Here is a 288,358-nt window from a genome sequence, read left to right on the forward strand (position 1 = left end):
AAAATCGTGGATAAGAGAGCGAATCATTCGAAATAAAAGCAAAACACATTTTTTATTTTTTTTTACACAGGAAAAGGAAATTGCAAAACCTTTTTATTTTCCTTTCTTTTTGTGTTTTTCCTTGTCGCATTCTTGGCGATGACACAATATTACTAGTTAACAAACATGCCAAGAGTCAGTTTTTCACGGCTGGAAAAAAAAATAGGAACTACATTGTGTACAGACTAGGAGAAGAGCTAATTTGTCATTTAGTTGTTTTATATTATTAGTTTTATTTTTGAGGTTGCGAATTATTTCGACAATTGAAAGAGTTGAAATGCAAATTATATGGTAGCAGTGGAATATAGCGGCTCGCCAAGATATGTCGAGATGGGTGCGTATTTTTGTGCATAACTTAAGTTTCAGATGACAGAACTGAAAGAAAAATGTATGTTGCCCGGCCCGCCAAAAAAATACAAATAAAATTAAATTGAAACTAAAATTGCATTGAGAACCTATATCACGTTACCACGGCTGAAACAAGGAACTGATAAAACTACAGTGTGCAGATGTGAGGTATAAAGCTAAGGCCCTGTCCACACTGACCCGGGTAAATTTGAAAACGGAGAAATTTGGAAACGCCGGGTGAAATGCCGGTTTTCCGTCCACATTAACCCGGGTAAATTTAAAAACGATAGCCTGGCTTTGGATAGCGTTTTTGAAAAGCTCTGTTTTTGGTGACCAAAAACGCCATTTCAGTGTGGACGGTTGGCCTATCCGTGTAAAAAAAAAAGATGCGTTTTTAAATTTACCCGGGTCAGCGTGGACGGGGCCTAAGTAGTATCGATTATCTCACTTCTTTTGTCGTAAAACCGACTTCATCATTTCTTACAAAAACAGCGAAGCAAAATCGAATTTTCCTCGTAATAATATAGCGATATATTTGATAATTGGAAACAATCAAGAGAAACCAGGAGTGAGGGAGGCTTGTAGGCATTCTAGGGACCTGCCCCCTCCACCCTCCACTAAGGGCTTTATGTCTTTTAGCCGAATACAAGATGGTGACGATGCCACGATTTTTGTGAGATAAATTAATTATTTTGTGTATTTTATAATTTTTCACAATGTCGAATGAGCAAGGCAAACTTTCAGTTTAGGCACATAACTGTAACGTGATGGACGATATCTACGATATTATTTGTTAGTTTTTTCTCTTTTTTCGTTTTTCTTTCTTTTATTGTTATTATTTTTTTGAAAGGACTCGTTTCGGAGGACCTCAATGATAAAAGTTAAATAAATATTTGCTGATAATGACACTCAGTATCTCATGAGAGCCAGTGCCTGTGTAAAGTTCCCACGGTCTGTATAAGGCACAGTGCTATTGTTAGTGCTATTATGAAATATCTCCATAATTCCCTACTCTTCTTGCCCACTTGTCCAGTTATGTTTGGGAAGTAAATGTTTGGGCTTTTTTTGCTTTTTATACTGTGCTTTTGAAGCTAATTCCGCCTCCTAAAAAACATAATCTGAAAAAAAAAATCATCCCGAGGTAACTTATGATTCGGAAAAAGGCAAATTAATTTACTTTGTCCTGTAAAAAGCACTTCATCTATTTTATCAAAAATTGTTTCTTCAAAATCCCTCAATCAGTTATCAAGCCGCCATCTTGAAAGTGATGCAAACAATAAGCTCCCGGATGTAAAAGAAAGTTCCGGCAACTGTTAACTTTAGCGCAGATTTATCGTTGAGCCCGAAATTTAAACCATAATTATTAAAGGTGGAGCGGAAAAACATTAATAAGATTAGTTTTTCACGTCATTAATTGTGTCTCATTGCGGATGGTGTGTACCGCAAGTCAGATTAAAGAATGCGAACTAAGTAACGCAGAAATCCGAAATTGTTTCAATGAAAACTGCCGTAAGTGAGCCGTGGCTAAGGATGATCATTGGGACTTATTCTTCTTATTTTTACTTCACGGAAAGAACGCGGTTTACGAGAAGGAAGCGAATATTGTTCTGTTGCTAAGTAAAGACCTTTAGTGGGTTTTGTGACGTCATGATGGGTTTAGACCATATTAGCTGCGGTTTGCTCACCCTAAACACACCCATTCGAAGAACGTCATGGGGTTTTAAAAAACCGGGGAATAAAAGTCGCTCAAGCACACTCCTGTAAAGAGAAAATAATTGAAATGACATGTCGAGTTGACACATGATAAATTAATATCATCAACGTTTTTTTGTGATGTGTTCATTACATGCGAGAGCAAGAAGAGCTTCAAAAACTACTTAGCACAGCTTTGTAACGTAGATGATTCAGGAGAAACAACGAACACTGATAGCCTGAATAGTTTAAAGTTAATTTTGAAAATCTCAACTTTAATGTTATCATCCCTAAACAATTTTCTCTTGGCGTCGAGGAAATCCTCTAAGGACAGGTAATTATCCAAAGACCCATCTCCAGTTATTTTCCTTCTTGAGAACAGCCCGAAAGAGGGTCTGGATGGGAATACACTGATAGCTGAGAATTGCATGGTCAAAATGTATTTTGAAAACAGCATGAAAGGAAAACGTGTCATTTCTCAGCAGACAGTTCATCATGTTGAGAAATGGGCTGAAATTTTAACTGATAACTGGAAATTTAGCACCCCATCCCAGACCCCTTTGAAAGCCCCAGTCAGTAGCTGTAGCGTATAATTTACCGCGGTCAAACGTCTCAGGCAGCTTTTCTTTCTATTTCGGCGAATTTCGTTCATATCGAAGTGTTAGTATGAGCAAGGATAGATAAAATAGCTGCTGAGTGTAAACATATTCCCATTTCCTCAGGTAAACGAGTGTTTTTACTTTTCAAATGTTTCACATCCGAACCAGAGTGCTTTGACAAATGTCCGCATATCACTATTTTCAAACACGTAGAACTTTTTTTAGTAAAGCTACAAAAAACTTGGTAAATCCTCAGAATACCGGTAATGTATCGACCTTTGAACTGCGAAAATTGTAAAAAGCCTTATCTTTGAAGTACTTCTCTCTTTTTTTTTGCATATTTCTGTTGTTTGACCGGGGTCAAAGCGTATTATGCATTGCTGATAAAAAAGTAGGAGTTGATTTGAAGGCAACAGCATTTCGCCATATCGGCCTGTTTGAAACTGCGTTCCCAGTTGTCTCACCGAGTCTCCTATTTAAAAACATCAAAGTGGAAAGCGCGGTTGGGGAGCGCGATGAAAGAAGGGAGACTCTTTCCATTCTCTTCTTTCTTCCCATGATTCCCTCCGTGTTCAGTTTGATCCATTCTCCTTGGACTCAGATCGGACTGAAAAGGCGACTGGGAACGAGTCAGATACAAATACTAAATTAATGTGGTGAAACCTGCTGCGTAATAATATTTTCTAGTAGCCTACGGGGCACTAGACCGAAACCTCGTGGTTGACAATGTAATGTTCTGTTGCTCGGTCGATTAAAATAACAACAACAACAACAACAACAACAACAAAAACAGCAAAAACAAATTTTTAGCATTCCCATATAACATAGATGGTATTTCTCAAAGAAGAAAACGCACCTGGTCAGTTATTAAAAAAGCTCCAAAACATTTGCGGTCAATTGACAAATCAACACATCCATTGACAACAAGAAAAATCACAACATACTTCAAGTATAATGCGGTCATTTAACACAACCGCCGTCAGCAATCAATTATAAGATCACGACATACGTCCAGACATACAGACATCTTAGTTATCCAGTCACTTAGCAAGCCGCTGTCAACAATAAGTAAGATCACGAATACTTCTAGACGTAAAGATACCTAACATTTCCGGTCAGTTAAAGAACCGCCGTAAGATCACACCGAGAAACCTCTAGGTAAACAGATGCCTAACATTTCCGGTCACTTAACACAACTGCCATCAACAACAAGCAAGAAATCAACATTTTTCCATCTTATTGGCTTATATTTTTAACACCTGCAGCTCTATGAGGCAAATAAACGAGTGCTTGGAGAGTTCAGTTTCAGTTTTCGCGTGATTGCTAAGCGCAAAGCAGAGAAAATGGAATGGAAATTGTCAATTTGCACGTGGAAAGTTTTGCTTCTTTACAGCATCCTCCCTGTCTTTCTCGTTTTTAGGGCAACTCCAGGTTAGCATACATCTTTTGTTTTGTTTGTCAACTGATAATTATCATTTCAATTGATAATTTGCACAAAGCTAGCAAAACAATTCATCGTTTAAACTGAAAGTTAAATATTACAACGTACACGATCGATTTATTTGGCAACATGGGTGTAACTTTAGCGCCCACAAAGGGTGAAGTCGTTTACTACTCTCAATGGAAAAAAGTCATGGGGTTAATCCCATAAACAAGCCATGCTGGTGTGTATCTCACAAGATGGGGTCGGGTTGTTTAGATCCGACGAGGGGGTCGCAGTTTTGCCTTCTTATTCTAAAATGAGGTATGCTTCAGGTTACTGTCTATGGAAAATATGTGCTCGGTAGCTTCTGCATCGAGAAAATGGAAGTTTCATGCGATTCAGTGTTTATACCCAGAAATTTGAAAAGCAGAAGGTATTAACACAAATTACAACGCGTATTTCGGGCTCCTTTGAAGGTGCACCTGTTTTTAAAATCGGTAAAAAGCCATGTCAGTAAAGACAAGAAATATAGAAACTTGATCATGAACACTCAAACATGTACCAAAGTGTGTTCTCTAACTAAAGATACGTCTAACATCTCATCAGATGACCTATGGGATCTTCACCGGGGTGGGGGTACGTAGGTCCTAGCGAAGCCCCCGATTGACAACCCTTCTCGTAAACGATTGTGGTTAACGTATCTTTTCTGATGTTACTGGAGAAATGCAAGGGTTGGGTGAAAAGTTTCTGATTATACTCACTCAAAACTGTCAACAGGCACATCTCCGTATAGGTTGAAAAACAAACAAACAAACAAACAAAAGCCAGAGCGGAGACGAATGGGTACATTTAGTAAATCAAAGTCGTGGGTGTAACCAGCTAATCGCTGTTTAGCAGTGCCAGTCTGTCACAAGCTTCAGTTTTTCTGCTCTCTCCTGTTCAAGGCTAGCCTGAGGGCCTGGTTGAGGACATGGGAATAACAGTGATTAGTTAATGTCGGCGATTTCTCATGATCAACTATGAGTTAAAAATTCAACCATTTCTCAGCTACCGGTATATTTTGCAGAAATGAACCTTCAGTTGTCAGCTAAAAAGTCTAAAAACGCGTCATTTCCCTGCTGCAAGCGAAAATTTTGACCAACATCAGGACAATCTAGCCTGTCAAAGGCAATTCAGTAATAAATAATTATGTTCGCGATCACCATTCAGACGAAATTGCCTTCGCCGGCTGAAAACACTTCACTCATTTGCCCCTGGGATGAAATGCAATATATTTCACGATGAGTTTTGAAATTCGCAGTAGGGTCACTGAGGGTATGCATTTGAGTTTCCGGTGTCATCAGGATAGCGACTGCGAACTAAATCACTGCCAAGTACTTTGAGGCAATTGAACTGTCATGTTATCAATTAAGAAGTAACAAACAGGTCAACTCATTTCCACATGAAAGGATGTGCATCGGGACTCGTTTCGAAACAGATAGACTACTGTTACAATGTTTTTTGTGCTTTGAATTGGCATACATACACTCTGGTAATTTGTTAAGGCCTCAACTATTGAAATTAAATCGACCTAAATCTGTCTTTTAGTTTTGAGCTATTATTTTTAACCGAAAATACATGTTCAAATAGCAAGTGCACTGTTGACATGGCTCTTCAAGTACAGTTCATTTACATATTATTTGACATTTGGCGATAGAAAAGGGTCCAAATGGCGCTCGTCCAAATCTCGTTATTTTCGCAGTAAAGATGCTTTTCTTGAAAGTACATGACACGTCCAAATAAAAGTATACTATACGGCGAAAACAAAACCCGAACAAAGCATGAAACAAACAAACAAATTAAATAAAGTAAAAACAACCACCATAAACAGACAAAAACATAGATTTTATAATGGGACATAACGAACAAAGAGAAGTTAGTTCTGGTTTCTTACGTTTAAGCAAAATCGTTGACTATAATATGAGTCCTTACAGTATTGGTTACTCCTTTTGATTTTAGGAGCATTAGCCTCAACAGGAGCTCCATATTTTATCGAGGAACCCTCCGACACATACGTTGAGAAAGGTAAATCAGCACTTCTTAACTGCCTGGTAGGTGGGAATACCAAGTCAGCCATAACATGGAGGAGAAATGGCATTGCGTTAGATTTGTCCAGTGATGGCCGTACAACGATAAAACCAAATGGATCTTTGTATTTTTCGAAAATCATTCATGATAAATCTCACAAGCCAGATGAAGGAACATACCAGTGTGAAGCGTTTGCAAGTAACGATATGGGCCTGGATTTCCAAATTTTAAGCAGAACTGCTCGCCTTATTGTTGCTGGTAAGTCAGACTGTGTATTGTCTTCTTTATATAACCCAACTGGCAACAGAATTCCGCCAAATATATAGTTTAAAAACCATGTGTCACCTAAAACTTATAGGACGCTTTCCATTCATGACGGTCAGAACTGACTGGCCAGACCGGTATATTCGAGAACAGAATTCCGTCAAGTAAGTCACATTTGTCCTGTTAAATTCGTCAACGCATAAATATTATACATTGTTATGGTAGATTTGTGGAAAACTCTCGTGGGAAAGGCCCATTTCACATTCAAAACCACCTGACCGGCCGGCCAGTTCTGCCAAATTGAAAGCGCCCTTAGTGTCACAACTATAAAAGTTGTATACGAACAGCCTTAAATAAGGCAGCAAGTTAAAAACACGATAGGACGTATTTGATTTGCTATATCGGATTTTATTTGTTTTCTATGGTTTCAAAAAATCACGTTAACGAAACGTCTTTTTTGGGTACTAGATCAAATTGCTAGAAACTTTCTGTCCCTAATCTATCAAGAAGGGTTAAAATACGTGGTAGGTGTAAAATGTGGTGATCGATGGCATACTTAAAAGGTTTTTCAATTATCATTATTGCCATACAAGAGAGGATTAATGGAAGATTAAGGTAATTCTATCCATATGTTGTTTTTGAGCCCACTTTAAGTATTGCAAAAAACTGTTTAAACATGTCAGGTGGCTTTTCCAAAGAAACGTCTGGAATAGCTTAAAGACAAACACACTTGGCTTGAGCATCGACTAACATGCATGACAGTTGTTTTACGTAGAATCTAATAATAGCCTTGAACATACCTATTGATGATTGGATATGTGAAGTAAAACTGTGCAAATCATACTTCAATCTATAATCTAATAAATGTAATCAAGATGCTTTTAACCACGGAGCGAAGAAGGATCTTTTGCAACTTCAAGAAAGTATTAACTATGTGCAGGATCAATACACACTGTATCAATACACCCTCAAGAATGGTACACCAACTCTTTACACACAATTTAAGTTAAAGGAGCAATGTCACGAAATTTTGCAGACTTTTTGGTCTTAACTGTTCTGAAATTCGTGGTAGGCAACTTAACCCATGAAAAAAAAAAACAATATCTTTGAATATGTAATGGAAGAGACAGCCTTAATTTGTAGATAATAATCAAATTTCGACCATAAATATCGATTTGTTTATGGAAACAATTTTGAAAATAGCAATTTTACATGAAAATGGACCACTGTTTTTGCCTTTCCTACGACACAAATATTAATTTTGGCTGTTCAAATATCTGTTTAAATCCGTGACACATGCAGCTCCTTTAAATGATATAAGAGAGACCGATCGAACACTATTGGAATGTTTGTTTCTAAACAGATGATTCATATTACAAATTATCTTATTAGCAGCATAGTAGCTGTTACATTTACGGATCAAAATGGTCGATTTCTTGTAAGAAATAACGAGTGCTGTGTTGTCACTTTACAGATATTTCATCTGAGGTAACTGTTATTCCATCTACACTGGTGGTTCCATATGGAGACACTTCAAGGTTTTATTGCACTGTAGAACAGTCAACACCAAACGCTGTTGTTAGATGGAGAAAACAAGGGAAGAGTGCCTTTATTACAATTGGAGGGCGGTTTACTTTGACCCCTGACGGAGCCCTACAGATCAGAGAAAGCACATTTGAAGACCAGGGACAATACGAATGTACAGCTGAAAATGTTATCACCGCAACAACTTACACAAGTTCTAATGCGGGATCTCTTCAAATTTCTGAAGGTAAGTTTTCATAAGTACAAAACAGGCATAAGTAGTATGTTAATTTAATTGAGGTATTAGTATCGTGTAAGTCGAAGCATTGGTAGCCTGTGAGAAGAAACAGTATCTGTGTGTCAAACAACACGCTGGTAGTCTGTCAGATGGCAGATACGTAGTCTGTGAGGCTCCACATTCATAGTCTGCCAGACGAAATATTGGTAGTGTGTCAGACGAAACATTAATTGGTAGTCTGCTCGACGAACCATTTGGAGTCTGACAGAAGAAGCGTGTATAGTGTGACGGACGGCACATCGATAGTTTGTCAGAAAGCACATTGCTAGTCTGTCAGACGAAACAGTTAAAGTCTGTTAGACAGCACATCATCGTCTGTCAGGTGACACATAAGTAGTCTATCAGGCAGCACATACTGTCAGACTAATCATTGACAGTGTGCTACGCATTGTTAGTCTAGTCAGATGGCTTATTTCGGTAGTCTGTCGACGACACACTGGTAGCCTCTCATGCGACACAAAGGTACCAGTCAGATGGCACATTAGTAGTCTGTCAGATGAAACGTTGGTAGTGTGTCAATAGACGCATTGGTAGTCTGTCAGATGAAACATCTGCAGTCTGTCAAAAGACGCAATGATAGTCACTGCCAGTGCATTATCCGATCACATGGCAGTGTCTCAGTCGACACGTTGGAAGTAGTAGACATATTAAAAGTCGGTCGTTCAACACATCAGTAGTATGTCAGATGACTAATTGACAGCACTTTCAGCGTATCAGTTTACCACATGGCAGTACTATTTCTCGGGAGAACACAACAACCCCAGAGTTGATATGCACATGGCAGTACCGCTATCGTTTTTCGATACGTCGTTAGTTGTAGTCCATAAAATGAGACATTTGCAGTCTATCATCAGACGTTTTGGCAGTGCGTCTACCGCTGTAATTGTTTGATTTATAACATGTAGCACTGTGCACAGCACGAAAATTGGGATTTACATTAAATTAAAGGTGGTTAAATCTGGTGTAAAGTTGGATAACCGACTTTACACCATCAAATAAATGTTGTTAAAGGTGGATAAACCAAGCTTTACACTACCGTGTGTAAATGTGATTTAAAGTTGGTGTAAAGGAGTCTCTTTATCTGCCTTTATACTTGAGAGTAAAGCTGGGATAAAGGTCAGTTTTAAAAAATGTAAAGTCAGTGTATAGCTGAATAAATTCCACATTTATTCCAGCTTTATTTAAGCTTTACACCACGGTAAAGTCATATTTTCATGCTGTGGTGTGTGGTACTGTGACAGTGTGAGCGAGAAATGTTGATAGTGTAAAAGCCGTAGTATTGGTGGCGTGTCAACTGGCCATCGGAGATGTGTCAGCAGCAGACACATTGGTAACATGCCAGTAAATACAATGGTATAGTGCCAACACATCAATGGTGCGACAACCGAGACATAAGTAGTGCTCCATTAATTAATATTAAAATTGTGTCAGTTGACACATTGGTAATATTCAGCCAATAGATTAACTACATTACTGGTATCATTTAAACAGATGATGATCTTCCGCGTCGTCCAATATTCTCTGTGACACCTACGGATACAGTAGCTATCGCTGGAAGCACGGTGGTTCTCGAATGTGTTGCAAATGGTTTTCCAAAACCGAGAGTCACATGGCTGCGAGATGGATTGCCAGTGGTGTTTGGGAGTGACTATTCCATTGTAGGGGCGAGTAACCTTCTGATAGAGTCAGTATCTGAGGAACACGCGGGAACGTACACTTGCCGTGCAATAACTGGAGGCAGCGTGGAACAAGCTACAGCCAAGCTAGATGTACATTGTAAGTGATAACGTACGCCTAACGTTTATTAAGCGAATGTTTATTTCATATTTACTCAGTTAGAGAGCTGAGTGCTTTTTGTGATGAGTAACGAAATGCGGTGCACGGAGAGCAAAGTTTCTCGTTTACATTATCTGGACTTTTTAAAGCAGCTGTTGTGCTGTTTACGTCTCATGTTTTTCGAGACAGCAGATGTTTGAGGAAGAGAAAGATCGTTTTATTTGCAGTGTTGCATTTTATCATCCTTGATTCTTCCCTTCTTTTTGATTGTTTATCATGCTATCATGTTTGTGTATCGTGCTGTAGTTTCTGAACAAATAAACTGCTAAACACAAATACATATAATCGAGCGTTAAATGCTGTTACAAACCTGTCTCTCTTTAGATGCTCCAGTTTTTGTCAAGAAACCAAATAATGTCCATGCTTACGCGGATTCCAATGCGTTGTTTGAGTGTTTTGCGGATGGAATACCCAAACCAAACATCACATGGAGACGGAATGGAGACATGATTGAAAATTCACATTACAACGTTATCGGATACGGTTTCTTGCTTGTTAAAATGCTGGTCTTGTCAGACATGGGACCTTATCAATGCTTTGCCGAGAACGCTTTAGGAAAAATTCAGGCAACTGCAGAGCTTGCTGTTTACGAGAAAGGTAAGAAGAGTCAATCGAAATGGAAATTTCAAAGCTGTCACAAACAGTATCACGACAATATACCGATTATGATATCAAGTATACTGAGAACTTTAGTTGTTGTATAAGAAGAAGCGGAGGCTTGAATTCTCGACGTTTCTGCGGAAGAAACGTCATGACAAAGAACAAACTCATATAATGAACTAAGACAAGCGATTTAAGTATTTGAAATTGTTTTTCGAGGCTATGGAGGGTAGAAAGGGGGTGTGGTGTTTTTGTTTTCTTTCCCCCGTTTGCTATAGCATTTAAATAACAGAGAAAGCGAATAACAGTACGTTTCGGACTACGCGAAAAAGAGCTGTGTTTCATATTGGGGCCGAGCTCTGAACGTCAAAATGTTCGTGGCTTTTTGTGGAATTTAAAATTCTTACCGTCTTGCGTCCCGGTCGCCGTCTGCGTTTTCTAATTTAAGTCCCCATTATCATAGCAGGGTCATTTTTTTTTATGTGCATTTTGCTTTCAAATGTACATTTTTAAGACCAACAAGATTCTTTTTAAACTTTTTGTCTCTTTTAAACAGGACAACTACTTCCACAACAACACACCACAGCAGCCCCGGATACCACAACAACTCCAGATGTCACAACGGCCTCAGTCACCACAGCACCCTTAGATGTGAAAACAGCCACGGATACTACAACAACTCCAGATGCCATAACAACCCCAGATGCCACAACAACCCCAGATGCCATAACAACCCCTGATGCTGAAACAATCCCGGATGCCACAACGGCCTCAGTCACCACAGCACCCTTAGATGTGACAACAGCCACGGATACTACAACAACCCCAGATGCCATAACAACCCCAGATGCCACAACGACCCCAGATGTCACAACGGCCTCAGTCACCACAGCACCCTTAGATGTGACAACAGTCACGGATACTACAACAACCCCAGATGCCAAACCCGATGAACAACCCCTGATGCTGAAACAACCCCGGATGCCATAACAACCCCAGATGCCGCAACAACCCCAGATTTCACAACCGCCTCAGCTACCACCCCACTCCTAGATGTCATAACAACCTCAAATACCACACCAACCCAAGTAACTGCAGCCCCATATGTCACAACACCCTCAGACATCACAACAGCCTCAGATACCTCAATAACTCTAGATTTCACAACAGCCTCAGAAGTGACAACAGCCTCAGATACCTCAACAAACCCAGATGTAACATCAGCATCAGACACCAAGACAGTCCCAGGTGCAACACCATCCTCAGATACCACCACACCATTCCAGGATAACAGATCACCCCCAGATACTACCGCATTCCCAGATACCACGACGATTTTGGAAGCAACCGCAATAGAAGATACTACAACAGCAGCAGATGTCAAAACAACCTCAGAGACCACAGCCAGCCCATATTCCACAAAAGCTTCAGATACCAAAAAAGTTCTAAGGAATACAGAAGAAACCGAGTCTACTACAACAGCAGCAGATGTCAAAACAACCTCAGAGACCACAGCCAGCCCATATTCCACAAAAGCTTCAGATACCACAAAAGTTCCAAGGAATACAGAAGAAACCGAGTCCACATCCCCCAAAGCCACAGCAACTTCAGTTGCCACAATAACCCAATTGCAAGATACCACATTAGACTCAGGGACTTCAGCAAACCACCTAGACACTACGTTAGTCCCAGATACCATAGCAACACAAGATATAACAACGATCCTAGACGTTACAACAGGTCCAGAGATCACAACAACGCTAGATGTCACTACAACAGCCACAGAGGGTACAGGAACCCAAAATGCCTTTGCACTCCCAAATGTCACGGTAGCGCCAGAAACCACAACAAAAGCAGATGCTGCAGAAGCCACGCATACCACGTCTACCTTAGATTCCACAAAAGCCCCAGATGCCACAGAAACCCCAGATATCACAACAAATTAGAGAGCAGCACCAGGTATCTTAAGAACCCCAGTTTTCACTACAGGGTCAGATGTCAAAAACACCAGAGATTCCACGGAGACTCCAGATATCACAAGAGCTTCAGATGTCACAACAGCCTCAGATACCACAGAAACCCCAGATGTCACAACAGCCTCAGATATCACAGAAATCACAGATGTCACAACAGCGTCAGATGTCACAAAATCCCCTGATTTCACAACAACCTCAGATGCCACAGAAACCCCTGATGTCACAACAGCGTCAGATGTCACAGAAACCCCTGACGTCACAACAAGCTCACATGTCACAGAAACCCCTGATGTCACAACAGCCTCAGATGTCACAGAAACCCCAGATCTCACAACAGCCTCGGATGCCATAGAAAGCCCTGATGCCACAACGGCTTTAGGTGTCACAAGAACCCCTAATGTCACAACAGCGTCAGATGTCACAGAAACCACTTATGTCACAACGGCCTCAGATACCACAGAAACCCCTGATGTCACAACAGCCTCAGATGTCACAGAAACCCCTGATGTCACAACAGTGTCAGATGTCACAAAAACCCCTGATGTCACAACAGCGTCAGATGTCACAGAACCCCCTGATGTCACAACAGCGTCAGAGGTCACAGAAACCGCAGGTATCGCAACAACGGCAGATGTCACCACAGCTGGAGATGCTACAGAAATCCCACATATCTCTACAACTTCAGATGTCACAGTAACCTCAGGTGCCACAAAAATCCCAGATAGCACAACAACTGCAGATTCCACAACAGCGCCAGATGTCACGAAACCTGTTGATGCCATTACAACAACAGAAGGAACAACAACCCCAGCTACTGAAGCAATCATGCATCAAGGTTGGTAGCTGGCTAATTAGTTCCGTTAACCCTTTCGTTTCCAGGAGACGTTGTTTTGATGTAAAAATAGCACTAATGAGAAACAAATCTGCAAGAATTGGTATATCGATCTTGAAAATCTAAAGGGTTCTTCATGCCAAAGAAGTCTGCAGAGTCGTTTTTAATGCTGTTTGTAAGTTTGCTTGGTTGCTATCGCTTCATAGCCCTTGGTTTGTTTTGTAACATAAAGTCACTAAAAACCACATGTCGTCAGTAGATTGTGCTACGTTTATATTATCATTCTTTATCGTGTTTACAGATTTCTTTTCCTACACCATTTTATGTTTCAATTACTTACCCTGGCTAAGCTTATCGTCTTTCTTTGCCTGATGTGAGCACTAAACCACTGTCTCAGAGATTCTAAGTTTATATTATCATTCTTTATCGTGTTTACAGATTTCTTTTCCTACACCATTTTATGTTTCAATTACTTACCGTGGCTAAGCTTATCATCTTTTCTTTATAGCCTGATGTTTCATCCTGTTTATTATAGAACCTGAAACTCAATCCCATATAAGAAAGAAAATAGTAAAGGAAGGATTGGAAAAGGTTATCAAATGTGTGGCAACAGCAACTCATAAACCCGATGTAGCCTGGTACAGAAAGGGGACGAAGCTTGACACCACGGACTGTGCGACTCCAAATGACGTAAGGTGCCAGGGCATTGTTTATGAGGTTTATGAAGAAAGGAAAAAGCCTTTTGCGTTACAGCCTTCTCGAGCTCGCACCATTCAAGTCCTCAAAATACGAAGTGCAGTATATCCGAGAGATCAAGGAAAGTTTGAGTGCGTAGCAACAAACGGCCATGCACCACCTGCTAAGTTAATTATTGACCTGGATGTACGAGGTATGTAAAGCAATTTGAAAAGTCACACATGTCGTTTGCAGGAGCAAAGCACACTACCTGCAATGTTTTCGGGAAGGCTTGTAAAAAACAGATCCATATATTTTGTTTCGGTTTCCTTCCATCTTGAGATCACTAAGAAAATGAATAAATTTTGTGTTCTTCTTTTGTGAAATAAGTGCTAAGATTCCGGGTCCCAAAAAATTATTTTTATCGCCAGTTCTTTGTTAGGAACATTGTCAAAATTCATTAACTATTCATGAGGGTGCAAACCAATCCCAGCACAGTATTCAGATCACATGTACAAAAAGTACCTAGCAACTGTAAACCCCAATACAAATCAAACAATAGAATACACTTTTGATAAACTCCTGCTCAGCTAATTAGTATTTCATTAACTTTTGATACAGATCTCTAGCCCCGGAATCGCATAACCATACGTTTGCATATAATGATTTAGGGATTGTTTTTATTTCACAAGTAGAATGAAACTCGCGTCCGATCTGTAGGATCAGCAATGTCGAAATCATCAAATTTGTAGAGTTGTGGCGCGTATGGCCGTTTACAATGGCTCGCCTATCGGCTCAACATTGTAAACGCCCATGCATACAGATCTCCCGCTCATATTTTATCTACTACATAAAAATTGTTTAACTCATGTTACAAATGACAATTTCTTTACCTGCATGATCGTCATTTCAACATGAAATATGGTGGTTTGCCCGCTTGGTGTATTATACTGCAACAAGTTGAAACTCTCACCCAGAGACTGGTTTTCTTGCCATGCTTCAATCTCGTTCTTAGAACCAGCTTTTCTTTTAGCCAGTAGCAAGGACGTAGACTATGGCCAGTTTTGATTTAAAAGTCCGTGACTTCTGCTCAAAGCTGATTGGAACACAATCGAGAATGAGCCAGAGTCCGCGTTCTTGGTACTGATCAAACAAAAAGCGGGCTCGGATATGAGTAGTGTGCAATTTCTGTTATATACTTAAAACATTTTAAAATGATAACTGTACTGTTACTAGTGATAGGTATTCAGTAGCAAAGTAACACTTGCACAATTCGTAAATGGTGTGCTATCCAAATTTCATTTGTCAGGGACCCATAATCCTCAACAGCATAAACAAGTTTAATCATTGTATGAAACATTCTAGATACAGAATTAATTTTGAAAATTGAAAACTTAAGGTTTTTTTACTTATTCAAGCATTTCATTCACGGCTGATCAAAAGTTTACCCATGTAACTTTATTTCCCAGTTATTTTTGGCGAAACGACGTATCTTGGTTGACCAAAACAATACGCGAGTTCGTGTAACGGAATGAGAGGAAACCTATAACAAAACTGGATGAACTGAACTACTCATTGAATATTTCGATTCTTTTGTATTTTTCTTCTTAACATTATTAATATGCAGATTTTGTTACTGCTAATAAGTTTATTTCAATGTAGCGTGCACAATTCTTTTTCTCAGTCCTGTCAAGAAGCAAACTAATGCTGCAAAACTGTCTTCTTTAACGTTACATAGTTCCACCTAAATTGATAAAAGAGCGAGATGAGATTTTGGTTGGAAACGGCAAGGACTCCATTGTGACCTGTGCAGTGGACAAGGGCAACCCTCTTCCAACTTTCAAGTGGGAATACCAAAATATGGATTGCCCGGATTTTGATGCCGGCAAGTGTCAACCTGTTGAAAAGCAGTGGATGCCAGTCCCTGAGAATGAGATGATGACAACCAAAGAAACCCCGACAAATGAAAGCGTCGTCAAGGTTCAAAGCGATCAAGCTGCTGTACTCTACAGGTGCACAGCGTTCAATAATTTGGGAAGCGACTCTCATGTCATCAAATTCGTCCGACATGGTAAGAAAATGTTACAATGTTATAGGCTTTGACTATTAGTCTTACTCAGCTCTGGGAAAGTTGATAACCCTATTGAGCGATTTTGGAGTGTCGTCAAACCAAAACCAAAGTAATCGCGCTGGCCAATCATAATGGACACAGACAAGCCAGTAAACCAATCGAAACTCGAAGCAAATACATGTAGCCAGCACGAAGTGCGAGAAAACGTGCGTGAGTGAGTGATTGGTTGAAAGTAGCGCGGGTGTTTTTAAACCAATCAAAAGGGGTAGTAAAACCAAAGCAAACGTCATTTACTTTCGACACTCAAGAAATAACCGCTCCTCTAACCAATGAGAGTTTTAACTCGCAATGACTTGACATTTTTATCTAAAATTACTACCCGCTTATTGGGTAGTTATTGGAAATCGAGAATTCTTTTAACAGTTCATCCGACCCCATTTGACTTTATAAACAAGCTAGTCGTAAACTTCCAATCGTAGAAAGTGTCAACAGCAATCCGGTCCCGGGAATCCGGTTGTGTTTCCTCTCTTCTTTTTATGCCGTCATTTTTAAACTGACATTTCTTTCTTACAGAACCACTGGCCTTTGTGAAACAACCACAAAATATTTTAAAAGGATTCATGGGTCAGAAGCTAGTAATAAACTGTTCCACCAATGACGAAGATGCTGTGGTATCCCTTCTGCACAAACGCCACCCATTCGCAGCCTTCGCCGAACGAAAACCCAAAGCAAACAAACTTTTGAAGAAAGGACAAGTGTTTACACTTCTGAATCTTGATCTAAGAGATGCTGGAATATATGCATGTGAAGCAAGCAATCGAGTGAGTGAGACCATTCAGTGGCCAGCTGGTACTGGGTATTTGATTCTCAGTCGAGGTAAAGTGACAATAACTAAATAGAGGGTCTGAATGGGGGTGCTTGAATCTAAGTTGTCAGTTAAAGTTTTAGCCCAGTTCTGCCCATTTTGCAGATCAGGGACCTCAGCTATTAGTTAATAATGCAGATCGTAGATCTCAGCTATCGTTAAAAAAAAAAACGTGTCATTTCTCACCGGCTGATAACATTTTGATCAATTCTTAGCTATATCAGTTAAACCCCATAGTCAAGACCCTTCAAATGGAATGTGTTAACCCAAAGCCTATCTCTTTTGTTTTCCCCCCTTTTCTTATATTTGGTGTCGTTTGACTGTACAGTTACGTTTTTAAGACAATTTATTGCCAACAGAACCTCTGGCTTTCCTTAACTCGCCGCCGATTATTATACGTGGATATCTGGGCCAGAAAGTACTAATAGACTGTTCTACCAATGATGAGGTTGCTACAGTATCCCTTCTACACAAAAATCACCCGCTTGCAGCCTTCACCGAAAGAGAACTCGAAGCAAACAAACTATCAAAGAAAGGACAAGTGTTTTCACTGCTGAATGTTGATCTGAGAGATGCTGGAATATATGCATGTGAGGCAAGGAATCAAGCTAGTCGAGTGATACGGTGGCCACCCGGTACAGGATATTTGGTTCTTATTCGAGGTAAAGTGATAAGTAAGCTACCATGAATACCGTGAATTTCGGGGTTATGATCATCAGCCTTGAACATTCCCTGTCCAAACCCACGTCCAAGCTACTTTAAAAGAAGTACGTTTATCAGTCAAAAACGGTTCATCTGGCTGTTTTCGTCTTCATGAAAATACTCCCAGGCGCTACAAAGGCAGTCTAGTAAACAGTCGACATAAGACGTAGGTACGCACGTCTTAATGTAAAACATACTTAGCATTCTTTTTTCCCAGAAGCGGCGATCCTTTTGGTCAGCAACCGGAATCACGACCTCTGATCGGTTCCGACCCGGCTAGAGGTCGTGGAATAAGGGTCAACTGGGGATCGTTTTTTTTTTTTTTTTTTTGCAGTAAAAACTGCAGTCGAACCTTATTAGAACAAATACGTAAGGGGCAGAGATTGAGGGCCCGTATTATAGAGGTTTCAAAGAGAGGTACTTTCGACTGTGCCGCATTATTTATAGAACTTTTATTCTTTAGAAAAAAAGAAGCGAGGACTGTTTTCGTACTTGTTATTCGTAAGGTTCAAACGGAATTCCTATAATGTCTCACCCCCGGGGGGCCCCCCCCCCCCAACCTTATATTTCTAATAATAATAACTTGCTTTTTTTCTCGCATGCAGCTGAATTACCACGACACTTTGTCCTGAGACCGACGACGGCAGTCAGTGTACCACGAGGACAGGAAGCAGAAGTGATATGTGAATCAGAGGGTGTATCCATAATTAAGCTAAAGTGGAAACGACAGACCAACAAAGGGGATGTGTCCGTCCCAGACAACATGGTGACTATCGTTAGAGACTGGGCCAACAATCGAGTCAGTGCTACCTTAAAGATTACCAATGCTCAACCGCAAGATAGTGGCGTGTACAAATGTGTGTTGATGGCTTTTGACAAGACAGATTACAAGCTGACTAGAATACTAGTCAAAGGTACTTGAAATTTAAGGCCTATTCCTTTGTAAATTTTGTAAACTTCACTTTGACTGTCACGAGGGTAGTACATACGCAAGTAACACAAGTGCGCGTGTCACTAATTACAAGGAACGAAGGTTTCCAGTTTTTGCATTCTTAAGTATATTGCAGATTTTTAGCAAACACCTCCTTGCTTCTACATACAATGAATACTTATCGCAAAAAATAAAACGATCCCGAGTTATATCATCACAAGTAATTATTAGTCTCAATTTGACTTTATTAAAGGTAAAATGGTTCATCTACTCTAGCAACGTCGATAGCAACGTTTCTTAGTCGGAAACTCTCTACAAGTATATATACTGTTTATCTGCTTGAACCTGTTTCACTCTCTTATCAATAACCAAGGCTTTTGTTTTTCATTTTAAACAGAGCCCCTGACATTCCTTATGCAACCGAAGATTATTTTACACGGATACATGGGCCAGAATCTACAAATAAACTGTTCCACCAATGACGAGAAAGCTACAGTGTCCCTTCTTCACAGACGTCACTTACTTGGATCCTTCACCAAGCGAAAACTTGAAGAAAATAAACTTTCCATGAAAGAGCAAGTGATTACACTTCTGAATCTTGATCTAAGAGATGTTGGAATGTACTCATGTGAGGCAAACGATAAAGCAAATAACAGCATTCGATGGCCTGTTGGTACAGGGTATTTGCTACTCAGTCGAGGTAAGGTGAAACAAAATACAAACTCAAAGGCATATTATTCTACGTTTAGACCAGTCATCTTACATGAAGTAGAGTTTGCCATGGCGGTACCGATTGCGGTTAACTACTCATTTGAGCCAGTTGAAAGTAAACTGCATTTGCTTTGGTTTTTTTTTTTCTAACTTTTAATTTCAGTTTTTTTTTAACTTTCCTTTTTCTTATAGCGAACATTTATTGAACAGTTCAAAACCTAATTGTACATTTAGTTAGCTATTTACAACCACGAATAAACAAAAGGACAGGCTTCAGACTTTCACTCACTTGTATTAGCCATTTTCATAGATCTCAGAGTATATCTTGAAAGACTACCCTTTGTATAATATTAAATTAATATTTTGTAATTTTTCTTAAATGCATTTTTTTTATGAGAATTTGCTTAGTTCGGACTTTTTGTACTACAGGTTTGTATTGCGTTATAAAAGGTAAATTAAGATTCAATTGAGGGCCTACTTCCAGTGTTCAAAATTAACTCGGAGATTCTTTGACTAGTTTCTGGGTAACCTCTCTCGATAAAATGTACTGGAAGTTTGTTTTTTTCACCTCGTTCCCAGGGCTTTTCTTGGTCGGGTTTTCTCATCAAATTTTATTTAAAGAGTAATTTGTTCAGATAAGCAGCCAGGCGTCCCCATACTCCTTTATAATACCTTAGCTTACTTCTTGAGGGAAGCACGTGGAGGAGAGGGTTCTGAAATGTTTCAGTGTTCTTGTAATGGGTTCTCTGTGAAGCACTGATTAGATGATGGACTTGGCCATTTTAGGCAGGGCAGTTTAAACCACGTGTGTAGGTACCAAAGTTGTTTGTCAAATGCACCGAGTCTTATTGTTTCCTTGTCGTTTGACTGAAGTCCATAAAATCGATCAAATTTTTAACATTCTATGTCCAGTGGGAATTGGATTTGCCAGTCAAACATTACACGACCTCTGTTTTCGTTTGAATGTTGATCCTTCGTCATCATCTCGATAAAAACTAGACATAACTTTGACCACGCCCCACTTGACGCCATCACGGAGATAATATGTTTGCTTTGGTTTTGCATTACTACGCTGGTACCTTCCGGATTAGCTTATAATATCAGTTAATATGTCACCTGGTCACGCCAGCGGGGCAGGTAAATGCCACGAAATAGCTTTGGTGGCTCGCGCAACGTTTTCCTGTGTTTCAGTACCAACTACAATGTATTTTGTTCGAGTTAATTGATTGCATTCACTGTTAACTTTTCTTTATCCTTTAACTAGTGATTTTTTGGCCAAATAGTAGTTAACTTTGTTTTTTTGGCCAATTGTCAGTTAACTGTTACACCCCATTAGACCCTCGAAGAAGTTTGCCAGCTATAGGTAGATAATCTGATACTTTCTTTCCATATGCATCTTCAATTCGCGAGCTTAATGTAGCCCCGTTCAGGTGAAAGTGAAATGAGTGGATAACATACGAACGAGCGAACAAACGATGGAAAGGTCGAAACGGATGAATGAATGGCACTGATGTTTTTACAACCATAGCGGAATTTGTCTTCATTTAGAGCTTTCTATGGTGTCAATTCTCTGGCCCTTGAAAGTGATTAGTCAGTTTCGTGGTGATGTTGTTGGTTAGTCAAATGAATATAATTAATTATTTTTGATCTCGTTCCGTCTCTGTCGATTAATTCTAGTCCAAAATGTTTGTCCATTGTATTTGAGGTCACAGTTCGCTCGTAGGGGTTTTAAACGGGTCTTTTCTATATAAGTGGAGGCTGTTGTTGGCATCAGTTGAGAGTAGCCTGCGAATACAGCCGCTTCTCTTAATTCTTTCCTGTAAACACTAGACCGGCCTGGAGCAAAGAGGGGCTGTATTTGCAGGCTAGGTTGAGCGTTGCTTGTTCTAAATTAGTGTGCGAGCGTTAATCTACAGTCAGTCGCTTTTAAACTAATACATAATAAAATAATCTTGCTTTATTATCAATTTGTAGCGAGGCTACCTGATTATTTCGTGCTGAAACCAGAAAAGCCGATCATTGTACTAAAAGGTCAAGATGCCAACGTCACATGTGAATCGGAAGGTGTATCAGTAACTAAGCTACAATGGAAAAAGCAAACTGACTCAGGCGATGTGTCTGTCCCAGACGGCATGGTCACTATTGTGAAAGACAGGTCCACCAACCGAGTTAGAGCCATCCTCAAGATTACAAATGCTGAAATGAAAGACGACGGAGTCTACAAATGTGTCCTGAGAGTTTTTGAAAAGACAGGTTATAGGTTAACCAGGATCGTGATTGAAAATAACTAAAGAGCGTAGAAACTGCTTTTATATCATTTTATGGCATTAAAAGTCTTTTCAGTAACTTCATAATGATTGCCATAACTCCCTTAAAAGACTAGTTCTGAGAATTTGGTAAAAAAAGTCTCAAACTATGTGCAAGCTTATTAGTGGCTTTATCTTAGCTTACATAAGCGCTATATGTTGCGATAGACAACTTTGACTGACATCCGTACCTTGAAAGCAAAAGCAAGTAGGTTTTCGCATTAACACGCGATCGTAATCGATTATATCAAATATGATATCAATTAATCAGATACCCATCGCTAGTAAACTTGGCATTGTTATACATCCCATACTTGAGCTTTGTACCCCATTATCTTATCAGGGTGTATTTTAAACATTATAATATTACCTTGGTTGTTACATTTTGCTAATTATGCAGTTGCTTTATACAAAAATATGTTTTAATATCTACTATTAGTTATTTCGCGATCTGCATCATTTGAAATATTATAAGAAGGTGCACGATGTTCGTGTACAAACAGATAATAATTGCTTCCTGGTATGTTGTTCTATGTGACTTATATTCGTTTTTACGGAGAATTTTAAGAGCTGAATAAAGGCGACAACCTGGAAATAACGAAACAAGCCATGATTGATTTAAGAAGTGCCGAATCATTGGTGTAATCAAAATGTCAAGAAAACTTTGGCGACCAGACTCGGGAACATTTATTACATTTTTTGATTTGAATTCCCGAAGGAATGGGTCGACAAGTTACGCTGCTTATTTGCCACAGAAAGTTCCATTTATTTCAGAATACCGTAAGTCCGTAAGCCATTTTGATAAGAATGAGTGCTTTGACATACGTATGCTTAACGCAGAATGTGATTGGCTGCGGCAAATTGCCAAACATCGTACAAATCTAGGGGAGCTTAAAATCAAAATCGATTTTTGCCTGCGATTTTCCACATTGCATGTAGAGCATTTAATTCGCGATTTAGTTCTATTCGAGATTATGGATTTCCCTTCGAAATCGTACGCTGATGCGGTGAAAGGACACAGATCACGGATCACACACTTCAGGATCAATCCACAAACAAATTTCCGAGGCTGGAAAGTTGCTGTAGAATACATCTCTCTAATTTCTCTTTCGTTAATCGGGGGGATGACTCGTTTTATTAGAGCAGTTTTCAATTGATTGTCGTAAAACCAAAACCAAAGCAATAACTCTGGCCAATCACAAAGGACATAGGCAATCCAGTGAACCAATCAAAACTCGAAGCAAATAAATGTAGCTGGCACAAAGCGCGGGAAAACGTGCGCGAGCTAGTCACGATTGGTTTGGGTTTTACTTCTGATTGGCTAAGAAAGTGGCGCGAGATTTTTAAGCCAATCACTAAGCGCAGTAATTCAAAACCAAAGCAAACGCAATTTACTTTCGACACTCAAGTGAAAACCGCTCTATGTTATATCAATAGACCATATTCGTATTCTTGGTATTGGACTGGAAAAAGAGAAAATAAGGGGACCCCTTCTTCTGACTGGAACTAGCTTGTAAAGGCGCCTGAAAGGAGGCTGATGTGGGGGAATATCATTAAAAAGACCTACTTGTCATTTGCCTCCCACGCAGTCATTCTTAGGGGCGATCGATGCATTTGAAAAGATTACACGCATAAGCCTCCATTTCAGGCTAGTTCCAGTCCAATACCGAGAATACGAATATGGTCTATTGTCTATGATGAATTTGTCAGGATTTTTCAAGCTGCGTTGATCGCGACGCAATTTCTGACAATAAGCAATTAAAGAAAGACAATTTCAGGTTTGGAAACATTTTCGTCTCCCAAAACTTTTTGCTGTAGTCTATCCATTCTACGTGTAGTCCAGAAGGTGACCAGACAATATAGTCGCACTATTTGTACCTGATAAAGTGAAGGTGGCCTTGCACTTGATAGATATGATGGTGATTCTTTTTCAGTTGAAGTTTCCCAGCCGAGATCACTTCGTCTCAAGCAGAGAGTAACCATACCCCTCTTTCCTTACCGCAGAATATGGGCACTTTTCTTCAGTTAGTCCTTTGGCGACACCATTGATAACAACTACACCATCAGGAGGAGCGCAAAGTAGCCATGCTCTTTACAATAAAAAAAGCCCGGCAGTATTCTTCAATAGCAATTTCCTCGTGGTCTTTAAAAGAATCACTGCAAAGAATCACTCGAGATAGACTTTGGGTAAATATTTCTTTGACTAATCTTGTTCATGGAGTTGGTTTTTAGTGCAGAACGCACTATTGTGATGGTTTGGTGGGTTGGCGTCTGCTAAACCCCTAAACCACTAAGCCACTAAACCGCTAACGCGGTGTAAACTTTTAATCACTAATTAATTAATTAATATCAAATAATTAATTATTTCTGTAAAGGGGGAGGGGATGGAGAAATCCTGACCTTGTGCCCTTGGTAAAACGGGGAGTATATTTACGACACTTACAATTGAAGAACTCAAGGTATATATTTGTTTCCGAAAGCACTATGCTCTCATTGTGGTACAATTCTCTCTGGAACAAAATATTTTGTGCTAAACGCATGCGCAGATCAGTCTACATCACGAACATTGCGTGTTTCTTCTGCAGAAGGATTCGTGTAGACTCCGTGGCGCCAAGTTAAAACGACAAATTCAGTAATTGAATTAAACACTAAGGCGTCATAGTGGTTCATGTGAAATAATTCTTGATATGGCAACGCTGTTTTCTTAGAAAAGGTGATCTAGCATCTCATAATCAATTGATAATATCTGTGTTATAATCAATGTCGCCTTGTTTGCAGAAAATAAATCACGTTACCATATCATCATGTTACATCCGTTTTCGACAAAAACAAAAGTGTAATGTTACGTAATGTTACATGTTTTTGACAAAAACAAAAGTATCTCGTTTGCTGTTTCTCGTTTGCTGAAATTCAAGCTATCGAAATTTAAAATAACAGGGACGTGTTTAGAAATTTTGTATTAAAGCCTAACGTGGTGTGCTTTTCAATGCGGTAGAATTCCTGTAGAATCCGTGGCGTTAATTTAATTAAACTTAAACATCACAGCGATCTGCGAGAAAAACAACAGTATCATATTACATCCGTCACTTTCTTTCCTTTGATTTGTTCTCCATCGGTTGAACTAATCTCCGTTTTATTTTGTAAAACCTCTTCCTCGTTGTTTGAACATGCTTTCGTGACGGTTCCGACATTTCTTGAAAGAAATCTTCACACGTGCTTTTCGGCTTCATGCTTGAGTGAGCGTGTGACGTGTTCACCAGACCGTGGCGAGAGCATGATCTGGCGCACAAAATGCTTTAGCGATAATTTCGGGGAAAAAGCCGCAATCTTTAGCGACAATTTTGGGGGGGGGAAAGTCGCAATTTCGACATTTTATGCTTTGTAATTCATAGTTTGTGCTCTGCTCGTGCACTGTTCTGAAAATTTGTGTCTAAATGCTGAAGGAGACAATGCGGTATGATTCTTGTAGAATCCGTGGCGTTAATTTAGTTAGACTTAAACGCATCACAGCAGTCTAAGAGAAAAACAAAGGTATCATATTACAAACCTTTCGACGAAAAGCACAAATATCACATTTGCTGCTTCAATACTGAACTGAAAGGTGAACTCATTTGACTTATTCTCAAGCGAAATTACCCTGGAAAATTATTATCATGCTGTCGATTGATTGACCATAATGCATTCTGCACTGTCCTTTGAGTCTCTGAGCCTTCTTTTGCAAAGCTTCCCCGAGATGCCGTAAGCCTCTGCTTTCACATTTTGTGCCAAATTGAACAATCACTTTGCCGCCTTGTCTCGACCTCTATCTTGTTTATTTCATCGGCAGACAAATTGATTCGTTCGGTTTTCTCCGGGCACATTTTATGTAGCTTGTCAGTCTCCATTTCCACCTGCTGAGCGTTGTCTTCATAGTCGCTTTGAGAGCACGCACTGGTTGCCAGGGTCGCTTTAGATTTTCTCCGGTTTTCTCTTTTCCGCATCTTCTCAATATTGTTACCATAGCATTCCAGCACTGTGCCTGGTTTCTCACCAATGATCCAATCCCATTTTTTTTTTTTTGCCAACCTGCTCCGTGTCGATAGGAAAGTCTCGATTCATAACATCTAAATGTGAGAGAAAATGATGCAATTAGTGAATTTTGTTACCTGTATATGGAAGACCATTGTCGACGATGTGGCGCTAGTGTCTTCTACAAGAGATCAACTACAGCGAAAATCATCAGACCTCTCGATCGGTTGCTGCCAAACAACTGGGCTTGAACATGATCAGCAGGAAGAAGACCAGGACAATGCAGCTTACAGATACACCATTACCAGTGAATTGGAGAATGAAGATTTGGAAGAAGTAGAGAAATTTACCTACCTGGGAAGTGTTATGACAAAAAGCAATGCCACGGTTAAGAACATTACCAACCGTCTCTAGAATGCCAAATCATCATTTGTCCAATTGAATAAAGTATGGAGGTCACCAAACATCAGTAAAAAAACAAGATAAAGATCTATAACAGCAATGTCTTGTCAGTGCTACTGTATGGTGCAGAATGCTGGAAGGTTACACAAAGAGACAGCCAGAGTCCGTCAGGTTTCCACACATCATGCCTGAGAAGGATATGCAGGATATATTGGCACCAGAAGATCACAAACAAGAAACTCTATCACAGGACACGACAACGGGTCATAAAGCAAAGAAGATGGAGGTGGCTTGGGCATGTTAGCAGGAAAGACCGAGATAGCATAACCAGACTGCCTTAAGGTGGACCTCAGATAGCAGAAGAAGGAAGAAAGGACGTCCACGAGAGACTTGGAGGAGGACGATCGAGGCAGAAATGAAAACGGCAGGAAACACGTAGAAAGAACTTGAGAAGGCAGCCATGGAAAGGGAGCAATGGAAATCTCTGGTCTCAGCCTTATGTGCCTCTTAGGCGCGAAGTTATCATATGCCTATTCCTGTGGAGCTGGCGAGTGTAGGGTCTCTTACCTATTGAATCAGAATAATAATTTCAACTCCTTCAACTGAAGAAAAATTTCGCAACCTCGGAAATAAAATTAATAATAAAAAGCTAAATTACAAATAAGCTCTTCACCCAGTCTGTTCACAATATAGCGTGAAAAACTGACTCTTGGCATGTTTGTTAACTAATATTGTGTCATCGCCAAGAACGCGACAAGGAAAAACACAAAAAGAAAGGAAAATAAAAAGGTTTTGCAATTTCCTTTTCCTGTGTATAAAAAAAAAAAAATTGAAAATTGCTTTGCTTTCGAATGATACGCTAGCTTATCCACGATTTTACAAAAATAAATCTAGCTAAGCTTATCTATGTTAAGGTGTAGAAAGTGTAAATGTTTAATTTTAGGGAGTTGATAATAAAATGCAGTCTAACTAAAGAACTTGCGAAATCGTGGAAATATTTTGAATTTTCCAGATAATGCGTAATGCGTCGGAGCTTATCGCCGTGACGTCATGAGTCAAGGTAAAACCAAACTGGCTCATGATTGGCTGCGGTCAACACACCTCAACATGCTGCACTTCCTGTGAAATACGAACTTCGAGTCAGAGACACTGCTGAAGAACAAGAACGCGCTGAATTGCGAGAATTTTTAAAAAGAAAAAACGACTTATTCTTAAAAAGAAAATTCAGAGCTAATCAGTTAGTAATTATTCTGTGAAATATCGACGCGAAGAAAGGAAAAGAACCGCCTTCGTTCCGCCATTTTGTTTAAAAATGGCGGCATCGTCGCTGGAGTGTATCAGGGCGCTCCTTGTTTGTGGCCTCATCTCTTGTGCTTTTCTTGTTTTAACGGCTCCAGGTATGTATATTACTGTTTTATCAAACAAGATTGCCTTTGTCTTCACGTACATGTGAGATGACGATATTTATGAAAAAAAAAAATACAATTTTGAGTTAAATACATGTGCATGCATGTAGAAATTAAGTTTACAACTTCACCATACGTTAGGTAAACGTTCATCGTTGCGAAGAAACAAATTTAAATATTATTCCAAACCTATTTCATCGTTTAACGTGGGAGATCTGTACTGTAATGTCTGTATTATTGTAAAAGGAAAACATAAGCTTTACATAACGGCTATATAGCGTCGATCAATATGAACAAGTCAGAATGTCATTTAGGTCTCTGTTTGAGCGATAACATCGATGTTGACAATCATTCCAATCTTGGGTTTGTTCCGCAGGTTCAGGCAAGCGGGAATTTTATCTTGTGATTCATTCTGCCCAGTTGTAAATGTGAATTTTTTTTTAAAAAAAAATCCATCTGTTAGTGGAAATAATAAGCATTTTGTTCATATTTTGTGGTCTTGAAATGTAAGAATTTACTAGCTTGCCCACCCTTTTGGCCTTTGGACTAAAAATAATAAGCTTAAAGTATTTCTACTTCCTTTCCGTTCGGATTTTCTTGGAGCAGATAAGAGAGATTTTTATTTCGAGCCACTCCTGCTGTACACATGTCAGAAAACGTAGACACCATGTTGTTTTACACTGTGATTTGACTGAAAGTATTTAAAAATCAACAAGTCTTTTGTTTTGCAAAATTATGCATGCATCCTTGTTGTTCTGGGAAAACTTACTTCAGTTGTTAAGTTAATCAGTATAAGATTAACGTGCCCTGCTGTTAATAACAAGAAAGTAGTTAAATCTATTTTGCTAAGAGTCTGAACAGTTGAATAGGGTTACATCTCTTCCAAAAAGACAACCTGTCTTATGGCCAATTATTCTCTGTCAATTTCGCGGTTTAAGGAGGCTCACAATAGTTTTTAGGTCGCTTGAGGCCTGGGTCCAAACCTCGCGAATCACGCGCGTAACTCGCGGGATTTTTCGGCCATGAAAAAGACAAACAAACATGGCGGCACGTAAATTTTTTGTCGAAGTCTATTTTTATCAGTTTTTAGAGAAAATCGCGTTTTCACGACATTTTTAGTCGCAAAGAGTCTTTATTGTTACTATTAGGTGAAGAAAAAAATGTTCGCCGATCAGCATACATGGTGCCGAGGAGAAAATTTATGTACGCGCTGCGATCGATCAATTAGATCCCGGAGTACAGTAGACTTCCAACCAAACCTACGAAATTCCCGAAACTAAAGCATGCAATAAACGTTTACTTCTCTATCTTTCCTTGGGCGGCTTTGTCTGTGGCTTTAGTTTAGTTCATTTATAAACAGCACTTTGATTTACAGGTCAGCTTAACTGATAACGCCGTGACGTAATGAGTCAAGGTAAAACCAAACTGGCTCCTGATTGGCTGAGGTCAACACACCTAAACATACTGCACTTCCTGTGAAATACGAACTTCGAGTCAGAGACACTGCTGAAGAACAAGAACGCCCTGAATTGCGAGAATTTTTAAAAAGAAAAAAACGACTTATTCGTAAAAAGAAAATTCAGAGCTAATCAGTTAGTATTTATTCTGTGAAATATCGACGCGGAGAAAGGAAAAGAACTGCCTTCGTCCACCATTTTGTTTAAAAATGGCAGCATCGTCGCTGGAGTGTATCAGGGCGCTCCTTGCTTGTAGCCTCGTGTCTTGTGCTTTTCTTGTTTTAACGGCTCCAGGTATGTATATCACTGTTTAATCAAACAAGATTGCCTTTGTCTTCACGTACATGTGAGATGACGATATTTATGAAAAAAAATATACAATTTTGAGTTAAATAAATGTGCATGCATGTAGAAATTAAGTTTACAACTTCACCATACGTTAGGTAAACGTTCATCGTTGCGAAGAAACAAATTTAAATATTATTCCAAACCTATTTCATCGTTCATCTGTACTGTCTGTATTAATTATTGTGAAGGAAATCACAAGCTTTACATAACGGCTATATAGCGTCGATCAATATGAACAAGTCAGAATGTCATTTAGGTCTCTGTTTGAGCGATAACATCGATGTTGACAATCATTCCAATCTTGGGTTTGTTCCGCAGGTTCAGGCAAGCGGGAATTTTATCTTGTGATTCATTCTGCCCAGTTGTAAATGTGAATTTTTTTTAAAAAAAATCCATCTGTCAGTGGAAATAATAAGCATTTTGTTCATATTTTGTGGTCTTGAAATGTAAGAATTTACTAGCTTGCCCACCCTTTTGGCCTTTTGACTAAAAATAAGCTTAAAGTAAGCTTATTTCTACTTCCTTTCCGTTCGGATTTTCTTGGAGCAGATAAGAGAGATTTTTCTTTCGAGCCACTCCTGTTGTACACATGTCAGAAAACGTAGACACCATGTTGTTTTACACTGTGATTTGACTGAAAGTGTTTAAAAATCAGCAAGTCTTTTGTTTTGCAAAATTATGCATGCATCCTTGTTGTTCTGGGAAGACTTACTTCAGTTGTTAAGTTAATTATAAGATTAACGTGCCCTGCTGTTAATAACAAGAAAGTAGTTAAATCTATTTTGCTAAGAGTCTGAACAGTTGAATAGGGTTACATCTCTTCCAAAAAAGACAACCTGTCTTATGGCCAATTATTCTCTGTCAATTTCGCGGTTTAAGGAGGCTCGCAATAGTTTTAAGGTCGCTTGAGGCCTGGGTCCAAACCTCGCGAATCACGCGCGTAACTCGCGGGATTTTTCGGCCATGAAAAAGACAAACAAACATGGCGGCACGTAAATTTTTTGTCGAAGTCTATTTTTATCCAGTTTTCAGAGAAAATCGCGTTTTCACGACATTTTTAGTCGCAAAGAGTCTTTATTGTTACTATTAGGTGAAGAAAAAAATGTTCGCCGATCAGCATACATGGTGCCGAGGAGAAAATTTTATGTACGCGCTGCGATCGATCAACTAGATCCCGGAGTAGACTTCCAACCAAACCTACGAAATTCCCGAAACTAAAGCATGCAATATACGTTTACTTCTCTATCTTTCCTTGGGCGGCTTTGTCTGTGGCTTTAGTTTAGTTCATTTATAAACAGCACTTTGATTTACAGGTCAACTTAACTGATAAATATGAAAACGAGCAAGCGACTCTTCTAAGCAAATCGAGGGCGTATTGGCCAGCGGACAACGTTTACACATGCGAAAGATGGGATCTTGTAAAGGCCAGATTTTAAAACGCACGTGGGTCACGCGTGACTTTTCTTGAAACGCAAAGTAATTTAACTGAAAAACAAGTCCGGTGACCCCACTTTTTTAATTCAAAATTAGGTAATGTGGCCTGAGAGAAAACTACAGGTGAAATTTAAAAAAAATTCTCTGGACCGGATTTTTAGCCAGTCAAAAATTACGGTTTTGAGTAATTACATAAAATCTGCTCCAGAGAATTTTTTTAAACTCTTTATAATTGCTCCCCTTTTTATGTAGAATTGGATAAAATTCAGAAAAATAGGGGTCACCGAGTTATTTTTTGCGCTATTACCGTTAGAAGCTCCATGATGGCTCCTATTTACACCCATATCCTGTTGCTATTGTAACAGGTGATGACGTCATATGATTTCGGTTCACTGGCGATCAAGCTACTAGCTATTCCCAAGAAATTGTAAAAAGAAATGTTATTTCCTTTTATTGAATCCCTTAAATGTAAAAGTGCTAGAAATCCTTAAAACTATTGTGAGCCCCCTTAAGCCAGTTTTGAGTATAAGTAAATAAGTACTTTATTTTAAAAACACATATCACCAATGAGCCCAGGCCTCGTTGGCTACATGCGGCTACATTCCTATTTTTCCCCATTTTTTGCGAGTTGTCCGTCAAGAAATTACGGTGATCTCGGTCTTTAGGAGAAAACGAAAACTTTTTGTGGTCTTAGAAGAACAAAATATTGCAGTTTGTAGGATGTTTGACCCCCTATAATAGACCCTCTTATTCAAGACAGGTTGCGCTAAAACTTCTCAAAATTTTTCTTGCTCTCTAATTATATGAAAGCAAAATAGTTCTGTCCCTCACAAATCTTTTGTGTTGCCAATCAAGGTTGCACTAGAAAAATATGATGTGGAAAAACTATGTTAAGGGTGTACTGTACAATGACCAATTTACTCTGTGATGCACGCTGAGAGGGAATCATGGTAGTTGTAAACATCTTTGCCGAGTCTAACCTATGTTTTGATGAATACAACTACCCCATTTTCCTGCAGGCGCACCTCCTAGACAGTGTTCTCTTTATCAGGCGGTAACCCTTACCGGTAGAATTAATCGCTTGTAACACAACTCTTTACCGCCTAGGGCCGCTAACAAATCTCGAAAATTCAACAGGTAAATAACAAAGTAACACCACTCGTTTCACCTTCGTAGTCATGATCGAAAATATAAAATAACAGATTGAGAATAAACAGCAACAAATGTAATATTCATTTACGAATTTGCGCTAGTATTCAATATTCTTTATTTCCATTTTCTTTCCGATTCTCTGAGGGCTGATACCTATCGAAGAAAGAGCAAGCTTTGCTTGTCTTTCTCACTTCTCGACAAGTGCACTGCACGTCTGTTGTTGCACAGTTTCTATGATGAATCCCACAATGAACAGCAGCAATCCTTAATTGCTGTCCTTTCACTTTGTTCGTTGAAAATGAAAACAATTACAAAGGCAAAGAGGTAACAAATAATTTCAGAAGTGAGAGATATTACTTACATATAATAGTTTAGTTTTCAAAAACATGCAAAATGCAGAGAATAGTTGATTGTTTAGTTGACCGTAGCTGACGCGTGGTGAAGACAAAGGCAGCTTTTGTTGTCTTCTCATTCTTCTCATAATTTCGTAAGTATTTAAAAAGCAAAATCCAGACAACAGGTTAAAAGAAGCATTGAGAATACAACTTTTCAACAATGCTGTCATGAATGTTGAGTATTTGAAGCAAAAAAAAAAAAAAAAGAGCTGCAGCAATTCGTAGCAGAGACGAAACAGGACCATCGATTTTTTCAAGTAGAACGTCATGTAAGGGACAGCAAATGTATCCCCTTAAAACAACAGAAGATAATCTTATGCAATTTATCTTAGGCTGTATAGCAGGCAAAAGAGGTCTGCAAGGCCATAATAAAGTTGTCATGAAATAAAATTCGACCAGCATTTCAATTTTGGATAACATTCTGTTCCATGTACCCGTAGGTAAACTAGAAAATGGCTGGGATTTACCAGAATTTTTTTTAACAGTTTGAAAAGTTTTCTTACCTGCTGTGCTGATTACTAGGGAAAACACTGCATAGAGGGAATCAGGCATTGGCAGTCCAGACCACCTTATTTTGTTTATGGAGTCAGTTCTGCAAATTAACTTTCTCTCTCACTGTACACTGTAATTTGTAACTGTTTTTCTACTCATCAATGTTTGTTGACTGTAGGTGCTGGGGCGCTGAAATTTCTCAATCCACCAGCCATTGTATTGCAGGGCTTCTTGGGCTTAAACATCGATATAAACTGCACAACTGATAATCCAAATGCTACAGTCTCCCTCTTGCACACCAAAAATTTCGTAACTTGGACTGAAAGAACTGTCGAGCCAAATAAACTAATTTTGAATGGACAAGTTTTCACCCTGCTGTACCTAGTTGTTGGTGATGGTGGAAGGTATAACTGCAAAGCAACAGCTGGAAGCCAAACTATTCGCTGGCCAATGTCCTCTGGCTACATGATACTTCAGTCAGGTGAGCAAATTACACAAAATCAGCTGATTTTTGCCTCTCACTGGTCAACTATCAACAGCGGATAGAAACTGAGAGCGAATCTAATTATTATTTTTTAGCACAACCAAAAGAGACCAATCTGTTTAACAAAAAAAAAAAAAAAATCAGGGAAAGTGGATTAGTTTTGGCTTGCACTTGGTCCGGGGCAGCCTTATACCACACCCCACCCCCCTCCTCCCCAGTCTCACCCCACTCCATTTAATATTACAGTTTTGCTTCAAACGCTCCTTTAATTGTTTTGGCGTTTTAAGACCCTCCTCCTGCAAGGAATTCCAATTGATGACCCTTAGTGTGACCTTTGTGGTTTGGATATTTTCTTGAACCACACATTCCACAAACACTCTTTGGATGTGATAACAGTTATTATAAACACGCTTGCCAAAAAATCAGTCACAAAATAAATTTATTTTAAAACAAAAATTTTATTGATCTTGCTTTGCTTTTATCACGAGAAGTGTACATGTAAGCCATACAGTAGTTAAAAATTGTCTTACATGTGCATGGATGCTGCTGAATTGTGTCTCTGTTGATGCCCAACTGAAGAAAAGGCAGTATTCTACAACATGTACATTGCCAAAATATTTTTATTAGCAACAAAATAATATTGCTGTTGAAGGATGTGATCATGCTGTTGAGAAATATAATAAAGATTGACAACTTTTCTGTACATTACAAACAAGATGGTGTCCAAACGAGCTCTTGGCCTCTGCTGCCCAGCCCACTACTCCAGCTACATGTATCTTGCCTACTAATTTGAAACATTTTGACTTGGCTGTATGAATACATAGATTCACTATATATGTATATTATACATGTACAGTACATGTTTGTGTGCACAATTATTTACATTTTTATCATTAATTTTTTGCAGTGTGATGTGACTTTTGCAGTACTGCTTACAAATGTTCATGGTGTGCTGCAATTGCTATAATTTTTATAATTAAACAATGTGTCGTTACTTTTTTTACTTTATAGGAGCATTGCCAAAGCATTTCCAATTGGTCCCTAACATTGCACTGATTCTGTTGCGAGGAGGAGATGGACAAATTTTGTGTGAAGCTCAAGGTACCACAGTTAGCAAGCTTCAGTGGAAAAAGATAACTGCCTCAGGAGAGGAAAATGTCCCAGACAGTAAGGTCACTAATGCTGTTGATACGACCAAAAATTTAGTGAAGGCTATTCTAAAGATTACAAATGCTCAAACCCAAGATGCTGGTGAATACAAATGTGTGCTGACGGCCTATAGCAAGACGGATCATAGGCTGATAAGTATACGAGTTGATGGTAAGTTTGTGTTATGTGAATAGACACTTTTACAGTTGCCTGCCAAGTGACCTGGCCTTGGAATGGTAGTGAGGCTGGAGGTGACCTGTCACTGCTTTTGTTGTGTAAATCATGTTGTTCTGCCGCTAACCAGTCATCATTTACATAATAAAGCAGAGAGGTTTGTATCAATGCAAGGTTACCTCCAGCCTCACTACCATTCAAAAGCTAGGTCGCTTTGCAGGCAGCTGTAAAATGGACTATTGTAGAAGGTCATAGACAGAAAGATCAATTGTTCAACTTAGCATGCATGCAAACGGGCACCATGGATGTTGAATTAGGGATGCTGCTAAGGGCCAGCTGCTAGTTTAAATTCACCGGCTAAGGGAGAACTTAAATCTGGCTGAAAATTCAGACAAAAAGAAAGACCTGGGTAAACTTTTAGAGCTGTAAGCCAGAGAAGCCAGCTGGACTTGATAATGAGCCAGCTTAGTGTTTTTTTTTTATCTACGTATTTTTACAACCCTGGTGAATGTGACAAAATAGCCGGCTTTGTTTAAGCCTGCTGTTGTAAATACAAAATGTTGTGGTTTAATTTTTATTTTTTATTTTCGTTTGTTTCAGATCAAGATGATCATAAGGAGACAATGAAAAAATGAAAATCAAACCAGTTTGAAAAATTTTAAACCAAAGATAAATTTACCTCCATTTGCATTGATATAGGATGTCAAATTAGAAAACAACTGTACATAGATGTTTAAAAAATAATATCCATCAATCAAAGTTTGAAGGGGTTTTCTGTGTCGTTTGAGCTATCACGAAAGTGAATTGGTGATAAATAAATTTTATTCTGTGGCCAAAATCCTTAACGTTTTTTTTTAAATTGACAGGTGCAGATTAAACCCTTTTGTAGCTAAGTTGTCATAAAGGGCTTTCTCTAAACCATCGGAATACACACATAGAAGGTGTCGGCGTGAGGTGCTGGGATCAAATCCTCCTCCCTGCCACTAGATAGATTTGTGTTTGGTTGTCCTGAATTTAACTCCTCTACGCTTTGTAAATAGCCAACTAGCCAGATCCTGCCAGTTGAGTTTTTTATAATTTGTTTTTTTTTTTATATTTTTTTTTTTCTGGTTTTTTTCCCCGCCCTTTTTTTTTTTTTTTTTTTTTTTTTTTTTTTTTTTTTTTTTTTTTTTTTTTTTTTTTTTTTTTTTTTTATAATATTTTTTTTTTTTTTTTTTCTCTTCCTCTCTTTTTTTTTTTTTTTCATTTTAGGGGCGCACAAAAAATAGTAGACCTCCAAAATCCGATGTACACTGGTACAGGAATGGCAGGAAGTTAGATGTCACAAAGTGTACAGGTCCAGATGACAAAAGCTGCGAAAAGATTATCTATGAGGTTTATGAAGTAAATGTAAAACCAGCATTACATACCACTTTCACTGAACAAGTTCTTAAAATACGCAGTGCAGTGTATCCCAGAGATCACGGGAAGTTTGAGTGTATAGCAACGAATGGTGTTGATCCATCTGCTAAGTTGGCTTTTGATCTGGATGTGCAAGGTACAGTACCACTCAGAAATAAGTGTCCATCACACACGCACCGTATACGCACATATGCATACGCACAAGTCATAATATTATCATATGCACGTATGCATACGCACATACGCATACGCACATATGCAGTTTTTTGTCATTCATTGCTCTTGGTTTTCATTGTGTTGTATTGTTGGAGAAAACAAATGAAATATCTTTGCCAGAAAATTATAAAACAGCGCTGTTCGATCAAGTAGTGCAAAATTTACATATATAAACAGGCTATCGTATTTTAAATCTAACTCACATTAGCGATTTCTATATTTTGACAAGACTTGTTTGCTAATGGATTGTCTAAGACAACTACCGAAAGAATCATATCTTTGGTTCTATTTGGCATGAATTGCCGATTCAAACAGTCAAATGATTTCAATAATATTGAAGGTTATATGATGCGCCATGAACATTCATCGTGTTTATTAACTTTTTTTGTAATGTATGTTACAGGTCAAAATAAGCTAGATCTGTCCTTTTTTTGACCAAGGTTTTTTTTACCCAGATTTAATTTGTTTGTAACCTACATGTAGTGCTTTTTTATCAGATCTCCCCTCCCTTGCTGTCTCTGTAACCCCCCTTTACTATCTGTACTTACCCTCCACTACTTGAGTTGTATCATCTAAATGGACTCTGAAAGGCAGACACCTCTCTTAGACAGACAGTTTGGGCTGGTCCCCATGGTGACCATCTTAGAGAGAGTTGACTGTACCTAGTATTGCACTGCACATCCTTTCAGTGTACCAATAATATTTGTCCAATTAATTTGAATTCTTGGCACCAAAATTGGCTTGGCAAAATCTGCAGGACTTTTACATACCTGTGATCTCTGCATTAGAAAACGTTCTTGCCAATAATGCCCAGTTTGAGAAACTGGGTTTAAAATACCCACATAAATGCGTAGAAATTTGAGTGAAAAAATTGTAGGAGAATTTTGTCTCTACCTCCTTTGCCTCCTTGATGACATGAACTAGTTTCCGGTTTGAATGATGCTTTTTGGAAATTCTTGAACTACAACCAAGCGCATTGGAAGGCCAACAACTGCAGCAAAAAGATAACAAAAGAAGAAAATTAAAGCACTGAAAAAAAAAATACTAAAAAAACCTAAAAGCCTAAAGTGGGGCACTTCCTGACCCATCAACCATCTCCAAATTGACTAGTGAACAGAAAGGCATGCCTTCATGTTGCAAGTGGTGTTTTCAGTATGGGGGAGCTAATGACAAGTCATAAGCTATTAACTTCAACCAAAAGAAAATTTCAAAATAGCCAAAAAACATGCCTTTTTCAAAAATCTTTGGGAGTCAATGGGTTTAGAACGAGCTCTTACTGTAGTTGGAAGAAAAGAAAACCAATTTATTGTTTGTTTTCTTGTTTCCTGTTATAGCTGCACCAGTACTTAACAAAAGGTCAGATACAGTGTTAGCTATTGACGGCGCGGGAGCAGAGGTGTCTTGCTTAGTAGACAAGAGCAACCCCTTGCCGACATTCACATGGCAATACCAAAATTTGGATTGTCCAGATGCTGATTCCTGTCTGCCAGATGAAAATCAGTGGAAATCTGTTCCTGGAAATCTGATGATCACCCCCACAAACACACCAACAAATAAAAGTGTGGTGCAAGTTGAAAAAGACCAGCTAGCATCTTTCTATCGGTGCAAAGCAGTGAACACTGTAGGAAATGATGCTTTTGTCATCAAACTTGTTCGCCTTGGTAAGAAGTTGTCTTACTACTGTATTCATTGACGAGAATAGAGCCATACTGTACATATCACTTCATTTAACAATATATGTTATTACAAGACTCTATGCTTCTGAAGGGTTTTCTGTGATCACATATTATTTTGTCACTTAACAATAATGTTGTTATAAGACATCATGCTTCTGAAGGGTTTTCTGTGACTTCCTATTCACAAGAAGTCAATCGATCTTTGGATTGTGTCAAGAAGAATAATATAGTATCACATAGTATCACAACAATGGCTTTCCAAACAATGTGCAACATTGTTTGCAAATTCACTTTGAATAAATTTACAGTTCTGAATTATTTAATAACCTTGTTGAATTAACCTTGCAAATTTTTTTTCTACTGTACCCGCAGTTAATTGTAGTACTAAAATAATTGTATTTAAAAGTTGAGAGTGATGTTGAATAAATAAAATTTAAAATATTTCAATCAACAGCAAAAGCCAAGAAATTGACAGAGTTTGACGCCAACAGTAAAACACAGTTTAATGAAGAGTCTACCTTGCGACTTGTCTGCTTTGACCGGTGTGGTATATTCTGCCCTGTTGCTCACTTCACAAAAGGTGGCGAAAAACTTTCCCATGAAAATGATGCACGTGTGAATGTCACAATATCACAGAGTCCAACATCTGCGGAAAACAGGCTTGTGTTAACCGTCAAGAACTTGACGCTGAATGATTCAGAAAGCTACAGATGTGTATCAAGTGCCAAGCCAGACAAATATGACGAAGTCAATGTCACCATTCACAGTAAGTGGTCCCATGTCATAACTGTTGGTATAACATTGTACAAAGTAAACTTGCATGTGAATTGAACATTACACGACTAATCAAGTGATAATCTAAGTGCCACTTTGAAATGGGACCGTGAAGGATGGAGGACGTTTCTGGGTAGCCTTATGATCCAGTTAGAGGAGCAAAGAGGATGAATTAAGGAAGGACTTTGAAATGAGAGAGAACTTCATACTGTGAGCTGATGCTTGCAGTTGCAGGACGCATCTTGCATTTGAACCTAGTAAATGACCCAGCTCACCCCGAGTCTCTCATAGCTCAGTTGGTTAGAGTGCCCAACCTGTATATGGGAGGCCATGGGTTTGATTCCTGTCAGAGACTCAGATTTTTTTTCTCCCATGCTCCCATAACATTTTACTTTATCGACTCTGCGGTAATAAAGTTTAGTAAGTGATCAAAGAGACTACTGTACTTAGGTCGAGGTCAATATGTTATACAGTGTACCTGTACTTCAAAAAGTCATTGAAAATAAAAATTAGCTTGCGAGCCTCAGGAAGCATAGGCATTTAACCCGCAAAGGTTACCTTATTGTTATATTGTTATATGACCGTTTTTTTCTTTAGAGCAGTGGGTTGGGCAATTGCCTAAAACACAGCAGGTGTCAACCAAGCCCTAGCGCATGTCCCTCTTAAGTAATTTATGTTAAGCTTCCATATAGTCACCCGACCATATAATCGCCCGGATTTTTCCATAACAATATCCTTGTAAACTGTATTGTATTGTATTTAGCAATTATTGGATGTGGCTGAGTATGATATGAAAAATTATGCAGATCGAGGAGGGTGTTATCCGCTGAAGCCGAAAGGCTGAGGCGGATAGCACCCTCCGAGATCTGCATAATTCTTCATATCATACGAAAACCGAATTCAATAATTGTTTTATTATTCATTCAAAATATTTCCAGAGCTCCAAATGCACAAAATGAATTCAATAGGGTTTTGACAGTAGGCAAAGAACACAAATACACAACAACGTTCGCTTTTAAATTTGATTTAAACTTCAAAAACTCGATTACCTTCATTAAATTTCTTGTCCTTTATAATGTCGATATTTAGCACTTGCTTGAAGTGTCTATTGAAGCTAAATCTGATGACACAAAGCGATGTTTTTGCGATCGAGTACAGGTTTCCATCGTTCTTGCTTACTTCGACGTAGAATTTTCGAAAAAAACCGCTCCAAGTCCTCCGCTGTGTCTGGATCAGGGATTTTTTCCTCTTGAAGATACGCTTTCAAAATCGATCGACTCTCCTTCGTTGTTTTTTTCCGTGTTTTGACTTTCCTTGTCTTCTAATAACTAAAATATTTAACCTCTTCGTAATGCTCAAATCTAGCGGCCAACCTGCTCGGCAGCAAAGCCGTTCAGTTACGTGACGTCAGCAATCCTTGGGAACAAGGTTGCGATCGGATAATCATCCTTGGGAACAAGGTTGCGATCCAATAATTTTTGATATTTGGACTATTGACGTCATTTCCAGTAATTGGAATTTCTTCCAATTGTGGTCGGCGCTAGCCGGCTAGTTGGAATTAGCCGGGAATCGAAAGCCAACCAGAAACAAAGAAATATTTGTCTGCCCTGCCCTGCCCTGCCCTACTTCTTGCTAAAATTCAGCTGACTTCACATCTGTTACTATTATTAGGTATAGGAAGCGTTAATCCATGTCATGGGAGCTCCTGCTACTTTATTTCGACCGCAGAAGAAGGGCGCTCATGGAATAACAACCGAAACACGTGTCAAGACAAAGGTGGTGACCTAGTTTCCATAGAAACCTTAGCGGAATGGCAGTTTATTAACGGAGAGATTCAAAAGAAATATATTGGAGTACCCAATGAATGGCATATTGGTTTGCATAAGGTGGGAGGAGTTTGGAAGTGGATAAATAATAGCCCATTTAGCCTAGCAAGCAAATGGCAATCGTCACATGGAGAGCCTTCTGGTGACGGAGATGTGGCTGTCATATCAAAGGATTACCCGCCCACTCATCAAGGCGAATTTAATGACCTTGCAAGGACGCGAAAGAGAGCTTTTATTTGCGAGTTATCCACAGGTAAGATATTATCGTCTTATTAAAAAAAAAAAAAACGTATCGGTTAAATATCTAGGGGCCAGATCTTCCCAGCTTTCCTATGAGGCCACCGAAAGGTGTCTGATCGGATCTTTCAGAAACACACCAACCCGACTTTGAATCGCTGATTAGGCATAAATTGATTGTGCTCGACAACTTTTGAGCAACTTTTAGCGTTTTTAGCAACTTTTTTGTAGTACCAGCAACCTAGGGCAACTTTTGCCTTCCTTGGCAACTTTGAGCAACATATTGATATTAAACCGATCCAAACCATAAAATGTCGTTTCATATCGAAGGATTTTATTAAAACTGGTTTTATCAAAACTGTTTTTATTAAAACTAAGGATATACAAAAAAATGACAATAAAATAACACTTGCTTTACGCACGCGAAATCTGGACAGCGACTTTCTATCTAACGGGAGCTTAAATCCAGCGGTTACTCGCTGCAACATAGAGCCTGTCGCCGGCCATCTTGGTATTTAAAGTAGGAGTAATAGACGCTGGGGCAACTCTAAAGGCCTGGCTAAACTAGGAAACATGGTTGCGGAAACATTGTTGCCGACGCAAATGTTTCCCAGTTTAGCCACGCGGGAAACATTTGTTGCGGAACAGATTTTGCTTCAGGGAAACAAAAAATGTTTCTGACTCAAGTCAAAAACATTTTTGCTTCCTGGACACAAATTTTGTTCCCGAAACATATGTTGCCCAGTTTAGCCACCATGGAAGCAATGTTGACTAGCTTGTGCGCATGCGTGACACTTTGTTTTAGGAACATTGTTTCCTAGTTTAGCCACCCGAGCAGCAAAACATTTTTCTTGCTTCCAGTCCCGCTAATTTAGCCACCTAGGAAACATGACAAGGAACAATGTTTCCGCAACAATGCTTCCTAGTTTAGCCAGGCCTTTAGAAAACCTGCAAGCGCTCAATTTCTAGAAAGCGTAAAATTCACTCTAGAGAGCAAGCAGCTTTTCTAAATTTTGGTGGCAACTCAACTTTTCCTGAATTTACCGGCACAATCTATTCATGCCTATCGCTGATACTGCTCTGTTTCATGACGATCGGGCAAGATGCCTAGCCCAAAAATTTTGCTAGATATTGAATAGATTTTCCAAAAGAAAAGATTTGTTGACATCGGTGTTACTATAGCAACGAAACGACGACGTTATGGATTTTGTATACAGTCGAAGCTCTCGTAAGCGGAAACCCTCGGGACGCGAAAAAAGTGTCCGTAACTGGAGCTGACCGCTTACAAGAATGGTTTTCGTAGGCGGCCATTAGAGGTGTGGGGGAACGATGGCCGCTTACTGTAGCTTACCCAGCTAACAATAACCAGACGGACGTGGATGACGACAAAACAAACACTGAAATATGGTGCTGTAATTACTGTAAACTCATTGTTACGAGGGCGATGTGAAGTTGACAGATAAAAACAGGATACAGAGGTTGTGAATACACTCTTTTTTTTATAAGAATAAAGTTTTTCCGACCCAGCCTGAATATTCTTTTTTTCTGTCATTTTAGGCTGAAAATTTCTATGAACTTCTTAGAAAATACCGTTTGACATCTCCGTTTTAGCAAGTATTGGGTAACCAATTACAAGTGTTTGGTGTCCAGATTGATCGTGTTACATTGTGCACATGTACCATTGCTTTTCGTTGCAGCCTGGCCGTTTTGGCTTTAAACAAAGCATTCCTAAAGAGATAAAGTGACGGAAATGAAAATACCTGATTTTTTCAACTAAACTATATTCTTTCAAAATCCAGCCTCGGATTTATTCTGAGAATTTCTTAAAAATTCGCAAATTTCAGCCTCGATATTCTTATAAACTAGATTCTTATAAAATAAAAAGACTAGGATTTTCTTTGGGGTGTCCGCTTGCGGGAGCTTAAAAACAAAGAAAATGTCTAAGTCGTAATAATCTGCAAAAGTGTCCGCGGCCGCTTACGAGAATGTAAAAATACAGAGTTTGTATGGGAGTTAAAACAGGGTTTCGTAAAAGGCGGCCGTTAGTAGAGCTTGCCGCTTACGAGAGTGGCCGTTAAGAGAGCTTCGACTGTATCAGAAGTTTGCTAAACATTGAGACCTTAACTTTTAAAATAATAATTCAATTTCCCCCGTAAGTTCAACAGCGGAAAGTTTGAAACACTTCTATAGGAGCGTTTTCTAAAATTGATTGATTGTATATTTTAAAGCAAACATTACAAAGATCTTCCTTTTTTTTTGTAAATTCTTCGATGCCAATGACTTCCTGATAGACAAAAACAGTGTCTTCGCGACATGTTCGACAATTTCATACCTTTGGCATAGAACTACTTTCCTTGAAGTTTTCATTCAGTCTGCTTCATTTAATTTCACTTAATGTGGTCTATATTTTAAATATATATGGGTTATTGGCCAAGCGTGAGGTCAAGATGGCAGGATATTGGCCAAGGTCTTTTTTTGCGTGTTTATGGACCGAGACGAAGTCGAGGTCCATAAACACGCAAAAAAAGAACGATCGAGGCCAATATCCTGCCTTCTTGACCGAACAAGCTTGGTCAATAAAAGATTTATTATATGACTTTATTCGAGTACTGAAAAGAAAGCCAGTTGCATGCACATTCAATGGCGCACGCTAAAATCATTTCATTGGTTTAAAAGTTTAATGACTGACTGTCAAATTCGTGAATGAATCGAGACGAAGTAAAACGACGCGACGACAGCGAAATTCACCTCTTTTTAACCCTCAAAAGGATACTAAAATTGCAAATCGACTTTGAGTTTGAAGCCTTAAAACAAGATTGTCCATTCTATCTGGCCGCCAGCTTTTGATTATTGGACGTTTTGCAGAGTATTTGCTCGCTTCTGGCGCTTTAGTGGTGCAAACCTGCCGACACGGTACCGGTGACACGAGCTGAATATTGAAATTGTGATTGTTGAAAGCGTTTGGGACTTATAAATTCACGGGGAGAGCTTGAACTTTCCTACATCATTGATTTAAATGTTCGACACGACCTTATTCGACGTGAGCGTTAGAGGCTTCGGTGAGAAGATGTTTTAAAAGTTTACAGTGCCTAAATGGTTCGCCGTGCCGACCGCTTTCTCCATCAAGATTTCAATCAAGATTTACACAAACTACAAGTTTGCCGAATTGTTTATTCTTCAGGTATGTCACTGACCTCTCTCCCTTTTCCGCCGAACAAAACCGATATCATGTCTTCAAGTCGCTTTGCGTTTTAATTTTTGTATTTAAGCTTATAGCTGGTTGTTGTGGCAAATAAAATTCACGAAACTCGTTAACATTTGCTGTTTAATTAGTTTGTTCTCGTTCGCTTCAAGACCAATTTCTTTGTAATTGGACTCTCTTTCGCTAGAAACAGGCAGAAAATATTTGTGTTGTTTCGGTAAATGGTTTCATAGCTCAAGTTTACGACGGAAAAGCTTTTTGTAGTAGCGTCGACGGAACTGAAAAGTTTTTTCGCTTGCGGGAACACAGCAGGCGATCCCGAGCGGTCAAGATGGCTCCATCTTGACCGCTCGGGTAGCCGATCAGAGCACGGGATTCGTTTCATCTTGACCGCTCACGGAGCTAGTCATATAATAATCCCATTTATTCACCAAATCCCCGCCATGTTTACTTGCCTGGATGACAAAGTGGCGTGGCTTAATAACCCAACCCAGAAATGCTATATTTACGGCCTAGCGCGGCGGATATAACGTCATAGACCTAGCTTCTCGACCAATCAGTATGACCGATTCTTAAAGTCACCTCTGGACTTTAGAGAGGCTAAGCATGACGTTATACGGCAAACGGAAAACGCGAGCTTGCCTCTCATTTTGTTACCTTTTAAAAATAGGGAAAAAATACTGCATTCACGACAAACAAAAAACTACTCACTTCCGTGTACAAACGCCAAACTGCAGAAGGCAGAAGTTGAATTTTTGCCTTTCTCGGAAAAAATAAACGTTATGTTTAATCCATCTATTATACTAAACCACCAATAATCAATAATGATTATTGTTTTTGAAGTCAAGTATTAATGACAATGCCAACAATTGAGTAACCTATCCATTATGTGTCTTGATCGAGTTCAAATAAAACAGCTATAACAGAAAAAAAAAAAAAAACGGTCTAAATAGGCAACTCACTCATTCCTCTTTGTTCCCCTCTGGAACATAGGGCCTCGACTACCATTTTCCATCTGGTCCTCTTTTCCGTTTCCGCTGCATTTCCCAGTCTGAGGCTTGCCGAGCGATGCTTGACTGATTCTCATTTCCCTTGGAATTTATCTTTAATATTTCCTTTAGTAGTGGGCATGTGCCTGACTAATTTAAGTTAGCTGATGTTATTCCTGTTCATAATAACTAAAAGTGGCTATAAGCCACTAAACTCGGAAAAGTTATTATGAAACAAGAATAAAGGTTTGCTAATACAAATACAAATAAAGGTTTGCTAATACAAATGATGTTATACTTTCCAAACTTCTGTCTACTTCACTTTGATTGTCATCAAATACTGATCGAGAGCAGACCGAAAGGCCAAGAGATAGAGTTCCCATCTGTTACAAATTGATTTCTTTCTTTTTATTTTTCCTTTTTGTTATTTGAAGGTAACGAAAACTAAGTCGAGTTTGGCTATAAGTCGAGCGATTTTTTTTCACCAAATCGTACTGAAATAAATTCATCTTTAGCTGAGTGTTTTGGGTTAGTTTTTTTCTAACTGGTTCTAAAAATAGCTGAATAAATATCATAATATTATTTCAAGAAAACTGACATTAATACAATATTTCGGTTGGTGACTAAACATGTTAATTTTATGTAATTTAACAAGAAATGTAGGTATCAGAGAAAAGGTCTAATTCTCTAGAGGCCTTAAAACACTTATGTCTAACAGGAATATATATATGTCTAACAGGAAACGAGTGAAGGAGTGATTGAGTGAATTCACTTCGCCCACTACAACTCTTTTTCGAGTTAAAAAGGACACAGTCACTTGCATGAATAATTATCGACCCATCTCATTGCTCTCCATTTTCGATAAAATCTTGCAATTGGAGGAGGGTAGCAAAGGGTTTATGCGTGATGCGTGAAAAGGCCAAAAATTAAAACGTGACGCGTGAAAATAGGGCAAAAATTAGACCGTGACGCGTGAAAATAGCTAGAAAAGGCACGTGATTCGTGAATTCTGCTGTTTCAAATATACGTGACACGTGAATTTGGTTAAAATTTGTGCGTGAAATGGGATGACAACACCCCCTTTGCTACCCTCTTGGAGAAGCTTGTATACAAGAGACATCACTTTTATTGACAAATATAATATTCTATATGACAAACAATTTGGCTTTAGGAGAGATCATTCCCCTCTACATGCAACTCTCTTTATTACAGACAAAATTTAAAGAGCAATTGAAGATGGCCTATTTTCGTGTGGTATTTTTCTTGATTTTTCTAAAGCCTTTGATACTGTTGACCATAGCATATTACTACAAAAATTAACCCAATATGGAATCCGTGGTATTCCTAATGACTGGTTTGCATCCTATTTGAACAATATGAGGCAGTATGTTACAATAGGTAGTACTAAATCAGATGAGACCATCATTACTCATGGTGTCCCACAAGGTTCTGTATTAGGCCCTCTTCTATACCTCCTATACATTAATGATTTTAGTAAGTGCAGTAATGTGTTTGACATTCACATTTTTGTAGACGATACGAATCTGTTTTACTCTAATTCTAATTTAGCTGAACTTGAGTAAATTGTTAATTATAATCTGAAAATGGTATCTGACTGACTTATGGCTAATAAGGTTTCCTTAAATATTGATAAGACAAATTTCATTATTTTTCACCCCCCTCAAAAGGCTAAGGGTCACATAGTCAGATTAATAATTTCTAACAAGGAGAATATGCAGGAGAAATTCATAAAGTACTTGGGTCTCCTAATTGATTCACATCTCAGTTGGAAGTATCACATCTTACATATTTCTAAAAAGATTAAGCGATGTATTGGCATACTCTCTAAGATCAGGCACTCTGTGACTGATCAGGTCCTTATACAGTTGTATTACTCACTAATTTATCCCCTTTTGACTTATAGTTTAACAAGAAGCTTGAGAAGCTTAAAATCGGGCGCTTAATAATTAGCTATCTGTTTTGACTTGCAAGGTAGGGTACAGTACAGTAAAAATCACTAGAAAAACAGTTACTTAAACCTATTCAGGCCGGGGGGTGGGTGGGGGCTTTTGAGGCCCGCGCTGACTTTGGACGCTTATTTCAAGATTCAACCAAACGCTGCCAAACTTTGCGCGTTTATCTAAAATTTATCTCGCAATAATTTGGTAGGATTAGTTATTGTGCCAGTAACTTGAAATCACCATGGCAACGTCATTTTGACAGGCTTGTTTTCCCAAATTTGAATTTTTCGTGTTTCTATTTAATAATGAAAATCTGGAATGTTTTCAAGATTGCATTATTACTTAATGACATTATGGTCTCAATTTATAAATTTATAAAAATATATTTCGCACAATACAAATAAACGATTGAACTAGACGTCTAAAAAATATAAATTTGTAACACTTAGCAAAGTGCAGCCTTTTCGCAAGGCAAGGCGGGAGACCAATTTGTCCAACGCTTTAGGTGGCTGACGCATTTCAGTATTTTCCAGCCCTTACACTTTAATGGAACAGTATGCAACTCCTAATCAGGTAACTACTATTGTCAAGAAAATGATCACAACTTATTGACCAATAATTAGGTATTTGTTTCATACCATTACTGTAATAGCAACTGGTGAAGTATATTAGTACTGACCCAAGGTATAAGGGCTGGAAAACACTGAAAACCATTTCAGCCGCGTTTCAAGGAATCCAAAAAAGCTTTACTTATCCCATATATATTTGTTTTGCAGTATTTTGTTATTTTTTGAACGATTTTGGGGGATGTCTGGGACGCGATAGTTTTTCTCAAAGGATTAGTAAAATTTAGACAAATAAGAAATATTGGAGATTTAATGTGATTTTAAAATTTGAATTTGAAGTTAAAAATTGGTGGACGGACACCAAACAGTCTCCTGACAACCTGGAGTGCTCTTGCGAGGGGGTCAACTGTTTGGAGGTGTTTCCATTCTTTTCTTCAATCCCTTCTTTAAATCTCTTAAAGTTCCATTCAAATTCAGGTAGAACCCCACCTTAAGTTTTGTTTTTTTGAGAAAATAACAGAAGTCAAAGGTTGCGTGATATAACCACGCATGGATTTTAATTCTCCCTCCCTTTCCATCTCCTTAGCCTTTCACCCCCACCTGTTCTTCCCTTTCTACTCTCATTCAATTTAATGTTTGTTTACATCATTTCCTAACCAATTCAGTATCGTACTAATCTGTGGCAAGCAATCAGATAATAACAGAAATTTGCCTAAATTTTGATCTCCCATTCCAAGACCTTAGAGTATAAACCGCTTATAAAACAAAACAAACTTGATAATAATTCTCTGAGGTTATACACCTTGCAGTATTAACGTACTAACGAACTTGATAACAAACCCCATGTCGTACTAAGGATTTTTACTGATCAACACCGTTTCAGTACTGGAAGTCTTTGAAAATCCTGAATTTCGTCAAAATGAGCGAAAATAAAGTTTTAAAATTTCCTTTATCAATATGGTTCTTATCTTTTTATTCAATTCTATGAACTGCTTTTATGCAGTACTGTCCACAAAGATTTCAATTTCCTCAAAGCTTCGGGACAAATGGATACAAAATATTTCGTGCAGAATGTAATTTGATTAAGCGAATGTTTTCACGTCTATAAATACTTCAACCAGTGAATGAAAAACCGTTTTGTTTTCATCGATGAAAACCACTCTCAAATAGTTAATGCATAAAAAATAACAATCAGATCAGAATACAATAATTATTAATGTAAGGTCTCGCTATTATGTCTCGGCAGAGATACTTCATGTATTTTCGTGAATAAAACCCATTGGCCTGTTTTGTTTTCCTGATCATGTTTGTCTGTGATTTTTACAAAACATGGGGTCTTTTTTTCGGAACTTTAAGTTGTACAAAAATTCCTATTTTAAACACAGATGTCACTTCCGGAATTTCTCATCTAAAATTCAATTGGTATTTAATTATAATTATTCGAAGTTTTCATTTTCAAGTCATCTTTTCATTCGATAGTCTCACTGATCTCGTAAAAAATTCCATTCAAGTTCACACCAATACTGTACATTGCCAATGTTTTGCTGATGTCTTGAGAAGTGTCTTACTAACGTCACTAGTCAAATCTAATATATATATATCCAAACCAAGTTGTGCAAACATTCTACTCTTTGTGACAGGCGACTTTGACGTCCAACTGTGCGGAAATGAAAATCGACATACTTCTTGCTAAATATATAAAAAATAGTTTTAAAGTGGAGTCCGCCTCAAAAAACATGTACCGCCAGATCACACTGCTATTTGTAGAAACCAGCAAAGCGTCTAGTTTCAAAAGTTTCCCACAAAAACATTGCGTGACATAATTGACGTTACCCCTTTTATTTATAAAAATAGCTTCAACTTGTCAAAGCAACTACAGTTTCACAATGGTGATTATTAGTACTTTACCCCTTAAGCTTTTTTCTCTGTCCTCCCGCCGAAGCAAAGAAGAGAACCAGATTGCAGATTAGCCCAAAAGTCGACCCAGTGTTCCTACAACGATTAACTGTCAAAACTGAAATGAAACCGATTGGTCCAGGCTATCCCCGTCATTTTTAGCCGACAGGAGACTATCGTCTAGGACGACCAAAGGGTAAACTATAAATCGGCCACGCCCGATTAATAATACATAATGAAATACATATATGGGGAATACATATCATACAACTCTTTTACCTCTTATCGTCTTACAAATAAAGCAGTCAGAATAATGACATTCTCAGAATATAATTCTCACTCCAGTCCACTCTTTCAGAAATTAAAAATACTTAAAGTATGTGACTTAATATATTTGTATAGTGCTTTATTTATGTACGACTATTACTCTCTCTCTAATCTCTTTTCAGATCTCGCAGTTGGGCGAGGCCGAATTCGAGATCTGGTCAAGTAAGACTATTATTTTTTTCTTTTTTGATTGGCTGTTTCAAAACATGGTTGCGATATTAACTCGCCTGCGACATTCCTGACAGGCAATCACGTGGTACAAATCGGATTTAACCAGGTCTCACCATTGGCTTCGCCCACCCGCTAAATCTGAAAACGAGATTAGGTCTGACCATCTGATGTGAAGGTTTTGACAAAGACAAGACACCTGTTGATAAATACCTACAGCTGGTGATCCAATTTCTTGGTGCGTCAACGTGTTTCTCATCACACAGTCTCTTCGGCTTGACCTGCCTATGCACCTTTGTGATGGTCTTTGGGAAGAGAAAAGGATGCAAGGCAGTTCATTTGCGGGTTTGGCTGCTCCACCTCATTGGCTCGATCCCCTCTTGAATTTTCCCTTTGATTACTTAATGTAGTCCTTATTGCCCTTTAAGTCGTGGTTTCCGTAGCAAAACATGTTGGACGCGTTTGGCCACCCTGTTGCAACATGTTGGGTGATGTTGGCTCAAGGTTGAAAATGGTCAAATATTTCTCGCAACCGTTTTTGATTTTGCATAATGTTGTACTCGTCTGGTCACGTACGGGAAACATTGTTGCACCGAAGCATGCTTACTAGGGTGGCCAGACGTGTGCAACACTGTGCGCGCAACAAGTTTGCGCTGTGTTGCGTTGAAATGTTGCGTACATTTGGCCGTGGTTTTGCATGTTAATATGATCAATTCCCATTACTTAGATGCGTTAAAATATTGAAATGCCTATAATAAGATAATAAGAACTCTTCAATCTGTTAAAAAGTTAAAAAAATATATAAAAAATACAGTAATCTGAATTGTAAAAACAAACAGGAAGCTTAATTATACAGACACTCTAAGTAAAATAAAATATAACCATTTTGGCAGGCTGCAGAGGTAAACCTCTTGAACATCTCAGTTTATATGAGTTGCTATCATTAATGCTAATCAGTTCACTATGCTTTATTGCAGCTACCGGAGGAGATACGGGAGGAAGTCCGGGACGGTGACTTTTAAATGGCCACTCTATATAAACCTCATATACAGAGAAGAGAAATAGCACAGTAGCTAGATTCCAATGCTTCGCTGTAGTTACAGGTGAACGTGAGATGATATAACAATAACGTTTTGTTTTGCTAAAAGAAAAAGCTAACTTAAGGTTTACTTCTCTTTAAGCCTTATATATATATAGAAAGTGCTTCCATAAAAAAATGTTAATGATGTCAGCACGTAGACTAAAAAGTCGTTGGTGATGGTGACACTTGGTTTCCAAACACAATTGTTCTTTTACAATTTTGACATTTTTGATATTCATTCCTGCAAATTTCAATTTAATTATTTGTTAATGATGCTTACAGCGATTTCGAAATTTATGTTTGACAATACGAATCGTAGTCCCCGCCACTATTGTTATTTGGATTTATCAGGAGAAGCCTTGAAGAGGGGAGGAATAAATAAATGGGTCTATCTGAGTCAAACGAAGGATTATAATTAACTAAACGCATACCGTTTGGTATTTTCATTACCTTTTACGAAAAGGTTGCCGGTTGCTGCAATGTGCTGTCCCTGCTAAGGTTTGTCACTTATATATAGAACACACTGCGAGTTAATCCTTTCAACACCCATATCTATGCGAAATGCGCCTTTATATTAAATGTTTCGAAACGGCAGCGTTGATGTAAAAGTATAGCGGATTTTCTTTACGAAGACCAAATTTTAGACAAAAATTGTTCATCAGGAGGGTTTTCACACGCATTGTTAAGCATGTTGCGCGAAGGATAAATGGAATACATGTATATTTCTCGTTCATAAAGCATGTTGCGCGAAGGATAATTATTCGTCGACAACGGGACTGCGGTAACAATAGTTCAACTGCCTGTGGTCGGGTATTCTGGGCAATCAATCCGACATGCCGAATGTTGCCCAAAACAGGATAATATAAACACTGCTAAAACAAAGATAGAAAGTAAACATTAAAATATAAATACAACCAACAGATGTACCAATGTAGGCCATTTTCCTGTCAAAACATCGACAGAAATCACACCATTAATTCCCGCGAAATGCGGCGTAATGCATATGGAACAGAGCTGACTGACATATCAAGGAAAAAACCCCAACTTCAAGTCCAAATTTGACCGTTAAAACGGCGGGGCCCGCCCGGGCCCACCATACTTTTCTTAAAGTTCAACTATCGAACTTAAGTGAGCGTCCGTGTAAGAACCGACCACTCGATTTTCGGCCCAGAACAGAATTCCTTCAAATTTTCTGTGCAAGACAATTGATCCATATGATAAACAAAAATAGCAATATTTTGGCTTGTAGTGTTATTTGTCAATATTTTTGGCGATGATTGCTGAGAACGGTCAAAAACCGAAAAAATCATCCTGTTTCGAGTCAAATTTAAGCGTCGCGCTCAACGCGCTGAAAAGTTACTCTTTAACTCAAATAAAATGAAACTTGTATATCATTTTATTTTATGTCTTGTCTATTAGTTCATGTTAAAATATTTGAAATCGGACTTAACAAAAATTAATTATGATTTTTTTAAAACACCCCATAAAGAGCCATCGCAAAAATCACGCAAACATACTGTTGGTTAGAGAGGTTTTTCTCAAAAGTTTAACGCGATCTAGAGCCCTGGACACTATCCACGATTAGTACTAGGGTTGGTGTATTAGAAACAAGAAAAAAGGTTTTGGGCACTAAGCTTTTTGAATTTTAGGAGTTTTATCAACAAGGCCTATTTTTAACGGTCGTAACGCGCGTCACGCAATTTCTTACTATTGTGTTTCCTATCTTTCCCACATAAAACAGTTGTCTGAGGGAGCAAATATTTTTGAAACTAGCTTTCTGCTCGGAAACAGGCATGGACAATCCTAAATTTATCAAATATCGCCCCAAAAATAAGAATTAAGAAGGTTAAATCATGAGCGGCTCCGGTATGAGTTGTCTTTAGTTCCGTCTTTAACTGTGCAAAAAGCTTCGAAAAGCGGTTTCCGTGATTCGGTAATCATAAATAGGGAAAGAACTACGAAAGAAACCCTTAATAATTTAACGTATTAAACACATTTAACAGCTAGAAATTATTATCATTGTATTATTAAAGTGTACGCCCAGAGAAAATGCAACACAAATGAAAATAGGCCAAAGCGAATTTCCCAGAAAATGTCTGTTTCAGTCGGCTTCGATGCACGCGGGAATGTCAATGAAAGTTATTTTTAGTAGGTTAATTTCAACCCGTGTGGCAAATGCTTGCTGCTTAAACTATTTCTTGTTTTACTTTATATCATTTGTTTTTCAATTTTGTGAATAGGCTACAAAATTTTCCTTTAATATTTATTTTTTTTCACTTTTTTTTGCACTGCCCTTGTGCTAAATTTAACTTATGCAAATTTGTGACAATTGATGTCGTGCGTGCTTACATTACGGCAGGAATAGTTTTGCTCTTTGCGTTTCGTGTTGTTTCGTTCTGTGAAATGGCAGGATTTTGTTCCTTCTCGGCAATTTTAGGTGGTAAGTGCGAAAGTAGTCGTGGACATACAGATTGTATAGCCCTAAATGATTGTGACGGCGATATCAGTTTGCATCTAGCAAATCACCACCTGTCAAGAGAAAATTCATCTGAAAGGGATCTAATACTGGCAAGATCAAGTCTTTTAGAACTCACTGAAGAACAGATTAAGAATATGATGGTTTGTCCAGCCCATCGTCTTACCTTAGGAAAGTACTGGCAAGCTCCGAAGACCTGCCAGTATCCAAGACATCATAAAAAGAAATCGGCGGTAACAGGAACTCATGTTATAAATTTCAAGCTGGCCAGGGAAATTAAAAACCTCTTTGGAGAAGCTGCACCCGTTGGTTCCCGTAAGTTTTATCGTTAAAGATTGTTCTTAATCGCTAAAAATTGTTTACATTGTTAAGCCCTAGGCTGAAACAGATTTCACTTCCGTAAATATGAAATGCTAGGTCATTACTATTGTTGCATGGTGACAACTGTTCTCTGGACGCGTTCTGTTAGCTTACCTGAGACCGGCTCAAACACAGGATAAAATGTTATTATAAAGTAATTTGAGCGCGACTTAAATAATTTATTCTTAGTGACATAGCTTGCAACACCTGATGTTTTTAACCGTGACTAAATAAATTACACTTTCAAGTTTGCTGCGAACACAGGGGTCAGGGTTGGTTGAAGGCGATTGTGGGGGAGGGGGGAGATTACTATACGTGGAGGTTCTGCCCATTTGTATGGTTTAGGTATATTAATGAGCAGAATTTTGCAAGTTTAAGTATATAAAAAGGTAAAGCATGTATACGAGCCTAGGGGCCTATCACGTTTCCGTAGCATAAAGCGACTAGGAGTATTCCCATCGCAGGGTTACCCCCAGTCTTGCCCAAAGAACACGACATATTGAACCCGGCCAGGACTCGAACCCGACCACTGCAGGAATTTTGCACTTAGTGATCCGGTAGAACCCGAATTTCAAAAGTCCTGTTCACATCAGCACTTATCCACTTGCGATGACTGCCAAGGGCTAAAGAAAGTACTTCAGGAACTACCACTTGAGATCGAAGGTCCATCCTGGACGCCAGTTAATTCAGAACAACGAGAAGATTTACTGTACGACTTTGACCGCGCAAAGTCAGATATCTTTCTATGGAAAGCGCACATTGTCCGCTCAATAAACCAGGAAGAGGCGAAGCAAGATTTACTGAAAACAGCCGACGCGACGTCCGCCATTGTTATAATGGACTGGGCCATGAAATTTCTTCAACTAAAATATCGTGAGAAGCAGTCCGAATGGTTCGGAAAACGAGGGCTCAGCTGGCATATATCCACCGTCATAACCAAGAATGTCAGCACTGGTAATCATATGCTCACATCCTTGATTCCTGCCAGCAGAATCGGTATGCAGTCTGTTCGATCATCGAGAACACACTGGAGGCCTTAAAGAAGGAACATCCTCACATAACTCAGGTGAACTTTAGAAGTGACGAAGCAGGCTGTTACTACAACAACTTTCTCGTGGCGGCCGTAAGAGATGCTGGGAACCGAGTTAGTATCACCGTCACACGGTACGACTTTTACGAGCCACAATACGGGAAATATATCTGTGATAGGATCCTTTGCCCGATGAAGTCAGCTATCCGACGCTATTGCAACGAGGGACACGATGTTCTTTCTGCAAAGGACATGCCTACAGCGCTTTCCGAACGTCCTGTCCGAGGCACAACTGCCAGTGTTTGCTCTGTGAATGAGTCTCAAAAGACACTTGAAGTAAAAATGACAGATCATTTCAGCAGGTATCATAACTTTCAATGTGAATCAAATGGCATTAGGATCTGGAGAGCTTATAATGTAGGGCAAGGGAGGCTCATTCCCTACCAAGACATCATCGTCAAGCCCCAGGGTCCTACAGATCTTGTTATAGATGTCGACTTTTTTCCAGTCAAGGAAGCACGAATCCATGACGCCACATCAACTGATGGTGAGGAAACCAGCGGTCTTTTCTCTTGCCCTGAGCCTGGGTGTCAAATGGTCTTCAAAAAAGTTAGTGAGCTTGAGAATCATCTTGATGTTGGCGAGCACCGCCAAATGCGCGGAGGGTCCGAAACGGTGTATGACAAACTCAGAAGAGACTGGGCCGAGAAATTCCTTAATGTTGACAACAACGAGGGAAGAAGCAGTGCCGCCGGTAGCACATTGCGATGAGCGAGGAGACGAATTTGAATATCAAGCTCCTAGTTTTTGCAGTGACTTACAGCTTGGCTGGGCTCTACACAAGGTGCGAAATCAAGGTGTGCGATTTCCTTCGACCTTGGAGAGAGAACCGGCAACAAGGCAGATCCCGGAAAAGTGGCTGAAGACATGAGAACAGCAAGAAGACCAGATGGTTTGCAGATATTTGACAGGTAAGACTGGCTCACGAAAAGTCAAGTACAGGGTTTTTTTTTTTCGAGACTAGCGGCCACACGAAGAAAGCAGGGGAACCAAGAGTTACAGATGGAGGATGTGTACGCAGAGAAGGAAGGGGAAGAAAGGCGTGAAGTGCTAGAGAGCGTCGCCGCTGAACTCAGTCCCAGGCATCCAATCTGCTACGATTCTTACTGCCTGTGTGACCTGGCACGAGACGAGAGTCTTGACAGTTTCAGTGTAGTTATGCTTAAGGAGATATTAAGATATTTTGAGATTCCCTTTGGTTCACGAGATCGGAAAAAAATCTAGTAGTGAACTTGTTCTCATTTTTTGAAGAATGTGACTGTCGCCAATAGGAAAAAACGTTCAAATGCTATCTATTCAATTCGCGGATGCGTTCGGCTGTTGTTCAAGCGTTTAATAATAGTTTTCTGTGAACCGAGAAAATAAAAATAGTTTAAAGCCCTGTATTACTGTTAATGTAGGAAAGGATTAAAGTCGTTCTTTTTTTGTTGCTGAGTTAAATTAGTTATACTATCCACTTTAGGGACCGGTCATTATTTATCAGGGGTGGAGGGCCCACGAAATTGTGGAAAAAGTGGGCTAACAAATTATGACCCTCCCCCACACTGGAACCAAAAATTGTGACCCTCCCCAAATTGGAGTCTATTAAGGGTGCCCGCGGGTACCCTAAGCGGAGGTGCTATTTTAAAAATCGAATTTTGGGCATGGAAAGTTAAACCGATTTTTCTTATTTTTCGGTAGTCGTAATGACAAACTAGAACTATAAAATAAACGAAATAAATGAACAGGAAATATCAGCATATTTAAATTACTCTATTTTTATTATTACGGCCACCTTGTTAGAAACCCCGTTTTTACTCCCATACAAACTCTGTATTTTTACATTCTCGTAAGCGGACATTCCCGTAAGCGGCCGCGGACACTTTCCGAGATTACGACTTAGACTTTTTCTTTGTTTTTAAGCTCCCGTAAGCGGACACCGCAAAGAGAATCATATAAAAAACCTCTGTATCTTGTATTAATCAATCAACTTCACATCGCTGTTCGTCACAATGATTTTACTGTAATTACAGAACCATATTTCAGTGTTTGTTTTGTCGTCATTCACGTCCGGTTACAATTTGAAACACAAGCTCCCGTAAGCAACATCTATCCCCTTACACCTCAAGTGGCCGCTTACAAGAACCATTCTCGTAAGCGGCCAGCTCCAGTTGCGGACACTTTTTTCGCGTCCCGAGGGTGTCCGCTTATGAGAGCTTCGACTGTAATACTATTTTTCTAAACGCAACGATAGCTTTTTTATTACTGTCAATAAGTCAAAATTATCCAAAAATTCATTTGAGCAAGTTTCAACGAAATCGGCTGGGTAGAAATCGCTGCACAGTTGACTGTTATAGATTTCAGCTTCGCCAGTTGTTACAACAACGCTTGAGTAATGTTTCGATTGTATTGACAGGTCCCTTACTTCTCTCCTTTTTCGATTCGCCATCGATGTAAGCCTTACAGTATCTTTTAATTAAAGTGGAAGCAGAGAGAAAGAAACTAGACACCCAATTCTTTTTTTCTTTTTTGGGGGGTCAATTTTACCAGAATTGAAATCACCTTTGTTTTGATACGCCGCGACGTGTAAACCTTCTACAAATTTGCATAAATTGAATTCAGCGAAGACTGAGAATTATTTGATGACGGCATATGGGCTATTTTCAAAAGTCGAAACCAATTATAGAAGTCGTTTTGCTTTGCCAACGTAACAGTTTAAGAAATGAAGTATAAAGGGAGGGCAAAATATTAATGTACGTGACATCCTAAAAATAACATTTACATTCCAGCGTGTTAGCCGATTGAAATCTACATTCCCTGCAAAGATTTTCGCCGTAGTATAAGTCGATGTAAATTCGCCGTACATAATTTTTTAAGGCACTTTATACTATGAATAAAACTTCTCGTTGTTAAAAATCTCGTTGTCAAAATGCGCGAAGGGTTTTTTCATAGTTCATTCCTTATGATATCCAAATCACGGAAACGTCTTTTTCGAAGCTTTCCGGTGAAACGAAAGACTCACACCGGAGCCGCTATGATTTTTAAAACCTTCTTAATTCTTATTTTTGGGGCGATATTTGATAAATGTAGGATTGTCCATGCCTGTTTCCGAGCAGAAAGCTAGTTTCGAAAATATTTGCTCCCTCGGACAACTGTTTTATGTGGGAAAGATAGGAAACACAATAGTAAGAAATTGCGTGACGCGCGTTACGACCGTTAAAAATAGGCTTTGTTGATAGAACTCCTAAAATTCGAAAAGCTTAGTGCCCAAAATTTTTTTTCTTGTTTCTAGTACGCCAACCCTAGTACTAATCGTGGATAGTGTCCAGGGCTCTAGATCGCGTTAAACTTTTGAGAAAAACCTCTCTAACCAACAGTATGTTTGCGTGATTTTTGCGATGGCTCTTTATGGGGTGTTTTAAAAAAATCATAATTAATTTTTGTTAAGTCCGATTTCAAATATTTTAACATGAACTAATAGACAAGATATAAAATAAAATGATATACAAGTTTCATTTTATTTGAGTTAAATAGTAATTTTTCAGCGCGTTGAGCGCGACGCCTAAATTTGACTCGAAACAGGATGATTTTTTCGGTTTTTGACCGTTCTCAGCAATCATCGCCAAAAATATTGACAAATAACACTACAAGCCAAAATATTGCTATTTTTGTTTATCATATGGATCAATTGTCTTGCACAGAAAATTTGAAGGAATTCTGTTCTGGGCCGAAAATCGAGTGGTCGGTTCTTACACGGACGCCCACTTAAGTTTTATGCAAAAATAATCTACAGTACTGATCATTGTTTGTCAAGGAATGAGCAAATGCTCATAGATGTCGAACGCGTACGCTTACCAAACCTTTACAAGTATAGCATGAGTTTAATCGACTAGTTTTAAGATCAAAATCGCTTCCCTTAACTGGTCTAGGTATTATTCTTCCAGCTCCCAGCAAACTGTCCGTAAAAACGTGAAAGTTTCGCCGGAATTAATCGCACGAAGAAGATGAGGCCTTCTTAAAATCCCGCGACAAAATTGTCCGCCATTGCTTCTACCAAGGTGAAATATGATTGGTCGAAAAATCTCACGTGAAGCGTGTCCAACACCGCCTGGGGGGAGCTGGATGCCAGGTTTTTTCGAAAGTTTGAAAAGAGGATTTACTCCACAATGCTGAAATTTTTAGTAGCTGATTATTCATTCCTTGCGGAAATTTTGACATCTCAACCATGTATTCATGATATAATTAAATTCTCAGCCTCGGATATTGCATTTCTAGCTTTCTGATTGGTTCACTGAATCCTGATTATCAGCTCGCATACCTGTGTTTGACCTTATATGGGAAATGAGTGCGGCAAGTGCCTCTCAGCGTAAAATTTTTCTGTGGAAAGCGACAAATCCATCGGAAAAATGGTTGAAAACAGCAAATTTGGCGAGCTTTATGAACAAGAAATGAACAGTGGCGCCAAAAAAACCCCCACAGAAATGGCATAGTAAAATTAACTACGCAAAACCAGAGGATTGATGCGAAAAGTTTTCTTAATAATACTTGTAAACGCACAACAAGAGCGAGTGAATAAAGTAGAAAAGCAGCAAATAATTGACGAAAGAACGGCAAACTGACACAGTTTCATTCATTATACGTCATAAAATTAGGCTCAGCTCAGTTTGTTACCTTTAAATCTTGGTCTTGTCCTTTTATACTTCAATAAACCTGTTCCACTTTGAATAGCAGCCTTGATGACAGCCGTGAAGCCGTAAAAAATTACAAGTACAATGTAAACACTTGCTTCGTTCGACTTGCACAAGACGTGTAGTTTCCAGAAAAGCTTTTGCTGTGGATGATTCCGTAAATCTTAACTGTTGTCACAATTTCCATGCAGGATATTTTGACGACTTTAGAGGAGATTGTCCGTGGAAAATCTTGGGAAGAAAACTCTCTGGCTCGCTTTCCTGGTCTGTCCTCGTGTGTTTCATTCAACTCAAGAAGTGAACACCGCGCCACAAATTTTCCCGCGCCTCATACTATCACTTCGTTTACATCAAAACGAAATGTCCAGTTGATTTAACCTTAAAAAGAATTTAATAAAACAATTATTCCATTCGCCCTTGTTGGATACGAGTCGTTATAGCCAACTCGGCGCTTCGCGCCTCGTTGGCTATTTACCACCTCGTATCCAACGCGGGCTCATAGAATAATCGTAAATTATAGCGAAAATGAATTCTTGATGTCCTCACAACAACTGAATCTCACATGAGTACCTTAAGGGTTAAAGGTTGTATGATATCAAATCACAAAGTACATGCACCTGTTTTCGAATAACCCTCGTTGGATCTTGTTGACCTGTTTCCCGCCATTAAATTTGGCGTTTACTGACATATACGTTTCAGCCAAATTGCTGGTTTTGTTGGTTACGAGCTGTCATACCAGACTGACAATGCGATCTCCTTTTCTGCAATATCGCATTCAAAAGACCTACGCGAAGCTTATCAAGCACATATTGGCCACCAAGACGAGACTTCTTCGTTGATATAATCGTCTGTGATATTGTCAACTTGATCAGCGATTTCACAAAGCAAAGATATCACTTGGTCGAAACTACTGTCCGTAGGATCCCAACGTCGGTCTGGTATTCAGGAGTTTGTTTTACCGAAAAAAAGTTGCAGTCGCCAGTTAAAGTATATTGTTTGACTTTGAAAAACGTGGGACTACAGTTCCTGTGGTAGCCAAACACGTGATATGGACCATTCCTCAAATATCACCCTAACGCTTCTACATTGCCAGTACTTGAGCGCATCCTTACTGCAGCTCTTGCACCAGCAGCGATCTATTTGACCTTAATTTAATTTTTAGACACGCCCGTGCTAGACAACCTCTAGATCTGTCTCCTGGTGCTAGGCTCTTTTGATAATAAATATTTATGTCATTTACCTTCTGGAAAAGTAATTAAACTTGTAGTCAGATTAGAAGGGCTTGAGAGACGTTCAAACTAGGGAGTCGAGAAAATGATCCCGCGAAACGTTCTCCCAATTTTTTTAAACATATCGAATATCTGGCTGAATTGATCTCTGATGGACAAAGACGTGCGAGAATTTCAGAGGAGTTCAGGAATATAACACGACTGCTTCAAGTCCAAGTGCAAACTGACAGTGTCAATAGTATGATTACTCATTGGCTCATTGTGACAATGATTTGCTAAATTTGACCCATTGCGGATCTAGGGGCGGTAATGCACTGTTCGATACAAAGAACGCTCGGGGATCGCAAAACGGCCCGTTTGCCGTATAACGCGAAGGCCTAAAAGGACTTGTTATAAGAGAAAATAAGTCCGATGCCTTTATTCAATTCTGTTTTTTCCTTTGCCACTTTTCTCCGTGTAAGAGCAGGATACAAAGAGTACATTAATTCAGTTGTTTACGTACAATGCGAAAAAACGACGGTGTCATCTACAGCCGTTAGGCGACATCAGTGCGGAAAATTGTGCACGATTAACCCGCTAAGTTTATTGCATACAAAAAGTAAGTAATCAACCTGGTGGGATTTTTTACCTCCCTGGTCGATTTTGGTTGAAAACCTGATGGAAAATCAGGTGTCACCAGGTCTGTTACAGAGGGGTGTTTGCAATGGCAGCTTGATTCTTACCGTGTATCTTTTTAATTCTTCCCGACTTGCGGTATATTGTTCCTCTAGTCGTTCTAGCCATAATCGCAAGAAATTGCAAAACAATTTTGTGATTTGCATTGCATATTTTTTCGAGAAAACAACAAGTTTATAATCTTTATTTTTCTCAAGATAAAAAGTACATATCTTAAGTTACATAAGAATCTATTAAAAATACATAATGATAAAAAACTAGATATTATGATACTTAAAAATTAGTCTATTTACAAAAACATTCTTGAATCTATCTGAGTTTATTTCTGGGCGATGAGCCGATTTGTTTCTAAGGTTATACTTTTCTCTTTCTTTTTTTAGAGTTATTCTACTTAGCGGGCAATCGCAATCGGTTGATCGTACCTTTAAAGACATTCGGTAAAACTAGGCACTTAATGGGCGACCAACTTCATCTTGGCCTTACATATGCAAGACACTCAACATTCTCTTGCAGATATACCTGATTGAAGAAACGTTGACCCTTGAAAAGCATCTATCCATGAACGATAAGACCGAATGGGATTACGGGCAGACAGCATTGTTAAGCTTAGTAATATCCTATTTATTCATAATAAGGCAATTTATTTTTTGAGAGCTTTAGGAGCATGATTTATGCAACCTGTCGTATGATAATGTTCATTCTGTCACAGATGACGATTTCTTTTTCAGATTTCCCAGTGAACATGGGTCGCATCCTTTATCGTTCAGGCTTTTCACGGGTCAACGTTTCTTCAATCAGGTATATACACAATGAGAGCAACGGTCCTGCGCATGTACCAGGGGAGACAAAAAACTGGAATTACTAAATGTAGTACATTGCATATTATTTAGTTTGACCAAAGAGAACGTAACCATTGGTTAAGTAACCAATCAGTTACCAATGATTGCCTGCAGTCTGGACCCAGAGCACTTCTCTATTGCGCATGACTGACGACGAGAAGAGCTCTGGGCAACCCTGGAACGGAGTCTTTCCTCATTCAAATGTCGTTAAAATAATGCAAATCAAAGATTGGCACGCAATCGTAATATATGTGCTGTTTTCAGACCTAGTTTTGTTTGGAGACGACATCAACAGTCTCAGAGAAATTCTTCTTCACTCAAATAAGATTGTTTAATGAATAACGATGTTTAACAACAGAGAGCCATTGAAAAACAGCACAGACAGACAATTACGTAACACGACCTAAATTGGCATAAAATGTCTTTTTTAGTTATTAAGCTGTTTAAACTACCTTAGTAATTTTAACTCTATTTGGGCTTTGCACGAGCTTATAAAGCTGTAACTATACTTTTTGCTGAGATTTTCAACAAAATACCACTAATCGTTACAAGAGTAATCGTTACAAGTAATCGTTACAAGAGCCGTTTTTTTGTCTCTGGAAAGTGGTGCGTCCGCAATAGACTTATCCTAGCCAGATTTCGGCTACGCATTGCGTGGAGTTTCTCAGAGCCCTTGTCACCGTCAGCCAAGTGCAAAAGACAAGAGTTATGGGGTCGAGAATGAGGCTTCTGCACCAAGGACATCTATGCCTATGATAAGCCTCTCCTCAGGAAACTCCCTGTTAGGGTCGTAGGGCAGATCATTACACTGTTCCGGAAGGCTGCGATCAGGGTCAATCTGAATAAAGAGAATTGTTTTACTATTTTAAAATTAGCTATACAGAGAGGGTTGTCTGTGTGTAAGATCAACATTTGTCGACTGCCGAATCTAGTCTTTGCAACTTTTGTAAAAAAAATACGGTTTTAAATGCGATTTGAATCCAAGACCCAATCATTTCCCACCTCGAGTCATAGAAGCCGAACCCCTTGGGAGCATTAGGACACACGCCACTGTACAGGAGTGTATGACTTTACCTTGGTTTTCCTGAATACTCAAAGTTTATTCCTTAATATTCGAAAACGAACCTTTACACCTTGTAGTCAACTTTAAGTTTCCATTTGCAAACACATACACGGGATAGTTCTAGACATGTATTTGAAATTTCCTTGCACCCTATACCTGGTAGTCTGATTGTCCTCAGGAAGTAAATCTTCTTATACTCGTCGATCTGATTCTTTTGTCGGCGATAGACAACAATGCAAATTACCAGCACAATAAGAATCACGGCGCCCACAGCAATAGCAATTCCAACCAAGGCACCTGTACTTAGCGGCGGATCATATGCATGCTTTTGAACTGCTTTGGATCCAGCTAAACAAAAGAAAACATGACATGGTGTTACCAGCACACTTAAACTTCTTTCTTGTTTCTTTCCATCACAAACTACAACAAGGACACCCATACACAATCGAGAGGACAAGCGAGATCGACAAGCGAGCATGTTCTTCCCCGCTAACATATTAATTTCGCAGGAGGTCCAGCGGTATTGACAGCCGCAACACCTTTGGACTGTCACGTTATGAGTCACGCAGAAAATGAAATTTGTTATTTCCGAAGCGAAAATAGATTATGTTTTTTTTTCTGCTAAAGAAAGCCTACATGTAGACTACACTATACGCCAAATATCTCAGTTTTGGAAAACAAAATTGACCTGCGAACCTGTCAGTAACCTTGTTATATATCTCTAAAACAATCAAATTTAAAAGAAATTAAAATGAAAATAACTAAAAATACCATGACATAACTGGATGGCACACTTAGAGCTAGTACAGGTTTTGTGCATGAAACACCTAAACAATACAGGGGCGTCGCGAAGGGGGGGGGGGGGGAGGGGTCCTGGGGTGCCCGTGAAACCCTGTTAATCTATTACGTGAACTATCAAAGTACACTGGTCAAAAATATGTGGCACATTTTTCTCAATTTGGTTCATATCAATCATCCTTGATTGAGATGAACTTGATCCGAGTTGCACAGTAGTTGTGCTCACCCTGGACAGCTTACTAGTACATTAAGTTCATAAAAAAATTACATCAACAAACACAACAGAAAGAGCTTTATCACACCCCAAACACCAGCAATTGATTCACTTGAAAAGAAGGTATGCACAAGTTAACATCGAGCTTCTGGCCTGAAAAGATTTTCATTAATTTTGTTTCAAAGTATAATTAATTTAACACCCATGTTCTTCTTGACACAAAAATCTATCGATCGACTTGTATACAGGTGGTCACAGAAATCCATACAGAAGCATTAAGTCTTATAAGTCTCGTATTTTCAACAAGAAAAACAGTTGACATCGTCTTACCAAGGCGAACAAGTTTGACGACATGAGAATCATTTCCTACAGTGTTCACTGCTTTGCAGCGATAGAAAGATGCTGGCTGGTCTTTTTCAACTTTCACCACACTTTTATTTGTTGTTGTGTTTGTGGGGGTAATCATCAGATCTTCAGGAACTGTATTCCATTGATTATCAGCTGGCAGACATGAATCAGCATCTGGACAATCCAAATTATGGTATTGCCATGTGAATGTCGGCAGAGGGTTGCTCTTGTCTACAATGCAAGACACCTCTGCTCCCGCGCCGTCAATAGCTAACACTGTATCTGACCTTTTGTCAAGTACTGGTGCAGCTATAATAGAAAACAAGTAAAAATTAACAATAAATAAATCTGTTGCAGTCAAGCTCATTAAAACAATTTCCTTAACAACAAGAAGTTAAATCATTTTCAAGAATTGCAAACAGTACAGTAATAACTGTATTTCCTTTCTTTTAATTAAGAGTTCTTCTTAACCCATTGACTCCCGGAGATTTTGGAAAAGGCGTATTTTTCGGTAAATTGGACATTTCTGGTTGAAGTTAAGAGCTAAATGTACATAAGCTCCAACCTACTTAAAATACCACTTGCAAAAAAGGCAGCTTGGAGGTGTTTTTTCGGTCAGAGTTTTCTTCTTCTTCTTTTCTTATCTTCTTGCCGCAGTTTTTAGCCTTTCACTTTCTTTAAAAATTCCCTAGAGTGTGGTTCACGTTTCCTGTGTGGCAAAGGGGTGAAGGAGTTGGAAAGAAAATATGGAGGTTGAGAGTTCAAGTTTTAGAAGTGCAGGCTGGTAAAAAGGTAAAAAAAGAAAAGGACGATACTTCTTGGGGAGAGGATAATAGCAGATGGTAGGGGAGGGTAAGTTCATGGCTGTAAGGATAGTGGAGGGAGGGTTCAGAAACAGAACAGTGAGGGGGAAGAGGGGGTGGGTTTGTGGGTGTTTTAATTTATAAAAAAAACCTGTAGGTTGGAAAAAAATGACCTAAAGCTAATTTTGACATGTAACATTCATGTACATACCTTGCACATCCAGATCAAATGCTAAATCAGCAGGTGGATCTACACCGTTTGTTGCTATGCACTCAAACTTGCCATGATCTCTGGGATACAGCGCATTGCGTATTTTAAGCACTTGTTCAGTGAATGTAGTATGTATTGCTGGTTTTGGGTCTTCCTCATAAACCTCATAGATAATGTTCTCACAGTTTTTGTCATCTGGACCTGTACAGTTTGTGACATCTAACTTCTTGCCATTCCTGTACCAGTTTGCATCAGGTTTTGGAGATGCTCTTGCTATGCACCTAATCACTTTTTGTTTCCCTTCTCTTATTGTTCTTGGTCCATCAAAGGGAATAATTGTAGGTGGTGTAGGATCTATAAACAGGACAAGACATCATTTTTTATGACAAACAAAAACTTGAAGTAAACTACATGAAGTTTAGTGATACCTTTGAGGGCTCGCTAAACATAAACGTTTTGTACCTACATTTATACCATGCCATAGAAAATACAGCCAATCAGAATACAGGAAAGCCGTTGTATATTCGACGGTATTCAACCCAACCTTCCCATCGTGCGCTGCGATCTTATTCTCGATGGAATTTAGTGAGCGTATTTTCTATGGCATGGTATAAAATAGTTACACAACACTTTCTCGTGGTATACTATGGAATATCCCACTTGTCACTTGTATTTTCTTCGTATACACACTCGCCTAAAGGCTCGTGTGTATACCGAAAAAAAATACAAGTGACTCGTTGGATATTCCATAGTATACCACTCGAAAGCGTTGCATAACTAGTATGTATTACTTTTGGTACCTTATTACATGGAATTTTCATGGCACGTTAATTTTGCGATTTTGAGGGGCGCATATTTCGCGACACTAAAATTTCGCGGTTTGCAAAAAAATTGTATTTTGGATTACTTTAATTTTTGCCTTTTTGAGTAAGACACAATTTACATTTCCTTGGCAGTATTATTTAACATGGACTTGAATTAGATAAAACGACTAAAACAACAAAATTTAAAACGACAAAATTAACAAAAAATGCAAGGGCGGCACAAACTTTCGCCAAAAGCAACAAAAGAGCAGTTCTCACAATGTCTATAAGGGCCTGTTTATATGGAAGAGAGTTGTCCCTGGTAGGAGGGTAACCCTCTTCCGTGAGGCATCTTTTACCGAGCGTTTATATGAGAAAGTTGTCCCTGTTGACCGAGCCAAAACTTGGCCCTCTCGGTTCAAAAGACCTGGCGAGAGTTGTTTTAAAACCTCTATTATGGCTGGTTTTTCTTAAATCAGGAACGCTGAAACATTAAAAATGACCATTTTGGACAAATTTACCGCCAACTTCGATGTTGTTTTGGCCGATTCCAGCATTTGCGCATGCTCCGTATGTGTCAACTTGTCCCTGGTAGGCGAGGCAAAAATAACCAAACTGTTTATATGGAAAAAAGTTGCCTCGCTTCCCAGGGTCACCCTACCTTCAAAGCGAGTGACCCTCCACCCAGGGTCACCCTGCCCCCCGAGCCAACTTTGCAATTTCTCATGTAAACAGTTCGCAGCTATTTATAAAGAAACGTATGAAAAGCTCTCTCGCCCGGGGTGGCTCGGTATGGAGGGTAACCCTCTTACCAGGGACAACTCTGCTCCATATAAACAGGCCCTAAGTAGGTCATGCTTGTACGTGAGTTATTGTTCTTAAGTCCATTGAAGACATCCATTTACATTGAAAAATTCTCCTTTTAGTGGAAGTAAACTTATTCTTTCTTGATTATTGACATAATGTGTGTCACTTTATATAATTCCGCGTCACCTAGTTTGCGACACTTATTGTTTGCGTCAATTTATTTTTGCAATTTTTTGGAATTGTAGAATTTGCGAAATTAACGTGTCGCGAAAATTTTATGTCATAAGGTATTTATTTATGGTATTTATTCTGAAAACTTAGCTACAAAGAGTTTAATTGAATCCCTGAATGGGATGCTATCCAATGCAGGGTACCCCCCCCCCCCCAGCATTATTTCGCTTGTACCCATTTATACACCTGAAGGATAGAGGCACGTCAAGAATAGAGTGTCTTGCCCAAGAACACAACACAATGACCCCGGCTAGGCCTTGAACTCGGACCGCTCGAACTGTAGTCTGCCACAATAACTATCGGGCCACCGCTCCTAGCTCCCCTAGGATTTTCTAACTCCTCTACGATTCACAAAACACAAACTTACCATCAACTCGTACACTTGTTAGCCTGTGATCCGTCTTGCTATAAGCCGTCAGCACACATTTGTAATCACCAGCATCTTCCGGTTGAGCATTTGTAATATTTAGAATTGCCTTCACTAAATTTTCTTTCTTGTCAACAGTATTAGTAACCTTGCTGTCTGGGACATTTTTCTCTCCTGAGGCAGTTATCTTTTTCCATTGAAGTTTGCTAACTGTAACACCTTTAGCTTCACACAAAATCTGTCCATCTCCTCCTCGCAACAGAATCAGTGCAATGTTAGGGACCAGTTGGAAATGCTTTGGCAACTGTCCTATAAAGTAAAAAAAGTAACGACACATTGTTAAATAAGAAAAATTATAGCAATTACAGCACACCATGTACATTTGTAAGCAGTACTGCAAACGGGACTGCAAAAGTCACATCACACTGCAAAATGATTAAAAGTAACTAGTTGTGCACACAAACATGTACTGTACATGTATATTTTGAAATAAATAGTGGAGTCAATCTATGTATTCTTACAGCCAGGACAAAATGTTTCAAATTAGTAGTAGGCAAGATGCATGTAGCTGGAGTAGTGGGCTGGGCAGCAGAGACCACAAGCGCGTCTGGATGCTATTTTGTTTGTAATATACAGAAAAGTTGTTAATCTTTATTATATTTGTTAACAGCATGATCACATCCATTAACAGCAACATTATTTTGTTGCTAATAAAATAATTTGGCAATGTAGAATGTTCCCCTTTCTTTAGTTAGACATTAACAACGACACAATACAGCAGCATACATAACATACATTCCTTCAATGGCTCGCAATGCATTATAAAGTATCACTCAAATGTAAGCTACCAACTCTCGTCTCGTTTCTCGCGAGACGCGAGTATTGTGTCAAAGATTTCTGTCTACAGTGCGTTGCCAAATCTAATCAATGTAGCAACAAAGAAATCAATTTACCCGATCATTTGTAAGAATAACTCAGTTAAATGACTTTGCGTGGGCTCGAAACGTGTTTTTTTTTTCTAACTCCTTGAACAACATGCAAAGTTACGTATACCCACAAGGGTTCTTTCACATTTTGACAGTGAAGATTTCTTTAATTAAGAACAACAAACATGCTTGTGTAAATATTACCTTCTGAAAGAATGCCGATGTCGCCGGCCGCCGCTGCGCCGTTGAAGCAAAAGTTAACCTTTTCTTATTTAAAAATTTCCAATTTACTAGCAGATCAAATGAGAGGAACAAGACACGTATCGCGGAACGGTGGTAACTTACATTTGAGCGATACTGTACATGTAGGGCAATTTTCAAATATGGCTATGTTATGGCTTACATGTACACTTCTTGTGTTAAAAGCAAAACAAGATTGATGAAATTGTTGTTTTAAAATGAATTTATTGTGTGACGATTTTTATGCAAGCGTGTTTATAATAACTGTTATCACATCCAAACAGTGCTTTGTGTGTGGTTTCAGAAAATATCCAAACCACAAAGGTCACACTAAGGACACCACCAACTGAAAGATCATAGTGACATTGGACATTTGGCCAAAGTTTGATGCTTTTGGGATTAACAGAGACGAAGTTATGGACCTTAAAGAATGGTTCAAAATCCATAAAAACGTCTCTTATTACAAGACAGTGTTCCCCAAAACCATACGTATTTTCTCGTTAACGCCGGCCCGTCCGCCGGCCTCGTTAACGGGGGGTAAAAATTTTTTTTTTAAATCGCCGGGGGCTTTTTCCGTTTTTTTTTTTTTTTTTTTTTTTTTTTGAAAAAAAAAAAAAAAAAACGGGGGGGGAGAAAAAAAAAAAAAAAAAAAAAAAAAAAAACTATTAATTTTTCAATATTTTTTGTGATACTCTTTAAAAAGGGAAAACATAGTGATTTTCGTCTTAGTTTCTTTCAAGTAATGGGTCTTTGGCAGGATTTTACAGCTATCAATAAATGGATCAAGTTTTAAGACTTCATATGGTTTTGGGGGACGCTGGCTTACAATTAGAAAAGTTTGTATGGATTTTGAACCATGTTTTAGGGTCCATAACTTCGTTTCTGTTCGCCCTGAAAGCATCAAACCTGGTTCAATGGCCATTCTTACCATGATCTTTCATTTGGTGGAAATTTAAAACTCGCCCCAGTTCCCTGCGCAATTTCGGAAGGCCTATTGGCTGTTGATATTTGACCAGTGAGATGCAAAACTCAGCCAAATTAAAAGAAACCTAGAAATTTCTGTCTAATTTTTTTTATTTGAAGCGAAGGAATTTTCCGCTTGTGCCTTTTATTTCCAATTTCTGTTTTTTTTTGTTTTTTTTTTTTTTGGAAAATCCCTTTCCTTTTTTTTTTTTTTTTTTTTTTTTTTTTTTTTCTGTTAGTAAGCTCACCTGACGCAAGCACCATGTAGCCAGAGGACTGTGGCCAGCGAATAGTTTGGTTACCAGCTGTAGCTTTGCAGTTATACCTTCCACCATCACCGACAACAAGGTTCAACAGTGTGAAAACTTGTCCATTTAAAATCAGTTTATTTTGTTCAACAGTTCTTTCAGTCCAAGTTATAAAATTTTTGGTGTACAAGAGGGAGACTGTAGCATTTGGATCATCAGTTGAACAGTTTATATCCTTATTCATGCGCAGTAAGCCATGCAAGATAATGGGTGGTGGATTGAGGAAATTCAGTGCCGCAGCACCTACAGCAGAACAAACATTGATGAGTAAAAAAACAGTAAGAAACTACATTGTACTCTAGCTGAGAGAGACTGACTCCATAAATAAAATAAGGGGGTCTTGACTGCAAATGCCCAATTCCCTCTTTGAAGCGCCCCTGCAGAAAATCATGACAGTTGTATTTATCAAAACATGTGCAATACTTGGTAACGATAAATACAAATACCATGATTCCCTGTAAGGGTGCGCCATAGAGGGAACTGGTCATTGTACACTAGAGAGCTTAAGCACCAGACGTTTTTGTTTCACGGAGGGCAACCGAAACTCACGATTTACGTCCGGATACCGCATGTGCGGGCGTGTTTGACGAGAAGGCACAGACGTGAGAGCACGTTGTTTGCCGTCCGTGTTGGTGACAAGCAAAGAAAACCAGAGCATGGCGACGAGCATGGCTTCAAACTCCAGTGTAAACCTGTAAGTACAGTACACGTAACCCAAGCAATGTTTTCCATTTGTCTAACAATCATTTAAACTCTTTTGTTAGCTTTCAAATCCAAGCGGGAGGCTCAAACAGCTTGACAGTCGTTCATAGAAGCGATGAGCTGTTTTCCCGCGGTTTGGACAACGAAAAGTACCCGCTTTATGTCTTCAACTGAAAATCCCACAAATTTGATAAGTTAAATTGTTTGTTTTCTATTTTCTTTAACTTTTTAAGAGTGTTTATATGACCAAGCAACCTATTTAACACTGGCTACTCATACAATCTCTGTCTGATTTCGCGTTGTGTACGCATTGATGTGAACAAGTTTTCGGCGAATTGTCATCGCAAGACCGTTCATTTAAAGTGCCGAACCGAACATAAATAATTATAAATGTCAAGTAATCGTATTATTATATTAAACATTATACATACATTTATATAGCGCTAAAACTATAAATATTCTAAAGCGCTGTTTACTATATGTAAAAATAATATAAAAATATAAAAATTAGAATGAACCTACATACAAATCAAACTAGAAACAATGTGATTGAAAAGTTAAAACGCTTAAACACGAAATGCTTTCTTAAAAAGGAAAGTCTTCAATTGACTTTTAAAAGTCTCCACTGATGACGCTTTGCGAATGTCAACAGGAAGCTCATTCCACAGGGAGGGGCCTGCCTTGGCAAAGGCTCTATCCCCAAAAGTTTTCAGCATTTATTTAATATAGTGGGCTAATGGATTGGACAGAGGAGCATGACAAAGCTTTGATGAAAGAGGTGCGAGTGCAAAATCCATTCCAAGCCAAGAAAAAGACACGTATGAGAGCTAAAATATGGCTGTCAATTGCCGACACACTGAGTGGAACAAAAGATCCCCCGTTCAAAGATTGCATGACGAAACGATCTGTGCAAGACAGATTCACACTGTGTCAGAGAAGTCAGATCGTCAACGAATAAGAAAAGAAGAAAAAGCTAGTGGTATAAGTGGTACTGATTGAAGAATGTATTGAATTAGAAAAGCTAGAGGATGACCTGCGGCAGAAAGATGGTAAGCAGATACACTCTTTTTTATACAAGAACTTCTGTCTTTTTTCGCCCACGCTGAACGTTTTGGACTGTAAAATGTTCAATTGAAGAAGTATATTTAACTGTGACAAATGCGGGTTAAAAAATTCCCAGTAGATGCGTGACACTTTCAAATTAGTACTATAAACAAAAAAAAAAACTAAAAAAAATGTTGTCGACAGTGTCATTTTGTGTAATTAACACAAACGTTTCGGGCATAGCCCTTCATATTATATTTATTATATTTAACTGTGCTTGAAGAAATGAGGTCTGAAGTAAATTGCAAACGCCTTCCCGCAAAGAAGCGAAGTTGTGCGCCTTGCAAATTAGTCTTGTGTCTGATGGCAAATTGATGCGAATTCAAAGGCAAACCTACCGGGCGCCTTCAAGGCAAGATAGTTGAACTCTAGGACCAATACGTGTCCAAAGATAAAACAGCATAACAGTTTAGCTCAGAGCCTGCAGTCACATTTGCGGACCAGTTCGGTCATCTTAGGTGAGAATATTTCTTTAAAAGATGTTGGTGCATAAGGTCGGATTAGGGTTTCAACGGAAACATCTCAGTCCTTCATATCGTGCTTGCAATTGTTAGTTGTTCGCTTCACTTGAATAAGTTGATTTGTTTTTGGTGTAGATCATAATGATATGGGAAAACCTCATTTGCATTTACTTTCAACACACTTAATTAATATATACACGACTACAAAAACTAGTTTCGTCAGAAGACCTCGTCAGTTGGTAGCCATATGCTACTGACGAGGTCTTCTGACGAAACTAGATTTTGTAGTCGTGTATATTAATTAAGTGTGTTGAAAGTAAATGCAAATGAGGTTTTCCCATATCATTATGATGTTCAGTAATACTTTCTTGGCTTCGTGCGAACAGAATTTCACAAAGTTTTTGGTGTAGGTTTGACGTAAATTTTTATTCGCTGTTTATGCATCACTGTCAATAGCTAGGGTTCATATAAAATGTTGGTGTATAAGCTCGGATCAGGGTTTCATATGGGAATACCAGGGTCCCCTATTCCTCTCTGGGAATTGGAATCACGTGAAAATATTTGGCTTTTCACGCGTCACAAATAATTCGTCAGAAAAAATTTTCACGTTCACGCTAAAATCATGGCGATCCCTGTTTAGACTGGACGGTGTAAGACCGGATATTGTGCCTGTCAAGATCACAAATACGACAAAATGCTGACAACAGTCCTAATCCCAACCATCGAGCTAAAACAATAGTAGTGTTCGCTTACTAGAACTCAGTAGAATTATTTCTGGGTAAATTAGTAATGAAGTACGGAAAATAAGCTTATTCACATTTACTTTAAATTCAACTCTTCATTCACGGATACACGTTTAAGCTAAAAATTGCGTTCTCGCAGAAGCACGTAAGTTAGATCCATATGCTACTGGCGAGATCTTCTGACGAATCTACGATAAAATAAAAGGCCAAATCACGTTTTACAGGAAATAAATAGCCTCAACCTAAATCACGCTTCATGTAAAAGTATAGAGGACCCGGAATTGTCTTCACATCGTGCTTGCAATTGTAGTGTCGTCACTTGAATACGTAGATTTCTTTTTGCTGTTGGTTTGACGTATCATATATGAAACATGTAGGATTATTTAATCATATCCAATAAAATATAACTTACTAACTTATGGCCATAGCCCTACGTACGGTGGGCATAGGACCAATAAAATATGGCGTTACTTAAATCATTTTCATACGTTTTAGCAGACATTTGCATATCGCGTCGGGTTAACACGTAACGCAATATGTAAAATGTGATCGTGAAAAGTTCTGATAAACACATCCAAAATAAGACGGTTAAATATACTACAGACAAGAAAAGGGAATACGAATAACGTATCTATCTAAAGCCGTTATGTAAAGCTAATAATTTAACTCAAAATTTAAACGATTCTGTCATAAATATCGTCATCTCTGTGTGACTACACCGACAAAAGCAACCTTGTTTGACTAAACAGTAATATACATACCTGGAGCCGATAAAACAAGAAAAGCACAAGACACGAGGCTACAAACAAGGAGGGCCCTGATACACTTCAGCGACGATGCTGCCATTTTTAAACAAAATGGCGGAACGAATTCGAAGGCAGTTCTTTTCCTCTTCTGCGTCGATATTTTAGAATAATTACCAACTGATTAACTCTAAACTTTCTTTCGAGGAATAAACCTTTTTTTCTTTTAAATTCTCGCAATCCAGCGCGTTCTTGTTCTCGGCAGTGTCTCTGACTCGTATTTCACAGGAAGTGCAGTATGTTTAGGTGTGTTAAACTCAGCTAATCAAAAGCCATTCAGAAGCCATTTTATTACGTCACGGCGACAAACTCCTGACGCGAGGCACGCATTATCTGGGAAATTCAAAATATTTCCACCCTTTTACATGTTCTTTATTTAGATTGCATTTTATTATCAACTCCCTAAAATAAAACATTCACATTTTCTACATTTTAACATAGATAAGCTTAGCTAAAATTATTTTTTTTAAATTCGTGGGTAAGATAGCGTATCATTCGAAAGCAGAGCAACTTTTTTTTATTGACACAGGAAAAGGAAATTGCCAAACCTTTATATTTTCCTTCCTTTTTGTTTTTCCTTGTCACGTTCTTGGCTCTGACACAATATTGACTAACAGGTATGCTAAGGGTCAGTTTTTTCACGGCTGGAAGAAAAAAAAAATCGGAGCTACATTGTGTACGTGCTGGGAGAAGGGCTAACTTGTAATTTAGCTGTTTATTATTGATTTATTTTCGAGGTTGCGAATTATTTCTACAGTTGAAGAGGTTAAAATGCAAATTATATGGTAGCCGCGAAGAGTGGAATATATGAGGGCTCGGTTACGATAAAAGCCGCCATGATATAACTCTTTTTATTTTATAAGAATTATTTTATAAGAATTTTTTAAGAATAAACCCGAGGGTGAGATGTTGAAAAGAATATATTTTTGAGTTGAAAATTTGTAAATAAAATAAAAATAAATTTTTTTTTATTTAAAAAAAAAAAAAAATTTTTTTTTTTTTTTTTTTTTTTTTTTTCCCGCTGGAGAAAAAAAAAAAGAAAAAATGATAAAAAAAAACCCCCAACCCCCCCAAAAGGGGGGAAAAAAAATTTTTTTTAAAAAAATTTTTTTTTTTTTTTTAATTATTTGGACGAGGGCGTATTTTTGTGCATATTGTAAGTTTCAGATGACAGAAATGAAAGAAAAATGTGCCAAAAACTGTACCAATAATGAAGTTAAATTGGATCGAGAACCTATATCCATTGCCAAGGCAGAAACAAAGGGAAATTTAAACTACGATGTGTAGCTTGTGTACATCCCCAGAGTAGTATCGATTTTCTGTCTTTTCTCACTTCCTTTGTCGCGATAGACTTTTTTTTTTTTACAAAAACAGCGAAGCAAAATCGAATTTCCCTCATAATAATATAGCGATATATTTGATAATTGGAAACAATCATGAGGCCGTAGTAGTGGCGTAGACAGGGTTTTCCAATAAGAGTGTCCTACTCCAGGGTTTCAGATTGATGGTTGGGAGCATGCCACCGCCTCCCAGCTCCATTTAAAAATTAGAAACGCAATTTTAAACATTCCCCACGGGATATATTCTCAAAACTAAAACGATTAGTATTTCAGCGACAGTGATATGACCTCGGTAGTATGAAACTCGCAGGTTCAAGAAAATTTTGAAACCTAGAAGCTCTGTAATGCTTACAGAGACATCTTTCATGACGTATTTTGTGTTAAACACATACAAGTACCTTCGTTCACATTTTGTCCTAGAATAAATTCAATAAAGCCGTACCATTAACAACGTCTTTACGTCTGCCTACTTTTGAATGGAAGTGCTCCTCTTATCACTCTTTTGATCCTGTAGTCTCCACATTTCTTGATGCCTACCTCCCTTCTTTCTGTGCTCCTTGAATTTAGGTAAGTGGAGGCCCAACTACCTCCTATCAGAGAGGAGTCTCAAATCCCTCCTCTCTATTCATGAAAGTTCACTGTCGGCCCTGAGAGGTGGTCCATCTCTCTCTTCTCCATCCGTTGTGTGCATGCCTCTATCTGGGCTGTAGGCATAGACAGCTTGACACTTTAATAGCGGAGCTCCTAAGCGTAGCCCCATAGCCATAGAAATTACAAGTATAGGAACCATGTAGCTGAGTTTTCATGGTCATCATGGCTAGCGGCATGGTCCGCGGGTGCGTGCGCCATACGACGAACAACGTACGTCGCGCAACATGGCGGCCATGGTCATCCGAGATTTTTTAAGGTCTTAAGCGAAGATTGGGGACAAGACAAATATAGAGAACTTACAACAGTACACAGCAAAACGCCTGAGGATTTATTATCCAACTGCTCTATTTTGGTTGTCCTCTTTGCGCATTTACGCAAAAAAATGTGGCTCTCGTTCGATCGTTACACGGTTAAATTTTAATTTTAGTGGTCTCTGGTCGCAGTTTTCGTAACCGTAAAACGAGCAATTGACTAAATCTTCTATCGGCTGGATGATGTGGACGTTTCAGTTAGATCTAAACGAAGTTATTGTATGAAAACGCGGGAAACGTTGTTGCGCGGTGTTCGCTGTGTAAGCTAAATGAATCCGCGAGTAAAAGGACTGAGCTGCAGAGAACATTAATATGTAGTACATTTAAGCTTATGCTTGCATGTCAGTTCAGTTCAGTTCAGTTCAGATAAGGGATGCCCATTGCATAGGTAGACAATTCTTAAAGAGATATACCGCATATTATTAAAAACTAGCAATGGTATATTGCAATTCCTGAATGGTAATTGGTTAGCAAGCAATGGTATATGAGCTCATTTACCATTCACCACAAATATGGTAGCCGATACTCGTCAACAAAAACAGTTGAAGGGGGCTGAAATATTGCAATTCTTTGGGCGTTTTTAATAAAACAATTATTCCACTCGAGCTTTTTGGATATGATATCGCAATAGCCAACTCGGCGCTACACGTCTCGTTGGCTATCTACCATCTCATATCCAACTCGCGCTCGTGGAATAACTGTTAATTATTTCCATAGCGTTTGGTTAAAAACTTATGTTGCTTTATCAGCCTTTTGCATGCCCAAAGAACACAAAGAGTGATTAAAAATAACGAGCCGAAGTAAGTCGATTGTTGTTTCATGACTGAGTTATTTAGTAAATGTCTATTAGCTTTATCGGTGCAGTAGGCGATAGTTTGTAACCAATCAGCTCGCGCGCTGTGCTGTACAAATGAAATTTAATTTATATTATATCGCTTATCCACTTAACTTTATAACATCCTTCCACTTGAATGCAGATTTACTTGCGCAAAATTAATAAATTTATTTTACATTATTAGATTTCTTTGCATAAATTCTAAATTCATTCACAGATTTTTGACTGATGTAGTGTCCAAATGTACTGCTAGCTTGTGTCAAATAAACCGTGTAAAACATCTATTTGATAAACCAACCCTAATAACTACCATCAATTCTCTGGTTTTCAGCAAAATGTTTTATTGTTCATCAGTTTGGGCCAGTACACCAAAGAAAAACATTGCTGGACTTCAGAAAGTGCAAAACTTTGCGGCTAGGGTTGCCACCGGAACAAGGAAATTTGATCACATCACCCCTACGTTAAAGCAACTCCATTGGTTGTTTGCACGGACAAGCCCCAGCATATCTGCGCAGCAAATTTATTGTTAGAGCTGACGTCCATTCTATCAATACAAGACACCGAAACAAGTTGGATGTCCCTCTATTCAAAACAGCTACAGGCCAGCAGTCATTTGTATTCAGAGCTACTCGGCTTTGGAAAGAACTACCAAGGACCCTAACAGACGTTAATAGTTTGAGTATTTTTAAAGATGCTATAAAACATCGCGCTTGGAAGAATGTTATTGAAACATAGAACCCTTTTAAACGTAACCCTTTTAATATTTAGAATGATTCTATTTTTTAGCTGTACATTTTTAACATTTTATTGTAATTTGCCCTGAAAAGCCATTTTTGGAGAGGTAAATAAAATCTTCTCTTATCTTATCTTTTTTTTAGCAAAACTGCCTAAAGGCCCAATTACACGGCAGAAAATTTGTGGCACGGCTCGGATAAAATCTGTACACGTACCAAAAAAAGCCCCAAAAAACACTGATACCCTGTTTACACGTCCTTTTTTCTATCGTGCTAAACTGCGTTAAAAAATGTTTTGGCTCGACACCTTGTCTAGGGTACGCAATTATGCCTTCGTGCGCATGCCTCTATTTCATTTAAACGTAACAAACGAGTCGCGCATCTTTTCGTCTTTTTTCCAGAAGATTAGAAAAGGGTGAAGGTATATGGTTCTTGTTCAAATGGCAGCAGTGATGGCTTGTACCTCCCCTATTTACAACTACGATTATTATTATTATTATTATTATTATTATTATTATTATTATTATTATTGTTATTATTATTATTATTATTATTATTATTATTATTATTATTATTATTATTATTATTATTATTATTGTTATTTTATTCTAGCATTATTTGAATCAACTCTTTACATCATGCTCTTCCGAGGCAAAATGTTAGCTTTCGGCTCTGGACACTAACGATCAAGAACTCAGGAGAAAGCTAAAGCGACCAAAGAAGACTGCTGAAAGTCGAGTAGTTCTTCCATGAATGTTCATGAGATTTTCGTGGCAGCTGTTTTTCCTAAAATACACGTCTAACACACCGCCATGTCGATCGAGTGGAATTCCTGCAAATTTATTGAATGAAGTTTCATAACAAATATGTTGGTTCGGCACGGCTAATCGTTGACACTACAAATCTTGTTTGAGCCGGGTTAGATTTTCAGGAGTGCGTACCAATTTTATCCGTGCTCGGACAACCTCGCGACTAGGTCCGAGCACGGGTAAAATTTTGGTTTGGCACGGGTGAGCCAAAGTCGTTTACAGGACAAAATTTATCCGTGCCGAACCATTTTTTTCGGTACACGTACCATTTTACCCGAGCCGTACCAAAAATTATCTGTCGTGTAAATGGGCCTCAAGTGTTGAATGTTGGTTTCAATAACTACAGTCATTCCTACGTTTTTTTGAGTACGACCACACGATACGAGAAAATTATTAGCAGACGTTTCAATGTGGCAATGTGAAGTCGTTCCAAAAAAACCTTAATAGGTTGACGGATTACAAGAAATGAAATAGACATACTTAATCATAGTGTCTGAGGTATTTAGCTTTAAAAATATATCTAAGCTATATCTAAGCTATTCGTTCCTGCGTCGGTGAAGAAAACATGCGCTAATCGCTTTCTTCTCCGTCGTAGATGTGTACGTCTGCACGCACGCTGTCAACGGATGTAAAGAATTACGTTACACCAAAAAAAGTGTGTTATGCCTGTAGAGATTGCGTGAGATCATTCTTTCTTTACAAATTAATGAAGTAGACTTTGAAAAAACGCACTATTTATATTTGGAGATTTATACCATGTTGCGTGACGCAAATGCCTTCATTGTTACAGCACTGCGTGACATCATTCTTTCTTTACAATTTAATGACGTAGAATAAATAAAAATAAAAAAAATAAAAATAAAATAATGCGCCATTATTTATATTATTCCCAAGCCGAATGGAAATTGCAGTGCTCTCGACTCCCTGCAATACACCTCAGCTTAAGCTGTTACATTTCAGCAGCTTCCCCAGTTGAATCTCAGCGGCAACAAAAACCTCAAAGCTGTGTTTCGATCTTTCGCCTCTTTCCCTTGTTCAACACCTCTGTTTTAGGTACCTTTGCATGGCCTTCCATCTCTATGGCAACCATTTGATTCCCCTCGGGTGTAAGGAACGGGGAATCGACTCGTGCGTCGTCAATGTAATCACCTCCGTCATCCATCCCGTCCACATCAATCCCACTCTCCCCTGCGGCACTGTTGGTGCTTGCAGAAATCCTTGGTTTGGCTGCCTCGTCTTCGTCGTCACTCATGGCGTCCTCATAAGAAGGAGGGATGGGAGGGAGGGTTGCGTTTTGAATATCCTCGTCGCTGATGATGTCTTGACTTGGTGGCAGAGTTGTCAATGGGGAATCGTACCTGGGAGATGCACACAAAGAATTCATATCCAATTCGGATCAATGTATGTTTCTGAGAAACTGCGCACCTACCCCTCCCCAAACTAAACATTTTCCCCTAAGCAATAAGTAAGTGTTAATGTTAGGTTTAAATGGAGAGAAGATCCTCGCAGTTATGAACACAACTCAAGCAGTTGTGAAAATACACCTGAAAAAATCATCCTTGCCGGGACTCGAACCCTGACCTCTGCGATACCGGTGCAGCGCTCTAACCAATTGAGCTAACAAGCCAACTGAGAGCTGGTCATTAAATTGGTTCGTAATATACCCGGGAAATATGAAGATGAAATAAAGAATATATGAAATCATATATTAGAACTGCGGATGAAGAATAAATGGAGAGAAGATCCTAGCAGTTATGAACACAACTTAAGCAGTTGTGAAAATAAAACTGAAAAATCAGGCTTGCCGGGACTCGAACCCTGACCTCTTTATTTCAATGTTAGGTTTGGGAAGGGGTAGGTTGGCAATTTCCCAGAAACCTTAGCTTCATTCCAGATCAATCATCGAAACGGGCGTAGCCTGCGAACAGGCTCCCGAGTGGGGTTTTTACGCGAGCGAAGCGAGCGGAAGGAGAGCCTGTTCGCAGGCTAAACGGGCGCTGTGGATGTTAAAATTCTGTTGAGGATAGCTGAAGAAAATATATGGAGAAAAGTAACGAGAATTTCACCCCTGATGTAACCGGCAAATAAGCTCTTTTTTTACCTCTTTTCTTTTCCCTTTTGTCTCAACGTGGTCGCTGTATCGTGCAACCGTCATAAATGGAAAACAAGTGCGCGGAAAATTCGCATGATGGCAGCTTACAGCAGTGGTGATGATTATTTTAACCCTTAACATACTAACTGGACACATGTGTCCAGAAAAATACAGCCCTTCTTCCGGTGAGCCCAAACTTGATTTTGCGGGGCCTGGGAACTTATTGTTCATTTGAGGGTAGCTTACACAACGTATTTTTTGAATTCATCGAAGATTTGGTCGAATTTGGCCCATTTTTCAGCAATTTCTCGAGGTTTTGTTCTTAGCAACACAAATACGTGAGTGATTTAAAAATGGCGGCGGCGATAAATGATTCTTTGTCAGATTCTAACCCAAGAAATGGTCAAAGAGGCGTAGATATTCAGTTTGTTGACGAAGACGAGTTGCCTCTGGGACATGTTATGGAGCATCGTGTCTCTGAGGACGAGTTTTACTCAGACGAGTCGGGATCTAGCCAAGAAGATTCAGATGAACCGACAACTGACGAGGGAACGGATGAGGAAATGGAAGACGATGTGGAGGAAGAAGGCTGGTCTGAGGTGATCAATTGCAGGAAAGATGTAGAATTTCAAGAAGAGGTAGGAATTACTGTTGATTCTGAAAACCTCCAGTCCTGCCTGGATTTCTTTTCACTGTTCTTCACCGAAGATGTATGGCAGTTGCTTGTCGAACAAACTAATTTATATGCAGAACAGAAAAGGGGCCCTGAAGGATCTTCTGTGTGGTATCCAGTCACAATAGAAGAAATGAAGGCTTGGGTAAGCCTGTATCTAAACATGGGTTTAGTCACTAAACCAAACCTTAGTTCCTATTGGAGCACAGATCCTGCTCTTAGCACTCCATTCTTCCCTAGTATCATGGCCAGAGATCGCTTCCTCCAGATTTTGCGGTTCTTGCATTTTGCCGACAACACCCAGGCACCCAGGGCTGACTCAGCTGATTACAACAAGTTGTACAAGATTCAGCCATTCCTGGACTTAATAATTCCCACTTTTCAGGAAGCTTATAAACCCACAAGACAACTTGCCATTGATGAAACGTTGATAAAATTCAAAGGAAAGGTGCACTTTAGGCAGTTCATTCCGATCAAGCCAGGAAGATTTGGCATCAAAGCTTTTACACTTGCAGAATCTACAAGTGGTTATCTGCTAAATAGCAAGATTTATACTGGTAAGGAAGGTGATGCAGTCCAGAAAGACCTGGGAAGAAAAGCAGTGATGTCTGTGATTGAACCTTACCTAGACATAGGATATTATGTATTCATGGACAATTACTATACGTCGGTCGGGTTGTTTGAGGAACTGGAGGAAAGAGAAACTCTTGCATGTGGAACGGTGAGATCCAACAGGCTAGGCCTACCGAAATAAATTTTTGGTGTGAAAGAAAAGAAAGTGAAAAAGCTCAAACGAGGAGAGAGTTTGTATAGGCAAAAAGGAAACCTGACATGTGTAACATGGCGTGACCGAAAACCAGTAAGTGTTTTGGCTACCACTCCCACAAGTAAAACAGATGAAAATGTTGTCCAGCGCTCTGTTAAGGTCAATGGAAAATGGGAGAAGAAGGACTTTGCTCGACCTGGGGTAATTTACCCATACAACACTTACATGGGCGGCGTAGACTTGTCAGACCAAAGGGTTGTGTCATATGCCCGACTCATGAAGGGCGTGGTCTGGTACTACAAAGTTTTCTTCTACATGTTGGAAGTGTGTTTATCAAATGCACATATTTTGCACACTAAATCCCCTGATCATGCTAGCATTACCAGTCTAAAGTTCAGAAAGTCAGTGATACATGCTTTGATTGATGGAAAATGCTTCAGGAAAGATACAGGATTGGTTCCGATCCCAGTTGCTATCCCTGACATCAGATTCAACCGCGATTATTTTCATCACCTCAAAAGTCAAGGCACTAGATCTACATGTAAAGTCCACATTCAAGAAGTGAAGACTGTATATACCTGTGCAATTTGTGGAGTAAGAATGTGCCCAGAACCCTGTTTCAAAAGATACCACACGTTAGAGAACTATTACTTTGATGACGGCAGCTACAGTGGTCCAAGAAGATTGAAAGAAGGAGGAGGGAGGCCTTTTCAACGGGGCAGGAGGAGATCACTGCGAAATTAAACATTGTAATGGTCTGTTACAGTTGTGTGAATAATGGAACTTTCAAACTAGTGCATGGAATAAACGAGTTGATTGGGAATTACTTGAACTGTTTCCGTTGTCAAAATTTGAATCTTTTTACCTTTACAGAGGGAACTGTGCTGCTTATTGAGTACTGATTTATAGACTATTTACTAGAAAAATGCCTTTGAAGCCTTTTATGCTTTGAATTCTAACTTATGAGAGACTGTTAGATGAAATTAAGAGGATATAGATGAAATTTATATTTTCTTAACACCTGATATTTTGATATCTTTTGGAAATCTAATTAATTATGCAAATTATGCATTCCAGAAGGTCACGTGTTTCAATATATCCCATAATTTTTCATTTCATATGATTGAGAAGATTGTGTTGACAATACATACTACGCTATACACTGAATAGTGATTTATCCGGTGGATAGCGCTATCCACCCACAAATGGGATCAGACTGATTTATCTGGGAGTAAAGGATAATCCCCATCTGCGACTTGTATTGCTTTACTCTGATCTCTAATTGGACTAAACACCCCGTGCCATTCTCTGAACCAATCAGATGCTAAGCCACTTCACGCACTTGAAGCTAGGCACGTGCCACTTGCTACGGGTTCTGATTAGTACATCGAGTCGCTTATTTAAATGTATTTTGTGATGGGACAGAGTAATCACTTTGGCTTCTACACGAGAGCTACTCTTGCTCTTTCACCATCATGGTACGGAGTTTCGCTTGACGGAGAATGCACAGGTGACTGTACATACCTATTGGATTTACGGATGTCTGAATCACACGGCTGCAGATAGTAACCTGCACTGGCAGCTCCTTCTTCCTCTTCTATCTGAAGTGTAAGGAAGGGGTTATCCTGTAACACAGAAAGACAAAGACATCATCAGGGCTTTTTTTAGTAAATTAATTTTGCATCATTCAATTTCAGCAGTGTTCATCCTCCCCCGGACGCCTAAGAATTAGGATCTTTTTAAGCGATCAGGCAAATGCCCCACTACCGGCCGGGACAAACTAGCTGTTCTAATGCCTGGGGTAGCGGGTCAAAACAATTACTTACCTCGCTTCTTGTTTTACTGTTACCAGAATTTCATCTAATTCAGGCCAAATTAAGTCCTAGCTATTTAATATTTCTATTTGAATATCGCAAAAATTGCTCAATCTGCAGGTCTAGCGTCCTATTTATGCCCCTATGTAGAAGCATTATATAAGAAACGTTTGGTATTTATTGACAAAATGGTCATAAAAGAAGTTGCAATGCTGTAAAGTGAAAAAAGTGAGATGGTCAAATGCGTCAGGGCAATTGGGTGGAAGGCTAATGCCCGACCCCGGGATGACCATTATGGGAAAATGCCCCATTATTGCTCTTGGGGCGATGGGAACTGCTGGAATTGACAGATGTATTTAGATATACCTATATAGGTAGCTCATTGCAAGGCCAGGTTTACCGTACCTTTATCATGTTTCTTTCCAATATCTTCCCCAGATGTTCGTTCAAGGTCACAAAGTGCGGTCTCTGGTCGGGGTCGTGAAGCCAGCAGTCCCTCATGATAGTATACACCTCCAATGGACACTTGGCCGGGATGTCCATCCGCTTGCCTTCACTCAAGTAGTCAAGAAGCTGCTCTGTGGGGAGGCCTGGGTAAGGGGTACCCCCAAGGGTAAATGTCTCCCACAACAGGATGCCAAACGACCATCTGAAAACAAAAACAAGTCAAAGAAATAAGGTTGAACTGCCAGATTTGGATACTAACTATACGTGGTCACAACAGCCAGTAGAAGGGTTTAAAACCTTCCAGAAGCCGACAGCTACTGAGTGGTGGCCTCAATAAGCTACCTACAGGGCTTTTCTACCTAGCGATTATTCGCTATACGAGTTTCCTTAAACCTCCTGTGACGTAGGGGGGACGAAGAGTGCACTATTTGAAAGAGTGTAGTTTCCTAAAATCAAAGGTACACTGACCTAAATCGGCATCCTTAGTTTATCCTCAGTGAAAAAGAGCGTCCAAGTTAATACTTTTACGGCAAGAATTGTCCGAAATCGATTTTTAAGTTCATTATTTTACATGCAGATCAGATATTGGTCTTCACGACTAAAACAGGCTGCTAAAGCAAGGAATCCCGCTTGCACAATACAAGCAATGCAATGCAACTTTCTTAAATTAATAAAAAAAATCGCATCCAAGTGCGCCCTAAAACGTTATTGATGTTGTCAGCCCAGAACGTGTACGTGAGACAAATGTACGACTTTCATTCAAGCAATTCAAGATTGAACTTAAACTACAGTGTAATTGAATTTGCATTTCTTTATTTAGCGCTTTTAAAACTGACTGTGATAAGAAACAGACCAGAATGTCTCCGGAACTAAATTCGTTTCAGGGGTGGATCCATTTGATGTAGACTACTGATTTTTTCGAGACTTTAGTTGTTAACTTACATGTCAGTTTTCTCCGTGTAAACTTTGTCGAACAGTGATTCAGGAGCCATCCATTTCACAGGAAGCAAGCCTTGTGTCTTCTTCACATAAAGATCATCTTTGTAAATGTCTCTTGCTAGACCAAAGTCAGCTATCTTCATCACATAATTGTCACCAACTAAAATGTTCCTTGCAGCCAAGTCTCGATGAACACACTGCAGAGGAAGATGCGCAGTTAACGTCAGTGCAAGTTCAACATACAAATTCACCCATCTGGTCTCCGTCCATTTCTTATTGACTGGTTGGAAGAAATGATTGTATAAATCCTTTTCAGCTTCAGTGGTCAAAACTAGCCACAGCATGCAGCATAGTTCTGACTATTGAGTACGCAAAGGGGTTATGGGTAAACAGTAACTGCAGGCAATTATGTTAAGAAAGAAAACTACAGACTGAACTCAAGACAAGTGTTATCAATTACACTTTGTTTCCTATCTCATCACGATAATCTTTGTCAAGTCATAATTTTTCCAGGTGCGTTATGTGCCCAGCTACCTTGCAGTGAATCAATGTCCTACGTAGCGTTTTGTTAATAATCTCCCTTGATTTATAGAAAGGTGGCTTTCGGGTTGTTAAGGATTATTTTATATGTGTACCGCTTGATGTAGTGATTTCAATTTTTTTTTTCAACTAGGACTTAGAAATAGACTTTAGGGCTGATTTGGAGGCGGTCATGGCGATATTTGGCTTGCACTTCTCCGTAGCTGGAGACTTTTTTTGTAATGTGAGGAGGTATTGGTTCCCCTTTTAACGATTTTTACCACATCCGGGGTATTATATTGTGAATAAGAGGAGAAAGTTACAAACTGCGCAGCTAATGGTCGAAAGGAAATCACTTGAAACCCTTCTGTGAGTAGAATTCTCTTCATTTGATGAATATTTTGCCGTTTGGTTGAGGTATCGATCAGGGGCGTTCTGTGATTTTTTAGTGTGAAGCAATTCGATATGCGTGGCCTCGGCGGTGAATTGATATAAAATATACCGAGTCGTCTCGCTAAGTCATGAATTATTTAGTTATTTTAATCTCGATTCCTCGGTTAGAAATGAAGCGAACGTCGATGTAAGACGCCTGTTAATATTTGAATCCAAGTATTTCAATCCAAGTACAGTAGAACCCCGATATAACGATCCTCGATATAACGACATCGATGAATATGCTATGTCCTGGCAAAAGTTACAGTGAAATGTATGGGACAGAACCCCGATATAACGATCTTCGATATAACGATATTCTCGATATAACGATGAGAATTTAGCGGACCGAGCGTAAAATCTTCCCCGATATAACGACATTTTATTTGAAATAATGTGCAGTAAAAAAATACTTTTTGATTTTACCCCAATATAACGATATTTTCGGCTATTTTACGGCCATATCGTTATATCGGGAGTCTTGATATAACGATACCTCGATATAACGATATACTTTCACTACTCCCTTGGCATATCGTTATATCGGGGGTGCACTGTAATGGCATGCACTATTCTCGTGTGTTCGTCACGACTGGCTGAGAAACTAGGGCCAATAGCAGCATAGGCGTACGGGCATATTCGGACCTGGAGGAGCGGAGACCTAATTGACCGAAAAAAATGACTTGCATTTATAGCCGAATAAAGACGCGTTTAAAATGGACAACGAAACGTGCATTGAAATAGAGGTTGTGTACAAACATTAGCTTGCCTGCATGCTTTAAGGAAACGATAGTTCTTTAATTAATTTCGTGGTGTTGCCCGAAGATGTCAATGCACTGTTACCCTTTTTCGTAGGAAATATTTTATTTTTCCACTCCAGTGTTCAGCAAAAATTAATGTATTTATGGAGAGCCAATTTAAATTCAATTTGTTTCTTCCCGTACTGGAAAGTTATGTAAAAGCGTGTCAGGGGTAAATGGGTTAAAACATTTCGTTGAAAGTTTTGAGCTTAAGACCTTAAGACTTAACATTTGAGTCAAACCACTTGCTGCATCACATTTGTAACAGCTTTGTTTCATGGTCTTACACTGGATGCCACTTGCGCAAACGCTCGAGCTATGGAGAATCCTTACTTCTGGTCGACCTCGCCAATTTACTTTTTAGCTGAACATGATTACAACTGAATCAAACAGAGGGATCACAAAGAATTTGCGAGAAAAATGGAACGTGAATATTGCAATTTGATATAGGTATCAAAAATTTACATGAATCGATTTCTATTTTCTTATTTCTATTTTTCTCTAGACTTGTTGCACGAATTCCAAGCATTTTGCCCGAAAAATTTCAGCGCCAGGGGGGCTGCAGCCCCCCCCCCCCCCCCCCCCTATGAACAGCAGAGCAATCTAAAACATAATACCGCCCAAACGTAAGAGAAAACTTGCCGGTCGAATTGCAACTTAATTCTCACCTTCTTTGATGCCAAGAACGCCATCCCTCTACTAACTTGATAGCCGATCATCGCCAGATCGACTAAAGTAAACTCTTTCTCTGGGTCATTCTTAGTCTTGGTCCAATCGGGCTCGTAAATGTCCCTCTTGTTACGAAGGAAACGAGAGCAAGCTGCCATGAGGGGCGAACTCCATGATGACCATTAGACGCTTGCCTCGAGTACAGGCTCCCAGGAGATTGATAATGTTCTTGTGCTGTCCAAGGTGGATGAGAATCTTGAGTTCTGATGCTAAGTCCTTGTACTCTGCTTCAGTAGCACCCTCTGAAACAACAGGAAAATGCCAAATATTGATTGATTGACATGCATTTATCTAGTTAGTTGGGGAGCATTTTTTTTCGCCGTTCTTCGCACTAATCTCGTTTTTCGTGTTGTAGCCCAACTAACCGAACGCCTGATACAGGCCAACACCTATCCTAATGTTATTTCTGAGAATATGGCTAGAAATGAGGTCTAGGACGATGTTCTCAAGCAATTTGCAACGCGATCAATTCACAATCTAGTCAGCGGATTTTTGATGATGATGCAGCAGGCCATCTTTTCCCGCAAAATGGAAGCTATAGCAACCACGACTACGATGCCGTCACAACGATCTCAAAATTTCACCATCGTCATGTAGTTATAAAAACGTAGAATTTTGTGATATCGCGTTACTTTTTAGCGCTGAAATACAAATGGTTGTACCACGATTTTTAACGTACGTGGGGATCACAAATGACGTAAAACAAAGAGCGACCAAGTCAACAAACAACCTAGCTCCACGCACTCAACTCACCTTTTAAGGTTTTCACTGCTACAGGGACCTTGATGTTTTTCCATCCTCCTCCTAATTCTTCCTTCTTGAGGTCCTTGGCTCTTGACGACCTGCGAATCTTTGAGCGCCGCTTGAAAGATTCTGCACTCTTGTCTCGTGGATCGAGGGCTAGGATGCCGATAGCCTCTGCTCGCACGACCTGACCAAAGGCGCCTGCACCAAGGACATCCCCTAGGATAAGCCTCTCCTCAGGGAACTCCCAGTCTGCGTCGTAGGGTAGATCATTACACTGTTCCAGGAGACTGCGATCAGGGTCAATCTGAATACAAACAGAATTGTTTTATAAATTACTGTTATAGAATTTATTTATTTTTGTTTATTTATTTTTTGTTTATTTATACAGGAGCATCTGGTCTAGATTACAAGCTAGTTTAGCCAGAGTCCTGTCTAAATTCTGAAATAAATAAATAAATAAATAAATAAATACTAAAGAAAATCATTACAAAAATTAATACACCAAGAGTGTTTTACGTGTTTGAGACCCTTCCAACCTTTGTGCACTGTTGAGTTAACTTTATGCAGTAGTGTAGTGTTTGTAATTTTTTTTAATCAAATACTGAGAATTTAAAGGGACTGTGTCACGGATTTTGACTAAATTTTTATACAGGAGCATCTGACCTAGATTACAAGCTAGTTTAGCCAGAGTCCTGTCTAAATTCTGAAATGAATAACTAAATACTAAAGAAAATCATTACAAAAATTAATACACAAAGAGTGTTTTACGTGTTTGAGACCCTTCCAACCTTTGTGCACTGTTGAGTTAACTTTATGCAGTAGTGTAGTGTTTGTATTTTTTTAATCAAATACTGAGAATTTAAAGGGACTGTGTCACGGATTTTGACTAAATTTGGGCATGGGAAACGACCTGATTTAAATGACACACCAAATACAAAAGGAGGTACAGATGGCCAAAAGGGACGAAGATTGAAACAGATTGCAATAAGGGTATTTAAAATATTGTTGGTCTGAACACTTTAGATCCATGGAAGTAATTTCTTTGCAGACATGTTCAGTTTCATAGAATGAGTATTTGGCAAGATATGTGTTAAAATAAACCTAACTTAAGCAGCCGTGATTGTAGGAACCCAATGTTCGCTACAGGAAAGAGGCAACAAGTAAAACCCGAGATGCGCTGAACAGCAAACGTCCTTTATTACATGAACAACGATTCACTGAAATGTCTACTTCTTAAATGTCCCTATTTGAATCAATTCCTAAGATAAAACCAAGTCATTACAGTGATAGAGTCCCTTTTAAAAGTATCAAAGAAAAAATCCTTAGAACCCAACGTTTGTTTTATTATTCAACTGAGTCAATGTGAAGCCAACCTATTGGGAGGATTAGGAAAAGAGTGAAAAGTGATGAACACACACCACTTAACTTGAGTGTATTGATTTTCCGCATAATAATGTTCAAAGATTCGTCCTCATTCCAAAAAAAAACTTTTTTGTAACAAAGTAGCAAATTAAAGTTCAAGCTTTCATTAAAAATCTGTAAGATGTCCCTTGATAATAGGTATGTCATACAGTCTGTCAACAAACAAGTACACGTTCATGAGACACTAGATATGTACTTTGCAACAAAAATCCCTGCACACTATACCTGGTAGTCTGATTGCCTCAGGAAGTATATCTCCCTATACTCGTCGATCTGCTTCTTCTGTCTGCGATAGACAGCAATGCAAATCACCAGCACAATAAAAACCACGGCACCCAAAGCAATAGCAATTCCAACCAAGGCACCTGTACTTAGCGGCTGATCATTCTTTTGAACTGCTTTGGATTCAGCTAAGCAAGAGAAACACCGACAGCCATAAACACAGGCAATAGGACAAGCGAGATCGACAAGCGAGCATGCTCTCCCGTGCTACAATTTCGCAGGAGGTCATGCGGTGTTGACAGCCGCAACACCTTTTGGACTGTCACGTAACGAGGCACGCATAAAAGGAAATTTATGTTATTTTCCAAGGGAAATTTGTTTTTTTCGCTAAAAAAGCCTTCATGTAGACTACATTTGGTTATACGCCAAATATCTCAATTTTGGACAATTTGACCTGCGAACCTGTTCAGTAACCTTACAGTAAGTTATATCTACCTAAAATCAAATTTAAAAGAAATCAGAATGAAAATGACTTAAAATACAATGACATAACTGGATGGCACACTAGGTGCTAGTACAGGCTGTGTGCATGAAACACCAAAACAATCTAAATGTACTAACCTTTTTGCACTTTTATAGAAACTTCATAACTTCCCAGGTGATTACGAGCAACACATTTATAATCTCCAAAGTCATCATCATCCAGTGACTTGACCCTGAGCTGTAGTGAGCCTTTCTGTGTTCCTAAGGCCTCCCCTGTACTGTTTTTCACCCATGTGACGTTAGGAAGAGGGTTGCCATCTGCCCTACAGGTCTGGTTCAATGGATCACCTATCTCCTTTGCTGGTGTCGTGTACCCGTCACTGGGTTCTATTACAACTGGTTTCACTGTTTTAGGCACGTGGAATAAGGAAATAGTTAGTGGTCTGAGTGCATTGTTGCGCATTCCAAATAAAATTGATTAAGAACAAATACCGGTAGTATTATTAAATATTATAAAAATCACAAGTAACAAGAGACAACCATACGCACGATTATTACATTAGAGCTAAGCATACTCTTATAGAACAATTATACATGGGTGCGCAAAGATTTGAAATTTCTTTGTGAGTGTTCAACTCGATATCCCATGAGTAAGCTTAGCGAACAATAGAGATATTGAGTTGTGCATGAGAAATGGAATTTTTTACATGTATCTGTAAGCAACCATGTATTATTTTGCCTATTTTTTTTAAATACCGGTTTACTTATAGCAAAGTTCCTGACGATTTTTCCAAAGATTAATGTTGTGTTTTTGAATGTTTTACGAAAAAATACAACAATCATTCACTGTTCAGAGCTCGCTGAAGATTTCTAAAGTTTCCGCAGACTCCTGACCAAAAGGGTCAGACGTGGTATCAAACATGATAAATAGTCATTGATAATACCACAGAAAAGTTATCGTAATTTTGGGTGTGTTTGATCACTGAGGACTGTAAATCTTTGTAAAAAAACTGCAGTTTATAATTTATTATAACACTCAAATGAGATGGCAGTAATTATTATAAACTATTTACAGAGTCGCCACTTCATTCTTGACCATCTTTGAATTAGAGGTTGTTGCAACACAAAGTAACGTTGTACTTTAACTTACTCAGCACATGTATAAATGCACTCTGGGACTTCTCTCCCTTTGTGTTGCTGGCACGACACTGGTATTCTCCTGTGTGCTTTTTCTCGGGGTTACAGATGACAAAGTATTTGGGATCGTTACTCCGTAAATAGAAGTAAGAATCTGTGCGTTGCTTGCAGTTGTCAGCATCACCTTGAAGGCCATTGCTGTCTTTGTTGACTTGAATGCTGTAACCATCCTTGTTAAAGAACCAAGTGATTTTAGGCTTCGGGTTTCCAGTGACATTGCAAAACAACTGCGTTTGCCACAAGTCACTACCTTGGACCAAAGTTTTACTACGAAGAGCACCGACATCAGGTGCAGCCAGTCCTGTGAAGAAATCACAGCTTGAGTAAACAATTATATCAATCCTCCTGTATGTCCTCAATTCTTCTGTAGCTTGAGGTGTACTGTACTGCTCAAAAGTAAGTTGACAGTCTTGACTCGATCCTTGAAACCCAATTCGTGCATCTTGAAGTTCAAGTGACTTGAATTTGGGGACACGAAAATCAAGGATCGAGAATCAAGTTGAAATATTGAGAAAAAAAAGAGTTTCTCGAATATGCGAACTCAAAAAGGACACTGCTACACTGTACTACTGCATATTGTATTAAAGTTATCATCTGTAGCATTTTACTCGGTATGTAAGTGTAACCTCTTCACCTGTACATCGAGTGAACTCGGTCGTAACAGGTATAACATATTACAGCCCTGACTTGTACATCTGCTAGAAACACAATCTGTAGACAGAGTGATTTGTCACAAATACCACTCAATTAAGCAGAGCCTGCAAGCTAGCTTCTCAAGGGCTGCCCCTCCCCCATCTTCCTCCCCTGCTTAGCCCCACTCTTCTAAGGTACCCCCAGGTAGAAAGAGGTCTAGATTAGAGGCTGAAACTGCCACAGGAGATGATTCCAAAGCAGCTGCAGCTCGCAGTATGTAGTTCTCTCCAATTTCAAAGTGAAACTTAGATTACCACTTGATCATTCGTTTAATGATCAATTTACATGCAAGCTTACTTACAATGTAATTCAAACTTACAGTCATGACATGGGACCACTTACTGTAGATGGTGACAATGACCTCATCATACTTGTCTGGCTTATAATTAGCGCTTGACACACATCTGTAGCTTCCAGAATCATTCTGCGTCAAGTTCTTGATAGTTAACACAAGCCTTTTTTCTGCAGATGTTGGACTCTGTGATATTGTGACATTCACACGTGCATCATTTTCGTGGGAAAGTTTTTCGCCACCTTTTGTGAAGTGAGCAACAGGGCAGAATATACCACACCGGTCAAAGCAGACAAGCCGCAAGGTAGACTCTTCGTTTAACTGTGTTTTACTTTTGGGGTCAAACTCTGTCAATTTCTTCGCTTTTGCTGTTGATTGAAATTTAGATTTTATTTAGTCAACATGCCCCTTAAATTTTGAAACAATTATTATAGTGCTACAACTGTGGGTACAGCAAAAGACAAAAATTAGCAAGGTTGATTAACTTCATAATTCTGGTTTGCTGCATTTCGGATTGATAGCACAAACTCCTTCAAACTTTGGCCACGAGTCTGTCTTAATTCAAAATTAAATGAAACCACCTTAGTTTTGGCAAATATCGCAAACTAATTTCTTTTTCCATTGGACCGCGACTGGCCTATTTTTGGCAATGGCGACAAGTAAAAATAGGAAAATTGTCGAGCTCACCGCTTCAAAATACTCAAATATTAAAACACTCAATTTTCAGGAATTGTTTTAACTTTCCTGGATTAAATTGGACCTTTATTTGTACAAAGCACACAATTTCGGCTCGTTTAAAAGAGACTTGCAATACGAAATAATTTTTTGTTTGCAGCCAACTTCGCCATAAACGTCTACGGCTTAAAAATGCACATTTTCAACGGGTCATTGCTTAAGTCTAACTACTTCCGCGTTATATTTGTACCAATACCAACTAAAAAGAAATAAAAAAACATGGAAATGTAAAAATATGTTGTGGTTTAAGCGAACTTTTAGCAGTCAGGCGGCGACTTTACTGTTGTTGCGAAGATTGGCACATAGAGGCTCCGTTCTGTGGAACATGGTCAGTTTTAAGGAACACGATTTTACGATTTTTACTACTATAGTGGTAGTAGTAGTAGTGGTGGTGGTGGTGGTGGTGGTGGTGGTGGTGGTGGTGGTGGTGGTGGTGGTGGTGGTGGTGGTAGGTAGTAGTAGTAGTAGTAGTAGTAGTAGTAAGTTTATATTTGCTTGTACTTCACTGAATCCCGTATTGATGAATAACTTAAGCTTAATAGTCAAAGTGTTTATGGAATCGAAATAACAATTTTAAAAGGTTAAATATCTGCTAGATGTTGTTATATACTTAAATTTTCTGGTATTTATAGATCACTAAGCATTGAGAGAGCTTCATTCACGATCCCTTCTGTCAACAGAACGTTTTCATTTAATACTAGGTGATTTAAACATTGATTTTAAAAATTGTGTACAAAGCAGCAGTAAATATAAACAAATGATTGTAAAATATGGATACAAACAAACTTATTTCAGCTTAACCACTGATAATCTGAGTGTTGACAGAACTACAATTGATCACATTTATACAAATCTAAATAAATCAAGAGTCTAAACTGACCTTTATAAAGCTGTGTGGTTAGCAGCCAAATAAGTAGGCTATAATAACTAGTAAATGATTTAAGAAGCATAATGTACATGTAGAAAAGATGTGTTTTGGAGAAAAGAAAAATTTAAGTGAATCCAGTAACTACTTAGGTTAGTTGTTGTAGTTAATCAGTCTTGGTGTCTAAACAAATATGTGTAAAACAATTATTAAATTTTTAACTATTGATTCTTTCTTTTATTCTGTTTACAGAACAGAAACAAAAAACAACAGAAAACATCCAAAATACAGTTTTCAAAGAATCCACTGACGGCTGTGTTTTGTCCTAATTGCCTCAATATGTTTAATCTGCACGTTGTCAAGAAGCAGCATGAATGACGGTGTGAATGTGGCTATTGCATTGGAACTGGTTATTGACCTCTATTCTGCCTCTATGCAATATGTACATAAAAAAGCCCAATCCTCACTATGAATGGCAGATATATTTAAACAAAACACAACGAAAACCATGTAGCAATAACACCTTAGTTAAAAACACCTGTGTAAAACATCTCTGGATTTGCTACAGAAAGACCCTTCGAATTCAATTCAAATTCATCACTGGCAAACCACTACCTACCACTGTATCAACTCTACGTCCTAGACTCCACATGTACTGTATCAAGGTTTTGGACTTATTGGACTTACTTCCATCACAAATTGTACAGATAGTGCAAACAACTTTCAGCCCCATTAAATAACAAGAGTAAATCAAGATACTATATCAACTTAACTTCCTGGAAACTTGTACTTCCTTGCACTGCGGTTTTACCTCTAAATTATATTAAGTTTTTGGACTACTAGACAAAGCTACGTTACAGATTGTACAGTCACTGCAGACAACTTTAAACCAAATTTAAACAAGACGCAATCTAGATACTTATTTCAAGACTTTTTTTTCCTGCCAAAGTTGAGGAAGTTTCCTTGCTGCAGTAAAGAAGTTGCATCCAGTCAAAGTTTATAAAAGAAAATGCATTATCAAGCAGTTTGAAAAGGTGTAGAAACTCCCTCCTCCTTGATACCTAACAAACCCATTTTTCCCCCCGATAGCTGACTCAGTGTCTTAAATTTCGACTTACATTGAGGAGCCCCAAAGGGTGACCACTTTAAATGTATTTACATTCTTCCTTGCAGATTTTATCCAATCAGAAGCTTTTCACAGCTTTTGATTTGAAAACGACTGCATGAAAGAATGTGAATTAATTAAAAGTGGTTTCACATTTGGGCGCTCCTTGGTGTAAATTACACTGAAATCGACGATATCAATTTTGGTGTTCAATTACTTGGGTATCTTTTGGACTCACATTTTCACTCAATTGACATTTTTGGCTTTGTCAGTGTAAATTGCCCATTTCAAAATCACATGATGCTCCCCAGAGAACTTGTTTTTAACAATCTGAATACCAAGAGAATTTTTCTGAATTTGAAAGAAGTGATTCTCAAAAGTGATGTCACAGTCTGGAATAGGACAACAAAGAAACAAAGCCCCATAGGTCTATTCTCAGTTCTTTGTCTGGAATTTTTAACATACTGACTTGCTTTACTGGAACGTCCTCGCCTTAGTATGCATTGCATACCGGTTATTATTTAAAAGAAATAAACGAAAGAAGTTAGTTTTTTTAGCAGTGCAAAAATTCCTAACGGAATCATGTCCTCTTCGATATCCATTTACCTCTTGAAGAGAAGATATTCATCTCTCTCCAGGTGCTAAACGTTGACTGAAACCCCTTCAAACTTTGATTGACGGAAATCTTGGAAACCTTCCGCGATTGTTTATATTATTGAAGACGTGTATACATGCAAATGGTGGTAACGGCAAAATCCATTGAAAATAGCATGGAAGGGCCGGGAAGTTCTTATTACTTTTATTGTCTTTGTTTGAGAAACGCGACCAAAAGAATTAGAGGAATAGAAAGTTAGGCGAAGACGAAGAAGCGTGAGGCCGGGGAGTAAAAAAAAACTGCTGCACGAAACGACTTTTTGTTTCACCCAAACATCAGCAAATTTATTTTTTTGATTCGCAATAGGATAAAAAAGCTGGAACACATTTTTCTGCACCATACCTTTGTCGTTCAGTATTAGCATTTGCCTCTGTACGCAGCCTAGTCTATACAGGTGCCCCGGGCTACTCGACTTCAAGAGATAGTAGACGGAGATCGAAGAGGACATGACTCCGTTAACAAATTTTGAGCTGCAAAAAGCTAACTGTTTTCGTTTTTTTTTTTAAGAAAAAATGTTTGCAAGATCTCCAAAACAAATTGTATTGACTTCAGTTGGTGTTGGATTTAGAGAAGAGTAGCGGAATTATTTAACACACTATTATTCTCTTTTTTTCCTTTTTGGTTATTTTTTGTTAGGTTTTTTAATCTTCTCCTAATATTTCTGGAATTTTTATAAATCTTTATTGAATTTTTTAATGTTTTTTTTTTCATGTTACGGTATGTTCCGGTATGTTCCGGAGTGTTCCGGAATGTTCCGGAATGCTCCATGTTCCTGCTTTTATCGACGGCCCTTTGCACATATCACATGATTGTGATAATCTAAACAAATGAAGGAAAGTAGCGGACAACACATCCGAAGAAATTAACCAAACACATTATTTCGGAACCAAACGGCAGGAGCGTAGCCAGCTTTTTGAAAAGTTGTAGGCCTGGTCAATCATAAGTTGCTTTTCGAGGTGTTAGGGGCGGAGGAGGTCCGCCAAGAAAGTTTTTGTTGGATTAAGACTCTCGAAAATGCCTTTTCCTTCATTTCGTTCTTATCTTATGTGTATTTTACAGCAACTTAATTATAACAAGAAGTAATTGCGTCCCTTTTCACTCAATTCAACATAAACCGTATACTCGTCCTCTCTAGCGGACGCAATTGTGCGTTTGTCTGTCACCTGGCTAGTCTAGAAAGCTCCCGAGTATGCACTTGAAATGAAATACTTTATTAAAGTGTCTGAAGTATTTAGCTTAAAAAACTAATTGTGGACACTATTTACATTATTATATATCTAAGCTATTTAAAGTTAAAATATTTACACTTAAATTCTAAGAAGAAGAAAAACTGAAGAATCGTACTACATAGATTAATAAATAAATAAATAAATTACAATAGAATATAAAATTTTATCATAAAAGTTCAGTGCTAGATGTGCCTTGATCTCATTTCGAAAGGGTATTTGCGAAATATATACAGTACAACGCCAGTAACTCGAACTAAGGGAAACCAAACGCAGTTCTAGGGGTCGATTGAATATTTAACTTGCCAAGTTAAAAATTGATGGTCTACTGATTTTTCAGCACTTCAGTATAAAACAGTACAGTGCATATTGAACTAATGTCGTCATAAACTCTAACACGACTATACATTAATAAATAATAATAATAAATAATTTACTTATATTGCGCAATTATCAATTTAAAAATTTTCAATTGCGCATTAAAATATAGTTAAAACAACTAAAAATTTAAAATTTAAATTCACAAGCTAAAAAAGATTAAAATGTATATGACTATAAAAAGAAATGTACAATTAAAAAGCTTTTAAAAATAAAAAGGTCTTGATGGCTTTCTTAAAACTTTGCAGAGATGGCATGTTTCTTATTTCACTTGGAAGATCGTTCCATAATTTAGGGGCGGCCACATGAAAAGAGCGATCCCCAAGCGTTGCGAGTGATTTACATTGGCTATAATTAAGGCGTAAACCATTGTTGGAACGCAGGTAATGTCTTCCAGCAGTTTCTTTAACGGAAATAAGTTCACTTATGTAGGCTGGAGCAAGACCATGTGCGGCTTTAAAAGTAATCAACAAAATTTTAAAAACTATACTATATGACTTGAGCAGAGGTGTGATGTGGTAATATCTGCTCTCCTGGAAAATCAATCGCGCAGCTGCATTCTGAACCCTTTGTAATTTTTGAAGATGGCGTTCAGGCACTCCAAATAGGAGACTGTTACAATAGTCAAGCCGGCTTGATATAAAAGCATGAATCAGTGTTTCTGTGCATTCTTTGGTTAAGAACCTTCTTATTCTTCTAATGTTGTAGAGATGATAGAACGCTGCGGAACTGGTCTTAGTGATATGATCCACCATAGATAAGTTTGAGTCAAGCCAGACTCCAAGATTCTTAACAGGAGATTGCGGAACTATGTTTGCATTACCGACTGTAATGTGCGAGGTGTTTACTTTGGCAAGCTGCTGTTTTGTGCCAATCAGAAGAAACTCAGTCTTATCCTCATTCAGTAGTAGTTTATTATCATGCATCCAACTCCTGATGACCTGAATACAACGCTCGATGGCAGCAATATATAGCATCTGAGTGACCCGTTTCATCTGCAGGGCTAAAGGAGATGTAAAGTTGGGTGTCATCTGCGTAGCAATGGACAGATGGAAGAAAATCTTGAATGACATCTAGTAGCGAGCTCGTATAGATCGTAAACAAGAGCGGCCCAAGACAGGAGCCTTGAGGAACCCCGCAGTTCAAATACATGTAGAAACTCTTAGACTGACACCCACGAACCAATATCCGCTGACAGCGTCCTGATAGATACGATCGGAACCACTCAAATGCTCTGCCTCCAAGTCTACGCTTTTTGAGTGCCTTCAGCAAGATATCGTGGTCAACTGTGTCAAAAGCAGCGCTAAGATCTAACAGCACGAGTAGAGTTACATGCTGCTTATTCATGTTTAGGAGGATGTCGTTTTTGACTTTCAGGAGTGCAGTTTCAGTGCTGTGGTTATAAGAGTGGAAAATGGCAGTCAAATACGCGATCTGTCCATTGCTCTAATCAATGGGCATCATGGCAAATTTCCAAGAACTGGAATTCGAGTTATTGTACACAGGTACTTTGTAAAACGATGCCTAATGTCAACTACACAAGTGAAATTGATACTTTTCCCAGCTACCACGACTTTCTTTATAGAAGTCACTTCTGGGCAGCACGGTTTTACCTCTAAAGGCAAAAGCAGAGATGATATTGCACAGTGATTCGATCCTGCAGAGGGCTTAAATCCAGATTTTGAATTCAGTTTCCAATGCACACCCTTTTAAGGTGTCCACCTCCAGCAACATTATCAAAGGCTCTTCGAGCAACCTCATGGTAATTCGATGAAGTGGCGTCCTTCGCTTTTTTTTTTCAAATAAGCGTTCAATAATGTACCAGTCTCACTTCATTTGCTTAAAATGCTTTTTTTTTTTCATGTGAGTTGCGTCAATGGGTCACTGATGCTTTGTGCTCTCCGGCTTCGTAGCGCAAATTATATTTTTTCACTACTAAAATAAAGTGTAACCTTTGAATATGTTTTTTACTGTCTTGGATGCGCTGAATTTTCTGTCAGCAGATATATCATATACGTACCGGGCAGCGACAAGCGTTATTATTTTTTGAGCAGCCGATGAAATTTTAGAAAAAGATGCGCCTGAGCCCTTTGTGTTTCTGCTCGCCTCAAAAAGATGAAAAACGGATGACGTGACACGAGATGACGTGACGCGAAACAGAAACGTGCTATGCAACTCGTGTTTTTCCAGTGAGCTGAAACGTTTATTGAGTCACGTCACATGGCAAGCGAGACTGCATGTATTTTGTTCCTGTCATCAGTATTAAAGTCACATTCTCACTTCATTTCCCTTTTTGAATGTTTTCTTTTTTTCATGGGAGTTGCGTGAATGGTTCATCGCTAGTTTGTGCTCTCAGGCTTCGTAGAGCGATTTTTTTTTACCACTGAAAACGGATGACGTGACACGAGATGACGTCAAGCGAAACAAAAACGTGCTGCGATACGAACTGAAACGTTTATTAAATCACGTCACATGGCAAGCGAAATTGTATCTCATACCTGCTATCAGTCAGTAACAATCTCACTTCATTTTCCTCTTTGAATGTTTTTTTTTTCTCATGGGAGTTGCGTGAATGGGTCATTGATGGCTTGTGCTCTCAGGCTTTGCAGAGCGATCTTTTTTACCATTAGAATAAAGTGTAATAACCTTTGATCCTCTTTCGCATTTAGAAAAATTCTTTTGTAAAAACTGAACAACCTCGTTTCCTGGAAGAGAGAGATCTTGGGAATGAGGTTGGGGAATGATTTGTTTGTGATTGACATGTGCTGAATGCGTTTAAAGGACCTTTCTGTCAGCACGTTTACCGTTTAACGCAAAAATTAATTGCAGTTTGATATCAGAATGGAGTGAGTGAGTGAGTGAGTGAGTGCAATCAAAGTCTCAAAGGTTATTTTAAAACCCTCATTATCATTCGGTAAAAATTAAACAGCAACAACAGGGTTACACATAACTTACCACTTGCAAAGAAACTAATGGCGGAATTAACACTCGTTCCTCTCGCATTCCTTGCTACACATCTGAAAAAAGCCGATGGTGCATTTTCAGGCATTGTAAGAGTGCTCTTCGCAGTTGCCACGTCAACACCAGGGGAGATTACAAAGTTTGCACTACTTGTAATGTCTCGCCATCTGTTGTCGTCTGGCTTACATTCTGGGTTTATATTCAAACACAGGCCAGTCTGATGTTGCCACGTGATTTTTGGTAATGGATTGGTTTCATTCACCTGGCAGAATATTTGGTTTGTTATCCAAAGAGATTTTGTCTTGTCAAATTTAGGTAAAGCTGTTAGAAAATATAAAGTCAATAACAATGAATTAGAACATGTACTTGTAAATAAATTTACATTTGAAGGTGAATTAAATATCGTATAAATCATTATTTCAATGTGCAAGCTGACTTCTATAAATTATATTATACTAGACAGTCGAACCAAGTTTTGTCAATTATTTCAGGTGTAAAATAACAACAATGGAAAGTTAGCCAATCAAACACGCAAAATCAGACAAGTAAAAATTCATGTTCGGAAAATGCAGGCCATAAAATTAACTTTTTTCCCAGTATAGCCGCTTGGCTCCTACATATACAAAATAATAACCTAAATAATATCCGGGGACATATATCCATGCTTATAACCTGGACACAGAACATCAAACAGTACAAAATCAATCAATGGATATCGGAAAATAAAAGGCCTTATCACGGTTTTCGACGCCATCTTGCCGGGTAGGCAAAGCGGTACAAAATTACAGTGTTTTTATGGGAATCCGACGGCAAATATCTGTTACAAAAATTGAATTCTGGATAACTTATGAATCGTAATTTTTATTCGCCGAGTTTGAAGGACGTAGCTAAAAATTATAGACAAATGTCTGGGAAATAAAAAAACGTAACTGAATGCTTTCTAGCCCCGCTACATCCTTCAAACTTGGTGTATAAAAACGTTTGCCTAGTATCTTAACTTTGCAATTCATAAGTTGCCCAGAATTCAATTTTTGTAAAATATATTTGCCGTCGGATTCCCATACAAACACAGTAATTTCTGTGATAATATTATATAGACAAGTACAAAACAAACAAAGTCACCATTGTCAGGTCTAACGTTTTGATCATAGCACAGGGCTAAAAAAAATAAGTAAACCAATATATTCAGCTTGTATTTATTTCAACAGCAGTTATCCCGCCATTATCACTGTAGGTTTTGTCCTATTACTGGCAATAAAGCATCAGTGCTGTAGAATTTATTAGGATGGTTATAAAATAAATAAACCTTTTTCTGGCTTTCTGGTATGTTGGAGGATAACGCCCTTGGCAGACATTTAATTTTACAGTTGTCCTCGGAGCTTTGCTTCTTGGTCAACTGTACATTTTTCGGGCAATTTTCCAGCCTCTGCCATTATCCTCTAATTTACCAACTGCCTAAATATCTTCATCACTGAAATGGCAGCGTAATACACAATATCATATCCAGTGAAGTATGCATAATTTTGCACTTACTGTAAAGAGAGACTTCCATGGTCTTTTGCTCTCTACCTTCACTGTTTGTTGCCACGCATGTGTAGTTTCCATGGTCTCTCGGAAACTTTGTGCTCACTATAATAAGGAAGCTCCTTGACAAAGCCTTATCCTCATTATTTTGTTCCATAACTTGATAGTTTTGTCCAGCACAGCTATTACTGACATTTTTTAAACACAGTGACATCTGTTTTCCATTTTGTAACCATGTAATTTTAGCCACAGGGAAGCCACTGGCCTCACATCTCTCCTTCATCGTATTTGACTCCTTGACAATAATAGATAGATTTAAATAGGTGATTGCCGGTGCACTAAGACCTGTAGAGTAATAAGGGAGAAGGAACCAAATTAACTGTTAACATGGTTTAAGCCAAACTTGCAAAGAGAGACCAAATTACATCTTCCTCTATCTAATCTGCCATTGTATTAAAACCGCTTTTAATGTTAACATCGCCTTTCCATGTGCTGTTTGAAATGTTCCAATCAAAACTTATGCATACTGGTGAGCGATTCATGCAAATGAGCCCACACGTTTAGAAGTCATGATAGTGGGCTGTGATTGGCGAGAAGCCCCCAGCCTGATGGAGCGCCGGGTATGCCCGGAGGCATGTGACTGGCAAAGCCTTTGACAAGCAATGCCTTGAGATTAAAACTTTGCCTAAATTGTACTTATTTTAGCCACATTTGACCAGCTAATATTAATAAAACTCACCACTCATGACTACCAAACGTGGATAATAGCGAGATGTTTTTCCTCTGTAAGACATCTGACATTTGTATGAAGTGCCACCTAGTGGTGTGGTTTTCGCATTTTTAATCATCAACACTGAAGAACTGTCAGTCTCTCTATACGTTTGGTCGACAGGAATTTCCACAAAAGTGTCCCCCTCTTCCTTGAACCACTTGAAAGACAGGTACTTTGCAAAACTATGCTTAATGTCAACCACACAAGTGAAATTGATACTTGTCCCGGCCACCACGACTTTCTTTTCAGGAGTCACTTTTGGACGGGACGGTATTACCTCTATAAAGACAAAAGCAGAGATGATATTGTTACGTTATGAGATAACATAGAGATAGAATTAAATTGTAACACCATTTTCCACAGATTAGGATCATATTTGTCAATACAGTCGAAACTCTCCGTACGGACACCTCCTAATATGGCCACGTCTCTATTACCGACCATATCCGATGTCCCAACAAAATTGCCATATATTTTCTTTAGAAAAAAAAAACCCTTCTAATACAGACAACGGACACTAAATCTCAGCCTCAGGGAACAAATTCATATAAATTGATATTTTGTGTTCGTAATGCAATTTCCTGCTTGTGGTTACAAAACAACAAAGGTAATGCTTTATTCATCTTCTAAAGACGTTTTTGGAGTTGCGTTCAGTGTTAAAGTTTTTCCTGCAGCATTGCGTTAGAACATTCGAGTTACTAAATACTTTAAGCTGTCAATGAAGTCAAAAGTGACGCCATAGTGGTGACCACTATAATACGGACAGCTCTCTAATACGGACACTTTGTTCTGTTCTTTTGGTATCAGTATCAGAGATGTTCAACTGCATTCATTTTCATAATGATATCACGATTATAAAGTACCGGTAACTGATTTTTAACAAGGGTCTTGGTGTCTCAGATCTCGGATTTAACCATTCTATTCCCCTTAATGTGAATTTGGATGTAGAAATATAATTACAGTGTGTAACCAAAAAAATTCCAAAGTAAGTGTTCTGGGTCAAACGTACCATGTACAATTTCATGTATTAGAACAGCATCCTCTTCTATAACAGTCCCCAAACTATTCCTGGCCTTACACTTGTACCATCCACGGTCGGTCAGCAAGATACCGTGAAGTGTGAAGACTTGCTTGTCAAGCGCAACTCTGCCCCCAACAGGTATTTCTTGATTGTTATGAAACAAAGTTGTAATGGCATTTGGATCTGTTGTGCGACAGCTGATAGAGTAGTTGGTGGTTCCATTTATCTCTATGATTATTTTCTCAATCTTTAATGAATTCTGAATGAAGGAAAAGCCTGATGAAAAAACAAAAAATAATTAAAATTACCATTATATAGAATATCATTGTTTAAAATAGTTATTACGCGAGAATAAGCCTGGAGTCAAGTTTTTAGTCGAATTTGTGTTTTTGTGTGTGTGCCTGTCATGATGGCCCTAATAAGGATGGGCTAGCCTGAGTAGCAGGCGCCTGTGGGTTGTAACGAAAACGAAGACCCCGAAAACGAAGACCGAAGACCCGTACGAAAACGAAGACCCGTACGAAAACGAAGACCCGGCCAAAACCAGCGTTACCCAGAGTTGCGTGACATTAATAATAATGAAAGAATAATATTGAAGCAGACTGAGCGTACTGAGGACGTACTACTGATCAAAAATCTAGACGTGATCGAAAACTAAAACCTGATCGAAAACGGTTGCTTCTGCGTGACAGAAGAGACAGCCAAAGTCCCCCAGCAGTAATGCACCGTATCGACATCTTCTCGCGCACAATACTTGCTTCAATAAACTTCGCTACAAGATTATTATTTCTCGATTTACTTAATCGTAGAAGGGTGCGGAGGGGGGGGGGGGGGGGTTGTGGTGGGATGCTCTCCAATGATGCCAATGGTGTCGGTTCTCCTACCTTTAGAGGCCATGATATTAGGGAGGTCTGTGTTACGTTGCGTTACGCTTGTTTATTTTTATATTTTGTTCTTGTTAATTTTTCACTTATTTATTAATTTTTTAAACGTAACTTGATCGCACTTTAATAGCAGAACGGAGTTAGCTCGGAGATAGGACGGAGAGAAATTGTTTAATAAGGAGATATTCGTAATTTACTCGAGATATTAGTCTTTGGATTCACACAAGGGAGTCAGGAATTATAACGTAAGTTTCGTCTTAGTTTTCTTTTACTATTCATTTTGTTCAGTGTTTCTTTTCCTTTCCGTCCTTTCCTTTCGTTTCTTCGCGTAACGCACATTTTTGTAATTTCTAGTTCTCACCCCATGCTTTGATGACCATATTGACTTGTAATAAACTTGTTATCGTAAATAAATCAGTGAAGTTAAACGTTGGAGCGTGTGGTTGATCACAGCGTACCCGAAACTATCGATGCGGAACCGCAACGATCTGAGTCGTGTAAATATCCCTTATCCAGTTAATTCCGGTGGTTGTTCTAACGTTTATGTTCGATATCCTCGAAACTCTTGTTTACAGTACGACTACTCGAACCGGGACACCCTGAACAAAATTAACCAATCACAGTGTCAATTGAAAACAAAGGATAGAAACATTTTTTTTGCAACGGACCAATAACGTTCTAGAACGCAAACAAAAGATTACCTATAAAATTTGAAGTGTCAACAACGTTATAAACAGATGCGGACCTCTCAGGAAACTTGCCTTGTTTTTGATTGGTTAGCTTCGATCCTAAATTTTCACTGAGTCAGTGAGTGTACCGAATTTCAGCGCTCGTTTTATTATTCGATCAAAAACTGTGATCAAAAGTCTTCATTCACAGGCTAAAGAATTATTCAGAGGTTCTTCGTTGGTGATAGCACAGTAAAGAATAATGGAGAACGTTTTTATTCACGACAAGCGACGACGCGTAAATGGGATGGAATTGCATGTTGTGAGCAGTAACTAACAGTTTACATTTCGCATGGTGACTCACATCAATTTCACGACAATCGACGGAGCGAAATAAAAAATAATTACGGCATGATTTTGATTTCACGGTCTTCATTTTCTCCCCAGGAGTGAAACTAGTAAACACAGCGTGGAATCTTCAATTCACACCTCCTGGCCGTGAACAAAATTTCACGATTCATGGTTTGATTTGTAAGCTTTTTTATAAATGTAATCGCGAGAACTCCGTGACTTTTGGAAATTAAGGATCACAACTAACCAATCAAAAACAAGGCAAGTTTCCTGAGAGGTCCGCATCTGTTTGTAACGTTGTTGACAGTTCAAATTTTGTGGGTAATCTTTTGTTTACGTTCTAGAACGTTATTGGTCCGTTGCAAAAAAGTGTCACTATCCTTTGTTTTCAATTAACACTGTGATTGGTTAATTTTGTTCAGGGTGCCCCGGTTCGAGTAGTCGCACTGTAAATATCCCGTGTCCCATTAAGCAGATCAGCTTAGAGCCTGCAGGCACAGTTACGGACCAGTTCGGTCATCTTAAGTGAGAATCTTTCTTAAAAAGTTGTTGGTGCATAAGGTCGGATTAGGGTTTAACAACGGAAATACCTCAGTTCTACCAAGAGAGGATCCTCTTTTGGTTCTACAAATCGTGCTTGCAATTGTTAGTTGTTCGCTTCACTTGAATACGTTGATTTCGTTTTGGTGCAGGTTTGACGTAAATATGTATTCGCTGTTTATACATTATTGTCAATAGGGTTTATATAAGTTCATAAAGCAATGTATTGGTTAGGATTATATCTTAATAAGATGTTAGTGTATAAGCTCGGATTAGGGTTTAAAATGGGAATACCAGGGTCCCCTACACCTCTCTGCGAAATGGAATCTCGTGAAAATATTTGGCTTTTCACGCGTCACGAATTATTCCAAATTGTTTTTCACGCTCACGCAAAGATCATAGTGATAAGACCGGATATTGTGCCTGTCAAGATCACACACGCGACAAAATAGCTGACAATAGTCCCACTCCCAACCACAGAGCTAAGACAAAGATGTACGTTTACTAGAACTCAGAGAACCATTCTCGTCCCCATAGCCCTTTCGTTTCTCTTAGCCGGCTGGGCCTTGGCACGAGGAAACAAAGGGCTCTGGGGACACAAGATTTCCAGTCCTAGATTCTAGGACTTCCGGTATTCATGTATGCAGTCACGACGTTTCAAAAGAATGTATGAGAGAGTCGTTACGTTTTCGACTTCCGTTTAGGAATTCTTTGTTCCAAACAGCCAATCAAAAAAATTCGAATTTATTCAAAAACCCTATGTCCCCAGAGCCCTCCGTTTTCTCGTGCCAAGCCGGCTAAGAGAAACGAAAGGGCTATGGGGACGAGAATGTCAGAGAACTACCTAGAAAATTAGAAATGAAGTCACGAAAAAGAAGATTATTCACGATTCTCGTCAAATTCAACTCTTCGTTCACGGCTCTAAATATTCAAAATATTATCTGTTTAGCGCAGTATAGTTTTGCTTCCTCCTTGGAGTATAGTAAAAACATTTGCTACAACTTAGCTTTGAAGTTCGGATTTATTTGCTACTTCAAAATGTTTGAGGTTCAAAGGTGTTTATAGATACCTGCAGACACAGGATGAATCAAGGGGAATCAAATTGCTTTCTTGACCACTGTTTGACCTTTTTGGGCTTACTTCGTGCGGTTTATTTGCATTCAAGAGATTACAGAATTCAAACGAGAGTTCAAATTGATTTTCAAAATTCAAATGAGTTTGTTTTCGCAAAATATTCAATGGCTAACATTTTCAAAGCGACAAAGGAAAAACGGCCCACATAATCATATACAAGTATACTTCCAAAGTAACAGATTGAAGTGACCGTAATTCTAATTTTCAAAGTGCTCAAATTCTATTGTTGTGCCGCGCAAACCGTAGCCTGCGAGAGCAGACGCATTTCCGGCCGTCGCTTCTCTCCGCCGAAAAATTTCTATTTTTAGGCGGAGAGAAGCGACGGCCGGAAATGCGTCTGCTCTCGCAGGCTACGCAAACCGTAACCTGCGATCAGGCGTTCTTTTTTCTTTTTACGAAAGCGAGAGGGAAAAAAGAACGCCTGATACATTTATTTAACCGGCCGCCAGCCGCCCCCTAATTTAAATAAATTAATGTGTCGTCGAACTGTCAAACCACTCTTTGTAGTTGGCGGCAAATTCGAGACTCGGATTTCCACAAGGCGTGAAAAACGTCTGGAGAAAAATTGTACATATGTACAGCTTGTATTTAAACTTCGCCGTGTTGAGATAAAAATGCTTTTAGTAGCAAGGTGAGATGGCGCTTGCGAACATATATTTATCAGTTGTACTGGATGCCGTCCCTTTATTTCAGCTTACACACACAAAAAAAGGAATTCACCGACAAGAGCTGTTTTACGGCAGATAGGATCGGTCGCTTTTGTAAACATTCCAACATCTCTGGAATATTTTTTTCGAAGATCAACAAAAACATCTTCACGGAACCAAAATTATTACGCATTGTCGCTCACTCTATTTGTTCTGCCTTTAGCGAGTTACACTTGAAATCTGTTAGGGCTTCAGCTAACGTAGAAAAGAACTCGTCCTCGCAGTAAACGTGACTCGTCTTTGCCATTACCAGCTTCTGACCGGAAGTCTCGTTGAAATACGACAACCAATCAGTCCACACCGCTCCATTGAGTATTGTTTCTCGACCAATCAGACAAAAAACCAGAATCTGGTTTTTTTACATGACTTTCGACAAGCAAATGTATCATGCCCTCCTTCCCCCGCAGCAGTAGTAGGGAGGGAGGGTATGATTTCAGGTTACGCAAACCGCGGTATCATTGACAATGGGGCTAATATAGGTTAGGATAAACATGTAAATAGGATTATTTAATCATATCCAATAAAATATGGCGTTACTAAAATCATAGCGTGGTTTCTTGCATTTGCAGTATACATTAATTTGCATATTGAGTTGGGTTAACAGCGTAACGCAATAGGTAAAATGTGATCGTGGAAAGTTCTGATAAACAAATCCAAGATAAGACGGTAAAATATACTACAGACAACAAATACGAATAACGTATCTATCTAAAGCCGTTATGTAAAGCTCATAGTTAAACTCAAAATTTAAACGATTCTGTCATAAATATCGTCATCTCTGCGTGACTAAACCGACAAAAGAAACCTTGTTTGATTAAACAGTAATATACATACCTGAAGCCGTTAAAACAAAAAAAGGACAAGACACGAGGCTACAAACAAGGAGCGCCCTGGTATACTCCAGCGACGATGCTGCCATTTTTAAACAAAATGGCGGAACGAATTCGAAGGCACTTCTTTTCCTTTTCTGCGTCGATATTTTAGAATAATTACCAACTGATTAACTTTGAACTTTCTTTTGTCGAATGAGTCGTTTTTCTTCAGTCAAATTCTCGCAATCCAGCGTGTTCTTGTTCTTCAGCAGTGTCTCTGACTCGAAGTTCGTTTTCCACGGGAAGTTCAGTATGTTTAGGTGTGTTGACCTCAGCCAAGCAGGAGCAAGTTTATTTTTACGTGACTCATTACGTCACGGTGATAAACTCGCAACGCGAGGCACGTATTGTATCTCAATATGTGGAAAATTCCATTTTCACGATTTTACAAGTTCTTTATTTAAACTGCATTTTATTATCAACTCCCTAAATAAATAAGATAAGATAGCGTATCATTCGAAAGCAAAGCAACATTTTCTACACAGGAAAAGGAAATTGCAAAACCCTTGTATTTCCTTTTTTTTTGTTTTTCCTTGTCACGTTCTTGGCGATGACACAATATTGGCTAACAGGTATGCTAAGGGTTAATTTTTTCACTGCTGAAACGAAATCGGAACTACATTGTTTGCCTACTGGGAGAAGAGCTAATTTATAATTTAGCTGTAATTATATATAATTATATGGTAGCCGCGAAGAGTGGAACACATGCAGGGCTCGGTTACGATAAAAGCCGCCATGTTTAATTATTTGGACGAGGGCGTATTTTTGTGCATATTGTAAGTTTCAGATGATAGAAATGAAAGAAAAATGCTGCCCAAAAACTGATACCAATGAAAATTAAAGCTTTTGGATCGAGAACCTATATCACATTACCACGGCAGAAACAAAGGGAAATTTAAACTGGGATGTGTAACCTGTATACAGCCCCGAGTAGTATCGATTTTCTCACTTCCTTTGTCCTTCCTCATAATAATAATATAAAAATATTTTGTTATTTAATAGTTGGGAGCATGCCAACACCTCCCAGCTCCCTTTAAAAATTGGAAACGCAGTTTTAAACATTCCCCACGGGATATATTCTCAAAACTAAAACGATTAGTATTTCAGCGACAGTGATATGATCTCGGTCACTAATAGTATGGAACTCACAGATCGTGCGGGACATTAGCCTGAGAATACGCTGCCACCTCTTTATTTGCTCCCGGCGGGATGAAAAGCTTTATTTCTTTACGGACTATGTGAAATCCATGATCTGGAATGGGGCTTCATTATGATTAATATTTTGTTCAAACAAGGAGGGAGGCTTAGCTTGTAGGCATTCTAGAATTGAAAAAAAAAAAAAAAAAAACGCTGCATGTATTACGATTACACTCCTCTCGACTGTTGAAATCGTGTCGCTTTGCATTGGTGCACACATTTTTACGGTACCTCGATAAAATGTCAGGTTGCTAACATTGCAGTTAACAAATCGACCACATATTTTCATGGTCTATACTCTAATAGACCATAGAAATGACATCAAAAAAAGGTTCAAAACTCAACCACGAGAGTTTTGAACATTTTAGGCGAGTGGTTTCACTGCAAAATTTTGGACATTTTATCATCTTCTGCCACAGCTAGACTTTAGTTGGATTCTCGCTCATCGAGCTAAAGACAAACTTGAGACATCTGTTTTATTTTCCCGAGTTTTGTCTAGGCCTTACTTTTTCGCTCGGACTGCGTGACCCGAAACGAGTTGACCGCGACAAAAAAAGAGGCCTAGGAACTAGGCAAACGGCTAGCGGAATGGTTCGCGGGCGCGAACGTACGTACGTACGTTTCCCCACTTCAGAAAACGATTAACCCTAACCTCTTTGAAACAGGGCATCCACGTTATGGTCTATTGACAACTGTTAATACAAAGTGTTCGCTGACCAGTATCATGTGCGGTATATCGCGTGGGATCAGGTGTATAGTGGTTTTCTGGAGGTATGCCCTCTAGAAAAGTTTGAAACCTAGAAGCTCTGAAATCCTTACAGAGACATCTTCCATGACGTATTTCTCGAGAAAAATCAATCTTTTTCAACTGGGTATAGTTTTTCCAACATAGCATATTTTAATAAATAATAAAGATGGTAATAAAGATGGTAGTATTTTGTTTTAAATTTTGTTTTAAAATCTAGACGAGGCAAGTGCCTCGTCTTGCCTTCTGCTAGTTACTGACCTGGGGGCTTCTTCTTCTGTTCAATTGGATTCGGAAACTGTTTTCATAAAGTACACGACACGAAACAATTTTAGTTGGCAACGGCTTAGTTTAATGGCATCAAGAGTCTGATAAAAACTGTACAGGTTACAAAATTTAGAAACAACGTTTGTTGCTTTCAGAGACCGATGCAACAACCACAAAAATATAATTAACAGTAGTTGCGCCAGTTTAATTTTTTTTTCAATGCAGCAAACATATTTTAAAATTGGGTTTAATACCATTTACCTTAATAATAATACTAATAATATACTTAATTGACCACTCCCGCAATGGGGTTTTCAGGGCCAGTGTGAAATATCTGGCCTTAATTTAAATCATCAAGCTGTTTTACAGCGTTAATTGTTAATTACAAAATCAGCTTGAATATTTACTTTATACATATAATGATTTACTGTTTCAAGTACCTTATGGAGGGCCTTAATGGGGGCACCCAATTATCAGTTTTAGCCCCATTAGCACCCTCATTATTGCTTTTCTCCGTTTTAATTTAAAAATTATCAAGGAATGTATCTCATTTAATTAAAGTCGTTCCAGTCAACACGGTTTGTTTTAAGATGGCCCGCGGATATTTTGGGAGCGGAGGCTTTTTTTTAAAGTCGGATTTAAAATTAAAAGCTTTATAAAAATATTGAAGATCCGATACCAGGATTCATTGTAAGAAGATAAAAAGCGTTTTCTGGTAAATATTTTAAAAATTATTAGCTTTCGACAGCCGGACTGCTGTCTTCAACGGATAAAATTAAAGTGCTTTATAAAAATATTTTGAACAGTTTTTGTTTCGACTATCGCAAACCAGAGAAAACGATTTACATTTGGATGCGCATAATTCGATTTAGAAAAGAGCACCTCTGCTCCCAAAAATAGCCGCGAGCCACTTTAAGCCGAAGGCTAAATTATGACATACTTAAGAATTCTTATAATGTTAAAAACTGAAGGAGTAAGGCAAATATAAGTTTTGATAACAAAAAATCAATTATTCTGGCCAGTGCACGGCATACGATAAGCAGTTTTGTTACAAAAATTGTTTCTATGGCGACGGCCGTCAGCAGCTGATTAAATTATATTGTTTCTTAAGGAAAGCTAAAATTTCTTCTCAACTTTATCTGTTTATACTAGTAACTATGAAGGCCATATTTTTGCATTTTCTTTTGCATACTGAATCGAGACCTTCTTTATCCTGCATTATATAAGGGGCACGAATTGGTTTGTAAGGATGTGAACGGTTTTTTAGTGTTAATATTATGTGTTGTTTACTTTACAAAAATAAAATAACTTTAAACACGTTCCTTGAGCTATACGAATTTTGATTAAGTGAAATTTCCAAACGACCCATTTCTCTGCTCTTTTAGACATGGAAATCCTTAGTAATAAAAGGGCATTGTTCGAAACTTTGAATGAAGCCTTGAAGCTGTCAGGGTTGAGTATACTGATTAAGTCATTCTATTTAGCACGTACGTCATAAGCCTAAAGCTGACAATACAAGATTGGATCAAATATTACACTAATTGATGCACAACATTGTACACACGGAACCAATAGTTTAGTCATAACGTAAAAGACTATTGTTTAACAAAATAAAATAGCATAATCCCATTTGAAATAAGTCGGCCTTGTTAATGTCTATTTCACTTCTGGTTAAGCTTGATAACTTCTGTTTTTGGTGAAACCCGTACACATTTGCAACAAGAGTTCCTCTTAAAAGAGTTTAAAACCCCCTTTACTGCCTTGTGAAATTTTGTACTGGACACTAAAAGAATTACCGGGTTAATTGCTGCGGCCAAAGAAGGAAAAATATAGAAAAACCAACCTGCAAATAGCAAACATGAATCTTTGGCATACAGCGATGGAAAAACCATTATAAGTAAAATAAACACACTCAGCGGAGTCCAGCAGAGGAAAAATACAATCACAATCGATATGAAGACCTTCATCACAATCATGTTCTGTTGATGATTTCTTATTCTCGTGCTTTCTTGCACTTCATCCGCTGCCGGCCTTGATCCTGTCAAACATTTCATGATTCTAGAGTAAAGCACAATTATTGTCACTAGTGGTACACAGTAAAATAAAACGAATCCACTAGGAAAATATATGGAGAGTTCTTGCCCCATAAAAGCCTGCAGTATGTCTGTTGACTCTGTTTGACAATGTTTGAAAATCGGATATAAGGAGAACCAATAAGTAGTGGAATAATCCAAGAGAGTGTTAATAAAACTGCTCGGAGCCGCCTTGTCAGCATTTTAGCCTTGAAGGGATGCACAATGGCGATGAATCTCTCCACAACAATCCACACAAGGCTCAGAATTGAAACGACCTGCGAAACAGCTCTGGAATACAGTCCTAGTTTGCACACAACAGTAGCTAGAGGATCGTCGATTAAATGTTTCCTTGAAAGCATCCCTTCAGTAGCATAGAGTGGCCAGTTGGTCAAAGCGGACAATAGATCAGAAACTGCCATGTTTACGATAAAGTAGTTTGTGCTTGTTCTAACAGTGGCATTCATCAGAAAAGCTACTGTGACTAGAATATTGCCCACAAATGCAGAAATAGTAACAAACGAAATAGCTGCTGAGAGTGTAGTGGACATGATTCTAGAACACATCGGTTGATCCAGGAAAGCGTCAGAACTGGAGTTGTTCATGCTTGTTTTGCCCGATGTAAGGTGTAATTCGACGGAAACGTGATTAGCGTCTAATGTGAACTAGTCAAAGATAACGAGTTAAACATTTCCCCACCCTCTGGCTCTGACGTCAAATTAAACAGTACGAGGAAAACCACGTAATATTCTTCCGACTTACGTATAGCCAGAGGGCCAGTTGCTAGAATCAACGGCAATTGCAGATTGCCAATATTACCGGTCCAACATTTTTTTAAGTATTGGACCTGGTATTGTCCCGAATGATCTCACGCTATGTTTGTTTTGCTTAAAAATTTACAAAAATAAACTTGACTCACATAAAACCCAATACTTTTTATTGGTTTCTATTACAACAATTTGAGCTCTCAGTGGCCTAATTTTTTCGATCGAAACACCTGTTAGGTTATTGATCAGAATCACGTTCTTTTAATCGTTTCCGCTTTCCGCTGATATCATGATCAAAAATCTGTTTTAGTCGTGATATAGTAAGTCTCTTATTAACCAAGTTTGCTTGCATACATGTTGTCCTGGTCTTATACGATTATGGAGTTGTGACAAAATAGTTAAATATATAACTACTTTCATAACAGCCCATGCTATTTAGCATTTTCATTATCTCCTTCCTATATCATAAACTGTTTTGAACCCTAATAAGCGTTCCTAAGCTTTGCCAAATAGTTGCTATGAAACTTAATATTTGTAAAGAAATTACGTCTAAATGACAAAACCAGAGCGTTATTGCAACCAAATGTGTCTCCCGGGCGGTATAATTTAAACTTAAAAGGCAAACGAGACTAACTTTGAAAACTGTTCATCCCAACAATATTTCAAAAACCCATATCGCAATCCTTTTCAATCTTCGTCACTTTTGACCATCCGTACCTTCTCTTGTATTTGCTGTGTTATTGAAAAGTTTTTATATTTTACCAAATTTGATTGTCATTTCGAATTCCCATGCGTAAATTTGGCTAAAATCCGTGACACAGTCCCTTTAAGGAACTACCGTAGAATTCCGGTTATAAGCCCTGGGCTTATACAACTTCGTAAGGGGTTTTGAGTGGGCTTATAATCGGAGGGGCCTATATCCGGGAGGGCTTATAAGCGGAATGAAAAAAACGTTTCGAAACGAGCCACGAGAGTGTTGATGGAAATACGTTTTTTAGTTAAAAACGCATAATAAAGCAACATTTAGCCCTATTCAGTACTGTCGACCGGCAGAGAGGGGTTTATATCCGGGGGGCTTATAATCGGATGTATTTTTTTGTTTCCAGGATTATGGGTCTATAACCGGGGGAGGGGGGGGGCTTATAAGCGGGGGGGGGGGGGGGGGGCTTATAACCGGAATTTTACGGTATGCGGTATATACAAGGTCTTCCTGCTCCTAAGCGAATATGGTGCCCCCCTTTTTATTTAAAATTTAAGTTCCCTTAAGGTAAACAACTACAGTTTTATTTCAGGGTAATGACCTTAACGGTAATGACCTTAACGTTGATTGACAACAATCAACAAAAATCCAGAGATTGTTGGTCCGTAGAAAAGCCGCAACCGAGAAGAACAAATGCAAATCACAGCCAGGAAACAACGCCCGCCAACGTAATCCAAACTCGAAACAGATTTGAGCCTCTCCGAGATGATGAACAAATCCAAAGAAATGCAAGCAATCGAAAAGGAAATAACAATGTCCAAGAACACAGAACATCTTCATCGTCCTCTGAGATCAGATCGCATAATACTGGCTCAGTCAATTCGACAAATCAGCACAACCACTTACAGTCCAACCGTAAGAAGAAAGTTGTTATACAGTGGAACCCCGATATAACGATATGCCAAGGGGGCAGTAAAATTATATCGTTATACATGTATCGAGGAATCGTATATCAGGGTTCCGTCCCAATACTATTGCCGGGACATAACATATCATCGTTATATCGGGAATATCGTTATATCGAAGATCGTTATACGGGGTTCCACTGTAGCAGGGGATTCGACTCTTAAATACCTACAAGGTCACAAAATGTCTAAGAATTCACAAGTCAAGATTGCCACCTTTCCGGGATGCACAACGCAAGACATGGATGACCATATCAAGCCACTTCTACGCAGAAACCCGGACGAGATAATTGTCCAATAAGGCATGTGGGAACAAATAGTTTACGATCCTCCAATACTCCTCGCGAATGTGCAGTTGAATTGATTGACCTAGCTGAATCAGTCAGCTCCGAATCTTCAGCTATGATAACCATATCCAGTCTCATCAACAGATCCGACGATGAAGCTCTGGCCTGCAAAGTACCCGAAGTAAACAAAGTTCTTAAGGAACACTGCTTGCAAAAGAATTGGGGTTTTATTCGACAATTCAAACATTTCGGCGACCAGCCACTTAAACCGCAGTGGACTCCATTTGAACAAAAGTGGAGCGTCGCGTCTGGCTCGTAACTTTATAAATCATTTACTTGTAAACTAGGTTATTGCCGTCTGGGAATCCGACTCGGCTGATGCCCACAAGGGTAATGTCTGCGGTAAGTCCAACTGTCCCACAATCTTTGGTCGAGGTTTAGTTATTGCGTCCCTTAACATTAATAGTCTATTATCCCATATCGATGAACTTAGAATTTTTATGTCCTCTTCAAAAGTCGATATTTTGCAAATTAATGAGTCAAAATTAGACTCTACAGTACATGACGATGACTGAGTGTATATACCTGGCTTTGAAATAGTCAGAAATGATCGTAAAGTTAACGGAAGGAATGGAGGTGGTGTAGGTACATATTTACGCACTAATTTGAATTATCGATTACGTCATGACCTAAATAATGAACACTTGGAATGTCTTTTTGTTGAAATCAGTAAGCCACGGAGTACACCATTTCTGGTCGGTACTTGGTATCGACCCCCAAGTTCTCCACCAAATCTATTTAGCGAATTTGAGAAAGTTATAGCCAAAATTGACGCTGAAAATAAGGAGTTATATTTACTCGGTGATATTAATTGCAATTTGTTGCCTGAAGCAAATGCACATAATTCTCCTGTAATTCTCCTTATCTGACGAATATTTTCGATATATATGGTCTAAGTCAGTTAATCACTGAACCAACACGTGTTACCCCGGTATCCAAATCGTTAATCGATTTATGTATAACAAATACTCTGGAGAAGGTTACTAATTCGGGTGTTATTCACCTTGGCATAAGTGATCATTCTCTTGTTTTCTTGACACGTAAGACTCAATTCTATCGTAACGGCCCTCGCGTGATCGAAATGCGACAATTTAAACATTTTAAAAAAGAAAAATTCTTAAGTGATCTCAATCAACTCCCATGGGCCAATGTTGATTTATATTCCGATCCAAATGATGTGTGGCGTGTATGGAAAGAAATGTTTCTTGATTGCGTTGATACACACGCACCACTCAAATTGAAAAGAATTCGTAAAAAGCGATCTCCATGGATTACCAGAGAATTACTGTGTCTTATCAGAAAACGAGATTTCCTTAAAAAGAAGGCAATCGCCTCCAATAACTCGGCTACATGGGATCAATTTAAGCGTGCTAGAAACCAGGCAAATAACGCAATTAAGCTCGCAAAGAAACGCTTTGTTTCTGACAACCTGGAAGCCAACAAAGGTAATTCGTGCAAAACATGGAAAGTTATCAACGAGCTAACTTCGCGTAACAGTGGTAAGTCGGCTAATATTTTGGAGATCAAAGCTGATAACGGAATAGTTAGTAACCCGATGGAAATAGCCGAAACTATTAAAGAACATTTCTCAAATGTTGCGCAAGTATTGGCACAAGATATTCCTGTTGTCGATGTAAATCCCGAGTCTTACTTGGAGCCCACAGATAGTTCGTTTACTCTGCAAATTCCGAGTGTAAATACTGTTTTTAAGCTTTTGTCGAAAATTGATGAAAAGAAAGCCACGGGTCTTGATAGAATTCCGAGTAAATTGTTAAAAATGGCTGCCAGTATCGTCGCGCCTTCTCTTACTTCCATTTTTTTAAAGTCCATCCTCACGGGGATATATCCACATGATTGGAAAGCGGCCAAAGTACTCCACTTTTCAAAAAGGGCTTAAAATCGGATCCTAACAACTATAGGCCAATATCTGTAATTCCAGTAGTTTCGAAAGTTTTTGAAAAAATTGTTTACAATCAACTTTACAATTATCTAGATGACAATAAATTGTTATTAAGTTGCCAATCCGGCTTCCGTTCTCTACATAGTACGCTCACGGCTTTGCTTGAGGCAACAGATGCTTGGTCAGTAAACATCGACAATGGCCTTCTAAATGGCGTTGTCTTTATTGACCTTACTAAGGCATTCGACACCATTGATCATGAGATTATCCTGCGTAAGTTGTCATATTTGGGTGTCGACCAGGCAGCCAAAAAGTGGTTCTCATCGTACTTAAGTGGCCGAACCCAAAGATGTAGTGTCAATGGCAATCTATCAACTGCTCGTACCTTAAGTTGCGGCGTGCCCCAGGGCAGCATATTAGGTCCATTGTTATTTTTAATTTACATTAACGATCTTCCAAACTCCCTGCAGAACGCTGTACCAAGAATGTTTGCCGATGACACCAATCTTACGTTATCTGCTAAGACGTTAACTGAGCTTAAGTTGGCTTTAGCCCCTGAATTAAATAGCCTTAGTTGTTGGCTGAAAGCTAACAAGCTCAGCTTAAATGTCGCCAAAACAGAGTTAATGTTAATTGGATCAAGGCAAAGACTATCTGTTCAATGTGACGACATAGAAATCAGAATTGATGACCAAATTATCGAGAGAGTTGATCATACCAAATCTTTGGGTCTTACCATTGATGCTCATCTCTCTTGGTGTAAACACGTTGAAGAGATTTGCAAAAACGTGTCCTCGGCTATAGGCGCCCTTAAACGAGTGCGTCCCTTTATATCGAAAAGAACTGCAATTCAAATTTATAACGCTTTAATTATGCCACATTTCGATTATTGCAGCCCCGTTTGGGACTGTATGAGTGGTTATTTGAGTGACAAGCTCCAAAAATTACAGAACCGTGCAGCCAGAGTTATAACTAAATCACCTTTTGATACGAGTTCAAACCACCTCCTTTCCACACTCGACTGGGAGAGGCTATTTTCTCGAAGAAAGAAACAGAAAGCCCTTATAAGGTATAAAAACATGAATGGACTTACCCCAGATTACCTACAAAACCTTTTCTCTCAGCGTCACTCTGTTTATAACTTGAGGGACTCTGAGGGAAAGCTGGCGCTACCCAAACCAAATAACAACTATTTAAAACGAAGCTTTTCTTACAGCGGCGCTATGCTCTGGAATAACATGCCCAAATGTCTCAAAAATGCCGCATCAGTTAATAATTTTAAGAAAATTATCAAGAAGGTAGCTGACGTATCGGATTCCCACACGGCAATCATGTAAAGCAGTTTTAGTTTTAGTTTTTTAATACTTAAATTATTGTAACTGATGATTTTCCGTGTTTAAATAAAGTTTTACATTACATTACCTTAACGGGTTACCCAAGTGATAAGTTTAGAAAGAGTATGCTGTATTTCTACTGTAGATATGTGAAAAGGGTGTTTTTCTATGGAAGGTAAATAGAAAGGATACCTTTTCTGACAAAACAAGGTACGAGGATATGTATTTGGACCTCGGGGCAAAGCCATATGAACCTTTGTCCAGTAGCCCCGTAGCCCCGTAGCCCCCTCCCGGAAATCAAGACAGACATCTGGGTGTGATAATGGGGGTAATACGAAGGGCTCCGATACAAATATAATTCAAATGAATTATTAGTGCGGTGTAATAATGAAAAATGAACAATTACGATTGGTCTAATAATTAAAAACGTTCAACCATACACCTTGCTATAGTTCGTCTTTCCGCACTCCTTTCGCCAGACTAGGCAAAAAATCTTCCCAGAAAACAACAAAAAACTTATTAATATTAATATGCGCATTGGGTTCCAAAAAAACGAATAATTATCTCTGTGTTTCAGTGGTGTCTTAAGAAAATGGTTACTTTAGAAAATCTGGGATGTTATTAAAGTCATACTTCTGATTGTCAATAATCAAATATCTTCCGATGACTTTGACGTTTTTCATTCCTAAGTCTTCTCTTGCTTTGGTCATTGCTTTAATTAAGACTTTCCTCTCTTCTTGAATAGCGCGTGCGAAGTCTTCTGTTATGTAAGCATCAATGCGGACAGTAGATTGTTTGATTTTGCCTCGTTTCGCCCATACGAAGTTTCTGTCTTCGCGGCTTACAAAACGCACTATAATCGGCCTTGGTCTTTCCTGCACTTTTTTCCCAACGCGGTGGACAGCGTGGAACTTTATTGAGGAAGCGTCCAACTTCATATCATACCGAGTCTTCGGTGTCAAAAGACCAGCGGTATGCCCCATTTCTGAACAACACATTTAATCCGCGAGTGTGTTGTAATGAAGATATCGCAAATCAAAGCCTTGCAATCCTCTTCCTCTGTTTCTTTAATGTTGTTGAATCGTAGATTCTCTCGTCTCGCGTATTGCGTATTTTCTTTACTTGTGAAGAAACGAGCCGACGCTTAGAACTCGAAGCCCTGCTCGAATCGTTTAGTTTTTAGTTTCTCTTCCAGTTTAAGAATTCTGTCGTTAAGGGCTTCCATGCTGCTGGTGTTAGCATCGGAAACGTTCTTGATGACGGTTTCTTTCAGTGACTCTACATCATCTTGAGTGTTACTCAGGGTTGTTTCCATGTCTTTAATGGTGCCTTTCACGGCGCCAATTTCTTGTTTAAATTCGTGTCTTAGTTTATCCATGTCCGCATGGATGCTAACTATGATGCCAGCGAAGCCTTCTGAAACAACTTTCTTAAGGCAATCAATAGACTCTTGCAATAAATTCAAACTGCCTGGCGCCATGTCTTCTTCGACGTCTTCTTTGATCGAGCTCGAGGAGCCTTTCTTTGGTCTCTTTTTGCTTCTGCCCATCTGTTTGAAAGTAAGCACTTTAAAGCTGGTGGCCTAATCCAATGCCGCGCCTGAAACTAACCAACGCTATGAACGTGAAATTAAACCACGCATAACTTATTATTCATACTTATAAAGACGCGAACCAACGCTTCAAAATGAGTCCTTATTAAACTTTTTATTCATACTTATGAAGATACGAACCGACGCTTTGAACATGAACTCTCGCTTTACTTTTTGTTTATACTTGTGAAGACACAAACCGACGCTTTGAACTCAAACTCTTGTTAACATTTTATTCAGACTTGTGAAGAAACAAACCGCACTAAGGTGCGGGATTGCAGAATATCAAAATATCAGAAAGCTTCTGACATTATCATTCTCTCTCGATATCTTGATATTTTGATATTATCATGCAGAATATCAAAATATCAGAAAGCCTCTGATATTATCATTGTCTCTCGATATCTCGATATTTTGATATTATCATGCAGAATATCAAAATATCAGAAAGCTTCTGATATTATCATTCTCTCTCGATATCTTGATATTTTGATATTATCATGCAGAATATCAAATCTGGACATTACCATGATATCATATTTGATAACACGATGGTATCATGATATTTTGATATTATCTTGATATTATCAAATCTGAATATCACCTTGATGTCATATTTGATAACACGATGGTACCTTGATATTTTGATATTATCATGATATTATCAAATCTGGACATTACCATGATATCATATTTGATAACACGATGGTATCATGATATTTTGATATTATCATGATATTATCAAATCTTGATATCATCATGATATCATATTTGATAACACGATGGTATATTGATAGCACACTACACATGAATATATTTCGTTCTTTAATCCATGAGCCGAAACAAGCACACTACACATGAATATATATCGTTCTTTAATCCATGAACCGAAAGAAGCACGCTACACATGAATATATGTCGTGCTTTAATCCATGAACCGGAACAAGCACTCTACACAAAAAAAAACTAAACAAAAAAAATTAACTTTATGGGAATATTAATTTCACAATAGTTTCAAGCATACAAAAGTGCGCATTTCATCAACAAGTGTTCATTTCAAATCCATGAGCAGAAACCCTGCTCAAAACTTTTAGTCGCACTTGCGAAGACGCGAACCCACGCTTTGAAATCAAACTCTTGTTAAGATTTTATTCACACTTGTCAAGAAACGAACCGACGCTTAGAACTCGAAGCCTTGCTCGAATCGTTTAGTCATACTTGCAAAGACGCGAACTCGCGCTTTGAACTCGAACTCTTGTTAAGATTTTATTCACACTTGTGAAGAAACAAACCGACGCTTTGAACTCGAAACCTTGCTCGAAACTTTTAGTCGCACTTGCGAAGACGCGAACCCACGCTTTGAACTCAAACTCTTGTTAAGATTTTACTCACACTTGTGAAGAAACGAGCCGACGCTTAGAACTCGAAGCCCTGCTCGAATCGTTTAGCCATACTTGCAAAGACGCGAAGTCGCGCTTTGAACTCGAACTCAACACTTGGTAAGATTTTATTCACACTTATGAAGAGGCGAAACGCGCTTTGAACCCGAAACCTTTCTTAATTTTTATTTCCACTTGTTTACCTTTATGCAACTGTCGCCCCTACACGTCGCCCGAGCCGTCGCTATTTGCACTGAACAAAATTTGTAGATTTTACAGTGCTTACCTGAGACCAAAGAAAACTTCGATTCCCGTTTTCTCTGTTACGCAACGGCAGGAATATAAAGGCGTGCAACTTTCTGTATTACTCGCCGAATTTGAAGCGTTCTTGTCAGAAATGTGCTAGACACGTTTTCAGCTCTTGTAGTTTTGCGTCCAGTTTAAAACTGAAACAGAACGATAGCTCACCTGGGAGTTTAACCGTGAAAAGACTCGCTAAAAGTTCACCAAGCGCCACGCTGGAAACAGCCGGCGCTCGAGGTAAAAATGGCGAAAGCAAGACATCTCGCGCACGAAAGCTCGTGGCGCGACGCGCAAAATCCCCCCCAAAAACAATCCGCCTGTTCTGCAGGCTAAACCTACTAGGCTGAGGTGTCATGAAGTCGGTTGCTATTTACCAGTGTTAGTTAAGTGCACAATAATAATAATGATTTTTTTTTAAGTGTCAGGGTAAGTATTTAGCTTACAGAAGCTAATTGGGGACACTTCTACGTTACAATATATTAAAAATTAAGAATAAGATATTAAGAATTAATTGGGTACACTACACTACTTTACAATTTATTGAAATTTACAGTATACAATTAAAAATACGATAATTTACTATATTAAAAATTAGGATGACCATATAATGGCAGATGTTAATGCAATGTTAAGCCAGGAATTCAGCCGGAGTACTGTAACACGATCTGGCCGGTTTATTTGCTTGTAACTCCGTAACACTTCAGTTTCCCCAGAGTGTGATAGCCAGACTCACCATAGTGGTCGGTGTCTCCAAATCTCAGCTGTTTTACGGGAAGATGGGATTTTTCAGTCAACAAACCGCTGTCCTCCCGCTTCTGGTGATCATTTCTGTCGCAGTTGCATCCATGTTTAGGGTCAGCACAGGTGCCAGTTATCCCGCATGCGCACTTGTAAGGAAAGCTGGAGTTACTTCCTCCCCAATACGTCATCTTGCCTCCATCAAGTGACACCCACCAGCCATGCATTTCACCGTCGACTAATAGCCTTGAGCCATAACATTCGTACTTGATAAACTGCTCACAGTGGGTAAATATGGCTGTAAGGCTTCCCAGCTGGAGAAGATCTGCCCCAGTGTAGTGGATGTCACGTTTATAACAGCCACTCTGGGAACAATTCGTCACTTGCGTTCTGTCTTCACTGTCGTGACTGACAACTGTCACGCCCGCCTCGTTCTTGTCAGTCATATCGCAGTCGGCAGTGAAAGGTGTCACGCCTCCTTCTCCATCAGGGTCGATGACGTAAGAACCACTTGGAGCTTTGGGGTTGCACAGCTTAATCACACTGCAGCTTTTTGCTACAAGAAAAATTAAACGTGATATAATTAAAAAAAAAAACAAGTTAGGTTTAGTAGTTACAACTGTGTTGAGGTGCCGGGTGGAGGGTGTAAATATACCAAAAATCGTACTAAGAAATGATTAGAGCATAAGAACCAAATAACCAAATAACTCTTGTTTTTCGTTTTTCTAGGCTTACTGTTTCTCTTCTTATTTAATGCTTTGTCAAGTGATGCAAGCAAGTCATATCGTATTTCGTCAACAACAGTCTAAAGGAAAATATTTGAATATTGAGAATGACTCCTTTTTCCCGTCCCACCCATCAGTCAATATTGAGGTCGGGTGGTATAATGATACCAAAATCGCACTAAGAATAATTTAAAACCCCCCTCCCCCCTCTGACATCAGAGTATCATTATTTTTCCCCTCAGACATCGTCTTCATATTCTAACAGAGGTAGGATTAGGGTATTGTATAAGATGACCCTGAGAATCAGAACAAAAAGACGGGCGTCTCGACTTAAACACATATATATATTTTTAAATTTGTACCTGCACATTCGCAGTAAGTTCCACAGAATCCAGGCTTGCAGCGACATCGATAGGAGTTAAGTTCATATTCAGGAACACATTCGGCACCGTTCTTGCAAGGCTCGCTTTCACATGGAGACTGAAAATAAAGACAAAAATTGGTTATAATATTCAACCTTTAGGTATTAATAAAAACTTGTGTATGCTTTGATCAACAAACTCTTACCGGTAGACTGTAATGATGGAATGTAACATGTGCGTGAAACTTTTTAGTTGTTCTGTACTTGTCAGTGGCCAACAACTCACACTGATAAAGGCCTTTTGAGTCAGGATACGCTGCATCGTTAAACGAGAAACACTTTGGTTTGCCAACACAAAGGAAAGCGCAATCAAACTGGTCTGCCACCTTGGACGATGTTATTTTCTGCGCCCATAAGCAGTGGAAGGAATTTCGCTTAAAGTTACCAATGGAATTGTCGCCTGATGGGTTTCTATAAAGCGCGCTGTTTTCCATAGCGCGTATCGTTTGGGAGATAACAAACAACAGGAGTGGTAGCAGCAGCATGTCGCGGGGCTGCCAACAGTGAAATGTGTTGTTTTAGGATGCAGGAACACCTTAAGTTTCAAACGATATTATAACATGTCAGCGGTATTGATTTATTGGTTTTATAAAAGGTTTTACTGAAACCGCAGGAACACCTTAAATTTCAAGCCATGTCTGAATATGCCATTTATGTTGATTGACAGATTTTTACGCAACAGTGGAAATTTGTCACCGTACATTTTTAACGCACGTTTTACGTACGTAAATATTTACGCGACAGTGGAAATAAAGGTGGATTTCCACTGATGCGTACACCTACACAAACGCATTGTCTGAGCACAAATCATCGGCGATTGAAAAGCATTTCAAAGAATCTCATGGCGATGTGAACCTCCTAAAGGAAAACCAATTTCGTGTCCTGAAAAAATGCCAAGGAAAAATTTGACTGTCTCATTTACGAGATGCTATTTATAAAGAAACTGCGACCAAATTTGGATACGCAGGCGGACTCCATACGTGCTAAACTCTTTGTTTGACAATGAACATTTTTTACTTCACAACTTTTATCAATTAATCTCCATTGTCTATTTTTAGTATTTAAACATTTTATCACATATTTTCTTTGCTTGATAATGACGTTAAGTCAACGTCGAAACGTCATCGTCTTTTTAAAATTTTTAAACGGAGCTTATAATGTTTATAGCAAATGTCTTATCGCAATTTTTTATTGTAAAGTTTTTTACTGAAACGCTACTTATAGCTATAGAAATCATCTCTCATAAAACACTAAACTCGAGTTAATTGAATGCGTTTGAATGTACACCACACGAAAAATCGCGTTAATTAAATGCATGTAAACACAACTTTTCGAAAATTCGCGTTAAAAAAAGCAGGCAAATCGCCAAAGTATAAATGGCACCCGCTATAGACAAGCGTTCTCCTTCTCCTTATTTGCCCACGGCAAACACGTAATAGACTAGTAATAAGAGAAGACGAAATTACAGCAAACTGAAAAGTTGTTTTGACTGGGCTGAAAGCCAACGTTAATATCCCGGGGCGTACGTTATAAGAGGCTTGTTCAGTTGTTGACGGAATATCATAGGCCTATGTTTGCAACACTTGCCGAAAACGTCGTTAAAGATAACAGAAAAACTTCTGGTTGGTTAAAAAAAGAAAACACTGAAAAAGAGAAAACTGTTGCTCGCCAGTCAAAACAGAAATCAATACTACCTTATTCTTAATAATTTTCGCGTGTAATTAATTCCGCGAAGTTTCGAGAGACGAATTTCGCGAGTAATAATTTTCGCAATTGCAAGAAATAATAGAGCAAAAATGTATTAAATTTCGCGATTTTGTCAGTGTTTTATGGCTGAGTCATCAAAGACTAAGGAACTACTAGACATATACAAAGGTCTCGTTCAATGTAACTACAAGGAGTCTCGGCAAACGGGAACTTTGGTGACTGTACTAAAGAGGTTTTGGCAGATTTACAAGCTGACAAAAACAGTAATCAGAGGAAGGGTGCTAGTCAAAAACGAGACGGAAATATATTTTTAAGGATAAATAGTTACAGTTCCAAACATTTCAAGTTTTTTACTGTTTTTATATATATTATAATATGGTATGAATTTTTGCGTGTTTAAATTTCGCGGAATGCTTTTTTTGCGCATATTACTGAAATTCCGCGATTATTTTGAAATCGCAAAAATCGCGAAAATTAGTACTCGCGAAAATAAGTAAGAACAAGGTATTATAATTATTCTTTATTGCTGAGAATTTTTCTTTCTTAAATTGTTCGTGCAATGAACGTTTTCCTTTTCCGTTTCTAAAAAAGTTACAGAAAATGTTCATCCGGTGATAAATTAATGCAGGATTTGTAACAAGGAAAGTAGTTTTAATTTTTAATACAGGAAGACTTTTAATTTCGAATTCAACTCACGTCTGAACAACGGCTAGCTTTATTGATTGTTGGTTTTATGAATGCTATTTTTTTACATCACGCGAAATGCTATCTCAATACATTACTCGCAAAAGATTCAGTTGGGACGTTAAAATTTCGGACGTAAATTTCGAACACTTTGCTGATACAAAGATAAAGTAAATTAAGGGCCTGATTACATGGCGAATTTCAGCCCGGTTTGCCGGGCTGGAATTTTGTTGCGAACTCACACTCGCGAAGACGCGAACCCACGCTTTGCACTCAAACTCTTGCTTAACGTTTATTCACACTTATGAAAAGGCGAAAAGCGCTTTGAATTCGAAACCTTTCTTAATTTTTATTTCCACTTGTTCACCTTTATGCAACTGTCGCCCCTACTCGTCCCCCGCGCCGTCGCTATTTGCACTGAACAAAACCTACCAGTATCACCCACCCGGGGAGAATTTGCCATTTCTTCGATCTTTCCGAGCATTTAAATTTCCCGCTCGTATGCTAATCGGAAACTTCGTCAAATCCCTCGTGTGTTCTGAAGCTGTTGCGCCATTGTTCAAAAATGGCCATATAGGGTCATTTTTCGCTTGTTAAACAAAGCCTATTGTTATCAAAGTTGAAACACATTTCTTGATACGTATTATGTCACGTGCTTGCACTGGAAAGTGCAAGATCCTCAGAATGAAAACCAGAAATTAATGGCGGACTTCAACAAGTTTCAATACTTGGGAGCGTTCGTCTTTAACGTCGAAGGTGAGACAATAGACTTGGATAACAGACTAGGCAAAGCGCGTGCTACGTTCGTTCGGCTGTGAAAAAGCTAGAACTGGCTCTAGTAACATCACCCACCACACCAAACTAAGATTGTTCAAGACCTTGGTAAAGACCATTTTGACGTATAGCTGCGAGACTTGGAAGATGACGAAAGGAGATGAGATGAAACTGGACGTCTCCCATACCTAATGTCTTCGGGGAATATTGAAGATACAATGACAACAGCACATCAGGAACACTCGGGATGAAGAACATGAGCGATTTGGAACGCATAAGCAGATGGTAATACATCGGTCATATCCTTAGGAAAGAGACCAACAAGGATTGCCTGGCAGCCATGCCGTGAACTTCTGAGGGGAAAAGGAGACACGGCAGTCGAAGACAACATGAAAACGAACTGTCAAGAGGGGGAGGAAGGCTGGTGAATGGAGAACGAGGGAGGAGACACGATCGAGTCACAGCAGCGTGGAGAGGGTCTATTATATGGGGTCGTACGGTCTACAAACTGCCATATTTTGTTCTTCCTAGACCGCAAATTGCTTTAAAGACCGAAAATTTGCGAAATCGCCAGATAGATACTAATGTACCGGCAAACCAACACTTAAACTTAAACCGCTACACGGCCAGACCCTCTGTAGAGGCAGAGTGTAGAGACCCCATGTGCCACTTGGCACGAAGTTGTCAGCTGGAGGTGAAGTTATACCACGTGCTAGTAGTGGTAGTAATACTCCGATTTGTATTCACCAAATCTTGTCAGTTCTTTACATGCCTGGCCTGCGTGTATAGTAAACTTTCCCATCACTACAAAGGTATTCATCATAATCTTACAAGGTGTGATACACGAAATATTAGTTATTTAACTCAAGAGGCATCAACGAATTTATCTAAAGAAGAGGTTTCTTCTGGCCGATTCAACTCAGGACATTTATGTGAGATGAAAGAATTTTGGCGAGCAGAATCGAGCAGCGACATCATCTTTGCGCACGGTTCGAAACACGGTTGAGGTGTTATTGCGCTTTTTTGGACCTTCCTTAAGTGAAGAAGTGATAAAAATGGCATGTCTTGTTTTGTTGTGAGAATCCAAGGGATTAAAACCATTAACTTACTTTTCTTGTTAAAATGGCCGATTTCATTCGTAGAAGCTAACCGATAAATTCCCACTAGGTGAAAACTTAAACCGCTAACTATCATAATCCACGTCGGAGCAGAGACGTTCAGTTAATAAAATGGTATCAAACCTGTCAGGGACCTTTGTAACAACTTTGATTTAGTTGAATTGCTGGCGTGAGTAAAAGACATCCATAAAACACGTTATTTACCTTGGAGCCAAAGCTTAGAGAAGTTTAACGTTTAAAGTTAACTTGATGATCGGCTTATTTCAAAACTGCTATTAGTCGGGTTACGAAAACTGACATCTTCGCTCACTGTGTTTAAATTTCCGATCACTACCAAGTGGCCATCATCAAAATCCTGTGGGCAAACAGGAAAAAGTGGACCAGGCTATCGGAAGTTTAATTATAAATGATCTGTTCCAAAATGCATGAGCTTTGTTATAAAAAAAAATGCAGCAGAGGAGCGCAAGGACGTTGTTGGCAAGAGTATCTTTTTGGAAATGTTTAAATGGAGATGCGGACCGGATATTGGCAATTCTTTTTAGTAAGAAGGAAAACAATGCAGATAAGAATATGAAACAAAACGGAATTTCTCAGTTTATCAATCCCTTGGCAATGTTTTCTAAGGGACGACAAGTGTGATGGTTTGTGTTTGTGAGATATTGTTTTTTTCCATACATATACATGTACCCTCGTCCGCACATCTGTTCTAGAATAAAACAATAGAGCCACACCATTAGCAACGTCTCATCTGCATGGGTTTGACTGGAAGTGCTCCTCTTGTCACACTTTTGCCCCCATAGAATCGACATTTCTTGAGCCCTAACTCCTTCCATTTTGTGCTCCTTGGATCTACGTTAGTGGAGGCCCAACTACCTCCTATAGAAGGCTTTGTAAACTTGACACCTAAGGATTACATATGGCTGTCATATTTCTGTGGGGTACTTTGTCACTCACATCCCACTTTTCAGCCACACTAAGTTGCTGTTGCTTTGCTGCAGGTATGTAATATCGATATTGATATCGATATCGATAAGCATCTTATTTCCTCTAACATTGGCGAACTGGTAACTATCATTTATTACAACATATAACCTCCTATTATTACTTCTCCCAACCTACCCATAAGAAATATCTGGTGAACAGCTTGGGGAATTAATTTGGCACAAACTTCCGGAGCTTGTCCCGGTTTCGATAGTATTAAGCGGCTAGAAATATTTCTACTTCACCCTGGATTGTATGCTTACTGAACTTGTTGTTTGGCATAAAATAATTCCTGAACTGAGCAAGTTTCGCTGGACAAACTTAGAATCACTTTGCCGCCTTGATCATCTTGCGAATTTCCGCAATTCATCTTCGTCTAGCTGAGACTGGGACTGAAAATTGGCTTCACTGTTAGATTTTCAGTCATTGTGTCGTTTTAAAGCTCAAGAATAGTTTGTTGTTGCAGATGGAAGAGTCTCGGCTCATATTAAACGGAGCTTAAAGTGCTCCCAGCCAGCAAGAAAACGGCGCAAACAGTTAAATGGCTTTAATTTCTGATTGGCTGGCTTCGTTATTTTCTTGGTTCTGATTGGTCCACGGCAGCGGCCTAAATATTTTTTAGTCCGATAAATTCTCCATTTGAGCCCACAAAATACGCCACAATGAACGATGAAGTTATTGTAATACCTTTTCTTCTTTCAAAAAGCTTGTCCCTTGGCAGTCCGACTAGAGATTTTTTTATTATTTTAATTCGTTTGGTTTGCTTTAAACTGAAGGTGAAGTTTTGAAATTTAGCAGTGTTGTTTATGATTTTGAACCAACTAATGAAGGCGTGAAAGCAAATGAAAGTTTATCAGTGCGATAAAAGCATTATTATTCCAGTGCATGGCGCCATAGAGCCAGTTTAGCGCTGCGTTGAAACAATGCGAATAATTAAAAATAAAATCGACAAATACAAAATGTTTTCATGGCGACAGTCGTCAGCAGCTGATCAAATTTTCATAATCGTATCTGAAAGAAAACCTTTAATTCTATATCTTTAACTAAATATAATTTAGATCACTGTCAGCATCGACACTTTATTTATCGTATACACTCTTTTTATATAAAAAATTTTTTTAAGAACATTGAGGCCGAGATTTGCCCCAAAATTTAAGAAAATGTATGGGCTAAAAGAAGAACATCCTCAGACTCATCCACATTTATTATAAACGCGTTCGTATATAAAACAGAGTGTATTATACAAGGGTATATGTTTATCATATTATCCAGTTTTTCCAGCGCTAGCGCGGGATGTTAATAAATAAAACAAATTTTTCTTAAGCGAAATTATCCTTCGATTCAGTTCTCCGCTTTTTCGTAACCAGGCATGCAAATGATATTTCCAATCAAAAGAACATAATTTTTTGCTTTTAACAAATGTGTAAAGTTGTCAGTCTGTCAGTCATCAAGGGCGTCGCGAATAATAATAAGTATAATTAACACGTCGTAAACCGTGAAGACAGTGTGTGAAGTTGAAACTATATTTGAAATTCAACTTCATGCACAACATACGGCAAAAGTAATCTAGATGTAAGCGGCGAGATACTTGAGTTCTTGATTAAAACAAAACGTGTCATTGAAACACAGTTTCATTAAGGCAAAATGTGGACAACAAAACAAGTGTTTCTTTTTTGGCCACAACAAAAAAGTCGTAAATTTAAATGCAATAAGCAGTAATAACACGAGGTTTTTTTACAAACATTAACTGAATCTGAGAGTCTGACGAAGTTAAAGAATTACACAGTTGTAAAAGTCAAACATGCAGGCATTAAGCAATGACTGTAAAGATATTGTACAAAGTTCCTTTTCTAAGTTGTGCGTAAATCCTTGTGTAGCAAATAACTTTAAAAAGAAATGGATTGTAGGGCACATGCAAAAATTAGTCTTTAGATTCAACGTGTATTTTGATGCCGGTTAAGCTCGATTACTTCGGTTTGTGGTGAAACTCGTCCACGTTTGCAACAAGACTTCCATGTTAAGCAATAAAACATCTCCTTCAGTGCCTTGTGAAAATTTGTACTGGAAACAAACAAAATTGCTGGGTTAATTGCTGTCCGTAGAGATGGAAATACGTAGAAAAACAAACCTGCAAATAGCAAGCATGAATCTTTGGCATAAAGTGATGGAAAAACCATTTTCAATAACAAAAACACACACAGCGGCGTCCAGCAGAGGAAAAATACAATGACAATCGATATGAAGACTTTCATCACAATCATGTTCTGTTGACGATTTCTCATTCTCGTGCTTTCTTGCACTTCGTCCGCTGCCGGCCGTGATACTGTCAAACTTTTCATGATTCGAGAGTAAAGCACAATTATTGTCACTTGTGGCACAAAGTAAAATAAAACGAATCCACTGAGCAAATATATAGAGAGTTCATTTTTACCCCATAAAAGCCTGCAGTATGTCTGTTGGCCCTCCTTTACTATATCAGAAAAGAGGATATAGGGAGCACCAATCAACAGTGGAATGATCCAAGTGAGTATCAATAAAACTGTTCGGAGCCGCCTTGTCAGCATTTTAGCCTTGAAAGGATGCACAATGGCGATGAATCTCTCCACAACAATCCACACAAGGCTCAGAATTGAAGCAACCTGCGAAACAGCTCTGGAATACAGTCCAAATTTGCACACGACCGTAGCCACTGGATCGTCGATCAAATGTTTCCTTGAAAGCATCCCTTCAGTAGCGAACAGTGGCCAGTTGGTCGAAGCGGACAGTAGATCAGATACAGCCATGTTTACGATGAAATAATTTGTGCTTGTTCTGAGAGTGCCGTTCATCAGAAAAGCTGCTGCGACTAAAATGTTGCCGATTAATGCCGAAATAACGACCAACGAAATAACTGTTGTAAGCGCTGTGGAAACGGTTTGGGAACATGTCGAATGATCTAATGTTGAGTTGTTCATAGTTGTCTTGCCAGAAGTATGATCTAATTTCACAGATGTGATCAGCGTCTTATTTCAAATGATCGGACAGATCGCCTCGAAGATTTGCTTTCCATCTGTCCCTGACGTCATAGAGGGTAAACAGCGTGAAATAAAATGACTTATTGTTGCTTGTCTTATTAATTTTATTTGAATATCTGTTTCATGAAGATCTCCCGTTTTGTCCTACTGATTTATACAAAGCTATGACTATGACAAAGATACAACCGCAACAAAAAGTACAATTAAAAAAAAGGTTACTTGAAAAGACGTGATACCAAAAATTGTACATTTAATTTTAATTTATTCTTTCTTTTGCTTTAAATGTTTTCCAGGTTTGGCTTTCAAAAAAAAAGAAATATTAAATAATATGAATAAGATTTGGGGCTCAAAGAATATAAATTAATTAATAAGTGAACAAAAAAATCCAATTACTAAAACCAGACATAAGAAAATTGTGTATTAACTGAAAACCTAAAAAAGTACCCGCCCGTTACAAGACGATGACATCGATAATCGAAAAGATTGCTTACAATCGCACTGAAATATTTGATTAACTTGATCGAAAAGGAACGTTTTTCAGAAGCGGTTGTACTGCAAGATTGGAACGTATGTTAACTTTAATGTTTCCTGTGGGCTAGCTTCACATTAAAATTTTCTTCCATTAAAATTTTGGCCATTTGAACCCGTTCAGACCCTGAATGTACTGTGATTGTATTGCCAATCCTGCAATGCATTACTTCCTTGTGGAGGAAAGCGTGTTCGCCTTTAAACTTTTATAAGTAATAACTTCTGACTATCAATTATTATGGATTGTTTCTTGGTGTTTTGCTGTGGCGTTCCACAAGATTGTCAAATTATGGTAAACATGAGAAACATGTATTTCTACGAAGTTTAAAATTCATAAGCTCATGACCAAAATTAGGAAGTCAAATATCACTTCCAGAGTAAATAAAGTTAACATCCCGAACTACTATTTGAAGACCGACAGCACAGCCGCTTCAGTCTACAAAGTCCTTCTTTTTTTGATTGTCTATCAACTTTATTGGTATCAAAAATTTACAAAAAAAAGAGAAAAGGACCAAAAAGGAATTGCGCGAACTTTGTAATAGGTGAAAGATGAAAGATGTCTTTCTTGAAGACATGCATTTGAGGCTGAAAAGATTTCAAGTCAAGTGCAACACAATTTAATTTGTATTTCATTTTGAAAAAAAAGGAGACGGCGGATATAATGTTATAAGGCTGTCAAGATGCTCTCAGTTCTATTATTTACAATATATTATTTTTAATGTGCGGAAACCAACAGAACAAAACTATTCGGAAGTAGAAGCATTGTGGGGGTCTATTGAACTAAGACGATTGACTCGTTGAAAAGTGCAAAACCACTTTTGAATGCTACTAATAATCGAGAAAACACTAAGACATGTTGATTTACCAAATATCGAAATACAATGGTAATACGTACGGCTTTTAATGCCAGCAAATCTGTCACTTGCCTTTGATTAAGTGCGTTACAGGCTTACAAAAAGCCCCTGAAAGAGCTTGTAAAATTATATTTGTAGCGTCACAGGGTTTCCTTGCGATTTTTAATTTCTACATTTACAGTTTTTTGTATCGCAGCACGACTTTAAAACTGGTAAATTTGAATAATATATAGTCAATAAATATAATATAAATAATACCTCTCTTTTTCTCGTTCACTCGTTTTAAATAATTCTTGAAGCAAATATTGCTTGTTTTCACCGAATTTTCGATTAAAATCCTGCCATCAACACCTGTTTCAAAGAGAACTAAATTACTATTTATGGTTTAGTTGTGGGTGGTTTTAAAAATTATAAAAAATATATTCGATATGAGTTTTAAAAAAGTCGTTATTTCAATCGCGCTTATATTACCAACGAGATTTTTTATTAGCCAGTTCGGCGCAACCTCAAAATAATTGCATGACTAAATAAGAAAATGTTTTCTGTGGTGACCGTACAGCTATTTGAATGGTTTCGAAGTCGTCCTAAAAGAAAAGCATATTAGGATATTACACGGTGGCGAGAAGATATGAATTTTATGTTCACTGCGCTAACTCGTGAGATATCGTTTCTACCATCCGAACATAAATTTATATCTTTGAGCCAATGTGTAATGTTCTTTTTATTATATGGAGATCAAACGTAGTTGACAGTGCGTATTTTTATTTCATTGTTTTCGAATAATCGAGCCAGTTTTACAAATCGACGCGTTCGTCCTTCATAGAAAATGCAAAGCACCCGTGCCTAGGATATAGAAACACTAACTGCGTTGCAATTATATAAATAAAATACTTGTCAACTAAATAAAATGTAAGAACTGAAAACATCACTTACTTTGACTTGAATCCGATGCGGCAAATTTCTTGACAACATTTTTTTCTTCCTTACGGTATCTTGCACTTTGAGAAATTCCTTGCGAGGAATTCCCTCTAAAGACCTTGAAATCGTCAAGGTTTCCGTTATCGTGTTATTGTTCTTATAAAGTTCTTTGGAATCTCATTCTTTTTCGTTGCTTAGTTAAACAAATTAAACCTGCTTGTCGATGCTTGCTAACCGACAAACGACACAAGAGACCAAATTAATTCAAAGTAGAAAAGGCGCCACTTGCTAGAGGGGCATACGGAAAATATGGCACTCGGGTCCCGGATGGAGTGGCGTATGAAACCAACGAGTGGTTTAGCTCCCATTAAAAAACTCTCCACCATATTAAAAAAAAAGCAGCATATAGTGCCCTTCAGAAACAAGTGAGAAGCAAAAAAGGTCAAAAGACCGAAGTTAACATAAAACGGCAAATGTACAAAGTCACGAACCACGAACGTAGGAGTCGTGCAGGCCCGTCACTTTATTCTACTAAGACAATAGACCTATTCAATTAACGACGTCTTAAAAGCGAATCCACTTCCTGAACCGCACGGGAAACAACGTTTATAAACAGACCTCGACTGCTTGTACAAAATCTGCAGATGTAGTGATGATGATGATGATGATGATGATGATGATAATGACGACGACGACGACTTCGATGATGATAACTAGTGTTGTTGGAGGATCTGAAAGGGGATACCTTGATAACACTAAACACTTAATTTTTTGGCTCTGTAACATGAAACAGTGAAATTTTAGGCATTTTAACACTAAAAGTAAAAACATTCACTGTGACAGTATATTTTATCCAGAAAGAAACAAAAACGGCTCCAAAAAGGCCAATATTATTTTGTTTAGTATATGAAGAAGTTTTCGGCCATTTTTCGACGATTTCTGATCATTTCGGAAGATTTCCGAGGACTGCCAAATATTCCCGAAGGCTGCTGAAGATTTCCGAAGAGTACCGAAGATTTCCGAAGACTACCAAAGATGTCCGAGGAGAAATACAAAAATATTCTGTTAGTTCATGAGTGTTTTTCCCGATTTTTGAAGAGAAAATAAGAATTTCCATTAAAAGGATTTTTCACAAAAACCACTCCAAACACTTAACACTTTCCTTGGAAACAGAAAACATTAAAAAATTGGCCAATATAACAGCAAACACTAAAAATAATTGCCAAATAACACTAAACACTAAACTCCAATTAGACCCTCCTGTTGGTGTTCAAGTTCTGTTCCTTTTCTCCCAGAAAACCTAGTATATTTCCAAGCTGAAAAAAATTTCAACTAAAATTGAGTTCAACGCAATCTGATTTATAGTTTATTTAAACCAAATTCAAGGATGGTTTTTACAGTTAAAATATGCATTTTAACAGTGAATATTATTTGCAAAATGAATTTAATATAGAGATTATACATTGCACGATGTCTGTTATTACCTTTCCCCCTTTTAAAGAACTTGTCCGTTGGTTGATTCATTTTAAAGCTTTTTTAAAATTAAAGTCGTGTGGTTTGTTTTGAACAGAAGGTAACATTTTGACATTGAGTGGCGTATTTTATAATTTTTAAAACATTTTAACCCTCGGACGTTCAAGCAAATTCATGCCCCCACCATCGTACAGGGGGGAGGGGGGTGGATGGACCCCTTCCCCGGGGTTTTCGTTCTATTAAAGCGCAGCGAAATTATTATGCTCTGAGTAGAAAACCATTCGCTTACTCTACAAGATGACATAGTTTTTGTTGGCTGTCACGTCACATGACGTCACATGACGTCATAAGAGCCACCATCTTGGATCCGCCATCTTGGATTTCATCGTTTTCTTAGAAAGTCGCAAAATAACGGAAATTGATGCAAAATCAAGCCACAATGCTTGTGGAATGTAAAAATAAACAAATCGTTCAATTCTGTTCCAGAAAACTGGAAAAAAAAAACAAAGAAAAGTGTTAAAAATGACGATTTTTGGCCAGACCTGCTTGTAATTATGATATTGGCATGGCAACGTAAAATATCATGGGCACATGGTTGACTTATCAAAATCTCGGCAAGGGATGAATGAACAGCTACTGAAAGTTTCGGCATTGTAGAGTAAATCCTCCTTTCAAAATTTAGAAGAAAAAAAAAATTACGGGGGGAGGGGTGGCATCCATCCCCCCCTTGTACGTCGTGTAAGGCGTGAAATCAAATGAAAGTTTCTTCTGTGTAAAGCATTATTATTCCAGTGCATTTCGCCAGTGACCCAGTTTGGCGCTTCCTTGGAATAATGGAAATAGTTAATAATCGGCAAAAACAAAATATTTCCTTTGGCGACCGCCGTCAGCAGCTGATCAAATTTAACTTTTTTATATTTGGTCACTGAATCGAGACCTTATTTGTGGTATATTATACTTAACAATTATCCTGCGAGCGGAATATCGCCTGAACTAGCCGACGAGGCCGTAGGCCGAGTGGCAAATCAGACGAATCCGCAGAGAGAGGATATTGTTTTATTATTCGACAATTTGTCAACGAAACACATTTTGCAGATAGAAAAAGTGTAATTTGCAGCGCGTTACAAGGCTTTGGACGAATTTCGGAACCACGTATATCGCAGGATATCTGTTATGTACGGATGACAGATATCGTTAGTTTTGACCATATATGGGCAGCGCGCGCATTTGTTGAATAATAAAAAGGGATATCCTGCGAAAGTCGGACAAATAGGACAGGTCACGCAGGTTTTATTTTAGTTTTATTAAGTTGTTATATTTTGTCCCAGTGTTATTGATGAGTAGGATAGATTTTTCTAAAGCGAAATTATCCACACGATTCAGTTCTCCGCTTTCTAAACTTTGTTCTTAATCATACATGAAAATGATATTTCCAATAAAGCACATAATATTAAATTTTTAATAAAGCTGTAATGCTGTCTGTCTGTCTGTCAGTCATCAAGGGTATCGTGAAAAATAATTAAAGTAAATAAATTGTAGAAACAATAAGCTGCTCCGATTTATAAATCTTAACTGTATATTTATCATACAACAAAATATAGAATAAAATAAAGATAAAAGAGATGAATAAAAGAGAAATTAAAACACTACTAGATTTAAGATCCCATGTAACATTATTCGTTTCCTTTAATGTGTATTAAAACCCATGTTTAAGCTCGATAACTTCTCTTTGGGGTGAAACTCGTCGACTTTCGCAACAAGACTTCCATGTAAAACAATTACACGTTTCCTTTAGCGCACTGTAAAAATTAGTACTGGACACAAACAGAATAACTGGGTTAATTGCTGCGGCTAAAGATGGAAAAACATAAAAAAACAAACCATTATATAACAAACATGCATCTTTGGCATACAGAGATGGGAAAACCATTTTAAATACTAAAAACACACACAGCGGCGTCCAGCAGAGGAAAAATACAATCACAATCGATATGAAGACTTTCATCACAATCATGTTCTGTTGACGATTTCTTATCCTCGCGCTTTCCTGCACTTCATCCGCTGCCGGCCTTGATCTTGTCAAACTTTTCATGATTCTAGAGTAAAGTATAATTATTGTCACTAGTGGCACACAGTAAAGTAAAACGAATCCACTCGGATAGTATATGGAGAGTTCCATGCTACCCCATGAAAACCTGCAGTATGTTTGTTGACCCTGTTTTACGATCTTTGAAAAGCGAATATAAGGAGAACCAATCAATAGTGGAATGATCCAAGTGAGTATCAATAAAACCGCTCGAAGCCGCCTTGTCAGCATTTTCATAGCCTTGAAGGGATGCACAATGGCGATGAATCTCTCCAGAACAATCCACACAAGGCTCAGAACTGAAACGGTATGTGAAACAGCTCTGGAATACAGTCCCAGTTTGCACACAACAGTAGCTTCTGGATCGTTGATCAATGGTTTTCTGGAAAGTATCCCTTCAGTAGCGTAGAGTGGCCAGTTGGTGAAAGCGGACAGTAGATCAGATAGCGCCATGTTTACGATGAAATAATTTGTGCTTGTTCTAAGAGTGGTATTCATCAGAAAGATAACTGTGACTAGAACATTTCCGACAAATGCAGAAATACTAACAAAGGAAATAGATGTTGTGAGCGTTGCGGAAATGATTTGGGAACACGTTTGCTGATCCAAAAAAGCATTGAAACTTGTGTTGTTCATGTTTGCCAGGATTTTAATCTTAATCAGTTTCACAGAACAACCTGTAGTTAAGATTTGCTTTTCACCTGTCCATGACGTCATAGAGGATAAACACCGTTAACAAATATTTATTAAAAATTGCTGCTTGTCTTATCAATTTTTCTTATATCATGAAGACATCTCGTCGCGTCCTCTTCAAAGAAAAAGTAGAATTTAAAACAAGTTATGGCCTTTCCACCCGGGCAGACAAAGTATGAATTATCCGTGACAAAAACTAAAGGACAAATTCTGTGGCGACAAATTGTCAAACACCTTTGTTTCCCCACTCAAATGCCGTAAAACTAACAAAAGGAAATAGTTGTTGTGAGCGTTGTGGAAATGATTTGGGAGCACGTTTCCTGACCCAAAAAAGCATTGAAACTTGTGTTGTTCATGTTTGCCAGAAGTATGAACTAATTCAGTTTCACAGAACAACCTAAAGATTTGCTTTCCACCTGTCCATGACGTCATAGATGATAAACACCGTTTACAAATATAGTATTTATGATATATTGCTGCTTGTCTTATAAATTTAATTTTTCATGAAGGCGTCCCGTCGTGTCCTCCTCAAAGCAAATGTAGAATTTAAAACAAGTTAGGACCTTTCCACCGAGACAAAGTAGGAATTGTCCGTGACAAAACTAAAGGACAAATTTTGTCGAGACAAATGGTCAGACAACTTTGTATCCGCACTCAAACTATTGTTGCTTTACAAACCTATCAAATCTATACTTTTCTCGTCCTTGTTATTTTTTTTTTTTTAAAGGATTTAGCATCCAATTTTTTTTTACCGGCCGGGGGGGTTTTAAAAATTTTTTAAAAAAAAAAAAGAAAAAAAAAAAAAAAAAAAAGGTTTAAAAAAAAAAAAAAAAAAGAGAAAAATTTCTCTGTCTATTTCAGTTAAAGTTTTCTATATATTGGAGCGTTATGACAAATAATTTAGATTAACAGGAAGATCTGAAATAATTGCGGAGCTGAATACGATTCAAAACATCGCGATTTTAACGATTAACGACGTCTTAAAGTCTGCATGGGTTCAACGGGACAAGTGGGAAACGGGAAAATCCTTATTAGAGACATTTAGCTTCAGGTTTTCGGAAACGTCAAAACGCAAGCGTCTAGGAATCACGTGATCAGGTCCCGAGGTCACGTTTGAAGTTTTCAACACACGTTTTCGACGGCAAGATGTAGCTTTTCACGTTGGTGATTTCCCGTTGGTAGATGTGACCGCAGCCACTGTTTCATTAAGGCAAAACGTGAAAGATAAATGAGGTACTACTAAATTCTAGCTACAAAATAAAAGACGTAAATTGCAATCAGCAGCAATGACTCTGTTTATTGATAACACTTCACCATATCTTTATTATAAAATATAAAATGAAAATTGCCCATTTTAGGTCACATGGTGCTTCCTAGATAATTTTCTCTTTATCCATCTGAATTTCACTGAATTTAAAAGAAATAATTCTAAGTGTAACGTCACATGTTATGAGACGGAATAACAAACATACAAATCTTAAAAGGTATATCATTTCAGTCTTCCACTGGGGATTTATAGACATTTTATTGTTCTTTATTTATCTGCCTACGTCACTTACACTACATTACTTAGTTATATACTTGCGAGGATTTATAAACATACTTTCCCTCCTTGCTATACCCGAAGGTCGTCGCTTTTGCATGCATTTCCTTTATTAAAATCGTGACACAACTGAATCAAATATAGCAATTTAGTTCCCTTCGAAACAGGTGTTGATGCAGGATAAATTAAAAATGAGGCAAAATAAGCAAATTTGCTTCAATAATTATTTTAAACGCAAGGCACGGATAGCCTTCAATAACATTTATTAACTATATAGTTTTTTTCTCCGTGTAATCGAAGACAACGGGTTACTAAGTTTATCCTGAGTAAGTCATTAAATTTTTATTCCAGTTACATGTAACACTGGACAAATTACTATGAACACCGTCTCAATTAATTTTGTCAAGGAAAAGAAATCAACTACATAATACACCCGCAATGAAAGGAGCTATATCACTTTATTAAAAACTAGCAATGGTATATTGCAATTCATGAGTTTTGATTGGTTAATAGGCAATAGTATATGAGCTCATATACCATTGACACAAAAATGGTAGCCGATACGCGTCAACGAAAACAGCTGGGGTGCTCAAATATTGCAATTCTTTGGGCGTTTTAAATAAAACAATTATTCCACTCGCGCTTGTCGGATATGAGATCTTTATAGCCAACTCGGCGCTACGCGCCTCCGTGCGCTTGTGGATAATAATAATGATAGTCCAATACGTCTGAAAAACGAAGGGAGTAATAAAACCGCGCCGGAAAATAACTTAGGAAACTTGTTGAAGTCGACATCTCATGCGTAGCAGATGTGAAATTGGCAACTGTGCAAAACTAGCAGAAGGGCATGGTGCACGCGGGAAGTTGGTGAGAGCTGGGCGTTTATTTTAGCTAATAGAATATAGGTACCCTATCTAAGGATCACACCGGGAACACATTGCCAAAAGGAGCAAAAATGATATCCTATTTAAGGACCGAGAACCTCAAAACCCATACCCTATCTGGCGGCACATACCTATATAGGCCACATATGGAAGTATCCCCCCCCCCCCCCCCCGGGATTTTAAGAAGGCGTAAAATCAAATGAAAGTTTTTTTCTGTGAAAGCATAATTATTCCAGTACATTTCGCCAGTGATCCAGTTTGGCGCTTCCTTGGAATAATGGAAATAGTTAATAATTGGCAAAAACAAAATGTTTCCTTTGGCGACCGCTGACAGCAGCTGATCAAATTTAACTTTTTTACATTTGGTCACTGAGCCGAAACCTTATTTGTTGTATATTATACAAAGAGAAATCATGCGAAATTCGTGAAATAGGAAAGGTTACACAGGTTACAATCCAGTTTTATTTCAGTTTTATAAAATTGTTTTATTTTGTCCCAGTATTATTGATGAGCTAGAAGAATAGATTTTTCTAAAGCGAAATTATCCACACGAATCAGGTCTCCGCTTTCGAATCTTTGTTCGTAACCATGCATGAAAATGATATTTCCAATAAAAGCATATAATTTTTAATTTTTAATAATTAAAGCTGTCAAGCTTTCTGTCTGTCTGTCAGTCATCAAGGGTGTCGTGGAAAATAATTAAAGTAAATAAATTGTAGATACAATAAGCTGCTCCGATTTATAAATCTTAACTGTATATTTATCACACGACAAAATATAGAATAAAAAAATGATAAATAGATGAATAAATGAGAAATTTAAAACACTTGATCTGGATTTAAGATCCCATGTAAAATTACTCGTTTCCTTTAATGTCTATTAAAATTCTAGTTAAGCTCGATAACTCCTGTTTGGGGTGAAACTCGTCGACTTTCGCAACAAGACTTCCACGTAAAACAATTAAACGTTTCCTTTAGCGCACTGTAAAAATTAGTACTGGACACAAACAGAATAACTGGGTTAATTGCTGCGGCTAAAGATGGAAAAACATAAAAAAACAAACCATTATATAACAAACATGCATCTTTGGCATACAGAGATGGGAAAACCATTTTCAATACTAAAAAAACACACAGCGGCGTCCAGCAGAGGAAAAATACAATCACAATCGATATGAAGACTTTCATCACAATCATGTTCTGTTGACGATTTCTTATTCTCGCGCTTTCCTGCACTTCATCCGCTGCCGGCCTTGATCTTGTCAAACTTTTCATGATTTTAGTGTAAAGTATAATTATTGTCACTAGTGGCACACAGTAAAGTAAAACGAATCCACTCGGATAGTATATGGAGAGTTCCATGGTACCCCAGGAAAACCTGCAGTATGTCTGTTGACCCTGTTTTACGATCTTTGAAAAGCCGATATAAGGAGAAGCAATCAATAGTGGAATGCTCCAAGTGAGTATCAATAAAACCGCTCGAAGCCGCCTTGTCAGCATTTTCATAGCCTTGAAGGGATGCACAATGGCGATGAATCTCTCCAGAACAATCCACACTAGGCTCAGAACTGAAACGGTCTGTGAAACAGCTCTGGAATACAGTCCCAGTTTGCATACAACTGTAGCCACCGGATCGTTGATCAATGGCTTCCTTGAAAGTGTCCCTTCAGTAGCGTAGAGTGGCCAGTTGGTCAAAGCGGACAGTAGATCAGATAGCGCCATGTTTACGATGAAATAATTTGTGCTTGTTCTAAGAGTGGTATTCATCAGAAAGATAACTGTGACTAGAACATTTCCGACAAATGCAGAAATACTAACAAAGGAAATAGATGTTGTGAGCGTTGCGGAAATGATTTGGGAACACGTTTGCTGACCCAAAAAAGCATTGAAACTTGTGTTGTTCATGTTTGCCAGGATTTTAATCTTAATCAGTTTCACAGAACAACCTGTAGTTAAGATTTGCTTTTCACCTGTCCATGACGTCATAGAGGATAAACACCGTTAACAAATATTTATTAAAAATTGCTGCTTGTCTTATCAATTTTTCTTATATCATGAAGACATCTCGTCGCGTCCTCTTCAAAGAAAAAGTAGAATTTAAAACAAGTTATGGCCTTTCCACCCGGGCAGACAAAGTATGAATTATCCGTGACAAAAACTAAAGGACAAATTCTGTGGCGACAAATTCTCAGACACCTTTGTTTCCCCATGCACTCAAATGCCGTAAAACTAACAAAAGGAAATAGTTGTTGTGAGCGTTGTGAAAATGATTTGGGAGCACGTTTCCTGACCCAAAAAAACATTGAAACTTGTGTTGTTCATGTTTGCCAGAAGTATGAACTAATTCAGTTCAGGACGCTGAACTAGAAGTATGAACTAATTCAGTTTCACAGAACAACCTAAAGATTTGCTTTCCACCTGTCCATGACGTCATAGAGGATAAACACCGTTTACAAATATTTATGATATATTGCTGCTTGTCTTATAAATTTAATTTTTCATGAAGGCGTCCCGTCGTGTCCTCCTCAAAGCAAATGTAGAATTTAAAACAAGTTAGGACCTTTCCACCGAGACAAAGTAGGAATTGTCCGTGACAAAACTAAAGGACAAATTTTGTCGAGACAAATTGTCGGACAACTTTGTATCCGCACTCAAACTATTGTTGCTTTACAAACCTATCAAATCTGATAGCTTTTGCTAGCGTCCTTCGTTAATTTGTTTATTGTTTTAAAGGATTGTAGCAACTCAGCAAACTTTGATTCTTGAGAACGCGAATCCGGCCGGAGTCCGCTTGAAGGTCAAGCAGCCTTCGAGCGAGTGTTATCGGTAAAGAAACTTTCAGCGTCCTGCAGCTTAAGTTCTTAAAGAGACGACAGGCTAGTAAAATTACAAGAGAAGTTTGAGTCCAAAGTTCATCACCGAAATGAAGGCAGCACAATCGTTGGCGCGCTGTTTACTTTGTAAGCAGCATGAATGACGTTAAGAAAGCGAGCAGGGAAAATATTTCTTCGTAAATATTTCTCTGTCTATTTCAATTAAAGTTTTCTATATATTGGAGCGTTATGACAAATAATTTAGATTAACAGGAAGATCTGAAATAATTGCGGAGCTGAATACGATTCAAAACATCGAGAGTTTAACGATTAAAGACGTCTTAAAGTGGGTGCATGGGTTCAACTGGACAAGTGGGAAACGGGAAAATCCTTATTAGAGACATTTAGCTTCAGGTTTTCGGAAACGTCAAACCGCAAGCGTCTAGGAATTACGTGACCAGGTCCTGAGGTCACGTTTGAAGTTTTCAACACACGTTTTCGACGGCAAGATGTAGCTTTTCACGTTGGTGATTTCGCGTTGGTAGATGTGACCGCAGCCATTGTTTCATTAAGGCAAAACGTGAAAGATAAATGAGGTACTACTAAATTCTAGCTACAAAATAAAAGACGTAAATTGCAATCAGCAGCAATGACTCTGTTTATTGATAAAACTTCACCATATCTTTATTATAAATTAGTATAATTTCAGAGGTGATTATGAGAATTGAAGCATTCTGATTGGTCGAGAAGCTCGGCTTATGAGGCTATATTCACCCCGCACGGGGTGATTATAGCTTTGAAGGCTTGGTTACTTAGCCACGCCACCTTTGACATCCAGGCAAGTAAACATGGCCGCTTTTGCTGAATGAAAATTTCTTTGATTTAAAAGAAACCAGTCCAAGTCCTGGATATTTTAAACATTCGTAATTTTTTAAATTAACTACCAAGGCTTTTGGACTGAAAATATTTTCAAGAGATGGTTTTCAAGGCATTAGAATTGGTCGTAAACACGGCGGTTTTGGCGATCGATGAGAAACTCAGTCAGATCGATTGAGCAAACATTATTTAGTTCTTCTTCTCACCGGAGCTTCTCATTTTTAGAGGATTCGCACATTCGCTTAGAAGTCGTCCACAATCATACAAAGGTAACGGACATCTATCTTTCTCATTGTGTTTGTTTTGTTCCGTTTTATTGCTTTAACTAAATAAATAAATTCTGATTGCAATCGATGATTTAAACTGGTTTACACCGTATGCAAGCGAACACTTGTGTTTGCTGTTTTCTTGTGTGCTATTGTTATTTTTTTAAGTTCTTGATGATCACCTCTAAAAATTATACTAAAACAATTATTTGCCTCAGGCTCAGTGATTGTTGTTGAATAATCCCCTCGACTTCGTCTCGGGGATTATTCAACAATAATCACTTCGCCTTCGGCGAATAATTGTTAAATATAAAATGAAAATTGCCCATTTTAGGTCACATAGTGCTTCCTAGATAATTTTCTCTTTATCCATCTGAATTTCACTGAATTTAAAAGAAATAATTCTTAAGTGTAACGTCACATGTTATGAGACGGGATAACAAACATACAAATCTTAAAAGGTCTATCATTTTAGTCTTCCTTTGGGGATTTATAAACATTTTATTGTACTTTATTTATCTGCCTACGTAACTTACAAGACCTTTCTTACTTGCAATACACTGACAATACGTCACCTACGTACACTACATTACTTACTTATATACTTGCTGCGATTTATAAACATACTTTTCCTCCCTGCTATACCCGAAGGTCGTCGCTTTTGCATGCATTTCCTTTATTAAAATCGTGACACAACTGAATCAAATATAGCAATTTAGTTCCCTTCGAAACAGGTGTTGATGCCAGGATTAAATTAAAAATGAGACAAAATAAGCAAAATTTGCTTCAATAATTATTTTAAACGCAAGGCAACTGGATAGCCTTCAATAACATTTATTAACTATATAGTTTTTTTTCTCCGTGTAATCGAAGACAACGGGTTACTAAGTTTATCCTGAGTAAGTCATTAAATTTTTATTCCAGTTACATGTAACACTGGACAAATTACTATGAACACCGTCTGACTCTCAATTAATTTTGTCAAGGAAAAGAAATCAACTACATAATACACCCGCAATTAAAGAAGCTATATCACTTTATTAAAAACTAGCAATGGTATATTGCAATTCATGAGTTTTGATTGGTTAATAGCCAATAGTATATGAGCTCATATACCATTGACATAAAAATGGTAGCCGATACGCGTCAACGAAAACAGCTGGGGAGCTCGAATATTCCAATTCTTTGGGCGTTTTAAATAAAACAATTATTCCACTCGCGCTTGTCGGATATGAGATCTTTATAACCAACTCGGCGCTACGCGCCTCGTTGGATATCTACCATATCCAACGTGCGCTTGTGGAATAATAATAATAGTCCAATGCGTCTGAAAAACGAAGGGAGTAATAAAACCGCGCCGGAAATAACTTAGAAAACTTGTTGAAGTCGACATCTCAAGCGTGCAGATGTGAAATTGGCAACTGTGCAAAACTAGCAGAAGGGCATGGTGCACGTGGGAAGTTGGGGAGAGCACGAAAGAAGCGCAAGAGTTGCTCAAGGCGATAGCCGTGAACAACTCTAGGGTTTTGAGTGCTCTCCAAACTTCCCAAGTGCACCTTAACTCAATAGTGCACAGCTAAAAGCATGAACAAATTGTTTTATAACATTGCCGGTGGAAATGTAAATCTAAACCCGCAACAAAAACTTGCGCGCCTAAAAAATAATCTGGCGAAGCGATTTGCTCGCGACATCAGTGGGCACTATTGGATTTTGTGAAAGCTCACATATGCTGAAATTGTTTATGCGGCTCTGCTAGCTATGTTATAAAACACACTAGTACTCTAGAAAGCTGCGTTTAAGAAGACATTTTCATCTTACTGATTAGTGGAGGTTTCATGGGGACGAGCGTCCGCTTTTCTTTCTGAGAAGATAAGCTAAGACTTAGTCGCTCTTTTTACCTAATAAGATATGATGTTCTTAATCCAATTATGCGAGTTCAACTGGTATGTTTTATAGCGAAGAGACCGAATTAAGTACCCCTGTTTAGCTGGGACAAACCAATCGTGTTATTTCTCTGTGGCTAAGCTTGGACACTAACTTTGTTCGGAAATCAATTTGTAATTAGTAATTTGTAATTAGGCAGTGTCATAAAACAAAAATAAAGAACATAGGTATAAAGCCAAGATGATCAACTTTTCGCTTCAAATTAAACTCAGTAGTTTTTTTAACAGAGGCAAATAGATTAATCCTTTTTGCATCTGATATATAAGTGATATGTACATGTATTTCCATCAAGGTAGAAACTCTTCTTACCAAGGCGAACGAGTTTTATAACATGAGAATCATTCCCTACAGTATTCACTGCTTTGCAGCGATAGAAAGCTGCTAACTGGTCTTTTTCAACTTCCACCACACTTTGACTTGTTGGTGTGTTTGTGGGTGTGATCATCAGATTTCCAGGAACAGATTTCCACTGATTTTCATCTGGCAGACAGGAATCAGCATCGGGGCAGTCAATATTTTGGTACTCCCACGTGAATGTCGGCAGGGGGTTGCCTTTCTTTACTGAACAAGACACCTCTGCCTCCAAGCCATCAGTAACTAATACTCTTTTTGAACTTTTTTCTAGTATGGGTGCAGCTATAATAGGAAACAAGAAAATTAACAATACATTAATTTGGTATAAAACCAACCAACCAACTAACTAGCCAGCCAGCAGACCAACCAACCAGCCAGCTAGCCAACCAACCAACCAACTAACCAACCTGCCTGCCAGCCAGCCAGCCAGCCAGCCAACCAACTAACCAACCTGCCTGCCAGCCAGCCAGCCAGCCAGCAAGCCAACCCCCAGCCAGCCAACAAACCAACCAACCAGCCAGCCAGCCAGCTAACCAAGCAAGCAAGCAAGCAAGCAACCAACCAACCAACCAACCAATCAATCAATCAATCAATCAATCAATCAATCAATCAATCAATCAATCAATCAATCAATCCTAGTAGCTGTATTCAAAAGATAACATCGCGCAAGTGTGCAGTTAAGAACAAGACATAAACTAAAACATAAATTTTAATTGAATTTATGAGGTCTCCCTATGACTTTAGGTTACCAAATCTCACTGTAGTGGTAATTAATTTCAGTTTTGTTACATATGACACACCTATCAGGCAAAAAGTCATAAATTGGGGGAGGTACAATATAGATCTTTTCAAGCCATTACTAGTTTGGTGCCAAAAAATCAAATTAATCAAACGGATATTTTTGGTCCACTGTAAGGATGTGCAGTGCAATACAAGGCAACCATCTTTAGGAAATGCAGACCATCATATCAGGCCTACATTGCGAATTTTGCACATGTACCAAAAAAATTGGCTGGTAAGTATTTATTTTTTTTCTGCAGCATGGAATGTCTACTGTTGAAGTATTTCCATCTCCCCCTGCATAGTATGCTAGCCAACATTTGGATTGTCAACTCATATATCCATCTGGGTGAAGAGTCACTGTGCAAGTTATGCCTGAGAACACATCACAATGACGCCGGCCTGGGATGGAACCCCCGACCGATCAATTTGGAGACCAGTGCACAAATCGCAATGCTACACCATCAGTGGGGGTGATTTAAATGTAATTTCATGTCATAGCTAATAATATACTTGTACATACCTTGCACATCCAGATCAAAAGCTAACTTAACAGGTGGATCAACACCATTCGTTGCTACACACTCATATTTTCCCTTGATCCCTGGGATACGATGCACTGCGTATTTTTAGCACCTGTTTGGTGTTAGCAGTATTCGATGCTGGTTTTGGGGCTTCCCCATAAACCTTGTTAATGATATTCTTGCAGTATTTGTCATCTGGACTCTAACAGTTTGTGACATTTAATATCTTGCCATTCCTGTACCAGTTTGCACTGGGTTTTGGAGATGCTTTTGCTATACACTTAATGACCTTTTGTGTCCCTTCTCTTATGGTTCTCATGGTTCATCAAAGGGAGTAATTGAAGGTGGCGTAGGATCTATAAAAAGGACAAGACATCAGTATTTTTGACATACAATAACTTGAAATAAACTAGACTAATGAAGTCTGGATGATATCAGACGAAATATTTCACGCTTTTAAATTTTATTTGCGCTCCGAGTTCGAAAACATTTTAAACCCTTTTAACTAGACTCAAAAAGATGTTAATCTGTCACACACACAGTACCACTTGGGGTAATTGTAGGTGGTAAAGAATCTATAAACAGGGCAAGGCAACATTATTTTTAGCATACAGCATTTTAACGTAATAGACTCAAAAAAGATGTTTATCTCTCATACACCATATCTCATATCTCTATAAGAGATAAATCTGTTACGGTTGTTTTTAGTTTTTTCTTTCATTTCAGGTAATTAATTTGTTTTCCTTTTATTTATCAACTTCGCGGCGCTAAGACCATCGGTATGATTGTATCGGTTCCGCTCTTTTCGTAGACGCTCAAGGATAAGGATTGCCAAATAATGCAATATTCGTCGGAGGTTTTTACCGTTGTTATAAGGTCAAGCAATTCTTCTAGGAGGCATTACTGCGCGGATTAGATATGTGAGTACGTTATTGTTTAACTTAATTCATCATTGTTTGAATCGGTTAGCCTCGCTTTAAAGTGATCTTTTACATTATTGTTCAGCTTTGATTGCCAGAATTAGTGACAAAACAAAAGTAATCGGAAGACTGTCGTCAAAGTACAAAAAAATCAATATGTGTGTTCAATATTACCACCACAACACTGTTAAAGACTATTTGAGAGGACACTAAGGCGGATGAACTAAAGAAAATGAAATAAGCTTCCGATGCCTATTATGATATTATATTAAATCGTCACATGAAATTAATTAAAAAAAATAAGGATCCAAGATTGCATTGAACAAAGCACGAAATTTCCTGTTAAAGAATATAACCGGAATCAATTTCAATGGCTACTACTGGTCTTACTAAGGCGTAACTTAAGTAGAAATACTGCAAGGCCAACATCTCAAGTGTGCGGATGTGAAAATATCCACCGCGAAAGACTAGCAGGAGAGCTTAAAACACGCTTCGAAAGTTGTGGTTAAGAAACCAATTTTATTGTTATTGATGTTAGTGGAGGTTTTGCTGAAGACGACCGTCCGCTTTTACAACTGAGAAGACTAACTAGTACTGGGTCGACGTTACACTCTGATTGATTAAGGTACCTCTATTTGCCATAGCTAACAAGAAAGGCACGGTAAAAATTTACGAAAACAAGAATCAGAGAAGAAAGAGAGGGAATGAAGTGCTTACAAATATGAAATATTTTAATGAAGGCTTAAACGGACTATGTCACGGGGATTTCGATTTCTGAAATAAGTAGTTGGCAAGTCTACCCATGAAAAACAATATCTTTGAACATTTAACTGAAGATATAACCTTTATTTGGGTATAGAAATCAAACTTCGGCTATAAATATCGATTAATTTTGAAGGTGCACAGAAACAACTTTAAAACGTTGGCTAACGTTTTTCAAATTGCAATCCATTTTCATCCGAGCCATCCGCAGCCAAACGCGCTTTTAAACAGTTTTAGTGCTCTAAAATAACTATTGTTAATAAAAATGGACCACTATTTTTAAGTTTTCGACGACACGAATATAAATTTGGCTGTTCAAAGATCTGTTAAACCCGGAATATTTTTCTCAATCCAAGTATGTGAGTTTCAACTGGTATGTTTTGTACCAAAAAGTCCGAATTTAATGTCTCTGTTATCTGCTGGGCGGACAAACCGATCGTATCACGCTGTTTGAAGCAGCTAAGCCTGAAACGTTGACATTGTTCGGAAGTCAATTTGACATCAGGATGTATCATTACATTATAGTCCTGCAGTTATAGTAAATACATAAAACAGAGTGAAAAGAAAGATAGCTACATACTTAAAGTGATCAACTATTCGTCGGTAGTTTTAGAGAGGCAAATAAACTCAAATACGTTTTGCAGCTGATATATCTGTCTTGATTTAATAAAAGGTGTCTAAAGATTTTGACACAGCTCTAGTTCTAAAGACATATTTTTGCAAGAAGCTTTGCATGAATCGACTAGTTGTAGCTCATGTTCAACGTAAATTACTCTAATAAATCTCTTTATGAACCAAAAAGACTGCATTTACGGCATTTTGTTCAAATCATGAATTCTACCAATTTAATTAACTTGTTTACAACATGAAATAACATCAAATGAAAACAAATTTTTAAAGCGCCGGAGCGAGAGATGGACTAAAGCTTTCTAAATCCATGCATGGTCTAAAATGAACTATCAGAAAGCATTTTACATCGACGATCGCTTCATTTTCAACGAATTCGGGATTAAAATAACTAAATAATTCATGACTCAGCGAGACCATTCGGTCATAGTTCATGTCAATTCACGGCCGGAAACCCCGCATATCGAATTGCTGCTGACTAACTATCGAATCACAGGCCGCTCTGATTGCTAGCTTAGCCAAACGGCAAAATAATCCTCAAATGAAGAGAATTCTACTCACATAAGGGTTTGAAGTGATTTCCTTTCGACCATCAGCTGCGCTCTTTGCAACCTTTCCATCTTATTCACAATGTAATACCCCGGATGTGGAAAAAATCGTTATAAAGGGAACCAATACCCCCGGACATTACAACAGAATTTTTCTAAGTCTCCAGCCAAGGAAGAGTTCAAGCCGAATATCGCCATGACCGCCTTCAAATCAGCCCTAAAGTCTAGTTCCGAGTCCTAGTTGATGTGGCTGAAGACCTTTGCCGTCTAAAGCAAGCACAACGCTATTTGTACCTAGCAAAACTGTACCGAGTCAAGAGTTCAACCCGTTAAAGCTTTGTTCTAAGGTACAATAACAGCCGACGCAAAACTTGCAAATCGTTAGACTTCCACCTTCATAGGACTTAATGATGTCCTCCGGCAAACTTCCTTTAGACAGCAAAATGAAAAACTAGATCACCTCTGTTCTACAAGTCAGCGCGCGCCATTAGAATTCAAAGTTGGGTAGATATGGCGAGTTGGAGCCTTTGTAAACTAACCAAAAGTAAATGGAAGGGGGGGGGGGGGGTAGGTAGGTAGAAGGGATAAAAGCCATGAGTATAAAATTGAAAGCACTTCATTTCCACTGAAAGTAAGCCAAATAATCTCCCATGTCCTTAAAAGAAAAAAAAAGAAAAAAAAAAAAAAAAATCTCAACCCCATTCAATTTTCTTGACAGCCAGACTGTAGCCACCTTTTATTAAATCAAGACAGATATGCAGATACATTTCAAGTAAAGCAACTCCTAAGTTTAGAAAATATTAAACCATTTGACATCATTGCATCACGGGTTTCTGGTATAAATTCGATTAGACGGCGGTGTAACTTTAGTCCTGCGAAATCGCGCGGAATATCGAATATCGGCTTAAAATTAGACGATATTTATACCTAATCGTACCTTTTTGTTACGCTTCGGCGGCATATCAGTCTCGCCAAAATACCCATCGCGAGACCAAACGAGCCTGATATGCCGCTGAAGCGTACCAAAAAGGTAAGATGAGGTATTTACCGTACCAAAATTCAGAATTTAGTGAAAAAATTGGGACCTCCGACTCTGTTGTTTTAGTCTGAATGTCTCCGTACTCGTCGACAAACATAGCGTAATTCAGTGGCGTGCGCGCTTAAGTTTAATTTTTGGCGGGAAAGTTTTTACTTTTTTTACGACCGGTAAACACTAGCTTATCTTAAATTACGAGGTTCTGTTTTATTGGTAAAACCTCTATTTACAAAAAAAAAATATATATTTTGCAGCTGAGAAAACTGTGGTTATGCAGCGCGTTGAAGACTTCTCGAACAAATCTTGGCAACCTACATGATTATATTTGACAATTATTCTGCGAAATCACGCGGCATATCGCCTGATACTAGATTTTCTTAGCATAGTATCTGTAATGAAAATATAATTGCCTGTTTTGTAAGGTTTTTAACTTTTAAATCCTTATAATGTTTTCTCCGTTACTCGATCGCACTGCGTTACTCTCTATTAGTAAATTCTCCCTTAAAGGAAATTATTCCGCCTGTTTACTTCTCTCACTGTGACGTGTAACAATACTCCTGAATTGGGACTTGAATGCGGTTGTACCAAAAACTAAACACTAAAACATTATACTCTCTGCTTAACCTATTTTCAGATTGCTTTCTGCGTCCTTAAATATGAAGTTTCTTATCCTGATTCAGATGCTGCTTCATAACCTTCTTGTTACAGACGCCTGTACAGAATTCCGAGTAACTTCCGAAGATAGCTCGGTGATCGTCGGTCGTAGCCAGGAGTTTAACATCGACATCGAGTCTCATCTCGTCGTGGAGCCTAAGGGATATTCCCACACCGCCATTCCTAAGCCAGAATGTATTTTGCATTCAGCATTGCAGTGGCAAAATAAATATAGTATCGCATACCTTGATGCTCTGGATTTGCCCATTGCTATTGACGGCTTAAATGAAGCTGGTCTTTCAGTTGGTTCACTCCTATTCCCTGGCTTTGCCCAATTTCAGGAAGTTCCGCGCAAAAAATGTGGCACGGCAGTGTCTTCTTTACAGTTCCCGTTATGGATCCTGGGAAACTTCGGGACTGTACAGGAAATAAGAAGAACTCTGAGGACTGAGGATTCCTTTCCGCTGGTATGGGAGGCAACACTTCCAATCAACCAGAACCCCTTCGAACAACATTACTCGATCACTGACGCAACTGGCGATGGTATCATCATTGAGTTCACAAAACAGGGAAGAAAACAGTACAATAACACTCTTGGCGTTGTGACCAATTCCCCACCTTATGATTTCCACATGATGAACATTCGAAATTATATTCAACTTTCCAAATTCGCTCACGGTCCATTGGTTTTGGGTCAAATGAATTTCGACGCTGTTGGTCAGGGCAGTGGGCTTCTTGGGGTACCCGGCGACTTTACACCGCCATCGAGATTTGTACGCACTGCCGCCATGGCTCATTTCGCTGATAAAGTCCACACAAACAAAGAAGCAGTTATGCTGGCTTTTCATATCTTGAACACCGTCGATATTCCCCGTGGAGTAGCCACTTCCCGTCACCCGAAACCCTTTACAAAGAAATACCCAGTTGACTACACCTTATGGGCTGTCGTCAAGGACCTCAGCAAGAAGGCACTTTATTTCCGTGACTATAACGATCTGACCATTCGTGTGCTTCGCATGGCCGATGTAAAGAAAGGACAAAGACTGATAATGAAAGTAGGGAAATCTATTGGTGGTTTTGTGGACATCACTGATGACCTTATCCCGGTGAATGGACAGGATTAACACTATAAGAAAATCTTGTGTTGAAAGTGTGTTCCGATGACGCGAGGACATTTTTTATACCAAGTGTTAACGTTGCATGTTTCAATCTCAATACAAAAGTTATGAAGTGCGTTTTTACTTAAGGCAGTTTACTGACATTCTATTTTTTCTTCCATTCAAATGCCCTTGATTCACAAAAAGAAACACTTATAAATCACTAAACGGCATGACTTAGTGACCCCAGTTAGAGTAAATGAATGAATAAATGAATGAATAAATACAATCATTTCATTCTCATGTCGTTGATACATAAAATAAAATCGTATTTAGTTTTATGCAGGGCCGTAACTAGCAAAGCACTTGCCTCGTCTAGACTTACACCAAAAATTAAAAAAGAAAAATGTTAACGTTTAGTTGGAGAAATTATTCACAGTTGAAGGAAATTAACTTCTCAGAAGAAATACCTTACAATAATGCTGAAAATAGGGTTTGTGCATCTATAATTCAAAATTTTCTGTAAGGCTTGTCTACCGGGGCATGCTCCAAGAGACCTCGTCGCGGCTAAATTCGGAAAACATAGTCGTGGCAGACTTTCGCCGAAGTGTATTTTTTCCTTTTTTTTTCCATTTTTGGGTGTTTTGAGCTGAGTAGAGTGAACTGAAGTGTGAAAAGTTCAAATGATGATTTTTGTTTGGCAAATCTTTGTAAAAGTTTTCGGATTTTTATTCTAATTTCATAATATATTTTCAGAGTTCAGTGATTCATAGCCAATTTGATTTTGTCTCCATTTAGCTTTGACACCGATCGACAAAAAAGTGACAGTGGCTACTTACCGAAAAGCTGTTATAAAGCTTATGTTCCTGCCGTACTTGGAATTAATTTACTTGCACACTCATAATTTCCATATCGAACAATCAGGAAATACTTGAAAGGCGAAACAGAAAAAAGAAATAAATGAAAACAATTCTTTAAATCTTGTCCTTTTAAATAACTCTTTAATTACAATTTTGTTATTTCATATTTTTAATCGTTTTATGTAGCAATCAAGTGAAGAATTTATGGTGAACACGAATTTATGAGGCGGCAGCAACAAAGCGTATTTCATAACACTGTTTGATCTCGTACAAACACATCACGTTCGTTGAACTTATATTACGTCATAGACAGGTAAAAAGCAAATCGTCAATGTCTTTTCCCTGATTATTTCAAATAAGACGTTCACCGCATCTCAATGAAATTAAGTCATACATCTGACTAGCAAAACATGAACAACGCCAGTTCCCATGATTTTATGGGTCACTCGACGTGTTCCCAAGTCGTTTTAACAACACTAGCAGCAGCTATTTCCTTTGTAAGCATTTTTGCTTTTGCCGGCAACATTTTAGTCACAGTGACCTTTCTGATGAACGCAACTCTCAGAACAAGCACAAACTACTTCATCGTTAACATGGCAGTATCTGATCTACTGTCCGCTTTGACCAACTGGCCACTGTACGCTACTGAAGGGATGCTTTCAAAGAAACATCTGATCGATGATCCAGTGGCTACGATTGTGTGCAAAATGGGACTGTATTCCAGAGTTGTTTCACAGGCTGTGTCAGTTCTGAGCCTAGTGTGGATTGTTGTGGAGAGATTCATCGCCATTGTGCATCCCTTTAAGGCATTAATGCTGACAAGGCGGCTCCGAACAGTTTTACTAGTACTTACTTGGATCATTCCACTATTGATTGGTTTCCCATACATTCCCTTCTCGATAATCGTTAAACAGGGTCAACAGACATACTGCAGGTTTTTATGGGGTAAAAAGGAACTTGCCATATATTTTTCCGCTGGATTTGTACTATGCTACTGTGTGCCGCTTATTTCAATAATTACACTTTACTCTAGAATCGTGAAATGTTTGACACGATCAAGGCCGGCAGCGGACAAAATGCACGAAAACACAAGAATAAGAAAAAGTCAACAGAACATGATTGTGATGAAAGTCTTCATATCGATTGGGATTGTATTTTTCCTTTGCTGGACTCCGCTGTGTGTGTTTTTGTTATTGAAAACAGTTTTTCCATCACTGTATGCCAAAGATTCATGCTTGCTAGTTGCAAGTTTGTTTTTCTATGTCTTTCCTTCTTTACCCATGGCAATTAACCCAGTAATTATTTTTGTGTCTAGTTCAAATTTTTACAAGGCACTAAAGGAAATGTTAACAGGTAATTGCCGTAACTGAAAGTTTTGTTGGAAATGCGGACGAATTTTACATCAGAATGAATCTTACGAGCCTAGCCAAAAAGGAACGCATATTAAGGACAGCAACTAACTGAAAATGGAGAATCTTGAATCGTCGTTTTTTTGCTGTACAGGAATTACTGAGCTACGATTTTTAAATGAGCGAGAACACATGTGGCCATATTTGGATTTCACAAAGCTATTGTCCCTTATCACATATTAAATTTCGACTTTTATTTTCTATGTGATTTCTTTTTAAGTGATGTCGTTCACGATTTTATCAACTCAATAAATGTAGATGTGGATTTTGTACGTAAAGAAACCTTTTTACTAATACCCGGTATCAATATGACAACTGGCGATCTTAACTGGTCCCTCTTAATTATTCGAGAACATGGCTTGGATTGAATATTTTGTAGTCGGCGAATGGCTCAAACTGGATTCAATTTAGGAGATCGAAAGATTAACCAAGTATATGGTACAAATACCAAATACAGTGTCACCACCTATACTATCGTCCGCGACAGTACTGTTTCTCCACTTTTTTTTCAAAGCGAACAGTCCATTGTCTTGTCATAAATATTTTGTTGGCCGAAATAAAGCTGTTTATGTAATGTAAAAATCGATATCCTTTTCATTAACATATTCTTTTACGGTTTCACACTTTTGCTGAATATCGCCAATATTATGGTCTCCATTTTGTAACCACATCTAAAAATGTAATAAAAGAAGATGACAATGCTCATAGTGGTTCTTAGCTTTTCCTTTACTATTAGGCAGATTTTAATGTAATTTGAACAGCTGTGTGGTCCCCACATTATGCCATCCAATTATTTCGACCTTGCGCCGACAGAAATAGCTTACAGGGATAGAAATGATCTCAGTTGAAATGTTAGCGTAATTTTTTCGTTTTTTTAAATTGTGTCTCAACTAAACCAAAAAAGTAATTTAGTTTCCTTAGTACCAGGATTAAATTAAAAATGTGGTAAATGTGGTAAAGCAAGTAGTATCTTTTTCAATAATTAGGGACTTTAAGATACAGGAACGCGGACTTCTTGAAGGACGCGACGGTGGAAGAGAGCCTGGGTCGAGTACGCGGCGTCCGTGGCGGAAAAATTAAGTTAAGTGTTGCAAGCGACGCGATGATTTTTGTCGAGCTTGTGCAGAGTCATGGCTTCTTTAAGAGAAACTCGTGAACTGTTGCTTATTAGTCATGCAAGGGGCTTTATAACCGATTTAGAGTTCTTGCTGCTTTATGAGGAAAACAAGTCAGATAATTTGGATTTTCCTTACGAGGAGTATCCGAGATTTTGCTTGCAGGAAGCGAATGAAGCCGAGTGTAAAGCCAACTTTAGGGTAGAGAAGCATCATATTACCCGACTGCAAGATGCACTACGAATTCCTGCAGTGTTTAAATGTAATCAAGGGACAGTTTGTGATGGAACCGAAGGCCTTTGTATCCTTCTGAAGCGATTTGCTTTCCCTTGTCGTTACTCTGACATGATTCCGATTTTTGGAAGGCCAGTACCCGAACTATGCATGATAAACAATACTGTAATGGATTGGCTATATGACAACCACGGACATCGAATCATGCATTGGAATCAAAACATCTTAAGTGCCCTCCAGCTCGAAAACTACGCTGAAGTTATTTCTAACAAGGGAGCACCACTAGATAATTGCTTTGGTTTTGTGGACGGAACTGTTCGCCCGATATCAAGACCAGGAGAACACCAACGACTGGTGTACAATGGGCACAAGCGTGTGCATGGATTAAAGTTTCAGTCAGTCGTGGTACCAAATGGCTTAATTGCACATCTCTATGGGCCAGTAGGTAAGCCACGTTTAGCTCGATTTAAAGGTGGTTGGGGCAATTCATGATACATGGTTAACTATGCTGACTATGAAGTCTTGGGACTTTCCAGATTTTTTTTTAAAAATCATGATCTGAAGGCAAATTCAAGAGCTACCTCCCTATTTTTAGTCTGCTTTGCTTTGTTAATAATAACAAAGTGCTAAGATGTGAGGAATACAATTCAGAATTTGTGACCATTCTCATGGTGGTATACATTCTATTTTTCCTTCAACAGAAGGACGAAAACATGATGCTGCAATGTTAGCAGAGTCACACCTGTATGACAGCCTCCAAATACATGCTTTTTCAACCACTGGACAGGCTATGTGCATTTACGGTGATCCAGCCTACCCCCTAAGAGTGCATCTGCAAGCACCTTTCAGGCATCGAGTATTTGTTAGGATGATCTCATTAATATGTATAAGATCTGACGTCAATAAAGTCCCGGATGTTGTTGTTCCTCGAAGTGAAAACATGGCGTGGCGTGTTTGATCTATTGATCCGAAAATCCGAACAATCCTCCCCCCGTCATGAACGAAACAGGTTATGGGCCCAGGTCAAGGTACGGGAGACTACTCTTCGATGGGGATGAACGGAAATATGAGCAATGGGAAGTCAAGTTTCTCGGATACATGCGATTGCAAAAGTTGAAGGATACGATCACTACGGCTGAATTTGAGGACGTTAATGCAGCCAAGAATGAAGAAGCTTTCGCGGAGTTAATACAATTTCTAGACGACAAAAGCCTTTCCCTTGTAATGAGAGATGCACAGGATGACGGGAGGAAAGCATTAAAGATTTTAAGAGCACACTACGCTATTTCTGAAGAAAAAGGATTCAGTGCATTGACACCTTCGGGCAATGCCACGAAATTAATTAAAGAACTATCGTTTCCTTTAAGCAAGCAGGCAAGGCTTTTTCACAACTATTTTAATGCACGTTTTGTTTTGGATATTATATAGGCCTCTTTATTCGGCTCTCAACCCATGCCATTTTTTTTTTCGGGCAGTAAGGTCTCCGCCTCCCCAGGTCCGAAGGTGCCCGTACGCCTATGCAGGCAAGCCGAGAGTGATCTCGTTGTACACGGAACTGACCTCGCTTGTGAAGTCAGCACACGAGACAGTGACAGACTATGTCATACGAGCAGAGACCGCGGCAACAGCTCTTAAAAATGCCGGTGAAACCGTGACGGATAGCCTTCTCATAGCGATGGTACTGAAAGGCCTACCAGAAGAATACAAGCCGTTTGTTGTCGTTATTACTCAGAGCGAGAAAGAACAAACATTTGGCGAATTTAAAGTGGCCTTACGAAGCTTCGAAGACACAGAGCGAGCGAGTATAGCGACGGGAAATCACTCAGTTATGAAAACTGAACACAAGCAAGAATCCCAGCCGAATATCACCTGTTTTCAATGTAGCCAGCCAGGGCACATTGCTCGCTTCTGTGGTAATAAAGACAAAGGCAGGAACGGACGGGGGCACTGGTGCAACACGTGCCATAATTCATCACACAGTGACAGAACATGTCGACGCAAAAGAAAGAACAAGACCGACAAAGTCAGTCAGGCTTCTGAGACTTTGGAGGATTCTGATGAGGAAGTGGAGCATTCATTTGCATTTGAGACCAATGCCTATGTAAATGGGAACACTACTGGGAAGCCAAATGCCCTACTGGTGGATTGCGGTGCGACCACTCACATCATCAATGACGAGTCCAAATTCAGCAAATTTGATGACAAGATCACACCAGAAAAGCACTACATCGAGCTAGCAGTTGGGACACGATCTAACAACGTGGCACTCAAGAGAGGGGATGTTGAGATAACCATCATGGATACCACTGGAAAGTATGTCAGTGCAACACTGAAGAATGCGTTATACATTCCTGCATACCCGCAGAACATATTTTCAGTGCAAGCTGCGACTGAAAGAGGTGCTTCAGTGACTTTCAATCCTGACTCTGCTGAATTAGTTTACAAGGATGGTACCAAGTTTAACATCGAGAAGCATTGTAGACTGTACTATCTTAGTACCTTCGACAAGAATGACACTGACTCTGTTAATTATACTTGTGACCTGAAGGGTTGGCATGAAATACTAGGACACTGTAATTATGAGGACATCTTGAAACTAAAAGGTGTAGTGGAAGGTATGAAAATAAGTAATAGTAGTTCTAGTAAACCCCAAGATTGTAATGTTTGTATTGAAGGAAAGATGACCCAAAGTAGGAATAGGAATCCTGATGCTCGTGCTACTGCACCATTAGAATTAGTTCATACAGATTTGGCTGGACCTATCGATCCAGCTTCTAGAGAGGGTTTCAGATATTCCATAGCTTTTACAGATGACTATTCAGGAGCAATTTTTGTATATTTTCTGAAACGTAAGAGTGACACTGTAGCTGCAACAAAGAAGTTTTTAGCAGACACAGCACCATACGGAGAGGTCAAATGTATTAGATCGGATAATGGTGGTGAATTTATTTCTCAGGAATTTAAATCTCTGCTGGAGAAAAATAAGATAAAGCATGAAATGTCTGCACGCCATTCTCCCCACCAAAATGGGACGGCAGAGCGACACTGGAGAACCTTGTTTGAGATGGGAAGGTGTTTACTCCTGCAAGCCAATCTGGGCAAAGGGTTTTGGCCCTATGCGGTAATGGCAGCTGCGTACATTCGCAATCGGTGCTTTAACAACCGCCTTAAGCAAACTGCATACTTTGCTATCACTGGCAAGAAGCCAAATTTGTCAAACATGAGAGTTTTTGGATCTGAATGCTATGCATATAAGCAGAATAAGAAGAAATTGGATCCCAGGTGCACCAAAGGGATTTTCCTTGGGTATGATAAAGAGAGTCCTGCCTATCTGGTGTTAATCCCAGAGACGGGCAAGATTATGAAGTACAGGGTGGTGAAGTTCCCTAGGAGAGGGGTACATGTTGAACGACAGACCCAAACTGAAATTCCACTGGGTGATGATGATTTCATGCCATCACGACACAATACTAACCCTGATACTTGTAGTGAATCTGATGTTGACAGATCCGGAGAGGGTCTGGATGAACTTGCTGAAGGACCTAAGGCTGAGAATGAATCTAGTCCTACTTCACAGCCTCGTGATGAAAGTGTGAGACGCTCCACGAGGGAGAGAAGACCCCCAGCTTACCTGAGAGATTATGTCACAAACATGAAGGATAGTGATCAGGTACTGACGAGTGTAGATTACTGTTACAAATTTTCTGCTTTCCCTCAAACTTACCAAGAGGCTATGGAATCACCTGAGTCTAGTAACTGGGAGGCAGCAATGAAGGAAGAGATGAATTCTCTAACTGAGAATAACACATTTACTTTGTCTCCTTTGCCAGAGGGCAAAAATTCAGGGGGGGGCCGTTGGGTGTACACTATCAAAGAAAGTTCCAATGGTGCTAAAACTTACAAAGCAAGGTATGTTGCTAAGGGTTACAGTCAAGTGAGAGGTGTTTGCACCAACAGCTAATCTCACATCAGTGCGTGTGCTAATGCAAATGGCAGCACAACACGATTTGATTTTGCATCAGATGGATGTGAAGACGGCATATCTAAATGCCCCTATTGATTGTGAGATCTATATGGATCAAGCTGAGGGCTTTGAAGTTCCCCCGGGGAGTGAAGGGAAACTTGTGTATAAGTTGAACAAATCTCTGTATGGATTGAAGCAGTCGGGTAGGAATTGGAACCATGTACTACACTGTTTCTTGCAAGAGAATGATTTTGTACAAAGCCCTGTTGACAATTGTGTGTACACCAAACAGGTTGGAAGTGGACTTGTTGCTATGCTTGTCTGGGTGGATGACATAATTATAGCAGCAAGCGACATGGTGTTATTGTCTAAAACTAAAGAGATGTTGAACAAGAGGTTTCATATGAAAGATCTGGGTAGACTTTCATATTTCTTGGGTATTCACTTTGAGCAAGGTGATGGCTTTGTAAAAATGAACCAGAAGAGGTATATCAGTAAGGTGCTTGAGAGATTTGAGATGTCTGATTGTAAACCAAAACCTACACCTTCTGAGCAGAAGTTTGAGTTTGGCAGTGAAAACCCTGTTGATCCAAAGCGATACCGTGAAGCAGTGGGTAGCTTGGTATATGCTATGACATGCACCAGACCAGACATATGCTGGGTTGTTACTAAACTGTCTCAGTTTCTAACTAATCCCACAAAGGAACACTGGGTAGCAGTGAAACATGTACTGCGGTACTTAAAGGGGACCCTTGACTTTGAACTGTGCTATAGGAAATGTGACAATGGTCTTACACTGATAGGCTATAGTGATGCTGATTGGGCATCATCTACAGATGACAGACGCAGCATCAGTGGGTACTGCTTCAGTTTGAATAAAGCTGGTCCACTTATCTCTTGGAAGTCGAGAAAGCAGCCAACAGTAGCTCTTTCATCTTGTGAAGCTGAGTACATTGCCCTGGCAGCGGCAGTTCAGGAGGGCATGTATCTCATTCAGATAGTGAATGATGTTGGTGAGGTAAATGATCCTGTTTTGATCTTTGAGGATAATCAGGGGACAATTGCCTTGTCCATGAATCCAGTCAATCGACAGAGATCCAAACATATTGATGTGCGATACCATTTTATTCGCAATGTGCAGAATGCAGGCAAAGTAATCATTAAGTATTGTCCCACCGCCGATATGGTTGCTGATGTCATGACCAAACCAGTTACGAAGATTAAGTTGCAAAAATTCAAGAGTTATATTTTTGGTTCTTAAGACATTTGAGTTTTAATATAGAAGTAATGTACAAGAGTTCTATATTTTGTTATAGTTTTACTCATTTGTCAACTGATAGTAAGCTGTATGTTTATATTTTAGCAATATGACCGTGTTCATGTGATTTTAGAACATACATAGGAAGAGATCAAGTGGGGGTGTTAGGATGATCTCATTAATATGTATAAGATCTGACGTCAATAAAGTCCCGGATGTTGTTGTTCCTCGAAGTGAAAACATGGCGTGGCGTGTTTGATCTATTGATCCGAAAATCCGAACAATCCTCCCCCCGTCATGAACGAAACAGTATTGACCCCACAAATGCAAGCTTATAACCATTCCATGAGTGCTGTACGTAGCTCTGTTGAGTGGCTTTTTAGAGATATAATTAATTATTTCAAATTTTTGGATTTTAAAAAAAACTTGAAAATTGGCCTTAGTCAAGTGGGCAAAATGTATATAGTGTGTTCAATTCTGCACAATGCACTGACATGCCTTTATGGAAATACCACATCTCAGTTCTTTGATTTAGATCCTCCTTCACTGGAGGATTATTTTGCTTGATTGTTGTACTGAACAGTCCAAGTTAAACTAAAGCTGAAAAGACATCCTGTGAGTGTCTAAATAACAAGTCAAAAAAGTGTCTCATATATTGTAATAAAACTTTAATTTACACAAAGCACTTGTATCCTTATGAGCTTTTTACACTGCAAACATGCAAAAAGTGTGCTCAACTTGTTTCCACTTATGAGAAAAGTTGTTTCAGCAACATGTATTTGGAATGAGTGTTAACTACTGTATAACATTATCAGAGCTAATAAATATTTTAAAATGAAAACAAACCTTTCACTTTAGGGGGAGTCTGGTTAAATAATACTTTAAATTTTAAATAACTGTTTTTTTGTCTCTTCAAAGTTTTTCAGGCACAAAACTGTCTATTTGATTTGTGCTCTATGACCCCATAGATCTTACAAAATAGCGATAACAGAGAACTAGGGTTCTCTTGAGTTGTTTGTTCATTTTCACAAATATCCTCTTTATGCAATTAAAGTAAAAGTTTTTTCTTAAGGGGGGGGGGGGAGTAACTTTTATGGTTCCAAGATCAAGTTTTTCTTGAAAAATTGTGAATAATTTAATGAATAGATAAACAACAAGACAATCTGCTCTCAAGGTTAGCAGGGTTGAGTTGGTATGTGTTTGTCATTTTCCCTCACTTAAAGGGGCTACATCATGGGGATTTCGCAGATTTTTGGTCTAAACTGTTCTGAAATTAGAAGTAGGCAATTTAACCCATGAAAAACATTATCTTTGAACATCTTTAAGATATTACCTTAATTTACAGATATAAATCTGCAGGCTACAGCTATAAATATTAATTTAATGGACACATGTTGAAACAACTTGAAAAAAAAAAGGCCTTAATCAAATTGCAATGCATTTCCATTCGAGGCCAAGGCATCAGCAGCCAAAGATGTTAACTGCAGTTTCATTGCTCTAATACAGGAAATTTAGATAAAAATGGACCATTGTTTTTTGGTTTCCTATGACACAAATATAAATTTTGGCTGTTCAAAAATCTGGGAAAGTCAGTGACAAAGCCCCTTTAAGTCTTCATTAATAAGATGCAATTGCAAATTTCAACCACACCCTCCCCCTTTACCCAACAAAAAACATTACCCTGATTTTAGAGGAAAGTGTTCTCTATGAGTGTCCTCAACAAAATCAATAAACTTCTAACCAAAGTCAATTACACTGCAAATAAACAAAGTCACTTTGGCGCAAGTTTTTCAATGATTCCCATGAGCGCTTGGGTTTGAGTTTGCTGCTGCATCAACAGCAAATTCTGCATATCTTGGACTTGCTTCTGCTGCTGTTGCTGCTGATCAAGCATAGCTTTAAACATGTGAGCCATGCCATCCTTCTCTTGCTTCTGTTGGTCAAGCAGGGATTTAAACAGCTGAGTTTGCTGAGTTTGCATGGCTTGTAATTGTTCTTTTTCTTGCTTCTTCAACTCTAACTCTTCGCTCTTGAGTTTAAGGTCCTCATCTGCCTTTTCTTTCAGGTATTCGACAGCTTCACTGCCACTTCTTCTGGTCTTCTTTGCTTTGCTGCTTCCTTCTTCAGACTTCCTTTTTATAGTTTTCCCCATTGTTTCCATCGCCTTTTGCCGCATATCCTCTGCCTTCTTCCTGTCTGTCTCTTGTTTCTCCTTGCTTCCATCACTTGCCTCCTGCATCTCCATATCAGCCGACTCCTCCATGGCTATAATTTGTTCGATGGCAACATCTAGTGCAGTACGTTCTGGGGAAATACCACTTTCTTTCAGCTCTTGCGCTTCTTGTCTCTTGAATCTTTGTATTAGGATGCTTATGTGGTCTCGGACTGCCCTTTTGTCGACAATAAAATTAGGATCTTTCACACTGTTAAGGTTATCCGCAATTTTTTGCCATAACGCACTGCGTTGTGTAGACTTTTTCCTGGCACTGAATGGGTTGACAAAAATGATCTCCTTGCAGTAGTGGATGTCATGGAGAGGTGTCCAGCTCATAATTCTGAAAAAAAGTCCAAAAAATACACTAAGGGACGGTCCATTATTTTTTTGGAGAGGGGGGATATGAAAAATGTTAAAAAAAATTGTTTGCAGGTTTAGAAAGAACAAAATAAATTGTTTGAAAAGACTATATGTATAGAAAAAAATAGTTTTCAATTTCGAAAAAAAAAAATGCTTGCAGAGGTGGGTAATTTTTTTTTTTTTTTTGAGGTGGGTATACTAAAAAAAAAAAGTTTGCAGAGGAAAATTTTTTCTTCCCCCATCCAAAAAACTAATGGTTCATACCTAAGTACTACAATTTGCTGAGAATGCAAACTACAGTTCCTTCAAAAATTAAGCTAAAAACAAAGATGTTACCAAAAGGGCTAGATAGCAGCAGCCTGGGGGGTGGGGGACTCACATATGACAGGGACAGGGATGCTCGTCGTCTCGCTGAGGCTGTAAATTTTGGACTTTTTGGACTTGCTTAGGGTGTCCCAGGCAAAACACCAAAATTTAAGTCATAATGGTCTCGTTTAGGGCTGCACACAAAGACATGTGCAAATGTAAAAATTCTAGTTTTAATATTTTGGTATCTTTTAGGGGTCAAGGCAAACTTGCGCCACACCCAGATTGGTCTCCTTTAGGGGTCCTTTTCGAAAATTTCTGACGAGCATCCCAGCCCCTTTTATATAGGAGTCCCCCCAGGAGCAGCAGACACATTTCACATTTTTAACATTAATTCACATTTTTAATTATGAGCGTTTCTATTTCCTCATTATAAATTTACTTTCGTAAGTGAAGATGAGAGTATATCTGTTAAAACATGACTGAAACTCAAACATTCGATAATATTATTTCTCTCTCTTCTTAAAAAAAAGACTATAAATTAGTTCTTTCCAAATATTGCATTTTGATTGAACAGAAAAAATCCACGCCTGTTCTACTTGTGAAAAATTAGTGAAGCTTTGATTTGGGTTTGATTTCTTGATTACTTGATCCTTTTAGTTGAAACTTTCCTTTTAACCCAAGCATAAGGTTTTCTCTTCGGCTGTACAGATAGCCTTCTGTACGAATCGTAATTCAATTTAATCTAAACTGACTAAAAATGGAGTACCTTATTACACGAAATTTCCGCGACACTTTAATTTCGCGAATTTCGCGATTAAAAAAAATCGCGAAATTAAAGTGACGCGAACAATAAGTGTCGCTAACATAACATGACGCGAAAATTCAGAAAGAATGAGTTTAGTACAACTAAAGGAAGGAATTTTCAATGTTAATGGATGTTGTGGTCAATTGACTGAAGAACAATAATTCACGTATAATTAAGCATGAACTGCTTGTGGACATTGTGAGAACTGCCCTGTTGTTACTGTTAACATTTAGTCCCGTCGTTGCGTTTTTGTTAATTTTGACGTTATTGTTTCTTAGATAAAGTCGTTTTATTTCATTCAAGGACATGTTAAATAACATTTCCAAGGAAATGTCATCCGTGTCTCACTTCAAAACGCGAAATTTAAGTGATTCAAAATACAAAATTTTCGCAAAATCGCGAAATTTAAGTGTCGCGAAATATGCGCACCTCAAAATCGCGAAATTAACGTGTCGCGAAAATTTCATGTAATAAGATACTAAAATGGACTACTTGCAGTAAGAATATGAATGATATTTTAATTACAGGTTTTTATTAAAACTTCTTCAACCTTTCAATATCGTCAAAACCTGCGCTTTTGTCAGTTGTAAGAGAATACAAAATAAATGCGTTGCTCAGTTATGTTCCGATTGTGTATAAAATGCAACCAAACTACCACTTTAAAAACTTACGGCTTAGATTTTGCCGAACCGTCCTTTGAAGCCATCGTTACCTAGCTTCCTTGAAACAAGCAATAAAACCTGTAATAAAAAATAAGAATGAAACTAAAAACACTGCTGTACTTTAGTAGAAATAAGAAAGCAATAAAACCTGTAATTAAAATATCATTCATAATCTTTGAAGTCATCCTTCGCTGCGTTTCGGATGTGCTTGTTTGCGGCTGTTGTTTATTCACTGGTTTGTCTAAAGACAAGGCGACGAAGTCGCCTTTTAAGGCGAAAATAACAAGGGGAGAACTTAAACTTTCGAAATAGCACAAGTAGTGATAATTCAAAGGTCAACAGAATACCTACAGACCACCAAAATACTCACGTTTTATCAGAGACGCCAAAAGCCTTCAAATCACGTCCGTCGTGAGCAAGAACGCGGGAAGGACGCGGGAAGCCTCACTTTTGGTCATGCGCAGTGACGATCAGAGATGCTATTTTACTTCCGGTCGTTTTTCGCGGCGTCCGCGTTCCTGTATCTTAAAGTCCCTATTATTTTAAACGCACAACAGCCGGATAGCCTTAAATGATATTTAAGAATTTAACGCTTCCTTCCTTTTTATATCAGAAGCTTTGTTTTGTCAGAAATCGAGGCTGAAAAAGGCCAAAATTAAAGAACATTATAACAACGTATCCAATCTGAATAAATTTTATTCTTCCCTATTTGTTGTGGGCGACAAAGATATATATTGTATTCAGATCCGACCTGTAACCAACATTTTCATGGCCCTTCAGTAACGTGAACATTTACAAATCGGAAAGGAATGAATTTATTAGCTTTTATTGCAATACCATTTTTTTAATTGAATTAATACGAACATTTAAAGAACAATTAATTTTAGCGTTAAATCTTCGAAATAATTAAAAACATCCAGCCTCGACCGAAAATTAGACATTTATGTAATTTCAATTTTATCCATTTAAAAATTACGCTGCGAAAAATAAAACTGTTATTGAACAGCGAAAAATTAAAACTGTTATTGAACGTAGAAATAAAAAAAAAAACTATGGCAGTTCTGTGACACTACAAACATTATCGAAGAGGCTCTTTGATGGGGCTTTTTCTGTAAGCCTTTAACACACTTAAAAGCAATATATGTTATTTGCCGGCTGGGAGGTCCGTATAGTGAAAAACTGTGACCGAGGTCTTGGAAATGCTGCCCGAGGCCGCAGGCCGAGGGCAGCATTTTCAAGGCCGAGGTCACAGTTTTTCACTATACGGACCGACCCTAAGCCGGTAAATAACTTATTTATTTTTTTCCTACTTTAATGTGTTTGATTAAAAAACACCTAAAAAACCTACAAAGACTTTCTTGCCAAATGTGTTTGTATTTATATACGCGCGCATCCAATGTTGAGTCGATCGCCATAAGCTACGGCAAGAGTAAATAATGATCTGTTTGCTATAAGAGCTTACTGCCAAACAAAATAAATTCACTAAAATGAACAGTACTCAAGGAAAATTTCATCTGAAAAAAAAAAAGAAAAAAAGCATCTGAAATAATAGAAAAGCACAATGTAGAACAGAGCAATCAGCGAGTTGCGAAACACTTTTAACTCCATTTCGGCTTGTGAGTTCTTTAGTTAATTAAACTTACTTTTCGGACTGGAAAGCACTTAGCTATTTACATTTGTATTTAACGAGTCAAAAACCTCTGTGTTGATTCCCACAGTATTCTGTTTTGACAAAAAGTTTGCGAATGTGAAACTGAATGAAGCTGAAATGTGTAGTTTGGTCGCCTGCACAGTGACGGCACAATATTGCGAGAATTAATTTGACTGTTTTTTTAATAAAGCATCTCATTTTCTTGAATGGCGATTAGCAGTATTCGGTTTTGGAGAAAAGTAGCAGAGAAGCAAGGTGTTTGAAACGATAAATCGAGTCTGTAAACCGGCGACTTGCAGTTAACCGCAATGGCGTGAAAATCAGTGCGAATGCACAAACAACGATCGGCAAACCACGGCCATAAAACTATAACTTCATTTTGTCACTAAAGAGAATAAATACTCGCCTTTTGGAGAACTTCAAGGTCTTTAATTCCACTGCTAATTTTCCCTTTCAAATTTACAACGGTTGGTGAGCAACTACATCGATTTAAATCATTTTGGAGAGCAAAACTGTCATGGGTTCGTTCGTCTCGCCGCGAAATGAAACTCACGAAAGCGTTACCGTGGCCCGTGGGCAGAGATAGGAGAATCTTGCCCGCGCTAATAACCAATCAGATTGCAGGATTCGTTACCGTGCCCTCTTGGAAAAAAATAAAGTGACAAATTTGCTGGCATTTAAAGCTTAGGTATGACCTTTGTCTTTTGATATATGGCAAGTCTATATGTCTTAGTGTTTTCTCGAGTATTAGTAGCATTTTAAATTGTTTTTCCGGCTTTGAACGCAGGCACTCGTCTTAGCTCAATAGACCCTTGCAATGTCCTTGCAGTGCTTTTACTTTCGATTAGTTTTGTTCTGTTGGTTTCCGCACATTAAAAATAACATATTGTAAATGTAGCAAATGAACGCATCGTGACAGCCTTTTGACACTATATACGTCATGCCTTTGTACTAGATAAACTACGAAAGAAGTACGCATTACTCAATGATGGAAATAATTATAAGTAGCATAAAATACGATTGGCTTCCTTTTCAGTACTCGAAAAAGTCATATAATAAATCCGATCCTTTGTTGACCAAGCTTGTTCGGTCAAGAAGGCAGGATATTGGCCTCGTTCTTTTTTTGGCGCGGTTATGGACCTCGACTTCGTCTCGGTCCATAACCACGCAAAAAAAAAAACTTGGCCAATATCCTGCCATCTTGACCTCACGCTTGGTCAATAGCCCATACATATTTTACTTGAGAATCTCGCAATTTTCCCGACGTATTCTGCTTATTATTCTGCTTATGCGCAGCGTTTCAATTTTTTTCCTTTTTTAGATAATTTTAGCGGTAAGATTTTGTAGTCTTATTAAAAATAATCTTACGTCGATGTATTTTCTTTTTAAATTTTAACTGTAAATACATTATAATGAATAATTTCAGATTGCAGTTTATAGGTAGTTATTTTTTCGACTTTTTTTGCTTGTTTACAAGCAAAAAGTAGGAGAATAGCGTTTACATAGGCTAAAATCTGAACCGGAAGGGATCGCATTCTTGTTAACTCTCAAGGGAATACTTTCCGCTGTGGGTGATCAAAGCGCGTGACTTGTAAAGTGTCACTCTATAGTTGTGCTTCAGCACTTCCGTTCTTGTAGAAACAACGTGACTTGTCAAATTTACAAACATTATATAAGAATCAAAAACGTGAGTAGCCCAAATCTTACGTCACATAACCAATTAAGAATGTAAGGGGTTCAGCGCTCGAAGGCAGCGAAGTTTAAAACGATTAAGAACGCAATTTTTACTAGTGCAAGTCTTTAGGCGCTAATATTAATTTAACCTAAAACGTTTAACAACGCACATTTGTACTCGTACAAGTCTTTCACACACTAAAACAATGCTAATAGTTAACCAAAGGGAACTCATTTCGTGACAATTGATTATTTCTGCTGAGTTGCACAATTTAGAATTGCAACATCATCTAGCGAAGCGCACTATCACTAAAAATAGATTTCGCCATATGATACCCTCCCCCCCCCCCCCCCCCCCCGCGTGAGTCGGACAACAATTTTAGTTTGGGCTTTGTATCCGATCTGTTTCGACACATGATAGATAGAGGGCGAAAATATTTTGCTATTCAAACGCCTTTCTAATGGAATTGACGGCGGGTTTGATTTTAATAAAGCTGTTATTTATCCCCATTGCTATTACAGACTGCAGCTACAGCTGCCGAGCTCGATCAGTGTATCTTAAATAGTATTTGCCGCGACAATTGTGTAACGAAATTAACCTCCTTAAATATTCGGGTCAGGCAAGGGGACCGATCGGACGAGCGTTTCTTTGTGTAATTTTGTGGTGGCATAAATCTGAGGTTAGCTCTGTTGTGTTGCAAAATGTGCCACTAAGAACAGTGTAAACGTTTTGCATTTCTCATAAAAATAAATGTTTTCTTTCAGCAAATCCCGGCAGCAAATCGGGCCTTTATAATCCATTCAATAACTGAGAGTAAAACATTTTACACATTTATTGAATAATCGCTCTGTTTGACAAACCTTTTGTTTCAAACCACGGTTTGAGCTTTCTACGTTGCACAGGTAAGGCTTTCCGAATTCCGAGCCAATCTGGCCATGGTTTTGTGAAACAATCGCTAAATATGCCTCCAATTTAAAAGTGCCCGCCAATCATACATTGCTCTTACAGAGAGCGGTTTGTTTGTCCGAATTTTGACTCACACCGGGGGTCAAATTCTGTGACGTCATTAGTGCGCTTCGCTAATTGCAACATCATTAAATGTAGTTCGTATAGTGTGATCGTCCGGGTGAGAGTAGTTCTGAGAAGAACTGTTGTTGGTGACTGACGTTTCGACAACCTGAGCGGAAGTCATCTTCAGAGTCAAGTGAAAAGTTGTTGTCAGTCGATGACAACAACTGAAGTTAATGCAGAAGTTAATGCATCGCCATTAGAAAAATAAATAGCAACTGTTTTGCTGGAAATGTAGTCGTTAGAAATGGCATGTGTAGCCGTAAGGTAAAGAATAACGCGAGGAGAAGCGGCTTTTGGTAATATCCAAACGAAAATTTACTTCTCAATGTGGGGTTAAGATTGCGTGACGAGACAAAACGTAACTCTGTCGTAGAAATCTTTCTAACTCGAAAGGAAACAACTATTTCGATTAAACATGCTAAAGGCAAACGTCAAAGTTTACCTTTTTTAACCAAGCCAAAGTATATGAGTCGCAAAGCACCCAGCCGTCGCGACTGACAAATACAGCATTTACTCCGCGAAAATAAAAAAATGCTTGAACTGAAAGACGTTTGAATTCTTCCATGATATGTTCGAACAACAATGGCCAGGATAAACCTTCAACTCATACTATTCTCACTGCATACATAATTAGCCCGTCACGCGGGAATGGCTTAAAAACGTTAAATTCCGGTGTGTTGTACCTGCGCGCTAGTAGCATGATGCATTGCGACCTCCGCTTCAAATATCACAGTTTCAGTCGCCTCGTGGCCAGTTCAACGGAGTTCGGTGAAGTGACGTTTCAAAGTTTCTTTGCATATGACCGCCACCAGCCCGTCTTGCTCGACGTTTAACCAGCTTTGCCGGCGGCCCCGGCTTTTTAACCTGCTGTGCCTGTGGAGCCCGCTCCACAGTTGTGTTTTTCATTTTCCGTCTTGTAAGGATTTTGCATCGCGGGTCGGGCCACGGTTTTGTCGTTTCGCTTGCTTATTCCGTTCCCACGTGCTTTCATGTCTGGCTTATTTTTCAAATGGTGTTTACTGCTCGCTACTTTCGGTTCAGGGATTTCATGCAGTTTTGGGTCCGGGAAATTTACCTTTTGGCCCGCTTTACGTTTCTTGGTTTGGTTTTCCGTTTTAATCGTTATTTTATTCTGTCTACATGCAGCGCGATTGCCTTTTGTGTTTTCTACCAATAGACCATTTTACAGTTGTCTGTTCAGTGACCTGGCCTTTGAATGGAAGTGAGGCTGGAGGTGACCTTGTTTTGATACAGACCTCACTGCTTTTGTTGTGTAAATCATGTTGTTCTGATGCTAACTAGTTTGCATTTACATAACAAAGCAGGGAGGTTTGTATCAATGCAAGGTCACCTCCAGCCTCGCTACTATTCAAAGGCCAGGTTACTTGGAAGGCAACTGTAAAATGGACTATTATTTGTCATATTGTGTTATTAGTTCGCTGCTTGTCAGCTTTTACCCTCATGGGGCACGTTCTTTCATTTGGGATCCCTTATTTGCATATTTTTGTTTTTGAATTTCGTCCGTTTGGGTTTGTTTGTCTCGTATTTTGCGTTTGCCCTTCTGTTGTGGTTTAAATGTCCATGTTTCCATGTAGTCTATGTTGCTATCCCGTGGCGAGCGCGTGGGACCTGGGAAACCGCAACGCAAATTTGCCGTCAAAGTCAGCGGTCTTGAGCCTTTGAATAATGTTTTAATGTTTTAAGTTTTATACGTTTGTATGGCCCGGAGAGTCAGCAGCCTGGATAACTGTAAAATTTTTTGAGTATGGCCTGGAGAGCCAACAGCCTGGAGAGCTGTAAAATGATTTTTGAGTATGGCCCGGAGAGCCATGTCAGATGTTTTTTGAGTATGGCCTGGAGAGCCAGCAGCCTGGAGAGCTGTAAAATGTTTTCTGAGTATGGCCCGGAGAGCCAACAGCTTAAGAAGCTGTGGAAAGTTTTTTGAGTATGACTGGAGAGCCAACAGCCTGGAGAGCTATGAATTTTTTTTTTTTTTTTTTTTGAGTATGGCCCGGAGAGCCAACAGCCTGGAGAGCTATGAATTTTTTTTTTTTTTTTTTTGAGTATGGCCCGGAGAGCCAACAGCCTGGAGAGCTATGAAATGTTTTTTGAGTATGGTCCGGACAGCCAGCAGCCTGGAGAGCTGTGAAATAGATTTTAAGAAAGCTATGTTTGTATGGCCTGAAGGGTCAACAGCCTACAGGTCTGTGAATTTTCTGTGCCTGAAGTTTTTAGGTAATTTCTGGTAGCCTATTAAGCCTTCTAGTGTCTACAAATACCCGAACCTCAGGCTTACCATACTATATTTGTGACTTTGTGATGTTTGTCAGTTTTTCACTTATCCATTGCGGGTTATCCGGCATCCATCTCTCTGGTAGGCCCTAGCAGCAGTTTTATGTTATGTTTTATTTGCTCATTAAGGCTGATATTTCATTGGTATTGATGAATCACGGGTGGCTTTTTCAACATGGGTGCGTTTTCTACGATTCATACGCTACTCTGTTCGTCACGCCTTTCCCGTCCCCGGGGAAAAGAGAATCAAGTTCTCAGCGTTAAGGGAAGATCGGGGGGAAAATATTTATTTGTTCCCTTTCGTGGGCCTCAACACACTTCAACGATTTTCAGGGAAGGTCCTCTTTTTTAGCTTTTCCTCCCCGGGATGTAAATTTCAAAGTCTACTCGGCCTCCGTCAAGTAGAAGCTGGCCATCGCACAGAAATAGAGTATTGGCCTTTTCGTGACAACTGCAAGGATTACATTCCATGGGAGACCGAACTCCACGATGTGCATACGCTTTATTGAGATGCCTCGAAGGGCCTGGGTTCGGAGCTTTGCTAAAGGACGGTCGCAGTTTGGTGTCGAGAGATTTCTGGATAGAAGACTCGCAAGACATCAATATCTTAGAAGCTCGGGCTCTGCTGCATTCAATATTTTCGTTTAGACACCCTATTAGATCAAGTAGAGTTAATAAACACACTGACAGCTTCGATTTAAAGCTAACAACACTTTCAAGGACTTTGTTGATTGCTGCAAATAATTCGCTATAAGCCTTCACGAACATTATGTTTCCTTCAAGTAAACCCGGCTGTTTTCCCTTCTAGAAACGTATCAGACATGGATTGTAAATTGTCAAAAGTGCTTGGGTGCAGGTCGTGCGTCTTTTTGGGCCTCACACCTTCGACCTCGTGTCTTTAAACAATAATTGTCAACCCAACAGGGCAGGCCACTGCTTGCCCCACTTTACACCTTGTGCAGCTACGGTTTTTAGCGGCATCAACGTTTTTGCAAAGTCTTGCCGTCGGAGCACAACTTGTATGCATTCCCGCCATTTGATTTAACAATGCCTCTTTTAAATGCATGCCTTAGCAGGAATTTTACGGTGCGTCTGCTATCATTATCCCGGACTTTAGTCCTTAAGCGCTTCTGGCAGGCGTTGCTTCAGTCGCTTCAGCTGCTTCAGTGATATTTATGAGGCCATCCGTTGCGTTTGTTAAGCTCATCTGGCCTCATCTTTTGCGTTATGTTTCCATGGAAGTCAGCCCGATGCTGTTCATCTTACCTTAATTCTAACGATTCTGATGCCAAATGTTGCCAGATATGTAAAACCGGACTTAAACGTGCCACTACGGCAACTGTCCGCGTGAATGAAGCCGCAATCCAGGAGCGATTTAAGGGACTTTAATCTGTCGTGCGCCCGTACCCTTATCAAAGGCAGAAATCTGCACTGGAGCAGCAGCTTTTCCAGTTTTGGGGGGCTTTGTCGCCCCCAGGACGGTGACTTTCTGTACTTTTGATAACTTTGTTATATTTCTAATTTCTAAGATTAGTCCGGTAAACTAGAGTGGATGCGTCCTCATGTTTTAAAGCTCCTTGTACCAGTCCAAAACACTTAGCAACGGGGTAAGACAATTTTCTTATGGGTCGTTTGAGAGCCGGCGTCTATAATCTGGGGCGTCTTAATGATTCTAATTCAGTTGCCCATCCCATTGTCGAAGAGTATTTTTAAACTTTCAGACAAAGGCAAGCGGGTTTTGCTAGTACACCTGCTTAAGCGTTCCCTTCGTTTTTGTTTTGATTTGTTGTATAAAAAGCTATATATTTCAGCGACTTATAGCTTTCCTCTGTGGTTAATATGTTAGTCAGGTGCCCCTTTCGCGCGCAGGTAAATATGTCCCCGTTAGGGATGCGATATTTTTTGTACTTGATATTTCCGCCGGGAGTAGGTTTCCGACTCTGGTCGCCTTCAATCTTGTAACGTATTTAAGTTTTAAAACGGGAAAACCATTTGCTCGAGTTTACTCTCGTTTAGAATTTTCGCGAAGGTTCGCCCTGCTCTTTCACCCTATTATGATGTTTGCCCCTTTGGCTGGATTCAGTATTACATAACAATATTACAACGGACCAAGGATACTTTTAGAGCCACAGAACGTATCGCAACGGATCAGTAGTTGACAAGCTCTTCACGAGTTCCGCGGTTCGGCTGAGAAAACTCCGTTTAGATTCCAAGCTCCATGCAGGGGATGCATGGAGGTAGAATTTTCGGGTAGAATTTTCCAGCTCTCTAAGGTTCTTAGGTTGTTTTCAGGAAGTTGTTACTCGATACTTGGGCTTGTGAAGTAGGTAAGTCGCGAAGAGGTATATGCAGATCTCAGATGCCAAGTTATACACACTCCTTACCATATTAGAAAGAGTGCTCCCTTGGGCGGCTTCTGGATTAGTAACGCCGGTGTCAAATCCCGGTCATTTGGAGGCTGCTGTAAAGGTTGCACTAAATAAACATGTGACTGGAGGGTTTGTGGGGTTTCTGAGTAATGGAAGGAATAAAGTTGAAGATCTTTGTGAAAGTGTTTTCCCATGAGTTTTTCGCTCTTTTCGCCCTTCTTTCCGGAATCGACGGCAGAGTGTCTGGGGCAGGAGCGGGTATCCTCCCATAACTTAGCTTCCCGTGTCAGGGCAATTGTATTCAGTGAGAATGTTTTACTATTCTTTGTACTTTTCACCATACGGAACTCGTCCCAGCCGGCAAATAACAAATATTTACCGTCACATGTTAATTTCAATACAAAGGTTTGGAAGTGCATTTTTTACTTAAGGTGGCTCAACTGGATTTTTTAGGAATAACACCGCTCAAGTTTGAGAATTAACAACGTCGCCATTAACAATGCTATCGAAAAACGATACCACAGTTGTATTAGATAAAGATGAAATTTCTTTATGAGTAGTGTAATATTGACATCGGAGTTGCCATAGCGACGAAATGACGTCATTACGTTTTTTACTTTCGCTCGTATTCCTCGGCACCAGGAGATTTTTTTGAAAATCGCTCAAAGCAGCTTGTACCACTCATAGCTGCCTCTATGTTGGCAAAGTTTGAACAAATTCTATGAGAGCGTTTTCGAAATATTTGGGGATGAAGTTTTAGGAGCTCTAAACACAGTCAAAAACATGCTAACGATAAAATGGGGTAATATCTAAAGAAAACGACGCGCCTGTGAATTGCAATTTCATCTTATAGTAGTTTGATTTCATTTAAAATCGTGTGTAAAACAGTGGTGGGGATTGCTTTGGTCGATTGCGAGAAAAAAGAATTTGATGAGCGTGCGTTCGAGTGCTCTTGTTGCCATTTTTGTTTATAATTTGGTCTATGCCTACAAAAGTGATAATAAATTAAAAACCGCTCGATGAATTTTTTTTAAAATTTGACAAACATGAGGTTTGTCATCGATTGATATGGCTTGAAAGTTTCAAGCTCATTGAAAACATTTAAGGCAATAGAATTGGGCCTCCAATGTACTGATGTTTTTTCGCAGATTTCATGTTTACAAGCGAGTGTCCTCATTAATCACGGGTATTGTTATCAAGTGTCATATCTACGTGCACCACTCCAGCAAAAAAATTCATTTGCATTAATCAGGACGCTCGATTGCTTTCCGAAATTTTTTCCGAAGCACGCTTATCTGTCTTGGGGTGAGAATAGCAATGACAATATATGCAGAATAATAGCTTTCGTTTTCTGGACATAGACCCTTGACATCAATAGCCCAACAAATGCTGTTACAATTTTTAAGCAAGAAAAGCATGTTTCGGAAGATTGTTCGGAAAGCAGTCGAGCGTCCTATTAAATGCAAATTAATTTTTTGCTGAAGTCGTGCACGTAGATATGAAACTTGAAAACAATACCCGTGAATAATGAGGACACTCGCTTGTAAACACGAAATCTGCGAGAAAAAATCAGTACATTGAAGGCCTAATTTTACTGCCTTAAATGCTTTCAATAAGCTTAAAACTTGCAAGCTATATCAATTGATGACAAACCTCGAGTTTGTCAAATTTTAAAAAAAATTCATCGAGCGGTTTTTAATTTATTATCACTTTTGTAGGCATAGACCAAATTATAAACAAAAATGGCAACAAAAGCACCGGAACGTACGCCCATCAAATTATTTTTTCTCGCAATCGACCAAAGCAATCCCCACCACTGTTTTACACACGATTTTAAATGGAGTCAAACTGCTATAAGATGAAATTGCAAATCACAGGCGCTTCGTTTTCTTTAGATATTACCCCATTTTCTCGTTAGTATGTTTTTGACTGTATTTATAGCCCCGAAAACTTCATCCCCAAATATTTCGAAAACGCTCTCATAGAATTTGTTCAAACTTTGCCAACACCGAGGCAGCTATGTGTGGTACAAGCTCCTTTGAGCGATTTTCGAAAAAATCTCCTGGTGCCGAGGAATACGAGCGAAAGTAGAAAACGCGATGACGTCATTTCGTCGCTATGGCAACTCCGATGTCATTGTAATACTGGTCATGAAAAAAATTCATCTTTATCTAATGCAGCTGTGGTGATCGTTTTTTGATAGCATTGTTAATGGCGACGTAGTTAATTCTCAAACTTGAGCGGTGTCACCCCTTGAAAATCCAGTTGAGCCACCTTAAGACAGTTTACTGGAATTTTAATTTTTATTTCAATCACACTCCGTTGTCAAAAAATGAACCCTCATAAATCACTAAAGGGCATGACTTGGTGATCTCAGTTAGAGTAGAATAAATGAATAAATGAATGAATAAATACAATCATTTAATTTTCCCTTTGAAACATAAAATAAATTCGTACTTAGTTTTATGCAGGGCTGTAACTAGCGAGGCACTTGCTTCGTTTAGATTTACACCGAAAATTAAAAAAAAAAAAAAACTTGTGTTGGGGAAATTATTCACAGCTGGACGAGATTAACTGCTCAGAAGAAATACCTTGGAATAATGCTGAAAATAGCGTTTGTGCATCTAGAAATCAAAATTTTCTTGGAGTTATGTCTACCGAGCCATGCGCCAAGAGACCTCCTCACGGTTGGCTGCCTCGTCTATGCGAAACGTCTGGATACGGCTCTGCTGTGCATTCTACTTGGTCGTTTGCAGGGACGGAAAATGGGCTCAGCGCCTCCCATATCTATAAGTACTTGGTATAGGGTTTAAGTACATTTGACAAAAAAGTGTCTTAAAAGAAATACCATTTCAAGAAGCTAAAACTTCCACCTGGTTACTGCAGTCAATGTAAGGCGTTTACTTTTCAGCGAATACCAATTTCTGTTCTTACTTACTGCAACAATGATTTGGCTTTTCTAGGGGGGGGGGGGGGGCTAAATTTACACCAACTGCTTGCAAAGGCCTTGACATCCTCATCGATTAGTCGTAAAATTTTAAGAAAAGAGCCGCTGCCGCTGTCACTGTCCTCCGTTTTGCCATCGATACAATGATGTTAATTGCAAAGCGGGAATAATCATAACAAGGAAATTGACGTATTGTTGCCAAAAATATCTTGCCTGACAGGTGAAATATATAACAAGTTTAATAAGATCCAAAATTGCCTCTAGTGTGGCAAAAAATAAGTAGTCGAGGTACAAGTGCTGTTTTTGACAAATCGAAAAATCGAAGCACTCAAAACGAGCAGGAGATTTCGAGCGTAGTCCGAATGTTATCACGCAATCTGGCGTGATCAGTTTTTTTTTTTTTAGACAAACACTGCCAGCTGAGTCTGGTCTCAGGACTCGTAAAACTGGTACATCTTCCCGCAACTGTGTGTGTTTAGCTTACCATGGAGATGCAGTTTTATGGGCATGACATTTTGTTTCTTATTTATAGCCATATTTTCAAGAAGTATAATCAACAACGCCACTGCTAAAAGCGCTCCATCCATCAAAACCGATTACCGTCAAGACAAACTAGAGCTACGGTCTTTCATGAACCGCCTGTCTATCGATCTAAGCATTTCTCACAGCACGCTATGAGCGCGATCCTGCAGTGCTTGGCATACAATTCCGCCCCGAAATTTACAATTGTTTTTCTTTTTAAAAGGTTCCATTTACTTTGTTTTGCAAGTAGGGGTCAAAATTGTGGTGCAAGCGTTTCCGCCTTTGTCAGAAGAACGATGCAAGGGCGTAAATTGTCTAAAGTTCTACTGAAGATAGTGCGACTTAAAGAAGTTTAGAGATCAGAGAGAACACTTGTTTCAGATGAGCATTTGGCTTATCCAATTTCATTAAAATTTTGTGATTTATAGTTATGAAGATAACGCAACAATACCACCCTTTTGTTTCGTTTTCTTTTATTACTTAGATGTCTCCATGACGAGATTGTTGTTGCCAAAGCTCACGACAGTTGTTACATGGCGCAACTCTATTCTAAGCGTACTACTTGCAAGCTACTTGCAGCACGATAGTTTCCCTTTGTGGTGGAAATCTTTCACTGCTGCAAGAAAACTTACACACCAGACACCTTAACAACTCCTTTAGAGGGTTGGAGAATCGGGAGCTGGACACGAATAGAATTACAGGATTAACTGTTGTGCTTAAGGATGGGAAAACGTAGTAAAATAAACCTAAAAATAACATACATGTATCTTCGGAAAACAGCGATGGAAAAACTATTTTAAGCATTATATACACACACAGTGGAGTCCAGCAAAGGAAGAAGGCAATCACAATGGAGATGAATACTTTCATCACAATCTGGTTTTGTTGCCTATTCTGTATTCTTGTGCTATGTTGACGAGCTTCATCCACTGGCCTTGCTCGTGTTAAACATTTCATAATTTTAGCGTAAAGTACAGTTATCAAAATAAGCGGTCCGACGTACATTAATAAAAGCCCTACAATGTAGAATGTGGAAAGTTCCAGCGCGTTCCATGAAGAGGAAAACTTGCAAACTGTTTGACGACCTTCCTGTACGATTTTAGAAAACCAGACATAGGGAAAAAGAACCAATAGTGGAAAGATCCATGTGAATAACAGTAGAACTGTTCGAAGGCGTTTTGACACCCTTCTAGCCTCGAAGGGACGTACAATGGCGATAAACCTATCCACGACAATCAGCACAAGGCTGAGAATTGAAACAGCCTGTGAGACAGCTCTGGAATAAATTCCCAGCTTACATACAAACGTGGCCATCGAGGCATCGATAACACGTTTCCCTGAAAGCATCCCGTCAGCGGCGTACATTGGCCAGTTGGTCAAAGCGGAGAGAAGATCAGACACTGCCATGTTGACGATGAAATAGTTGGTGCTCGTTCTAAGAGGCTCGTTCATAATAAAAACTAGTGCGACTAGAATGTTGCCGACAAATGCCGAAATACTAACGAAAGAGATAACTGCTGTCAGCGCTGTCGAAACGAGTTGAGAACACTGGAAGTTATCAATACTGGAGTTATTCATGTTTCCTTGTGAAATGTGCTTCCTCACGATTACTTTAACATTTTAAACGTTTACCGGAAGATAAAGATAAGATAATGCATGTGCACCTGCTGATCAGGTCTGATGTATTCACAGAAACACGTTAGCATTACACAATAACTATATATAACTTGAAAGCGTCACCTTGGCGCGGGTTTCAGGCAGTATCCCAAACTTGCCCAAACTTAGAAAAAAAAAAAACAGAAACAAAAACAAAAACAAAAAACAGCCCATACGGGCGTTGTGGTTTTTATTTGGGAAATGATGGAGATTAAAACTCATACATACTGTTGAAACATATTGTTTCAAAGAGAGGCCGAAACCCTTTCATAAGTCAGTGTTTGGAAGCAGGTGGTATTCTAGCTTATTTAAACGATGTCGTAACATCAAACCTTTGGCTCTTTGCAGCATGAAACTGTAAAACAGACAGCTTTTGGAAAAAAATTGAGATGGAGTACATTCTTTTTACGGTTGTTTTTAATCATGATTCGTTACACAATAGCTAATAATTCGTTTTACGCGACAAATTTTGATGAATTAGTACATTAGAAATTCATTAACGCCTGGAGTGTTAAAATAAGAAATTTTGTCAGAACAAAAATGCGTCATAAATAAAATAACACATCGTAGGCTTTACAAAAACACTTTATTTTTAACGGGAATGGGTAAAAATGAATATATTTTTTTAATAAATATGGTTAGCAACCCATCCTAAAAATAAAAAAAAGAGTACCAAGTTTTCGCGCATCACGATGGAAATAACTCATTCATCAAATTTCAAACCGGTTTTGTAGTTTTGCCAATGTTTACATAACACAGGGCCGCTTTATGAGTTCTAAAACAAATACAAAAGGGAAACTGCTTTAAGGGGCCTAAACTTGATTCAAATATTAAAAGCCTACATTAACTTTGTTTTCAAAGCAAAACAGTTTCGATTCACTTAGTCTGGTTTTGTATACGGAAACGAACTAATATATTCTTAATAGCAGATGCTGTTTGAATCGTATTAAGGAGACTCGATTTTGGGGGAAAGAAATCGGCGACAAAAAAGTTTGATTTTTGCCAACTACACTATAATGACCACATACTCCCATAGAATTATTAATTCCAGTTTTTTAGCAGCAACAGTTACCTAAACATCGGTTTTGATATTCTTTTTTTAAGGTTAAATTATTTACAATTTACTCAAAACTCTGCATCTATTTTAAAAGCGTGCCCAAGACAGAGCCAGGCAGGGGGTGATACCGCTTTTAAAAAGCAGCAGTTTCGCTCAAAGGCGGCTTAAATGTTCGATTATATATGATGAGTAACTGTAATTAATCTTGAAGAGCTGTGTAAGGCTCCTCGAAGCAATATATATGTATAAAAATGATCTTACAGACTAAAGGGATTCCGCGTAGGCGCGATTTGAGAGTTCCACAAACGCGAGCTTGAAGAGGTCTCTGACTCTCTGGTGGTATCCTACCCAGGAAATTTTGAAAAAAAAACTCAATATGTAGGTTCTGTGGGGTGGCATTTCGTTCGTATCACCACTTACAATTTAATTGTTTATCGCCTTGGGAATTTTAACTAACCCAATTTCTAAACGCTTCGTACTCGAGGCCATTATTTTCTGACTTTCAAAGCTGGTTATATCAAAGATGGCGAATTAATGTAATGACGCCGTATAACTTTATTTAACGGCACATCCAACAAAAACTGTGAAATTGTGCAAAACAATCCCAATGCTTTGAAGACAATGTGAAATATTTTTGCTGTGCCTTTAATAGGGGGGACAATTATAAAATTATTTGAAAGGGCGCGATAAGGCCACATTTTGATTTCAATTAACACAAATTAATATCGCTAAACGCCTTCTCGACGATCGAAGTATTTGCAACAGGTTACGGGGATGTGCAATAGCTCCGCATCTTCACTGGCACAATAGCCACTCATTGCCCGAATGTGATTAAGTTATGGGAGAAAAATTTTGCTGGGCGATGAGCGGTATGATTTAACAGAGGAATTCGTCGCCGAAGGGGAGGTGGGTGGGTAAAACAACGTGACATTGGCCTTGAGCGTCATTAACAGCTAAAGGAAAGCGAAACAGCACAAAACAACCCATTAAATAGGAGATCGAATGCCCTGGGGATTAGGCGTGAATGAAACCAACGTGTGACGACGCTAGAAACATAATCACATTATAGCGAGGCAAGATTCGTGACTATCGAGCCAGTAAAAATATTTGACAAACAGATCCGCCCCATAAATTTACATAAAAAATGCTATTTAATTCATTTCTCTTCCAGAACTTAAAACGTAGTTTTCAAGTCGTCAAAATTGCAGTGGAAACGTTTCGGATACTTTACCTCAGTACGAGGAACGACGGATGCCATAAAATCAATAACAAGTTAAAACAATGAACAACTTCTTTTAGTTGAACAATTTATTCATCCATATTATACTTGGATCATGAATAAACAATACACAGCAATACCGACCTTTTGCCTCTATTTATAATTAACAGCTCTACAGAAGGAGAGGATAATGCTGCCCAAGCAGTTTCGTTACAAAGAACTGCTTTGCGTTAAGGATTTACCGCACTATTTGCAGCTCCTGAATAATTCCCCTTTGTTCTAAAGCCCTTCTATTACTGTAAGAAAGCTTACATTTCGAACACCTAAACATTTCCTTTAGTGGATTGGAGTACCGGGAGCTGGACACGAAAACAATTACTGGATTAACTGCCGTGCTTACAGTTGGAAAAACATAATAAGACAAACCTTGAAGAAGTATAGACGAATCTTTGGTGAACAACAATGGAAAGAACATGTTAAGCAATATATACACACACAATGGAGTCCAGCAAAGGAAAAAGGTAATCACAATAGAAATGAATATTTTCATGACAACCTGGTTTTGTTGCCTATTCCGTATTCTTATGCTGTGAATTTCATCCGCTGGTCTTACTCGTGTTAAACATTTCATAATTCTAGAGTAAAGTATAATTATCAAAATAAGTGGTACGCAGTAAAATACTAAAAGGCCTACGGTATAGAATATATAGAGTTCCGTGTTACTCCATGAAGACGAAAACTTACAAACTGTTTGGCGACCTTCCTGCACGATTTTAGAAAACCATACGTACGGAAAAAGACTTAATAGCGGGAGCACCCATGAGAAAAACAACAAAACTCTTCGAAGTCGTATTGTTACCCCTCTAGCCTGGAAAGGAAGTACAATGGCGATAAATCTATCCACGACAATGAGAACAAGGCTAAGAATGGAAACACCCTGTGAGACAGCTCTTGAATACATTCCCAGTTTGCATACAAACGTGGCCATCGAATCTGCGATGACGTGTTTCCTTGAAAGCATCCCGTCAGTAGCATAGAGGGGCAAGTTGGTCAAAGCGGACAGTAGATCAGAAACTGCCATGTTCACGATGAAATAATTTGTGCTTGTTCTGAGAGTGGCATTCATTAGGAAAATCACTGTGACAAGAATGTTGCCGACAAATGCTGAAATACTAACGAAGAAAATAACTGCCGTGAGCGTCGTCGAAACGATATCAGAACGCGTTGCTGGATCTTCAGTATTATCAATGCTGGAGTTGTTCATGTTTCCTTGTCCAATAGTTTTGTTTCCCCCCAAATGTGCTGACAAGAACTTATGGTGAGCTAGCAAAACCTCTTTTACATTTAACTGAAGATAAAATGCTTGTGTAACAGCTTTTCAATGTTATCTTTTTAACTTCGCGGACAAAATACGTGATGGCTTAAGACTTCCTATGCACCTGTCTATGGGCCTTAATGTATTAACAAAAACAACTTAAAAGAGAAATCTAACTTCTGAATAAACAGAGAATCATAAACTTGGCACCAAAACACTTAAGAAATTTAGCTCGTGGAAGAAAGTGGAAGTCCAGCTTATTTTAAAAGCTGCCAAAAGGGGCCAAGAAACTATTTCGTAAATTGTTTAGTGATACACGACATTTGAACTTTGTCTATTCGCAGTATGATTATATACAGTAGACCGTTTTCGAAGAGCATTTGAGATAAAGAATTATCTTCCTATCAAAAGCGACTCAAGCTCAATTTGTTTTACCTCTCAGTGCGAAACCGTTAATGTGTGCGAAAAGATTTGTTAGATGATAAAGTATCATTCGCTTTACGTGATGAATTTTGAAGGATTCATGATACCTTCTTTATCCATTGAGTCTTGGGGCGTTGTGAATTAGACATCTAGTCAAAACAAACTGCGCCAAAATCGTAGGTTTCGTATGTATTTTAAGAACGCTAAATGGATATAGACAAACTACAGATAGAAAATGCTTTTAAGATAAAACGCAGTGGTGAAGGTGTAACCAATCAAAATGTTCTGCCATACTGTGACAAGACCAAACAATTGTATGCAAAACGTAGAATTATCAAAGCATTTAATGATTTCACCCGGGCATAAAAAGCAATTTGATAGCATTTGCTACAAAGTTAAATTAAGTAAGTGCACTTACACATCACGCTCCATCAACAACGTTTCTGCCGTAAAACAATAATTTCGAAAATGGATAACGATAGTAATTTTGATTTTATCGCAAATTAAGCCTTGCCCTATTTCAGAGAAAAAATATCCGATTTTCCATACCCTATTAAATATCTGGGCCCAAAATCGATACCCTAATTAACTGAGCCCGGATCTACCTAAGAACTGCCTCAGTTTGCGTAAACATTTGACAAGGGCTTCGAATTCCCCACGTCTTAAAATCATTCCCATTTTGAAAACAATCATTAAAATCAAAACAGTTCCGTCCGAAAGTTATACCTTATTGCTGACCGGAGTGCACAAACCCTTCCCTTTTCTAAGACCAAAATGGTCAAACCCTATACCCTCTGGCTATTTCAGACCAAAACGGTACGGGAAATCATACTCATTGGCACCCCCTCTTCCGACGGTGAGTAAGACCTCCATTTAGCGGTCACTTGTATTAAGCGGACGCGGTCACCATTATGGAAAAATTTAGGACACATGTACCTGCCATTGACCTTTGTTGATTTATTGAAAGCAGAAACATGTTAACATTACAAGAAGAAGATACAATTGCTGTAAACAACTTGAAAACATCAATTTTTCAATGAAGCCGACATCATGTTGCTTCTTTTGTGATTTTGCTTGAAATCAAGGTTCAATTATCGATAATGAATTCGCTTTATGCATCAATTTTCGAAATCCTTGGGAGTTTTTGTGACAGTGAAATGTCCAGTGAATAAAATAAAACAACGTAGGCTTTCTTAATTAGCTTAATATAAATATTTGATATAAATATTTATTTATGTTTATACAAATAAGAAGGAAAGTATTACTAGTTACTCGAGTTTCACGCTCAAGGCGATCATCAGACTGAGTCAGTCTACGAGAAGATGTCAGTTATAAATGTTCATTAGGAACGGTTGGAGCGACGCTTCTTGTGGTTGTCGCGAAGAACTTGTTTTCGTTGCGGCATTTCGTTACCAGCTCGGATTTCTTGTTTAAAAGGGAGGCATTTTGCGAGGTCAAGATGCAAAGTTTCTCAATTAAACACAGGTTGCAGCATATTTTTGCATTGAGCACTCCTAGGATAAGTGAAGCAATTTTATTTCTTGTTTATTCGTTTATTTATGTTTATATAAATATTTTCTGATGAAACGAAACGTCGTTTTCACTTCAGGCTATATAAAGGTAACGCCTGTGGCAGGACGTCTTATGTTGACTGGAATATTCAAATGCAATCGACGAACTTTTAAAATAGCATTACGCTCAAAGGAGACCCATTGCAAAAACATCAGGTTTAATAGGATTATTTCAAAAAGCTTTTAAATGGTATTTATTAGCCCCTGCAAACTCACCAAGCTTAAATAAACGCTTGCAGAGATATTTTTAAACGTCAAAGCCGCCCCCTCCCCCCCCCCCTCCCCACCTTGTATTTGTTAACTTCGGCAAAACAATTAAAAATCTGCTGAAAAGATTGGTTTAGTCACAGAGTGATAAGAACTGACCCAGTTTGTTCATGATGAATCTCCACGCAAATTAACAACCACGTCTATTCTATAGAAGGGTCAGTTTATTTTCAAAGATTTTAGCGATGCTTAAGTCTGTGTATCGATATGCCAAAAAGTGGTAAAGAATGCATAAGTTTGTTTTCTCGGGAAATGAAATCTGAGCTTAGCCAGAAAACTTACCACATATTCCTCTAGGCCTATACAAACTAACAAAGTATGAAAAAATCGATGTTTTGACCGTGACTACGATTTCATTGATTTAACTGGCATTTGTTTCTTAACCTCCGGACTTTCGAATTAATTCAGTGCTACGTCGAGGGTTATTTTTTTCCCAAACTTTTGAAAGGCGATGTAATAAGCGGTTCGTCTATCTTTCGCCGACATTTTGATATGTGAACTTTGTATCCATGGCTATTTGACGTTGCCATGGAAAACGCTTTCTGATTAAAAGTTAAGCCAAATTTCATTTGCTTTGACCCAATTCTTTATTTTCCAGTTTCCGTACATGCAATATTGCAGAAAAACATGTGCAGGACATGCAATGTTCATCTGCGACCCATAGCTTGTTCCCATCATAACCATGCTGGCAAAAAACGTACAGAGCAGATCGTCAAAAGTGATAAAAAGGGATATTGAAGAAAAAAGAAACAAAGAAAAAGAGGCAAAGTACAAAGGGGAAAAAGGTACCGAAAATAGGAAATAAAGGAAACAGAAGATGAGAGAGAAAGAAACTAGAAAAAAATATATAGAAAATATAAAAGATAAAAAAGAGCAGGCAAAAATAGATAGCACGCGATCAAAATTATCAAGTATTAATCCATCTATCGAAAACGGAATGTTTTTTTGTTGTTTCACGATCCTGCTCAAGGATGGAGGCCCGGGCGGAGAGAGGGGCAATGAAAGTTCCAAAACTGCAAAACTGAGTTCAATACATAAATAGTGAGAACATTTTAAACCGGGTAACTTAATAATCCTAACTAAATGATAATTTGGGACTAACTTTTAAAAGGAATGTTTTAAAGTATATGCACGAAATATAATTCGCATTGAAAAATTCAGCTCATGCCAAAGTTCTACAATGCGAATTATTTCGAAAGGACAAGTTAAAAACTGATTTATCTCTTTTATTAGATATCTTTAATAAAAACCCTATGAGATAACTGTCATCATTTCATAGCAAAGATTTTGTTTGTTACAGCTGTATTTTCGTAAAAAAATATAGTTCGAGTATTTAAATTCATGTTGGTGTAAAAAGGTCAGGCGTTAATTACTCTCTGCATTTATTTAAGGTAAGTAAATTTCTAATCAGTGGCTAGCTTTGTGGAGATGTCAGGGGTTCCTATAGATCTCTTTATCTATTCTTTAGGTTGTGATCAAGTCGCTGTAAAATGTCGCCTTTAACCTTGAAAGAGAGAGCTTTCGAATTAATGTTAATTTACGCTGTTAAATGTTAGACTTCCCAAATATTTTATCGTTTGTAGTGCTCACTGGGTTTCATCTAAAAATGTTAGTGCTGCTTGCAGAGGGAGTAAAAGCAAACGTTAGAGAAAGTAATTACACCTAGGCTTATGGAAAAGCTTTTTTGTTTTGGAAATGAGATGTTTTCTCACGAACACGGAAAGATCACAAAATAATGTTTACAAAAGGAAAGCAGAATTCTGAATCTAACACACAATCGACAGGATTGACTAAAGCCTTCTGAATGTGCTTATCTCGACATTAAAACTTCTTTTTTATATAAGTATTTTGAGTTTACTATTAGCGTATGTTTGGCAGTCCTACAACCAATTCAATGACTTCGGCACCGCAGAGATGTTTGATGTTCTTTTTATTTGCATGTGGAAAATTGCATATTCATTTGACGGTTTGGTTGTATTGAGCTTCAAGGTGAGTTTCATAAGCTATGGTTTTCTCTTTTATTATCTTTTCTTTATGAAGACCGCGATTTGTAAGGTTCTATTATGTGTCACCTTTTCCCATGAAAGCGCCCATGTCAATATTATTCACTTTATTTCAAAAAAAACTCTAATTATCACTTATTTTTACTAGTCAATATTGGTCGTTATTCCTCGTTTTAATTTTAGAAATATAGGTGTGTTATCGACATTCAGAGAGGGGATATAGGCTGTAGGTTGAGCTAAATTTATAGAATCCCAAGCTGAAGGAGATTTTAATTTTGTTCAAGAGGCATTCATGCTGGGTTATTCAGTTGCTGCTCTTGGAACACAGGGCTTTATTTTTGCAATAAACATCTATTATATTTATTCCCAGCTCATAAATCCCCCGTCCAAGCTATTGTTCTTTAACTGCACTTGAAATTATAATTATGACGCTAGATTATTTTTTTTGCAACCTCCTTCGTTCCGCGAATGCTTACAAGTCAATCATATTGAAGGCACAATTTAAGCTTACCAAGCGCCAGTATTCAAGAGGCAACGGTTAGATAAAAAGTCATTTTTTTTTTTCGTAATCGTTCTGCCATTCGGGGGTTATTGTTTTGATTTGGTTTCGAATTATTATAGTTCCAAACTTGTGAAAATCTAATAGCGCTCCATTTTGAATTGAAATAACATTGAGTAAATGTATAACTCTCTGTGAAAAGATTCAACCTTTTCGTTGCAGAAGTAATGATTTTGACGCTGTGTAATTTCTCTTCATATTTATGTTGAATGTAAGCTGTAATTGCTTTGTTCCCATTTTTGTTTTGTTCACGATATCATGATTTATACCGGCTTTTTCGAGGGCATATTATAGGGATATTTTGTTCTTCCAAGAAGGCAAGTTGCTTTTGTTTTTTCCTAATGACCGGAACCACAATAATATCTTTACCGTAGATCACGAGGTAACGCGTATGTACTCGCAAACCAACACTCAAAGAATGGCTTAAACTGCCAAACCCGCTAGAGCATAATTGATCCTATTTTTTCCGAAAAGAAAGTGATTATATTTTAAGTAACTAGTTCACAAGACAACTATCGAACACCATTATTTTATTAGTTTTTTGCAGGGCCTCACTGAATAACAGCTTTGGTGATGTGAGCTACCTAGCTTCCCTTCAACTTTTAGCTATTAAAAAAACGTACGAGGAGTGGATGCTAGATAATGAGAAATAATTCTGCCTCTGAATGTAAATTTGAGGTTGGCTCCCTTTGTATGATATAAAACTTAAAGGCAATGTAAATAACGAAAGTTCTAGATGTCGTTGTATTGTGTCCGTGTCAATATCACCAATCTACGTGTACATTTTATTCATACACCTTATGTAGCTAGATTCTATCTGATGACGAGTACCAATCGCAACGAATTGAAGTCGTCCATGGTGTATTATTAAGAGGGCGTCTTTCTTAGAAACACCCACTCAATTTCGCGTAAAAATAATTTTGCCTGAAACTCTGTCAACTGAAAGACGTTACCGAGGTAAGAACTAAAACAGATTTGGTTTGATTTGAAATGATATTCTGGCCGCGTTAGGAGCCATAAAATATTTTCCCTTGTCAGCCCCCGTCACAACGTCTCGAAAATTGAAAAATAGGCACTTTTCGTAACACTGTAAAATATTTCTTTCGCATCATTTAGCCGCAAATTTTATATCAACTTGCTCATAAACCTTTCTAGTTTTCCAAGAAAGTCACAATTTGCCTCTCAATTCTCCTGAAAAGACAAAATGGAGCGTAATATGACCACTACTAATCGCCTTCGAGCGAAGGCTGTAAATTGGCTTCGATTTAGAGGCTATTTTTTAAATTTTGGGACCAACCTAATACTTCTAGCCTATACAGCCGACTAGAGTAGTCGTTAATCTGCAAATATGTGCAAAATCCCATGTACGTTTTCAATATTTCAAAAGTTGTGACCGTTTTTATCAGCACATGTACCAGCATTTTCGTTTTTTTCGCCTATATTGAAATCGAATTCTCTCGAGCAGATTTTGACACACATGCAGCCTACCTGCTTCTCGTCTCGGTTTATGTCCAACGTTAGACGGTTAACAATCCCCAGATTGCTAAATTCCATAATAACTCCAGCAAATTGGTAGGTATTGCCTTCAAAACTTGAGCACCACGGCATCTATCGAGTCCCTTGTTGGCGAGCGAAAGCCTGAATCCAAGGCTACATTTCGCACTAAATAGCCCATTGAACAACGTTTCAGAGCCGTTTTTCTTCAAGAATCAGTCAAAAGACACTCCAAGACTGGTATTCAGAGAACATAGCCGCGATTTGAGGTCTGAATTCCGAAGAAACATCACCATTTACAGCGTACATCTCGACAATATCGATACTGTGTGATGCTGCTTCCGCAGAGGTCCGCATAAATGGAGAGACCGCTGATCGCTTGTGCCAACAAGGCAATGTCACTATAATTTTTTTAAATCAAAATTTGGAAAGCATGCGCAATTTCGAGTTTTAAAGAAATCAATCCTATAAATAAATATATTTTAAAAGCGAAGCCTCGAGCCAAACGGCCCATACTGTCACAGCTTATCCCGGTTTCGATAGCATTAAGCGGCTAAGAATTGTTCTACTCCCTCCTAGATGGAACTAGTCCATCGCAGTCCCCCCCCCCCCCCCCCCCCCCCAGAATTATTTTGCCGGTAACCATTTATACACCCGGGTGGGTAGAGGCGCTATGAGAGAAAATTGACTTGCTAAAAAACACAATACAGCAACGCTGGCCAAAGATCGAACCGCGGACAGTTCGATCTGGAGTCCGGCCGACTGTAATATATAGCATTTTGAATTTCGGAGTTCACGCCACACAAGACCTAAGATGGCCGCCAGAAGGCTGTCACGTTTTCTTTAAAAAAAAATCCTCATCTTGCCATTTTTAATACTCTGGACACTTGAGCGTTGAGGTTTTGCGGGAAGAGTTTATTTGAATGTTTACTTTTTCGTGAGGGTGATCGGATTTGTAGCAGAATTTAATGCCAGATCACATGTCTGCATGTGCTCTTCAAATTTGCGTGAAACAATTTGACGGATAACTAGAGTACAGAATAATGTACAGATCTGAGACTTGGACAAGTAACGGTAGTTTATATAGCAATTTTCTATAACCTGCAATATTTTTTTTTACTTAATAGTTTTGGTTTTATTTTTGGCGGCGTGACAGTGAAAACCACTTATAGGATGTAGTATTCTTAGCCTGCCTGCCTTTTGATGAGAGGGATGAGAGGACTTAATAAAACGTAGAACGTAATATAAGCACAGCTATGTCAAGGCATGGAGCTAAGACTACTCAACGACTGTCTGTTACTCTTACGGGATGTTTAACATGGTTTAGTCAGAAACACATTCACGAATCATATCCGTCCCCTTGTCTATCAGAAGTTGTTTTTTTCTTTTGATTTTACATGAATCTCAAAGTGGCTACAGATGGCTTTCAGCATGACCACATTGAATTTTTGAAGCGTGTTGCTGTGGTAACGTTCACAGAGGTCATACGTGTCGTAGCAAATGGGATGCGAGACGTTAGTTTCTCTATTAACCTCATCTACCAGAACTTGTCTGTCGGAATTTTCCTGGAGGCATTGGACATCTTCCTCGTCATCGGGTGGCATTCCGACCACACCCTGATCCTTGCGACGTTTTGCTGTTAGTCGGGAGAAAAAGCGCTGGATTTGGTTCTTCGTCAGCCATTCTGTTCTTGTAAACATACGTTCATTGTCTTCATTTTTGACATTTCGCATGTCTACTGCAACTTGGGAAGGGCATAGGCGTACGGGCAATTTTTGCCAGGGGGGCGGTGAGACATTTGCCCAAAAAAATTCTCGCAAGTTGCATGCCCAAATTTTTACGAAACAGTCTAGAAGAAACAAAGTTCATACGAAGCACTAACATAGGCTTTCAAATGAAGTGAAAAATTCTTATATAAGAATCTATCATATGAGCTCATACAGCACGTGAAAAGAAATAGCTGTCTCTACCATTTCGACGGCCGAAGATATCAACCATACAATCCATGTCAGGTCATGTCATTGTTGACTACAGAGTTAGAACATGCCCATTAAATGCTAATAAGTGCGATGGCAAGTAATAGTTTAGGCCAAATAAAAAAAAACAAATGTTTCTCGTCCCGATTTCTATAAAAAAAGAGAGCGACCGGGCGCAGTTTTTTATTTTTTAATTAGGGACTGGTCAATAAGTACAGGGGGGGGGGGGGGGGGGTGGGCCGGAGCAGAAAGGGGGTGGGTCATCCGTTTTTGAGCCCTCGAAAAGGGGTGGGTTATGTAGTTTTGATCTACAGGTAGGGGGTGGGTCATCTTATTTATTCACTAACTTTTAACTGTTATAGTTCCAAGAAAAGTTGTATTCATCAGTATATAAAATTGATAAATTTCTCCATTTAAGCAGTTTTAAATGAATTTCTAGCGATTTTAAAAGGCCCAAATATAAAAATTTCCCGGGGGAGCATGCCCCCTGACCCCCCTAGATGGCTTGTAATCATATCATCAGTTTTACCTGACTCTCTTCAACCTGCATAGATTCAAGCTGGGCTTTAGGCCTTTTAATACCAGTAAACTATTTTCTCAAATAATTTGCAAATATGAATGAATGACAGTGGTTGTATTTTATGTTATTAATTTCTGTATAAAAATATGAACTCTTTAGTAATTGATTATGAATTAATATCATATACTGATTCAGTTTCGCCATGGACTTTACACACAAATATGTGGAAAACTTACAAAAGGCTAGTATGAGAAGTGATAAATTCATCCTTCTTTGGTGTGCAAGAAATGGAAAAAGACGTACATGGAACAGCAGTGTCCATCAGGGAATAGTCTATGTAGAGAATTTCACTTTAAAAGCTGAAGTCAAATAAAAAATCTTTTGATTTTTTTTTTAGCAAAGGGGGTGGGTCATGTAATTTTCAACCGCCTGTTAGGGGTGGGTTAGTCAGTTTTGAGCCAGACGGAAGGGGTGGGTCACAAATTTTCGAGCCACCACTTTTCCAATTGCTCCGGCCCACCCCCCCTGATACTTATTGACCAGTCCCTTATTTATTATTTTGTTGTATTCCATACCTGTGTTGTTCGAATATGTGAATATTGATGTAGAAGTAGTAAACTTGTATTAAGTGTCAATCGCTCTAGCGCTTTAAACACCTATTGGTGACACTAATGTTTTTTCCTCCATCGTCAAATTCTCCAGGCCAGAAGCGAACTTCCAAAATAAATCCTGCAAGGTAATTGACCTATCCAGTACGGACCTAGTGTAACAAGGATTTAAAGTTTTGGGCCTTAGTTTGTATTAAACGCAGACAAAAGCCATGTCTTACTCCGTACAAAGTGAAAGTAAACATTGTTGGTTTTTGTTCGTTCTAATTTTTCCAAAAATAAAAAAGAGAGGCGGCCCCAAAAAATGAAGCGGGCGGAGACGAGAAACACTTGTTTTGTTTTTGTTTCTTAATTGGCCATACTGACACGTTGTCGCCCCATCACATGCTGCGGAGGTAAGTTTTCAATCTGCGCACAAACTGAATGATCGTTCTGCAGAACACGATGTAGCAGGTATCACTCACGGATATAAAGAACGTAAGGAAACTCTGAAAAATTATCAAATAGATCATTCTCTTGCATTTCTGAAACAGACATGTAGCCTAATCCGCGCACACGACGAAAACTCGCGCACATTTTCTGCTCGGCTTCCAGAATGTCTCCGTCGATTTTATAAAATTTAGTAACGCAGAGAAGCTTTCTATATCAGGTGTGTAACTGTGACAGGTGTTAAACTTCTTTAAAAACTGGCTTTGCCCAAATTTCTCTTGCTGCCCAAAAAATCTGAGTAGCCCAAAATTTGAGGGGGCTGCAGCCCTCCCTGCCCCCCCCCCCCCCCCCCCCCGGCCTGTACACCTATGGGGAAGGATCCGCCTTTCGCCAAGTTCTTACTCCTAGTGTAAACCGTGCCGTAAGGTATTCTTTAACCTTCTGCGAAATTCTAAAGTTGCTCCTCGGTTTGCTTAGGGCCCATCCTGTTTGTATAGGATTGATTTATTTAAAACTCGAAATTGCGCATGCTTTCCAAATTTTGATTTAAAAAAATTATAGTAACATTGATAGTAACATTGCCTTCCATGTTGGTGGCACAAGCGATCAGCGGACTCCCCATTTATGCGGACCTCTGCGGAAGCAGCATCACACAGTGTCGATATTGTCGAGATGTACGCTGTAAATGGTGATGTTTCTTCGGAATTCAGACCTCAAATCGCGGCTATGTTCTCTGAATACCAGTCTTGGAGTGTCTTTTGACTGATTCTTGAAGAAAAACGGCTCTGAAACGTTGTTCAATGGGCTATTTAGTGCGAAATGTAGCCTTGGATTCAGGCTTTCGCTCGCCAACAAGGGACTCGATAGATGCCGTGGTGCTCAAGTTTTGAAGGCAATACCTACCAATTTGCTGGAGTTATTATGGAATTTAGCAATCTGGGGATTGTTAACCGTCTAACGTTGGACATAAACCGAGACGAGAAGCAGGTAGGCTGCATGTGTGTCAAAATCTGCTCGAGAGAATTCGATTTCAATATAGGCGAAAAAAAACGAAAATGCTGGTACATGTGCTGATAAAAACGGTTACAACTTTTGAAATATTGAAAACGTACATGGGATTTTGCACATATTTGCAGATTAACGACTACTCTAGTCGGCTGTATAGGCTAGAAGTATTAGGTTGGTCCCAAAATTTAAAAAATAGCCTCTAAATCGAAGCCAATTTACAGCCTTCGCTCGAAGGCGATTAGTAGTGGTCATATTACGCTCCATTTTGTCTTTTCAGGAGAATTGAGAGGCAAATTGTGACTTTCTTGGAAAACTAGAAAGGTTTATGAGCAAGTTGATATAAAATTTGCGGCTAAATGATGCGAAAGAAATATTTTACAGTGTTACGAAAAGTGCCTATTGGGGAGCCTATTGGCTCCTAACGCGGCCAGAATATCATTTCAAATCAAACCAAATCTGTTTTAGTTCTAACCTCGGTAAAGTCTTTCAGTTGACAGAGTTTTAGGCAAAATTATTTTTACGCGAAATTTTGTGGGTGTTTCTAAGAAAGACGCCCTCTTAAGCATCAAATCAAGAAATACCAGCAAAAATTCTGCGGTTTGGATTACATTCGATGTGACTGAATTGCGACATGCAAAAGGGCTTTATGTGAAACATAGAAGTTTTCCAAAAACACGAACACGTACACTATTTTACAACAATGCGACACAAGAATCTAACCGTTGGGAATTTCACTAGTGTCCTTGGCAGTCAAATTCTATGATAAACCACAACAATTCTTCTTTAGACAGAAAAATTTTAAATTTAAATATTTTTGAACAGTTTGAGAGATTTTATGCAAACAACTCTTCAAAACTGCGGACATGTTTGTAACAGGTGTAGGTAAACAGCTTCTGTGAAATTGAATAGCAAAAACTTGGACATCAGTACATTGTAGATCCACCAACCATTTATGGATAGCGTAAAAAAAATGAAAATTTAAAAATCAACACTATTCAAGGCAAGGGCGGTCCTTTTTTTCAAAATGTAATTTAAATGGGACTCAGTAATAGACTCATTACTCATGACTCAGTGAATTATTTAACTTTCAGTACTGGGAATTTGTGTAGCATAAACTGAAAAAAAGGTAGATCAACTTACATTGTATTCCAAGGTATGTAATGACAGTTTGAACAGCTTGAACGTAAAAAAAAGGGTAAATCAACAAATGGCAAGGATTATTTTTTCGGGTTGCTTCCCAAAATAACTTCTAAATATTCTGTTCTGCTTACGGTAAGTTGCACTCAAATTTGCTTGCGGTTAGTTTCACACTAGTTTGCTTGCGTTTGGTTCCACTCTGGCTGTGTCTGCTTGTCGTAGTGGCTTTTATTTTTCAGCAAGGGCAGCCTTTTTTTCAAAATGATAACTGTAATTTAAAATGGAACTCGCTGATAAACTCATTACTCATGAGTCAGTGAATCATTTTACTTCTAAGGGGACGTCCCTGTAAAAATAATGTGGTTGCTCGTTGTCTCTTTTAGATGGTAAAAGTTGTGAACTTGTACCGCTTAGGGTGCTAAAACCTAAATTCACCGCCGCTAGAGTTGTCGCGGTACCTTTAAGGAGTCTTTAAATTTGTGGATCTGAAAAATGACTGCAACGGTAACTGTATTTGTTACTCAAATGAATGCTATTTCTGAATTATTTATTACTTGAAAACATCCATTCAGACAACAAATTACAAGTTAGAATTGGTACCATTTAGGGGGGGGGGGGGGGAATGTTCTTGGGCCACGCCCCCAAAATCAGATTTTTTAATCTTTTCCGACGAGGACCCCCATCATTTTTAAGGGGAGTATTCCCATGAATCCCAGCGTTTTGACCCCTAAAAACGTTAATGTACAAGGTAGTTATCAGCATAATTACAGCACCTTAAAAATCCGCAGCTGCTTCCACAATGTCAAGGTTTAGAAAGAAACGTTTATCTCCCTTACAAGCTTTCTTAGCCCACACGCATTATTTCTTTCTCTGTTGGGAACAAGTTCTGGACGAGCGTGTGTTTGTTTCAAAATAATGTTTATTAGAGCTGAAACTCGTGCAGATCTTACACGAGAAAACTCGAAACCGAGCAATAAGTTATTTTGTTTAGAAAAAAACACATTCTTTTATGATGATGATGATGCGTTATTTGGATCGGGCTTGCATCGCCCGTGTTTTATGCTTCTAGTTTTTCTTTCCCTTCTTCGCCGTTAAACTGCAATAACTGAGAAGATAAGAGGCCACAATTTTTGCTCTTTCATTGAAGGTTGACATTGTGTTAGATCTATAGGACTTAAATGATTGTATTTCGTAGGTCTTCGCTCATATTAGGTGATCGCGACGATCATATAAGAAACCCCTGATGGCTTCCACTCGCTTCCATTGCCTACGATCGCCTCAGTACTTGCAAACGATCGATGCGATATAAACGGTCGGGGCGATCATATGAGAACCAGCCTTTACCATGGATATAGCACATGGGCATCAAATTGGCAATAGCTGTCCAATATATTGACTGGCTGACTCCTCTTTCATTTTACAAATTTTTCACACGGGTTTGAAATTCCGTATTGATAAATACACTTTTGTAAATCCATTTAACTAGAAGACCATTTTCTATCTTTTGTGAGATTGGCGATCTCAAAACTTGTTGTTATGTACCACCTTCTTTCATGAGAAACTAAGTGTTCATGATAATATTGTTTATTTCATGCCATCGAGAAATTGGGTAATTTTAAGCATATATATAATGGTTTTTACTTTTTATGATATTTGCTTTCGAAAAGCTAGAAATATCAGTGGCCTTAATTAAAAGAAGAATTTATACGATAATTAATTTGCTAATAAGTTCAGCAGAAACAGTTAAACGCGAATTGGGAGACCGAGAAACAGTCTATGCGAAAATGAGATCATGAAATATTGTTCAGCTTTGAAATTAATGCTGGCTGCGTTATTATTTAAATCTAAAGCGTTCTTCTCTGGACAGCTTTGATAGACATTTATTAAATTTGAGAGCAGCATGATTACCCTTGGCAACATTTTTCATTTGTACTGTTTCAGTAGACAAAAGGTTTATATATACCTTAAAAAATATTTTGCTTCAAAACATACAGGTAAAAGTTTGGTTGCACAAAATGAGCTTTATATTTGTATTTGTCCATATCATATTTTTTTGTATTAGCTATACCTGTCAAATAAATTGATTGATTGAAGGTTGTATCTTTGTTTTCTTCAATTGTGAATTTTGATGAGAACTAGTCAGATCGTGTTACGTAGAATAATTGTATCGCGGGGAATATCTCAATTGATGAGGAAATCCTCAATCCAAGGTGAGTTCCTCCCAATATGTTCTTGTTTTCCCGCTTTTATGTGTCACTTATGTACTACGATAGAGAGCTTATATATTTTTAATATTATTTAAAGGTATTTTACTCGCTTTTCGAAATTTCTCTAATCACAAGCCTATAATGTTTTCGCTTTTATTTTTTATGGAATTCAGTAAACCGCAAGAAATATCGATAGCGTACAGAGAGAAAATGAACGAATAGTTTATAATTATTTGAAAATGTATTATTCACAGGTTAATAGCACTCTAAGCTAGAAACGGTTAAATGATGAATTCGTATAATTCAACGCATTCGTCGAGATAACCGTCCACATGAAAGCGCCAATATTGGTCATGCACTATTGTACAATTACGAAATTCATATTTTGCCGATACGTGACATACGTCAGTATACTTATTAAAACGTTCACCAGCTTGATGTAAACATTATTTACAGGCAGCTCACGATTTCTCTAACCAACTTGTTCTTTTTTCGTTTCAAGACTACAGTTTCAAGGAGTAATATTTACTGCCCAGTTTGTTCCAAACAATCTGCAACGTTCGTCGAATGAAAAAACCGTGACAGGCAAGGATTTCACAGGCGAAAATTCAAACCAAGTCTAGAGTCTCAAAAAGGTAAGAAAAAAAAAAATAGCTTTTGCCGCATTCGTTGGCTTTTGTAACATTTGCTCGACTACACATCGTTCAAACCAAAGGAGCATAATTTTACACATCGCTTTACCCTTTTAAACTCTTAAGATGTTGTTTTTGTTTTTCAATGTAATATGCATGTTCCATGTCTTGACAGATAAAAAGAAATTCATATTGGGAAACTCTTATCAATGAACATTTGACTGCTGACACCAAAAACAAACCATCACCATGAACAATTCCACTCACATCGGTCTCGCTGATCATGCTTCGTGCCGGTTCGGTGTTTCTATATTCTTCACAACGGCCATGGCTTTTATCAGCTCAGCAGCTTTTATTGGGAACATTCTGGTGATTGTCACAGTGTACAAAACGCCAAGCCTTAGAACAAGCACCAACTACTATTATGTCAACATGGCGGTTTCTGATTTACTTGCTTGTATTACTACCTGGCCAATGTACCTTACGGACGAGACCAGTGGAAGTCTACTCCAAGGTTCTTCTATTGAATGCAAGATGGCAATATTTTCCAGAATGGTATCCATAATAGTATCCGTTATAAGTCTGGTGTTGATTGCTGTCGACAGATTCATTGCTACTGTATTTCCCTTGAAAGCGACTTTGATAACGCGAAAAGTAAGGACAGCTGTCCTGTTTGCAACCTGGCTGATATCGACAGCGTATTGTATTCCCTTGTTGTACTACTTTGAAACAGAGAAAATCGGTCAGGAAACATTGTGCAAACCGGCATGGAATGACTTTGGGGTCATGATATACAACATCACTGGCTTTGCCTTGTTCGTCCTCACTCCGTTTATTGCAATTATCATTCTTTATTCCCGCGTTATGCGCGTTTTGAGACAAAGGCTAAACTCAGAATGCAATACAAGAAGCGGCAACACCCAACAACTTAGAAATAAGCAGAACCAAAACATTATGAAAATATTTAAATCGATCGTTGTCATGTTATTCACGTGGTTTTCTCTGTTTTGCCTTTATTTGTTTTTAAAAATGTTATCACCTGAACTTTTTCTCAAAGACAGGTGCAAGTTGATTGAAGGTTTTGGTTTTTATCTGATTCCTTTGCTTAGCACAGCAACGAATCCGGTAATTTTGTTTGCATTTAGCAGCAATTTTCGTAGAACATTGCCTGACGGGTGTCCTTTTACGTTTGGCAAATTTCTTCCATGCTGTAAAGCGGAAACGATATCACCACAGCAGGAAAACGAATCCCTACCAGAACTAGAGGCGTTTAAGATTCCGTGTCCAATATAAAAAAATGGTCGAAATTAGTTACCATAGCCTCGACACCAGCGTTTGTCCTAGCTTCCTCACTAGCATGAAAACAGGACGACTTCAACGTATGAAGTTATTCAAAAGAGTTGTTGAAAGAGAAAAGAGTTGTAAAAAAAGAGTTGTAAAATACAGTGTACTTACAGAGTAATGGATTATTACTGAGCATTATGGTCTCAGAAAAAAATTAGCACTCAAGGCTGACAATCCTAAAACAACAGTCAGCAATAGGCTGGCTTGTAAACACATTCGTGTAAACAAGTTAATACGATGAACGTAAAGTTTTGACAATATGTTAGGAATATGTATTTTATGTCGAATAAATGTAGTAATACAATGAGGTAAATGTATTTCCAAAACGACAAACTGTATCACTCAATTGACGCTTGCGTTAGAATAAGCCTTTTCTTTAAGAGCCTGACAAACATTTACACCATGTTTGCATTAAATGTGTGCATTTTTAAGGGAACCTTCAATTCACTCTATACGAAAAGTTGACCTTGGATTGTTTGAAATAATGCCTAAATTCAAAATTTTTCAAGTAATGGAAATAATTTTGAATAACATTAAATCAACAAAACGTGAAAAAGATTATTGCCTTAAAATTTCTCGCGCGCCGCCATTTTGGATTTGGTGACGTGTAATGGTTGCCTATTTGTTTCACACAATAGATCCTTTGCATTCTAGGGAAGGCGCGGTGGCCTAATGGTAAGTGCGCCGTACTCCGGATCGAGCGGTCCGGGTTCGAGCCCTGGCCGGGGTCACTGTGTTGTGTTCTTGGGCAAGACACTTTACTCTAATAGTGGCCATCTCCACCCAGGTGTATAAATGTGTACCAGCGACATAATGCTGGGAAGGACTAGCATCCCATTCAGGGGGGAGTAGAAATATTCCTAGCCGCTTAATGCTATGGAAACTGGGATAAGCTGCGTCAGTACGGGCCTCATGGCTCGAGGCTTCCCCTTTTATATATTAAAGGGCCACTTTCTATTGCTATTAAGCGTTATCGTTGCTTCCTTGTCATTACAATAAGTCAAGAAAATAGCTCAATTTTAAAATAATATTATATTTTCTGCATATAATGTTTGTTATTGTCATTTTAGATGCCTTTTCATCAGTGTGAATAAGCAGATGAGCACTTTTATTTACCTAAAGGCATAAATGCTTTATTTTTCGAAAAAAAAATTTAATTTTTTTAAAAAACTATAATTTTAAAGTTATATGACACATAGGCATGTCGAATAGATTGATTTAGCTACTGTTGATCTCTTTTTCGCTCTATGAATTTTAAATTTTTCAATATGTAACCCTGTTAGCATACACGGGGTCACGGTAAAATTCTACATTTATAGCTAACTAATTAAAAAATTGTTATAGTCTAGGTGAATGCGTTTAACTAAAATCCATAGCGTCATCTTTCTTGATGTAAGCGATCCCCATGTCATTGTCTCCGCGAGGAATTAACTCATCGGAAAGAAAGTGCTCATGATAGCACTCTGTAATAAATTATTTAATCAAAAATCACCAATTAATACCTTCCAATGTTTTTATTTTATTTTACATCGTTTCCAATAAAGAAAAAAATCTCTAGAGTAAAAGAACAGTTCATATGACAACTTATTTTGTCCATGTCAATAGAATTTTAACTTGACTGGAACAGAAAGACACGAGCTTAGACGGCGAGAAGGCAATCCAGGCGAATTCGCCGAGACTACATACCAATTTCAACGAGTTTCGCAACCACGACGGCGATGCCAAGAACTACGTACATGCATTTCAAATACTAAGATCTTTGTGTTTAGCTGTGGGTGTCCTCAGCTGAATGTATAATAAGACAGGTAAATCCAAAAACAAAAAAAAAACAAACAATTGATGAATCACTGAGGTAGGTCACTCTTCGGAACAAGGAAAATGTAGTCATGTCACGTAGTTTTCCACATGACAGCTACGAATTGGAATCTACTAACGCACTCAGAGCTCAGTTGTACTGATCATTTATCCTCTTTTTTTGTGACGTTCTTTTTGAGATTCTTTTTGCCGTGACGTCGTCGCGGTTTACGTAAACTCCCTTTTGTTCAGTCACGAAAGTCTTGCTTGATATCTAATTATATTTATTTAAGGCATTTTAAAATTCCTTCAGTACACGTTTACCCTGATAAACATAATAGGCAGTTTAAGATACGCTACGGCGAGGTGCTACTACGGCTACCGTAACCGAAAAGGTCTGGGGAGAGTACGTCTCGGCAGTCCGCCAAATTTAGTGTTAAAGCAAGGCGAAATACAAAGAAACATAAGCTAAGGACTTGAAAATCTCTTTTATTTAGTTTTCCACAGCCGAATGGCTTCGCTCAAAAAATATATAGTTGTTGTTTGCTTTGCTAGGACTAACAGAATAGTTTTGAGCGAGAGATTCTTTCTACAGCAGCAATACACAACAACACAACAACAATTAAAATCGATGAAACGTTTAATTTTAAAAATACGAATATCGCAAAGAATACCGAGTTATGAACTGAAATATACCAGTACTCACCGAAGCAAAATGGTAGCGGATACTTATACAGCTATAGTACATCTCCACTAAACTGTGAAGGCAAAAAAATCGCACGTTCAACACGAGTACTTTTCTTGTCCATACCGACACTTGCACCGAACGAAATCGTCAAATTCAGGATAAGACTTTTTAAGCTTATGAGCGACAAACGCGACAATTGTTCGACTACAACTAAATTCAAAGGATACAGTATTCGTTGGAACTCTTAAAATGCTGAGAAACTCGTCGAAAAAGGACAGATAAGCGAATAAAATCCGACGTACTACCACTACGGCAAAATCTCCCGACTCGCGTAGTCAGATTTCACTCTACGGCTGGACGTGACTGACTGACATGCGCAGTATCTTATATTTGGAGAAAATTACTTCCGGCAGCCGTAGTAGCGCCTCGCCGTAGCGTATCTTAACTGCCTAATATTATGTTTCGTGGTTCCGTTTCCACAATTTCAGTGAGCAAAAGTTATCCCACCAGAACATTTTGTCCCAATTATCCTGCTGCATGTTCGTTGACTAAAATATATCAGCAGCCAAGAACTTCAAAGAAGCAAATTGAAATCAACTCTAAATCAAATAGGTAAGGTAATAGGTAATTATCAAGGCCGAATACAAAATGAAAACGGAACACAACAATCAGTTAAGAAATATTTTATGTTTAGGGGACTATGTACGGATTTAAACAGATTTTGGAATAGCCAACGTTTATATTAATGTCATAGGAAGCTTATTAATGGTTCATTTTTATTACCTACTGCTATTTTAGAGCACTAAAACTGTTTAAAAGCGCGTTTGGCTGTAGAACGCTCGGATGGAAATGGATTGCAGTTTGAATTTGTTTCCGCGCGCCTTAAAAAATCTATATTTATAGCCGAAGTTGATTTCTATCCCCAAATAAAGTAGCCTGAATTTCAGACATCCCTCCTTGGTCGCCTACTCCCAGAAGAGACGTCTGAACACATTTGGCTCTAATGCCGTCCGGTGACGTCACTACCCGAAAACCGGGTAGTGATTTTGATTGGTTGATTTAAACATTATTTGCATAATTATGTGAAATTATGACTGAATTTTACCGCGCGAGAAGAGTAATTTGAAAACGTTTGGAAAGAGTTCGAAAGATTTCACCTTCCCAGAAATGAATTTACTAGTCATTTACCTTGAGTTTATTACTTTATTATTTATCTACGGATGAAGAATAGTAATGGAAACCGGTAGGTTTTAAGCTGGCGGCATTCGTCGCTTCGACATGCAGTGTTTTGCCAAATTTATACGTACATGTATTCTTGTTTTGTCAACAAAGCCACTCGACGCTTATGTCCTGCAGCCTCGATGAGCCAGTGATTTCTGAACTCAGTTCCCACGGTCAAGTAGGATATTTTTGTATTGAATTCCGTTTCTTGATGCCTCTGTAACCGTCTAAATTGATTCATTTAAGTACTCACGAGTGTGTTGTATTTGTCCGCTGCGTCACATATTATATTTTGATCGCTAGATACTGAGATAAAGCAAATCAGTTCAGATTAAATCGGTTCCGTAAAAGAATATAGCCTGCAGTCGATTAAAATCTCATTCATTTGTCGCAAGTCTTCAATAGTTTACTATTAAAACAATTTGTTGCCCTGTAATCCTTTATTGAAGCGATTTTTCTTTCACAATTTCATGGCCTCGACAGAAACTTTTCCGCATGAATTAAAACCAAAGTGTAGTGACGTCACCAGACGGCATTAGAGCCAAATGTGTTCAGACGTCTCTTCTGGGAGTAGGCGACCAAGGAGGGATGTCTGAAATTCAGGCTACAAATAAAGGTTATATCTTCAGTTAAACGTTCAAAGATAAAGTTTTCAGAACAGTTTATAGACAAAAAATCTGCGAAATCCCTGTGACATAGTCCCTTTAATGAGCCAATTTGACTGTTATACGGTGTTGAAATGGTTTGATTTAAATCGATAATTTTTCCTGTATTCATTTTTATTCTTAGGAAAAGTCTTTTGTTATTAACTCTAATTTACAAATACAGTAAATCCCGATTGCACCCCGTGATCGATCTTCCAACGAAAAGAACAATAGAAATTTAGATATGGACAACTAATAAATTAGCAAGTAGAGCGTAGATTGAAACATTTTATAAAAGCGCCAGTCTTTCAGTATATTTCTCATCGAAGTCTGTTTGTTGTTAGCTCATTTTTTAAAAGGTTTCCTTTCCATCCCCTCCCCTCCGTAATTAAGCTCACACATTTACAAGTTCTTTCAAAGCCACATATCATGACTTATAAAGTTGTGATTTTATGGGCCCAGGCTTTACAACCGGAAGAAAGCGTGTCCGTGCTTGGACTACGTGATAACGCACTCCCACTAGCTACAGCTGTCAAACAAATAGATTCACTGAATGTTGATGAGTTGATCTGTTTGCTTACATCACAATTTTTATGAGAATAGGCAGTGGTCGTGAATATTAAAAATAATCTTAAAGTATGATTAGAGATAAATCGCAAATTATAGTGTATTGAAGGTGGGTTTTGAAGTCTTTAGCCAAGGCTCTCTCTGTTAGCGATTTGTAAGATAGGCGATATAATGTGCAATCTTCTACTTCAATAAAGAAAGCGTTAATGTCAATCATATTATTTCTTACGCAAATTTTTTAAAAAAAATCGCTTATTATTACCATATAATGTTTTCTGTTGTCGTCTTTTAATTGATTTAGAAAATCATGGAATATCAAGAATACTAAAGGAGAAGTTATGTAAAACATTCCTTTTTTCCAGGTTTAGAGCATTTCAAACTAGAAAAAAATCAAATACAGGTTAGACGCAGAGAAGATTCTCCAAACGAAAGCATCGAGATCACGCACTATTGTACAGTTAAAAAATTCTTGTTTGATACGTGATTTTAATTATTTATTTTACAGTTCAGCAGAACACATCTACTAGATTGGGGCGGTTAAGTATTACCTAACCAAGGTATCATTATTTTATTTTGCTTATGTCTGCAGCTGCAGTCAGAAATAATTATTCCATTTTATATCAAACAATCTGCTAATCTTTTGTTGGCTGAATAAACATCAATGTTCTTATTTTTACATAGAAATGCTTATTAAGCAAGACAAGAACAACTTCAAAGTAATGTAAAAAACATAACAAGAAACTCATGCGAAAAGAACTTTTGCTTTATCTTTTCTTAGTTATCAGCATCATCATCATCATCATCATCATCATCATCATCATCATCATCATCATCATCATCATCACAACTTAACCATATATTTTTCTTTCTTAAATGATGACACTGTCCTATTTGCTATGTCTTGACAGGTAAAGAAATTCTGAAAGCCATTCACTGCGGAATACTCTTGTCAATGAACATTTGACCGACTGTAACCAAACACAAATCACGACAATGACCAACTCCACCCACATCAGATTCGATGATCAAGCTTCGTTTCGGCTCGGCGTTTCAATATTCTTCACAACAGCCATGGCTATTATCAGCTCAGCAGCTTTGGTTGGAAACATTCTGGTGATTGTCACAGTGTACAAAACGCCAAGCCTTAGAACAAGCACCAACTACTACTATGTCAACATGGCGGTTTCTGATTTACTTGGTTGTATTACTACCTGGCCAATGTACCTTACGGACGAGACCAGTGGAAGTCTTCTCCAAGGTTCTTCTGTTGAATGCAAGATGGCAATATTTTCCAGAATGGTATCCATAATAGTATCCGTTATAAGTCTGGTGTTGATTGCTGTCGACAAATTCATTGCTACTGTATTTCACCTTTGCTGGGATAATACTTTAAGGTTTCCATATTTTAAGATTATGGTAGTCTTGTCTTTTAGTATCCCAGCAAACAGAGCTTTGCCAAAGCAACGCAATCATACTTGTATATATGCATAACGTCTAATAGGAGAAACAGGATACATTAATAACATTTAAGCAACAAAACGTGGAAAAGATTATTGCCTTTAAATTTCTCTCGCGCCGCCATTTTGGATTTGGCGACGTGTAATGGTTGCCTATTTGTTTCATACAATAGATCCTCTGCATTCTAGGGAAGGCGCGGTGGCCTAATGGTAAGTGCGCCGGACTCCGGATCGAGCGGTCCGGGCTCGAGCCCTGGCCGGGGTCACTGTGTTGTGTTCTTGGGCAAGACACTTTACTCTAATAGTGGCCATCTCCACCCAGGTGTATAAATAGGTACCAGCGACATAATGCTGGGAAGGACTAGCATCCCATTCAGGGGGGAGTAGAAATATTCCTAGCCGCGTAATGCTATGGACCCCATGGCTCGAGAATTCCCCTTTTATATACTCTAACAAAAGCGGCAACCATTTTATGCACTTTTTATTGCTATTAAGTGTTATCGTTTCTTCCTTGTCATTACACTCAGTCAAGAAAATAGCTCAATGTAAAATAATATTGTATTTGCAGCATATAACGTTTGTTATTGTGTTTTATAAACGTGTTTTATTCAGTGCGAATAAGCAGATGAGCACTTTTATCTACCTAAAGGCATAAAATGCTTTATTTTTTGAAAAAAAAAAAACAATCTTAAATCATTTTTGACAGATGAAAGACCTCAGCTTGAATTATCCGACGTAAAAGTTATATGACACATAGGCATGTCGAATAGATTGATTTAGCGACTGTTGATATTTTTTTTTCGCTCTATGAATTTTGAATTTGTCAATATGTAACCCTATTAGCATACACGGGGTCACGGTAAAATTCTACATTTATAGCTAACTAAGTTAGTAATTGTTATAGTCTAGGTGAATGCGTTTAACTAAAATCCATAGCGTCATCTTTCCTGATGTAAGCGATCCCCATGTCATTGTCTCCGCGAGGAACTCATCGGAAAGAAAGAGCTCATGATAGCACTCTGTAATAAATGATTTAATCAAAAATCAGCTATTATTGCCCTCCAATGTTTTTTATTTTATTTTACATCGTTTCCAATAAAGGAAAAAAATCTCTAGAGTAAAAGAACAGGTCATGTGACAACTTATTTTGTCCGTGTTAATAGAATTTTAACTTGACTGGAACAGAAAGACACAAGCTTAGACGGCGAGAAGATAATCCAGGCGAATTCGCCGAGATTACCAATTTCAGCGAGTTTCGCAACCACGACGGCGATGCCAAGAACGACGTACATGCATTTCAAATACTTAGATCTTTGTGTTTAGCTGTTGGGGTTTAAATTAAAGTGTCCTCAGCTGAATGTATAATAAAACAGGTTAATCCAAAAAAAAAAAAAAAAAACGATTGATGAATCGCTGACGTAGGTCACTCTTAGAAACAAGGAAAATGTAGTCATGTCACGTATCGGTTTTCCACATGACAGCTACGAATTGGAATCTACCAACGCACGGCAGAGCTCGGTTGTACAGATCATTTATCCTGTCCTTTTGTGACGTTCTTTTTACCGTGACGTCGTCGCGGTTTACGTAAACTCCCTTTTGTTCAGTCACGAAAGTCTTGCTGGATACCTTATTATATTTATTTAAGGCAGTTTTAACTTCCTTCAGTAGACGTTTATCCTGACAAATATATTTTTCGTCTCGGGTTCCGTTTCCACAGTTTCAGTGAGCAAAAGTTATTCCACAAGAACATCAAGTCTAACCAAAATAGGTAAGTCAAATAAAGAGCTTTGCTGTAATCATCACAAACAAAATCAAAACGGAACACAACGATCAGTTAAGAAATATTTTATGTTAAAGGGACAAGGTTACGGAATTTTAACAGATTTTTAAATAGCCAAAATTTATATTTGTGTCGTATGAAGCTTAAAAATAATGGTCCATTTTTATAAACATTTTCTATTTTAGAGCACTTAAACTGTTTTAAAGCGCGTTTGGCTGCGGAAAAGTCGGATGGAAACTGATTGCAATTTGAATTTGTTTCCGCGCGCCTTAAAAAATGATATTTATAGCCGGAGTTTGATTTCTATCCCCAAATAAAGGTTATATCTTGAGATAACGTTTAATGTTCAAAGATTGTGTTTTCCATGAGAAAGTTGCTATCACTTGTATTAGAACAGTTTACACCAAAAATCTGCGAAATCCCCGTGACATAGTCCCTTTAATTAGCCAATTTACTAGATTTTACTGTTATACGGTGTTAAAATGGTCTTGAATTGAAACCATAATTTTTCCTATATTCAAATTTATCCTTAGAAAAAAGGATTTATTTTTAACTCTAATATAAAAATACTGTAAATCTCGATTGCACCCCGCGATCGATCATCGAACGAAAAGAACAATAGATATTTAGAGATGGATGACTAATAAATTAGCAAGTAGAGCGCTGATTAAAATATTTTACAAGAGCGCCAGTCTTTCAGTATATTCCATATCACAGTCTGTTTGAATCTTTTGTTGTCAGCTCATTTTTCAAAGGTTTCTCTCCCATCCCCTCTCCTCCATAATTAGGCTCCCACAGTTCTTTCAAAGCCACTTATCATGACTTATAAAGTTGTGATTTTATGGGCTCAGGCCTTAACACCGGGAAGAAAGCGTGTCCGTGCTTCGTGATATAGCATTCCCACTAGCTACAGCTGTCAAACAAATAGATTCAATGAATGTTGATCTGTTTACTTACTTCACAAATTTTCATGAGAATTAGTAGTTTTCGTGAACATTAAATATAATCTCAGAGTAAACAGACATAGAGTAAAATCGCAAATGAGAGTCTATTAAAGGTGGGTTTTAAATTCTTTAGCCAAGGCTCTCTCTGTTAGCGATCTGTAAGGTAAGCGATATAATAAGCAACGTTCTTCTTCAATTAAGAAAGCGTTAATGTCAATCATATTATTTCTTACGAAAATTTGAAAAAAAAATCGCTTATTATTACTATATAATGTTTTCTGTTGTTATCTCTTAATTGATTTAGAAAGCCATGAAAAAAATTAATAGAATACTAAAGAAAGAAATTACGTAAAAATTCCTTCTTTCCAGGTTAAGAGAATTTCAACTAGAAACAATTAAACACAGGTAAGACCGAAAGTAGATAATCCGAATGAAAGTGCCGAAATCACACCGTATTGTAGAGTTATAAAATTCTTGTTTGATACGTTATTTTGACTATTTATTTTAAAATTCAGCAGAACGCGGCATCTATTAAGAGTAGCGCGGTTCAGAAATACCTAACAAAGGTATTATTTTTTTGTTTCATGTTTGCAGCTGCAGTCAGCAATTATTATTCTATTTTAAATCAAACAATCTGCCAATCAGTTTTGTTGGCTGAATAAGCAATTTAAATGCTTATCATGTAAGAGAAGAGCAACTTCAAAGTAATTAAAAAAAAAAACATCACAAGAAACCGCTGCGAAACGAACTAGTATTGCTTTATTTTTGCTTATAATTTATTTATTTATTTATTTATCATCATCATCATCATTTATCCTTCTTTTTTTCTCAATGACACTGTCCTATCTGTAATGTCTTGACAGGTAAAGAACTTCTGAAAGCCATTCACTTCAGAAAACTCTTGTCAATGAACATTTGACTGCCGAAGCCAAACACAAATTACGACAATGACCAACTCCACTCACATCAGCTTCGATGATCAAGCTTCGTGCCGGCTCGGCGTTTCTATCTTCTTCACATCAGCCATGGCTATTATCAGCTCAGCAGCTGTTATTGGTAACATTCTGGTGATTGTCACAGTGTACAAAACGCCAAGCCTTAGAACAAGCACCAACTACTTCTTTGTCAACATGGCGGTTTCTGATTTACTTGCTTGTATTACTACCTGGCCAATGTACCTTACGGACGAGACCAGTGGAAGTCTTCTCCAAGGTTCTTCTGTTGAATGCAAGATGGCGATCTTTTCCAGAATGGTATCCATAATAGTATCCGTTATAAGTCTGGTGTTGATCGCTTTTGACAGATTTATTGTTACTGTACTTCCCTTGAAAGCGACGCTGATAACGCGAAACGTAAGGGTAATTTTACTGTTTGCAACCTGGTTTATATCGGCAATGTATTGCATTCCCTTGTTGTACTACTTTAGAACAGAAGAAATAGGTCAAGAAACATTGTGCAAACCGACATGGAATGACTTTGGGGTCATGATATACAACATCACCGGCTTTGCCTTGTTCATCGTCACACCGTTTATTACAATTATCATTCTTTATTCCCACATTATGCCTGTTTGGAGAGAAAGGCTAAACTCAATGTGTAACGCAAGAAGCACCAACACACAACAAAAAAGAATTAGGCAGAACCAAAACATTGTGAAAATATTTAAATCGATTGTTGTATTGTTATTCACGTGGTTTTCTTTGTTTTGCCTTTATTTGTTTTTAAAAATGTTAACACCCGAAATTTTTATCAAAGACAGGTGCAAGTTGATTGAGGGTTTTGGTTTTTATCTGAGTCCTTTGCTTAGCACAGCAACAAACCCGGTAAATTTGTTTGCATTTAGCAGCAATTTTCGTAAAACATTGCCCGACGGGTGTCCTTTTGCGTTTGGCAAATTGCCTGCATGCTGTAAAGCAGGAACCATATCATCACAGCAAGAAAACGAATTGTTAGAACTAGTGTCATATAAGAAGACTCTCCACAGCAGCGTTTGTCCTAGCATACTCAAAAGCATGAAAACAGGACTACTTCAAAAATAGTAATTACTGTTAATTTTAAGTTGTAAATACAGTGTACTTACAGTTTAAAGAATAATTATGGAGGATTTTGGTCTCAGAGAAAATAAGCACTCAAGGCTGACAATCCTAAAACGGCAGTCGACAATAGGCTGGCTTGTAAACACATTCGAGTTAAAAAGTTAATTAGAGTAAAATAAGATGAACGTAAAGTTCAGACAGTATGCTTGGAATTCATATTTAATGTCGAATAAATGTAGTAGTAAAATGAAGTATTTCCAAAACGACAAACTGTATCACTTAATCTGACATTTGCATTTGAATAGGCCTTCTCTTTAAGATGTGTAACAGATTAAATTGAACAGAAACACCAACAATGTGAAGTAAATAAATATAATGCATTGCAACTCTTCTGCAGAAATTTTGGTCAGTAATTTATAGAAATCTGGTGACGAGAACACGGGACAAAAGGCGGAATACTCTCCAGTGAGAATCTGAGTTTTCCTGATAATGTTCGTTACGGCGTAAGGAAAGTCAAAAAAGAAAAGACATAAAATTAAAGCTTACTTTCCCACTGGGCGACATTGAATAATAAAGGTGTGTATCTGTCTATCACTAATGTAAATTCAGGTTGAATTGCACAAATTAACGTGATAACCATCGACCATATTTCGCCTTCCTTGCAGAAAGAGTAAACCACATTTCTTGTTAGATCAGGTTATGTACACCAGTGAACCGGTTTCTATACCACAGTTTCGAAACATAAGTAGTTCTAGTTGATGGTGTATAGTTGTGTAGTTGCTAATAAGCAATGGAAATGTCTAAATTTGAAGGTGGCAAAGGTTAATCCACTGGCCGATTCAGCTCTGCGTTAAGTTTATCAAAGAAGAGTAAAAAACAAGCACAGATGTTTTGATACCTTACAAATTAGATGCTAAATGAACAAACATGCAAGCCTGTTTGTTGCTACTTCGCCCAATTGTTCTTTCAACAGAAAATGATTTTTATCATTTTCGTTTTTCTTAACTGAGAGTGGGGAGTTTAGCAGTCGATCGCCAAATATGGTCAGTGTGTGTGTTTTCTGTCCAAGAGATTACCCAATATCGCCACATCAATCATAATGCAAGGGCACGTAATATCCGGATCCTAAAAGCTCAAATTTGTATTCGGCTTTCAGTAAACACAATATCAGCAAATGCTCCATCACTTATTTAAATACATCGAAGATTGAAGTAAAACTATGCGTGTGTTACAAAAATGTTAATTCTAAGCTATCCAGTGTAAAAACGGGAATAAAATAATTTTTCATCGAGGAATTTAAAATATTACATCAAAAGGTATAGCTTTCAGATGAAAACGTAGCGTGGTCGATCAGACAATCACATAAATGTAAACTAAGGGTAGCGACAATCTTGAATGATTCATAACAATTTTAAAAAATCCCTTCATTTATCCGATAGCCAAAAAAAGAAAAACAAAAGTAGAAAATCCTTGAAAAACAAATTACCTCAAAACTTGGCCAAACATGTTGTTGATTAAATGGCTCTTGGGCTTATAGGGATAGATGGAAACACCTCGAGGAGATTTATTTTATTTCATTTTATTTTATTCCCGTAATCTTTGGAGCAAATTTACATTTTAATTTTACTTCCCATGTGTCCAAATACCATTTTAATAGGATATTCAAACTGTGAACTAACTTACCACTTACCTAACTTTTTCTTTGAAACAGGTGTGCATAACTCTGGGGGCATTGATTAAAATCTATTTGCAAAATTAATAGTTTCTTATGGCAAAAAAGGACTACAAGAAATCTTATGGAGTCACAAGAGATCACAAGAAAATGATTTTGTTAAAAGCTTTATAGGAAAGTCGAGTAATAAAAGTGTTGTTCGTTGTCAACTGCGCTATTCAAAAAAGACAAAGAACATTTTAACAGGTGTCATAATTCGTGTCATTATGTCTGTTTTTTGCATATGGTGGCTTTTTTAATTGTAGCAATATATTTTACATTTCCTTGCAATGGCAGTTTTGCACACAGAATTAGCTTTAGAAAATAGAAATCCATTAGCCTACAGTGGCAAACATCCGAGTAATGAAAACATCACTATATTCATCAAGCAAGCATGTAACGAGAGTAAGGCAACCTACTGTGTAATTGACACACAATTCTTAGGACTAACATAACAACAGATGTGTGGCAATCAGCGAATGGAACCGATGCTTTGATTATTTTTTTTACTAAAAAACATAAAGCTCAAAAACAAAATCGAAGCACAGAGAAACCACAAATGGACGTTGTATTCCTCTTGATTGCCTTGGAGTTATTTTCGTAACAAACTTAAGAGAAAAAGAGCCAAAAGAACATTTATCAAGGAAGCATTTCACTGTTGTACTATATGGGTTAAAAAGGACCAAGAAGATAGCAGGACATTATAAACAAGAAACATCACCATGAACAACTCCACTCACATCAGTATCGATGATCAAGCTTCGTGCCGGCTCGGTGCTTCTATATTCTTCACAACGGCCATGGCTGTTATCAGCTCTGCAGCTTTCATTGGAAATATTTTGGTCATTGTCACCGTGTACAAAACTCCAAGCCTTAGAACAAGCACCAACTACTACTATGTCAACATGGCGGTTTCTGATTTACTTTGTTGTGTTACTACCTGGCCAATGTACCTTGCTGACGAGAGCAGTGGAATTTTATTCCAAGGCTCCTCTACTGAATGCAAAATGACAGTGTTTTTTAGAACGGCATCAACAGTAGTGTCTATTCTAAGCCTGTTCCTGATCGCCGTTGACAGATTCGTCGCTACTGTATTTCCCTTGAAAGCGAAGCTGATTACACGAACATTAAGGGTGGCTTTACTGTTTGCAACCTGGTTGATATCGACAGCGTATTGTATACCTTTCTTGTACTATTTTAGGACTGTAGAAGTCGGTGAGAAACAATTGTGCAAATCGGCATGGACTGACCTCGCAGTCATGATATACCACTTTACTGGCATTGTCTTGTTGGAAGTTATTCCATTAACAGCAATAATCATTCTTTATTCCCGCATCATGCGCGTTTTGAACCAAAGGCTAAACTCAGAATTCAACGCCAGTAGCACACAGCGAAATAGAAATAAGCAGAACCGAAACATTATGAACATATTCAAATCGATTGTTGTTGTGTTTTTCACTTGGTTTTTTCTTTTTAACTTTTATTTAGTTCTTAACATGTTTTTCCCTGAACTTCTTATCAAAGACAGGTGCAAGTTGATCGAAGGTTTTGCTTCTTATCTGTTTCCATTGATTAGTACAGCAACGAATCCGGTAATTTTGTTTGCATTTAGCACTAACTTTCGTAGAGCATTGCCTTGTCGACGCCCTTTTACGTACAGCATATTTCGTTCATTCTGCAAAGATGAAACGATGACACCACAAAAAGATGTCGAATTCCTTCCAGAACTAGTTGCTTATAAAAAGACTAAGTGTTAAATATGAAAAGGTCGATATTATAAATATCCTGTTTGCAATAGCGCTTAAAAATTCAAGCATTGTTTTGTTATTATTTTTGCTAGCCTAGGTACCTTTAAAGCATCGAAGGAAGACGGCATTAATAACAATATTTTTTTTATTCTGGCCAATGAAAATAACACAAACAAATCAGTGAATCAATCAAAACTCTAAACAAATACATGTTGTGGGAAAACGTGCCTGAGCGAGTCGCTGGTGGTTTTGATTTTACTTATGACTGGTTAAGAAACTCGCGCTATTTTTTTTAAGCCGATCACCCAGCATTCAAATACTAAACCAAAGCAAATACGAATTATTTTCGATACTCAAGTGAAAATCGCTCTACAGGTAGTCCCATGTTTAAGAAAAAAATAAGGTGGGGAATATGGTAATGAATACGTTTGACACTCAATGTTACAGGTCCGTCGGTAGACCCCCCGGGAGGGGGGTACTCCCATAATTTTCGGATAGGGGTGTGCCGCGAAGGTTCTTAAACCCTGACCCTATTTAAGGTTAAAGAAAGCGAAAATTGATACCTTTTTAAGGCTCAAAACCGAAAAATGACACCCTATTCAAGGGGAGGAGAAGCGTTCCGTGACGACCCAACGAATAACGGCTGACCGCGCACGGCAAGACGCAAATCTTATTAAAATCTCTTTACTAATACCTGAACAGAAAATGCAGCTTTAAGATACCTCTTTTTTTTTCGTTTAGCTGGGCGTTTATTTTAGCTAATAGAATTTAGGTACCCTATCTAAGGATCACACCGGGAACACATTGCCAAAAGGAGCAAAAATGATACCCTATTTAAGGACCGAGAACCTCAAAAACCATACCCTATCGGGCGGCACTTACCTATATAGGCCACATATGGGAGTACCCTCCCCCCCCCCCCCGGGTAGACCTAGAATAACTGAACAGTTATATACCTGATTGAAGAAACGTTGACCCATGAAAAGCATAAAGCATAATCGATGCGACATAAATGCTTACTGGCAAATCGGGAAAAGTTATTGTCCTCTGTGACAGAATGAACATACGAATAGAACGTTTGAATAAATCATGCTATTAAAGCTCTCCAATTAAGAAGGAAAATATCTTGATTATAAATAAATGGAATATTACTAAGCTTACCAATGCTGTCTACCAAGGAATCCTTTTCGGTCTTATTTCATGGTTTATGCTTTTCATGGTTCAACGTTTCTTCAATTAGGTATATACGGTACATTGTGTAATAATGCAAGATCTTACGCGGTGTTTTTTAAAGAATGTTTGCACCTTGGAGGTTTGGCTGCTTAACTATGAGCTGATGGACTCACTGTAACATAAATGTAAACAGTCTGAAGTGAATTTATAATGAGTAACGTTAAATTTGTTTTAACAATTTTATAGAGATGATCGGAGTTATGTTGTTGATCGCGCAACTAAACAAAAATAGCTAATATATAGTTTAATATTTAGGCTAATATTATTACAGTAAGGTATTAGCATTTATTGTACCAGAACCTATCTTTCTCAGTCTTATTCGGTGAGTTTTGATTAAATAAACCTTTACAAATGTTACTCGTGACAGTGGGTTATCCTTAGCGCCTTTTTGAAAAGTAATAAAGGCCGGGTTAGGATGAAGTGCTCTCACACGGACCACTCTTTATCCTTTTTACTTTTATTGCTTGTTAATCCGGGGGTTCACCTCCTCCGTATGTATGGTTTATACTTTGGTTAGGGTAGCCTTGAATAAAATTGTTGTTGTGATGAAAAAAAATTGTCAAGGCAAGTGAATTACCATTTTTTGATTGGTGCGATGCAGTGGTTGAATCTGAAAATGTTACTTTCAAACCGTTAACATCCTTTATATCGACAGTAACACAACTTTTCGGTCATCATTCGAAGGAAAACTTCTGTCCATCCTGGTCTAAGCTACAGTTATTACATTCCCTTTTCTGTTTTTTTTTTTCATATCTTATTAAATCGAAATTTCTGTTTGATCAAAAAGTTTCAAATGGCACTGGCTAATTGTTCAGCTGCTTCTTTAAATTATCCAGTTGTGATTTTGGATTATTAATGTTTGACAAGATAAACAGTGCCAATATTGTATTTTAAGTTATACCCTGCAGGCACATCATAAAGTTAAGATTTCAAAAAAGTGATATTTAAATAACAGGCAAATGGTGCAAAGGAGAATATTTTCAGTTGTAATCAAACAAAGAAAATTTGTTATGATTGCAAATCTGCGAAGTAAGGAAGTACTAAATTATGGTTTGATTATTATTTTTTTTTCTTATTTTAGCGAACGAGGGGCCTGAAGCAAAATACCAACACTAAATCATAATTATGATTATAAGGCACAGATTTGGTGCAGTTGAAGCACAAATTAGGCACTATCTTGCTACAGTTTAGGCACAGTTTATGCACGGTTTGGGCACATGTTAGGCACAGCTAGTTACTGGCGTTGCAATTTTATGACACATTCATGAAATTAAAATAATGAAAAGAAAAAAATGTCCTGGTATTACTCGTTGGTTATTATGGGCCGCCCTTTTTAGATATGATTTCCTGCATTTCGTCGTTCTCGTCGACGCAAAGATTAGTGTTTTTATCGTATTTTTTTTTTTTTTTTTTGCTTTGTGCTGATGGCAAAAATATATCTTTTGATTTTAATTGCACTGCAAACGGACATGGAATCTAAAATTTATAAATGCAATGGTAAATGGGTTAAGACACTGCTAGGAGAAGCGCTAATGTTAGCAAATTTCCATTAATTTTTTTTCATAAAAGCACTGTAAGATACTGTATACCAAACCCCCTGGCCGGGCCTGTTTTTTTTTTTTTTTAATTAAATAACAGAAAGTAATGTTGATACTTACGTGATTCAGCTGGAACAGTATGCCCGTTTCTTTAAACACAAAGCAAGATTGCCTGCTATCTATTCCTCGGTCACCCCGGGTAAAAGAGGACTTATGACCCGCAACTTCTGTCGCCACAGAACATATTGCTTTCCCTGTCCGCCAGCGATTACCAAGCGTGTTCCGGTGTTTGGGGCAAGCTGTCATGCGCTATTGGCATTCTTGAGGTACGAAAATCCCTAGATGCCCCCCAGCACCGGAATTTTTTCGAGCAAAATGCTCGGAATTCGGGCAAAAAGCCTAGAGAAAAAATAAAAAGGAAGCCGACAGTCTCAACATAACGATCAAAACGAATTAAATCAACAAAAAAAAGTATTGGAAGTATACCGAAATTTTTGGTTTAAAAGTCAAAATTTCTCATTTATCTGCTTTCGTTTCCTCTCGCAAATTACTATAATCATGTTCGATTTGTCTTGCAAATTCTGCGTAACACTGACCTCAGATTCAGGGGCGTACCTGCCTTTACGCGAAGTACGCAGTTGCGTACCAGAGTTTCCCCAATTTTTTTGCATTTAAAAGAACTTAACATAGAAGAAAAGTCGTGTTTCTCTGCACGTAGTGTTATTATGATCTCTGAATTTTTTCTGCACCTAAAACGTGAAAGTTTGTCAAGAAAGCAAATTCTTTTTCCAATCAGCTGCCACTTAATTGGCGATTCAAGATTTAATTCCATTCAACTTCAAATGTGTGTAAACTTTGCTGAAGTATGGTAACGAGAATCCTGTTAAATCTTACAAAAAGTGGTCACACACACGTGATTTGTAAGATTTAACAGAATTCTCTTACACACATTTGAAGTATGACATAGGTTGGTATTTGACAGAATTAAAAATATCTATTTTTAAAAAAATAGTTTTTCTTTCAACGTTTTCTTTTTCTTTTTTCCTTCCTTTTTGGGTTGTATCAGTTGTATTGCAATAATACGGCAGTCTCCAATATCTATCTGCGTCAAAGTGATTTTGACTGGCTAAATGTCACTATACTATTTTCCCCAAACGAGCCTTCTTACTATGGCAGTGTCCACTAGAGTTGCCATTTAGCATCATGAGAAGAGTCAAGACCTACATGCACTCAACTATTATCTTTCATAATAAGCATTATGCAAATTACGCATGAATACATCGTGAAGTTGCGTTTCTTATCGGTGTGAATCTTGAGTGCCCAGATTTTTTATTTGATATTTTAATAGTAAAGACATAGAGCTTTTGCACAGTGTTTAGTTGGACTTGATATCGGACATACCGACCATACGGTGCTTTTTTGGCCTCTAAAGTTTTTTATCATTTTTTGCCGTTTACCGAAGTGCTTGATAGAGCAATATTTTAAAAGGCGATGGAAATCTCAAAATAGCTAGAAAAAATTAAAAGGGTCTGTTGCTTGAAAGAAGAAAGATAAAGTATTATTCTAAGTTTATTTCGATTCATGGCATTGAAAGTTGGTTTGATAGCAACACCGAGAACTTTGCCAATTTTACGCATATTTTTTGCATATTTAATGAGCTAAAATCACTATTTTTGATTTTTCTTAATTTCTCGAAAAGTATAAATGCCAAGAAGAAAAGAATAATATTTTCGAACAAAGTTCCCCAAAGGTGTTATTCAGGCAAAGTTTCAGGATTTTCGATTGAGGGTGCCTGTCCAACGATTATTCATATTCTGAGTCGGACAGTCTTATAATGTTTGTCAAGATAATTAAACAATGCCATTATTTTATTTTCGCGAGCACGTCATTTTGTAGTGCGTTCAGCTTCCACTTTTTATTAATCTGATCATGTTTTTTATAGTGAAAGCGGAAATTATATCCTTCAGGCGCACAATTAACTTCAAATTAAAACAAAAATGAAAATTCAATATCTCGAAAAGAGTGCAAAGGGAATATTTCCATTTATTTCAAATTCAAGCTTTACCTGATCAATATTCCATGTGTGGAAAATCTTATCTAATTGTCAATCAGTCGGAGGTCAGGCATTGATGGGTGTTGTGCTGTTTGCATGGGGAAAATTTTTATCACTTCTAATGGTCAGTTCTATGGAGTTTTAAGGTGAGTATACGTTACAATTAATTGCAGATAGAACCTTCTTATCTCTTTTTCTTCCTAAAGGATGACAATGTTCGAGTCGCTGTTTTTATGCCGTCTTGCAATTTGGTATAAAAAGGCGCTCATTTTAATTTTTACGCATTATTATAAGGTTTCTCAATAGTCTTCTTGTCAGTAAGTTAAAAAGCTGTAGAACTTTTAATCGTTTTGCGGGATTTAAAGAAAGCAAAATCTGTGGGAAGTTTAGTTTGCTTTACCAGCTAGCTTATCGAATTTTAAACGAGAAACAAGTGCATTTGGTAATTAAACTTAATGACTTCCACAACGACGCACAGATCACGCAATAATGTTTACAATGTTTATTTAAACGTTGTGCGGCTTGATATACCTACTGAAACATCTATCCATTCAGTCCAATATTACTTCGACCAAGATATGTTATTTTCTTTTTATCATCATTTCCATTTTTGTGATCATTTTCCCGTTACGTATTGCAAAAGCTGTTTCGCTGGTTATATAGACATTAGAAGGCAACATTTTACAGGCTTTTAACAAAGTTCCATGGTTAAAAAGGTACGTAAATCAAACAGTATTACGGTTTTAATCGGTTTTTTTTTCGATCGTGCTTCAAATAACAGTCCCGAATATACGAATGAGTGCAAAATGACGACGAAACATATAGAGTGATGAATATCTTATTACTTCTGACAATCACGAAACCTATCAATCAAAAAAGGTAACGAGCTATTCATTTTGTAGTCATTATTTACCACGGAAATTTTGTAGCTTAAAAACAAAAGAAATGCATAGCAATGGGAAAAATAGAACAGTTGTTTGTACAGTATGGAACTGAAAAGCTCAAAGCGCTAAAAAAGGAAGAGAAATCGCATATAAATATAGCGACACATTTTTTAGCCTAAATCGTTTGGAGTTTATGCAAAGTTAAAAGAAAGCAAACGGCCTAAATAGCTACAAAAAATTTGGAAAGATAACATTTACTGCCCGGCACATTTGTTAAGTTCGGCATATAAAGCAACTGTTGAAACTCAGTCAAAAATTCGACTTGCCAAGATCGAAAATGCGGCTAAGGTCGCATTAAATCCAAATCTACCAAATTAAAATGATTTCAACGTCGAACTTCAGGTAGCTCATTCCTGAATTAGATACGGTACAGAAATAATCAGCACACAGATTATTACGATAGTTTACTTTATACAGAAAGCACAGCTTTTAGTTCGTTGAAATTGGAGTCTAAGATCATCACAAGAAACTAAAGAGAACAAACAGAGAAAAAGGTATAATTGACTATCTTTGCGTTTCGTGTTATAGTTGGAGACGGGTGGACAGAGCTGAAACAGAACTTAAACAAGAAAGATCATCATGAACAACTCTTCTTACGTCGATCCCAATGAATTTCCGGCTTGCAACGAACGCCGTTTCTATATTCTTTACAACGGCCATGGCTATAATAAGCATAGCGGCATTAATTGGAAACATTCTGGTGATTTTCTCTGTGTACAAAACTCCAAGCCTGAGAACAAGCACCAATTACTACTATGTCAACATGGCGGTTTCTGACATTCTTACTAGTCTTACCATTTGGCCGCTGTATCTGACTGATGAAATCATCACAAATAGTGGAAGTCTACTCCAAGAACCTCTGGCAACTGTTGGGTGCAAAGTTGGAGGATTTTTTAGATTGGTGTCAACTACAGTGTCCACTCTAAGCTTGGTGTTGATCGCTGTCGACAGATTCATCGCTACTATATTTCCACTGAGAGCGACGCTGATTACACAAAAGTTTAGGGCTGCATTATTGTTTGCAACATGGTTAATATCAATAGCATATTATATTCCCATATTATGCTATTTTCGAGTGGAAGAGGTTGGTCAGGAAAAGTTTTGTAAATTTGCGTGGAATGGCTTTGCCCCCACGATCTTCAGTATTACCGGTTACGGCTTATTCGTGGTCATGCCCTTAATTACGATTATCATCCTTTATTCCTCTATCATGCGCGCATTGAACAAAAGACTAAAACTAGGCTTTACAATATGCAGGTCCCAACAGAACAGAAATAATCAAACTAAAAATATCATGAAGATATTTAAATCGATAGTTTTAGCGTTTTTCATTTCCTATTCTTTCTTTTGCGTGTACATTATTCTTAAAAGTACTTTGCCAAATGCTTTTATCAAAGACAGGTGCAAGTTCATGGTAGGTTTTGCTTATTTTGTTTTACCATCGCTTAGCACAGTGATCAATCCGATGATATTATTTGCATTTAGTACTAATTTTAAGCAAGCTCTGCGCATGCAAAATCTGCAATTTTTTTTCTTAAGCAGACTGTGTTCACATTGTAAGCCGACTGGCATATCGACACAGCAAGAGGAGTCCCCACCGGAACTTGTGACATTCAAGCAAATTTGTGATAAATGGGACAAGGAATAAACTAAAACAATGGTAACAGAATTTGATTACAACTGTTAATGTGTCACCTATAGAACTATTAGTCTGCCAAGTTTCGCTGGTCGCTCAACACAGAAACGCTCGAGCATGGGTTATGCTACTATGTGGAAAAGGAAAACCAAAATATACCAAAACGTGATACAGACTGTGCATATCATTATTAATTGTCGCCTCTATCTCTATCCCGATCGGGTTGAGAATATTCAGTTAAATCACGTTGCCATTGAATTTCAATGTCAAATATACAGACAATAGAGTGTGTTCGTGGCGGCCATTTTGGAGGAGTGAAACAATAAAATGATTTTCCTTTGGGGAAAAACTTTTTTTTTTGCAAATATCTTTTATTGGTTGACTCCTCCAACATTGCTGTCATGAAAACACTCTGTAGGATTATACATGCAGAATTCATGTCATTTTTACAGATAATGGAGTACAGATATAGCAAATGGCGGGATCGTGCAAACGCTGCCTTTTCCACCCTTGCTAGTTTCTCTTGCTAGCCAGTGAGAAAGAGATCGAAATGATGATTGATACATGTATATCCAGATTCACGAAAGTAACGAAAAACAATTGGGAAAAGCACAAAACACAAAAAGCGCGCTTGAAGCGCTCGTGATGGATGTCGAACCACTTCGTTACAAGGAACTCGCCCGCTATCGGTACGTGATTTAAAAGGCTAACAGGAAATTCGTGTGGAGCGCCGTCAGGTAAAAAAACACAAAAATTCCATACATCATTTTTCTAAGTTTTCAAGTGTATCGTTGACACCAAAGCAGTTTTTGCAAATGTGTGTTTGACCGGGTTTTATTGCGTCAACATAAAACTTATGCTTTTAGCATTATACTGGGCACTTACAACGTCTAATAAAACAATTGTTGGATCCGATTTTCGCATGATAGCGAAATTAATTGTTAACCCCCTCCAAAGGGATAACGACGAAGCAACTCCACCAAGTTCCATCAAGTTCAACGCAAAAGTAGCGGCGTATCATGCCAAATTGATTTCTAGCATTCGCTGAGGCTCTAAAATGTTAACAGTTACAGGCCTATGCAACTACCGCCCCCCCCCCCCCCCCCCCCAACCTTTCCCTTCGTTTAAACAGTGTTGCAACTCTATAAAAGCTTATAAAAATTTTAGAGGAAGATGAGATACAAGTCTTTCATTTTTCGTTATTTTATAACACATAACAATGTAACATTAATCAACCTGGTGGCAAATAAGTGCATTAAACAAACAAATATCTTGCAAGATCGATGTATTAATTATAGCTTAGCTTATTTTCGTAGAAAGGACTAAAGAGTCAATAAATGAAGGGAACCAGTAAAGAAGCAGGCTGAATAAGACGTGTTTAACAAGTGGACGCGGATAAAGAAGAACGTACAAGTTTGTAGATGGCTAATTTGTGGTGAGATATCAACCAGTGCAAGCACTTCATTAATTTCTTCTTGTGTTATCCTTTATCCCCTGGAAAAACGCTGGTGTGAACTGGGAATTAATTTTGACCTTTTCATTTTAAAAAGGCCTTTGTTGAAATACCAGTAGCTCTGATAGGCGCTCATATCTTTGAAAGATTTTTTGAAAAAAAAAAAAAAAAACATAAGGCACAGCCTGATTGAAGTTTGTGCTTATGCAGAATTATTACCGTGCTAAAGGACGGCAGCACGAAAAAAGGGAAAAAACAGAAGAAATCGTCTTGCATATGTTCTACATGCAGCGTGGTAAGTGACTGAGAAAGACTTAGACGCAATAGACAGAATACTGACAAAAAAAATTATTGTCTAGACAATAAAAGTTTTAGGCTGCTCCCCAGTAAATATTCAAACCAAAGTAATAAGCTGGCCAGGATATTTCAGTGGGGGTACAACCGTTGAACATTCTGGGAACCCCCTGGGAGATTTATCCATCCATCGTGGTTTTCGACGGACTCGACACAGAACTGCTTAATCGCTACCGCCTTTTGCCCTCACCAGGGTAGGGCTTCCTTTAAGGGCCCATTACAGTATCTCGTTGCCAAGCTACGCGGGCCAGAGGCAATTTTATTTCCGGTTTTCTCGCATTAGCGGCTAAATTTTACGCGAGTTTAGTTCCCTTTCGGTTGATTCTGAATCATATTCTTATCACGGAAATTTGTTCTGCAAGTAAAAGCAAACCGGGTAAATGGAAATAAAGAAACGTTTTTCATACTAAATGATTGCAAAACATATGCGAAGCCCGAAGCAAGTATCCGAAACCGCCGAAACATTTTTAACAGCAGTGCCGATGCATTAGAAAACATGCGAATGTGCGGCGCTACCGTGTTTTCATCGGTTTACCATTCAGCTCACTAAAGAAATCTGTGAAAGCCACGGGCAAAAATTAAAGCATTGTCACTTGAACTAAACCAGGCTCATAGCAAAAACAGCGATTCATTTCGTCCGCGAAACGAAGATAAGGTATATTTTTACGCAGTTACCGAATAAATATTTAGGAATGAACTCGATTTATCTGCCGTACGTAAACTGCTTGCAAAAACTGCTAAAATGATTAGTACAGCAGTCCTACCACATGATAAATTTTCAAAGGTACAAAACTGCGAAAACTAAACTATATAAAACACAGGCTGTATAAAAACATTTCAGCTCACAAACGTTAACTATTTATTCGACCGAACTACGAATTGTAGCCTTCTTGCTCAAAGCATAATAACGCCGTCTACGCTAATTCGCAAATTACGAACCGAAAATAAAGAAACTCGTACGGGTCTCTGTAAGACTGAAGCGGACCGGATGGCGGGGGGCGGATGGCGGATGGCGGATGGCGGATGGCGGATGGCGGATGGCGGATGGCGGATGAGAAAAGGCGGATGACAAAATGCGGATACCAAAAAAAATTTTTTTAAAAAATATAGAAAGAACTTTTTTAATAACTCAATAACTTGATCAAGTAAATATTAGCACATTCAGTCCAGAAGATGTCTGACAAGACGAAAGAAACACAGATAAAAAAACCCCTTGACTTTCCTTTATCATAAGACCGGGGTTGTTACTAAACTGAGAATCAGCAGACCATTTTTTTGTTTCCTTTTTTCCCACACAGGCCGCAGTATTGTTTGTGGATGGTTGCTCGACTTTATCACGTAAAACTGGACAGACAAAAAACAAGCCGTAAATATATCGCACACAATAAAGGGTTTCTCCTTCGAGGTCGATCTCGAGCCTTAGGGCGAGCTTCAATTTTCCAGCCTGTGATTGGTTCAAAAATTGCAATTGACACCGCTGCACTGAGCTGAGTTTGTCACGTACGCATCAAATTCAAAACTTTTTCGATTTTTTTTAATCTCTGGCGATTTGTACAGTTCCAGCAATGTTTATTTTTTAACACTGATTCACCTCTGGGCTACTTAATGTAAAGGCAGCTTGATGTAAGTGTTTAAAGCGTTTCTGTTTGTTTAAATTTGTTTATTCCCGGCTTGTAATTTACGGGCTCGCGCTATAAACAACACAGCATCCGCCTTGTTTTAATGCCTTGAATTTTGGTTGAATAAAGTTACTTTTGGTCGAATTCTTCTCTACCATTGTCACTCAGTACTTTGGCGAACTTGCTGTACATCATGGATATAGTAAAGAGACTGGACCATCCATGTGTACATACACTAAATGAATATTGGAAGTTTCTGTCAACAATTTCAGAAGGAAAGAGTCGGCCATCAAGTACGTGTTTAAATCGCGCTACGTTGAATTCTCTTCGCGAAGTGAAAGTTCTTCTTGGCGCGCCGGAGTTTGTTTTGAAAATTTGTCAATTAAACAACCGAATTCTACCAGACGTCTTTCTCTCACACATCCTTTATTGCAGTCTATTTCAGTCTATTTCATATAAGTCCTTCACCGCCCTTGTTTTCAGAAAAGTTTTTCGGAGATGCAATTTTATAGCGACAAAATAAGTCCCGAGAAGTGCTTTCGGGAGCTCAAGAGCTCCCGTAGAATAAAAAGTTTACGGGAAAATTGGCGTGATTTTCTCCACAGGTAACCAAAATCCCATCTCGAGATCGACCTCGAGGGATTAAGAAGATATAGAAATCCTTCACTGTGTGGGATATATTTACGGTTTGCTTGTTTGTCTGTCCAGTTTTACGTGATAAAGTCGAGCAACCATCCACGAACAATACTGTGGCCTGTGTGGGAAAAAAAGGAAATAAAAATATGGTATGTATCCCCAGTTTAGTAACAACCCCCGTCTGATAAAGGAAAGTCTGAGGGTTTTTATCTCTGTTTCTTTCGTCTTGTCGGACATCTCCTGGACTGAATGTGCTAATATTTACTTGATCAAGTTATTGAGTTATTAAAAAAGTTATTTCTATATTTTTTAAAAATTTTTTTTTGGTATCCGCATTTTGTCATCCGCCTTTTTCCATCCGCCTTTTCTCATCCGCCATCCGCCATCCGCTATCCGCCGCCATCCGGTCCTCTTTTTACAGAGACCCAACTCGTACTAAACTCTTTTTAATACTTACGACCGACTCTGTTTACATTTGTCATTGCCTGTACATGTTAGTTGAGCGACAGTAAACGTCGTTAAAGCTTTACGAATACAAGCAAGTAGTAAAGTTTGCCGTGTCGAAAAATTATAGTTTTTGAAGCATACGTGAGCGTGGGGAAAGCCAACTCAGTGCGGCAACGTCAATTACGATGATTTCAACCAATCAGTCACCGTAACATTTTACTTCCGGTATGGACGAATATGCGTACTTTTCTCGGAACGAAAAAAGCGTACCTTCTGTTTTTTGCAGTAAATCGAAAGAAAATACAATTTTCTTGAAACGTAAGCATGCGTTTTCGGAAAATCAAAACAACGTAAAAGTTGTGTTCAAAAAGGTGGTCAACAGAACACATTTTCCGTCCTTATTTGTCAAGTTTTTGTGCTTACGAAAAACGCATGCTTGCATTTTTTAAGATCAACGTACGGATTGAAATAATACTACAAACTATGAATAAAACCGTAAGTTTCTTGCGAAAAACTCAGTTTTGTGTTCTGGGTCACGTGACATTAGACGTGCCCCGATGACGTCATCAACTGGCTTGCACTCGCACTTTAAAACTACTGTCTAAATTTGGTTAAATCAAATCAAAGATATATCAAGTTATAGCCAATTGAATTTTCCCTAGCAACGGCCCCAATAGATACTGTAATGGGCCCTTAATTTGTTTGTTATTGGTATTGACGTGAAATGCGGCCATGTGACCAACCATGCAACCATGTTTCTGGAGTGGGGTAGGAAAAATATCTTCATTATGCTTCTGTTCTGATTCTTTCTATTTTAGGATTTAAACTTCCGTTAAAGAAATCTTCAAATCCGCTTTCATTTTTTCTTGCTAACCTTTAATCCCTCAGAATGTACAATTACATAGGCGATTGTTATTACATATGTAGGTCATTGTTGTCAGTGATGGATATTTTTTTTTGTATTTTGATATTTTTATTTAATATTGGAAGTTTCTTACATCTTACAAAGAAAAAAAAAGACACAATAACTTACATACACATACAAAAGACTACGCGCATATTACCAGCACAAGAGACCCTTTTTAGATTACAACAAATTATTCTAAATTACCTAAAAACTTAAACTTCTGCGCAGTTTTAAAAGATTATCATACCTCAACATACTTGCCCCATTTGTTTTCATGGACGGGCCATTTATTATTAGATTTGGCAATATTAGTTTCAAGTTGGTAAATTTTCTTTACTTGAGCTTTAAATATAATAATAGAAGGTTTAACCTTAATACATCTACACCAATATATATGTTTTTTTGCAATTAATAAAATATGGTTGGTTAACAAATTCTTTTCATCCGTCATACCTAATATTATATCTTTAAGACTAAGGGATTTTATTTGAATATTCGGCTGGCCCATCCATTTTATAACTTCTGTCCAAAACGTCACGGTGTAGTGGCAAGTTGAAAAAATATGTTCGAGAGATTCCTCTGGTTCTCCGCAAAAAGAACAGGCTGGAGATGATGTTAGTCCAGCTTTGCTTAAGAGGACATTTGTTGCAAGACATCTGTTGAGAACTTTATTTTGAAATTCCGGCGATGGATATGTTCTAGGCAATAAACCTTAGATATAAATCAACCTAAGAAACAGCTTTCGAACATGTTTGACCATTTCTGTGATATCAGACATCTATCACAAAATTTGTTTGAACGTGACAAGTTCCGGTAAGGACTCATCCTGGCGTGATGTTTTGTTGTCATTGGGTTTATAACGTGAACATAGTTTGGTAAACGAGCAAATGTATAGGTTTTTCATGCACAGAGCTTGATTGCAATTAGTGCTAAATGCGAATAATAATTATATATATCATCGGATTGATCACCATGCTAGATGAGGGTAACAAAAAACAAGCAAACCCTAAATTGAACTTGCACCTGTCTTTGACAAAAACATCAGGAAGAGCAATTTTGAGAATCATGTAAACGCAAAAGAAAGAATAGGAAATGAAAAACGCTGAAACAATCGATTTAAATATCTTCAAGATGTTTCTAGTTTGATTATTTCTGTTCTGTTGGAACCTGCATCTTGTAAAGTCTGACCTTGCTCTTTTGCTCAACGTTCGCATTATACTGGAATAAAGGACGATAATCGCAATCAATGGCATGACCACAAACAAGCCTACAGCGGTAATATAGTATATCTTGAGGGCAAAGCCATTCCACGGAAAATTACATGACGTTTCTTGACCAATCTCTTCCACTCGAAAAAAGTACAACATAGGAATACAATACGCTATCGATATTAGCCATGTTGCAAACAATAAAGTAGCTTTTAGCTTTTGTCTTATCACTGTCGCTTTTAATGGAAATACGGTAGCGATGAACCTGTCAACAGCGATTAAAACTAAGCTTAGAATGGACACTAAAGTTGACACCAATTTAAAAAATCCTCCAACGTTACACCCAGCAGTTGCCAAAGAACCTTGTAGAAGGCTTCCTCTGTTCGTTATAATCTCATCAGTCAGGTAAAATGGCCAAATGGTGAGACTATTAAGAATGTCAGAAAGCGCCATGTTCACATAGTAGTAGTTGGTACTTGTTCTAAAGCTGCTGAGCTGATAATAGCTATGACAGTTGTAAAGAAGATAGAAACGGCCTATGTGCACGAGTAGTTACCATCAAAATTGATTTGAGTGGAATTGTTCATATTGACGACTGCTGTGTATGTTCTTTGATCTTCTCGTCCTTCTTCAACCTTTGTTAAGTGTAAAAATAAAATAATAACACGTTATCTTAAAGGCTGCTTTCGGTTATCTGTTTTCTTTAGTTTTCTTCGACAATAACACCAAACGTTCCACAGAGAAACAAAAAGAACCCTCCAATTACGTGTTTTAACATGTACACTTTTTTGTTCTTAAATCAACTAACACATTAGTTTTGTTTACACATTACCATATATTCGTTTTGAGGTTTTCTTTGAGAACTTGATGGTTCAAAATAACAATGGCCAATTTGTCGTGAAATTATATGAAAAATATATGTAACTTTACTGATATTACCTTTTAGTTTGGTGAATACAGAAACAGGACCTGCCAGATGGTAATAACGTTTGGATACAATAACGATAATGCAAAACTGTCATGAAAAGGAAATGAAAATGAATTACTCTTTTTACAAAGAGACTACACACGAATTAACGTCATTAATCCAGACGCCTGCTTTTAATGCTCCTTGACACATCTGCATAGTAAAATTGACAGCAGACACGTTTAACAACACGACTAATCATGATATGATGACTCCCAAGATTGTTGCGATACTTTCTAAATTGGTTCAAAAGCTTTGGGTAAAACCTAAATAAGCCAGATCGGGGTAAATGAGTATGGAAAGATAATTTATTTCGATTTGTTCTCCTTAACCCCTTATAAGTAGCAAATCAGTCAACAATTTGGTGGGTCAAGTTTTTAAGGCAAAACGTTTTCAAAGGCTTTTCTGTTTTTTTTTTTTTTTTTTTTTGTCATACAGAAGGGGTTTCATTTCTTTAGAACTTAGCTTTTTTCGTTCTTCAAATAAATGTTGTCATTTTATTACAAGCTTTTAGCGCCGCTTTTTTGTATAACAATAATTAACCTTAATGTATTTTGTATTTATATATTGTTGTCTTGTAAGCCATTTCTTACTTCTGAAAATGCAGTTTTTATTTCAACTTTTGATGTATTGAATTGAAATGACATAATTATGTGTTTACTTTACTACAAGCCGACCCATGCATTTGTAATATGATTGATGTGATCATGAAACTCTAATGATCTACTGATTCGGTACTGATCAATTTTATTCAGTTTTTAAAAGACAACTAAAATTTCTTCTTCTATTTAATTTTCCGCAACGTTTAGACTAACCAGGCAAAAGTCACACCTTGTCCACCCGGGGAGAGGGAGAGTGTCAGTTGCTGATGCCATTGAAGCAGCACGGGCGGAGTGACAATAACACCACACAACTTCCGGATCCCACGCACGTTAGTCAGCCGGAGCACAGAGTGGAGAGAAAGATCATCTCCTACGCCCTGATAATTTCTTCTTCTATTTAATTTTCCGCAACGTTTAGACTAACCAGGCAAAAGTCACACCTTTTTGTTTGCTTAGTTGGCAGCAACTTGCCACTTTTTTTAAAGTGGTTTTATCTTCCGAAACAAATAGTGTTTACAAATGTATTTGTCATCACTGTTTAATTCTTTTTTAAGTTTCGTAAAGAAAAGTCATTTTACAGGAAATTGTTGCTGTCACCTTCATTAATTGAGAAGCCTTTTGCTAAGTCCATTGACAGTAAACGTAGAAAGTCGTGTCACAAAAATGCATTACAATATTTGCTAATATCCTTTACAAATTTGTAGTATTTTATTTTCTGTTTGAAACATGACAACACTGACCAACAGCAATTATTGAGTGAAAAAGGGTATAGTTTTTGTAAAGTGTTTGAAAAGTCAGTTCCAAGTGGGAATAAAGTGACTAGATAAATAGCTGTACTAAGGAGAGAAGAATAAATTTGTAACGACCTTGCACTTGTCTATTCTACTAAAGTTCAACTAATGTTATTTCTAAAGCTGAAAATGATATGCACGTGAAAAGAAAAAAGAAAAGAAAAAATGCAAGCGAAATTAAATACGCTATAACAACTGTTTTAACATCTCTGCAGAGGAACGTAGCCTAACATCTCTGTAGAGGAACGTAGAGCCTTATCTGATCTTCGTATAGATCTGATACGATCATCATCCTACCGGCGGAGAAGGGGAGAGTGTCAGTTTCTATGAATGCTACAACATATGAAAGCAAAGCACGGGCGCTTTTGAGTGACAATAACACCTTCATCAAACTTATCTCGGATCCCACGCAACGTTTTAAGCCAAAGCCGGTAGCACTTCTAAAAGAGTGGAAAGAGAAAAAGATCATCTCCTACGCCCTGATGAAAAAAAGTTGTACCCAACAGCTAAAGATGTACCGAAATTTTACGGCTTGCCGAAAATTCACAAAACTGAAGTGCCCCTCAGACCCATCGGTTCGAGTATTGGAAGCATCACGTATGAAGCGGTCAAGTACCTCGCAGTAGTGATTGGTCCACTGGTGGGTAAAACAGAACATCATATCAAGAACAGCACTGATTTTGTCCAGAAGATCAAGGACTTAGAAGTACCCCCTTCCCAGAAACTTGTGTCGTTTGATGTCAGCGCGCTGTTTACCAGCATCCCCACTGATGAAGCGGTCCGGGTTATCACAGACAGCGCTTGAAACAAGACAACAGCTGGCAGGACAGAACCGATCTGAATGTTGACCAACTAACGCAGCTTTTGGAGTTATGTTTGAATACCACCTATTTCATGTACAATGGAGACTTTTACAAACAGAACAAAAGAACCGCCATGGGGTCTCCTATTTCACCGATAGTTGCCAACCTGTACATGGAACACTTCGAGAAGTTTGCCCTATCTACGGCACCCAACCCACCTGACATCTGGTATCGTTATGTGGATGACACGTCTACCAAAATGCACGCTGCCAACATCGACAGTTTCACCCAACACATCAACAGCATTAACCCTCACATAAAGTTTACCAGCGAGCAAGAGGAAGACGGCAAACTACCCTTCCTTGACACCTGTGTCCATGTGAATGAAGATGGGAGCACAAAAACAACTGTGTATAGGAAACCCACCCACACGGATCAATATCTCAATTTCACCTCAAATCATCACCTCCTACACAGAGCAGAACACCTTGTTAGCGAGGAGGAAGACAAGGCAAAGGAAGTACGGCACATCCAAAGTGACTCACACGTGGCTATTAATCACGTGACTATGGCGCCACAGGGGGCCCCTAATGGCGCAAGTTAAGTAGATAGGGAACAGTTTATGCCAGGCAATGCTTATGTCTTGGGAGGACCCATGTCGGTAGTGGGAAAGATAATTGCCATTGAACCAGTGAGGGTGGAAATATGCTTTGGTGTCTTAATTTGCGACATGGAAGATTTAAATAAAATAAGGTAAGAGCACAGGCAAGAAGGAGCTTCAGGGAATTTTGTGCTAAGGCAAACTCGTTACGGTGCTAAAGGACGGCAATAAACAAAAAAGAAAGAAAAAGAGGGAAGTCAATCTGCATAAGTAAAAAAAAGTTCGGGGAAGTACTGAGGCCCCGTCCACACGAAGAATTAATGAGAATCTTTTTTTTGCTCGTGTATAGGAAAAAAAATGGCATTTTTTTATGTGACAAATATATTTGTTGAGAAGCTGGCGTGTCAGCATTTTTGTGACAAACAAAAATTGTCACATACGAAAAGTTACTCGTGTAGACGACTCATTGTGGCAAATATTGCGTCAGCATATGTGGTCCCCAATTTCCCACTGGGCACTGTGCGCGCGTTTCTTTGTGCGTATCGCAGCTGTTCAGGGTAATCAATGGCGCGCTTAACTTTGAACTGCCGACAATTGTTGTGTCATCTACACGATCAAATATATATGTCACATAAAAATTGCTCGTGTAAACGCAACTTTATGCCCAATAAAACGAAGAAGGTATAGAAAGTAATAAAACTAGAAGAAAAATTTTAATGATGCTTTCATTTCATTTTATTTTTGTTTTACAATACAATAACAAAAAGATTCTTATTACATGCAGGTTATTGTTGTCAGGTATGGGGATATTCTATCTTATATTCCGTTTTAGTAAATCAGCCTTGAAGACACCTCTTAGACTTGTTTCAGCGTTTCTGTGATAAGGTACATTATTTTTTATTTATTTATTTATCTTCTTTTTTTTCTTAGACACAAAATTTTGTTAAATGTCAAAAGTCGCGGCTTGGACTCATCTCGTAGCGGTGTTATTATTAGGTTTACAACGTAAACACAGTTTGTAAGCCGAACAAATGTACAGGTTCTGCATGCGCAGAGCTTGATTAAAGTTAGTACTAAATGCGAATAATATTATTGGGTTGATCACTGTGCTAAGCGAGGGCAACACAAAATAAGCAAAACCTAAAATGAACTTGCAGCTGTCTTTGATAAAAACATCGGGGTAAGTGATTTTGAGAATCAGGTAAACGAAAAAGAACGAATAGGAAATGAAAAACGCTGAAACGATCGACTTAAATATCTTCATGATATTTTTAGTTTGACTGTTATTTCTATTCTGTGGGACCTGCATCTTGCATAGTCTTGTTTTGGTATTTTGCTTAATGCGCGCATAATACTGGAATAAAGGATGATAATAGTAATCAACGGCATGACCACGAACAAGGCTAAGCCAGCAATATTGTAGATCATGAGCGCAAAGCCATTCCACGCAAATGTACAGAATTTTTCATGACCAACCTCTTCCACTCGAAAATAATAAAACATCGGAATACAATACGCTATGGATATTAACCATGTTCCCAACAATAAAGTAGCCCTAAGTTTTTGTGTAGTCAGCGCTGCCTTCAACGGAAAACTAGTGGCGATGAATCGGTCGACAGCGATCAACACCAGGCTTAGAATGGACACAATAGTCGATACCATTCTAAAAAACACTCCGACTTTACATCCAACAGTTGCCAAAGAACCTTGAATAAGACTTCCACTGCTTGTTATGATCTCGTTAGTAAGGTACAACGGCCAGGTGGTGAGACTGGCAAGAAAATCAGAAGCCGCCATGTTGACATAGTAGTAGTTGGTGCTCGTTCTAAGGCTCGGAGTTTTGTACACTGATGTAATGACCAGGCTGTTCCCAATGAAGGCTGCTGAGCTGATAATAGCCATGGCCGTTGTGAAGAAAATAGAAACGGCGTTAGGGCACGAACTGTCATCACTGGAATCGATGTGAGTGGAATTGTCCATGATGAAGACTATTTTTTTTTTCTTTTCTGTTCTGTGATCTTCTCGTCCTTCTTCAAGCTTTATACAACAGTACAATAAAATAATTTTAATTAATAATCAAAAATTCTAAAGCGCTATTTCACAAGGGTCCAAGGGCGCTTTAATCATCAAAAAAGCTAAAAAACCCTTATATTAATCAAAAAGAAGTAAAAAGCTGAAAGATGTGTGGTTAATTTAAACATTGACCCCATTGTTATTAAAATTAAATGAAACTCATAAGTTCCGTCATAACAGTTATTGGTTTGTTTAGTGAATATACTGGAATTGTCAGGACCAGTCAGACGTTCATCACTTCTGGCTAACGTTTTTCAATTTCAACTACTTTATGCAATTATGTCGTGGAAAAGAAATGAAAATCTATTACTCCAGCTTCAAAAAATACTACACACACTCAAAAAGACATATATTCCGACACTTGATTTCAATGCTCCTTGTCATGATCATTTTTGCATAACACAGTGAACACGTTTACTAACTTACTTACCCTTGGGTTAGCAAGTTATTAAACTTGGTTTCGAGGCCTAGAGCGAAAAACAAAAGAAGCTACATCGACTTGTGGTGAGATTGCATGGATGAGTTAATTATTTTTGCCCATTTGTTCCCCTAAATAAGCCGTGGCAATTTGGTGGGTCTAGTTTGCGAGGGAAAATATTTTTAAGAGAAAGCAACGTGGCTTGCGTTTCTGGAATTTAGTTTTTTTTTTCGTCCTTTGGATATTGTTTGGGGGGGGGGGGGATTTCATTTATTAGAAGCTAAGCGACGGCTTCGTGGTAGAGATAACGATTTTTGAAGTCCCCCGCAAACTACATAGTATTGGAACGGCATATGTGTTTACTTTACTAAAAACCGAAGACAGTATATGTGAGAACTCAGGATATTATGCTCTTAGAAAATGATTGATGTGGCCATATTTTTGTAATCGACTGGTCAATTATATTCTTTTAAAGAAAAGGCAAATGATTTTTATTTTCTATTAAGTATTCTAAAACGTTAAAACTGACTAGGCAAAACTCATAAGTTTTTTTTTTGGTTTAATTGACAACAACTTACAATGATTTTTTTTTAATTACTGGTTTTAGCCTTTTTTAAAAGCTGAATTGAGGACTTAAACAAACAGTGATAGCACATATAGTTGTCACTGATTATTTTATTTTATTTTTAGTTCGTCAAGCATTGTTTTTATAGGAAACTGATGTTCATTGAGTAGCCTGCTGCCAAATCCATTGACGGTAAAACACGGAGAGCCATGTAACAGACCCACATTATGGCACAGGTAGCCCAAGCTCGATATATGATGTAGCTTTTTAACGATGACCTTTGCATTGTTACGTAATTCGAGCGATTTGCATAATTATAAGGATTTGTACGGGGAAATAAATAAAACCGAAAAGAACGAAAAAAATAACTGTTGAATTACAAAAAGAAAAGAAAGAAAAAACGTGCAAAATACGCCGTAGGATTACACACATTTTAAAGAAAGCTTCTAATCCGCATTTTACTCGTTAACCTTTAATGGCTTCAGAATGGTACAATTACAAAGCCGATTCTTATTACATGTAGGTCGTTGTTGTCAGGTATGGGAATATTCTATCTAATAAACCGTAATTATAAAAAAAGCCCTGGAGACAGCTATCTAACTTGTTTTAATTAGCGTTTCTGTGATAAGGTAAATTAATTTTTTTTCCCTTTCGTGCCTAACAATAAATTTTGTTGAATGTCAGAAGTTAGGGTTTGGACTCATCTCGGTGCGACGATGTTATTCGGTTTACAACGTAAACAAATATGCAGGTTCTGCATGCGCAGAGCTTGATTAAAATTAGTGCTAAATGCGAATAATATTATTGGGTTGATCACTGTGCTAAGCGAGGGCAACACAAAATAAGCAAACCCTAAAATGAACTTGCAGCTGTCTTTGATAAAAACATCAGGATAAGTAATTTTAAGAATCATGTGAACGCAAAAGAAAGAATAGGAAATGCAAAACGCTGAAAGAATCGATTTAAATATCTTCATGATGTTTTTAGTTTGATTATTTCTGTTCTGTTGGGACCTGCACCCTGGTTTAAGCCTCTTGCTTAATGCACGCATTATACAGGAATAAAGGATGATAATCGTAATTAATGGCACGACCACGAACAAGACTAAGCCAGCAATATTGTAGATCATGAGCGCAGAGCCATTCCACACAAACTTGCAGAATTTTTCCTCACCAACCTCTTCAACTCGAAAATAATAGAACATGGGGATACAATACGCTATCGATATTAACCATGTTCCAAACAATAAAGAAGCCCTTAGTTTTTGTGTAATCAGCGTCGCTTTCAGTGGAAATATAGTAGCGATGAATCTGTCGGCAGCGATCAGCACCAGGCTTAAAATGGACACTATAGTCGAGACCAGTCTAAAAAACACGCCAACTTTACATCCAAAAGTCGCAAAAGGACCTTGTATAAGACTTCCTCCGCTCGTTATGATCTCGTTAGTAAGGTACAGCGGCCAGGTGGTGAGACTGGCAAGAAAATCAGACGCCGCCATGTTGACATAGTAGTAGTTGGTGCTTGTTCTAAGGCTCGGAGTTTTGTACACTAAGACAATCACCAGCATGTTTCCAATAAAAGCCGCTAAGGTGATGATAGCCATGGCCGCTGTAAAGAATATAGAAACGGCGTTTGGGCACGTAGAGTCAGCAATGGAATCGGTGTGCGTGGAATTGTTCATGATGACGACTCTCGTTTATGTTGTGTTCTCTGATTTTTTCGGCCTTCTTCTACCTTTGTACAATAGCACTATAGAGAAATAATACGTTATCGTGCAGAATTCCTTTCAGTAATGTTGCTCCTAATTTTCCCTCAACAATAACTCCAAACTTTCAAGTGAGAAAAAAATGCGCTTCAATTATTTTTCTTTTCTAAAATAATCAAACCATTGGTTCTGTTCACCGGTTACCACACATTCGTTTTGACGTTAGTTCTGTGAATGTATTTATAACAGTGGTCGGTTTGTCATGAAATGAAATGAAAACATAAGTTACGTTACGTTAGTATAATTACCTGTTTGTTTGCTGGATTTACCGAAATTGTCAGTCAGATGTTCGTCACTTTTAGCAAACGGAGTTCAATTTCAAACATTAGTTACGTTACGTTACTATATTACCTGTTTGTTTGCTGAATTTAATGAGTTATCAGTCAGATGTTCGTCACTTTAAGCAAACGGAGTTCAATTTCAAACATTAGTTACGTTACGTTACTATAATTACCTGTTTGTTTGCTGAATTTAATGAAGTTATCAGTCAGATGTTCGTCACTTTAAGCAAACGGAGTTCAATTTCAAACATTAGTTATGTTACGTTACTATAATTACCCGTTTGTTTGCTGAACTTTAAGAAATTGTCAGTCCGATGTTCGTCACTTTTAGCAAACGGAGTTCAATTTTAAACATAAGTAAAGTTACGTTACTACAATTACCTGTTTGTTTGCTGAATTTAATGAAATTGTCAGTCAGATGTTCGTCAATTTTAGGGTGCGTTTCTTTGGGAAAATCCAAAATTGGATCATTAAACTCAGCCGGATCACACGGATACTTTGCTCCCAAAGAAACGAAGAATCCGAAAACGGATTTTTTTGCCATGACAACCCCGTAAACACATTTCGCACAGAACATAAAATATCAGCACAAATTTATTTTTCGTCGAATGTATCCTAGCTAAAATAATCAGTAAGCATACAAAATCTTTTACAAAAATCACACGTCGAAGTAGATCTTCTTTAGCGTTAGGCACAATGTGGCGAGAAAGCATCTGAGAGCGAAGAATGATTGCGAAATGATCAGTGCAAATCACTCGTGACAATTTCAAAAGGATACAACTTCCGAAGGCACACAGTGGCTGTTCTAGAAAACCTGTATCCCGTTTAAAATGATACTACATACCTATCTGAAGCTACCGTTTCCTTTAATCGTGAAATATTTTTGTATTTTGATCGAAATAACCGCCTAAAACTTTCCGAATGTCAATGTTTACAAAGAGCGAACCTGTATTTTCACAGCAAAGACCGCTGGGCCATGGTAGTTTTTTCGAATCCTTTCCCAAAGAAACGCACGGATCATGAATCCTAAAAATCCGGATTCAGATATGATCTGATGAATCCACTCGAAGTGTACGTGGATTCTTCAGATCATTGATCCAAGATTAATCCATTTTCGGATATAGGTAAAGAAACGCAAAATCCGTTTTTGGATCAAAAATCCGGATTTGTTTCTTTTCCCAAAGAAACGCACCCTTAGCAAACGGAGTTCAATTTCAAACATCAGTTACGTTATGTTACTACAATTACCTGTTTGTTTGCTGAATTGAATTAAAAATTGTTAAGGACGTCCATCACTATTACCTAACGAATTTCGAATTTCAGTTCCTACACACGCAATACTGTCGTGAAAAGGAAATGAAAATGTGTTGATCCAATTACAAAAGAGACTACACAAGAAGAAAAGACTTCAATTTTAACACTTGCTTTTAATGCTCCTTGGCATTTTAACATAACACAATCAGTTGACAGTGAACTCGTTAACTAACCGACTTACTCTTAGTTTATTTAACGAGGTGGGAAAATCATTTTCTGACGAAGCATGAATAGATAATTTATTTTCTTTTATTCCCCCTAAACCCTAGAGCCAGTCAGTCGACATTTTTTGGGTCAAGTTTGTAAGGAAAAAGATTTCTATAGGCTTTTATGCTTTTTCATTCAGCGGTTACTTTGTTTTCTAGAACTTAGCATTTTTTTGTCCTTCGGATAAATGTTGTTATTTTTATTACAAGCTAAGCGATGGTTTACTTGTACCAATAGTGTTGATTAACATTTTACGCATTTTTTATTATTTTCTGACTGAAAACCATTTCAGTTCTGAAACACGTATGCTTTCATCGTTTTAATTTGCCCATTTCTTTTTCAAACTGAACATATATTCGAATTGACATTTGAGTTAACACACAAATAGTTGTTAGTTCATCTTTTGATGCACCGCGGGAACGACATGTGTTTACTTTACTAAAAGCCGAAGAGAATCATGTAGATATAGGGTTTCCGAATATTACGTGCCCTTGCAATATGATTGATGTGACTTTGTCTGCAGGAAATCGACTTGTCAATTTTATTCAGTTTAAAAAAGGAACTGACATTAATATTTTTTTCAATTAAATTCTCTGCAATGTTAAGGCCAACGAGTAAAAATTTAACACTTTTTGTTTGCTTAGTTAGCACCAACCTTTTAACAGTGGTTTTATCCTCTTTGAAAAACTGGATTGGGAAATTTGAAACAAACAGTAATAAGAAATATTTATGTTATCATTGTCATTTTATTCTATTTTTTAGTTCGTAGGACCTTATGTATTTATAGGAAATTGATGCTGTCGCCCACATTTATTGGGTGAGCTTGCTACGTAATCCATTGACGGAAAACTAAGGGAGCCATGAAACCAACTTGCATTAGAATATAGATCTGCTTACTTTTTAAAACTACAATATAAAATATATTTACATTTTGGGCAATTTATTTGAGGTGTCCGGATATAACGCCCTTGCAACATGATTGATGTGGCCATATTTTGTAATTAAACGACAGTTATATTCCATTAAGAAAAAGAAACTGGAAAATGTTTTTTTTCTATTAAGTCTTCTACAACGTTCAGACTTACTAGGCAAAAATCATACGTTTTTGTTTGTTTAGTTGACACCAACTTACAATGATTTTTTTTTTAATTACTGGTTTGATCTTCTTTGAAAAAAATGATATAGAACTGAAACAACAGTGAAAACAAATATAGTTATCACTGTCTATTTTATTTTATTTTAGTTGTTGTGAGTGAAGCATTAATTTTGATAGGCAATTGATGCTTATCGCCCACGTTCATTGAGTAGCCTGCTGCCAAATCCATTGACGGTAAAGCATAGAGAGCCATGCAACAGACTTGCATTATAGTGTTGCCTACTTTTGAAATTTGCAATGCAAAATAAATTTTCATTTCATTGATTTTAATAAAAAAATATATATATATTTTCCTTTGAAGTCTTTACCTAATAATGAAATTTCGATTTTTTTTTTTTTTCAAAAGATAACTAAAGTATGTATGACTTGACTAGAGGATATAGTTTAAACTTTCTGCTATGAAAATCATCACGCAATAAAATATGAAAGTGATATAGATTGTACTAAATACGAGCTCGACAAGAGAAAAACTATTGGCTCTGTTTATTTTGAAAGACCTAAGTGACGTCTCAAACGTATTATAAGTCAATATAAATATGGAAATGGTCATATCTTGCAGAGAAATAATACGTCAGTCGTATTTTTGTGTTTAAATTAAATAAAATTGCTGATGATTTGAATGTACTATCTTGAACAACCTAAAAATCAAAACCCGCGAAAACAAGCCTAAAAAAGTGTAACACTAATTGATTCTTTTCTGGAAGGTCTATAATAAAGTGAGATTTCAAAGGAAGCTTAAGTAGTCGCTTGGAATTTCGTATAACAATGTATCTATTAAGCATGTCAACCCTTATGCAAACTAGCTAGTACAGTATGAATGATAAGTATTCCCGACTGCAAGGTTAGTTAATTTTAGGTTTTCTGTCCATTGCTTTGTGTAATAAGTATGAGGTAACGTAAGCCTTGATTGCTTTGAGAATAGTTTGGAAGAGGAAATCCGAAAATAGTTTACTAAGTACAAATAAGTTATTTTCTATTTTTTGATCAGTAATTAAGTTTTAAAGGTCCACATCAGCCCTAGGCTACCATCTTTATAGACCTTTGTTTTCAAATAAAGTATGTATGTACATTGCCAATAATAAAATTAAAAAGAAACAAGAACGGTTAAGAATGGGTATATAATCTAAAGACCAAAAATTTAAAATTCCACATATCTTAACCCTCGGACGTACAAGGGGGGTGGATGCCACCCCCCCCCCCCCCGTAAGGTTTTTTCCAAATTTTGAAAAAAGCATTTACCCTACAATGCTGAAACTTTCAGTAGCTGTTCATTCATCCTTTGCGGAATTTGATATGTCAACCAGTTATATGGTATGACGTTGCCAGGTAACTCATAAATACAAGCAGGTCTGCCAAAATCCTTTTTACATTTTTCTTGATTTTTTCCAGTTTTTAAAAACAGAAGTGCAAGATTTGCTTATTTTTACATTCCATAAGCAATTGCGATTTTGCATCAATTTCCGTGATTTTGTGACTTCTAAGAAAATGTTGAAATCCAAGATGGCGGATCCAAGATGGCGGCTCTTATGACGTCACGTGACGTCATATGACGTCATAGCCAATAATTTGTCACTGTAGAGTAAGCTGAGGGCCTCTCAAAGCAAAATAGTTTCGCTGCGCCACTATAACGAAAACCCGGGGAGGGGTTCCATCCACCCCCCCTTGTACGATGATGGGGGTAGAGTTTGTGTACGTCCGAGGGTTAAACGCCAAAATCTTTCTAGATTAATTTTGCAATAGATATGCACATGTACGATTTACTCGTTTACAGTAAAACAGCATATTTTTTTTTATTTAAAAGGTTTTATAGTAATATAATATATTTATAGTACACAAAATGAATATATCATTTACAATTACTAATAATAAGAAACTTGGGTGTCATAGAACACCTCTCTAACAAACACCCAGTCTATTTTGGCAGACACCTATTTATAGCAGCCACTTATACAACTTGAAGACATACTAATGTAATCTGACATTGCTATAGAGTGTACAATTCAGTAAGGTGGACACCTTTTTCGAGGTGGATATCTCTTAAATTTGCCCACAGTTCTTAGGCAAGCAGCTCGTTAAAGCAGTCACTAACATGCCTTAAGGGACTTTCTAGAATGCATACCTCTGAAATTGGTAACTCTAACATATACCTTTATAAGATAGATTTCTCTCTTGGTCGAACACCGGTCTAAGATTGTCACCGCCATAACGTCGACATCTTGGTAAGGAGCTGAATAGCCCGGGGCCCCGTCAACATCCCCGCTTTGGGGGAAAACGTGAACAAAAAAACTATCTATTACGGTAATTTTTACGTGATAGATTCACAGTCAACAGGTTTTATGCAAACGATGTGATGTCCAAGTCAACATCCCTGAACATTCTGGTCTAGTAAAAGCTACCGTAACCAAGGTTTACCTTTTAATTTTCAACATGGTGTCTGATTATTCACTACATCTGGCTGTGAATCACCTCCTTGTTGCGTTGATGTGTTTAAAACATGAACGGAATTTGCAACAAGGAAAGGGCACAGCCTGCGCAAAGCCTGGCGAAAATTGGTGCTAAATGCAAATAAAATCACTGGATTAATTGCTGTGCTTAGCGATGGCAACACAAAATACGTAAAACCTAAAATCAACTTACATCTGTCTTTGATGAAAAGAACAGGAGAGCTGATTTTGAGCATGAAAAATACGCAATAAAAAGAATAAGTTATGAAATACGCTAAAACAATGGATTTAAATATCTTCATAATGTTCCGGTTCTGTCTGCTTCTGTTATTTTGATAGTTATGGTATCTTGTATCATTTTGCGGTTGCACTCTTGCTTTTAGAACGCGCATAATACGCAAATAGAGAATTATAATTGTAATTAATGGAGTAATAGTGAACAAGGTCAAGCCAGTTATAAAATAGATTGCACTAGCCAACTCATTCCACGAAAATCTACAGAAAATTTCCTGGCCGACTTCTTGCACACTAGCCCGATAGGCCGCCAGGATACAGTAAGCCATCGATATTAACCAAGTCGCAAATATAAATAATGCCCTCATTTTTTGTGTAATCAGTGATGCTTTTAAGGGAAAAACAGTAGCGATGAATCTGTCAATAGCGATCAAAACCAGGCTTAGAATGGACACTATGGTTGACACCAATCTAAAAAACATTCCAACTTTGCAGCAAACAGTTGCCAGAGGACCTTGGATTAGACTTCCAGTGCTTGTAATGATCTCATCAGTCAGATACAACGGCCAAATGGTGACACCAGCAAAAATGTCAGAAACCGCCATGTTGATGTAGTAGTAGTTGGTGCTTGTTCTTAGGCTTGGTGTTTTGTAAACAGAGAAAATCACCAGACAGTTTCCAATGATTGCCGCTATGCTGATTATAGTCATGGCCACTGTAAAGAATATAGAAACGGCGTACGGGCAGGAAGGGTATCCATTAGGATAGATGTGAGAAGAGTTGTTCATGACCATTGGTCTTGTTGAGTTGTGCTTTGGCTCTGTCCAACTTTCTCTAACTGTAACACAATAGAGATGATGGTCAATGTTACAAGATGATACAAGATAATATATTCTCTTTTTGTTCCCTTTACTTTCATTTCATGATTTCAGAATCCAATTTCAATGAGTTCAAAATGTGTGCTTTCCGTGTAAAGTAAACTCGACATATGTTTTTGTTCGCTGCATGGTTGCCATACCGGTTAGTCTTGACAATTTTGTGATTTATTTAAAACAGTTTTTGGTTTGTTGATGACTTGTAATATTCTTGTGGATGATGATGATGATGATGGGATGATGATGATGATGATGATGATGATGATGATGATTGATGATGATGATGACAACGCCACTTGGCACTTAAGAGACAAGTAGAAAAAAGTGATGCGCGCCTATTTGTAGCAAACTGGCAGGATGAACACACAAAATCTGTCATAAGATTGCATTGTATCATATATCCTTCCATTGAAATAGATCAAATCCTGTCAGAGTTACAAGGAAAAGCACATAGAATGAATGTTGGAAAATTGGCGCAAAATGTGGTTTTTAGACCTGCTGTATGCCAATGTCAGCTATAATCGTTTCCATCTGGATACTGAGTGGCAGTTAGAAACACTTTGGGAAAAGGACAACAAATGTAAAAGTGATAACGAGAAAAATATATTAAAATAAAATCGCTGTAAAAAGGTCAAATTTTGGCACATTCACATTTGACATTCAGTCCCTATTTAGCGAAAATTTCAGTATACGACGTAGTAGAAAAAAAAATAGATATATATCCATTGGGATCGATCTGAATGGAGTTGTTCAAGAAAATATCATTACTGTGCTCTTTTATGTTCGGACCTGTGAATTTCTCAGCCTTGCTTAACTCATAGCACAACGCCGAACAGTAATATATATTATCCTGCCAAACGTTTTCTAGCTATTTGCTCCGTGTATACTTTCTTTGAATTCGACAATAATAACTCCAAATGATCAAAGCTAAAATTTGTCGCTATATTTCTATGCGCCGCAGTTCCTCTATCTTTTTTTGCACTTTGAACTTTTCAGTGCCAAAGTACTTTACAAACTATTGGTTCTATTTTCCCATTGCCACACATCTCTTTTTGTTGTAAATAAAAACTACAAACCTTTGAAAACGAATAACTCGTTATCTTTTTTGATTGATAGGTTTCATGATATTGTCAGTAAAAGTAAGATATTCATCACTCTTAGGCATGAACTACCTGATCTATATGGAGTCATCCGTATTTTCGGGACGGTTATTTCAAGCACGATCTAAAAGAAAAAAACGGAATAAAACCGTAAAACTGTTTGATTTACGTACCTTTTTAAGCATGGCTTTTTGTTCAAAGTCTGGCAAAATTTTTGCCTTCTAATGTCTATTTAACCAACGTAACAGCTTTTGCAATTCGTAATGGAAAAAATCACAAAAAAAAAAAAAAATGGAAAAGATGATAGCAATTGTGCATTGACTTGAAGCTGCAGGGAAGAAGAAAATATATCTTGGTCAAAGTAATAATGGACTAAAAAGAAAGATGTTTACAAGTTTATCAAGCCGCACAACGTTTCAGTAAACATTGTAAACATTATTGCGTGATCTCTGCCTCGCGGTCGTGAGAAACACTAAGTTTAATTACCAATTGCATTTATTTCTCCTTTAAAATTCGATTAGCAAAGGCAAACTAAATTTTCCTTTCGTTAAATCCCGCAAAACGACTATTAGTTCTGCAGCTATTCAACTTACACAAAAAGACTGTTGAAAAACCTTATAATATTAAGTAAAAATATAAATGAGCGCCTTCTATACCAAATTGCAAGGCGGCAAATAACAGCGGCTCGCAAATTGTCCACCTTTAGGAAGAAAAATAAAAAGGTTTTATCTGAAATTAATTGTAACGTATACTCACCTGAAAACTCCAGAAAACTAATCATTAGAAGTGATATCAATTTTTCCCCACCCAAACAGCACATCGATATCATACAACAATGTCTGACATTCACCTGAATGACAATAAGCTGATATTAAATACACCTGGAATATTGATCAGGTAAAGCTTGAATTTTAAATAAATGAAAATGTTCCCCTTTTCACTCTTTTCCAGATATCATTTTATCTTCTTTTTTTTCGTTGAAGTTAATGATGTGCCTGGAGGATATAGTTTTCGATTTCAATTTTTAAAATCATCAGATAAAGAAAAATGGAAGGTGAACGTTATACAAAATTACGTGCTCGCCAAAATGCAATATTGACATTGTTTAATTGTCTTGACAAACATTAATAAAATGTATATGAGTCATAACTTGATAATTGATCGCAATTAGCATATATTTTTGAGACTTTATTCGTCATTACGTCCTTCCAAAGAAACATAAAAAACTCGAGACAGTTCTGCATCACATTTCCAAATAAGTTGAATTGCCATAAAAATATTACACTGCGCGCAGCTTTTTTGCTTACCCGTTTGGAGTTAAAAAAAAAACATGGAAAAACATTGTCTCTCCATCGTGTTTGAAGTATTTCTTGAATTCGGAAGGTAATATTCTTCTTGAAGAGGAATAACACGCCATCGTCTACGCCAATCGTGTCTTCGGCATTTATCATTATGATCATGTTAGACAGTTATCAGATGCATTATACATTTCCTAAGATATATCACGGCCAGTATTGTCCATATACCCTGTTATAATACAATACAATATTCTCCTTGTAATTTCATAAGCGAACAAAAACTGAGTTGGCAATTAGCAAAACACTCATTATTGTTAGCCATAGTACCTGAGACGCACCATGGTTCATATAAGCAAATTATAGCAAATTAAGTGTATTGACTCTGATTCGTAAATGCGCTAACACAAGAAAGGCATAGTGCTTTTGTGAAGAAAATTATTGGAATAATTTACTGAAATAAGCGCTACTGCTTATAGGTTTTTAACTCATTTACCATAATAGTTATAAATTTTAGGTTCCTTGCCCGTTTGCAGTGCAATTCAATTATCAAAATATCAGCTACATACAAAAAAGTTTTACGTTAACTAGAAAGCGACGAAATGCAACAAAACATGTTTATCACTTACGAAACAACCAAATCAACCAAACCCTAGGAGTTAATGATCGCCTATAATACTAAGTAACAGGTGATTTTTCTCTGTAGGGGGATGATAACTGACTCCTTCCCGCTACCTAGGGAATAAAAAAAAAATGAAAATTTCTATTTAACAATAAAGTTAACAAATGGCGAAGGGCGAGGCTCCGTATCAATCAACAAAAGTCGATAAAAACCGAAAGTGAGCAATCTAAGTATTTTAGCATAGCACACAGGCCGATTTATTTAACGAAAAGTTCAGTGAAAAGTTCAGTTTGTGGTTGTGTAATTTTCCATGCGCGTGCTTAAGGACAGTCCTTTGAAAGTTAAAGGACCCTTGCGTAGCCAATCAGATTGCGAGGTTGCTTTAAATAGTCGGTCACTGGGCATGGGTTATGCTTACAACTGTTTGCTCTTTGTGCTAGTCTCACTATCAGCAGCATTACTCGTTCTACCAGCTGGATAACACGGAACGTCTCTGTCTTTTTTTTTTTTTTTTTTTTTATCCTTACCACACTTGAATCATAGAAGATAATACATGGTTGCGCGGAGATATGAAATTTATCTTCGAGTGTTCAAATCGATATCTCACGAGTGAGCGCAGCGAACGAGTGGGATATCGATTTGAACACGAGAAGATAAATTTCATACTCCAAGCAACCATGTAATATTCTGTTTATTATATAAACCTACTAATTACGATGTTTTTGACGATTTTCCGAAGATTACCGACCATTTTCCGAAGATTTTCGAAGATTTGCAAAATGTTGTCCGAAGGTCGTACGAATGTTTCCGAACATTTTCCGAACTTTTCCAAAGATATCCGAAGATTGCCGAAGATTGTCAAGGAAGATCCGAAAATGTTTCGACTTAATATCGATTTACTTTGGCTCATTCAGCATTGAAACAGGGCAAACTTGTCAGAAAATGTTTGGAAATCGATATCTTCACATGTGAAAATAACATGTTAACGTGTGAAGATATGATTTTTTCGCGCGAAAGATATATATGTTATTTGCCGGCGCGAGGTCCGTATTGGGAAAAACTGTACCCGAGGTCTTTGAGTACGGCCCGAGGCCGCAGGCCGAGGGCCGTGCTCAAGACCGAGGGTACAGTTTTTCCCAATACGGACCGACCTAGGCCGGTAAATAACGTTTTTATTTTTTTCCTACTTAAGTTTGTTTGGATTTAAGAAACCGCGAAAAAATCTTTCACAAAATCTTTGTTTGTATACGCGCGGATTTGATTTCAATGTCGAGTCCGACTTGATCGACAAGCAAGAGTCAAGCATTAAGCAAGACAAACATTAATTCCGAATAAAATAGCTTCGCTTAAAATGAACCGTACTCAAGAAATGTTCAGCTTAATTTACACTGCAGAAAATCAAGAAAAGCAAATGAAGTCATACTAAAATATAGCACAAATATGCCACAAAACCTAACACTTTTAAATCGATTTCGGCTTCCCGAACAATTCCCTATAAGCTTAAATGTTTTGAAAAGTCTTGATAGAAGCTTTGCAACTTTGCTAAGCCTATTTTTCTGATTCAAAAATACTCTTTGACCGAAAAGCCACCGTGTAATTTTCTTTTTATTATATAGACAAAAATAATGCATGAAGTAAAAGTTAAAACATTTTTTATTAATCAAATGGTTAAACACGAGCGACGGCTAATAATAACAATTGAGCATATTGCCAAACTGAATGGCAAAATTTCGCGAACGGAAGCTTTCAGAAGATGTATCACGTAAAATAATTAAAAAAAAAACAGTCTGTTTATTAGCTTTCATCAATGTCACTGAAAATGAATAATTCCGGCGCCGTTTTGAAATCTGTTTCTGCACAAACTCACCGCTTTTCTGATTTCTGATTACTGTGATTACAAAGTCTTGCAGTTCGGCAGCTGGATTTTCCCTCCCTTCGTCTGACTCTCCACAAGCAAGAAGCTCTTTTAAATAATTTCAAGGCATATGAAGTTTTGTTATTTGTGTTAGCATTTTCCTGCTCCTCAGTAAAATATTTCATTTTGGCTTCAGTGATCTTCACGAATCGATCTCGATAGCTTGCCATTTCCAACTGGCGTTGGCAGCTTTGCACAAACAACCGTGCAAAGGCGGGAAATGACGTCATCGATATCCTCACTAGTGAGGATATGGAAAATACGCCACTACAGTCCCGGATGCAGTTTCGTATGAATTTTACGAGTGGTCTATTTTCCAGTAAAACACTCGCGGCTATATAATAATTCCTGGTATTTCACTGATGTTTATATAATAATATGCATTACTGTAGGTTGTTGAAAATTTACTTCACGCTGTTGGTATTTATGTTTCAGTGATTCCAACCTTATAATGGGTAATTCGTCAGATCAGAAACATTCTAAACGGGTGGAGCTTGACGCAGTCTTTTTTCTTCATTTACAGCTTAAGCAGCCAAATCGTCAAGGTACACAAATTTTTAAAGAAAACATTTCTCCACGACGAATATATCTGTTCTTAAATTTGAAAATCTCAGTAGGGTAGAGCCTATGTGTTGTATTTGATCCTGTGCAGTTTTTCCTCTGGTGCATTATTTAGATTCAAAAACCGCCAAATTGTTGATTTTAACCTCAGTTTTGTGCCTGAACATTACCACATCCCTGTCCGTAACAGACCTAGTGGTGCGTAGATGATCGCCAGGATTTCGATCAATACTCAACCAGGGCGGTTTTACCACCAGACAAACTCATAGTCACTGAAAGTCACTCAAATTAAACTGTGGTAACAGCAGATACCTCTTGTATTCAAATTTCCGCCAATATATATGAGCCACAGTTATTAATGAACTTTACAAAAAGCCGTTTAATACGTTTTAGAGTTATTGTATTATGCGGGCATTACTTTTTTCTTTCTTATCTTTCAGACGTCGCCTTTTTAAATGTCACAAGTTCAGCTGGCGACTCTTCTTCTCGTGGTGATACGTTTTTTGTCTTACAACATGAACGAAAATTGGTAACCAAACAAAGGCACAAGTAAGGCATGCGCAGGGACTGGCGAAAATTGGTGCTAAATGTAAATAAAATTACTGGATTAATTGCTGTGCTAAGCGATGGTAAAGCATAAAAAGCAAAACCTAAAATTAACTTGCACTTGTCTTTGATAAAAAGATCAGGGGAAGTCGTTTTGAGAATCAAGTAGACACAATATAAAGAATAACAGATGACAAATGCTAAAACAATCGATTTAAATATCTTCATTATGTTTTTGGTTTGATTATTTCTGTTTTGTTGGGACTTGCATCTTGTATTTCCTGGATTTGGCCTTTTGTTCAATGCGCGCATAATACGCGAATAAATTATGACAATCGTAACTAATGGCAAGACCACAAACAAGACCAAGCCGGTAGTAAAGTAGATTATGCGCGCAGAGCCACTCATCGTAAATTTACAGGACATTTGTTGACCAATCTCTCCTGCTCTGTAAAAGAAGCAAAAGGGAACACAATACCCTATCGATATCAACCATGTTGCAAACAATAAAAGTGCCCTGTGTTTTTCTGTTATCAGTGTCGCTTTCAAGGGATAGATAGTAGCGACAAATCTGTCGACAGCGATCAGCACGAGACTTAGAATGGATACCACTAACGAAACCATTCTGAAAAACACTCCAACTTTACACAAAACATTTGCCAAAGATTCTTCGAGTAGACTTCCACTTCTTGTAATGATCTCGTCAGTAAGGTACATCGGCCAGGTGGTAAAGCTAGCAAGAAAATCAGAAACCGCCATGTTGACATAGTAGTAGTTGGCGCTTGTTCTAAGGCTTGGTGTTTTGAACACTGAGAAAATCACCAGAATGTTTCCAATGAAAGCTACTGAGCTTATTATAGCCATGGCCGTTGTGAAAAATATAGAAACGGCGTACGGGCATGAAGAATCCTCACTGGAATTGATGCTAGTGAAGTTGTTCATGATTATGGCTTTTGATTACGTTTTCTCCCGCTATCTTGTTGGTCTTCTTCAACCTATGTAGCACAATGGAACAAAGAAAAACATTTATCTAGCGAAAATTATTTTGGCTATTATTACTCCGATTTTTTCTTTTCAACAAAATGAGAAAAGCATCCTTTTGTGTTTTGCTTGTGCTTGAATTTTCTTTTTGTGCTTTGACCTTTTTAGTACCAAAATAACAAAAACATAATTTCTACTCACAGATTACACATCTTTTGTGATTTAGTTCGATTTCTTGAGACTTTGGTGTTAATTATAAGGGCTACGTACTGAAAGTTGTTGATTCTGTCAGTACTCAGATGTTCACCGCCTTTTGCTAATGGATTTCCATTTTACACAAATCTATATGCAACACTGTCATTACACGGAAATGAAAAATAAATTGCTACAGTTTCAAAAGCCACCGCACGCGAAAAAAAAAGATACAATGGCAAGTTTGATAACACTTTCTTTTAATGGCCTTTCGCTTTCTTCCATTGCACAGTTGGAAACGAAGAACGCCATCATTATTTGACTCACCTTAGCTTATAAGGTGGTGACTGCTTAAAATTTGTCTTAGAGTACTTTTTTGTCATAGAAGACTATATATATGGCCAAATAGATGTAATACTTCTGAAGTCATGTACAAATTTATCTCTCTTTGAATATAACGACATCGAAGAAAACATTGAGCTAATAGCATCTTATTTTACAGCGGTGTGAAATGAAATTTAAATTTGGCATGGAATACAACAGAAAAAACTCTCATCGAGGTGTGTTTTCCTTTATCAAACATAAGCCCGAGAGCAGCTAGTAAAAATTAAGATGGTGGAGTTTCTAAAACAGCACGTTTTCAAAGGCTTTTTTTTTCTTATTTGGCGGGCTTTTTTTTTTATCTTATTTAGCATTATTTTTTGTCCATCAATTAGTGAAGTGGTATTTATTGACTGGTGAAATAAAAAGGTTAGTTTTGGCGGCTAGGCTGTGCTAACAGCTATGAAGTTGTCTCATTCACCTGAATCCAATATTTTTTATCTTCATAAGTATACCTTCAGTTGTAAATGATATTTTAAATTCCCTTATGAATAATCGTTGGATTCCATTTATTAGCTTTCAATAAACAGTTTTGTTGACACACATGGTTTTTACCTTAAAGGAGAAGTTCACTCCAGAATGGCCATCTATTTTCTTTACGCCATTAAAAAGTTTACACAAAGATATGTTATTCACCAAAATTTTCGCCTCCAACGTTCGCTTTAACCCTACAAAATCTTTCCCAAAACATGACAACTGAACGCCGCCATCTTGGAGCTGGTAATGTATGCGTGACGTCAAAGAGCTCAGCCTGAAGTTTGGCGGGAAAATTTAATAGTCGTTAGTCGCCCTTTTAATGTAATGCAAGTTATTGTAGCGTAAGAGTAATGTTAGTAACTGTTTTGTAAGTGATGTAAGTCATCGAATTGTCAGTAGTACTTTCTGTGTTCTGCGATAAAAAAAAATGAGAGATCCCAGTAATAGCACTCAACAGTTGCCCAGGACCTACAACGGCACGATACTTGATAATCAAAACTGATGTCAGTGGAGTTGTTTCATAATGATGGTTCTTGTTAAAGTTCAGTCCTGCCATCTTCTTGGCCATCTTTAACTTGAAATTAATAGCACAACAAGAAAATGCTTTCTCGATTAATCTTCTTTTGGCTATTTCGCTCTGAAGTTTTTCTCTTTTTTGCGAGAATAATTCTGAGAAAATCAAGGTGGCAAAAACTTCCATTTGTGTTTTCCCTGTGCTTCAATTTTGTTTTAACCCTCGGACGTACAGGGGGGGGGGGGGGGGGGGGTGGATGCCACACCCCATAAGGTTTTTTTCCAAATTTTGAAAAAAAAAAACGATTTACTCTACAATGCTAAAACTTTCGGTAGCTGCTCATTCATCCTTTGCGGAAATTTTGATATGTCAACCATGTGTCCATGGTATTTGACGTTGCCATGGCAACGTCATAAATACAAGCAGGTCTTGCCAAAAATCGTCATTTTTACCATTTTTCTTCATTTTTTCCAGTTTTTTTTTTAAACAGAAGTGCAAGTTGTGTTTATTTTTACATTATGTAAGCATTCTGGCTTGATTTTGCATCAATTTCCGTTATTTTCTGACTTTCTAAGAAAATGTTAAAATCCAAGATGGCGGATCCAAGATGGCGGCTATTATGTGATCTTGTAGAGTAAGCTAAGGGCTTTCTTCTCAGTTCAAAATAATTTCGCTACGCCTTAATATAACGAAAACGATGGTGGTGGTGTGAGTTTGCTTGTACGTCCGAGGGTTAATGCTTTAACACTACTGTCATAACCAATAAATCAAAACAACAATTCTATCACTCATGTCACACCTCTCTTCTGTTCCGAGAATTTGGTGTCATTACTCCCGTTACTGGTTTGCTTGATTAATGTAGTAATGTTGTAAGTGCTCAAAAGCCACCCACTTTTGGCTAATGTATGTGTTTTCCTCAACTTATTAATTAAGTTACAACATTGTCATTTGTAAAAATTAAGGTTGGTCAGAGAAATAAGTATACTTGTTTTGATTCCTTACATAACTAAATTCGAAAAGAGGGAAAATAACTGGATCACCTTAAAAAAAGGCTATGAACAATAGCATTTAAAGTTCGAGCTGACTTCACCTGTGTTATGATACATAGGATTTTATTGTATTTATTAAGAAAAGATGACTTAATTATATTTTAACATAAAGTTCCTGAACATTATCACACTTCCGTCCGTAACAGACCCGGTGGTAGGTACTACAGTGGCGGATCCAGACCTTCAGGTAGGTGGGGGGGGGGGGGGGGCCCGATCATCCACACCCTGGAATGAGAGGGGGGGCCCGCTCAAAAATATTTTGTCTCGGGCCTTAGTTTTACCGAAAAATAAGGTGGGGGTCCTGGATTCCCGGGCTCATTCCCTAGATCCACCACTGTACTAGATGATCATTTCACAATGGCCTTTCAATTTTCCCACACAAACTATTATGATAGACAAAATCACCGAGTTTTAAACCGTGGCAACAGAAAATGCCTCTGTACGGTTAAATTGTTGGAAAATTTCCGCCAATATATGAGCCGCAATTATTCTCTAGGGAATTTCAAAAAGAATCGTTTGACTTCTTTGATAAGTTGTGAATAAGGGGGACATTATTTTTTTTCCCTAGTTTAAGATGACGTCTTTTTGAATGTCACAAGTTCTTCTGGCGACTCTTCTCGAGATGATACTTTTTTGGTCTTACAGCGTGAACGAAATTTGGAAAACGAACAATGGCATAAGTAAGGCATGCGCAAGACCTGGCGAAAATTGGTGCTAAATGCAAATAAAATTACTGGATTAATTGCTGTGCTTAGCGATGGCAAAACAAAATTAGCAAAACCTAAAATCAACTTGCAGTTGTCTTTGATAAAAAGATCAGGGGATGTGATTTGGAGAATCAAGTAGACGCAATAAAAAGAATAGGAGATGAAAAACGCTAAAACAATCGATTTGAATATCTTCATGATGTTTTTGTTTTGATTATTTCTGTTTTGTTGAGACCTGCATTTTGTATTGAACTCTGGTTTTGGCCTTTTGCTCAATGCACGCATAATACTGGAATAAGTTATAATAATCGTAAGCAATGGCATGACCACGAACAAGACTAAACCGGTAATATAGTAGATCATGCGCGCAGCGCTATTCCAGCCAAATTTACAGTATTTTTCGTGACCAACCTCTTTAACTCGAAAATAGTAGAACATAGGAATGCAGTACACGTTCGATATTAACCATGTTCCAAACAATAAAGTAGCCCTAAGTTTCTGTGTAATCAGCGTCACTTTCAGGGGAAATACAGTAGCGATGAATCTGTCGACAGCGATCAGCACCAGGCTTAGAATGGATACTATAGACGATACCATTCTGAAAAAAACTCCCACTTTACACAAAACAGTCGCAAGAAAACCTTCGAGTAGACTTCCACTACTTGTAATGATTTCGGCGGTAAGGTACAACGGCCAGGTGGTAAAACTAACAATAAAATCAGAAACCGCCATGTTGATATAGTAGTAGTTGGTGCTCGTTCTTAGGCTTGGTGTTTTGAACACTACAAAAATAACCAAAAAGTTTCCAATGAAAGCTGCTGAGCTGATTATAGCCATAACCGTTGTGAAGAATATAGAAACGGCGTACGGGCATGAAGAGTCGCCATTAGAACTGATGTGAGTGGAATTGTTCATGATGATGACTCTTGTTAATGTTCTGTCCTCTTATCGTGTTGGTCTTCCTCAACCTATATAGCACAATGGAACAGTAAAATTCTATTTTGCTAAAATTTATCTGGCTATTTTCCTCGCAAGTGTTTCTTGATGACAATAACTCCAAGAAACTCATCCGAAACTCAAGAGCGCATTGATGCCCTTTGTTTTTAATCTGTGCTTCTATTTTGCTTTGTGCATTCACCCTTTCAGTACCAACGTCTGTTGTGCGGCATCATCAATTAAAACAGTGACTGTGCGCCTTAAAAATAAGTTGCTTTACTCTCGTTACACGCTATGATGAATATACTGATACTGTCAGTAAACAGATGTTCACCACTTTTCGCTAATGGGTTTCTATTTCCCAAAGCTTATTCTGTATGCAAAACTCTCATTGCACGGAAATGAAAAATATATAACTTCAATTACACAAGCTACCACAAGCGAATAAGTGACTTATTTAGACAAATTAAGACACCTGTTTTTAATGCTCTTTGGCTTTTTTGCATAGTACAGTTAACAAAGAACACTCCTTTATTATTTGACTTAGATTTTAACACATTGGGAACACATTTTTGGTGACTCTAAGTTATATTCTGGTTCTTTGAATTCAAAGAAAACCATTAATATTGCGAAATAAATCAACGCTTTTCGAGTAATAAACAAAGTTAGTGGTGTGTTTTACAGTCTGAATATAACATTATGATAGCATTTTCACACGTGATGTAAAAACAAAATTTAACTTGCCTCCGAGGCTTGCAGGAGTAAAAAGAAGTAGTCGAAGCTCTCTTAACGGACCCTCTCGCAAGCGGACAGCTCTACTTACGGCCGCCTTGTTTGAAACCCCGTTTTAACTCCCATACAAACATTTATTTCTACATTCTCGTAAGCGGACATTCCCGTAAGCGGCCGCGGACACTTAAAGAGATTACGACTTAGACTTTTTCGTTGTTTTTAAGCTTCTTTAAGTGGACACCCCACAGAAAATGCTATTATCATCCTCTGCATCTTGTGTTTATCAATCAACTTCACATCTCCGTTCGTCACAATGACTGTAAAGTAATTACAGTACCATATTTTAGTGCTTGTTTTGTCGTCATCCACGTCCGTCCGGTTATTGTCAGCAGGTCAAGCTCCCTTAAGCGGCCGTTTATCCCCTATACCTCTAGTGGCCGCTTACGAAAACCATTCTCGTAAGCGGTCAGCTCCAGTTACGGACACTTTTTTTCTTGTCCCAAAGGTGTCCGCTTACGAGAGCTTCGACTGTATATCTCATTAAGGAGTTTCCAGTTATCGCCCAAAGCCCTAGTGTCGGCCAGTGAGCAATTAGTTTGGTTAAGTTTGTAAAACGTTGTTTTCAAGACCTTTTCTACTTTTAGCGGGCTTTTCATTTCCGGTTTTTGACGACATTCGAACTGCCCATCGAATAAATGAAGCACTTTAATTGACTGATGCATTACAAGTCTACTTTTGGCTACGATAGGTCAACATTTACTTGGTTGTCTCATCGACCTGAATACGCTTATCTTTCCTGAAAACTATACCAGCTGTATACCTTATGTTGTAATATTTTAAATTCCCTTATGAATGATTATGGCATTCTAGGGAGAGCCCCTGTTACAACATTCATGTAACACTAATTTATTTATGTTTTCTCCCCTTCATCCCATTAACACATGACTCAATGCTGCATATCCTGAAGCTAGTTTGCTGGGCCCAAATACCTTAATGGAACACAACACACCAATGTTGGAGTTTAATGGCTATGAACAAAGGCCCATAGCCGCTTTAATAAAATAATTGTTTTGAAATCATTATCGATTCACATGGAACAATAGCAAAATTTTTCCTGGCCCAGTAAAGGTGAGGGCACTCAAAAACGAAGCTGCATAACAACAATCCAAAGCACCACTGAGAAGACAAAATGAGGGGAATGTCGGGTGGGAAAAAACACTCTTCACCCAGCAAGTCAAAGAATAGAATGACGCGCGCGAAAGCAATCGACTGTGTAATAGTAACGCATGCCCCCATCGGGGGTATCCTTTGATTTAGTGCCATGACTCCTCAGCATATGCCCGGATAATGTCACGCAACTCGTAACGCAACAGAATAATTTACATAAAAATGGAAAGGGAAAAACATAAAAATCCTATTCGCAAGCAAATATTCCATTTATTATAGATAATAATGCATGGCTGAATTGCAAACCTTTAGCTTTAGCTACACTAGTGATTGAAGAAATTGTTTCTTATATTTTTTCTTTAAGGTGATTTGACGCTTTTTATATCTGCTGGAAGGGTGTTCCATGTTTGTTGTCCCTTATATATTACGGTATATTTTTTATAATTTGGTTGTCAGGTGGATAGTCTACACGAATTTTTGACTTTTGAAGTTTTGAATTTTTTGATCTCGTGTTATGTCAATGAAACCGGTTAAATGTATGGCATTTTCTTAAAGAATTTAATGCTATTGCTTCTTTATTTTATTTCATCTATTAGTAAGATGGATAATTTTTTGAATAAATGGCCTGTGTGATCTCTGTAACTCGAAAATGTCATAATTCTAATTATTTTCTTTTATGAACGGAGAAACAGTTTAAAGCTGCCTAAATCAAACGGCTATGAATTTTGTTTTGTTAAAGGTGTGAACAGGACTTTAATTTTTGACATAATCACATTCAACTCATCATGTTTTTTAATGTCTCTAGTTCTGGCAGGGTTTCCTCTCCTTGACGAGGTGACGTGTTTTGTGTTTTACAACATGGACGAAATTTGCAAAACGAAAAAGCACAAAGCTCAGACAGAGCTTGACGAAAATTAGTGCTAAACGAAAATAGAATGACCGGATTGGTTGCTGTGCTTAGCAGTGGTACCACATAATGAGCAAAACCCAAAATCCACTTGCATCGGTCTTTTACAAAAAGTTCAGGAAAAGTGATTTTGAGAATCAAATAAACGCAAAACAGAGAAAACCATACGAACAACATGACGACTATTGACTTAAATATCTTCATTATGTTTTGGTTCTGCTTATATCTGTTCTGTTCGACATTGCTTCTTCTAGCATTGAATTCTGGGTTTAGTCTTTGCCTTAAAGCTCGCATAATGCGGGAGTAAAGAACGATAATTGTAATCAACGGTATGACTTCGAACAAGGCCAGACCAGTAATGTAGTAGATCATGAGCGCAAGGTCATTCCATACGAATTGGCAAAACGTTTCTTGGCCAACGTTTACCACTCTGAAGTAGTAAAACATGGGGATGCAATACCCTATCGATATCAACCATGTTCCAAACAGTAGAGCTGCCCTAAACTTTCGTGTTATCAGCGTCGCTTTCAAGGGAAATACCGTAGCGATAAATCTGTCGACAGCGATCAGCACCAGACTTAGAATGGACACAATACTCGATACCATCCTGAAAAAAACTCCCACTTTACACCCAAAAGTTGCTAGAGAACCTTGGAGTACACTTCCACTGCTTGTTATGATCTCGTCAGTAAGGTACAACGGCCAGGTGGTAAGGCAAGAAAGAAAATCAGAAACCGCCATGTTGACATAGTAGAAGTTGGTGCTTGTTCTAAGGTTTGGTGTTTTGTACACTGCAATAACCACCAAAATGTTGCCAATAAAAGCTGCTAAGCTGATTATAGCCATGGTTGTCGTGAAGAATATAGAAACGGCGTTTGGACACGAAGTGATGTTAGTGGAGCTGTTCATGACTAGTTTCCTGAAGAAAAAAAGGACAAAATATCTTAAATATATTAAGTTTGGAGTTTGGCATTTTTTTTGACATTTACTAAAATAGCCGAGCTAAACTTCTGTTCATCTAATATCTTTGTTTTAAGCAGTTGCCAGTAAGCCCGTACCATCTGAAGCAATTGCGCGAGCGTGCATCCATAATTTGATGGGCGTACCCCATGCTCCATAGAATGGCAGGTGCAAATGGTATTGACACTAAGAAGATTTTCTTCACTCGCTCTACGCAGAAAATTCCTTGTTAATTTCCAAACTGCATGTAGAACGATAGTTAAGGTCGTGCAAACTTCACAAACTTCACATGGATAAGCTAGTTCCAGAAAAAAAGAAAACGGAGCAGGTCATTTTTTTTTATTTACTGGAGGTTCAAATGCAACAAACAGTCGCAGACAGGCATTTAGCGAAAACCTTCTCGATCCAGATCCCGATCGCAACTCGAGTAGCTCTGGTTGCTCTCGACTACGCCTTAAGGAACTCTTGCGCTTTTCTCTAATCTCATGCGTGCATATCCCGACATCAAAACTCAACGAAGTTTGAAAAATTCTTAAGTACATCTTGCGTCCGGCACACTGCTGAAAATTGATGGCGCAAGTGACGTTGATTAAAAAGTCATGCTCCGTGGCGAATGGTGCATTGAGGAAATGCGGTGGCTTAATTGCCAATACGAAATCATACATCGGAATATTATAAGGTTATTATAATCGAGTCTGTATTGAGAGGGATGTGAAGATCGCGAGCCTAACTTGAGTTATTAACACTACAGCATAATTCACACACAAGTAACCGTCCTAAAAATCAATTACTACTTTTTAGTTGAGCTAACATCACAACAGTATAACGCAGATGAAAACAAAGGTGAAATATAAAAAAATGCAAATAGATACTGAATTTTGTTTCTCTTTAATTTTGTTTTGTTGATGTTGTTGTTTTTGTTGATAGATGTAAACAGGCTATATTTCACTTAACAACAATTCTGTGAGCTGCGATTAGCGGTGAAAAAGAACACCCTCGGATGCTATTTAGACTCGAGATAATTTGTTATTGTTATTCAAATCATTGCTGTTTTGTCTCAGCGAAAATTCAAAATAATTATATTTAATACATTAGTTGAAATTAAAACACTATGTTGTTTCGGAGATAGGTCAATAACATGTTTAGACCCCGCAAAAAGGACATTCATTTGAACGTTTAAACATCAACTGAACTATTTCCAAGGACAAAGCGAAGCTATTATCGATTTCTTTCAATATTGTATAGAAAGTAAACAAATACAGTATTTAATATTTCTAAAATGATCGTCGTGTTCCATATTCATTTTGTAGCCATCCTCTATATATCTGTAGCTAGTTGCGGCATGTTAGAAAAGCTAATGAATACCACAAAGCGGTTTTTTTCTTACCTCGTTGAGACTTAAAAGTTGGTTTAAATTTGCGCCTTTGAAACTCTTTCCTGCTAATGCCTCCTATTGTTTATTCAGGTTGTTTGGTGGACAATGGGATAACTTGCGTTCACTAAAAGTGCAAAAAATAATACGTTGATCAGGATAATTATGGGCCGCCACTAATTTTGATGGATTTTATACCAAGCTTGTGAGGATTTTAACTAAATTAAATATTATAAAATGAGTGAATGCATGAATTTTGTATGCCGTTGCTGCTAACTGGGTGACCCTGATTAAATATTTTTTGCATCTATACAAACCACAATATTGCACGGACTCGACGACTTCGTGTCAGAATTTTGTATGGACTGTACTGTTTACGGCTGACTTCTGTTCGTTGTTAATACTTTGTTAATTTTCTCTCATAAAGTAATATTTCTTGATGTTCTATCGAGACCGCATTAAAATGGCAATAATAAGCGACGTTGTTAAATTTGCGTGGAATAAATATTAGCATAAGCGACTTCTTTTCATGGTAATAGTAAACACAAAATATAATCTAACACGGGCATACAAATTGCCAAAAGAAAAAGAGAAAGCTTTGCTAAAGAAATAGCTTACCTCGAATGAACCATCAATGTAGAATTCTGTCCCATGTATGTTAAACGTTAATACGATAATTTTACGCTCTGCAACTCCTCGTCAACTAGATTAACATTCAGTCGATCAATCAATCAATCAATCAATTTGACAGCTAAAGCTGTCATGTTTTTATGCCAATAAAATCTCACGAACGCTTAGCACGAATACCGTAAAATCTCCCTTGAGCCAACGAACGTTTAGCAGGTTGCATGCTAGAGGCAAAATATCCTGCAGGAAAGTTATTGTTCACTAAACTGCAGAAATGAAGGAAAGAAAAATACGTTGGTTAGGGAAGAACTGGAGAGCATATTGACGTACTTGCCAGCACGATATTTCGTAATTGAACAAAAGTGCGTCATGGTGGGTTTAAGTTATTCTGTCAGTTATTCCATCACGTTCAGCAAAAAGCCGAGTTCATGGTAATTTTTCACGTCGTTGTTCTATCTTCAAATTGGGTACCACATAGCGACAAAAAGGTATTTTTTTTCTTTTCAATCTCTTCTGCACCACAAATTAATTTTGGGAGCGATTAAAGAAAAAACACACATTCGAAACACTCCAAAACCTTGCTCATGACCTAAACAAGGATGTCAACATTCAGTCAATCAATGTATTTGACAGTTAAAGCTTATGCCATTAAAATCCTACCAACGCTGAGCACGTACGCCGTACAAATATTAATTGAGGCAACGAACGTTTAGCATGATATTAAGGGGAAAAATATCTTGGCGGGATAAACCTTTTCCACCGAAACTGTAGAAATAATAGAAGGAGCAATGCGTTGATTATGGCAGAACTCTCTAAAGTACATGTACATGGTAAAAAAAGATAATGATATTATCAGAATCAGATAAATTTGGTAGTCGTAGAATATTACACAATCTCGTAGTCTTCGTGTGTACTGACTTGTCTTCGTTTTCTTCTCTCAGAATTGTAAGCCGAAAACATTTAAATGCGAGTTAATAGGCTTTTATCTCGTATTCAAATGTTTTAGGTTTACAATTCTACAACGCTATACAAACTAACTAGTTGTTATGTAACCGTTTCTGTTATTGTTCAGTTAAGAAGATATATTCACCTTGGAGAAGGATTTCGGTAAGTCAAAATTCTTTTCTGTGGAAAACCGAATTCGGGTTTCAAAATCCAAATCTGGATTTACCGATCGAAAGTGTCTAAAACTATAATAACCATTTAGTATGAAATGGACATCCAGTCGTAAGCTGTACGCCTCGCCAGACCAGAAACCTTTCCAAACAGAATAGTTAAAGTTGGGAATGGTCATTCGTTTTTCATTTACTGCTATAAATTTGAATGTTCTTCTAACTGAGACACCTACCTTGAGTAGCAAACCTCTAAGGTGCACACATTTCTAAGCCAACCTTTCTTTATAATGGACCCCTCCATATTGTAAACATCTTTGTTTGGCTTATTCCAGCATAAGGGAACATTTACTTAAGGCGGACGTTAAAGTACCCATAGTTTGAGCGCTTTAGTTTAGAAACGTTTCATGGTAATATTACATTTGTTCGACTTTAAACTACATACGCAGTACTAGTAAATCGTATGACCTTCGCTTTCGTGTTATTTGCTTGTTTACACTACATGCCTTTCGTTGAGATTTGTCTTTTTTCGCCGGACAGTGTCATGAGCTATTATAACTATGCATTGTATATTATGCATTTTATATTTCCGTCCAGACTAGTCAATAAGAGCCTTATAATGAATGTAGTACCTCGTCGAGTCGCCGAGTCCAGGGATAGCGCAGAGGGAAGGGCTAGGGGGGCTTAAGCCCCCCTCCCCCCCACTTTTGTGCAAAAAATAAATTAACCCTCGGACGTACAAGCAAACTCATACCCCCACCATCGTACAAGAGGGGGTGGATGGAACCCCTCCCCGAAGTTTTCGTTATATTAAGGCGTAGCGAAATTCTTTTGCACTGAGAAGAAAGCCCTTAGCTTATTCTACAAGATGACATAACTTTAATTGACTATGACGTCATATGACGTCACGTGACGTCATTAGAGCCGCCATCTTGGATCCACCATCTTGGATTTCAACATTTTCTTAGCAAGTCACAAAATAACGGAAATTGATGCATAATTAAGTAAGAATGTTTATGAAATGTAAAAATAAACAAATTTAGCACTTCTGTCTCAAAAAAACTTGAAAAAATAAAGAAAAATGTTAAAAACGACGCTTTTTGGCAAGACCTGCTTGTATTTGTGACGTTGCCATGGCAACGTCAAGTATCATGGATACATGGTTGACATATCAAAATTTCCGCAAAGGATGAATGAACAGGTACTGAAAGTTTAAGCATTGTACAGTAAATCCTTTTTTTCAAAATTTGGAAAAAACCTTATGGGGGGGGGGGGTGGATGCCCCCCCCTCCCTTGGACGTCCGAGGGTGAAATAAAACATAAAAATAATAATAAAACTAAAAAAGCTTCACAGGCAGTTTATAGTGGAGCAAAAATAGAAGCTAAAAAACCTACGATCAGGCGTTCTCTTTTTGGCGGCGGGAGGAAGAAGTGAAAAAAAAAAGCCTGATCGCAGGTTATAAAAACTTAACGGCTTTTAAACATGTTAGTACTTGTGCTTTCTTGTTTTATATTACGATCTTTTTTATATTTAACATGGAGTCTTCTTATGTGCCACCAGTTTTGCTAGCAGTTCGTCTTTTTGCTGTGGTGCCATGAATTCTGATTTGCAGCACGAACGAAATTCTTATAACGCCAAAAAACACTGGTAAATGAGCAATGTTTCCCAAAAATTAGTTCTTAATGCAAATATAATTACCGGATTTGCTGCTGTAATAATGTAATAAGAAAAGGAAGCAGATAAAAGGCAAAAACTTCAATCAAATTGCACCTGTCTTTGATAAAAAAATCAGTTCCTCCTATAGTGTTTCTTCAATTTTTTTGGGTGGAATTGGGATAACTTTTGCTCGCTAAAGCTGTAATACGCTGATCAGGATAATAGTGATACTTCTGGTTGTTCTAAAGAGCAAAATAAACTGGTAATAACAAGTCAAATTTGCGAGAGATAAACATAAGCCTGAACGCTTTCAGAGAGAAGAAGAGAGAAGCTTGGCCAAGGAAACTCGCTTAAATGGGGACGTTAAAGAACCCACACACTCATCGTAAAGCGTAGGGCATGAAGTTCCCGGTGTTGTGATCTGTTCTATTCTATTGGTTGGGTGGTGGGGTGAGATCATACACATGGACGGATAGCGGCTGCCAAAGGCGCCTGATATGCTGATGTCCGGTCTCATCACATAATTCTAATTGTAAAGCGCATTGAGCTTTGTAAATGCGCTATATAAGCACTTATATCATTCGTCATTCATTCAAATGAGCCATCTGCTTTAAATTAAGTCCCACTTCGTGACCTAAACAACATGATTAACATCCATTTCATCAATTGTATTTCCTTTTTGATTCAATGGCAAAAAATCTGACGAACGCTAAGCACAGATAGGCGTGATATTCTTTGGTCACTAAACCGTAGAAATGAAGAAAGAAAAAAAGATCTCGAAAGGCAGAAATGTTTCTGCCAGTGAATGAACCTGACAGCCTAGTCAGATTCTTGGACAGGAGATTAAGATGAGAAAACGCAAGAAGAGGTCCATAACCGGAAGTGAACTGATTTATTCATTTTTCACAAGGACAACTAAATCAGTTATATGCTTGTTACGTTAATGGGTACAACTTAAAAAAAAATAATGATAGATAGACCCCATTATTTTACACCTTTATTATTCAGTGTCACCCCTTTTTTACATTTTTAAGTCGAAACCAAAATTGCTAAGTTTATCAGAAAAGTTCAGATTCTCACTGAAGAGTACCTTGCCTTTCGTTTCGTGTTCTCCTTGTTAGATTTCTTTAAATTAGATTCAATGCGTTTATGATTGTTTACTTCGGAGGGTCCTGAAGGGGAGGTTCTAAATCCCATTTCCCAGCCAAAATTTTTCCCAAATCCCATTTCCCAGCCTATTTTTTGCTCCAATCCCAGTCCCAGTGGTGAAAGTTTTGGTAAATCCCAGTGAAGGAAAATCTGGGCGCAAACGCACTATACTTGCAGTTATTGTGTTGTTTTAATTGTCCTAAATCACGTTTTTATTTCTGCTGGTCATTAATCTGTTGAGTATATTACTTTTTATTTATTCATTTGTTCGTTTGCCTAAAAGAGAATTAGAAATAAACTGATATTTACTGATTCACTGAGCCTTTCTCAAATGCAACTACTGACAACGACTTCCTATCACTTTTATTGAACATTTCCATTTGTTCGTGAGTCCGGAGAACGAATGGCGCCTTGTGTGAAAATTCCTGGGTCAACCAAGTCTATATAAAAATATGCACACCTAAATCGGTAAATCCCCTTCGTTTTCTGACATTCTCAACTCCACATATCCGAATCAATGTTTTCTCCAGTTCTTTTGGTGAGTAATTCAGAGGAATCTCTAATTTACAATTTTCCGTGTATGTTACAAGGTTAGTAGAGGAATTAATTGTTTATCTTGCCGTCACAAGTTCCACCAAATCTCGTACCTCGAGTCTTCGTTCCCTCCTACGTAAGCTTGACGAAACAAGCGACTCTCGAAAGTTTTTTTTTTGTTTGTGAATCCCAGTCCCAGTGACCCAAATTTCATTTTCCCAGTGAAAACATGTGCAAATCCCAGTAAAAAGAGGGAAATCCCAGTTCCCATTTTACCCCTTCAGGACCCTCACTTCGCGATGTTGGCGTTTAAGTGAAAATTAATCTAGGTTTAAGGTCGCGGGGGATACCTACAGCATGAATAAATTCATGAAGGGAAATTTTGCTTAACCTGCATCTTTTAAAACGCTTATTTCTCAGCTGTTATGGGTGCGATTATGCTCAAATCTAACAGAGACACAAAGAAATGATGAAAGATTGCGAATGTCGTCTTTTATTTGGTAGATTGCATTTAACGACGATGTTATAGCCTCGTGAGTGCCAAACTGGGAAAAACAGATTGCTGGCAGAGTTTGCGGAACGAGTAGGAGACAGCACACTGTGATCTTGTCAAAAACTAATCAGTCAATACCTCTAGAGTGTCATAACAGAAGCGGATTTTTTAATTTAAAGTTTGCCAGCAAGTTACGGCGGTTTAAGTGCGCAAATTTGAATTTACTGTCTTCTACCTCTTTTTAAAAGCGCTCTTTTAAAATTCCGCTTCTGTTATGACACACTTCAGTATTCATAGTTTACCTATCTGCAGTGGCAAGTCAGTGGCGTTTTTAAACAGGACACGATTGTTTATGCCGAATATTTTTGTGATTACTCTGAGTTGCAGAAATATTCAAATTTAGATGAAAATAAGCTCAAAGACTTCCTACAAACTATACGAACGTATATCGCTGTGTTGTTTTAAATTGGTTAAAATATCAAAGAAACAGGGATTTTTTACAAATCACGCGCACGCGCCCATATTTTTGTCCAGTCATAAATATCTCGTAAAGTACTCGATGTAGTGTTGTACTTCGGCATACGCTTTAAATAAATGCATAATGATGAGCCTAAGGTGTCCCCCGCGACCTTAATGTAATGAACTTTTACTCAAAACTAGTAAAAACTATTCACCTTGTACGATCAGAAACCTCGGAATACGTGGAGTTACTACTAATTATGTTGGCGTTCCTCCAAGCATATAAATTAATTATGATATACATGTTTGCGACACTGATCACGACATTCATCTAAAAGAGTTGGCATTTTCTAAGGCATCGTCAGAGATTGCGAGATATAGGGTGTATTTTAAAAAGACTTCATTGTATTACTACGTTTATTCGACATTGAAAAGGAACTACATATATGTCGTTTGAACTTTCATTCAAATTTTTTGCTCATTTACACGAATGTGTTTACATGCCAGCCTATTGTTGATTGTTGTCCTAGGATTATCAGCTTTAAGTGCCAATTTCTCGGAGGCTATATTTTTCCATTATATTATTCTTTCTTATGTAAGTACTGACTATGTTTTATAACTCAAAATGAATAATTACTATTGTTGAAGTTCCCCTGTTTCCATGCTTTTGGAGGCAGCTAGGATAAACGTTGGTGTCAAGGCAAGGGGTATTAATTTCGACCTTTTTCATATTTACCAGGAAGTCCTAATATATGCCACTAGTTCTGGTAGTGATTCGTTTTCTTGCTGCGGTGATATGGTTTCCGCTTTACAGCATGAACGAAATTTGCCAATCGCAAAAGGACACCCGTCAGGCAATGTTCTACGAAAATTGCTGCTAAATGCAAACAAAATTACCGGATTTGTTGCCGCACTAAGCAAAGGACCCAGATAAAAAGAAAAACCCTCAATCAACTTGCACCTGTCTTTGATAAAAAGTTCAGGTGATAACATATTTAAAAACAAATAAAGGCAAAACAAAGAAAGCCACGTGAATAACACGACAACAATTGATTTAAATATTTTCATAATGTTTTGGTTCTGCTTATTTCTAAGTTGTTGGGTGTTGTCGCTTCTTGCGTTGCACATTGAGTTTAGCCTTTCTCTCAAAACGCGCATAATGTGGGAATAAAGAGTGATAATTGCAATATGCTGATCTTTCACCAGCGCAAGCATTTACCTGGCGATTTGCATCACACCCGCGATTTCCATATTGGGCACTTAACATGAAACAACGACATCAATTGTTATCACAGGCGCGCATTTACCTCACTCAGAACCCTCAAGATGCCAATTTAACAACTGAGGAACTTCGAGAAATGGTAAACCAGATGTCAGCACAACAACTCATGAATCGCCTTCAACGATATGTTGCTAAGATACAGGGAACAAGACAGTACTGGCACCAACGTTACCAAGAACTTAAGGCACTAATTACTCAGAAAGGCGCGCCAACATTTTTTTTTACTTTCAGTGCAGCAGATAACTACTGGCCAGATCTACATCGTCTTCTTCAAGAGCCTGAGAATCCAACACCTTCTATTCGAATTAAAGCTGTCATAGATCATCCTCACCTTACAGATTCCTACTTTGTTACAAGACTGGAAGAATTTTGCACGCACTGGCTGGATAATGTACTGCGTACAGAATGGAAATGGCTTCGCTATGAGTGGCAAGCACGAGGCAGTATTCATGCACATGGTTGTGCAAAGCTTACCAATGATCCTGGACTATGCAATCTTGTAAAGGTAGCTGCTTCTGGATGGAAACTGCAGCAAATTCTGCGCCTCCATGAAGAACACCCATCTTATCAACAGCTGGCAGATGACTACAGGCCACACATAGATGAAGGAAATCAAGCCCAAGCAACAGTTATTAAATATGTAGACTGGCTAGTGACCACTATCAACGAGTCTCTGCCACAAGAAAACTGGACTGTACCTTCGCCACACCCATCAGCACTGCCATTTCAACAGACAGAAAATGAAGACAGCGACTACCATGCTCTGGTAAATTCAGTGGAACGTCACACTAAGTGCAGCACAGCCTACTGTATTAAAATTAAACCTGGCCAACCACCTGCATGCCGTTTCAATTACCCAAAGGAATGTCAGGATAACACTTCGATTGATTTCCAGCTCATAGTTAAAGGTTGCGACGATGACCGGGAAATGACAGCAGATGAAATATCAAAAGCACGCGTCAAAGCAACAATTACTACTAAGCGCAATGATGATCGAATTAATTCCCACAACCATGTTATGCTGCAACACTGGAGAGCAAATGTTGATCTTCAAGCAATTGTTGATACCGATCAATGCATCCGTTACATGGCAAAGTATGCAACGAAAGGAGAACCAAGATCCCAGTCAGCATCAGACATACTTCAAGTGTGTGTGAACAGGCTTCGGGACAATGACATGGCTTCATCTGCATTACGTCGAGCAATGATTCAAGTTGTCGGCGATCGTGACATAGGATCACAAGAAACTGCTCACTTGCTTCTTGGAAAACCATTGTATTCCTCAACATTCGCATTCCTCTGTGTCTCACTGGATGGAAGCCGAAGAGTTCGTACTGGACAGGATGAGAATGATAACCAAGGTGATGAAGCACTAGATCCTGCAATCATTGACACTTATGCTTCCAGGGCACAATGGCAAGGAAATAACCCTGAAATTCAAAATCACAATATTGTGCAATTTGCATCCACTTACCAGGTAACAAAGGGAGAACTACGACGCCGTAAACAGGAAGTAGTCATCAGGACATTTCCAAATTTCTCTTCAAATCCATCTGGGAAGAACTATGGAAAATACTGCAAGTATCAGCTTATCAAATACAAGCCATGGTCTGGACAAGTTAGCTCAGCATGGAATGAACTTGAAGACAATGATGACATCCACATACAATGCTACCATGACTTCCTCTCATCTGCAACTGCTTCAAATTATGTACCTATGTTGGCACAAGAGCTAGAACAAGCCCACAATTACAGTGAACAAGGCAACGAAGAAGAAGATGATGATGAAGACAATGAACTACCAATCATACAAGAAGAACCAGAAGAATGGATGCTGCTGTGTCGGCTAAATCAACACTACGAAAACGATATCGCCCAAACAAATCCATCTCAAAACCAATCACAGTTTGACTGGACAGCAACAGCAAGAATGATGCCTTCTCATTTGGTTCGGGAATCAGCAAACTGGATATCAAAACAAAGAAATGAAGCAAGAGAAGATCCCACAGTGATTATCAATCAGCGCCAGCAGGAACCGGTTAATGTCGATACACTCACCACCCATCAGCGTCTGGCTTATAATATAGTTGAAAATCACCAACAGAGCCTAACAACTGACACTCCTCTTGAACCACTTTACATGATTGTTTTAGGTTCTGCAGGAACAGGGAAATCATATCTTATTAATACATTTTCAAATCTTCTAGGCAACAACTGCATATTAACAGGTACAACTGGCATGGCTGGATACAATATTCAGGGATGTACTGCGCACTCTGCAGTACAGCTGCCGGTTCGTAACTACAACAACAATGAGTTACAAGGAGCTGCTCTACAACGCCTTCAACTTCGCCTATCTGGGAAACATTACCTCATTCTTGATGAAATGTCTATGCTTGGACAGAGGACACTAGCTTGGCTTGATAAGCGGTTACGGCAAGCAACTGGAAAACTGCATGTACCACTCGGAGGAATTTCAGTTATTCTTCTTGGAGATTTTGGACAGCTGCCACCTGTTGGAGATAGGGCAATTTATTCTTCTCCCTCTGGATCAGTTCTAGGAGACCATGGCCATTCCATTTATACTCTTTTTGTCACTGTAGTAATACTCATGGAAAATGTTCGACAAGCTGGAAACAACCCAGAAGCAGAAATGTTCAGAGAACTTCTTCTCAACATACGAGATGGAAAAATTACTCAAGATGACTGGCAAAAACTTCAAGAACGAACACCACTAAATGTCAGAATGGAAGACTTTACAGATGCGGTGCGGTTATTTTTTGACAAACAAAGTGTCGCAAAGTATAATTTTGAGAAATTACACAGTCTTGGAACACCTATTGTTCGAATATCAGCTGTCCATTCAGGAAGAAATGCAAGGGCTGCAAAGTCAGATGATGCTGGAGGACTAGATTCAGAAATTTTTCTAGCAAGAGGAGCAGCCGTCATGCTTACATCAAACCTTTGGCAGGAAGTTGGGTTATGCAATGGTGCCACTGGTGTTGTTCAAGACCTCCTATTTCATCCTGACCGCCCACCCCCGTGTCTACCTATTGCAACACTTGTACAATTTCCACAGTACACAGGACCAGCCTTTCTGGAAGACAACCCACAGACTGTACCTATTCCACCACACTTATTTGAATGGGAAAGTGAAGGACAGCGGTTATCGCGACAACAATTGCCACTTAGACTACGTTATGCAATGACAATTCACAAGTCTCAAGGTCAAACATTATCTCAAGCTGTCATCGACTTAGGAAAAGCAGAAAGAGCTGCTGGATGTACTTTTGTGGCTGCATCTAGAGTGCGCTCCTTACAAAATGTAGTGTTCCAGCCAATGTCTTTTCAAAGACTTCAGTCAATAGGCAAGAGTAAACAATTACAGCAACGACTCCACGAAGAAGAAAGGTTGCGACACCTTGCTCAAATTACAGCGGAACAATATCAACATCTCAATGTATAATTCGTATTTAATTCTTCATTTGCATAATCATCTTGCACAAAGAAGACAGATTATGTATACCTAAGAGATTTCGTTCACTGACTTATTACAGGTGGGTATTTCGGTTCATTTCCTTTAAGGTAAACCAAAACATCTTTTGTCAGGTGAGTGACTTCAAAATTGATATTAGTGTACACTGAATAATATTACTACAGGAAGATTACAAAAATACAGTGGAAACCTGATTTCTCAAACCGTAGATTTCTGAAAAAAAAACCCTGATAACTCATTACAAAAAGTTGTTTCCCTTGGATTTGTTAGACAGTAATTTTAACCCCAATAAAATTGGAACTACCACTTTCTCGAACCAATTTTCGTTTCTCTTGGAGGTTCAAGAAATCGGGATTCCACTGCATATCGCAATATCAGATTACTCACTGTAGCTAATTGCCTAAACATCAATCAGGTAAGTGACTTTCATATAACTACAACTATTGTTTATAAAGTACTGTCAACTTCTCTAAATTAGCGCTTCCCCGTCCCCTCAACAAAATTTAACTCCTTGAAAACCCCTTCACCTGCTTCAATTTACAGAAGTTGTGGTATAAAATACTATCAGTGTACAGTGTATCTATCACAATTACAGTTGATACTCTCTACAGTAACCACCCTCCAGCAAAATTAACTTACCATTGTATAGAGGTGGCCATTTTAGGCATGTTTCAGAAAGAGTAAAGTGTAACAGAAGTTGTGGTATAAAATACTATCAGTGTACAGTGTATATATCACAATTACAGGGCTGCAAATAATTTTTTTCACTTGAAAGGACATATGTCCTGCTAAGACACCATCTTGGTCGGACAAATCAAAATTGTCGTTGGACATTTTTATTCATTGTTGCCGTAAAATGATTTATTATCAAAAAAATTGTCCGGACATTATGTCCGTCCACACTTCAGATTTCGTCGGACATGAGCAAATTTTTGCCGGACAATGTCCGATGACCGACTGTTATTTGCAGCCCTGCAATTACAGTTCAAACTCTCTACAACAACCACCCTCAAGCACAATTAACTGACCATTGTACAGAGGTGGCCATTGTAGGCATGTGTCAGAACGAGTAAAGTGTAACAATCAGTAAATGCTCTGAAAGACAAAACCTGCCAGTTGTGCAAAATAGGTGAATTGGCCATTACTATTGCATGTACACTAACATATATACATTTAAACTATTAGAGGATTTCAAACCAAAATCAGTGACTTTCGTATCACTCGGTTATAATAACAGTGGCAGATCTAAGGAACAGACCCTGGGGGCCTGCCCCTCCCCTTCCCCCTTATGTGTGAAACTTTTTTTTTAATTTTATTTTATTTGCAACACACATTACTTACAAGACATAAGTTAATGTGTAAAACCACTGAAGGACCAAATCAGATTTTGGACCATCACCTAACTTAAAGGTACAGAGTAACAAAAAAATTTTCCGGTCCCCACCTTATAGACAATTCTGGATCTGCCACTGTAAGAAACAGATTGAGGCCGACCCGTGATCAAAATATCACCTCTCCTAACAATAACAGAAAGAAGGTCTTGACATCAACTAAAAATAATTTGTATTCAATATTTCTAAAAATAAGGACAGTTTGCCACTTCAAATTACATAGCAATGATTCACTTCGCCTATGACATAACAGAAAAATTAAGTAAAACCTAAATAGGCCATTTCCAACATATTAAAATTCTAACTTGGCTCCGAGGCATGGGGGATTAAAACAAAAGATATCACGTCAAGCTTCAGGGATGAATAAATCATTTCTTTTGTTTTATCCCCCCAAGCCTCAGATCCAAGTTAGAATATTAATATATCAAAATTGGCCTATTGTAACTATAGCTTATAGGAAAACACAACTAACAAAATGAATATACATGTACTGTATTTTAAAATCATTTATTTCCAATAAACAAAGCCACTAGCTGGCTTCATTTCAAAACAGTCTGTTCATTATACCTAGGGGAAGGGGGTCTCAATGCCAAACCTCGTTCCCAGGGTCTCTCATCCTCCCGCCCCCTAGGGCGAGAGAAAAGAGGAGGGCTCTAGGGGGCGGGAAGATGAAACACCTTGGGAACGAGGTTGTCAAAAACAAAACTTTTTTTAAGGAGTATGAATCTCAACTGAAATTTCCAGGGGTGTGGGAAGTTCAAACTGAACAACCTTCCGTGGGGAGTATGGATATTTTCTGGTACCATACAATTACATCGATACCAGTTACGGATTCAGAGGTGCACAAAGATAGGGGCAAAAGAGACTGTTAAGTTACAAATGGGCCTTTCCTTGATCCAATGGGGATCAATAACATAAAACTTACAGTTCCTCAAATAAGGAAGGGGGTACTTTTTGGCAAACGAGGGGGAAACCTGTCAAAGACAATTTGGTACTTTTCTCCAGCGATTTTAACTCATTGTATCAACCACCCCATCACTCCCCAATCCACTACCTATCCAATGCTACCCCTCCAACAAATATTTTTAAATTTCTAACAAATATATCTTCCTGCCTACTGTGGAAAATTAAATATGCACAATTCAATTCATGTTCAACTTCAAATAATCCACTCCTTATTTATAACACCCCCCCCCCCCCCCGCCTCCCCAACCCAGAGCTTCGCGAGGCCCTGCGAGTCACGTATTACTAGTAATAAAAAATGAGAATGTTTTTAGCATGCTTTACCGTTACGAGGCTAAGAAAAGCTATGACAACAATCGGTATTCATCACCTGTAGCTGAATTTTCTTACTTTGCATGCAAGTCTATGTAGGGATATGTGTGGCTAAATGCTGGGGTAAATTTGTTCTAACTAAAAATCACCACATAAAGTTGTTTGTTTGGTCGCTTTGGTTTGGTTTGCGCTGGCCATTTTTTGTCCCCATGTTAAAAAGAATTGTTTGGTATCGATCGAGTTATAGATGCACCTTCTGCGCACATGCATATCTCGATAAACCCCTGATAGACGCACGCTAAGCCTGGACCAAAATTTATCATGTCGTCCGCAAATGCTACAAACCCTTTATTGTACTTACTTACCTCTCTTACAAACTAGATGGATGGCCTTAGGCTTGCGTCTCTAGAATATAATGGCTTCTAATGTTTATTCAACAAACTTAGCAGGTTTCAAGACACTACACCGAATCTGCTAAAACAGGGCCGTACACTCCCTCAGTAACATGAAGCTGTATGCGAGATGATAATAACGTGTAATGTCAAAAATAATTGTTGACGGTTGTTTATCTAAAACTCGGACTACATAGTGTCCTGTGTGGACACTATGTAAACACTATTGCGTGAGCTCGGCGTCTTCCTAATATGCTTCTCGTTAACAGCTAAACCGTTTTTCGTTCGAAAATTTTTAAACTAAGGTGCACTAAATTTCCATTTAATTCTTCTTTTATCTCTCAGAAAATGACTTGTTGTTCTGTGTTGTACTGTTTGATAGAAACTATAAAACAAGATTATGCGAAAATTCAGATGAAATTACCCAAAATAAATAACATCAAAAATACGATTATTTTTGTAAAGCACATAACAGCGACTTGCACACACCGACCACGAGGAAAGGCTTGTTAACGCTAACCACCTCTTAGCTCCAGTGGTAAGGTCAACCATTTATACAAAACTTACCGGTGTAAAAAGAAAAGCGATCAATGTTTGGCGTGTGGTAATTCCAAACGAGTGTTATTAATTATTGTCTTTTCACCCATGCACAAATTATACTTACAGATTAATGTTTAGCAAAGTAATTATGACAAATTATTTCGACTTATTACAAATAAATCATATTTTAAAACTTCCTTACTCCTTAATCGTGTTTAAATATATATTATCGCCTTTTTTATATTATTTATATATTATTATTTATTTAGCCTTGTACCCCATTTCTGACATTGAAACTCGGCAATCTAGTGAAAAACAACAAAAGAAAAAAGGTTTAATGGCGCGACCTTGCGTGCTGTAGAAAATACAATGGAAAACGTATATTACCTCTAATGTTTCAAGTCATAAAATATACCTAGAAAGACCGCATTGCAGAGACTTGCAGCAGTAACATTCGCTTATAGAAATATGGGTGCAAAATCACAACACGTTCACGCACAAAAAATTGTAGCAGCAACATGTTAAAGCGACACTTGGACACGAACATTATCAAAGCAAACAAGGGGACGTGCCGTTGCAACAACTTGCTTCTACTTTTCTCGCGTGTGTACGTGTTGTGATCTCTCCCCTGCTACATGTGGGTAAGACATGTCCCTTGGACGTGTTCCTTTGTGTTTTAGGATCTTAAATCTTAATAACAAATAATACGTCAGTCGTATTTTCTGTATTTTGCTTGACGTATAATAAGGTCAATTCCAAAACAAATAACATAAAATTACAAATTTAAAGTTAGAATCTTAGTATTTTAATTTTAATTGTAATGAATAAATGTAGTAATAGGAAAAACCCAACAAAATTTTGTTACCGACGTTCGTGAAGCTTACAGATTAAATAACATGGAATTAGTCATTCAACCAATCGATAAAGCTGTTTGACAGCTAAAGTGACAGTTCCATTAGCATTTTAATAAACATTTTTTTTTTTCTAATACTGCTGTTGATAAGTCTTTATCTACTTTTCCTGTCCATCGATTTGAGAAATAAGTATATTAAAAGGGAGAGTGTCAATAGGTGAGAAATTTGGATTGAATGAAAAAGAAGGAAATGAGATAGATCAATTATTTTCTTTGTTACAACATAAGGTGGAAAACTGAATATAACAGTAAAGTTTTAGCTCAAACAGAGACCAGTAAAACACAAATAACATTAAAGACCGATCAAACTGAAAAGACACAAGGAGCAATGCACAAAAACTTCATCGCCAAAACCGAACAATCAGATAGTAAGATCTCACATACAGTTACACACATAACTAGAAAATGCCCACCGCAAATGCACCAGCAAACGTTTTACTTAAGGCTACCCTTACCGTAGGTCAGTTAATCCATTTACGATTTTCTTTACCTCCACTTTGGTGAAAAATTGTTAACTATTTCTGCACTACAATAGATATCTGTATCTCTCGTGTTTCCAAGGAAAAAACACGCAAACTACGGTGAGAACATACGGACAAACGCATGTTAGAAAAAAAAATATAGAGACCTTTTACTTGACATTTGCTAATATTATTTTTCTTTTTAATAAGAACTTTCATCAGACCGGCAAATGAACTTATTAAACGTAGTTGTTCCCAGTATTCTTAATATTCATTTGCATCACTTTTTCATTTTATTTTTTCATTACATTTATTTATTCCATTCCAAAATTACAAAGATAGATATTAAATAGATTTAGCCAAGCGGAGCCCCTCGGTTAATTACTTCGCCCTTTTCGAAAATCGAAATTTACTGACCGATAACAGAAAAGAAAATATAACATTTGCGCCAGCGATCCAATGTAAACCATCACTTGGTCTGCGGTAAACTTCAAAAAAACATTCGACCTCGATGAGTTCCATATGTGAGCCCGCGTTATGGTCATGTGATAATGGTCAGTGGATTCCTTGTTTTGACAGCTGTCAATTGACCATGACATAAATGTCCGTATAGATAAAGGAAGGTCGTTCCAATAGTAACATCCAATAACAGTACGACAATTTACCTTATATTTATTCTGGAGAAACCGGGATTTAAGTGTTTTAGGGATGCACTTCGAGTAGCGTAGTTATGTAGCTCAGATACCAGAGTAAAGGTGCAATTCGACGGTTTTTCATCAATTAAGTGGTCATATAATAGCTGACAGGTATATAATTTAGCAATATCAGAAAGCTTAATTTATGCATCGCTATCACATCTTTCATTTTGGAGAAAATATATAATTCATTGCCGGACACCACGCAAAGGCAGAAAAATTTCCATTAAGCGGGAACATTTCTATGCCAAGCACCTCCCTCAGCGATAGACACATCTTTACTGGGAACAAGGTTTGACGCCGGCGCCGCCTAGGGCGAACGCCTCCTTCAGGTCTGAAAAGTTAATAAAATTGAAGAAAATGGCTAGAGGTCTGGGTTTAACATAAGATCAAAATTTCTTACTGTAACTTTTAAGTTACTACACTTGAAATAAACAAAGAATCGACGCAGGTAACAATTTAAAACCCTGCTTATGGAAATTAATAATAATAATAATAATAATTACAATTTTGTTGTGCGCAAATTCCATATATAAATTTTCAAATGCGCATTAAAAAAAATGAATGTTACACGTAGATTTTAAAATTATATTTTAAAAAATAAATTTTTTAAAAAAATTTATTTTTTAATTAAAAATTATAAAAATAAAATTAATATTTATTATAAAATTAAAATATAATTTTATAAAATTTTTTTTTTTTTTTTTTTAAAAAAAAAAATATTTAAAAAAAAATTTTTTTTTAATTTTAAATTATAATTGAACTTATTATTATACCCGTTAAGGTGCTGATCGATGTACAATCAACCTTTTAATATTAGTAGCACGTCGTCTGTTTTAATGTCACTAGTTCAAGATTTGTTCAAGGCTTATTTTCTTGGCGTGGTGACACTTTTTTCGCTTTACAACATGAACGGCGTATTGAGAACGCAAAAGCGCACAGCTGAGGTAGGGCTTGGCGAAAATTAGAACTAAATGCAAATAAAATTACAGGATTAATTGCTGTGCTAAACGATGGCAACAAATAAAAAGCAAAACCAAAAATCAACTTGCATCTGTCTTTGAGAAAAAGACCAGGGGAGGCGATTTTGAGGAACAAATAAACGCAATAGAAAGAGTAAGAAATGAAATACGCTATAACGATAGACTTAAAAATCTTCATGACGTTTTTGCTCTGATTTGTTCTGTTTTGTTCAGAGTTATGTTGTTTTGGCCTTTTGCTTAGAACGCGCATAACACAGGAATAAAGAATGATAATATTGATTAATGGTATAACTTCAAATAATGCTAAGCCTACGATGTAGTAGACGGTGCGCGCAAAGCTATTCCAAGAAAATCTGCAGAACGTCTCTTGACCAACTTCTTCCACGCTGAAGTAAAGAAACATTGGGATGCAATAGAATATGGATAACAACCATGTGGCAAACAGTAAGGCGGCTCGTAGTTTTCGTGTAATCAGCTTCGCTTTCAAGGGAAATACAGTAGCGATGAACCTGTCCACAGCGATCAACACCAGGCTTAGAATGGACACTATTGCCGATACCATTTTGAAATATACTCCCACTTTGCAGCTGATGGTTGCCAGAGGACCTTGGAGTAGACTTCCACTGCTTGTAATGATCTCATCAGTAAGGTACAATGGCCATGTGGTAAGACAAGAAAAAAAATCAGAAACCGCCATGTTGACATAATAGTAGTTGGTGCTTGTTCTAAGGCTTGGCGTTTTATACACTGAGAAAATCACCAGAATGTTTCCCATGAACGCTGCTGAGCTGATAAAAGCCATGGCCGTTGTGAAAAATACAGAAACACCGAATCGGCAAGAAGCTTGATCATCACCTAAACTGATGTGGGTGGAATTGTTCATGGCGATGGTTTGTGTTTGGCTTTTGCAGTCATGCAACTGTTCATTGACAAGAGTTTCCAGAAGTGAATGTCTTTCAGAATTTCTTTACCTGTAAATGTATTATAAATAGAACATGTCATTGAGAAAGACAAATAAAAGATAAGACATACAGTCGTGCCGCAAGAGCGTATTGTCATGTTTTATAAATTACTTTGAAGTTGCATACGTGATAAGAATTTAAATGTGAAAATAAGGATGTTTATGTGGAATGTTTATTCAGGCAAAAAATGATTAGCAGATTATTTGATTTAAATGGGATAATAGTTGCTGACTGCAGCTGCAAACATGAAACAACAAATATTACCTCGATTCTAAGGTAATTGTGAACAGCCCTAATCTAGTAGCTGTGTTCTGCTAAACTTTAAAATAAGTAAGTAAAATAACGTATATCAAATAAGAATTTTATAGCTCTACAATAGTGGTTTCTATTATCTTCTCAGCGTCTAACTTGTATTTAACTGTTTCTAGTTTGAAATGGGCAGAGTGAATTTTGATACAAAGTTTTGCGATATTCCATGAATTTCTAAATTAGGTAAGAGATAACAACAGAAAACATCACATGTTAGAAATTAGCGATTTACATTAACACTTTCTTTTTCATGGTAGTAGGCGACACGTAATATCGTCTAATCTTACTAAAATCGCCATCAGAGTGAAAGAAACTCATCTTCAATCAACCTTCAATGGGTGATTTTACCCCGTATATATTAATACTCTGAGATTATATTTAATTTGTATTCACGACCACCATTTCTCATGAAAATTCGTGAAGTAAGCAAACAGATCAACATCCAGCGGATCTATTTGTTTTTTGACAGCTCAGTATAGCTAGTGGGAGTAAGATCACGTAGGTCAAGCACGAACACGTTTCAAGCCCTGGGCTCATGAAATTGAAACTTCGTAAGTGACTTTGAATGGACTTTTAACTGAGGGAGCCTAATTATGGAGGGAAAACAAAAGGGAGGGGAACCTTTTTAAAATGAACTGAAAACAATGTTGGAGAAGATACTGGACGACTGGTGCTCTTATTAAATGTTTTAATTTGCGCTGTACAATTAGTTGTCCATATCTTAATTTCCGTTATTGTTTTCGTTCGAATATCGTTCGCGGGTTGCAATTGGCATTTACAGTATTTATTAAACTAGAGTTAAAAATAAATACTTTTTTCTAAGGATAAAGTTAAATACAGAAAATCATCAAATTAATTCAATACCATATAAGAGTAAGATTGGCTTAATATAAATATTTCTTAACTGGTCGTTGTGTTCCGTTTTCATTTTGTAGTCGGCCATGATGATCACAGCAAAACTCTTTATTTGACTTACCTATTTGGTTTCGACTTGATTTTAGTTTGCTTCTTAAAATTTGATATGTTTCAGTCAACGAACATGCAGCTGGATATTTGGGACAAAATGTTCCGGTGGGATAACTTTTGCTCACTGAAACTGCGGAAACGAAAGAGCGAAGAATATGTTTATCAGGGTAAACGTGATTTGAAGGAGGTTTTAATTAAATGTCCTAGTTAAATATAATAAGGTACCCAGCATGACTTTCGTGACTGAACAAAAGAGAGTTTATGTAAACTGCGACGACGTCACGGCAAAAAGAATGCCAAAAATGAACAGGATAAATAATCAGTACAACCAAGCTCTGCACGTGCGTTAGTTCATTTCAATTTGTAGCCGTCATGAGCAAAACCGCAACGTGACATGACTACATTTTCCTTGTTCCGAAGAGTTAACTACGTCAGTGAATCATCAATATTTTATTTGGAATTAAAAGCTGTCTATATTATACATTTAGCTGAGGACACTTCTGACACCAACAGCTAAACACATAGATGTAGTTCTCGGCATCGCCGTCGTGGTTGCGCAAATTCGCTTATATTGTTATTCTATGCGTCGTCGCGTGGACTGTCTTCTCGCTGTCTTAGCTTGTGTCTTTCTGTTCCAGTCAAGTTTAAAATTCTATTAACAAGGACAAATAAGTTGTTCTATGAACTGTTCTTTCACTCAAGAGCATTCATTTTCTTAATTGAATACCATGTAAAACAAGGAACATTGGAGGGTACTAATAGCTGATTTTTGGTTAAATGAATAAAATAAAGAGTACTATCGTGAGAACTTTCTTTCTGATGCGTTCCTCGCCGAGACAGTGGCTTGGAGATTGCTTATCTTAGAAAATATAACGATCTGGACTTAGTTAAACGCATTAACCTTGACTATAATTAACTTAGGTTAGTTATCAATGCACAATTGTACCCCCTGTATTGCTTAAAAGGTTATATTGTGACAAATTAAAAAATTCGTTAAGTGAAAAGAAATCAACATGCAGTCAGTCAATCAATCTATTTGAAAACTATTCGCTAATGCGATTTGCCATGTTTTATGCCCGTGTGCCATATAGTATTTAAAGCCTGGTTTTCACTAGCAACGCAAGCACAAGCGCAAGCGCGAGCAAAATAGCTCTTTTTTCACCGTGAAAACGGCTTCGACGCAACCATAAGCACAAGCGCAAGCACAAGCACAGGGATTTTCTTTTTTTTATTTCTTGTGCTTGCGCTTGTACTTGCGTTCGTGTGAAAACGAAACACCGAATAAACACAAGAAACTTGTTTACGTCTAGCTAAGTCTAGCCAATTAAAGCACTCATTCCAGATTTCTTCGCGACTGCGAAAAGCGTAAATCAATGCCGTCAGGAAACCACGCACAACAATTTTATTATGGGGAGTTCAAGTCACTTCACTGCAGTAAGTTACTTCAAAGCAAGAGACAAAAATCTGGACAAAAAGCTGAACATTTTATTAATTTCATATTATTTTAACACTGCGTCTGCTTAAATGTCGCTAGCTCTAGTGCGGACACATTTCCTTGGCGCCGTGGTCTGGTTTCCGCTTTGCGGCAAGAACGGATCTCTGTAAACGCAAAATGACACATCTTAGGCAGAGCTTGGCGAAAATTAGTGCTAAAGGTAAATAAAATGACGGGATTGATTGCAGTACTGAGCGAGGGTAACACAAAATAAGCAAAACCTAAAATCAACTTGCACCTGTCTTTGATAAAAAGATTCGGTGAAATGATTTTCAGAATCAAATAAACACAAAATAGAACAAACGAGATGAAAAATACTACAACTATCGCTTTAAATATCTTCATAATGTTTTGGTTCTGCTGATTCCTGTTTTGATAAGTCTTACCAAAACCTGTATTGCTTTCTGGACTTAGTCGTCCTTTCAATACGCGCATAATACGAGAATAAAGAATGATGATCACTATGAATGGTATGATTTCGAACACGGCCAGGCCTGTGATGTAGTATATCATAAGGGCAAAGCCATTCCACACAAATTTACAGAATGTTTCCTGACCAACTTTTTCCGCTTTGAAATAGTAGAACATGGGGAAACAATACGCTATTGATATCAACCAGGTTGTAAATAGTAAAGCCGCTCTTATTTTTCGTGTAATAAGCTTCGCTTTCAAGGGAAATACAGTAGCGATGAATCTGTCCACAGCGATCAACAACAGGCTTAGAATGGATACAATGATCGATACCGTTCTAAAAAACACTCCAACTTTACACGCAACAGTTGCCAGAGGACCTTGGAGTAGACTTCCTCTTTTCGTTATAATCTCGTTGCCAAGGTAAAGTGGCCAGGTGGTGAGGCTAGCAAGAAAATCAGAAACCGCCATGTTGACATAGTAGTAGTTGGTGCTTGTTCTAAGGCTTGGAGTTTTGTACACTGTGACAATCACCAGAATGTTTCCAATAAAAGCGGCTAGGCTGATTATAGCCATGGCCGTTGTGAAGAATATTGAAACACCAAACGGACACGAAGCTTTATCGTCGAAACTTTTGTCAGTGGAGTTGTTCATGGTCATCATTTGTGTTTGGCTTTTGCAGTCTAATGTTCACTTCTTTACCTGTCAAAACATTTAGCATAGAAATTAATTGTCACTGAAAAACAAGGAAACATTTTGAGACTTTAAAAGTAAAGCAACAGTCCGTATCACATGCCGGCTTCAGATTTGCCTCGTAGATGGTTCTTAATTGCTGGGTTTTACTGTCACGCCACGAAAAAGTAAAACTATAAAAGCAATGAGTTTTAAAAGTTATAGAATATTTAAGCTACTTGTCCCAGTTTTAAGTCTGTGCGGCATTCCGTTTTCAGGTTACCTGTCAAAATGTCCCACACCAACTTTTGAGTTCAGTATGAAAACGCCATTTTTAAAACACACATCACAGCCTTTTGGCTGCAATCTCGATATCGTATGGCTTGAAAACTCCGAAATTCAAAATGATTTACTTTAAAAGACGAAGGATAATTTTAAGCCGAAACTCTTCAACAAGCCATATGTTAGTCAAATAATAGTCGAAAAAATAATAACTCAGACTCTAAGAAGTTTGATGACGACCCGTGAAAACAAAGAATTACGTGACAAGCATTTTAAAATGCAATCACAGCGAATTTATTTTCTTACCTTTTGCGTCGTACTGACGAAAACTCGCGTACGCGCGTGATGTAAACAAAAATTCTTTCTTTGGTGATGACGCATTGGGAAAATGTAAACTGATCTCTTTTTAATTTCGATCTGGTTGGGACTTGTGGCTTTATTTGTTAAAGGAACATAAAAAAAAATAGAATGGTATAAAGAGATAGCAAAGTGATCTTTGAGAAGTCAAAGACACCCCTTTTAGTATAATACAACACGTTGGTTAGAGAACTCGTGATCTACCCCTAAATTAAATAGGTCTATTATCAAGCTGGTGAACGTTTTTATAAGTACACTGACATATCGGCAGACACGAATTTCGCAATTGAACAATAGTGCGTGACCTCTATCGGCGCTTTCGTGCGGACGGTCATCTCTACGTACCCCTTTTATTGTACAACCGATATCCAACCGTTTGTACTAGCTTAAAATGCTATTATCCTGTGCAAGATAAATTTTGTGATAGATTATTCAGTTTTTTTCTCTCTAGGCTATCGATATTTCTTGGTTATCTGAATTCAATATGACATAAAAACGAGAAACATTATATGTTAGTAACCAGCGAAATTTTAAAATGCGAGTAAATGTGAATACGTTATGTGCACTGGCAATAATATTAAAAACGTGAACGTTTTCCTAGTCATCGTAGTGTACGGACTACACATAATTTAGCGGGCATACATTTTCTTGTGTAAAAGAGAGCCCTATCGTGATAGCTACAGGAACTCACCTTGAATCAACCATCAATGGAGAATTTCCCCTCGATACAATTATTCAACGTTATCACGATCTGTCTTTTCATCAAAACTCATTATGAAAATAAGACAATATATAAGGTCATATTAACATTCAGTCAATCAATTTATTTGACAGTTTTAGGTAATGCAATAAACCATATTACGAGATTATGCTATAATCTATGTAACCAGACTTTTGGCTGAATGTTTGGGAGCAAAATATTCTAATGGTGTATATACATGTAAACCTTTGTTTACTGAAACAAAGAAGAAGACATTGCCAACGACAATTATGAGTTGCCCTCAAAATTTAAAAAAAGTCCATTAAAGCTGTCGGTGTTTCAAATATATATATTAATGAAGACAGAATTAATCTCGTAACTGGACAGCATTTCGTTATCTCGTCGTCTTTCAGTATTACCTCCTCAGTGTCTTCTCGGCCTTTTATAGTCGTGTTTAACTGTTTCCAATGAATTTATTTTTAACAAAATGAATTATCATATAACATTGATATTAATTTCTGTTTTTTGAAAGCAAATATCATAGAAAGGAAGAACCATTATATGGTTTTAATAATTACCAAATTTTCATATAGCATGAAATAATATTATCAAGAGCACTTTGTCTCGTATGGTAGAAGGCGACACATACAGTGTAACAACAAGTAAGGGATCACCAACCTCAGAAAAGATAAAGAATTATCTTTTAAATGGATTTACTAAAGCTGTAGTTATCAATTTCCCCGTGTATGCTAATATGATTAGAAATTGACAAATTTAAATGTGTAAAATAAAAAAAGGAGGCACTCAATCAATCTATTAGGCAGCTATTGCTAATGTGATGGCCATGTGCTGGGAAGTGGGGCTCGAAATCGCAAAAGTGCTAAAATTTAATGATAAAAAAATAGAATAAGTGCCCGGATTCGGGTTTTCTTTTGTAAACATCTACACGAAATTCAGCTCTAGTGATCAACCATGGCCTTCTGCTTGCCAAAGACAACAACAAAGCTTTATTCACACAATCATATTAATATAAAAATAAATTAGAAATAACCGCCGAGTTTTAAAGCAAACACGCGCTCGTTCAGAACTTGTATCCAGCACAGAAAGAAATTATGCGTGTGTTCTTAGAAATTTTGTTAAGGAGGTAATCGTTTCTTCTAAACCTTGACATTGTGGAAGCAGCTGCACAGTTCTTTGGTGCTGTTATTTTATGCTGATAATCACCTTTTATAGATAAAAAGTTTTATAAATCATATCCCAGTGAAGGTGGGGAGACTGGGGGTCAAATGAGTTACTGAGTCATGAGATATGAGGCTGTAGCGAGTCTAATTTAAAGTTGCATTTATTTGCTGCCCTTACTAAAAAAAGCCACCACGGCAAGCAATCACAACCAGAGTAAACTAACCTAAAGCAACCCGGTGTGAAATGAGCCGCAAGCAAACTACAGTGGAACCAACCGCAAGCAAAGTACAGCGCCTCTTAGCTAAGTTGGATACAGGCAAACGTTCTTGAATAGATAATTAGTAACCCATACTTTGTGTAAAACTTACGTTGATTTATCGAGCGTGACTCATAGACTCATTTGACTCACAGCGAAGTCATGATTCAAGGTTACGCAGAAAAGAAATGTTTTCATGTCTCCCTATATTATTGAACTGCGGGAAATACCTTTGCCAAGTTGCAAAAGCGGTTCAAATTGCCATTACATACCTTGAAGAAGGTGTAAGTTGATGTTTTTTTTTTTTCAGTTTAGACTATTAAAATTCCCTAAACTGGCCTCACTGCATGAATCTACTTAATGTGTCAGTTAAGCTTTCCAAAATTCTATGTAACCAATGTAAGTTAATCTTTAAATTTTTCAGTTTATGCTATTCACATGTTCATTTGTTGCCTTATATAGTGTTATTTTTACCTACCAATGTTTCATTTTATGTTTTCCGATTACATTACGGGTTGATTTACAGTGTACTGATGTCCGAGTTCATGCTATTTAAATTCCCAGAAGCTGTT

General features: G+C 38.0%; 21 protein-coding genes and 5 pseudogenes across 33 annotated transcripts; 8 read left to right on the plus strand and 18 right to left on the minus strand.

The window, feature by feature from the left end:
* Window positions 1-4,007: 4,007 nt before the first annotated feature.
* LOC144654991 (uncharacterized) lies at window positions 4,008-22,328 on the plus strand. Its single transcript, XM_078515216.1, has 15 exons — window positions 4,008-4,109; window positions 6,100-6,426; window positions 7,907-8,203; window positions 9,746-10,030; window positions 10,415-10,687; window positions 11,247-11,593; window positions 11,977-12,519; window positions 12,637-13,501; window positions 14,034-14,387; window positions 15,912-16,244; window positions 16,818-17,120; window positions 17,469-17,771; window positions 18,417-18,725; window positions 19,140-19,442; window positions 21,428-22,328. The coding sequence occupies exons 1-15, from the start codon at window positions 4,022-4,024 to the stop codon at window positions 21,742-21,744; spliced, it is 5,247 nt and encodes a 1,748-aa protein (XP_078371342.1). The 5' UTR covers window positions 4,008-4,021; the 3' UTR covers window positions 21,745-22,328.
* A 4,954-nt stretch (window positions 22,329-27,282) lies between these two features.
* LOC144655381 (hemicentin-1-like) lies at window positions 27,283-79,680 on the plus strand. 3 transcript variants are annotated; one of them, XR_013571082.1, is made up of 9 exons: window positions 29,025-29,326; window positions 33,032-33,334; window positions 34,349-34,667; window positions 35,932-36,197; window positions 37,612-37,938; window positions 38,408-38,719; window positions 40,399-40,806; window positions 50,877-51,002; window positions 77,703-79,680. XR_013571082.1 is itself a non-coding variant. In XM_078515627.1 (8 exons), exons 1-8 carry the CDS (start codon window positions 27,482-27,484, stop codon window positions 50,912-50,914), a joined length of 2,058 nt encoding a protein of 685 aa, XP_078371753.1. In that variant the 5' UTR covers window positions 27,283-27,481; the 3' UTR covers window positions 50,915-52,041. The 3 variants fall into 3 exon arrangements, 2 of the variants coding, with proteins under 2 accessions (XP_078371753.1, XP_078371752.1); XM_078515627.1 differs by lacking the exons at window positions 29,025-29,326; window positions 77,703-79,680 and adding an exon at window positions 27,283-27,566 and having other exon boundaries at window positions 50,877-52,041; XM_078515626.1 differs by lacking the exon at window positions 77,703-79,680 and having other exon boundaries at window positions 50,877-52,041.
* Window positions 63,016-74,433, minus strand: LOC144655387 (hemicentin-2-like). Its single transcript, XM_078515634.1, has 7 exons — window positions 74,170-74,433; window positions 70,339-70,641; window positions 67,962-68,270; window positions 65,754-66,107; window positions 64,722-65,048; window positions 63,536-63,727; window positions 63,016-63,154 (listed from the first exon to the last, which is right to left on the minus strand). The coding sequence occupies exons 1-7, from the start codon at window positions 74,252-74,254 to the stop codon at window positions 63,150-63,152; spliced, it is 1,575 nt and encodes a 524-aa protein (XP_078371760.1). The 5' UTR covers window positions 74,255-74,433; the 3' UTR covers window positions 63,016-63,149.
* A 94-nt stretch (window positions 79,681-79,774) lies between the features above and the next one.
* LOC144655371 (uncharacterized) lies at window positions 79,775-109,818 on the minus strand (annotated as a pseudogene). Its single transcript, XR_013571078.1, has 15 exons — window positions 109,519-109,818; window positions 104,389-104,676; window positions 103,347-103,658; window positions 102,617-102,952; window positions 101,078-101,404; window positions 93,209-93,526; window positions 92,127-92,474; window positions 91,115-91,381; window positions 90,497-90,681; window positions 88,856-89,153; window positions 88,042-88,344; window positions 85,626-85,819; window positions 84,642-84,885; window positions 83,947-84,047; window positions 79,775-80,249 (listed from the first exon to the last, which is right to left on the minus strand). The product of XR_013571078.1 is annotated as an uncharacterized LOC144655371 (transcript).
* A 2,722-nt stretch (window positions 109,819-112,540) lies between these two features.
* LOC144654233 (neuromedin-U receptor 2-like) lies at window positions 112,541-114,476 on the minus strand (annotated as a pseudogene).
* A 17,625-nt stretch (window positions 114,477-132,101) lies between these two features.
* LOC144652942 (QRFP-like peptide receptor) lies at window positions 132,102-133,225 on the minus strand. The gene has a single exon (XM_078512833.1). It carries the CDS (start codon window positions 133,223-133,225, stop codon window positions 132,206-132,208), a length of 1,020 nt encoding a protein of 339 aa, XP_078368959.1. The 3' UTR covers window positions 132,102-132,205.
* A 5,230-nt stretch (window positions 133,226-138,455) lies between these two features.
* On the minus strand, window positions 138,456-139,780 carry LOC144655163 (allatostatin-A receptor-like). The gene has a single exon (XM_078515371.1). The coding sequence runs from the start codon at window positions 139,778-139,780 to the stop codon at window positions 138,755-138,757; it is 1,026 nt and encodes a 341-aa protein (XP_078371497.1). The 3' UTR covers window positions 138,456-138,754.
* A 3,281-nt stretch (window positions 139,781-143,061) lies between these two features.
* On the minus strand, window positions 143,062-144,168 carry LOC144655438 (allatostatin-A receptor-like). The gene has a single exon (XM_078515688.1). It carries the CDS (start codon window positions 144,166-144,168, stop codon window positions 143,152-143,154), a length of 1,017 nt encoding a protein of 338 aa, XP_078371814.1. The 3' UTR covers window positions 143,062-143,151.
* A 10,201-nt stretch (window positions 144,169-154,369) lies between these two features.
* On the plus strand, window positions 154,370-155,491 carry LOC144654992 (penicillin V acylase-like). Its single transcript, XM_078515217.1, has one exon. It carries the CDS (start codon window positions 154,370-154,372, stop codon window positions 155,489-155,491), a length of 1,122 nt encoding a protein of 373 aa, XP_078371343.1.
* A 1,243-nt stretch (window positions 155,492-156,734) lies between these two features.
* On the plus strand, window positions 156,735-157,730 carry LOC144653944 (allatostatin-A receptor-like). Its single transcript, XM_078514079.1, has one exon. The coding sequence runs from the start codon at window positions 156,735-156,737 to the stop codon at window positions 157,692-157,694; it is 960 nt and encodes a 319-aa protein (XP_078370205.1). The 3' UTR covers window positions 157,695-157,730.
* An 8,345-nt stretch (window positions 157,731-166,075) lies between these two features.
* On the minus strand, window positions 166,076-166,855 carry LOC144654079 (uncharacterized). Its single transcript, XM_078514188.1, has one exon. It carries the CDS (start codon window positions 166,853-166,855, stop codon window positions 166,076-166,078), a length of 780 nt encoding a protein of 259 aa, XP_078370314.1.
* A 14,799-nt stretch (window positions 166,856-181,654) lies between these two features.
* LOC144655186 (QRFP-like peptide receptor) lies at window positions 181,655-182,775 on the minus strand. Its single transcript, XM_078515400.1, has one exon. It carries the CDS (start codon window positions 182,758-182,760, stop codon window positions 181,741-181,743), a length of 1,020 nt encoding a protein of 339 aa, XP_078371526.1. The 5' UTR covers window positions 182,761-182,775; the 3' UTR covers window positions 181,655-181,740.
* Window positions 182,776-185,259: 2,484 nt separating this feature from the next.
* LOC144654847 (substance-K receptor-like) lies at window positions 185,260-186,503 on the minus strand. Its single transcript, XM_078515067.1, has one exon. It carries the CDS (start codon window positions 186,376-186,378, stop codon window positions 185,353-185,355), a length of 1,026 nt encoding a protein of 341 aa, XP_078371193.1. The 5' UTR covers window positions 186,379-186,503; the 3' UTR covers window positions 185,260-185,352.
* A 14,009-nt stretch (window positions 186,504-200,512) lies between these two features.
* LOC144655409 (G-protein coupled receptor 83-like) lies at window positions 200,513-203,006 on the plus strand. 2 transcript variants are annotated; one of them, XR_013571088.1, is made up of 4 exons: window positions 200,609-200,634; window positions 201,134-201,266; window positions 201,439-202,662; window positions 202,695-203,006. XR_013571088.1 is itself a non-coding variant. In XM_078515671.1 (2 exons), exon 2 carries the CDS (start codon window positions 201,513-201,515, stop codon window positions 202,554-202,556), a length of 1,044 nt encoding a protein of 347 aa, XP_078371797.1. In that variant the 5' UTR covers window positions 200,513-201,266; window positions 201,439-201,512; the 3' UTR covers window positions 202,557-203,006. The 2 variants fall into 2 exon arrangements, 1 of the variants encoding a protein (XP_078371797.1); XM_078515671.1 differs by having other exon boundaries at window positions 200,513-201,266; window positions 201,439-203,006.
* Window positions 203,007-210,486: 7,480 nt separating this feature from the next.
* LOC144654219 (neuropeptide receptor 22-like) lies at window positions 210,487-214,078 on the plus strand. Of its 2 annotated transcripts, none has more exons than XM_078514307.1 (2): window positions 210,487-210,746; window positions 212,566-214,078. In XM_078514307.1, the coding sequence occupies exon 2, from the start codon at window positions 212,650-212,652 to the stop codon at window positions 213,739-213,741; it is 1,092 nt and encodes a 363-aa protein (XP_078370433.1). In that variant the 5' UTR covers window positions 210,487-210,746; window positions 212,566-212,649; the 3' UTR covers window positions 213,742-214,078. The 2 variants fall into 2 exon arrangements, with proteins under 2 accessions (XP_078370433.1, XP_078370434.1); XM_078514308.1 differs by lacking the exon at window positions 210,487-210,746 and adding an exon at window positions 212,096-212,119 and having other exon boundaries at window positions 212,572-214,078.
* Window positions 214,079-216,171: 2,093 nt separating this feature from the next.
* LOC144654039 (QRFP-like peptide receptor) lies at window positions 216,172-217,206 on the plus strand. Its single transcript, XM_078514155.1, has one exon. The coding sequence runs from the start codon at window positions 216,172-216,174 to the stop codon at window positions 217,204-217,206; it is 1,035 nt and encodes a 344-aa protein (XP_078370281.1).
* Window positions 217,207-222,088: 4,882 nt separating this feature from the next.
* LOC144654639 (QRFP-like peptide receptor) lies at window positions 222,089-224,650 on the plus strand (annotated as a pseudogene). Its single transcript, XR_013570957.1, has 2 exons — window positions 222,089-222,167; window positions 223,494-224,650. The product of XR_013570957.1 is annotated as a QRFP-like peptide receptor (transcript).
* Window positions 224,651-230,798: 6,148 nt separating this feature from the next.
* LOC144654040 (prokineticin receptor 1-like) lies at window positions 230,799-231,812 on the minus strand (annotated as a pseudogene).
* A 4,052-nt stretch (window positions 231,813-235,864) lies between these two features.
* On the minus strand, window positions 235,865-236,969 carry LOC144655497 (neuropeptide FF receptor 2-like; annotated as a pseudogene).
* A 1,726-nt stretch (window positions 236,970-238,695) lies between these two features.
* Window positions 238,696-239,975, minus strand: LOC144655206 (QRFP-like peptide receptor). The gene has a single exon (XM_078515426.1). The coding sequence runs from the start codon at window positions 239,724-239,726 to the stop codon at window positions 238,746-238,748; it is 981 nt and encodes a 326-aa protein (XP_078371552.1). The 5' UTR covers window positions 239,727-239,975; the 3' UTR covers window positions 238,696-238,745.
* Window positions 239,976-244,600: 4,625 nt separating this feature from the next.
* Window positions 244,601-248,265, minus strand: LOC144654511 (neuropeptide FF receptor 2-like). 4 transcript variants are annotated; one of them, XM_078514660.1, is made up of 3 exons: window positions 248,178-248,265; window positions 247,494-247,545; window positions 244,601-246,284 (listed from the first exon to the last, which is right to left on the minus strand). In XM_078514660.1, the coding sequence occupies exons 2-3, from the start codon at window positions 247,510-247,512 to the stop codon at window positions 245,191-245,193; spliced, it is 1,113 nt and encodes a 370-aa protein (XP_078370786.1). In that variant the 5' UTR covers window positions 247,513-247,545; window positions 248,178-248,265; the 3' UTR covers window positions 244,601-245,190. The 4 variants fall into 4 exon arrangements, with proteins under 4 accessions (XP_078370786.1, XP_078370785.1, XP_078370787.1 ...); XM_078514659.1 differs by lacking the exon at window positions 247,494-247,545 and having other exon boundaries at window positions 248,178-248,260; XM_078514661.1 differs by lacking the exon at window positions 248,178-248,265 and having other exon boundaries at window positions 247,494-247,677.
* Window positions 248,266-252,134: 3,869 nt separating this feature from the next.
* On the minus strand, window positions 252,135-253,302 carry LOC144655573 (QRFP-like peptide receptor). Its single transcript, XM_078515824.1, has one exon. The coding sequence runs from the start codon at window positions 253,300-253,302 to the stop codon at window positions 252,244-252,246; it is 1,059 nt and encodes a 352-aa protein (XP_078371950.1). The 3' UTR covers window positions 252,135-252,243.
* A 3,221-nt stretch (window positions 253,303-256,523) lies between these two features.
* LOC144654041 (somatostatin receptor type 4-like) lies at window positions 256,524-257,576 on the minus strand. The gene has a single exon (XM_078514156.1). The coding sequence runs from the start codon at window positions 257,574-257,576 to the stop codon at window positions 256,524-256,526; it is 1,053 nt and encodes a 350-aa protein (XP_078370282.1).
* A 1,544-nt stretch (window positions 257,577-259,120) lies between these two features.
* Window positions 259,121-263,833, minus strand: LOC144654215 (melanopsin-like). Of its 2 annotated transcripts, none has more exons than XM_078514297.1 (3): window positions 263,354-263,833; window positions 262,751-262,862; window positions 259,121-261,322 (listed from the first exon to the last, which is right to left on the minus strand). In XM_078514297.1, exon 3 carries the CDS (start codon window positions 261,310-261,312, stop codon window positions 260,272-260,274), a length of 1,041 nt encoding a protein of 346 aa, XP_078370423.1. In that variant the 5' UTR covers window positions 261,313-261,322; window positions 262,751-262,862; window positions 263,354-263,833; the 3' UTR covers window positions 259,121-260,271. The 2 variants fall into 2 exon arrangements, with proteins under 2 accessions (XP_078370423.1, XP_078370424.1); XM_078514298.1 differs by lacking the exon at window positions 263,354-263,833 and adding an exon at window positions 263,053-263,193.
* Window positions 263,834-280,008: 16,175 nt separating this feature from the next.
* Window positions 280,009-281,151, minus strand: LOC144654944 (RYamide receptor-like). Its single transcript, XM_078515176.1, has one exon. It carries the CDS (start codon window positions 281,075-281,077, stop codon window positions 280,073-280,075), a length of 1,005 nt encoding a protein of 334 aa, XP_078371302.1. The 5' UTR covers window positions 281,078-281,151; the 3' UTR covers window positions 280,009-280,072.
* A 2,745-nt stretch (window positions 281,152-283,896) lies between these two features.
* LOC144654216 (prokineticin receptor 2-like) lies at window positions 283,897-286,441 on the minus strand. Of its 3 annotated transcripts, none has more exons than XM_078514300.1 (2): window positions 286,340-286,441; window positions 283,897-285,039 (listed from the first exon to the last, which is right to left on the minus strand). In XM_078514300.1, exon 2 carries the CDS (start codon window positions 284,998-285,000, stop codon window positions 283,936-283,938), a length of 1,065 nt encoding a protein of 354 aa, XP_078370426.1. In that variant the 5' UTR covers window positions 285,001-285,039; window positions 286,340-286,441; the 3' UTR covers window positions 283,897-283,935. The 3 variants fall into 3 exon arrangements, with proteins under 3 accessions (XP_078370426.1, XP_078370428.1, XP_078370425.1); XM_078514302.1 differs by lacking the exon at window positions 286,340-286,441 and adding an exon at window positions 285,598-285,716; XM_078514299.1 differs by lacking the exon at window positions 286,340-286,441 and adding an exon at window positions 285,293-285,505.
* Between the last annotated feature and the right edge of the window lie 1,917 nt (window positions 286,442-288,358).

Source organism: Oculina patagonica, chromosome 5, assembly GCF_052425735.1.
Source record: "Oculina patagonica isolate OP01 chromosome 5, crgOcupat, whole genome shotgun sequence".
Lineage (NCBI taxonomy): Eukaryota > Metazoa > Cnidaria > Anthozoa > Scleractinia > Oculinidae > Oculina > Oculina patagonica.

Excerpts from the sequence above, each read along its gene's own strand:
- LOC144655163 (XM_078515371.1), bottom strand. The coding sequence starts at position 139,780 with ATGAACAACACAAGTTTCAATGCTTTTTTGGATCAGCAAACGTGTTCC.
- LOC144654991 (XM_078515216.1), top strand. The coding sequence starts at position 4,022 with ATGGAATGGAAATTGTCAATTTGCACGTGGAAAGTTTTGCTTCTTTAC. Across the intron at positions 12,520-12,636 it reads TTGCACTCCCAAATGTCACG|AGAGCAGCACCAGGTATCTT; the intron begins GTAGCGCCAGAA and ends ACAACAAATTAG. Across the intron at positions 19,443-21,427 it reads GTATTTGCTACTCAGTCGAG|CGAGGCTACCTGATTATTTC; the intron begins GTAAGGTGAAAC and ends ATCAATTTGTAG.
- LOC144655573 (XM_078515824.1), bottom strand. The coding sequence starts at position 253,302 with ATGAACAACTTCACTAGCATCAATTCCAGTGAGGATTCTTCATGCCCG.
- LOC144654511 (XM_078514659.1), bottom strand. The coding sequence starts at position 248,250 with ATGATATCGATGTGCTGTTTGGGTGGGGAAAAATTGATATCACTTCTA. Across the intron at positions 246,285-248,177 it reads TAGTTTTCTGGAGTTTTCAG|TTAGAGAAAGTTGGACAGAG; the intron begins GTGAGTATACGT and ends ATTGTGTTACAG.
- LOC144655381 (XM_078515627.1), top strand. The coding sequence starts at position 27,482 with ATGGCGGCATCGTCGCTGGAGTGTATCAGGGCGCTCCTTGTTTGTGGC. Across the intron at positions 27,567-33,031 it reads TCTTGTTTTAACGGCTCCAG|GTGCTGGGGCGCTGAAATTT; the intron begins GTATGTATATTA and ends TGTTGACTGTAG. Across the intron at positions 37,939-38,407 it reads CATCAAACTTGTTCGCCTTG|CAAAAGCCAAGAAATTGACA; the intron begins GTAAGAAGTTGT and ends TTCAATCAACAG.
- LOC144655438 (XM_078515688.1), bottom strand. The coding sequence starts at position 144,168 with ATGAACAACACAAGTTTCAATGCTTTTTTGGGTCAGCAAACGTGTTCC.
- LOC144655387 (XM_078515634.1), bottom strand. The coding sequence starts at position 74,254 with ATGGCAGCATCGTCGCTGAAGTGTATCAGGGCCCTCCTTGTTTGTAGC. Across the intron at positions 68,271-70,338 it reads CTACATGGTGCTTGCGTCAG|GACAGTTGCCAAAGCATTTC; the intron begins GTGAGCTTACTA and ends TTTACTTTATAG. Across the intron at positions 66,108-67,961 it reads AACAAGTGTACGAGTTGATG|ATCCTACACCACCTACAATT; the intron begins GTAAGTTTGTGT and ends TCCTGTTTATAG.
- LOC144655206 (XM_078515426.1), bottom strand. The coding sequence starts at position 239,726 with ATGAACAATTCCACGCACACCGATTCCATTGCTGACTCTACGTGCCCA.
- LOC144654039 (XM_078514155.1), top strand. The coding sequence starts at position 216,172 with ATGAACAACTCCACTCACATCAGTATCGATGATCAAGCTTCGTGCCGG.
- LOC144655409 (XM_078515671.1), top strand. The coding sequence starts at position 201,513 with ATGAACAATTCCACTCACATCGGTCTCGCTGATCATGCTTCGTGCCGG.
- LOC144653944 (XM_078514079.1), top strand. The coding sequence starts at position 156,735 with ATGAACAACGCCAGTTCCCATGATTTTATGGGTCACTCGACGTGTTCC.
- LOC144654847 (XM_078515067.1), bottom strand. The coding sequence starts at position 186,378 with ATGAACAACTCCAGCATTGATAATACTGAAGATCCAGCAACGCGTTCT.
- LOC144654216 (XM_078514300.1), bottom strand. The coding sequence starts at position 285,000 with ATGATGACCATGAACAACTCCACTGACAAAAGTTTCGACGATAAAGCT.
- LOC144654041 (XM_078514156.1), bottom strand. The coding sequence starts at position 257,576 with ATGAACAATTCCACTCACATCAGTTCTAATGGCGACTCTTCATGCCCG.
- LOC144652942 (XM_078512833.1), bottom strand. The coding sequence starts at position 133,225 with ATGAACAACTCAACATTAGATCATTCGACATGTTCCCAAACCGTTTCC.
- LOC144654219 (XM_078514307.1), top strand. The coding sequence starts at position 212,650 with ATGACCAACTCCACTCACATCAGCTTCGATGATCAAGCTTCGTGCCGG.
- LOC144654992 (XM_078515217.1), top strand. The coding sequence starts at position 154,370 with ATGAAGTTTCTTATCCTGATTCAGATGCTGCTTCATAACCTTCTTGTT.
- LOC144655186 (XM_078515400.1), bottom strand. The coding sequence starts at position 182,760 with ATGAATAACTCCAGTATTGATAACTTCCAGTGTTCTCAACTCGTTTCG.
- LOC144654215 (XM_078514297.1), bottom strand. The coding sequence starts at position 261,312 with ATGAACAGCTCCACTAACATCACTTCGTGTCCAAACGCCGTTTCTATA.
- LOC144654944 (XM_078515176.1), bottom strand. The coding sequence starts at position 281,077 with ATGAACAATTCCACCCACATCAGTTTAGGTGATGATCAAGCTTCTTGC.
- LOC144654079 (XM_078514188.1), bottom strand. The coding sequence starts at position 166,855 with ATGAGCTGGACACCTCTCCATGACATCCACTACTGCAAGGAGATCATT.